The sequence below is a fragment of the Salvelinus fontinalis genome, chromosome 14, assembly GCF_029448725.1.
Source record: "Salvelinus fontinalis isolate EN_2023a chromosome 14, ASM2944872v1, whole genome shotgun sequence".
NCBI lineage: Eukaryota > Metazoa > Chordata > Actinopteri > Salmoniformes > Salmonidae > Salvelinus > Salvelinus fontinalis.
In genome coordinates this window covers 38,362,564-38,650,921 of record NC_074678.1, presented here as the reverse complement: position 1 = coordinate 38,650,921, position 288,358 = coordinate 38,362,564, and the positions used below count along the sequence as shown (strand labels likewise).

Here is a 288,358-nt window from a genome sequence, read left to right as displayed (position 1 = left end):
AATGCCTTGATGCCTGTCTGCCTGCTTTATGTAGCAAGCCACGGCCACGTGACTCTCTGTATGTAGGACCGAACCGTTTTCGTGTACCTAAAAAACTGTACACTGAGTGTACTCACCACACACACACCAAATGCTCTCTCAATCTCTCTCTCTCTTTTACTCATGTACACACACACACCTGTTGGAAACATTCAAAATGCATATTTTTCATTCGACCTGGCTGACTGCTAAAGCTATTGGGGGATGTATGGCAGTCACTGAGTCACAGTGGCATCTGTATGTCTGGAATTATGATGATGAAAGTCACTGTAGGGAAATGGAGTGGATGGATGCACCACAAGCGTCAGGAGGATAAGGATTGCAGATGTTCGGATGATTGAAACTCAACGAATATTGAATATTGCAATTATGCTTGGCTCAAGTTCATGATGTCACAGCAGTGCTGCAGATTGGGGCCAGAAAGGGTCTGTGGTTAAAAGGAAAATGAAATGTTTATCCCGTAACGTGATGATGAGGCATGAGTTTATACAAAACAGAACGAGAATGGAGACTGAAAATGATGATTACATCCATGTACAGTACCAGTGAATATGGATGAGACCATCTGACAGTAAGCATCAGAGTCATTGAGAGAGCATCTGATTTGTATGTGTGTGTGTTCATCACTGGGGATCTCTGTATGCCTGCTGCCCCTGAAGGAAAGCATAGAGGGATTATAGTCAGATCTTTATATTGACACATACAGTGCATTCGGAAAGCATTCAGACCCCTTTACTTTTTCCACACGTTGTTACTTTACAGCCTTATTCTAAAATCTACACACCATACCCCATAATTACAAAGCAAAAACAGATTTTTAGAATTTTTTGCAAATGTAATAAAATTTAAAAAACTGAAATATTACTTTTACATTAGTTGTCATGTTCGTCGTAAGGAGGAGACCAAGGCGCAGCGTGATAAGAATACATTCTTCATTAATAAATGAAGAACACTAAACAAACTAGCAAAAATAACAAAACGAATGTGAAGCTAAATTACAAGAGTGCTGACATGCAACTACACATAGACAATAACACACAAAACCTAAATGGAAAAATGGCAACCTAAATAGGATCCCCAATCAGAGACAACGATAAACAGCTGTCTCTAATTGGGAACCAATTCAGGCCACCATAGACCTACAATATGCCTAGACTAACAAACACCCCTAGACATACAAAAACCCTAGACAGGACAAACAAGCATACCCACCCTCATCACACCCTGACCTGACCAAAATAAAACAGAAAACATAGATAACTAAGGTCAGGGCGTGACATTAGTATTCAGACCCTTTACTGAGTTCTTTGTTGAAACACCTTTGGCAGTGATTACAGCCTTGAGTCTTCTTGGGTATGACGCTACAAGTTTGGCACACCTATATTTGGGGGGATTCTCCCATTCTTTTCGGCAGATCCTCTCAAACTATGTTTGATCGGGTTCAAGTCCAGGCTCTGACTGGGCCACTCAAGGACATTCAGAGACTGGTCCCGAAGCCACTCCTGAGTTGTCTTGGCTGTGTTCTTATGGTCGTTGTCCTGTTGGAAGGTGAACCATCGCCCCAGTCTGAGGTCCTGAGTGCTCTGCAGCAGGTTTTCATCAAGGATCTCTCTGTACTTTTCTCCGTGCATCTTTCCCTCGATCCTGACTAGTCTCCCAGTCCCTGCCGCTGAAAAACATCCCCACAGGATGATGCTGCCACCACAGTGCTTCACCGTAGGGATGATGCCAGATTTACTCCAGACATGACACTTGGCATCTAGTCCAAGATGGCGTAGCAGTCGGACGTGTGTTTGTCTTGTCCCGTCTTGTCCCGCGTAAATAGTCCTCGTATTTTTTGTATACATTTCGTATATATTTTAATTTCACTTTCCATCTAGGAACTGAATATACATTCCCGCAACCCGCCTCACCCAATGTGGTACGGATCTGCTATTTTTTTATACTTTAGAACCGTAACCCCAATCAGAAGCTAGCCAGATAACTAGCTACTAGCTAGTAGTCAGTTAGCCACTGCTGCGGTCTTCACCCTTAACTCGGACACCAGCCAGCTTCAGCTCGGGCCAATACCTGCCAGTCTGCAGGCGCGATATCAACCCAGAGCATATAGGACTGCTTTTTCTCTACCACATCACCGGATTCCTGACGCAAGCTCTGGACAATTACACCGGATCATCGTCGCTAGCTAGCTGCAACCAAGTGGCTACTACTGGCTAATACCTCTGTCCCGAAACAAGCACCAGTTAGCCTTGAGCTAGCCTCGAGCTAGGCCCATCTGCCGGCTAGCCGAAGAGGTCTGCCAGCGAATTATTGGGCTACAATACCTCTTTTGCCAATTGGACTGGACCCTTTATTGCCGACACGGAGCCCCGCCGATCCATCACGACTGGTCTGCCGACGTAATTGTCCGAGGTGGTTTCAACAGGCTTTTCCATTGCGACGTTTCTGAATACCCATCTGCTAATTATTAGCTGTCTTATCGGCTGCTATCTAAATAAGTATACAGGACAATTTTTTCCTTTTTTTTTCTTGGGTCACTATATCTATTTTGCCAATTGGATCGATCCCCTCTACCACACGGAACCCCACTAATCTACCGACGGAAACGAACGAGGTGACAAAAAAAACAATAAAAAAAAAAAAACAGACCTCCATCCTATGTTATCCTCTACAGAGTACCTAACCCGGATCCGGGAGCACCCCCCACCTCCCCCACACTGATTAGCATCGCTAGCATAGCGTCACAATTAAATAGTAGCATCTAAATATCATTAAATCACAAGTCCAAGACACCCAATGAAAGACACAGATCTTGTGAATAAAACCACCATTTCAGATTTTTTAAATGTTTTACAGGGAAGACAAAATATGTAAATCTATTAGCTAAACACGTTAGCAAAAGACACCATTTTCTTACTCCAACAGTTTCTTACTCCATCAGGTGCTATCACCAATTCGGCTAAACTAAGATATTGATAGCCACAAACCAACAAACAAATTCATAAGATGACAGTCTGATAACATATTTATGGTATAGCATATTTTTTTTTTTTTAAATGTGCATTTTTCAGGTATAAATCACAGTTCTACATTGCAGCTGCAATCTGATATAGTGCTGATGCAGCTAGAACAATTACAGAGACCAACGTTATATAACTAATTACTTGTCTTAAAACATTTCAGAAAAAATACACAGCGTACAGACATTGAAAGCCCAACATCTGGTGAATCCAAACAATATTTCAGATTTTTTAAATGTTTTATAGCGAAAACAAAATGTAGCGCTAAATTAGCATAACCAGGCCAGCCAGAACCAGCTGGACGCGCCCGACCAGTTCACATGCACGACAGATATATGAAATAACATCGTAAATTGGGTCTTACTATTGCTGGTCTTTCATCAGAATGTTGATCAAGGTGTCCTTAGTCCTGATGAGTCGTTCAATCCATTCACAATGGCAACTTCCCCTCTTCATTTAGCCTGGGTACTGGTCGACTGGCACGGTCCCTGTCCAAAGTTAAAAAACTCAAAGAACGGAACACGGCAAAACTCCCGAAAAAATTCTAATAATCTGATTAAACTATATTGAAAAAACATACATTACGGTGATATGGTCACATGTATCAAACAAACTTCGAGACGGAGATAGTTTTCATCCGTAACGTCAGCATAACAAAAGACAATGGCTTCTCTAAAACGCGCATCTCAGAAAACCGGAAGTTGTCGGTCACGCTAAAGAAATAGGTCTTATTTCACGTCAGTACAAGATAAACAAAAAATTTCTCCTCTGACGTCTTCCTGACACCTAGAGGAAGAAGAAGGAAGTGTGTTTCGGGTCATAGGTGGCGTGACCATATATAGGCAGAGCGTTGAAGCGAGCATACACATCTTGCAATCTTCTTCTGGCTCAGGGAAAGTGCTGTGAAATGACCTGTGTTTCACTCAGAGACAAAATTGGAACGGTTTTAGAAACCATAGCTTGTTTTCTATCCAATGGTATATGGTTATATGCATATAGTAACAGCAATAATTGAATAAGAGGCAGTTTAATCTGTAGAGGCAATTATGCTAATGCGAAACAGCACCCCCTGTATTCTCAAGAAGTTATCTTGCTACCGATAGCCAGCTACCCGGCCAGCTGTCTGGATCGCCGTGACCCCAACCAACCTCTACTCACTGGACCCTTATGATCACTCGATTAAGCATGCCTCTTCTTAATGTAAATATGCCTTGTCCATTGCTGTTCTGGTTAGTGTTTATTGGCTTATTTCACTGTAGAGCCTCTAGCCCTGCTCACTATATATCCAACCTCTCAGTTCCACCACCCACATATGCGATGACATCACCTGGTTTCAATGATGTTTCTAGAGACAATATCTCTCTCATCATCACTCATTACCTAGGTTTACCTCCACTGTATTCACATCCTACCATACCTTTGTCTGTACATTATTCCTTGAAGCTATTTTATCGCCCCCAGAAACTTCCTTTTACTCTCTGTTCTAGACGTTCTAAACGACCAATTCTCATAGCTTTTAGCCGTTCCCTTATCCTACTCCTCTTCTGTTCCTCTGGTGATGTAGAGGTGAATTCAGGCCCTGCAGTACCTAGCTCCACTCCTATTCCCCAGGCGCTCTCTTTTGATGACTTCTGTAACCGTAATAGCCTTGGTTTCATGCATGTTAACATTAGAAGCCTACTCCCTAAGTTTGTTTTGTTCACTGCTTTAGCACACTCTGCCAACCCAGATGTTTTAGCCGTGTCTGAATCCTGGCTTAGGAAGACCACCAAAAATTCTGACATTTTCATCCCTAACTACAAAATTTTCAGACAAGATAGAACGGCCAAAGGGGGCGGTGTTGCAATCTACTGCAAGGATTGCCTGCAGAGTTCTGTTTTACTATCCAGGTCTGTTCCGAAACAATTTGAACTTCTACTTTTGAAAATCCACCTCTCTAAAAACAAGTCTCTCACTGTTGCCGCCTGCTATAGACCACCCTCTGCCCCCAGCTGTGCTCTGGACACCATATGTGAACTGATTGCCCCCCATCTATCTTCAGAGCTTGTGCTGCTAGGCGACCTAAATTGGAACATGCTTAACACCCCAGCCATCCTACAATCTAAGCTTGATGCCCTCAATCTCACACAAATTATCAATGAACCTACCAGGTATCACCCCAATTCCGTAAACACGGGTACCCTCATAGACATCATCCTAACCAACTTGCCCTCCAAATACACCTCTGCTGTTTTCAACCAAGATCTCAGCGATCACTGCCTCATTGCCTGTATCCGTAATGGGTCAGCGATCAAACGACCTCCACTCATCACTGTCAAACGCTCCCTGAAACACTTCAGCGAGCAGGCCTTTCTAATCGACCTGGCCGAGGTATCCTGGAAGGATATTGATCTCATCCCGTCAGTAGAGGATGCCTGGATATTTTTTTTAAATGCCTTCCTCACCATCTTGAATAAGCATGCCCCATTCAAGAAATTTAGAACCAGGAACAGATATAGCCCTTGGTTCTCTCCTGACCTGACTGCCCTTAACCAACAGAAAAACATCCTATGGCGTTCTGCATTAGCATCGAACAGCCCCCGTGATATGCAACTTTTCAGGGAAGCTAGAAACCAGTATACACAGGCAGTTAGAAAAGCCAAGGCTAGCTTTTTCAAGCAGAAATTTGCTTCCTGCAACACAAACTCAAAAAAGTTCTGGGACACTGTAAAGTCTATGGAGAATAAGAACACCTCCACCCAGCTTCCAACTGCACTGAAGATAGGAAACACTGTCACCACCGACAAATCCACTATAATTGAGAATTTCAACAAGCATTTTTCTACGGCTGGCCATGCTTTCCACCTGGCTACCCCTACCCCGGTCAACAGCACTGGCCTCCCCTCTGCTACTCGCCCACGCCTTCCCCATTTCTCTTTCTCCCAAATACAGTCAGCTGATGTTCTGAAAGAGCTGCAAAATCTGGACCCTTACAAATCAGCCGGGCTAGATAATCTGGACCCTTTCTTTCTAAAACTATCTGCTGAAATTGTTGCCACCCCTATTACCAGCCTTTTCAACCTCTCTTTCGTGTCGTCTGAGATTCCCAAAGATTGGAAAGCAGCTGCGGTTATCCCCCTCTTCAAAGGGGGGGACACTCTTGAGCCAAACAGCTACAGACCTATATCTATCCTACCCTGCCTTTCTAAGGTCTTCGAAAGCCAAGTCAACAAACAGATTACCGACCATCTCGAATCCCACCATACCTTCTCCGCTATGCAATCTGGTTTCAGAGCTGGTCATGGATGCACCTCAGCCACGCTCAAGGTCATAAACGATATCTTAACCGCTATCGATAGGAAACAGTACTGTGTAGCCATATTCATTGACCTGGCCAAGGCTTTTGACTCTGTCAATCACCACATCCTCATCGGCAGACTCGACAGCCTTGGTTTCTCTAATGATTGCCTCGCCTGGTTCACCAACTACTTCTCTGATCGAGTTCAGTGTGTCAAATCGGAGGGTCTGTTGTCCGGACCTCTGGCAGTCTCTATGGGGGTGCCACAGGGTTCAATTCTTGGACCGACTCTCTTCTCTGTATACATCAATGATGTCGCTCTTGCTGCTGGTGAGTCTCTGATCCACCTCTACGCAGACGACACTATTCTGTATACTTCTGGCCCTTCTTTTGACACTGTGTTAACAACCCTCCAGGCGAGCTTCAATGCCATACAACTCTCCTTCCGTGGACTCCAATTGCTTTTAAATACAAGTAAAACTAAATGCATGCTCTTCAACCGATCGCTGCCTGCACCTGCCCGCCTGTCCAACATCACTACTCTGGACGGCTCTGACTTAGAATATGTGGACAACTACAAATACCTAGGTGTCTGGTTAGACTGTAAACTCTCCTTCCAGACTCACATCAAGCATCTCCAATCAAAAGTTAAATCTAGAATCGGCTTCCTATTCCGCAACAAAGCATCCTTCACTCATGCTGCCAAACATACCCTTGTAAAACTGACCATCCTACCAATCCTCGACTTCGGTGATGTCATTCGGTGGGGTCCAATGTCCAGTAGAGTCTTTAGTTGGGTTCCAGAACGAACTATTTCCCTCTTTGGTTAGCAAGCACAATAGCATTGCGGCGCTACTCTGTCTTTCTTCAAAAAATTCTTCCGTCGTATCACATCTAAAGTCCAGAATAAATTGCAATAATATAATTAAAGTATATTGAAAAAACGTACTTTAGGATGATTTTGTGACATGTATCAAATAATATCGTAGTCAGAGATCATATTCACCGTTATCGACCTTCTTCCAGAAGCCGAGACCAAATTATGCTTCGCGCCCGGAATTTGTTTTTAACTGCGCAGGTCTTACAAGAATGTGTGTTATTCAGTCCATGGACGAGATATTCGACTGCTTTCAATTCTCACTTCCGCATTACAGCCTGATGAAGGCGTGTGACGTGTTTCTACGGTCCTAAGTCTAATGACCTTTTATAGACAAGGTCTTAAAGAGACACATCGCATTTTGGAAATCTCAATTCGGCTGGGAAAATGGCTGTAAAAATATTTCTGTTCGACTTAGAGAAACAATTCAAACCTTTTTAGAAACTATAGACTGTTATCTATCCAACAGTAGTAAATATATGCATATTGTAAAATAAAAAGTTTCTTAGGAGGCCGTTTGAAAATGTGCACATATTTTCCAGTTTTTTCAATATTCAGCTTGCAGCCCAAACAGGTTTAAATGTAGTAACCAAAAAAGTGTTAATAAATCAAAATATATTTCAGATTTTAGATTCTTCAAAGTAGCCCCCTTTGCCTTGATGACAGCTTTGCACACTCTTGGCATTCTCTCAACCAGCTTCACCTGGAATGCTTTTCCAACAGTCTTGAAGGAGTTCCCATACAGCATTTTGTTCCCATACAGTATAACCCTCAATTGGGTTGAGGTCGGGTGATTGTGGAGGCCAAGTCATCTAATGCAGCGCTCCATCACTCTCCTTCTTGTTCAAATAACCCTCAAACATCCTGGAGGTGTGTTGGGTCATTGTCCTGTTAACTCTGGTTTTTCCTTTCCTGTGGCGGTCCTCATGAGAGCCAGTTTCATCATAGCACTTGATGGTTTTTGCAACTGCACCTGAAAGTTCTTGAAATTTTCCGCATTGACTGACCTTCATGTGTTAAAGTAATGATGGACTGTCATTTCTCTTCCCTTGAGCTGTTCTTGCCATAATATGGACTTGGTATTTTACCAAATAGGACTATCTTCAGTATACCACCTCTACTTTACCTTGTCACAACACAACTGATTGGATCAAACGCATTAAGAAGGAAAGAAATTCCACAAATTTACTTTTAACAAGGCTCACCTGTTCATTGAAAAAATGTCAGGTTACTACCTCATTTTTTATTTATTTCCTATTTCACCTTTATTTAACCAGGTAGGCTAGTTGAGAACAAGTTCTCATTTACAACTGCGACCTGGCCAAGGATAAAGCAAAGCAGTGTGAACAGACAACAACACAGAGTTACACATGGAGTAAACAATAAACAAGTCAATAATATGGTAATGATTCCATATGTGATTCCATATGTGATTCCATATGTGTTATTTCATTGTTTTGATGTCTTCACTATTATTATACAATGTAGAAACTAGTAAAAATAAAGAAAAGCCCTTGAATGAGTAGGTTCGTCCAAACTTCTAACTGGTACTGTTACTGAACAATTACTTATCTGATGTTACATTCCTCCTCCATTTACATGCATTCCATGCCCCGTTGAACCAAACCAGCACACTGACAACAAGACTGACTCACTCTCTGAACCAAACCAAACCAGCACACTGACAACACGACTGACTCACTCTCTGAACCAAACCAAACCAGCACACTGAAAACACGACTGACTCACTCTCTGAACCAAACCAAACCAGCACACTGACAACACGACTGACTCACTCTCTGAACCAAACCAAACCAGCACACTGACAACACGACTGACTCACTCTCTGAACCAAACCAAACCAGCACACTGACAACACGACTGACTCACTCTCTGAACCAAACCAAACCAGCACACTGACAACACGACTGACTCACTCTCTGAACCAAACCAAACCAGCACACTGACAACACGACTGACTCACTCTCTGAACCAAACCAAACCAGCACACTGACAACACGACTGACTCACTCTCTGAACCAAACCAAACCAGCACACTGACAACACGACTGACTCACTCTCTGAACCAAACCAAACCAGCACACTGACAACACGACTGACTCACTCTCTGAACCAAACCAAACCAGCACACTGACAACACGACTGACTCACTCTCTGAACCAAACCAAACCAGCACACTGACAACACGACTGACTCATTCTCTGTCATTACCTAACTGCAGTCTTTTAGAAACCAATGAACAGCTAATTGAATAGCTGTCTACAGGTTATTAGAGAGGACATTAAATGAAGCTTCTTTTAGCAGGTCATGGTACAGGGCTATATGCCTCTCAGTTGAAAGAATGGAATGTTGAGTAAATGACTATTTTCTAAATCGATTGGTTATAATGACATATTTCATACAGAACATTGACTCATGAAAAGGATATTGGACAGAATTTGAACAGGGGCCAGAGCATGGCCTGGTAATAAAAGGAGAATAACTCTTAGGACACTATAAGGTGAAATTAAGCCTTCATTATCCCTTGATAATATAATGTACTGTATGCCATTTAGCAGACACTTTTATCCAAAGCAACTTAAAGTCATGTGTGCATACATTCTTGGGGGCAATCAAAGGGTGGCCCACTGCGCCACCTCCCGGGTGGCGCAGTGGTCTAGGGCACTGCATCGCAGTGCTAGCTGCGCCACCAGAGTCTCTGGGTTCGTGCCCAGGCTGGGCTGGGTTCTCGCCCAGGCTCTGTCGCAACCGGCCGCAACCGGGAGGTCTGTGGGGCTACGCACAATTGGCATAGCTCGTCAGGGTTAAGGGGGGTTTGGCGGTAGGGATATCCTTGTCTCAGTATGTAAAATGTAATAAAATGTATGCACTCTACTGTAAGTCGCTCTGGATAAGAGCGTCTGCTAAATGACTAAAATGTAATGTAAATGTAATCAAATCCACATTCCTGGAGTTACAAGGGCCACACAACTGAACCATCCAATTGAGCTAAGGCCTAGAAGGCTATAAAGATGATTCAGAAGCAAATGTCATGCTATAAAGTGTGGCAGGGTGTTTTAACATTCTTGGCTACTGGACTTGAATGAACCAGTCAAACGCGTTCATCAAAGGGGTGCATTTGGACAGGACCAACATCCATCTATTGCTGCAGTGAGCGTGTATGTCTTTGTTTAGAGTCTCTCTCCCATTGCACTCTCTGCGCGTAGAGAGCACTTTCACTTTGGCAGTCACTTGGTGAAGGTTTCTGGACTAGAAGTTACTGAATGTAACAACCATGTCACTAACAAACACAGTCATTGGGTGGGTGTTTCTCACATTTACTTGAATGGCGTGCTGGGAAATATACAAATACGGCTTTACAACCTACAATGTTAACGCACCCCCTCCCTAAAACAAAAAAAGTGTAACAGCATCAACTCTAATAAAGTGTTAATTTAAGTTGGAATTTGCATGCAACATCCATGGTGTTGCTGTGTAGTATCCAGATGTTCTGCAATAACTGTAGCATTTTAAAAGGTCACATTGTCTTCAATCTGTCAAAGCCATACTGTGATCATAGGTACTGTTAGCTTATAATATATTTATGAACTTTGAAAGCTGGATAGATTGTTGTAAAAATGGTGTCACTCTCTCTGTCAATTATCACTATATAATGAATGCAATATGTGGACCTGAAGTGGAATACGTCATAAAGACCTGCCAAGTATTGACAAATGTCACTTAACGTACGAAGACCTGCCTCAAGCCTAATCAGTGTGTGTGTGTGTGTGTCTCTCTGTCTCTCCCTATCTCTCTCTCTCTTTCTCTCTCTCAACCACTCTCTCTCTTTCTCTCTCTCTCTCTCTCTCTCTCTCTCTCTCTCTTTTTCTCTCATCCACTCTCTCCTCCCCCTCTCTCTCTCTCTCTCTCTCTCTCGCTCACTCTTTCTTTCATCCACTCTCTCCTCCCCCCTCTCTCTCTCTTTCTCTCATCCACTCTCTCCTCCCTCTCTCTCTCTCTCTCTCTCTCTCTCTCTCTCTCTTCCACCCCTCTCTCACTCTCTCTCTCCCCCTCTCTCATCCTCTCTCTCCTCCCCCTGCTCTCTCTTCTTCCCTCTCACTCCCTAACTCTCTCTCTCCCCCTCTCTCAATCTCACCCATCTCTCTCTTCCCTCCTCACTCTCTCCTCCCCCTCTTTCTCTCTCCCACTTCTATCACCTTCTCTCTCTCCTCCCCCTCTCTCACTTTTTCCTCCGCTCTCTCTCTTTCTCTTCCCCCCTCTTTCTCTCCCTCTCTCTCTCTTCTCCCCCCTCCCTTTCTCCAGTCTGATGTCAGGGCTAGCAGCTCTGGATGCTAAGTGTTCCAGCAGACTGGGCCTCATCACCGTGTCTTACTACCTGTGGACCACCTTTGTAGCAGTGGTGGTGGGCATCATCATGGTGTCCGTCATCCACCCTGGAGGAGCGGCCCAGAAGGAGGACTCCGAGGACAGCGGCAAGGCCATCATGAGCTCTGCCGACGCCCTGCTTGACCTCATCCGGTAAGATGGCCCACCCGCTCACCACCCATACACAAACCCACCCACCCCCCCATCCACACACACACACACACCACCTACCCACCCACCCACCCACCACCCACTCACAACACAATCACCCTCCACGCACCCGCCCACTCACCACACACCCACCACCCACTCACAACACAATCACCCTCCACGCACCCGCCCACTCACCACACACCCACCACCCACTCACAACACAATCACCCTCCACGCACCCGCCCACTCACCACACACCCACCACCCACTCACAACACAATCACCCTCCACGCACCCGCCCACTCACCACACACCCACCACCCACTCACAACACAATCACCCTCCACGCACCCGCCCACTCACCACCCACCCACCACCCACTCACAACACAATCACCCTCCACGCACCCGCCCACTCACCACCCACCCACCACCCACTCACAACACAATCACCCTCCACGCACCCGCCCACTCACCACCCACCCACCACCCACTCACAACACAATCACCCTCCACGCACCCGCCCACTCACCACCCACCCACCACCCACTCACAACACAATCACCCTCCACGCACCCGCCCACTCACCACCCACACTTTAGCACTTACTCATTCACACATTTTACGTCTGTGTAGACCAATGCACTTCCTTTGGATGTTCGCCTGAAGAAAACGTGTAGAAAGTAAATAGAGTAATTTGTACTGTACTAGCGAGCAATCATGTGCGTGGCCTGAGAATTTGAAATATTTCAGCTAGTATTTTAACCCAGGTCTGCTGCTGAACATGCTCATACAGTACATGTACATAGTATCACCAGCCAACCTTATTAACACTACGGATAGAGACGATGGGCCAGGACCCCACAAGATGATGTTGATTCACTGTACTACATATTCTCACGTTCAGAACTGAACCTAGTGATTGAATCGCAGATGAGATGAATGATATATCTCAACAGCTAGGCTATCTCTGTCTGTGGAATATTAAAGACATGGCACCATATTCCCAAAATAGTGCCCTATGGGCCCTGGTCAAAAGTAGGGCACTATAAACGGAATAGGGTGCCATTTGGCAATCATTATGTCATGGTGTTAGAAAAACAGCATGCACAGCACCAAGACAATTAGTGCTACACTCCCCTATGTATTTATTTGGACAGTGAAGGTAAAACATTTAATTTGGCTCTATACTCCAGCATTTTGGATATGATGTCAAAAACATGACAAAACAGAATGTCACCTTTTATTTGAGGGTATTTTCATGCATATCTGTTTTACTGTTTAGAAATTAAAGCACTTTATGTATCTAGACCCCCAATTTGAAGGCAGTGGTGTAACGAACTTAAGTAAAAATACTTGAAAATACTACTTAAGTAGTTTTTTGGGGTATATGTACTTTACAATTTATATTTTTGACAACTTTTACAATTACTTCACTACATTCCTAAAGAAAACGATGTACTTTTTACTCCATACATTTCCCTGACACCAAAAAGTACTCGTTACATTTTGAATGCTTAGCAGGACAGGAAAGTTGTCTAATTTCCACTCTTATCAAGATAACATACCTGGTCATCCCTACTGTCTCTGATCTGGCAGACTCACTAAACACATGCTTCATTTGTAAATTATGTCTGAGTGTTGGAGTGTGCCCCTAGCTATCCGTAAATAAAAAAAACAAGAAAATGTTGCCGTCTGGTTAGCTTAATATAAGGAATTTGAAATTATTTATACTTTTACTTTTGCAATAACATTTACTTTTGATACTTAAATATATTTAAAACCAAATACTTTTAGACTTTTACTCAAGTAGGATTTTACTGAGTGACTTTCACTTTTACTTGAGTCATTTTCTATTAAAGGTATCTTTACTTTTACTCAAGTATGACAATTGGGTACTTTTTCCACCACTGTTTGAAGGTGTCAAATTCATTTATAGTGCATTACCAATAACAGAGGAAGTTAGCATTTTGGGGGGGTGGTATGATATTTATGCCTCCGTAACTTTCTCACTCAAAAAGGTAAGACGGATACGTATGAAAATACCCTCAAATAAAAGGAGACATTCTGTACTGTCGCCTCACAGTATAAAACATTTGATCTCAAATCCAAAATGCTGGAGTATTAAACATTTTAGCTTCACTGTCCAAATAAATACGTAGGGGAGTGTATATCTGAGAGACTAAGTGGCTTTTGGGGTGAACCTTGAGAGAGGAAAAAAGTAGATGACTAGCCTGATGGGTCAGGGTTACAGTACATGGTGTCAGTAGGGAGCAGCTGAGCAGCAGTTGGAGGTACACACTTAAGATAAGTGTTATATTACTTAAGTCTCTGACTCATTATATTACCACACCGCCACACAGCTCAGAAATAGAAATCGGTCTGTTTGGGTCTCCTGCGTTTATTGAGGAGTTTTAATGAGATTTGTCACATCAAATTGTATTTGTCACATGCGGCAAATACAACAGGTAGACCTTACAGTGAAATGCTTACTTACAATCCCTGAACCAAACAATGCAGTTTTAAGAAAAATAAGTGTTGAGAAAGTATTTGCTCAAATTAACTGAAGTAAAAAGTAATTAAAGAGCAACAATAAAATAACAGTAGCAAGGCTATATACAGGGGTACCGGTACAGAGTCAATGTGCGGGGACACAGGTTAGTCGAGGTAAAACAGTGTAAAAATGGGGGGTGGGGGGGTCAATGCAAAAAGCCTGGGTAGTCATTTGATTAGCTGTTCAGGAGTCTTATGGCATGGGGGTAGAAGCTGTTAAGAAGCCTCTTGGACCTAGACTTGGCGCTCCGGTAACGCTTGCCGTGCCGTAGCACAGAGAACAGTCTATGACTAGGGCCTTCCTCTGACACCGCCTGGAATAGAGGTCCTGGATGAAAGTAAGCTTGGCCCCAGTGATGTACTGGGCCGTACGCATTACCCTCTGTAGTGCCTTGCCATCGGAGGCCGAGCAGTTGTCATATCAGGCGGGGATGCAACCAGCCAGGGTGCGCTAGATGGTGCAGCTGTAGACCTTTTTGAGGATCTAAGGACCCATGTCAAATCTTTTCAATCTCCTGAGGAGGAATAGGTTTTGTCGTGCCCTCTTCACGACTGTCTTGGTGTGCTTGGACCATGATAGTTTGTTGATGATGTGGACACCAAGGTCCTTGAAGCTCTCAACCTCCTCCACTGCAGCCCCTTCAATGAGAATGGGGGCGTGCTCGGCCCTCCTTTTTCTGTAGTCCACAATCCTCTCCTTTGTCTTGATCACTTTGAGGGAGAGGTTGTTATCCTGGCACCACACTGTTAGGTCTCTGACCTTTACCCTATCGTTGTCGGTGATCAGGCCTACAATTGTTGTGTCGTCAGCAAACTTAATGATGGTGTTGGAGTGGTGCTTGGCCATGCAGTCATGGTTGAACAGGGAGTACAGGAGGGGACTGAGCACGCACCCTTGAGGGGCCCCCGCATTGATGATCAGTGTGGCAGATCTGTTGTTACCTAGTCTTACCACCTGGTGGCGGCCCGTCGTTTAATCCCAGTGTCCTTAGCTTAGTGATGCGCTTTAAAGGCACAATGGTGTTGAACGCTGAGCTGTACTAAGTGAACAGCATTCTCACGTAGGTGTTCCTTTTGTCAAGGTGGAAAAGGGCAGTGTGGAGTGCAATAGAGATTGCATCATCTGTGGATCTGTTGGGGTAGTATACAAATTGGAGTGGGTCTAGGGTTTCCGGGTTGATGGTGTTGATGTGACCCATGACCAGCCTTTCAAAGCACTTCATAGCTACAGACGTGACTGCTACGGGTCGGTAGCCATTTAGGCAGGTTACCTTGGTGTTCTTGGGCACAGGGACTATGGTGGTCTGCTTGAAACATGTTGGTATTACAGACTCGGTCAGGGAGAGGTTGAAAATGTCAGTGAAGTAATTTGCCAGTTTGTCAGCGCATGCTCAGAGTACGCGTCCTGGTAATCCGTCTGGCCCTGCGGCCTTATGAATGTTGACCGCTCTCCATCGTCAATGGAGGGCGTGATCACACAGTTGTCCGGAACAGCTGGGGCTCTCATGCATGCTTCAGTGTTGCTTGCCTCGTAGCAAGCATAGAAGTAATTTAGCTCATCTGGTAGGCGCGTTTCACTGGGCAGCTCACATCTGTGATTCCCTTTGTAGTCCACAATAGTTTGCAATCCCTGCCACATCCAACTAGCGTTTTAACCAGTGTTCTACGATTCGATCTTAGTCCTGTATTGATGCTTTGCCTGTTTGATGGTTTGTCGGAGGGCATAGCAGGATTTCTTATAACCGTCCGGGTTAGAGTCCCGCTTTTTGAAAGCCGCAGCTATACCGTTTAGCTCAGTGCAGAAGTTGCCTGTAATTCATGGCTTCTGGTTAGGGTATGTACGTATGGTCACTGTAGGGACGACGTCATCAATGCACTTATTGTTGAAGCCAGTGACTGATGTGGTGTACTCCTCAATGCAATCGGGAAGAATCCCGGAACATATTTCAGTCGGTGCTAGCAAAACAGTCCTGTAGCTTAGCATCTATGTCATCTCACCACTTCCGTATTGAGCGAGTCACTGGTACTTCCTGCTTTAGTGTTTGCTTGTAAACAGGAATCAGGAGGATAGAGTTATGGTCAGATTTGCCCATTTTTTAAAAATATTTTTATTTATTTCACCTTTATTTCACCAGGTAGGCTAGTTGAGAACAAGTTCTCATTTACAACTGCGACCTGGCCAAGATAAAGCAAAGCAGTGCGACACAAACAACAACACAGAGTTACACATGGAATAAACAAATATACAGTCAATAACACAATAGAAAAAGTCTATATACAGTGTGTGCAAATGAAGTAAGATAAGTGAGGTAAGGCAATAAATAGGCCATAGTGGCAAAATAATTACAATTTAGCAACTAAACACTGGAGTGATAGATGTGCAGAAGATGAATGTGCAAATAGAGATACTGGGGAGCAAAGGAGAAAAAAAAATGAGGTAGTTGATTGGGCTATTTACAGATGGGCTATGTACAGGTGCAGTGATCTGTCAGCTGCTCTGACAGCTGGTGCTTAAAGCTAGTGAGGGAGATATGAGCCTCCAGCTTCAGTGATTTTTGCAGTTCGTTCCAGTCAGTGGCAGCAGAGAACTGGAATGAAAGGCAGCCAAAGGAGGAATTGGCTTTGGGGGTGACCAGTGAAATATGCCTGCTGGAACGCGTGCTGCGGGTGGGTGCTGCAATGGTGACCAGTGAGCTGAGATAAGGTGGGGCTTTTTTAGCAAAGAATTATGGATGACCTGGAGCCAGTGGGTTTGGCGACGAATATGAAGCAAGGGCCAGCCAACGAGAGCATACATGTCACAGTGGTGGGTAGTATATGGGGCTTTGGTAACAAAATGGATGGCACTGTGATAGACTGCATCCAATTTGCTGAGTAGAGTGTTGGAGGCTATTTTGTAAATGATATCGCCGAAGTCAAGGATCAGTAGGATAGTCAGTTTTACAAGGGTATGTTTGGCAGCATGAGTGAAGGATGTTTTGTTACAAAATAGAAAGCTGATTCTAGATTTAATTTTGGATTGGAGATGCTTAATGTGAGTCTGGAAGGAGAGTTTACAGTCTAACCAGACACCTAGGTATTTGTAGATGTCCACATATTCTAAGTCAGAACCGTCCAGAGTAGTGATGCTGGACGGGCGGGCAGGTGCTGGTAGCAAACGGTTGAAGAGCAGGCATTTAGTTTCACTTGCATTTAAGAGCAGTTGGAGGCCACGGAAGGAGAGTTGTATGGCATTGCAGCTTGTCTGGAGGTTAGTTAACACAGTGTCCAAAGAAGGGCCAGAAGTATACAGAATGGTGTCGTCTGCGTAGAGGTGGATCAGAGAATCACCAGCAGCAAGAGCGACGTCATTGCTGTATACTGAGAAAAGAGTCAGCCCGAGAATTCAACCCTGTGGCACCCCCATAGAGACTGCCAGAGGTCCGGACAACAGGCCCTCCGATTTGACACACTGAACTCTGTCTGAGAAGTAGTTGGTGAACCAGGCGAGCCAGTGATTTGAGAAACCAAGGCTGTTGAGTCTGCCGATAAGAATGTGGTGATTGACAGAGTCGAAAGCCTTGACCAGGTCTATGAATACAGCTGCACAGTATTGTCACTTATCGATGGAGGTTATGATATCGTTTAGAACCTTGAGCGCGGCTGAGGTGCACCCATGACCAGCTCGGAAACCAGATTGCATAGGGGAGAAGGTGTAGTGGGATTTGAAATGGTCGGTGATCTGTTTGTTAACTCGGCTTTCGAAGACCTTGGAAAGGCAGGGTAGGATAGATATAGGTCTGTAGCAGTTTGTGTCTAGAGTGTCTCCGCCTTTGAAGAGGGGGATGACTGCGGCAGCTTTCCAATCATTGGGGATCTCAGACGATACGAAAGAGAGGTTGAACAGGTTAGTAATACGGGTTGCAACAATGACAGCTGATAATTTTAGAAGAGAGGGTCCAGATTGTCTAGGCCTGTTGATTTGTAGGGGTCCAGATTTTACAGCTCTTTCAGAACATCAGCTATCTGGATTTGGGTGAAGGAGATATGGGGGAGGCTTGGGCAAGTTGCTGTGAGGGGTGCAGGGCTGTTGACCAGGTGGTAAGCATGGCCAGCCGTAGAAAAATGCTTATTGAAATTCTCAATTATCGTTGATTTATCGGTGATGACAGGGTTTCCTAGCCTCAGTGCAGTGGGCAGCTGGGAGGAGGTGCTCTTATTCTCCATGGACTTTCCAGTGTACCACAACCTTTTGTGCTGCAGAATGCAAATTTCTGTTTGAAAAAGCAAGCCTTTGCTTTCCTAACTGCCTGTGTATATTGGTTCCTAACTTCCCTGAAAGTTGCATATCGCGGGGGCTTTTCGATGCTAATGCAGTATGCCACAGGATGTTTTTGTGCTGGTCAAGGGCAGTCAGGTCTGGAGTTGTCCTACATTTTTTGAATGGGGCACGCTTATTTAAGATGGTGAGGAAAGCACTTTTAAAGAATAACCAGGCATCTTCTACTGACGGAATGAGGTCAATATCCTTCCAGGATACCCGGGCCAGGTCGATTAGAAAGGCCTGCTCGCTGAAGTGTTTTAGGGAGCGTTTGACAGTGATGAGGTATGGTCGTTTGACCGAAGACCCATTAAGGACGCAAGCAATGAGGCAGTTATCGCTGAAATCCTGGTTGAAGACAGCAGAGGTGTATTTGGAGGGCAGGTTGGTTAGGATAATATCTATAAGGGTGCCTGTGTTTATGGATTTGGAGTTGTACCTGGTGGGTTCATTGATAATTTGTGTGAGATTGAGAGCATCAAGCTTAGATTGTAGGATGGCCGGGGTGTTAAGCATGTCACAGTTTAGGTCACCTAACAGCACGAGCTCTGTAGATAGATAGGGGGCAATCAATTCACATATGGTGTCCAGGGCACAGCTGGGGGCAGAAGGTGGTCAATAGCAAGCGGCAACGGTGAGAGACTTGTTTCTGGAAAGGTGGATTTTTAAAAGTAGAAGCTCAAATTGTTTGGGCACAGACCTGGATAGTAAGACAGAACTCGGCAGGCTATCTCTGCAGTAAATTGAAACTCCGCACCCTTTGGCAGTTCTATCTTGTCGGAAAATGTTATAGTTAGGGATGGATATTTCCGGGTTTTTGGTGGCCTTCCTAAGCCAGGATTCAGACACGGCTAGGAGGGCGAGGGGGAGCTTTGTGGAGGGCGAGGGAGAGCTTTGTACCCATCTCTGTGTGTGGAGTAGAGGTGGTCTAGAGGGTTTTTCCTCTGGTTGCACATGTAACATGCTGGTAGAAATGAGGTAAAACACATTTAAGTTTCCCTGCATTAAAGTCGCCGCCCACTAGGAGCACCGCCTCTTGATGAGAATTTTCTCATTTGCTTTAGTCCTCATACAGCTTGTTGAGTGTGGTCTTAGTGCCAGCATCGGTTTGTGGTGGTAAATAGACAGCTATGAAAAATATACATGAAAACTCTCTTGGTAAATAGTGTGGTCTACAGCTTATCATGGGATACTCTACCTCAGGCAAGCAAAACCTTGAGACTCCCTTAATATTAGATTTTATGCACCAGCTGTTGTTTACAAATACACACAGACCGCCACCCCTTGTCTTACCGAGGCAGCTGTTCTATCTTGCCGATGCATGGAAAACCCAGACAGCTGTATGTTATCCATGTCGTCGTTCAGCCACTACTCGGTGAAACATAAGATATTACAGTTTTTAATGTCCCGTTGGTAGGATAGTCTCATCCAGTTTATTATCCAATGATTGCACGTTGGCTAATAGGACTGATGGTAGAGGCGGATTATCCACTCGCCGTCGGATCCTTACAAGGCACCCCGACCTACATCCCCAATATCTCAGTCTCTTCGTCATGCGAATGACAGGGATTTGGGGCTTGTCCAGTGTCTGAAGTAAATCCTTCGCGTCCGACACATAAGACAGGGATGTTGTTGTCACGTTCTGACCATAGTTCTTTTGTATTTTCTTTGTTTTAGTGTGGTCAGGGCGTGAGTTGGGTGGGTTATCTATGTTTTGTGTTTCTATGTTGGGTTTGTCGTTTGGCCTGATATGGTTCTCAATCAGAGGCAGGTGTTTGTCATTGTCTCTGATTGGGAACCATATTTAGGTAGCCTGTTTTGTCTTTTTGGTTTGTGGGTGTTTGTCTTCCGTGTCAGTGTTTGTCGCCTCACGGTACTGTTTCGTTTGTTCATCGTTTATTGCTTTGTTCCAGTGTTCAGTTTTGGTTTATTAAACAACATCATGAACACTTACCACGCTGCGCTTTGGTCCGATCCTTCTACCACCCCGAACGATCTTTACAGTTGTTGACCTGCAGATGTAGGATCTTAATTTGAGCCATTTTGCTACAGTAGTAATATAATCCTGAGGTAACAGGATATGTGAATTATTATGTCGATGATACTTTCATAAGAGAAAATCACATTTCAAAGTGGAATTTATACACTTCAGAAGCCTTTTTAAACGTCAAATACACTACAAGTTTGAAATGTCCTGCACATAGCCGCCTGAAGTAGTTTGGGGGTGGGGGTGCTGTTATTTCTTTCTTCAAAGGGGGAATAGTATTTCCCTGCGCTGCAGACTGCTATATGGGTCCGCTAATACAATACTATTAAAGGCCCAGTGCACGCACACCTTTTGTGAAACTTTTTTTTTTAAATATCTCTATATATTGTAAATACATATTTATTTATTTTATTCCGATTTTTCAGGGGGTGCTGCAGCACTCTCAGCACCCCTACTTCTCATGGCTATGGTCGTGCATTGCAGCAAAGTTGTGTTGCAACAGGTGATAAAATGAAGATCCTACATCTGTAATGTTCACATATACTGTAGCGGCCACATAGTGTCCAGTACTGTCCACTTAATGTTAATCCCAACAGCTGTCTGTCCCACACTGAATAGAGCAGCTACATTACATGTCATGGTAAACATCTCTTTGAAGTATGGGAATGATTCACTTTCATAACATCTCCCTGTTAGTGGCACCTCACATTTGTCACTTTCAGAATCCTGGCGTGGAAGACGTAGGCTTTTCAAATGGACCTCCTTTAGCCCCTGTGTTTGCTATTGTTTGCCTTTGTATGTGTGCTTTATGTGAGCGCCATCATGTCTGAACATTCCATCTGACTGATTGGAAGCTGCAGAAAGAGTGTACACATTCATGTGTGTTTTAGTGTTTGAGCTGAGAGGGCTGAGAGGTCCCAGGTACACTGTCTGACTGTTTGGACAGGCAGTCACCCATACACACACACACACACACACACAGACATGCACGCACACACACACATGCACACAGACTCTCTATCTCTCTCACAAACACACACACACACACACACACACACACACACACACACACACACACACACACACACACACACACACACACACACACACACACATAGACATGCATGCACACACACAGACATGCACGCACACTCTCTATCTCTCTCTTTCTCTCACACACACACAGACATGCACGCATACTCTCTATCTCTCTCTCTCTCTTTCTCTCTCTCTCTCTCTCACACACACACACACACACACACACACACACACACACATAGACATGCATGCACACACACAGACATGCACGCACACTCTCTATCTCTCTCTTTCTCTCACACACACACAGACATGCACGCATACTCTCTATCTCTCTCTCTCTCTTTCTCTCTCTCTCTCACACACACACACACACACACACACACACACACACACACACACACACACACACACACACACGAGTGGAGCTGAAAGATACAGTATGAATCATGGACATTGTATTCACACTAAAGCAACTGGAGCCTCTGTCCCATTTTTGTGTCCTTCTGGGCTTTTGACAGGAAAATGAACAAATATTTGAATGGTATTTCATTGTGATATTTGTATTCTCTCTCTGTCTCTGTTTGTGAAGTTTCCAGAAAGTTGATCTGTTGCCCTGCTCAGTGAGAAGTTAGAATTACTTACCCAACGGGAACAGACGTCATTTCAACATCTAGTTTTAATTTACATGTGGTTGAGTTATCAACTAACGTGAATTCAACATGAAATCAACAAAAAATGTTACCATGTCATGTTAAAATACTAAATTCCCTTATGTTAATTATTTTTTGCAAATCCAATGAGTTTTAATTTTTTTCTTGAAATTACGTGGATTTAACCAGGTTTTGGCCGGTGGGTAGTTAACAGAAAGTTAAGATAGTTTGTAGGCAAGAGACTATTTTATGTCAACATAATAAAATAATGGTATGTTTTAATGATATCAGTTCGACCACTTCAACTATTTCAATGAAAACGTCATTGTTAAGACAGACACAACAACAAAAGCTGAGGAAAGCTAAATGTTCTTTACAATAATTCAAAGGGTCAACAATTTTTAACTGAACATCCTGACTTTCAATGACATAACAAAATATTATCTGAAAACTTTCTTCAGAGTTTCCTTTCACAATGCAGTACATTTTATTTTGATAGAAACATTTATATAACCACAAGGTTATACCGTAGGCTTTTTGTTCATCCAACACAACAGAGCAGGAGCTGTACAGAAGATGAAGGCCTATTGTTCCTACTCAGAAGAAACTACAGTACATGTGTTGGATGTTGACCCTTCCCCATTTGGTTTTTTAAGTAATGGCTGTGCTGTAGATAATCACAAATAAAACAGTTCCTGGAGTTCATGTAATGTAATTGTATGACAATTCTTATGGCTGTTTTTCACACAGCAAAGTCTGGCTTCTGTGAAAAGTGCATGAGGTTTTAAAGAGTCACATGTATGGACAAAATAAATCTTTACAAAAATAACTGTGCAATATCATGTAGTTTTGCGATTGACATTGAACAGATAAAACAAAATGACTTACTAGAGTTTGTTATATATTTTTATATGTATACAGTACCAGTCATAAGTTTGGACACGCCTACTCATTCGAGGGTTTTTCTTTATTTTCACTATTTTCTACATTGTAGAATAATAATGAAGACATCCAAACTGTGAAATAACACATATGGAATGATGTAGTAACCAAGAAAGTGTTAAACAAATTTAAATATATTTTATATTTGAGATTCTTCAAAGTAGCCACCCTTTGCCTTGATTACAGCTTTGCACACTCTTGGCATTCTCTCAACCAGCTTCATGAGGTAGTCACCTGGAATGCATTTCAATTAACAGGTGTGCCTTGTTAGAAGTTAATTTGTGGATTTTTCTGAGCCGACCATTTGTGTTGTGACAAGGTAGGGGTGGTATACAGAAGACAGCCCTATCTGGTAAAAGACCAAGTCCATATTATGGCAAGAACAGCTCAAATAAGCAAAGAGAAATGACAGTCCATCATTACTTTAAGACATAAAGGTCAGTCAATGCGGAAAATTTCAAGAACTTTGAACGTTTCTTCAAGTGCAGTCGCAAAAACTATCAAGCGCTATGATGAAACTGGCTCTCATGAGGACCGCCACAGGAAAGGAAGACCCAGAGTTACCTCTGCTGCAGAGGATAAGTTCATTAGAGTTACCAGCCTCAGAAATTGCAGCCCAAATAAATGCTTCACGGAGTTCAAGTAACAGACACATCTCAACATCAACTGTTCAGAGACTGTGTGAATCAGGCCTTCATGTTCGAAATGTTGCAAAGAAACCACTACTAAAGGACAACAATAATAAGAAGAGACTTGCTTGGGCCAAGAAGCACGAGCAATGGACATTAGACCGGTGGTAATCTGTCCTTTGGTCTGATGAGTCCAAATTTGAGATTTTCAGTTCCAACAGCCGTGTTTTTGTGAGACGCAGAGTAGGTGAACGGATGATCTTAGCATGTGTGGTTCCCACCGTGAAGCGTGAAGGAGGAAGTGTGATGAATTGGGGTGTGTTTTGCTGGTGACACTGTCTGTGATTTATTTCGAATTCAAGAAACACGTAACCAGCATTGCTACAACAGCATTCTGAAGTGATACGCCATCCCAGTGTGTGTATTGTTGTGAATTGTTAGATACTACTGAACTGTTGGAGCTAGGAACATACGCATTTCGCTACACCCGCAATAACGTCTTCTAAGTATGTGTATGTGACCAGTAACATTTGATTTGATTTGATTTCTCTAAATAGTAAAAAATAATAAAAATAAAGAAACCCTTGAATGAGAAGGTGTGTCCAAACTTTTGACTGGTACTGTATATTTTTGTTCTCTTTCCCTTCCAGCAACATGTTTCCAGCCAACTTAGTTCAAGCCACATTTCAACAGGTGAGCCCCTTTAAATCATACGCTTCCTGTAGGACTTCACGCTCCATGTGTTCCAGTTGGATTCAGATCTCAGTGTTTTGATTATTTGACCTCTATTGAGTTCAAGATTCTTTCTCTGTCTTCTAAATAAGGAAGTAAACCATGAATAATCTTTAATCGTCCCTGTTCTCTGCTCTACTTCATATGAACAGTACCGGACGAGAAGTGTTCCCATTATGAAAACGCCGAAGGCCACAGTGAGTCAGAGCCTATCGGAGTCCACCACACGGCGAGCACTCATATACGGTATCCAGGACGACAACGGAACAGAGCTCCAGAACTTCTCCTTGGACCTGACTCCTCCCCCAGACGTATACTTCAAAACATTACCGGGAACCAGTGACGGAATGAACGTCCTTGGAATCGTCATCTTCTCAGCCACTATGGGTAATCAACAAACACACATTATTTTACATTTAATTCATTGTTTTTCATCCATACTGGTCCGCCATGGGAATCAAACCCACAACCCTGGCATTATAAGCGCCATGCTCTACCAACTGAGCCACTCTGTCTTCATCACTATTACTTGTGACATTTCCTGAAATCTTTTGCTTACATTACGTTGTTGTTTTTGTATTTGACCAAGTTCAGATGTCAAGCAAGGCCTAAATCACTGTCAGGAGAAATTAACACTTTTCTCAGTTGATGTCTAGTGATGTGTACTATGTAAGCAGCGTCCTGTCCTGCATCACTGACATGCTGTTTATTTCGACAGGTATAATGCTGGGCAGGATGGGGCCTAACGGCAGCGCCTTGGTCAACTTCTGCCAGAGCCTGAACGAGGCTGTCCTGAAGATCGTTGCTATCGTCATCTGGTAAAGATTTGACTACACTATACAGCAACTAGGACATGTAGTTTTTCCAGACCATATGAAGTGATCCTTATCAGGAAAAACTCCAGGTCCTAACCGTAACACATAGATGTGGAGACAGCACAGACATTTCTACCTGCATTCATCACAAACAGCCCATCACCCTAGGGTTGCATCTGAAATGGCAACCTATTTCTCTACGTAGTGCGCTACTGCCAAAATGAGTGCAGTAAATATGGAATAGTGTCCACGGAATAGTGTCTAGGATCCTTGTTACAAATTCTGTATGGCTGTGTGTATGACCTCTGACCCTGCTCCTCCTTTCCTGACTAGGTACTTCCCATTCGGCATTGTGTTCCTGGTGGCCGGTAAGATCCTGGAGATGAGCGATCCGTCGGCCATGGGTAAGAAGCTGGGTTTCTACGCTGTCACGGTGGTCTTCGGTCTGATCCTCCACGGGCTCTTCATCCTCCCGGCCATGTACTTCTTCATCACCAAGAAGAGCCCCATCGTCTACATCAGGGGCATCCTGCAGGCCCTGCTCATCGCCCTGGCAACATCCTCTAGGTAAACAACAACTCTAACCCGAACATTAACACTAGCCTTGACCCTTAACCCATCATGCGCATCAGTGGAATCCTGCAAGCCCTGCATACCGCCCTGGAAACCTCATCCAGGTAAATAACAACAACAAACCTACTCTGATCCTAGACCTAACCTTAGCCCTTACCCTAACCCGTTGTCTACATCTGAGGCATCCTGCAGGCGCTTCTCATCGCCCTGGCATCATCCTCCAGGTAAGGCACATTGCTGGGGCAACAGCCTCCTCATGAACATGTAACAGATGGGCATCTATAACCTCACTCCTCAGCCTGAAATGTCTCCAGCTTTTTGGTGGTGTGACTGGCTAAGACTGTTTCAGGATGGTCATTGTGTGTGTTTGGGAGACAGAGGTCCTGGGTTCTAGTCTTGGTGTGAGTAGGAGAAAGTGGTACTGCTAAGCAACACATTGACATCAGACTCAGGGCATGTGCGGTGTAAAAAAGCCAACTTAACTAATTGCTTAATCAGTGTTATTTTGTGAGTTGAGTGGACTTCAAAAATACAAGAATTTTAGCTTAATATATGTTAGTTTGTTTACTCAACAAACTCTGCTCGAAGTGAGTTGAATTTGAAGAAGCATGACAAAAAAATGACAAATCCACGTTTGCTCAAAACCACTGAAAACCATGCCCATCATTACCATATTTCCAGGCATGCTCTATACCAGGTTGATTTTCAGAATTGTTTGTTTTAATACCTGTGTTTTCACATGTACATTGATTGGTTGATTAATCTTACGCTACACAAACATAAATAATAAGCATTTTTCTAAATGAATACAATCTGTTAGTTTTTTTTATTTTTTATCCCCTTTTCTCCCCAATTTTCGTGGTATCCAATCGCTAGTAATTACTATCTTGTCTCATCGCTACAACTCCCATACGGGCTCGGGAGAGACGAAGGTCGAAAGCCATGCGTCCTCCGAAGCACAACCCAACCAAGCCTCACTGCTTCTTTAACACAGCGCGCCTCCAACCCGGAAGCCAGCCGCACCAATGTGTCAGAGGAAACACCGTGCACCTGGCCCCCTTGGTTAGCGCGTACTGCGCCCGGCCCGCCACAGGAGTCGCTGGAGCGCGATGAGACAAGGATATCCCTACCGGCCAAACCCTCCCTAACCCGGACGACGCTAGCCCAATTGTGCGTAGCCCCACGGACCTCCCGGTCGCGGCCGGCTACGACAGAGCCTGGGCGCGAACCCAGAGACTCTGGTGGCGCAGTTAGCACTGCGATGCAGTGCCCTCGACCACTGTGCCACCCGGGAGGCCCTACAATCTGTTAGTTATTGGACTTATTGCACCCATTACTGATATGGCAGTTCCAGTTTATTTGATTTGGGTAGTCTCTATAAGTGATCTTCCCTACCCCGGCAATCATTCTCAATGCAGTTTGCGGGTGATTAAAAAGTTCAAATTGTTGGATATCCTCACTCAATAGGAATTACACATCACTTTGTGACTTGCAGGCTTGATGTGGCATGTAAACCAGGAGCTTCAGACCCCTTTGTTAGGGTGAAAGTAGGTCCTCAAAGAAAGGCCTTATTACTGTATGTCACACCCTGGCCATCGAGAGGCTTTTATTCTCTATTTTGGTTAGGCCAGGGTGTGACTAGGGTGAGCATTCTAGTTTCTTGATTTCTATGTTTTCTATTTCTTTGTGTTTGGCCGGGTGTGGTTCTCAATCAGAGGCAGCTGTCTATCGTTGTCTCTGATTGAGAACCATACAGCATTCTCTGTACTAGGGTTAAATCTGTTTAATCTTCGTTGAGAGAGACTTTTTGGGTTTTATTTGATGTTCTTGATTTAAGCTGCTGTGGTAAAACCTAAAATATTGTATTGCAATGCATTGCAAGCCCTTTTTTCCACCTGTCTTTGTGGGAAGTTGACTTTGTTTAGGGCACAGAGACTTTAGGTTCACGGTTTGATTTTGTAGTGTTTATTGTTTTGTTCGGCGTCATTTTTATAAATAAAAGGGAAATGTACGTTCACCACGCTGCACCTTGTTCCAGTTCCTTCAACAGCCGTGACACTGTATGTAATATATTGTCATAAATAGTTTTTTTAAGATAACATATTCACTTTGAGACTTACTTGGTGAAGGCTAGAGGACTGAATACAACATGTATGTTTCACTAACAAATGCAGTCATGGGTGGTAAGTAACTACAATTTACTTGAAAGGCACACTGGTAAATATGCAAAAAAAGGTAGAATAAATTCTCAATTTGGATTGGTCACTGAGTGTATAAAACATTAAGGACACCTGCTCTTTCCATGACATAGACTGACCAGGTGAAAGCTATGATCCCTTATTGATGTCACTTGTTAAATCCACTTCAATTAGTGTAGAAGGGCCTCCCGGGTGGCGCAGTGGTCTAGGGCACTGCATCGCAGTGCTAACTGCGCCACCAGAGTCTCTGGGTTCGCGCCCAGGCTCTGTCGCAGCCGGCCGCGACCGGGAGGTCCGTGGGGCGACGGACAATTGGCATAGCGTCGTCCGGGGTAGGGAGGGTTTGGCCGGTAGGGATATCCTTGTCTCATCGGGGATGTTCCAGCGACTCCTGTGGCGGGCCGGGCGCAGTGCGCGCCAGCCAAGGGGCGCCAGCCAAGGGGGCCAGGTACACGGTGTTTCCTCCGACACATTGGTGCGGCTGGCTTCCGGGTTGGAGGCGCGCTGAGGGAAAGAGGAAGTACGGCTGGTTGGGTTGTGCTTCGGAGGACGCATGGCTTTCGACCTTCGTCTCTCCCGATCCCGTACGGGAGTTGTAGCGATGAGACAAGGTAGTAATTACTAGCGATTGGATACCACGAGAATTGGGGAGAAAATGGGATAAAAAATAAAATAAATAAATAAAAAATAGTGTAGAAGAAGGGGAGGACACAGGTTCGAGAAGGATTGTTCAGCCTTGAGACATTTGAGACGTGGATTGTGTGCTATTTAGAGGGTGAATGGGCAAGATAAAAGATTTAGGTGCCTTTTTATGTTTTTATTTAACTAGGTAAGTCAGTTAAGAACAAATTCTTATTTACAATGACGGTTGGATGGGATAGAGCCTGGATTAGTGACGCCTCTTGCACTGAGATGCAGTACCTTAGATCGCTGCGCCACTCGGGAGCCCCCTTTGAACAGGGAATGGTAGTAGGTGTCAGATACACCGGTTGGTGTCGAGAACTGCAAAGCTGCTGGGTTTTTCATGCTCAACAGTTTCCAGTATGTAACATGAATGGTCCACCACCCAAAGGACATCCAACCAACTTGACAAAACTGTGGGAAGCATTGGAGTCAACACAGCATCCCTGTGGAACGCTTTCGACACCTTGTAGAGTCCATGCCCCGACTAATTGAGGCTATTCTTAGGGCAAAAGAGGGGGATGCAACTCAATATTAGGAAGGTGTTCTTAATGTTTTGTACACTCAGTGTATGTTCACTCAACCTAACATTCAACTTGAGAATGTATGTTTGTTCAGCTATATAGTCCCAAATGTTGAGTAAACTCACAATCCTATTCCAGCTGGTTGCCTTACAATTGTAAGTTGAATCACCATCTTTTTTTTCTCCCAGTGTATGCACTAGAGCTTCCTTTTATGTCACAAAAGGGGTGGGTTTCTGTAGTGTGTTTGACGTAAGAAAGGCTTAAAAACATATGTAAGAAAGGCACCAAACCGGAACAATAGTCAAGTACAGTACCCATTGCCGTGTTAACATTTCATTGGCACATAATGATAACCTAGCAACAGCCTTCAAATATGCCCTTCTTTAAAAATAAAGAGCCTGCTAATCAAAGCATGGTAAAACATGACAATGAGGTAAAAGGCCTTGGAGCATTCATGAATAGGCTAGAGGCTATAATGTGTTTAACTCCAAGGTTAAGATCCTATTCATGTAATTAATTACACACATACCACACCCACCATCCCAGATATTTCAGATGCCACACATTGTATGTTTCCAGAGTTGTGTCAGACTGGGAGGAAGGAGAGAGCAGGGAGAAGACAGGAGTGAGGAGGAGGGAGGAGGGAGGGAGGAGAGAGGAGGAAGGTGAGAGGAGGGAAGAGGGAGGTGAGAGGAGGGAGGTAAAAGGAGGGAGAAGAGGGAGGTGGGAGGGGAGACGGGGGAGGGGAGAAGGAGGTGAGAGAACGGAAGTGAGAGGGAGGGGAGAGGAGGGAGGGGAAAAGAGGGGGGTGAAAGGAGGTATTTGGTATTTTATTAGGATGAAACATGACATAATACAGAACATTAATAGACAAGAACAGCTCAAGGACATTTAAAAACAGCACACATAGCCTCCATATCAATACATACACACAAAATATCTAGGTTAAATAGGGGAGAGGCATTGTGCCGTGAGGTGTTGCTTTATCTGTTTTTGAAACCAGGTTTGCTGTTCATTCGAGCAATATGAGATGCGAGTTTCATGTAATAATGGCTCTATATAGTACTGCATGCTTTCTTGAATTTGTTCTGGACCTGGGGACTGTGAAAAGACCCCATGGTGGCATGTCTGGTATGGTAGGGGTGTGTGTCAGATCTGTGTGTAAGTTGACTAGGCAAACAATTTCAACACTTTAATGTTTATTATAAAAAGAAGTTATGCGGTCACTAAACTAGAGCCAGCAGGACTTGCTTTTTGGAGTGTGGTGTCGAAAAAGAAGAGTATCTCTTTATTAAGGATAGGTAGAAGGGGTGAGAGGTGAGTGTTGGAGGAAACGGGAGCTCTCTCTCTGTGTGTGTGTGTGTGTGTGTGTGTGTGTGTGTGTGTGTGTGTGTGTGTGTGTGTGTGTGTGTGTGAATATACTTGTGGGGACCAGAATTCCCCACAAGAATAGTAAACCAACAAACACTTGACCAATTGGGGACATTTTGTTGGTCCACACAAGGTCAAATGCTATTTCTAGGGGGATTATGGATAGTGGGTTAGTTTTTTTACCTTTATTTAACTAGGCAAGTCAGTTAAGAACAAATTCTTATTTTCAATGATGGCCTAAGAACAGTGGGTTAACTGCCTTGTTCAGGGGCAGAACAACAGATTTTTACCTTGTCAGCTCAGGGATTCAATCTTGCAACCGTTCAGTTACTAGTCCAACACTCTAACCACTAGGCAACCTGCCGAGGGTTAAGGTTAGGGTTAGGTTTAAGAAGCTTTCTGTTTATGCTGGTATCAAACCATGGGTTGCACGGGCCTATTTCAACTTTCTGCCCTGTTTCTATATATAAATACATTATTTTTAATTGAACTTCCTCCTCGTGTCGGTGGCCCCTCTGGATCTCTTAATTAGGCCCTCACTAACTCCCACCGTCAATGCTCTTTACCATTCATAACAAGTGGAGCCAAGGTCTTAAGTTTTGCTATCCAACTGGATACAGCTGCTCTTCTATGGCTTATGGTCCAGGAGGCTTTCATCTCCAGACTGGTGATGCAGAGGGAGGTTGTAGGGTGGTTTTGAAAGTGTTTTACCAGGTGTGTTTGTAATATGTTATTTTTTTCAATTGTGTAGTGGTGCTGTTTGAGGCATGTCAAGACTGTGGGACTGGTTTCTCCTATAGAAATGTTGTGGCATAATGTGCATGTTATGGCATAGACAATGTTGGTGCTCTGAATGGTCATGAGTTGTGGGACAGAACTGGAGGATTGTGCATGTAGATTTTGAATGAGTGGGAGTTGTCTATAGTACTGTTGTTCAGTAGGTAGTGTAGGAGTGGGTTTATTGGAACATTTTGCATAGACTAAGAGATCCCTTAGGTTGGGTTTTCTGCGGAATGCTGATATAGGTCTGAATTCCGGGAGTGGGGGAAATGTATATTGTGTTTGGGTGAATGGGGCTTTAAGTCTGGAATGAAGGATTCTGTTTGTCTGAGAATGTGCTGATGAGGGGTATAATCTGAGGTTCTGTATCTGTTGGAGGGATGGGAACAGAGGGTCTGGGAAAGATATGAGGGTGGAGTGCAGGGATAGGATGGGGGGATAGGGATACGGACCCAGAATCGGGAAAGGGTTAAGAATACAGTTGAAGTCAGAAGTTTACATACACCTTAGCCAAATACATTTAAACTCAGTTTTCACAATTTCTGACATTTAATCCTAGTAAAAATCCCTTAGGTCAGTGAGGATCACCACTTTATTTTAAGAATGTGAAATGACAGAATACCTTGGGTCAAAAGTTTTGGATATCCTTCCACAAGCTTCCCACAATAAATTGGGTGAATTTCGGCCCATTCCTCCTGGCAGAGCTGATGTAACTGAGTCAGGTTTGTAGGCTTCCTTGCTCGCACCCGCTTTTTCAGTTCTGCCCACAAATTTTCTACAGGATTGAAGTCAGGGCTTTGTGATGGCCTCTCCAATGCCTTAACTTTGTCCATAAGCCATTTTGCCACAAATTTGGAAGTATGCTTGTGGTCATTGTCCATTTGGAAGACCCATTTACGACCAAGCTTTAACTTCCTGACTGATGTCTTGAGATGTTGCTTCAAAATATCCACATCCTTGTCATTCCTCATGATGCCATCTATTTTGTGAAGTGCACTAGTCCCTCCTGCAGCAAAGCACCCCCACAACTTAATGCTGCCACCCCCGTGTTTCACAGTTGATGGTGTTCTTCGGCTTGCAAGCGTCCCTCTTTTTCCTCCTAACATAATGATGGTCATTATGGCCAAACAGTTCTATTTTGTTTCATCAGACCAGAGGACATTTCTCCAAAAAGTACGATCTTTGTCCCCATGTGCAGTTACAAACCATAGTCTGGCTTTATGGCGGTTTTGGAGCAGTGGCTTTGTCCTTGCTGAGCGGCCTTTCGGGTTATGTCGATATTGGACTTGTTTTATTGTGAATGTAGATACTTTTGTACCTGTTTCCTCCAGCATCTTCACAAGGTCCTTTGCTGTTGTTCTGGGATTGATTTGCACTTTTCGCACAAAAGTACGTTCATCTTTAGTAGACAGAACGCGTCTCCTTCCTGAGGAGTATGATGGCTGCGTGGTCCCATGGTGTTTATACTTGCGTACTATTGTTTTTACAAAGCAAAGCAGTGCGACAAAAACAACAACACAGAGTTGCACATGGGATTAACAAACGTAGAGTCAATAACACTATAGAAATATCTGTATACAGCGTGAGAAAATTAAGTAAGGAGGTCTACAATTTTTTTCTGAGGTTTTGGCTGATTTCTTTTGATTTCCCCATGATGTCAAGCAAAGAGGCACTGAGTTTGAAGGTAGGCCTTGAAATATACCCACAGGTACACCTCCAATTGACTCAAATTATGTCAATTAGCCTATCAGAAGCTTCTAAAGCCATGACATAATTTTGTGGAATTTTCCAAGCTGTTTAAAGGCACAGTCAACTTAGTGTATGTAAACTTCTGACCCACTGGAATTGTGATACAGTGAAATTTAGTTTAGTTTGTTAACATAAAATTTGTGGAGTGGTTGAAAAAAGAGTTTTAATTACTCCAACCTAAGTGTATGTAAACTTCCGACTTCAACTGTAGGTGTGGGCTGTTCACTAAGGTCAAGGTTAGGGTACAGGTTTAGGGAAAATAGGATTTTGAATGGGACTGAACTGTATGTCCCCAAAAGGTTGGCTGCGGAAGTGTGTGTGTGTGTGTGTGTGTGTGTGTGTGTGTGTGTGTGTGTGTGTGTGTGTGTGTGTGTGTGTGTGTGTGTGTGTGTGTGTTTAACCTTCATGTCTGTCCACTGACAGATTGAGCAGACAGACATCCAAAGAAGAAACAAACATTACATCTCAACTTGCTCTGTGCTTTGAGATTGTACATCCTAAGTTTCATAAGGGGGTTATTTTGGAGTTAATCATGAAACTTAATAGCTGCTGTAAATGCACCATCTGTTCTCCCCAAAGCAGAATAAAGGTTCATTGTAATTGTTTGCTCTTCTAAGCTCTTTTAACATAATGAAGTACACTTCTCTTTATATATTGAAATAAAAAGAACAGGTGGTGATGTCGTATGGCAATAAAATGCACAAATAACCTGTCTCATGACTTCATTTCCTGTTGACCTTTAATGTGTCATCCTCCTCCAGCTCTCCACAGCTCTGCCACACTGCCATCACCTTTAGCTCTATGATGTCCTCCTCCAGCTCTCCACAGCTCTGCCACACTGCCATCACCTTTAGCTCTATGATGTCTTCCTTTATCTCTCCACAGCTCTGCCACACTGCCATCACATTTAGCTCTATGATGTCCTCCTCCAGCTCTCTACAGCTCTGCCACACTGCCATCACCTTTAGCTCTATGATGTCCTCATCCAGTTCTCCACAGCTCTGCCACACTGCCATCACCTTTCGCTCTATGATGTCCTCCTCCAGCTCTCTACAGCTCTGCCACACTGCCATCACCTTTAGCTCTATGATGTCTTCCTTTATCTCTCCACAGCTCTGCCACACTGCCATCACCTTTAGCTCGATGATGTCCTCCTCCAGCTCTCCACAGCTCTGCCACACTGCCATCACCTTTAGCTCTATGATGTCTTCCTTTATCTCTCTACAGCTCTGCCACACTGCCATCACCTTTAGCTCTATGATGTCTTCCTTTATCTCTCTACAGCTCTGCCACACTGCCATCACCTTTAGCTCTATGATGTCTTCCTTTATCTCTCTACAGCTCTGCCACACTGCCATCACCTTTAGCTCTATGATGTCTTCCTTTATCTCTCTACAGCTCTGACACACTGCCATCACCTTTAGCTCTATGATGTCTTCCTTTATCTCTCTACAGCTCTGCCACACTGCCATCACCTTTAGCTCTATGATGTCTTCCTTTATCTCTCCACAGCTCTGCCACACTGCCATCACCTTTAGCTCTATGATGTCTTCCTTTATCTCTCTACAGCTCTGCCACACTGCCATTACCTTTAGCTCTATGATGTCTTCCTTTATCTCTCCACAGCTCTGCCACACTGCCATCACCTTTAGCTCGATGATGTCCTCCTCCAGCTCTCCACAGCTCTGCCACACTGCCATCACCTTTAGCTCTATGATGTCTTCCTTTATCTCTCTACAGCTCTGCCACACTGCCATCACCTTTAGCTCTATGATGTCTTCCTTTATCTCTCCACAGCTCTGCCACACTGCCATCACCTTTAGCTCTATGATGTCTTCCTTTATCTCTCTACAGCTCTGCCACACTGCCATTACCTTTAGCTCTATGATGTCTTCCTTTATCTCTCCACAGCACTGCCACACTACCATCACCTTTAGCTCTATGATGTCTTCCTTTATCTCTCCACAGCTCTGCCACTCTTCCATCACCTTTAGCTCTATGATGTCTTCCTTTATCTCTCTACAGCTCTGCCACACTGCCATCACCTTTAGCTCTATGATGTCCTCCTACAGCTATCCACAGCTCTGCCACACTGCCATCACCTTTAGCTCTATGATGTCTTCCTTTATCTCTCCACAGCTCTGCCACACTGCCATCACCTTTCGCTCTATGATGTCCTCCTCCAGCTCTCTACAGCTCTGCCACACTGCCATCACCTTTAGCTCTATGATGTCTTCCTTTATCTCTCTACAGCTCTGCCACACTGCCATCACCTTTAGCTCTATGATGTCTTCCTTTATCTCTCCACAGCTCTGCCACACTGCCATCACCTTTAGCTCTATGATGTCTTCCTTTATCTCTCTACAGCTCTGCCACACTGCCATTACCTTTAGCTCTATGATGTCTTCCTTTATCTCTCCACAGCACTGCCACACTACCATCACCTTTAGCTCTATGATGTCTTCCTTTATCTCTCCACAGCTCTGCCACACTGCCATCACCATTAGCTCTATGATGTCTTCCTTTATCTCTCCACAGCTCTGCCACACTGCCATCACCTTTAGCTCTATGATGTCTTCCTTTATCCCTCTACAGCTCTGCCACACTGCCATCACCTTTAGCTCTATGATGTCTTCCTTTATCTCTCTACAGCTCTGCCACACTGCCATCACCTTTAGCTCTATGATGTCTTCCTTTATCTCTCCACAGCTCTGCCACACTCCCATCACCTTTAGCTCTATGATGTCTTCCTTTATCTCTCCACAGCTCTGCCACACTGCCATCACCATTAGCTCTATGATGTCTTCCTTTATCTCTCCACAGCTCTGCCACACTGCCATCACCTTTAGCTCTATGATGTCTTCCTTTATCCCTCTACAGCTCTGCCACACTGCCATCACCTTTAGCTCTATGATGTCTTCCTTTATCTCTCCACAGCTCTGCCACTCTTCCATCACCTTTAGCTCTATGATGTCTTCTTTTATCTCTCTACAGCTCTGCCACACTGCCATCACCTTTAGCTCTATGATGTCTTCCTTTATCCCTCTACAGCTCTGCCACACTGCCATCACCTTTAGCTCTATGATGTCTTCCTTTATCTCTCCACAGCTCTGCCACTCTTCCATCACCTTTAGCTCTATGATGTCTTCCTTTATCTCTCCACAGCTCTGCCACACTCCCATCACCTTTAGCTCTATGATGGCTTCCTTTATCTCTCTACAGCTCTGACACACTGCCATCACCTTTAGCTCTATGATGTCTTCCTTTATCTCTCTACAGCTCTGCCACACTGCCATCACCTTTAGCTCTATGATGTCTTCCTTTATCTCTCTACAGCTCTGCCACACTGCCATCACCTTTAGCTCTATGATGTCTTCCTTTATCTCTCTACAGCTCTGCCACACTGGCATCACCTTTAGCTCTGTGATGTCTTCCTTTATCTCTCTACAGCTCTGCCACACTGCCATCACCTTTAGCTCTATGATGTCTTCCTTTATCTCTCTACAGCTCTGCCACACTGGCATCACCTTTAGCTCTGTGATGTCTTCCTTTGTCTCTCTACAGCTCTGCCACACTGGCATCACCTTTAGCTCTGTGATGTCTTCCTTTGTCTCTCTACAGCTCTGCCACCTTCAACTCGGTGTTGTCTTCCTCCAACTCTCCCCAGCTGTAATTTTGTCCCCCTCGGTCGCTCTATTTCTCCCCAGCTCTGCAACGCTGCCTATCACCTTCAAGTGCCTCCTGGAGAACAACCACATCGACCGACGCATTATCCGCTTTGTGCTCCCCGTGGGCGCCACCATCAACATGGACGGGACGGCGCTCTACGAGGCCGTGGCTGCCATCTTCATTGCCCAGGTCAATAACTACGAGCTGGACTTTGGACAGATCATTACCATCAGGTAACAGGGAGAAATGGACAGCTTTTATAGTATAGGCCCTCTTTTACAGAACCCTTTTAAATGAAATGATTTGAAGCGCAGTCGCTCTGTAGATCACTCTGGTTTAATATACAGTACCAGTCAAAAGTTTGGACACACCTACTCATTCATGGGTTTTTCTTTATTTTTACTATTTTCTACATTGTAGAATAAGAAACTACATCAAAACTATGAAATAACACGCCAACAGAAACAAGCATCTCTCTGGTAAGAAGAAGGGCGTATGCCTTATGATTAATGAGACGTGGCGTGATCATAACAAGATACAGGAACTCAAGTCCTTTTGTTCACCTGACTTAGAATTCCTCACAATCAAATGCCGCCCACATTATCTACCAAGAAAATTCTCTTTGATCATAATCACAAAACCCTGGATCATTGTTATTCTAACTTCTGCGACGCATATAAGGCCCTCCCCCGCCCTCCTTTCGGAAAAGCTGACCACGACTCCATTTTGTTGCTCCCAGCCTATAAACAGAAACTAAAACAGGAAGCACCCGCGCTCAGGTCTGTTCAACGCTGGTCCGACCAATCGGATTCCACGCTTTGTGCTCCCCGTGGGCGCCACCATCAACATGGACGGGACGGCGCTCTACGAGGCCGTGGCTGCCATCTTCATCCCCCAGGTCAATAACTACGAGCTGGACTTTGGACAGATCATTACCATCAGGTAACAGGGAGAAATGGACAGCTTTTATAGTATAGGCCCTCTTTTACAGAACCCTTTAAAATGAAATGATTTGAAGCGCACATCGCTCTGTAGATCACTCTGGTTTAATATACAGTACCAGTCAAAAGTTTGGACACACCTACTCATTCATGGGTTTTTCTTTATTTTTACTATTTTCTACATTGTAGAATAAGAAACTACATCAAAACTATGAAATAACACGCCAACAGAAACAAGCATCTCTCTGGTAAGAAGAAGGGTGTATGCCTTATGATTAATGAGACGTGGCGTGATCATAACAAGATACAGGAGCTCAAGTCCTTTTATTCACCTGACTTAGAATTCCTCACAATCAAATGCCGACCACATTATCTACCAAGAAAATTCTCTTTGATCATAATCACAGTCGTGTATATTCCCCCCCAAGCAGACACATCGACGGCCCTGAAAGAACTTCCTTCGACTCTTTGTAAACTGGAATCCACATATCTTGAGGCTGCATTTATTGTAGCTGGGGATTTTAACAAGGCTAATCTAAAAACAAGGCTCCCTAAATTCTATCAGCATATCGATTGCGCAACCCGGGCTGGCAAAACCCTGGATCATTGTTATTCTAACTTCTGCGACGCATATAAGGCCCTCCCCCGCCCTCCTTTCGGAAAAGCTGACCACGACTCCATTTTGTTGCTCCCAGCCTATAAACAGAAACTAAAACAGGAAGCACCCGCGCTCGGGTCTGTTCAACGCTGGTCCGACCAATCGGATTCCACGCCCCAAGATTGTTTCGATCACGTGGACTGGGATATGTTCCGCATAGGGTCGAGCAACAACATTGATGAATACGCTGATTCGGTGAGCGAGTTTATAAGCAAGTGCATCGGTGATGTACCCACAGCGTCTATTAAAACCTTCCCCAACCAGAAACGGTGGATTGATGGCAGCATTCACGCAAAACTGAAAGCTCGAACCACTGCTTTTAATCAGGGCAAGGTGACCGGAAACATGACCAAATACAAACAGTGTAGCTATTCCCTCCGCAAGGCAATCCAATAAGCTAAGCGTCAGTATAGAGACAAGGTAGAGTCGCAATTCAACGGCTCAGACACGAGAGGTATAGGGCAGGGTCTATAGTCAATCACGCACTACAAAAGAAAAACCAGCCCCATCGCGGACCCAGACAGACTAAACAACTTCTTTGCTCGCTTTGAGGACAATACAGTGCCACTGACACGGCCCGCTACCAAAACCTGCGGGCTCTCCTTCACTGCAGCCAATGTGAGTAAAGCATTTAAACGTGTTAACCCTCGCAAGTCTGCCGGCCCAGGCGGCATCCCAAGTCGCGTCCTCTTCTAACAAGGCACACCTGTTAATTGAAATGCATTCCAGGTTACTACCTCATGAAGGTGGTTGAGAGAATGCCAAGAGTGTGCAAAGCTGTCATCAAAGCAAAGGTTGGCTGCATTGAAGAATCTCAAATATAAAACATGTTTTGATTTGTTTAACACTTTTTTGGTTACTACATCATTCCATATGTGTTATTTCATAGTTTTGATGTCTTCACTATTATTCTACAATGTAGAAAATAGTGAAAATAAAGAAAAACCCTAGAATGAGTAGGTGTGTCCAAACTTTTGACTGGTACTGTATGATGCAGGTTTGAAGTAAAATGCTTCATAATTCCACTGTATTTGAACATACTGTATAAACAAGAATAGATGCATTTAATGCAGGGGTCCTCTTTCTGTTTCCAGCCCAGCAACACACAATGAAACACACAGGTGTCCCACATGGAGAGTATTTATCTGTTACGAGAAATATAAAAATGTTAGTCACTGATTCCAGTCACCATCATAAATTAACTATATTTGGGATGGGCAACTACAAGGGGCCGGAGTTGGGGTGCCGGAGTTGTGTCACAGTTTTCACCCATCCCGAGGAAACATAGCTGATTAAACTAACTGTATTCTAAACTGGCTGGAGGACTGGAGTTACCCATCCTTGCCTATAGCATACTGGGTGTCTCCTACTGGCAGGGAGGTGATGGTGATATGCTACATTGGTTTTAAAGGGTGATCATCAGCTGAGTAGAATATACTTTTAGATGTTCTGCCAGGCAACAGTTATCTAAAATGATCTGTCTCTTACAGTGGCACACGGTACACGGATGTCTAATGTATAATGGCATTAATATAAGCCACATGTTTCAAAAATGTTTTGCTCGCAACACGTTGGGGAGGGTGGGAGTTCAGGTTTTTGGTGGCTATCCCCCATCAAAGTTGCCCATCCCTGAATTAGATGAACAGATGGACTATGCATAAAGTACACTGGATGTGAAAGGGAGCATGGTAGGGGTAGAAAGAACGGGGGGACAAGGGTGAGGAACTACTGTTCCAAATACACTGAGGGCAGGGGGGGTAGAGAAAGACGGACAGAGAGAGAGAGATGGACAGAGATGGACAGAGAGAGAGCGATGGACAGAGAGAGAGAGACAGAGGTGGACAGAGAGAGAGCGATGGACAGAGAGAGAGCGATGGACAGAGAGAGAGCGATGGACAGAGAGAGAGCGATGGACAGAGAGAGAGCGAGAGAGCGAGAGCGAGAGAGAGAGAGAGAGAGAAATGGACAGAGTGATGGGCAGAGAGAAATAGAGAGAGAGAACGAGGGAGATGGACAGAGAGAGTAAAGTGCTCAGTGATGGCAGAGGAAAGCAGGATAGTGCAAAGTAATTGGGGATCAAAATAGAATGTCCCTGTGTTTTTCAGTCCGGTCTTGTTTTGGCCTTGAATCCCCTCCCTGCCATAGGGACCCCAGCTTAATGCTATTATAGTAGATGGAATTGCGTCTCTATTTTCAACAAACAACAAACAAGGCTAAAAGCATGAAGGAACTAAACTAAACTCCATCTTCCTGTCTAAAGCTACAGCACATAACATGCACAACTCACACAGACTCCATTTTCAAAGCAGGATTGTCTTGGTTGTCTTTAAGTGTGTTTCATAATATCAATGTGAATCAGAAAATAGTGCTAATCCCTTTTAAATCGTATAACTTTACTTCAACAGTACCACAGTACCAACCAGGAAAGCAGTTGATGATTTCCATTAATATTATATCACACATAAAGACAACCTGCTTTCAAAATGGAGACTGTGTGTCACGTATGTTATGTAGCTTTAGACAAGAAGATGCAGTTTAGTCCCTTCGTGCTTTTATTTCAAAGGGCTACTTTCTATGTGCTTCAAATGTAACAACGGTTCATTCAAATATTATGGTTCATGTCAGCCAATGCAAAATATAGCAACATTATGCCACATTGACAATAAGTAACAAAGTACAATATGAACTTATGGATATGGGCTCTTTTCCAATATCCAGGTGAGGATCCTGCTTAGAAGCACTGTATTGGGCATGCATTTATGGTGGTATGCTAGTATACATACAACCAGAGGGAACATAGCTAAGTGGTGTTGTTAAGTATGGAGAAACTAGTAGTGAACTCTTTATGCTACATCAGTTATTGTATAGAGTATGGTATAATGGTGTTTATCCCACCTCCCTCTGTTTTCCAGCATCACTGCCACAGCAGCTAGCATCGGTGCTGCAGGAATTCCACAGGCTGGTCTGGTCACTATGGTGATCGTGCTAACGTCTGTTGGGTTGCCAACTGATGACATCACTCTCATCATTGCAGTGGATTGGGCATTGTGAGTACCATATGGGATCCACTTCCTCTACTGTCAGGCTTATAATTGTTTTCCCATTCCATGTTATGTGACATTTTGTGTGCGTGGGATGCATCTATGATTATTTCTGAAGTGGTGTGAGAGAGAGTTTGTTTATGTAGCATTATTCAGATGCTACCTAATTATGGTCATGTGGAAACATCTGACTGACTGGCTCGATTCGGTCTTATGTAGCAAATCTTGAAATGAGCTGTGTTCGAATACCCATACTAACATACTGTATACTAAATACTTTATGAGTATATACTATATACTTTTAGTTCCTTTTAGTATACTGTAAACAAACACTATCTTTTCAGTTGAGTGTACTAGCGCTTCGCCTGTCTACCGAAAGTTGATGCTGTTGCTATGCAATTTCTTGCTAGCTTGTTAGCATAACAAATTACTAGCTAGACATCTTACGACTTCATTAACAATGTCCATTAAGAACGCACAACGAATATACCACTTAGCGAAGCTAAGAATGACGTGAATAATCAAGTCAATAAAAATTGGGTAGTTAGTTGGATAGCATATAGTTAACATACTGTAAAGTTGAATGTATTACTAGCCAACTAAGGTTAGGTAGCTTGCTAACATACCGGTGCATACAAGCAACTGCTGTAGTGATATGCTATGCGGTTCGTAAGGCTAGCGTAGCTAACAAATTGTCAGCCAACATAACTTATTTGAAACTTATTTGTATTACTTTGCTCAACATTCTCTTAACATTTGTCATAATTAATTAAAGCAATTAATATTTACTTTTTGTACTTACATTTGTTACCGATCTCATCGGACTTCAACTGCATCTTTTCTGCCATTTTCTTCCAATCTGAAAATGTTGTGAAGCCACGTTAATTTTCGGAAGAATTACATTATGGGCTCTAAAAGCACGGAAATAGTGTCCACTGCTTGTATACTTCAAATTTTGGTGAATCTAGTACAACATCCGGGAACTTTTGAAGTACTAACTATATCCATACTATGAACAATAAGCACACCACACACTCAATTTACATCACAAATATTGCGGTTAGTATGAGTATTCGAACACATCTGTGGTGTTTTTTACATTAGATAAAAGTAGAAAATCAGAGCTAGAAAATGGTATATCATACACTACAGGTGAGGAACAATGGGAAAATAATTCTGCTTTGAAAGTTGATACGCTTGTATCCCCACTTTTTGAGAAAATGGCCCTTGAATGTTTTGGTACACCTACTGGAGAGCTCTTCTTTGTCTACACTCATTCAGCATTGTGCACACCCTCTTAAGTCTTAGCCCCACCCATCTCTTTAAGGATTCACATTTGAGGCCATGTGCTAAACAGAGTGAGTTCTAAACAACCAAAGATTTCAAGACTAAAGGCTGGTTTATAATGTCTGTAGACAGTTGTCGCAGTGACATCCTAAACATTGTCAATCGACATCAAACTTGTCGTTGTCATTATGAAAAAATATAAACACAAAAACGACAGGCTGCGTCTGCAATAGCAAAATAGCATAACTCATGTATTTTAACACCAATAGACCCATCCGTGTAAACACAAATTTAGTATATGTCAGTGTAGCAAATCAGGTAACTAAAAGCAGCTTTCGATACAATGTTTTGGTTAGTTTCTATCTTGTTAGCTGGCTAGCTAATGTTACGTTAGCTGGCTAGCCAGTTCAAATAATGACCATATCATAGCTGACAACATCTTAACTTTAGCTAATTTCTATGAATTATAATAAAATCACAAGAAGATCATTATATACAAGTAAATGGCAAGCTAATTATGGAAAATAGCTTACTGTTGTGACTGTGACTAAATAATAGCAGGTCATCCTACCAGAGAATTTTAGAACTTGGACACTTTATATTCTAATTTGACTTTAGTGCAAGTCATGCTGTTCTTCACATTACCATCTCTTGTAAACAAGCATTCTATCAAATAAAATCAACGTTTATTTGTCACATGCACAGGATACAGAAGGTGTAAACTGTACAGTGAAATGGTTACTTGCATAGTGGAGTCTTTTGTTTAGACATGTAGCTAGCTAGCTAAACAATTAACCATAATCCCAACAACATAACTTTACTACCCTGCATGAATCTGAAGGCAGCTAAAGCTAACCAACTAGGTTCAATGTTCGTGAGCTAGCTAACTGTAGGCTTTAACTAGCAATGCAAATGGCTCTGAGACACGAATAATATTACTACAGTGCACAGATCATACACATAACATTAGCTAGCGAGCCAGCCTGCTAATATTAGCTAGCTAGATATAAGTAATAAAAACACCTTTCTGACAAAATTAGAAAATCTGAAAATGTAGTTAGCTAGACTCTCTTACCCATCCGTATACATGGATGAACACTTCTCCCTCTCTGTCATGGATGCCATGGTTGCCCTTAGCTTTCCTACTCTCCTTCCACCAGGAATTCCACTGATTTCAAAACTTGGTCCTCCAGAAAGTGCAGAGCATTAGCAACACTTTTGTAGTTCTTCATGATATATTTTTTTTAAACAGTGAAACTATAAATGAGTAGATGTGTTTCTTACCCCAATACATTTCATTTCTGTATCGAATTATGATACAGTTCCCATCTTTGTTTGTGAACTTCTTCATATAAACTAACACAAACACACACACACAGTCTTGTACAGCTTACCTTGTGGTTACCACAATTCAGTCCCATTCAAAATCCTATTTTCCGGTGGCGCAGTGGTCTAGGGCAATGCATCGCAGTGCTAGCTGCACCACCAGAGTCTCTGGGTTCGCGCCCAGGCTCTGTCGCAGCCGGCCGCGACTGGGAGGTCCGTGGGGCGATGCACAATTGGCCTATCATCGTCCGGGTTAGGGAGGGTTTGGCCGGTAGGGATATCCTTGTCTCATCGCGCTCCAGCGACTCCTGTGGCGGGCCTGGTGCAGTGCGCGCTAACCAAGGGGGCCAGGTGCACGGTGTTTCCTCCGACACATTGGTGCGGCTGGCTTCCGGGTTGGAGGCGTGCTGTGTTAAGAAGCAGTGCGGCTTGGTTGGGTTGTGCTTCGGAGGACGCGTGGCTTTCGACCTTCGTCTCTCCCGAGCCCGTACGGGAGTTGTAGCGATGAGACAAGATAGTAATTACTAGCGATTGGATACCACGAAAATTGGGGAGAAAAGGGGATAACATATTAAAAAATAAAATAAAATAAAAATTAAATCCTATTTTCCCTAAAACACACACATAAATTTAACCCTAAATCCCCTTTAACCCTAAACCCCCTAAACCCCCCCCCCCCCCCCCCCCCCCCCCCCCCCCCCTACCTCTTATTCTAAACCTGTCTTTCCTGTTCCTCTCCTGCTTCCAGAGACAGATTCCGGACCATGGTGAATGTTATGGGGGATGCGTTGGCCACAGGTATCATGGCCCATATCTGCAGAAAAGACTTTATCAAGGAAGGAGATGGTGTGAGTATCTGCTTGTCTTATACCCTTTTCACACTATTGTGCTGAGCCAAGCTGTACTGTGCTGAGCAGAGCCGTACTGTGCTGAACCGAGACCTACTGTGCTGAGGCTCTGATTTTTTTTTAAATCACACTGTCATGCCGAGGCGTACTGTGCTTTGGATATTTTCTTTTCCAGCATGGTTCCAGCAACAGTAGCCAGCACAGTACGGCTCGGCTTGGCTCATTAGTGTTACCTTTGCCATCATGGAACTTAGCTAGTTCCCCACAGAGTCAAACTCCTGTCATATTCAGCTTCCTCAGGAAGAGAGCTGAGGGCAAGACCCACTGAGTAACCTGGCTGCTATATCCAATTGTCCCACTCTGCTGGATGTTAATGCTATGGCTCAGAGCTCAGAGCGACATGACTGTAGTCTGTCAACAACAATAGTGTGAATATCTGACTTTAGCGCTTTATCAGGAATTTTGATTTTTTATGTAAAAAAACAGTTAATTTTTCATTTTGAATTCAGGGAGACATTTTGACAAGGACAAGGTTCTTGTTGTTTTATAGTTGAAAACCTTGCAAACGTTTTTCATCTACAAAAATAGACTGTGGTGGGCTTATCATGATGTACATTCTTTTTCAACACAAATGAATAAGCTAGAGACTCACTCACTATGTTTTGTATGAGGCATGTCTGGAAACGTTTGACTTATAATGTCTATCTATATGCCTCTACATTTTTCCCCATCTGTACCTTAATCCATCTTCCTCTCACCCTTTCCCTTTCTCCCTCTCTCGCTTTCTTTCCATTTATTTCAATCTCTCCCCATCCTACCTGTCTCTTGCTCTCTCTCTCTCTCTCCCTCTATTTCCATTGCTCCTTCTTTCTCTCCTTCTCTTTTTCCACCCCCCCCCCCCCCCCCCCTCTCTCCTAGGTACCTCTGATCTGTGAGACCAAGCCCATGATAAACATCCAGCAGCATATGAACTGTGAGAACAACAACGGTAGCTTCCAGCCACCTCCCCAGGGCTCAGGGGTCCAACCAGACGCCTTCCCCCCCGACGTGGCCCGCCTCATGCAGCTGGAGGAAGGGGTGCGGCCCCCTCCCCCTCCGGAGAGGAAAAAGCCCCCTGTGCCTCCCAGGCAGCTGAAGAAGGATAAGGATCACTGTGCCATTGACATGAATGGCCTGGAGACCAACGTATAGGTCCCAAACCTCACCTCACCACCACTCATCCCAGCAGGACTGATGTGGAAAGCTCCACAGTCCATCACCAGTCGGAGGCGCTCTTTTTCAACTGAGTCTCGTGGTTCAGTACGTCGGAATGAAAGGCCAACGCCACTGGAACTTATAGAGGTGAAGATGGATGAACAGATGAACAGAGAGAGCAATGATGGATCCCATCTTATTTTTTATTGTTATTGTTGACTGATCGAGTCACTCATTTTCATTTTCTGTTTTGTTTGTGAGAAACGTGAGATTTGTGACAAGACTTTGTCCTGTGCTTCCATGGATGGTGGATATAGGTAGGGAGCATCGGGATGGGGGAAGTACAGGCTTCTCTGAAACCTGACAGTGATGTACTGGGAAATAATAATTTTCCAGGATTCCTTCAAAGACTCCTTCTCTACAGTGGACACAACACTAGCTGGGATAACTGAAGCACCGTGACTGTGGATTTTTATTGCCAAAAGGAGGACGTTCTGTATATGCTGTTCACTTTCCAGACCACCTATACACACTGTTCACTTTCTATATCACATGTACACACTGTTCACTTTCCAGACTACCTATACAGTACACAATGTTCACTTTCCAGACCATCTGTACACACATGCCCACCTACCTGTACATCCCATAGCCGAGTAGCAGGAGATGCTCAGTCTGTGTGCACTTACTGTATGTGTGTGGGCCTGTGAACACTCTGCAAGGTGGAAGAACTTTCTCCACTCTTAGAAATGTATACATACTTGTAATACTATTTGCATTGCTTGAGGTACGTAGATATTGTCTTTGATATTTCAATTTTATAATATTTATTTCTTGATAATTTTATTGTCATCCTGAGCAACATTTCTGCTAAAGAGCGCAAATGGGCCATATGAGTAAGTTTTGTGGCTCTCGCTACTGTCACTGTCTGCAACATAAAATAAGTGAATCAGACAGCTCTCTTTGTCATGAAACCGAGCAGAAGAGAGAGGACGACAAGATGTCAGAAGTCTAATTAGCCAGCAGATCCGACCCGCTTGCTTACAGCTGCACTAGGGTCAGAGAGCATTCCTGTGTACATTGACACCGTAGAGCCGGCGCAAGATATGGCTCGGAAAACGTACCTCAATCCAGGGATGAGAAATGCTTTGTACTCGGAATTGTCCCATTATCCAAACTGTTACACCGATAAGATTGAACAACTGCTAAGTTTAGGGCCTGTGATAAGCAATCATTCATTCTTCTCAGCGTAACAGTTGGGATAATGGGACAATTCGGAGTATAATGCATTTCTCATCCCTGGATTGAGGTACGTTTTCCAAGCCATATGTCACGGCGGCTCCGAAGTGTCTTTTTTCACACAGCAATGCTGTCCAACCCTGGTGCAGCTGTAAGCAAGTGGGTCGGATCTGCTGGCTAAAGTCTAATCTGAGAGACATTGATCTTTCAAAAAACTGCCCCCTTCTTTCATTTTCTTCTTCTCTTTTATTTATTTAAATTTTTTGCCTTAACGAAGCCGGTGATGCTGAGCGGGGGAAAGAGGACTTTTCAAGGTTTAACCACCTTGCTACTGATCATGAAATACCATTGATGTTACCCTATAGATGAAGGCTTCTCAATCTTTTTGTGCACTGATAGACAAAGGTTACATTATTTTTAATGCTTTGCCCATTTAACTTTTTTTCTTTTTTGGAAGATATAACATTTAAATTACATGTGAATAGAGGTGATGCTTACACGAAACATGATTCAGTAAAAGTGGTGTAAAGTACTTAAGTAAAAATACTTAAAAGTACTACTTAAGTAGTTTTTCGGGGTATCTCTACTTTACTTTGCTATTTATATTTTGAACCACTTTTACTTCACTACATTCCTAAAGAAAATTATGTACTTACTCCATACATTTTCCCTGACACCCAAAAGTACTCATTACATTTTGAATGCATAGCAGGACAATAAAATTGTCTAATTCACACACTTTTTAAAAGAACATCCCTGGTCATCCCTACAGTCTCTTATCTGGTGGACTCACTAAACACATGCTTTGTTTGTAAATGATGTCTGATTGTTGGAGTGTGCCCATTGCTATCCGTAAATAAATAAAAAACAAGAAAATTATGCCGACTGGTTTGCTTAATTTAGGGACTTTGAAATGTTTTATACTTTTACTTTTAATACTTAAGTATATTTGATCAATTACATTTACTTTTCACTTGAGTCATTTTCTATTGATGTATTTTTACTTTTACTCAAGTATGACAATTGGGTACTTTTTCCACCACTGTGAATTAGTTGGTTGGTTGGGTTACCTGCTGTTTTGTACTAAATGGTAGTCATCATGTTCTGTGCAAAGTGGCCATCAATTACAATTATGTCAATGCTGGTCTCTTATGTCACACACAACTACAGTAGATTATCATGTGTTTCTTTCCATTATATATATTTCCTAGAACTAACTCAGCCCTTCTATAATTGGCAGTCTTGAAAAAAACAAGCGCAACATCCAGCGTTTTATTCTGCTCGGTTACAGAAACTTCGTAGAGCATCCGTTGGCCTGTCGTCACAGAGGTAGTTGTTTGGAATATAGAACTGTGGAATCATAGAAACTATGGAACTAAGAGGCTGTGACATTCTAAGTGTGTCGTGCAGCATTGGCCTCAGGATTTTGCTCTGCTCGCATGTTTCTCATCACTCTATGATTTGCACACCAATTGAGTAATTCTCCGCTGTTCACGTGTGTTGAGGGACGACGCCTTTACATTCCATCAGCCCAGTCAGTCCTGAACATACAGTATATCCACACTTCTTAGAGAGATCAATGATGGTGTAATTCAATCGAAAATTATTATGTCTCTCCAAACTGCTTTAACAAGGAAGATCAAACTGGCCCAAGTGAATGAGACAATTTTACCCACTGAGTAAAATATTGGATTTGTCTCGGGGAGCAGTAAATGTCAGGCATTTTTGGTGAAATGTATCTCCACCTCACTCACTCACAGTTGTTTATCTCTATTCTGTTTTATTACCCTGTGTTGTACTCAATGACTTTCCTGCCTCCCTACATCCCGGACTTTTCTTTTGCTCTCTTTTAGATTGAATGTATGTCACGTTCCTGACCTGTTTTCTGTTATTTTTGTATGTGTTTAGTTGGTCAGGACGTAAGTTGGGGTGGGCATTCTATGTTTTGTGTTTCTATGTTTAGGTCATTGGGAATTAGCCTTATATGGTTCTCAATCAGAGACAGGTGTTTGATGTTTCCTCTGATTGAGAACCATATAAAGGTAGGCTGTTCACACTGTTTGTTTGTGGGTGGTTGTCTTCCGTGTCTGTGTATGTTGCACCACACGGGACTGTTTCGTTGTCGTTCGTGTATGTAGTCTGTTCCTGTTCGTGAGTTCTTTGTGTATTTATGTAAGTTCCATGTTCAGGTCTGTCTACGTCGTTTTGTTATTTTGGTAATCATTTCAAGTGTTTATCATGTTTCGTCTGGATATAATAAATTCGTTATGTCAAACTATCACGCTGCGCTTTGGTCCAATCCCTACTCCTCCTCTTCTTCTGAAGAGGAGGAGGACGACCGTTACAGAACCACCCACCCAATAGGATCAAGCAGCGTGAGAGGAACCAGCAGCAGCGACCTAAAAACCAGGACTCGCGGACTTGGGAGGAAATATTGTCTGGAAAAGGACCCTGGGCTCAGACAGGAGAGAACCGCCGCTCTCGGGAGGCGATGGAGTCAGCGAAAGCCCAGGATCGGTGGTATGAGGAGGCAGCAAGGAGACGTGGCTGGAAACCCGAAAATAAACCCCAAAAATGTCTGGGGGGGCTAAAAGGGAGAGTGGCGAAGTCAGGTAGGAGACCTGCGCCTACTCCCTGTACTTACCGTGGAGAGCGAAAGTACGGGCAGACACCGTGTTACGCAGTAGAGCGCATGGTGTCTCCTGTACGTGTGCATAGCCCGGTGCGGTACATACCAGCTCCTCTATCGGCCGGGCCAGATTGAGCATTGAGCCAAGTGCCATGAAGCCGGCTCTACACATCTGGCCACCAGTGCGTCTCCTCGGGCAGGCTTACATGGCACCAGTCTTACGCATGGTGTCCCCGGTTCGCCTACATAGCCCGGTGCGGGTTATTCCACCTCCCCGCACTGGTCGGGCGACGGGGAGCATACAACCAGGTAAGGTTGGGCAGGCTCAGTGCTCAAGGGAGCCAGTACGCCTGCACGGTCTGGTATTTCCAGCGCCATCTCCCAGCCCAGTACCACCAGTGCCTACACCACGCACCAGGCTTCCAGTGCGTCTCCAGAGCCCTGTTCCTCCTCCACTCACTCTCCCTGTGGTGCGTGTCTCCAGCCCAGTGCCTCCAGTTCCGGCACCACGCATCAAGCCTCCTGTGCTTCTCCAGAGCCCTGTACGCACTGTTCCTTCTCCCCGTACTCGCCCTGATGTGCGTGCCCTCAGCCCGGTACCACCAGTGCCGGTACCACGCACCAGGCCTATTGTACGCCTTGAGAGTCCAGTGTGCCCTGTTGTTGTTCCCCGCACTAGCCTGAAGGTGCGTGTCTTTAGCCCGGTACCTCCAGTTCCGGCACCGCGCACCAGGCCTACAGTGCGTCTCAGCCGGCCAGAGTCTGCCGTCTGCCCAGCGGCGCCTGAACTGCCCGTCTGCCCAACGGCGCCTGAACTGCCCGTCTGCCCAACGGCGCCTGAACTGCCCGTCTGCCCAACGCCGTCTGAACTGTCCGTCTGCCAAGCGCCGCATGAACTGCCCGTCTGTACTGAGCCTTCAAAGCCGCCCGTCTGTACTGAGCCTGCAAAGCCGCCCGTCTGCCATGAGCCTTCAGAGCCGTCCGCCAGACAGGAGCCGATAGAGCCTTCCGCCAGACAGGAGCCGCTAGAGCCTCCCGCCAGACAGGATCAGCCAAAGCCTTCCGCCAGACAGGATCAGCCAGAGCCTTCCGCCAGACAGGATCAGCCAGAGTCTTCCGCCAGACAGGATCAGCCAGAGCCTTCCGCCAGACAGGATCAGCCAGAGCCTTCCGCCAGACAGGATCAGCCAGAGCCTTCCGCCAGACAGGATCAGCCAGAGCCTTCCGCCAGACAGGATCAGCCAGAGCCTTCCGCCAGACAGGATCAGCCAGAGCCTTTCGCCAGACAGGATCAGCCAGAGCCTTCCGCCAGACAGGATCAGCCAGAGCCGTCAGCGAGCCATTACCAGCCAGAGCAGTCATCCAGCCATGACCAGCCAGAGCAGTCATCCAGCCATGACCAGCCAGAGCCGTCATCCAGCCATGACCAGCCAGAGCCGTCATCCAGCCATGACCAGCCAGAGCCGTCATCCAGCCATGACCAGCCAGAGCCGTCATCCAGCCATGACCAGCCAGAGCCGTCATCCAGCCAGGATCCGCCAGAGCCGTCATCCAGCCAGGATCCGCCAGAGCCGTCATCCAGCCAGGATCCGCCAGAGCCGTCATCCAGCCAGGATCCGCCAGAGCCGTCATCCAGCCAGGATCCGCCAGAGCCGTCATACAGCCAGGATCCGCCAGAGCCAGCCAGCCAGGATCCGCCAGAGCCAGCCAGCCAGGATCCACCATCCAGTCCGGTGCTGCCGTCCCTCAGTCCGGAGCTGCCGTCCCTCAGTCCGGAGCTGCCGTCCCTCAGTCCAGAGCTGCCCCTTATCCCGGTGCTGCTCCTTATCCCGGTGATGCCCCTTAATTTAGGTGGGTTTATTTGGAGGGTGGTCATTGAGAGGGGGATACGGAAGCAGGGAGTGATTATGGTGGGATGGGGACCACGCCCAGAGCCTGAGCCGCCACCGTGGACAGATGCCCACCCAGACCCTCCCCTAGACTTTGGTGGTGCGTCCGGAGTTCGTACCTTGAGGGGGGGGTTCTGTCACATTCCTGACCTGTTTTCTGTTATTTTTGTATGTGTTTAGTTGGTCAGGACGTGAGTTGGGGTGGGCATTCTATGTTTTGTGTTTCTATGTTTAGGTCATTGGGAATTAGCCTTATATGGTTCTCAATCAGAGACAGTTGTTTGACGTTTCCTCTGATTGAGAACCATATAAAGGTAGGCTGTTCACACTGTTTGTTTGTGGGTGGTTGTCTTCCGTGTCTGTGTATGTTGCACCACACGGGACTGTTTCGTTGTCGTTCGTATATGTAGTCTGTTCCTGTTCGTGAGTTCTTCGTGTATTTATGTAAGTTCCATGTTCAGGTCTGTCTACGTCGTTTTGTTATTTTGGTAATCATTTCAAGTGTTTATCGTGTTTCGTCTGGATATAATAAATTTGTTATGTCGAACTATCACGCTGCGCTTTGGTCCAATCCCTACTCCTCCTCTTCTTCTGAAGAGGAGGAGGACGACCGTTACAATGTAGTAGTAGAGTTGGACAAAGGGTAAATAGCAGGAGAATAGATTTCCCTGCTGGGCAGACAGGCAGACCGGAGGCAGACCTATGTTATTTGATCTACTGTTCTGCCATATAGTGCACCACTTTTGACCAGGGTCCCATAGGATACAGTTGAAGTCGGAAGTTTACATACACTTACAGTGGGGCAAAAAAGTATTTAGTCAGCCACCAATTGTGCAAGTTCTCCCACTTAAAAAGATGAGAGAGGCCTGTAATTTTATCATAGGTACACTTCAACTATGACAGACAAAATGAGAAAAAGAAATCCAGAAAATCACATTGAAGGATTTGCAAATTATGGTGGAAAATAAGTATTTGGTCACCTACAAACAAGCAAGATTTCTGGCTCTCACAGACCTGTAACTTCTTCTTTAAGAGGCTCCTCTGTCCTCCACTCGTTACCTGTATTAATGGCACCTGTTTGAACTTGTTATCAGTATAAAAGACACCTGTCCACAACCTCAAACAGTCACACTCCAAACTCCACTATGGCCAAGACCAAAGAGCTGTCAAAGGACACCAGAAACAAAATTGTAGACCTGCACCAGGCTGGGAAGACTGAATCTGCAATAGGTAAGCAGCTTGGTTTGAAGAAATCAACTGTGGGAGCAATTATTAGGAAATGGAAGACATATAAGACCACTGATAATCTCCCTCGATCTGGGGCTCCACGCAAGATCTCAACCCGTGGGGTCAAAATGATCACAAGAACGGTGAGCAAAAATCCCAGAACCACACGGGGGGACCTAGTGAATGACCTGCAGAGAGCTGGGACCAAAGTAACAAAGCCTACCATCAGTAACACACTACGCCGCCAGGGAAATCCTGCAGTGCCAGACGTGTCCCCCTGCTTAAGCCAGTACATGTCCAGGCCCGTCTGAAGTTTGCTAGAGAGCATCTGGATGATCCAGAAGAAGATTGGGAGAATGTCATATGGTCAGATGAAACCAAAATATAACTTTTTGGTAAAAACTCAACTCGTCGTGTTTGGAGGACAAAGAATGCTGAGTTGCATCCAAAGAACACCATACCTACTGTGAAGCATGGGGGTGGAAACATCATGCATTGGGGATGTTTTTCTGCAAAGGGACCAGGACGACTGATCTGTGTAAAGGACAGAATGAATGGGGACATGTATCGTGAGATTTTGAGTGAAAACCTCCTTCCATCAGCAAGGGCATTGAAGATGAAACGTGGCTGGGTCTTTCAGCATGACAATGATCCCAAACACACCGCCCGGGCAACGAAGGAGTGGCTTCGTAAGAAGCATTTCAAGGTCCTGGAGTGGCCTAGCCAGTCTCCAGATCTCAACCCCATAGAAAATCTTTGGAGGGAGTTGAAAGTCCGTGTTGCCCAGCAACAGCCCCAAAACATCACTGCTCTAGAGGAGATCTGCATGGAGGAATGGGCCAAAATAACCAGCAACAGTGTGTGAAAACCTTGTGAAGACTTACAGAAAACGTTTGACCTCTGTCATTGCCAACAAAGGCTATATAACAAAGTATTGAGATAAACTTTTGTTATTGACCAAATACTTATTTTCCACCATAATTTGCAAATAAATTCATTAAAAATCCTACAATGTGATTTTCTGGATTTTTTTTCTTCTCATTTTGTCTGTCATAGTTGAAGTGTACCTATGATGAAAATTACAGGCCTCTCTCATCTTTTTAAGTGGGAGAACTTGCACAATTGGTGGCTGACTAAATACTTTTTTGCCCCACTGTAGGTTGGAGTCTTTAAAACTCGTTTTTCAACCACTCCACAAATTTCTTGTTAATCAAACTATAGTTTTGGCAAGTAAGTTAAGACATCTGCTTTGCATGACACAAGTAATTTTTCCAACAATTGTTTACAGACAGATTATTTAACTTATAATTCATTGTATCACAATTCCAGTGGGTCAGAAGTTTACATACACTAAGTTGACTGTGCCTTTAAATAGCTTGGAAAATTACAGAAAATCATGTCAATGATTTAGAAGCTTCTGATAGGCTAATTGACATAATTTGAGTCAATTGGAGGTGTAACTGTGGATGTATTTCAAGGCCTACCTTCAAACTCAGTGCCTCTTTGCTTGACATCATGGGAAAATCACCCAAGACCTCCACAAGTTTGGTACATCCTTGGGAGCAATTTCCAAATGCCTGAAGGTACCACGTTCAGCTGTACAAACAATAGTATGCAAGTATAAACACCATGGGACCACGCAGCCTTCACACCCTCAGGAAGGAGATGCATTCTGTCTCCTAGAGATGAAGGTACTTTGGTGCAAAAAGTGCAAATCAATCCCAGAACAACAGCAAAGGACCTTGTGAAGATGCTGGAGGAAACAGGTACGAAAGTATCTATATCCACAGTAAAACGAGTCCTATATCGACATAAGCTAAAAAGGCCGCTCAGCAAGGAAGAAGCCACTGCTCCAAAACCGCCATAAAAAAGCCAGACTACGGTTTGCAACTGCACATGGGGACAAAGATTGTACTTCTTGGAGAAACATTCTCTGGTCTGATGAAACAAAAATAGCACTGTTTGGCCATAATGACCATCATTATGTTTGAAGGAAAAAGGGGGACGCTTGCAAGCCGAAGAACACCATCCCAACCGTGAAGCACGGGGGTGGCAGCATCATGTTGTGGGGGTGCTTTGCTGCAGGAGGGACTGGTGCACTTTACAAAATAGATAGCATCATGAGGATGAAAAAATTATGTGGATATATTGAAGCAACATCTCAAGACATCAGTCAGGAAGTTAAAGCTTGGTCGCAAATGGGTCTTCCAAATGGCAAGGCAAGGTATTGGAGTGGCCATCACAAAGCCCTGACCTCAATCCTATAGAAAATTTGTGGGCAGAACTGAAAAAGAGTGTGCAAGCAAGGAGGCCTACAAACCTGACTCAGTTACACTAGCTCTGTCAGGAGGAATGGGCCAAATTTCAACCAACTTATTGTGGGAAGCTTGTGGAAGGCTACCTGAAATGTTTGACCGAAGTTAAACAATTTAAAGTCAATGCTACCAAATACTAATTGAGTGTATGTAAACGTCTGACCCACTGGGAATGTGATGAAAGAAATAAAAGCTGAAATAAATAATTCTCTCTACTATTATTCTGACATTTCACATTCTTAAAATAAAGTGGTTATCCTAACTGACCTAAGACAGGGAATTTTTAAATGTCAGGAATTGTGAAAAACTGCGTTAAAATGTATTTGGCTAAGGTGTATGTAAACTTCCGACTTCAACTGTATGTAGAGTGCCATTTTGGAAGCAGACAAAATTAATAGTTGGATTACTTGAACATGTGAAAAGTCTTGTGAAACATTGTTTGAACGTTGTTCAAAACCAAAATCTCAACATTTGTTCTGGATTGTCTCTGTTTCTATCTATATGAGGATTTAAATTTACTCAATGTTTTATTAAGTTAATATGCTGACATCTAAAAAAAAAAAATATTTATAAATAAAAATGCATTTTTTATACAGTACCAGTCAAAAGTTTGGACACATCTACTCATTCAAGGGTTTTACTTTCTTGTTACTATTTTCTACATTGTAGAATAATAGTGAAGACGTCAAAACTATGAAATAACACATATGGAATCATGTAGTAACCAAAAGTGTTAACCTGTCTAGGATCAGCGTGGCGCTAGCGGCACACCCCCCCCCCCCCCACTGAAAAACCAGTGCCGCGAAATTCAAAAAAAATATTTTTTTAAAATATTTAACTTTCACACATTAAAGTCCAATACAGCTAATGAAAGACACAGATCTTATGAATCCAGTCAACATTTCCGATTTTTAAAATGTTTTACAGGGAAGACACAATATGTAAAGATGTACATCTATTACCTAAAAACACATTAGCATATTCCACCATCTTTTATTTGTCCACCAACACCAGTAGCCATCACCAATTCGGCTAAACTAAGATATTTATAGCCCCTAACCAACAAAAAAACTCATTAGATGACAGTCTGATAACATATTTATGGTATGGGATAGGTTTTGTTAGAAAAAAGTGCATATTTCAGGTATATGGCATAGTTTACAATTGCACCCACCATCACAAATGGACTAGAATAATTACAATGAGCAACATGTTTACCTAACTACTAATCATCAAACATTTCGTAAAAATACACAGCATACACGAATCGAAAGACACAGATCCTGTGAATACAGACAATATTTCAGATTTTCTAAGTGTCTTACAGCGAAAACACAATAAATCGTTATATTAGCTTAGCACATAGCAATTAGCAGCCCAGCATTGATTCTAGCCAAAGTGAGCGATAAAAGTCAACATCGCCAAAAGATATTAATTTTTTCACTAACCTTCTCAGAATTCTTCCGATGACACTCCTGTAACATCACATTACAACATGCATATACAGTTTGATCGAAAATGTTTATATTTAGCCACCAAAATCATGGTTAGACAATGTGAAATGTAGACAAGCTGGTAAAGAAAACGTCCTTGCGCCACTTAGACAGTGATCTACTCTTATACATAAATACTCATAAACGTGACTAAAAAATATAGGGTGGACAGGGATTGATAGACAATTTAATTCTTAATACAATTGCGTTATTACATTTTTTAATTTATCCTTACTTTTCAATACAGTTTGCGCCAAGCGAAGCTACGTCAAAAAACATGGCGTCCTAAGCCACTAAAATGTTTCGACAGAAACACGATTTATCATAATAAAAATGTCCTACCTTGAGCTGTTCTTCCATCAGTATCTTGGGCAAAGGATCCTTTCTTGGGAGAAATCGTCTTTTGGTGGAAAGCTGTCCTCTTGCCATGTGGAAATGTCAACTACGTTCGGGATGAACTGAAAAGCGTGTCCAACTTTTCACATCGTTGCAAAAATAAATGTCACAAAATCGCACTAAACGGATATAAATTGCTATAAAACGCTTTAAATTAACTACTTTGTGATGTTTGTAACTCCTATAACGAGTGAAAAGATGACCGGAGAAATATAACAGGCTAAACTAATGCTTGGAACAGGAGAGGGTCGGTGTCTTCCACGCGCGTTACGCAGCAAGAAAAGACTTGCTAGCTAAAGGTTTTTTTCATTTGTAGGGCCTGTGAACGAGCAATCGAGCCCGTTGGAATCGTCATCACGTAAAGGCATCCAGGGGAAGACGTAAGAAGTGTCCGTATAGTCATAGCAACGACAGTGCCCGTTTAAATGACTTCAGAAAAGTGGCCAACGTTTCTCAAATCTGACTCCATGTCAGGGAAATTGCTGTAGAATGGGCTCTGTTCCACTTAGAGACAAAATTTCAACTCCTATAGAAACTATAGACTGTTTTCTATCCAATAATAATAATAATATGCATATTGTACGATCAAGGATTTTGTGGGAAGCCGTTTAAAAAATTAGCCACATTAGCATAAATAGTCTAAACAGCGCCCCCATCCCCAACAGGTTAAACAAATCAAAATACATTTGACATTTTACATTCTTCACAGTAGCCACCCTTTGCCTTGATGACAGCTTTGCACACTCTTGGCATTCTCTCAACCAGCTTCACCTGGAATGCTTTTCCAACAGTCTTTCCAACAGAGCACTTATTGGCTGCTTTTCCTTCACTCTGCGATCAAACTCATCCCAAACTATCTCAATTGGGTTGAGGTTGGGTGATTGTGGAGGCCAGGTCATCTGATGCAGTACTCCATCACCCTCCTTGGTCAAATAACCCTTACACTTCCTGGAGGTTTGTTTTGGGTCATTGTGCTGTTGAAAAACAAATGATAGTCTCACTAAGTGCAAACCAGATGGGATGGCTTATTGCTGCAGAATGCTGTGGTAGCCATGCTGGTTAAGTGTGCCTTGAATTTTAAATCACACACAGTGTCACCAGCAAAGCACCCCCACACCATCACACCTCCTCCTCCATGCTTCATGGTCGGAACCACACATGCGGAAATCATCTGTTCACCTACTCTGCATCTCACAAAGACACGGCGGTTGGAACCATAAATCTCAAATTTGGACTCATCAGACCAGAGGACAGATTTCCACCGGTCTAATGTCCATTGCTCGTGTTTCTTGGCCCAAGCAAGTCTGTTCTTCTTATTGGTGTCCTTTAGTAGTGGTTTCTTTGCAGCAATTCAATCATGAAGGCCTGATTCTCCTCTGAACAGTTGATGTTGAGATGTGTCTGTCACTTGAACTCTGTGAAACATTTACTTGGGCTGCAATTTCTGAGCTGGTAACTCTAATGAACGTATCCTCTGCAGCAGAGGTAATTCTGGGTCTTCCTTTCCTGTGGTGGTCCTCATGAGACCTAGTTTCATCTCAGTGCTTGATGGTTTTTGCGACTGCACTTGAAGACACTTTCAAAGTTCTTGAAATTTCCCGCATTGACTGACCTTCATGTCTTAAAGTAATAATGGATTGTCGTTTCTCTTTGTGTATTTGAGCTGTTCTTGCCATAATATGGACTTGGTATTTTACCAGATAGGGCTGTCTTCTGTATACCACCCCTACCTTGTCACAACACAACTGATTGCCTCAAACGCATTAAGAAGGAAAGAAATTCCACAAATTAACTCTTAACAAGGCACACCTGTTAATTGAAATGCATTCCAGGTGACTACCTCATGAAGCTGGCTGAGAGAATGCCAAGAGTGTTCAAAGCTGTCATCAAGGCAAAGGATGGCTTCATTGAAGAATCTCAAATATAAAATCTATTTTGATATGTTTAACACTTTTTGGATTACTACATGATTCCATATGTGTTATTTCATAGTATTTCATAGTTTTTATGTCTTCACTATTATTCTACAAATAACTATGTGTTATTTCATAGTTTTGATGTCTTCACTATTATTCTACAATTAATTATTATTCTATAAATTAAGAAAAACCCTTGAATGCGTAGGTGTGTCAAACTTTTGACTGGTACTGTACATTTCACGCTTAATATTGGGGTGTGCTCAGAAAACTGTTCATGCATGAAGTTTATTTTTATTTTCCCATCGATGTAAAGGAAAATACTTCAAATATTTAATAATTTTTCAAATAATGAATTGCTGTGTGAAATCCATACGCATAAATCCGAAGGTGGAATACATAGAAAAGCATTGGTTCATAGCAACAAGATTAATTTAATAGCATGAGTTTTTCAGAAACCATATACAAATATTTGCAATCGTTATCGTTGTAAAACAAGACTGGATTAAAGCAAGGCATTAGATTAGCAGCATGGATCAAGCTCCTGGTAGGCTGAGCGAGGGAGGAGATTGTGACACAGTCACGGAACTTCTGTGGCATATTAACGATGATATAAGAATAACAGAATGACATAAAGCCAGACTGTATTACCAGGCCATGACACACAATCACACCCAGAGCCAGTATCCACAAAGCATCTCAGAGTAGGAGTGCTGATATAGGATCAGTTTAGCCTTTTAGAACATAATGAATAAGAGCGGGGATCTGATCCAAGATCAGTACTCCTAGTCTGAGACACTTTACCGTACACATGTAGGATCTTCATTTGAGCCAGTTTGCTACAGCAGGAAAATAATCCTGCAGCAACAGGAAATGTGAATTATTATGTGGATTATAATTAATGAACATCTTTGTAGGAGTTGATAAAAAAAAATGCAATGGAAAATCAAGTCTGAAATTTCAAAGTGAGAATTACAAAGTTCAGAAACCTTTTTAAACCTCAAATACACAATTTACATTTCCTGCATTGCAGGAAAGTTCTCCTGCAACAGGGTGATCAAATTAATATCCTACATCTGTATGAATACAGGCTCAAAACTGATGACAATAACTTCAAATCTCAACATAATCTTCTTTGTATGGTGACACAGCTAGCACACAGTAAAGTTCAGAGATGGAACTCATACAGTATGATCAACATATGACAGGTCTGACTGTCTCTTTCTTTCTGGTTCCACTAAAGTGGTGGTGAGACAAGCGGTGTCCCAATTGGCACACTATTCCCTATATAGTGCACTACTTTTGACCAGAGCCCTATAGGCCCTAGTCAAATGTAGTGCACACAATAGTGAATAGGGTGCAATTTGGGATGAACAAAAATCAACCGTATCTGTCATTGCATAGACAAGCAAAGGCCAGAAAAATAATACAACAAACAAAAATACCATTTCATCTAGTATCCTGCACCAGAGATATGTGCATCTGCAATTCACCACTATATGCAATGGGACAAAATACCACGTTCCCCTTCCATTCATAGTTTAATTTACATTTTTGAATCTACTGCAAAAATAAATGTTTCTGTACGTTCAAAATAACAGGACTTTCGGATGGCATCTCAAACAACTGCACCATTTGGTTCCGATCATTCAAGCAGCTTGTGTCCATGGGCTAAACTTATTAAGCAAATCCCTCTCCCACTTCCTCTTTCTCTATCTCTTCCTCCTCCTCTTCCTCTTGTCCGAAGGGGGGTCCGGGGGAGCCAGAGGGGTCGGAGTGACTCAAGTGGCCAATGTCTAGCACCCGCAGGTTGGTCAGGTGTTTGAAGGAGCTCTCCTTCACAGAGTGGGCTGACAGACGGTTGAACCTGAGAGGGGTACAGAGCAAAGGGCTGTGGGGGTCAGGTCCCGTATTCACAAACTGTCTCATAGTAGGAGGGCATATAGGATCCGTTTTGTCTTTTTGTCTTTTTTTTCATCATTAGATCATGAATATGATTATATGGCCTGGAGGATCTGATCCTAGACTTGCATCCTTTACAACTAGCAACTAATCAAAACAAAAGGAATCAGGTGCTGAAATTCTAAATATTATGTGATGATGACTGAGCAGATGCTGGAGTTTGATGTGTAAACCAGCACAGCAAGAGCTGCTAACCGATAGGACGTTATGTTTAGAATCTGAACCAGCATATTATGATAACCAATCCGATATGGACATTGTCCATAAGGACCGGCACAACATATGGTGTAAACAAATCAGGCATTGAGATTCAATAAGTAAATCAGCACAGTATGTGGTCTTAGCCAATCAAATTGTCTGTCTGCTGTTCTGTCTATGACTCAACTGTTTACCTTCCTTTTGAAGTTCTATTGAGTTAGTAAACACCCTGATACTCCCTGTACTGCATCAAGGGGACATGACACCATGTTATCCCATTCAAGCCAATGTCTTGAGTGTCAGTGAAGTTGACCAATCTTAGTTTATAATACACTCATTATCTGTCCCAGACACTCACACCTTCTACACACACACTCACATATTTACAGTTGAAGTCAGAAGTTTACATACATCTTAGCCAAAACTGTTTACATACAGTTTTTCACAATTCCTGACATTTAATCCTAGTAAAAATTCCCTGTCTTAGGTCAGTTAGAATCACCACTAAATTTTAAGTATGTGAAATGTCAGAATAATAGTAGAGAGAAATATTTATTTCAGCTTTTATTTCTTTTATCACATTCCCAGTGGGTCAGAAGTTTACATACACTCAATTAGTATTTGGTAGCATTGATTATAATTGTTTAACTTGGGTCAAATGTTTCGGGTAGCCTTCCACAAGCTTCCCACAATAAGTTGGGTGAATTTTGTCCCATTCCTCCTGACAGAGCTAGTGTAACTGAGTCAGGTTTGTAGGCCTCCTTACTCGCACACTCTTTTTCAGTTCTGCCCACAAATTTTCTATGGGATTGAGGTCAAGGCTTTGTGATGGCCACTCCAATACCTTGACTTTGTTGTCCTTAAGCCATTTTGCCACAACTTTGGAAGTATGCTTGGGGTCATTGTCCATTTGGAAGACCCATTTGCGACCAAGCTTTAACTTCCTGACTGATGTCTTGAGATGTTGCTTCAATATATCCACATCATTTTTCCATCCTCATGATGCCATCTATTTTGTGAAGTGCACCAGTCCCTCCTGCAGCAAAGCACCCCCACAACATGATGCTGCCACCCCCGTGCTTCACGGTTGGGATGGTGTTCTTCGGCTTGCAAGCGTCCCCCTTTTTCCTCCTAACATAATGATGGTCATTATGGCCAAACAATTCTATTTTTGTTTCATCAGACCAGAGGACATTTCTCCAAAAAGTACGTTCTTTGTCCCCATGTGCAGTTGCAAACCGTAGTCTGGCTTTTTTATGGCGGTTTTGGAGCAGTGGCTTCTTCCTTGCTGAGCGGCCTTTCAGGTAATGTCGATATAGTACTTGTTTTACTGTGGATATAGATACTTTTGTACCTGTTTCCTCCAGCATCTTCACAAGGTCCTTTGCTGTTGTCCTTGGATTTGCACTTTTTGCACCAAAGTACGCTCATCTCTAAGAGACGGAACGAGTCTCCTTCCTGAGCTGTATGACGGCTGATGATGATGGTGTTTATACTTGCGTACTATTGTTTGTACAGATGAACATGGTACCTTCAGGCGTTTGGAAATTGCTCCCAAGGATACATTTTTTTGGCTAATTTCTTTTGATTTTCCCATGATGTCAAGCAAAGAGGCACTGCGTTTGAAGGTAGGCCTTGAAATACATTCACAGGTACACCTCCAATTGACTCAAATGACTGTCAATTAGTCTATCAGAAGCTTCTAAAGCTTCTAAAGCCATGACATCATTTTCTGGAATTTTCCAAGCTGTTTAAAGGCACAGTCAACTTAGTGTATGTAAGCTTCTGACCCACTGGAATTGTGATACAATGAATTATAAGTTAAATAATCTGTCTGTAAACAATTGTTGGAAAAATGACTCGTATCATGCACAAAGTAGATGTCCTAACCGACTTGCCAAAACTATAGTTTGTTAACAAGACATTTGTGGAGTGGTTGAAAAAACGAGTTTTAATGACTCCAACCTAAGTGTATGTAAACTTCCGACTTCAACTGTATATCTACGCACACATATGCATGCATAAGCTACACACACACAAACAAGCACACAAATCCCATCCCCCCTCCCCCATTGAACCCATGCAGCATTCCATCCGCTGTAAATTGGCTCAGGCCAGCAGCTCCCACAGCTGTGGAGGGATTTAGAGGAAAAACAAGCGTTTCTAACTGCTGTGATACTTCAGCAGCTGCTGAGGCTGACCCCACAGCATGAAGAGACCAACAGGATGGAGGACAGAGTGGGCTAGATGAGGTCAGGGCCTGTAAAGTCCTTGAGCTGATAAAACAGCCTAGAGCAGTCAGTCAGACTCCTGCTGAAAAAAACAACTGTCTCTAAACCAACCAGACAAACCCTCAGGCCAGCGTCCCACCAATCTTAGATGATTTACTTTCCAAACTGACCACTGGCAAAAATGTCCTGAAATGATTAGTGGTCTAAGAGGTAAAATAATATGACGGAAACTGATACTAACCTAGCTAGCTACATACACCAGTATCTATTCAGACCAGTGGTAGAAAGCAGATGAGGAGACAAGGATGTTAATGGTTTAGAGTTTTGGGACCCAACCCCGCCCACAGACAAGGAAGAAGTCAGAAGAGGACAGGAGGAAGGAAACTAAGAGAAAACTAGTTGGCAGATCTGAGCTGTTTTAGTTGGAAATCCAATAATTTCACTTGATTTAATCAATAGTAAAAGCAGCAGAGCATCCCAAACAAAGAAACAGAACTAGACACAGAGGGAGTATCCCTAAATCTTTACCACCATCAATTCTGTTCTGTTCTATCCTGCAAAAAACAGATAAACAAGAATTTACACCCAAATGAAACAGTGACTTTTGCTTGGTTATTAATGCTGAGTTTTAGAAAAGCACCTGGTTAATTTACATAATATACATTTCATACCCCATTCATTTACATAATATATTTACATAATATACATTTCATACCCCAACAAGATAATTAGAGAGTTTAGGAAAGTAGATAAATTACAAAATAGCCATCTGATGGGTACTTTACATAGTGTATATGTGTAGGAGATTTTAATGAGTGCAGTGAACACAGAGGTAAAGCAGAAGGACAACTTGTTCCGTCAGCAGCTCCCTCCTTCTCTGTGTCCGTTACATAAGTCTCCTCAGCACAGCGCAGCATAGATCAGGTCCAAACAGAAAATAACCACACGTAAGGATGATGAGGGAACTATCAACCAAATATCCATCAGAGCCCTGGGGCTGCGTCCCAAATGGCATGCTAATTCCATATATAGTACACTACATTTGAGTAGTACTTGTTTCAAAAGTAGTGCACTATATAGGGAATAGGGTGCCATTGGACGAAGCTTGGGACTCAATAGACTAGGGGCTATGTGGCTCTGTCTTACAGCTGGCATCAATCAACAGGACTTAGTCACACACTCCCAGTAGAGGATGAATGGTGATGATTTGAGCTGAGTAGAAGGCCAGAAATGTCTCATTCAGAAACAATGCTACAGAAACATATGGAACAGTGGAGTGGAAAGGAGAACACTGGGCCTCAGAGTTAATGGAAGGTGTCAGGAGTTCAATGACGGTTGAATTGTTGTTATCTAATAAACATAGTGAAGTAAGAGTGTGTGTGCGAGCGGGCGGGCGTGCGTGCGTGCGTGTGTACGTGCGTGTATATGGTGTGTATATGGTGATTTCAGAGAGTTTGATTAACACTCGCATTTGATATTGGAACTTATGAGCTGTGGGTTTGAACTGAGAAATAGGTTCAGGTGCGTGTGTGTTTCTAGTTGTGTGGGTGTGTGCGTGCATGCATTATTGTTAAGTCTCTCACCGTAGGAAGATGCCCTTGATGTTGGGGGTGCCCTCGAAGGCAGTGGCAGGGACAGTGCTGATACGATTGGACTGAAGGTACAGGTACTCCAGAGACTCAGGCAGGTCAGAGGGGACATGGGACAGCTGGTTACTGGACAGGTCCAACGTCTGGACGAACACATCAATCAAATCAATCACTTTGTATTTATTGGGCCCTTTTACACCATCAGAGTGCTAACCAACTACCAACAGGTCCAACAACTGAAGGTCAGAGCCAGCAGCCAGCTTTATCACACAGCAAACCTGTAGGTTCAGTAAACTGAGAGGAGAGAAGTGGTTGAGGGGATCAGACAGATTGTAATGGCGAGGTGTGAATTGGGGTGGGGGGCAACACACATCCTCTCTCTTCCTCTCTACCTCTCCCCTCCACCTCACACACCTCAATCATCCGGTCTCACCGTCAGAGCGCTGAGCTCCATCCAGGCTCCTTGGTAGATGGAGTTGAGTTTGAGCTGGTTGTGGTTGAGGTGGATCTCCCTGAGCTTGGACATGCCCTGCAGCGCCCCCTCTGGTATGGAGGTCAGCTGGTTGTCCTTCACCCGGAGGACCTGCAGGGAGCGGGGTAGCCCCAGGGGCAGGGAGTGGAGGGCGTTCCCTGACAGGTCCAAGGTCTCCAGCAGACGCAGCTTCCTGAAAGCTGGATAATCAACATGGTTTCATTAGAATATGTCACAATAGAGATATTTAACCACTGCGGTTAAAGTTGAAGTCGGAAGTTTACATACACTTAAGTTGGAGTCATTAAAACTTGTTTTTCAACCACTCAATACATTTCTTGTTAATAAATTATAGTTTTGGCAAGTCGGTTAGGACATCTACTTTGTGCATGACACAAGTCATTTTCCCAACAATTGTTTACAGACAAATTATTTCACTTATAATTCACTGTATCACAATTCCAGTGGGTCAGAAGCTTACATACACTAAGTTGACTGTGCCTTTAACCTTTTGACGCTAGGGGTCAGATTTGTTTCTTTTTTTTATAACGTTCCCAAGTTAAACGGACTATTTCTCAGGTCCAGATCGTAGAATATGCATATCATTTACAGATTAGGATAGAAAACACTCCAACGTTTCCAAAACTGTCAAAATATTGTCTGTGAGTATAACAAAACTTATTTTGCAGGCGAAAACCTGAGGAAATCTAACCCGGAAGCGATTTTTCTTTTTTCATCAGTGTTTCATTTCCAGTCTTTCTTCCATTTAAAGGGGTATCAACCAGATTCCTTTTCCAATGGCTTCCTCAGGCAGTGACCAGGCTTTAGACATAGTTTCAGGCTTTTATTTTGAAAAATGAGCGAGATTTTTCAGAACTAGTCAGGTGTCCTTTGATTAGTTCCTGCGCGCGAGAGGGGTAGCTCTCCATTTTCTTTCTCTCTTTTATTGAATAGGTTACGGTCCGGTTGAAATATTATCGATTATGTATGTTAAAAACAACCTGAGGATTGAATATAAAAAACATGTGACATGTTTCTACGAACATTACGGATACTTTTTGGAATTTTCGTCGAACGGAACGAGGTTGTAGTTTTCTGAACATAACGCGCAACCCAAATGACGTTTTTTTGTTATAAAAGTAATATTTATCGAACAAAAATAACATTTATTGTGTAACTGGGAGTCTCGTGAGTGCACACATCCGAAGATTATCAAAGGTAAGCCATTAATTTTATTGCTTTTCTGACTTTCGTGACCATGCTAATTTGGGGCTAGCTGTTCTAGCATTGATTGATACACTCACAAAAGCTTGGATTGCTTTCGCTGTAAAGCATATTTTCAAACTCTGACATGATAGGTGGATTAACAACAAGCTAAGCTGTGCTTTGGTATATTTCACTTGTGATTGCATGATTATAAATATTTTTAGTAATATTTTGCGCCCAGCAATTCAGCGGTTGTTTAGGAAAATGATCCCGCTAAAGGGATCCGTAGCGCAGAGAAGTTAAATAGCTTGGAAAATTCCAGAAAATTATGTCATTGTAACGGCTCACTTTCGGTGAGTGAGTTGACCAAGGCGCAGCGGGTGATGAATACATAATACTTTATTGTAAGACGAAGACAGACACGAAATACACTTGACTAAATATACAAAATAACAAAACGAACTAGACAGACCTAAACTACGAACTTACATGAAACGAAGAACACATGAACAGGAACGACCGAAAGAACGAGACGAGACAGTACCGTGTGGTGCAACAAACACAGACACAGCGACAATCACCCACAAACAAACAGTGAGAACACCCTACCTTAATATGACTCTCAATTAGAGGAAAACGCAAAACTCCTGCCTCTAATTAAGAGCCATACCAGGCAACCCAAAACCAACATAGAAACAGAAAACATAGACTGCCCACCCAAAACTCACGCCCTGACCATCACACACATACAAAACAACAGAAAACAGGTCAGGAACGTGACAGTCATGGTTTTAAAAGCTTCTGATAGGCTCATTGACATCATTTGAGTCAATTGGAGGTGTAACTGTGGATGTATTTCAAGGCCTACCTTCAAACTCTGTGCCTCTTTCCTTGACATCATGGGCAACTCGAAAGAAATCAGCCAAGACCTCAGAAAAAAAATTGTAGACCTCCACAAGTCTGGTTCATCCTTGGCAGCAATTTCCAAATGCCTGAGGTTACCACGTTCATCTGTACAAACAATAGTACGCAAGTATAAACACCATGGGACCACGCAGCCGTCATACCACTCAGGATAAAGACGCGTTCTGTCTCCTAGAGATGAACGTACTTTGGTGCGAAAAGCGCAAATCAATCCCAGAACAACAGCAAAGGACCTTGTGAAGATGCTTGTCACGCCCTGACCATAGAGAACCTTTTATTCTCTATGTTGGTTAGGTCAGGGTGTGACTAGGGTGGGTTATCTATGTTGTTTTATGTCTATGTTGGCCTGATATGGTTCCCAATCAGAGGCAGCTGTTTATCGTTGTATATTTAGGCAGCCATTTCCCCACTGTTTTTTTGTGGGATCTTGTGTTTGGAGTTAGTGCATGTTGCACCTCTTATGTTACGGTTCGTTGTTTGTTTCTCTACTTGTTTTGTAAGTTTCACGAAATAAAGAAGTGGAACTCAGAGCCCGCTGCGCCTTGGTCCGTCTCTACACACAGCCGTGACAGAAGATCCCACCACACCAGGAACAAGCAGCGTGCCCAGGAAGAGATGGCATCCTGGACTTGGGAGGAGATCGAGGAGAGAATATCCTGTAATATGGAGGAAGTCTTGGAAAGATACGAAAGCCTGCCGTGGAAACAGACGACAGGAGAAAAGGGAGGACAGCGACGACGCCGGGGTTCGCAGCCAGGTAGAAAGCCCAAAAGACAGCCCACATTTTTTGGGGGGGCACACAGGGTGGCTCCTACGACGGTCCACAGTCCGGAGCCTCCTGCGATGGTCCTCAGTCCGGAGCCTCCTACGACGGTCTACAGTCCGGAGCCTCCTGCGACGGTCCACAGTCCGGAGCCTCCTACGGCGGTCCACAGTCCGAAACCTCCTACGACGGTCCACAATCCGGTACCTCCTACGATGGTCCACAGTCCGGAACCTTCTACGACGGTCCACAGTCCGGAACCCCGTACAACAGTCCACAGGCCGGAGCCCTCCTTTGCGCCGATGCCCATTCCAGGCACGGCATCCAGTCCGGCTCCATGGCAGGAGCCTCCCTCTGCGCCGATGCCCAGTCCAGGCACGGCGTCCAGTCCTGCTCCATGGCAGGAGTCTTCCTCTGCGCCGATGCCCAGTCCAGGCATGGCGTCCAGTCCAGCTCCATGGCCGGAGCCTTCCTCTGCGCCGATGCCTGGGTCCAGGCACGGTGTCCAGTCCAGCTCCATGGCCGGAGCCTTCCTCTGCGCCGGTGCCCAGTCCAGGCACGGCGGCCAACTCAGCTCCATGGCCGGAGCCTTCTTTGGCGCCGGTGCCCAGTCCGGGTGCGGCGTTCTACCCGGCTCCATGGCCGGACCATGGCCGTCTGGGCGGGGACAAAGTCCGCACCAGAGCCGCACCGATGATGGCGGATCTGCGAGATGAGTGGGCACCTCGCCCCGCACCGAAGCCGCCACCGACGCTAGATGCCCACCCGGACCCTCCCCTATAGAGTCAGGTTTTGCGGCCGGAGTCCGCACCTTTGGGGTGGGGGGGGTACTGTCACGCCCTGACCATAGAGAGACTTTTATTCTCTATGTTGGTTAGGTCAGGGTGTGACTAGGGTGGGTTATCTAGGTTGTTTTATGTCTATGTTGGCCTGGTATGGTTCCCAATCAGAGGCAGTTGTTTATCGTTGTCTCTGATTGGGGATCATATTTAAGCAGCCATTTCCCCACTGCTTTTTTGTTGGATCTTGTGTTTGGAGTTAGTGCATGTTGCACCTCTTATGTTACGGGTTCGTTGTTTGTTTCTTTTTTTGTTTTGTAAGTTTGTAAATATGTGGAACTCAAAGCACGCTGCACCTTGGTCCGTCTCCACACACAGCCGTGACAATGCTAGGTACAAGCATTGGTACAGGTACAAAAGTATCTATATCCACAGTAAAACTAGTACTATATCGACATAACCTGAAAGGCCGCTCAGCAAAAAAGAAGACAGTGCTCCAAAACCGACATAAAAAAGCCAGACTACGGTTTGCAACTGCACATGGGGACAAAGATTGTACTTTTTGGAGAAATGTCCTCTGGTCTGATGAAACAAAAATAAAACTGTTTGGCCATAATGACCATTGTTATGTTTGGAGGAAAAAGGGGGACGCTTGCAAGCCAAAGAACACCATCCCAACCGTGAATCACGAGGGTGGCAGCATCCTGTTGTGGAGGTGCTTTGCTACAGGAGGGACTGGTGCACTTCACAAAATAGATGGCATCATGAGGATGGAAAATTATGAGGACATATTGAAGCAACATCTCAAGACATCAGCCAGGAAGTCAAAGCTTGGTCGCAAATGGGTCTTCCAAATGGACAATGACCCCAAGCATACTTCCAAAGTTGTGGCAAAATGGCTTGAGGACAACAAAGTCAAGGTATTGGAGTGGCCATCACAAAGCCCTGACCTCAATCCCATAGAAAATTTGTGGGCAGAACTGAAAAAGTGTGTGCGAGCAAGGAGGCCTATAAACCTGACTCAGTTACAACAGCTCTGTCAGGAAGAATGGGCCAAAATTCACCCAACTTATTGTGGGAAGCTTGTGGAAGGCTACCTGAAACGTTTGACCCAAGTTAAACAATTTAAAGTCAATGCCACCAAATACTAATTGAGTGTATGTAAACTTCTGACCCACTGGGAATGTGATGAAAGAAATAAAAGCTGAAATAAATATTTCTCTCTACTATTATTCTGACATTTCATATACTTAAAATAAAGTGGTGATCCTATCTGACCTAAAACAGGGCATTTTACTAGGATTAAATGTCAGGAATTGTGCAAAACTGAGTTTAAATGTATTTGGCTAAGGTATATAATATGTAAACCTCCGACTTCAACTGTTTATATCACCTGAGCTGAAATATCACTTATGGTGATGATGAAGACTTTATTTTAATCCATTTCTGTTTCATAATGCATTCCAGTATACATTCTGATATTCATGTAGACAGACATACAGAACGTGACAAACAGCACAGTCAGTCATTTCAGCAAACAGTACAGTCATTTCCGGTCACAACTTGCAGACGTGTTGCTGTGCGTTTTGTTGCCAACCTTACTTTCCTACCTGACAACTTTACGGTTTTTACTTTGTAATTACCGCTTATATTTTTTGTTTTTCCCTTACAACTTTTTTTTCATTCAACTTTTTCACTCCGGACGCTTTATCTGGACATAGTTCGTCAGCACCTTCAACAGCTGAAGCTAAGTAGTAACATTAACATTATGCCTTCTATTTGCAGTCGCTGTACTCATAATATACAGGAGAACGATCGCCTTACGGCGAGGATAGCTGTGCTGCAAGCCCAGCTTCAGATGCAATCGTTAGGCAAGGGTCATTTCAGTGTAGGAAAGGATGAAACAGTGTCTGTGCCACCAGTAAGTACAGATAGTAGTATAAATCCCCTCGCACGGTCCCCGCAGCCGGACAACTTTCTCATGGCTCCTGGGGGAAATGCTGTAGGAATGCTCAACCGGTGTCGCTCATTCAGCAGACAGAAACTTTCAACCGGCCTCCCGTTACGGGGTCTGAGATGCCGAAGCTTCACACCATTAGCTCTGACAAATTGAAAACCCTTGTCATTGGCGACTCCATTACCCGCAGTATTAGACTTAAAACGAATCATCCAGCGATCATACACTGTTTACCAGGGGGCAGGGCTACCGACGTTAAGGCTAATCTGAAGATGGTGCTGGCTAAAGCTAAAACTGTCGAGTGTAGAGAGTATAGAGATATTGTTATCCACGTTGGCACCAACGATGTTAGGATGAAACAGTCAGAGGTCACCAAGCGCAACATAGCTTCAGCGTGTAAATCAGCTAGAAAGATGTGTCGGCATCGAGTAATTGTCTCTGGCCCCCTCCCAGTTAGGGGGAGTGATGAGCTCTACAGCAGTCTCTCACAACTCAATCGCTGGTTTTTGGAATTTGTAGATAATTGGCCCTCTTTCTGGGACTCACCCACAAACAGGACCAAGCCTGGCCTGCTGAGGAGTGACGGACTCCATCCTAGCTGGAGGGGTGCTCTCATCTTATCTACCAACATAGACAGGGATCTAACTCCTCTAGCTCCAAAATGAAATAGGGTGCAGGCCAGGAAGCAGGCTGTTAGCCAGCCTGCCAGTTTAGTGGAGTCTGCCACTAGCACAGTCAGTGTAGTCAGCTCAGCTATCCCCATTGAGACTGTGTCTGTGCCTCAACCTAGGTTGGGCAAAACTAAACATGGCGGTGTTCGCCTTAGCAATCTCACTAGGATAAAGACCTCCTCCATTCCTGCCATTATTGAAAGAGATCATGATACCTCACATCTCAAAATAGGGCTACTTAATGTTAGATCCCTCACTTTAAAGGCAGTTATAGTCAATGAACTAATCACTGATCATAATCTTGATGTGATTGGCCTGACTAAAACATGGCTTTAGCCTGATGAATTTACTGTGTTAAATGAGGCCTCACCTCCTGGTTACACTAGTGACCATATCGCCCGTGCATCCGGAGGTGTTACTAACATTTATGATAGCAAATTTGAATTTACAAAAAAAATATATACGTTTTCGTCTTTTGAGCTTCTAGTCATGAAATCTATGCAGCCTACTCAATCACTTTGTATAGCTACTGCTTACAGGCCTCCTGGGCCATATACAGCGTTCCTCACTGAGTTCCCTGAATTCCTATCGGACCTTGTAGTCATAGCAGATAATATTCCAATTTTTGGTGATTTTAATATTCACATGGAAAAGTCCACAGACCCACTCCAAAAGGCATCATCGACTCAGTGGGTTTTGTCCAACATGTCTCTGGACCTACTCACTGCCACAGTCATACTCTGGACATAGTTTTGTCCCATGGAATAAATGTTGTAGATCTTAACCTGTTGAGGATGGGGGCGCTGTTGTGACTATTTATGCTAATCGTGTAATTTTTGAAACGGCTTCCCACAAAATCCTTGATCGTACAATATGCATATTATTATTATTATTGGATAGAAAACAGTCTATAGTTTCTATAGGAGTTGAAATTTTGTCTCTAAGTGGAACAGAGCCCATTCTACAGCAATTTCCCTGACATGGAGTCAGATTTCAGAAATTTTGGCCACTGTTCTGGAGTCAGTTAAAAGGGCACTGTTATTGCTATGACTATACGGACACTGCTTACGTCTTCCCCTGGATGCCTTTACGTGATGACGATTTGAATGGGGTCGATTGCGCGTTCACAGGCACTACAAATGAAAAAACCCTGAGGCTAGTCATTCTTTTGGAGCTGCGTCATGCGCCTAGAGGACACCGGCCCGCACCTGTTCCAAGCTTTAGTGGAGGGAGTAATATTACTCGGGTCATGTTTCTACTCGTTATGGGAGTTAAAAACATCATAAGGTAGTTAATTTAAAGCGTTTTATAGCAATTTATATCCGTTTAGTGCGATTTTGGGACATTTATTTCTGAAACGCTCTGAATTGCTGGGCACGCTTCCAGTTCATCCCGAACGCAGTTGGCATTTCCACATGGCAAGAAGACAGCTTTCCACCAAAAGACGATTACTCCCAAGAAAGGATCCTTTGCCCAAGATACTGATGGAAGAACAGCTCAAAGTAGGACATTTTTATTATGATAAATCGTGTTTCTGTCGAAAAATTTTAGTGGCTTAGGACGCCATGTTTTTTGACGTAGCTTCGCTTGGCGCAAACTGTATTGAAAAGTAAGGATAAATTAAAAAATGTAATTCCGCGATTGTATTAAGAATTAAATTGTCTATCAATCGCTGTCCACCCTATATTTTTTAGTCACGTTTATGAGTATTTATGTATAAGAGTAGATCACTGTCTAAGTGGCGCACGGACATTTTCTCACCAGCTTGGGTACATTTCACATTGTCTAACCATGATTTTGGTGGCTAAATATAAACATTTTCGATCAAACTCTATATGGATTGTGTAATATGATGTTACAGGAGTGTCATCTGAAGAATTCTGAGAAGGTTAGTGAAAAAATTAATATATTTTTGGCGATGTTGACGTTATCGCCCACTTTGGCTAGAATCAATGCTGGGCTGCTATGTGCTATGTGCTATGCTAATATAACGATTTATTGTGTTTTCGCTGTAAGACACTTAGAAAATCTGAAATATTGTCTGTATTCACAGGATCTGTGTCTTTCGATTAGTGTATGCTGTGTATTTTTACGAAATGTTTGATGATTAGTAAGTAGGTAAACACGTTGCTCATAGTAATTATTCTAGTCCATTTGTGACGGTGGGTGCAATTGTAACCTATGCCATCTACCTGAAATATGCACTTTTTTCTAACAAAACCTATCCCATACCATAAATATGTTATCAGACTGTCATCTGATGAGTTTTTTTCTTGGTTAGGGGCTATAAATATCTTAGTTTAGCCGAATTGGTGATAGCTACTGGTGTTGGTGGACAAATAAAAGATGGTGGATTATGCTAATGTGTTTTTAGGTAATAGATGTACATCTTTACATATTGTGTCTTCCCTGTAAAACATTTTAAAAATCGGACATGTTGGCTGGATTCACAAGATCTGTGTCTTTCATTAGCTGTATTGGACTTTAATGTGTGAAAGTTAAATATTTAAAAAAAAAAAAATTTTTGAATTTCGCGGCTCTGCCTTTTCAGTGGGGGGGGGGGGGGGGGGGAGTGCCGCTAGCGGCACTCTCATCCTAGACAGGTTAATGTTTTTCCTCATAATCCTGGACTATCGGACCACCATTTTATTACGTTTGCAATCGCAACAAATAATCTGCTCAGACCCCAACCAAGGAGCATCAAAAGTCGTGCTATAAATTCTCAGACAACACAAAGATTCCTTGATGCCCTTCCAGACTCCTTCTGCCTACCCAAGGACGTCAGAGGACAAAAATCAGTTAACCGCCTAACTGAGGAACTCAATTTAACCTTGCGCAATACCCTAGATGCAGTCGCACCCCTAAAAACTAAAAACATTTGTCATAAGAAACTAGCTCCCTGGTATACAGAAAATACCCGAGCTCTGAAGCAAGCTTCCAGAAAATTGGAACGGAAATGGCGCCACACCAAACTGGAAGTCTTCCGACTAGCTTGGAAAGACAGTACCGTGCAGTATCGAAGAGCCCTTACTGCTGCTCGATCATCCTATTTTTCCAACTTAATTGAGGAAAATAAGAACAATCCAACATTTATTTTTGATACTGTCGCAAAGCTAACTAAAAAGCAGATTTCCCCAAGTGAGGATGGCTTTCACTTCAGCAGTAATAAATTCATGAACTTCTTTGAGGAAAAGATCATGATCATTAGAAAGCAAATTACGGACTCCTCTTTAAATCTGCGTATTCCTCCAAAGCTCAGCTGTCCTGAGTCTGCACAACTCTGCCAGGACCTAGGATCAAGAGAGACACTTAAGTGTTTTAGTACTATATCTCTTGACACAATGATGAAAATAATCATGGCCTCTAAACCTTCAAGCTGCATACTGGACCCTATTCCAACTAAACTACTTAAAGAGCTGCTTCATGTGCTTGGCCCTCCTATGTTGAACATAATAAACGACTCTCTATCCACCGGATGTGTACCAAACTCACTAAAAGTGGCAGTAATAAAGCCTCTCTTGAAAAAGCGAAAACCTTGACCCAGAAAATATAAAAAACTATCGGCCTATATCGAATCTTCCATTCCTCTCAAAAAAAATTGAAAAGGCTGTTGCGCAGCAACTCTCTGCCTTCCTGAAGCCAAACAATGTATAAGAAATGCTTCAGTCTGGTTTTAGACCCCATCATAGCACTGAGACTGCACTTGTGAAGGTGGTAAATTACCTTTTAATGGCGTCAGACCGAGGCTCTGCATCTGTCCTCGTGCTACTAGACCTTAGTGCTGCCTTTGATACCATCGATCACCACATTCTTTTGGAGAGATTGGAAACCTAAATTGGTCTACATGGACAAGTTCTGGCCTGGTTTAGATCTTATCTGTCGGAAAGATATCAGTTTGTCTCTGTAAATGGTTTGTCCTCTGACAAATCAACTGTACATTTCGGTGTTCCTCAAGGTTCCGTTTTAGGACCACTATTGTTTTCACTGCTATGCGGATGACACACAGCTGTACATTTCTATGAAACATGGTGAAGCCCCAAAATTTCCCTCGCTAGAAGCCTGTGTTTCAGACATAAGGAAGTGGATGGCTGAAAACATTCTACTTTTAAACTCGGACAAAACAGAGATGCTTGTTCTAGGTCCCAAGAAACAAAGAGATCTTCTGTTGAATCTGACAATTAATCTTGATGGTTGTAAAGTCGTCTCAAATAAAACTGTGACGGACCTCGGCGTTACTCTGGACCCTGAGCTCTCTTTTGACGAACATATCAAGACTGTTTCCAGGACAGCTTTTTTCCATCTACGTAACATTGCAAAAATCAGAAACTTTCTGTCCAAAAATGATGCAGAAAAATTCATCCATGCTTTTGTTACTTCTAGGTTAGACTACTGCAATGCTCTACTTTCCGGCTACCCAGATAAAGCACTAAAAAAACTTCAGTTAGTGCTAAATACGGCTGCTAGAATCCTGACTAGAAACAAAAAAAAATATCATATTACTCCAGTGCTAGCCTCCCTACACTGGCTTCCTGTTAAGGCAAGGGCTGATTTCAAGGTTTTACTGCTAACCTACAAAGCATTACATGGGCTTGCTCCTACCTATCTTTCCGAGTTGGTCCTGCCGTACATACCTACACGTACGCTACGGTCACAAGACGCAGGCCTCCTAATTGTCCCTAGAATTTCTAAGCAAACAACTGGAGGCAGGGCTTTCTCCTATAGATCTCCATTTTTATGGAATGGTCTGCCTACCCATGTGAGAGACGCAGACTCGGTCTCAACCTTTAAGTCTTTACTGAAGACTCATCTCTTCAGTGGGTCATATGATTGAGTGTAGTCTGGCCCAGGGAAAGGCTCTGGAGCAACGAACCGCCCTTGCTGTCTCTGCCTGGCCGGTTCCCCTCTCTCCACTGGGATTCTCTGCCTCTAACCCTATTACAGGGGCTGAGTCACTGGCTTACTGGTGCTCTTTCATGCCTTCCCTAGGAGGGGTGCGTCACTTGAGTGGGTTGAGTCACTGACGTGATCTTCCTGTCTGGGTTGGCGCCCCCCCTTGGGTTGTGCCGTGGCGGAGATCTTTGTGGGCTATACTCGGCCTTGTCTCAGGATGGTAAGTTGGTGGTTGAAGATATCCCTCTAGTGGTGTGGGGGCTGTGCTTTGGCAAAGTGGGTGGGTTTATATCCTTCCTGTTTGGCCCTGTCCGGGGGTATCATCGGATGGGGCCACAGTGTCTCCTGACCCCTCCTGTCTCAGCCTCCAGTATTTATGCTGCAGTAGTTTATGTGTCGGGGGGCTAGGGTCAGTTTGTTATATCTGGAGTACTTCTGTCTTATCCGGTGTCCTGTGTGAATTTAAGTATGCTCTCTCTAATTCTCTCTTTCTCTCTCTCGGAGGACCTGAGCCCTAGGACCATGCCTCAGGACTACCTGGCATGATGACTCCTTGCTGTCCCCAGTCCACCTGGCCGTGCTGCTGCTCCAGTTTCAACTGTTCTGCCTGCGGCTATGGAACCCTGACCTGTTCACCGGACGTGCTACCTGTCCCAGACCTGCTGTTTTCAACTCTCTAGAGACCGCAGGAGCGGTAGAGATACTCTTAATGATCGGCTATGAAAAGCCAACTGACATTTACTCCTGAGGTGCTGACTTGCTGCACCCTCAACAACTACTGTGATTATTATTATTTGACCATGCTGGTCATTTATGAACATTTGAACATCTTGGCATAGTTCTGTTATAATCTCCACCCGGCACAGCCAGAAGAGGACTGGCCACCCCTCATAGCCTGGTTCCTCTCTAGGTTTCTTCCTAGGTTTTGGCCTTTCTAGGGAGTTTTTCCTAGCTACCGTGCTTCTACACCTGCATTGCTTGCTGTTTGGGGTTTTAGGCTGGGTTTCTGTACAGCACTTTGAGATACCAGCTGATGTAAGAAGGGCTATATAAATACATTTTATTTTATTTTATTTACATTGTGAAAGAGTCATCTAACATTTGACATACAGTATTCACATAAACAATTCCTGTACAGCAAATAACAAAACACAAAAAAACATTTCCATTCATATACAGTTCATTCGGAAAGTATTCAGACCCCTTGACATTTTCCACATTTTGTTACGTTACAGCCTTATTAAATAATAATTTCATCAATCTACACACAATACCCCATAATGACAGAGTAAAAACAATTTTTTAGAAATTTTAGTAAATATTACAAATAAAACACTGAAATTCTTTTTTACGTAAGTATTCAGATCCTTTGCTATGAGACTTGAAATTGAGCTCAGGTGCATCCTGTTTCCATTTATTAGTCTTGAGATGTTTCTACAACTTGATTGGAGTCCACCTGTGGTAAATTAAATTGATTGGATATGATTTGGAGAGGCACACACCTGTCTATAAAAGGGCCCACAGTTGACAGTGCAAGTCAGAGTAAAAACCAAGCCATGAGGTCGGAAAAATTGTCTGTAGAGCTCCGAGACAGGATTGTGTCAAGGCACAGATCTGGGAAGGGTACCAAAACATGTCTGCAGCACTGAAGGTTCCCAAGAACACAGTGGTCTCCATCATTCTTAAATGGAAGAAGTTTGGAACCACCAAGACTCTTCCTAGAGCTGGCCGCCCGGCCTTGGTCATCGAGGTGTCCAAGAACCCGATGTTCACTCTGACAGAGCTCCAGAGTTCCTCTGTGGAGATGGGAGAACCTTCCAGAAGGACAACCATCTCTGCAGCACTCCACCAATCATGCCTTGATGGTAGAGTGGCCAGATGGAAGCCACTCCTCAGTAAAAGGCACATGACAGCACACTTGGAGTTTGCCAAAAGGCACCCTAAAGGCCTCAGACCATGAGAAACAAGATTCTCTGGTCTGATGAAACCAAGATTGAACTCTTTGGCCTGAATGCCAAGCGTCACGTCTGGAAGAAACCTGGCAGCATGGTAGTGGCAGCATCATGCTGTGGGGATGTTTTTCAGCGGCAAGGACTGGGAGACTAGTCGGGATCGAGGGAAAGATGAACGGAGCAAAGTACAGAGAGATCCTTGATGAAAACCCATACAGAGTCCAGACTTGAACCCAATCGAACATCTTTGGAAAAACTTGAAAATAGCTGTGCAGCGACACTCCCCATCCAACTTGACAGCGCTTGAGAGGATCTGCAGAAAAGAATGGGGGAAACTCCCCGAATACAGGTGTGCCAAGCTTGTAGCGTCATACGCAAGAAGACTCGAGGCTGTAATCGCTGCCAAAGGTGCTTCAACAAAGTACTGAGTAAAGAGTGAATACTTATGTAAATGTAATACATATATTTTTTATATATATAAATGTGCAACAAAAAAAATAAAACCAGTTTTTGCTTTGTCATAATGGGGTATTGTGTGTAGATTGATGAGGGGGGAAAATGATTTAATAAATTTAAAATAATGTAACAAAATGTGGAGGGTTCTGAATACTTTCCGAATGCACTGGAGGAAACCAGACGTGGTGGTGGCAGTATCATGCTGTGGGGATGTTTTTCAGCGGCAGGGACTGGGAGACTAGTCTGGATCGAGGGAAAAATGAACGGAGCAAAGTACAGAGAGATCCTTGATGAAAACCCGCTCCAGACCTCAGACTGGGGCAAAGGTTCACCATCCAACAGGACACCGACCCTACGCACAAAGTCAAGTCAACACAGGAGTGGCTTCGGGACAAATCTCTGAATGTCCTTGAGTGGCCCTGCCAGAGCCCGGACTTGAACCCGATCAAACAACTCTGGAGAGACCTGAAAATAATCAAGAGTTCTGAATACTTTCCGAATGCACTGTATATAGGTGAAAGCCTTATGTTCCACATAGGATTAATAGGTGTACCTTCTCGGTGCAGCTTGGGGCTAATGAGGCGGTTGTAGCTGAGGTTGAGCTCAGTCAGGGTGTAAAGCATCACCAGGTCATTGCGTCCGATCTCGTTGATGCCGTTGTGAAGCAGCATAAGGGTCTTGGCTCGGCGGGGGAGACCCCTGGGGACACGCTCCAGCTGGTTGTTGTACATGTGGAGGGTGTGTAGCTTCTTCAGGCCCTGGGGAGAAGAGAAAACTATTTTTGTGAACAATTTAATGTTATTGTAAGCGCATATCATTGCACATTTCACATTTCTCCTCGATCATTTAACATATACACAAATTATGATAATCATGACACCACGACACTCTGTGGTGGTTCAACCTGACCAAACTAACCGCCAGATCAAGCTATATAGTCATCTATCATATTTTTCATGGTCCTTTGAGCTAGATACACCTGTGGCGGTGTATTTATCCACAGTATAAGATTTAACCAGTTGAATAAAAAAGACAACATTTAGATTTCCGTCTAAATAGACATACCCAAACATAATTATTTTTCATGAGATGGCCATGAACAATAAATGGTCATGTTGCATAGTTTTAGAAAGGTCTGGTACTCACCTTTCTGGTACAAATAGTTGTACTCACTTATGAAGACACAAGCTCAAATACATAGTATAAATATATATATATTTTTCTATTCAAGTATTCAGCAATGCTATAGGCCTACATGGAATGCAGCTTGGTGTATGGAGCGGGAGCGTAGCTGATTGTTGTGCAGCAGTAGGTACTCCAGGTTACGGCAGGCTATGAGGGCATCGCCAGGGATACTGCGGATGTTGTTCTTCTCTAGGTGTAGCAGTATCAGACCTCGAGGCAGACCCTGAGGAACCACACTCAGGTTGTTGTTGGACAGGTCCAGATACTCCAGCTTGGTCAACTGGCTGAGAGGGGAGAGGGTGATGTTATCTTTGATAGAGAAGAGCTTAGGTTATCACTTTATCTTTAAATGTCATCTTTCCATGAATAGACGAATCTCACTTTCTCTCTCATAATGTACCAGCTCAACCTAAGCTCTCTATCTCTCTCTCATTACATAATCATTGTCCCTCCCTGTCTCATTACATAATCATTGTCCCTCCCTGTCTCATTACATAATCATTGTCCCTCCCTGTCTCATTACAGTATCATTGTCCCTTCCTGTTTCATTACAGTATCATTGTACCTGCCTCTTTCCTTATGGTATCATGGTATTACAGTATCATTGTCCCCGACTGTTTCATTACAGTATCATTGTCCCTGCCTGTTTCATTACAGTCCCAATGTCCCTCCCTGTTTCATTACAGAATCCTTGTCCATGCCTGTTTCATTACATAATCATTGTCCCTGCCTGTTTCATTACAGTATCATTGTCCCTGCCTGTTTCATTACAGTATCATTGTCCCTGCCTGTTTCATTACAGTATGATTGTCCCTGCCTGTTTCATTACAGTATGATTGTCCCTGCCTGTTTCATTACATAATCATTGTCCCTGCCTGTTTCATTACAGTATGATTGTCCCTGCCTGTTTCATTACAGAATCATTGTCCCTGCCTGTTTCATTACAGTATCATTGTCCCTGCCTGTTTCATTACAGTATCATTGTCCCTGCCTGTTTCATTACAGTATCATTGTCCCTGCCTGTTTCATTACAGTATCATTGTCCCTGCCTGTTTCATTACATAATCATTGTCCCTGCCTGTTTCATTACAGTATCATTGTCCCTGCCTGTTTCATTACAGTATCATTGTCCCTGCCTGTTTCATTACAGTATCATTGTCCCTGCCTGTTTCATTACATAATCATTGTCCCTGCCTGTTTCATTACAGTATCATTGTCCCTGCCTGTTTCATTACAGTATCATTGTCCCTGCCTGTTTCATTACAGTATGATTTCCCCTGCCTGTTTCCTTTTGCAGTGTCATTGTCCCAGCTTTACATTGGCGTGTGTTGTAAAGTCTATGGGTCTTTGTTTTTCATCAATACCATCAGTAATAATGTAAGGTGGCCTCGGATATATTGAATCGTAGAAGAAGACTTTGCTCAGGTGGACTTAATGGCCCTCTGTTGTGTTTTTGTGTTTGTCTGTAAGTCTGAGTATCATACACAGTGACAGTAAATGGTACTACAGTACCTGAAGGTCTCGTTGTCCATGCCTTCATTGCTAAGCAGGTTGTTCTGTAGGTAGAGCTCTCTGAGCTGGGTCAGGCTGTCAAACGCCCCTGATGGGATCTTCTCCAGCATGTTGTTCTGTTATACCAAGAAGACACACAATCATCATCACTTATGATTATCACAGACACTTTGTCAATATTTTTGTTTCCTCTTCTCCTTTAATCCCCCTCCTCAATTCCCACTAACGTGGAAGGTGTGGAGAAGACGGGAGGAGAGGAAATGAGGAATCGAGGAAATTGAGAAAGAGCCTCAAATGCTTGGCTGTATGGATGTGGAGTGTGCTGTTCTGACGCATCTTTATTGTCTAAGGTCAGGTACTCTGTACCTACAGTACCTTTAGATGTAGGCGGTAGAGAGCAGAGGGCAGGTTCCTAGGGACGTAGCGGAGGAAGTTACTGGACATGATGAGAACCTCCAGGCTGTCAGAACCGTTAAACATGTTCTCTGGTAGCCCTGCATCTGTCAGTTTGTTGTTATGGAGATACACTGACCTGGGGTGGAGTTAGGACACAGGGGAGAAAGCATGATATTAGTGGTTAAATTTGTTATGCTATGAAAGAAGCAAGGTAATTAAAGACAATATAACAATATAACACCTATAGCAACATCCAATCAAATTGTACTTGGCACATGTGTCGAATACAACAGGTGTAGACCGTACAGTTAAATGCTTACTTACAAGCCCTTAACCTACAATGCAGTTTTAAGAAAAGTACCTAAAAAAATAAGAAATAAAGTAACAAATAATGAATGGGGAGCAGTAAAATAACAATAGCAAAGCTATATACAGGGGGTACCGGTACAGAGTCAATGTGCGGGGGCACCGGTTAGTCGAAGGTAATTGAGGTAATATATACATGTGGGCAGAGTTATTAAAGTGACTTATGCATAGATAACAACAGTGAGTAGCAGCAGCGTAAAAGGGGGTGGGGGACAATGCAAGTAGTCTGGGTAGCCATTTGATTAAATGTTCAGTAGTCTTATGGCTTTGGGCTAGAAGCTGTTTAGAAGCATCTTGGACCTAGACTTGGCGCTTCGGTACTGCTTGCCATGCAGTAGCAGAGAGAACAGTCTATGACTACGGTGGCTGGAGTCTTTGACAATTTTTAAGGTCTTCCTCTGACACTGTCTGGTATAGAGGTCCCGGATGGCAGGAAGCGTGGCCCCAGTGATGTACTGGGTTGTACGCACTACTCTCTGTAGTGCCTTGCGGATGGAGGCCGAGCAGTTGTCATACCAGGCAGTGATGCAACCAGTCAGGATGCTCTCGATGGTGCAGCTGTATAACCTTTTGGCATCTGAGGACCATTGCCAAATCTTTTTAGTCTCCTGAGGGGGGAATACGTTTTGTCGTGCCCTCTTCACGACTGTCTTGGTGTGCTTGGACCATGTTAGTTTGTTGGTGATGTGGACACCAAGGAACTTGAAGCTCTCAACCTGCTCCACTACAGCTCCGTCGATGAGAATGGTGGCGTGCTCGGTCCTCCTTTTCCTGTAGTCCACAATCATCTCCTTAGTCTTGATCATGTTGAGGGAGAGGTTGTTGTTCTGGCACCACACGGCCAGGTCTCTGACCTCCCTATATGCTGTCTCGTCGTTGTTGATGATCAGGCCTACCACTGTTGTGTCATCAGCAAACTTAATGATGGTGTTGGAGTCATGCCTGGCCGTGCAGTCATGAATGAACAGGGAGTACAGGAGGGGACTGAGCACGCACCCCTGAGGAGTCCCTGTGTTAAGGATCAGTGTGGCGGATGTGTTGTTACCTACCCTTACCATCTGGGGGTGGCCCATCAGGAATTCCAGGATCTAGTTGCAGAGGGAGGTGTTTAGTCCCAGGGTCCTTAGCTTAGTCATGAGCTTTGAGGGCACTATGGTGTTGAATGCTAAGCTATAGTCAATGAATAGCATTCTCACATAGGTGTTCCTTTTGTGCCATTTGTGAAAGGGCAGTGTGGAGTGCAATAGAGATTTCATCATCTGTGGATCTGTTGAGGCGGTATGCAAATTGGAGTGGGATAATGCTGTTGATGTGACCCATGACCAGCATTTCAAAGCACTTCATGGCTACAGACGTGAGTGCTACGGGTCGGTAGTCATTTAGGCAGGTTACCTTAGGGTTCTTGGGCACAGGGACTATGGTGGTCTGCTTGAAACATGTTGGTATTACAGACTCAGACAAGGAGAGGTTGAAAATGTCAGTGAATACACTTGCCAGTTGGTCAGCGCATGCTCGGAGTACACATCCTGGTAACCCGTCTGGCCCTGCGGCCTTGTGAATGTTGACCTGTTTAAAGGTCTTACTCACATCGGCTGCGGAGAGCGTGATCACACAGTCGTCCGGAACAGCTGGTGCTCTCATGCATGTTTCAGTGTTACTTGCCTCGAAGCGAGCATAGAAGTAATTTAGCTCATCTGGTAGGCTCGTGTCACTGGGCAGCTCTCGGCTGTGCTTCCCTTTGTAGTCTGTAATAGTTGAATAAGACCTTTCTACTGTGAGAATGTAATGTAATCTACTGTGAGAATGTAATCCTCCTACACAAAACCTCCCACCAACCAACCTATCCACACACACACACACACACACACACACACAGACAGACACACTCACTTACTTCAGTCCTGGCTTCTGGCCAAATGTGTACGGGTAGATCTTTGTGAGTGAATTAGCGGCAAAATCAGCACTGACCAGTGAGGGAGGCAGGTGTCTGGGTGCTGTGGTGAGCTGGGAGGGAAAACGACAGGGAGACAGAGACAGAGAGGAAGGGGGAGAGAGAGAGGTGGGGGAGAGAGAGGGGTGGGGGGGGGGGATGTTACTCTCTTCCTTTCTTTTCTACTGTTGTACTGACCACTAAAGAGCAGTATGCACTGGCAGTAAGGGTTCATTTACATTCCTTCAGAAAGTATTCACACCACTTGACTTTTTCCACATTTTGCATACCAGACAGAATTTAAAATTGATTAATTTGAGATGGTTTGTCACTGGCCTACACACAATACCCCATAATGTCAAAGTGAAATTGTGTTTTTGACATTTTTACAAATTCATTAATAATGTAAAGCTGGAAAGTATTCAACCCCTTTGTTATGGCAAGCCTAAATATGTTGAGGTTAGTGGAAGAACAGCATCTAGTAAAGATGAGGTCAAGCGTATTGCCTGCCTTGTGAGTAGGGGGGGGGGGGGGTGAGAGGGTGAGGTCAAAAGAGGAGAGGAGTGGAAAGAAGGAGGCAGAGAGGAATGAGTCAAAGGTAGACGTGGGGAGGTTAAAGTCACCCAGAACTGTGAGAGGTGAGCCGTCCTCAGGAAAGGAGGTCTCCGGTCTCCAGGTCTCCGGCAGCCTCTGGAACTGCCGATCTGCGGCCAACAAGGCAGAGTTCATCTCAGCCTATGCTTCCCTCCAGTCCCTCGACTTCTTGGCACTGACGGAAACATGGCTCACCACAGATAACACTGCTACTCCTACTGCTCTCTCTTCGTCTGCCCACGTGTTCTCGCACACCCCGAGACCTTCTGGTCAGCGGGGTGGTGGCACCGGGATCCTCATCTCTCCCAAGTGGTCATTCTCTCTTTCTCCCCTTTCCCATCTGTCTATCGCCTCCTTTGAATTCCATGCTGTCACAGTTACCAGCCCTTTCAAGCTTAACATCCTTATCATTTATCGCCCTCCAGGTCCCTCGGAGAGTTCATCAATGAGCTTGATGCCTTGATAAGCTCCTTTCCTGAGGACGGCTCACCTCTCACAGTTCTGGGTGACTTTAACCTCCCCACGTCTACCTTTGACTCATTCCTCTCTGCCTCCTTCTTTCCACTCCTCTCCTCTTTTGACCTCACCCTCTCACCTTCCCCCCCTACTCACAAGGCAGGCAATACGCTTGACCTCATCTTTACTAGATGCTGTTCTTCCACTAACCTCATTGCAACTCCCCTCCAAGTCTCCGACCACTACCTTGTATCCTTTTCCCTCTCGCTCTCATCCAACACTTCCCACACTGCCCCTACTCGGATGGTATCGCGCCGTCCCAACCTTCGCTCTCTCTCCCCCGCTACTCTCTCCTCTTCCATCATATCATCTCTTCCCTCTGCTCAAACCTTCTCCAACCTATCTCCTGATTCTGCCTCCTCAACCCTCCTCTCCTCCCTTTCTGCATCCTTTGCATCCTGACTCTCTATGTCCGCTATCCTCCAGGCCGGCTCGGTCCTCCCCTCCCGCTCCGTGGCTCGACGACTCATTGCGAGCTCACAGAACAGGGCTCCGGGCATGGAGGAAAACTCGCCTCCCTGCGGACCTGGCATCCTTTCACTCCCTCCTCTCTACATTTTCCTCTTCTGTCTCTGCTGCTAAAGCCACTTTCTACCACTCTAAATTCCAAGCATCTGCCTCTAACCCTAGGAAGCTCTTTGCCACCTTCTCCTCCCTCCTGAATCCTCCTCCCCCTCCCCCCCCCCTCCTCCCTCTCTGCAGACGACTTCGTCAACCATTTCGAAAAGAAGGTCGACGACATCCGATCCTCGTTTGCTAAGTCAAACGACACCGCTGGTTCTGCTCACACTGCCCTACCCTGTGCTCTGACCTCTTTCTCCCCTCTCTCTCCAGATGAAATCTCGCGTCTTGTGACGGCCGGCCGCCCAACAACCTGCCCGCTTGACCCTATCCCCTCCTCTCTTCTCCAGACCATTTCCGGAGACCTTCTCCCTTACCTCACCTCGCTCATCAACTCATCCTTGACCGCTGGCTACGTCCCTTCCGTCTTCAAGAGAGCGAGAGTTGCACCCCTTCTGAAAAAACCTACACTCGATCCCTCCGATGTCAACAACTACAGACCAGTATCCCTTCTTTCTTTTCTCTCCAAAACTCTTGAACGTGCCGTCCTTGGCCAGCTCTCCTGCTATCTCTCTCAGAATGACCTTCTTGATCCAAATCAGTCAGGTTTCAAGACTAGTCATTCAACTGAGACTGCTCTTCTCTGTATCACGGAGGCGCTCCGCACTGCTAAAGCTAACTCTCTCTCCTCTGCTCTCATCCTTCTAGACCTATCGGCTGCCTTCGATACTGTGAACCATCAGATCCTCCTCTCCACCCTCTCCGAGTTGGGCATCTCCGGCGCGGCCCACGCTTGGATTGCGTCCTACCTGACAGGTCGCTCCTACCAGGTGGCGTGGCGAGAATCTGTCTCCTCACCACGCGCTCTCACCACTGGTGTCCCCCAGGGCTCTGTTCTAGGCCCTCTCCTATTCTCGCTATACACCAAGTCACTTGGCTCTGTCATAACCTCACATGGTCTCTCCTATCATTGCTATGCAGACGACACACAATTAATCTTCTCCTTTCCCCCTTCTGATGACCAGGTGGCGAATCGCATCTCTGCATGTCTGGCAGACATATCAGTGTGGATGACGGATCACCACCTCAAGCTGAACCTCGGCAAGACGGAGCTGCTCTTCCTCCCGGGGAAGGACTGCCCGTTCCATGATCTCGCCATCACGGTTGACAACTCCATTGTGTCCTCCTCCCAGAGCGCTAAGAACCTTGGCGTGATCCTGGACAACACCCTGTCGTTCTCAACTAACATCAAGGCGGTGGCCCGTTCCTGTAGGTTCATGCTCTACAACATCCGCAGAGTACGACCCTGCCTCACACAGGAAGCGGCGCAGGTCCTAATCCAGGCACTTGTCATCTCCCGTCTGGATTACTGCAACTCGCTGTTGGCTGGGCTCCCTGCCTGTGCCATTAAATCCCTACAACTCATCCAGAACGCCGCAGCCCATCTGGTGTTCAACCTTCCCAAGTTCTCTCACGTCACCCCGCTCCTCCGCTCTCTACACTGGCTTCCAGTTGAAGCTCGCATCCGCTACAAGACCATGGTGCTTGCCTACGGAGCTGTGAGGGGAACGGCACCTCAGTACCTTCAGGCTCTGATCAGGCCCTACACCCAAACAAGGGCACTGCGTTCATCCACCTCTGGCCTGCTCGACTCCCTACCACTGAGGAAGTACAGTTCCCGCTCAGCCCAGTCAAAACTGTTCGCTGCTCTGGCACCCCAATGGTGGAACAAACTCCCTCACGACGCCAGGACAGCGGAGTCAATCACCACCTTCCGGAGACACCTGAAACCCCACCTCTTTAAGGAATACCTAGGATAGGATAAAGCAATCCTTCTGACCCCCCCCCCCCCCCCCCCCCCATTAAAAGATTTAGATGCACTATTGTAAAGTGGCTGTTCCACTGGATGTCATAAGGTGAATGCACCAATTTGTAAGTCGCTCTGGATAAGAGCGTCTACTAAATGACTTAAATGTTAAATGTAAATGTAAATATGTTCAGGAGTAAGAATGCACTTAACAAGTCACATAATAAGTTCCATGGACTCACTCTGTGTGCAATAACAGTGTTTAGCATGATTTTTAAATGACTACCTCATCTCTGTACACCACACATACAATTATGTGTAAGGTCCCTCAGTCGAGCATTGACTTTCAAACACAGATTCAACCACAAAGACCAGGTTTTCCAATGCACCTATTGGTAGATGGATTTTTTTTTAAAGCAAACATTGAATATCCCTTTGATCATAGTGAAGTTATTAGTTACACTTTGGATTGTGTATCAATACACCCAGTCACCACAAAGATACAGGTGTCCTTCCTAACTCAGTTGCCGGAGAGGAAAGAAAAACGTTCAGGGATTTCACCATGAAGCCAATGGTGACTTTAAAACAGTTACAGAGTTTAATGGCTGAGATAGGAGAAAATTGAGGATGGATCAACAACATTGCAATTGCTCCACAATAACAACCTAATTGACAGAGTGAAAAGAAGGAAGCCTGTACAGAATAAAAATACTCCAAAACATGCATCCTGTTTCCAACAAGGCACTAATGAAATACTGCAAAAAATGTGGTAAAGCAATTCACTTTTTGTCCTGAATACAAAGTGTTATGTATGGGGCAAATCCAATACAACAAATTACTGAGAACCACTCTCAATATTTTCAAGCATACTGGTGGCTGCATCATATTATGGGTATACTTGTAATTGCTAAGGACTGGGAAGATTTTCAGGATAAAAAAGAAACAGAACGTAGCCAAGCACAGGCAAAATTCTTGAGGAAAACCTTGTTCAGTCAGCTTTCCACAAGACACTGGGAGTTGAATTCACCTTTGAGCAGGACAATAACCCAAAACATAAGGCCAAATCTAAACTGGAGCTGCTTACCAAGACGACAGTGAATGTTCCGGAGTCGCTAAGTTACAGTTTTTACTTAAATCTACTTGAAAATCTATGGTAAGACCTGAAAATGGTTGTCTAGCAATGATCAACAACAAATTTGACAGATCTTGAAGATTTAGAAAAGAATAATGGGCAAATGTTGCACAGACTTACCCAGAAAGACTCACAGCGGTAATCGCTGTCAAAGGTGCTTCTACAAAGTATTGACTCAGGGGTGTGAATACGTATGTAAATTAGATATTTCTGTATTTCATTTTCAGTAAATTTGCAAAAATGTCCCATACGTCAACAGGAAGTTACTGCATTGTTGGCATAGAGTGCATTCAGAAAGTACTCAGATCCCTTGACTTTTTCCAAATTTTGTTTCATGAGAGCCGTATTCAAAAATGTATTAAATTACATGTTTTCCTCATCAATCTATACACAATGCACTATATTGACAAAATGAAAACAGGTTTTTAGAAATTTTTGCAATTTTGTGTTCAGACCCTTTGCTATGAGCCTCGAAATTGACCTCAGGTGCATACGGATTCCATTTATCATCCTTGAGATGTTTCTACAACTTGACTGGAGTCCAACTGTGGTAAATGCAATTGTTTGGACATGATTTGGAAAGGCACGCACGTGTCTATATAAGGTCCCACAGTTGACAGTGCATGTCAGAGTAAAAAAACAAGTAATTAGGTTGAAGGAACTGTCCGTAGAGCTCCAAGTCAGGATTGTGTTGAGGCACAGATCTGGGGAAGGGTACCAAAACATTATGCAGCATTGAAGGTCCCCAAGAACACAGTGGCCGCCGTCATTCTTAAATGGAAGAAGTTTGGAACCACCAAGACTCTTCCTAGAGCTGGCTGCCCGGCCAAACTGAGCAATACGGGGAGAAGGGCCTTGGTCAGGGAGGTGACCAAGAACCCGATGGTCACTCTGACAAAGCTCCAGTGTTCCTCTGTGGAGATGGGAGAACCTTCCAGAAAGACAACCATCTCTGCAGTACTCCACCAATCAGGCCTTTATGATAGAGTGGCCAGACAGAAACCACTCCTCAGTAAAAGGCACATGACAGCCCGCTTGGGGTTTGCAAAAGGCACCTAAAGACTCCCAGACCATGAGAAACAAGATTCTCTGGTCTGATGAAACCAAGATTGAACTCTTTGGCCTGAATGCCAAGTCTCACGTCTGGAAGAAACCTGGCAGCATGGTAGTGGCAGCATCATGCTGTGGGGATGTTTTTCAGTGGCAAGGACTGGGAGACTAGTTGGGATCGAGGGAAAGATGAACGGAGCAAAGTACAGAGAGATCCTTGATGAAAACTTAGACAGAGTCCGGACTTGAACCCAATCGAACAACTCTGGAAAGACTTGAAAATAGCTGTGCAGCGACGCTCCCCTTCCAACTTGACAGAGCTTGAATGGGGGAAACTCACCGAATACAGGTGTGCCAAGCTTGTAGCGTCATACGCAAGAAGACTCGAGGCTGTAATCGCTGCCAAAGGTGCTTCAACAAAGTACTGAGTAAAAAGTGAATACTTATGTAAATGTAATACATATATTTTTTATACACTGCTCAAAAAAATAAAGGGAACACTTAAACAACACAATGTAACTCCAAGTCAATCACACTTCTGTGAAATCAAACTGTCCACTTAGGAAGCAACACTGATTGACAATAAATTTCACATGCTGTTGTGAAAATGGAATAGACAAAAGGTGGAAATTATAGGCAATTAGCAAGACACCCCCAAAAAAGGAGTGATTCTGCAGGTGGTGACCACAGACCACTTCTCAGTTCCTATGCTTCCTGGCTGATGTTTTGGTCACTTTTGAATGCTGGCGGTGCTCTCACTCTAGTGGTAGCATGAGACGGAGTCTACAACCCACACAAGTGGCTCAGGTAGTGCAGTTCATCCAGGATGGCACATCAATGCGAGCTGTGGCAAAAAGGTTTGCTGTGTCTGTCAGCGTAGTGTCCAGAGCATGAAGGCGCTACCAGGAGACAGGTCAGTACATCAGGAGACGTGGAGGAGGCCGTAGGAGGGCAACAACCCAGCAGCAGGACCGCTACCTCCGCCTTTGTGCAAGGAGGAGCACTGCCAGAGCCCTGCAAAATGACCTCCAGCAGGCCACAAATGTGCATGTGTCAGCATATGGTCTCACAAGGGGTCTGAGGATCTCATCTCGGTACCTATTGGCAGTCAGGCTACCTCTGACGAGCACATGGAGGGCTGTGCGGCCCACACAAAGAAACTTGTGTGGGTTGTAGACTCCGTCTCATGCTACCACTAGAGTGAGAGCACCGCCAGCATTCAAAAGTGACTAAAACATCAGCCAGGAAGCATAGGAACTGAGAAGTGGTCTGTGGTCACCACCTGCAGAATCACTCCTTTTTTGGGGGTGTCTTGCTAATTGCCTATAATTTCCACCTTTTGTCTATTCCATTTGCACAACAGCATGTGAAATTTATTGTCAATCAGTGTTGCTTCCTAAGTGGACAGTTTGATTTCACAGAAGTGTGATTGACTTGGAGTTACATTGTGTTGTTTAAGTGTTCTCTTTATTTTTTTTGAGCAGTGTATATATAAATGTGCAACAAAAAAAATAAAACCTGTTTTTGCTTTGTCATAATGGGGTATTGTGTGTAGATTGATGAGGGGGGGGGAATTATTTAATAAATTTAAAATAATGTAACAAAATATGGAGGGTTCTGAATACTTTCCGAATGCACTGTATGACTATGGCAGGCCTTACTCTTCCCTCATCTAAAACAGGGTATATGCAAAACTCCTTTCAGTCACTCCTCTGAATATTATATAAAGTATTACAGACGTAGTAACAGAGAGAGTATACAGAAATAGGAGTAACTGCTACAGTAGTAGCAAGCTTAACGTTAGTGTTACATGGCTTTATATCTGCTCCCTTTTCAACATGCTTTTATGGATTAAAGTAACATGGGTTTCTTTTAGGCTTAGTGAGCACTTTAAAATCCCCCTTTCTTTCTGTTTCTCTCCCTTTCTCTATCTCTCCACCTCCCCCTCTCCCGTTCTCTCCCTACCTCGCACTTTCTCGCTCTCTCTCTCCCTCACTCTCTTTCTCCCTCACCCCTCTCTCGCACAGTCAAAAACGACTGTATGCCACAGCGACATTTTAGATCTGACCAGCTGGCATGGATACACTGGAAGTGATTACAACCATAAGCTGGCACACACTGGGTGAGAAGAGAATGGATATTGCCTGGTTGACTGTCTGCCACCTTTCCTGCTGGCAACAGCAGCACTGCTGGCAAACATACAACATCACAACATAAAATAATATATTAGACATTTCACACAGAATTATACTTTGACACACTAAGAATAGAAGATCCAGGGTGGAAGATCCAGGGTGGAAGATCCAAGTATGGAATGGAAAGGAAAATGTTAATTCTAGAACCAACAAAAGCATTTTTTTAACGGGTATTTCAGCCATTTGGTTATTTTGCGGTTTTGTTCAGAAAGCAATTACTCTTTGGAGGGAGATATTGTGTTATGGCTCTAGCCTGAGTCATTACATATTTGTATTGCTGAATTCTTGTGGATGTCGGACTCAACCTGGAGACCATCCAAGCTCACTCAGTATGCTTTGGATTGCTCAAAATACAACTTTAAAACAGTTGTTTTCTTGTTATGATTCCTATAGGAATAGAACCAAGTAGAGGTGTGAAGATGGTTTCAGAGAGCTCCATGGTGACCCTAGCAGCACTTTTAATGAGCACAGCACACTATACTGTGTGCTTCTCTCTCCTGGGAGTTCTGATTAAGTATGAATGATTACCACATGTGAAAACGGTAACACTTTAATTGGATAGTTCATCTGTAGATGCTCTAAAGACTATCTACTAATCCTAACCCTAACCCTTATCCTAATCCTAATCCTAACCCTAACCCTTATCCTAATCCTAATCATAACCCTAACCCTTATCCTAATCCTAACCCTTATCATAATCCTAACCCTAACTCTTATCCTAATCTTAACCCTAGCCATAGTCTTTACCTTTACCCTAACCCTTATTCTAAACCTAACCCTAACCATAACCTTTGCAAGCAGTTACTTATCAACAGATCATTTGTTGATAGTATGACCATCTGTAGAGCATCTACAGATGGGAAATCCGGACTATCCAAATAAAGTGTGACCGTGAAAACGAACTGAAGAATGTTTACATAGGCCCAAATGAACCAGATTCAAGTTCTGTAACAGTGAGGGAAGAATAGCGATTTGTTTTTTCTGAAGGCTCAAGGTCTGTGTTTACGACTGTGTTTATAATGACGCACCTTGTTATTGGCCAAGTACAAGTAGGTCAGCTGTTCCAGCACTGTAAACCCTTCATCTTCAAGGCCTGAAAACACGCGCACATGCACACACACACATAAACACACACACATAAACACACACACAAACTAAATGGAACATGAATATAGAATATGTTATTCAGCCTTCAACCCATGCCTAAAAGCATATACAACACAGAAGATAAAGATCGTACTGCTTTACTTAAGTGAAAAAAAGCTGGACAGCAAATAAGAGAAAATAACACACATATGTTAATCATAATTCCAGCTAAGCATATATTATAAATGGGGTGGATCTAGAAGAACTGGAGCCGTCTGTAAACCGACAGTCTGCCAGAGGCTGCAATTCCACATGGACCCAGACAGAGAAAGACAGAAAGAACAAGACAATAATAATAGACACAAACATAGTTCTCACAGTTTGTTGTCAACAAATAAAAAATGTCTGTCTGTCTGTATCTCCACTAGCTACTTTCAGATCTCCGTCCCGTGATGTCATTAATTTGTTATTTTTGTTTGATTCTTTCTCTCTTAGTCTCTGTGTCTAGTTTATCTTGCATGGTCAGACTAACGTCTGTCTGTCTCTTTCTCCCTTGGCTACTTTCAGACTAAATGAATGAATGAATGAATGAATGAATGTTTGTTTGTCTGTCTGTCTGTCTGTCTGTCTGTCTGTCTGTCTGTCTGTCTGTCTGTCTGTCTGTCTACTTTCTGTCTAGTTCTTACTTTGCTCTCTCTCTCTCTGTCTAGTTCTTACCTTGCTCTCTCTCTCTGTCTAGTTCTTACATTTCTCTCTCTCTCTCCCTAGTTCTTGCCTTGCTCTCTCTCTCTCTCCCTAGTTCTTATCTTGCTCTCTCTCTCTCTCCCTAGTTCTTACCTTGCTCTCTCAGGTTCTTACCTTGCTCTCTATTTCTGTCTCTGTCTAGTTTTTACCTTGCTCTCCATTTCTGTCTCTGTCTAGTTTTTACCTTGAGCTCTCTCTCTCTCTGTCTAGTTTTTACCTTGCTCTCTCTCTCTCTGTCTAGTTTTTACCTTGCTCTCTCTCTCTCTGTCTAGTTTTACCTTGCTCTCTATTTATTTAAAAATTATTTATTTTACCCCTTTTTCTCGCCAATATCATGGTATATAATTGATAGTTACAGTCTTGTCACATCGCTGCAACTCCCGTACGGACTTGGGAGAGACGAAGGTCGAGAGCCGTGCATCCTCCGAAACACGACCCAGCCAAGCCGCTCTGCTTATTTGACACAATGCCCACTTAACCGGGAAGCCAGCCGCACCAATGTGTCGGAGGAAACACCGTACACCTGGAGACCGTGTCAGCGTGCATGCGCACGGCCTGCCACAGTGTCTTAAACCACTGCGCCACCCGGGAGGCCCCTCTGTCTAGTTTTTACCTTGCTCTCTCTCTCCCATCTCTGTCTAGTTTTACCTTGCTCTCTCTCTCCCGGCTCTGTCTAGTTTTACCTTGCTCTCTCTCTCCCATCTCTGTCTAGTTTTACCTTGCTCTCTGTCTAGTTTTCACCTTGGTCTCTCTCTCCCATCTCTGTCTAGTTTTACCTTGCTCTCTCTCTCCCATCTCTGTCTAGTTTTACCTTGCTCTCTGTCTAGTTTTCACCTTGCTATCTCTCTCCCATCTCTGTGTCACGTTCCTGACCTTGTTTTCCTTTTGTATAGTTGTGTTTAGTGGGTCAGGACGTGAGCTGGGTGGGCAGTCTGTGTTGTTTGTTCTATGTTAAGTGTCAGGTTTAATTGACCTTGTATGGCTCTCAATCAGAGGCACGTGTTTTACGTTTTCCTCTGATTGAGAACCATACATAGGGAGGTTGTTTCACATTGTTTGTTGTGGGTGGTTGTCTTCCGTGTCTCTGTATGTTGCACCACACGGGACTGTTTCGGTTTGTTCGTTCATTTATGTAGTCTGTTCCTGTTCGTGTGTTCTTCATAGTTTGTAAGTTCTCAAGTCAGGTCTGTCTACATCGTTTATTTGTTTTGTAGTCTGTTATAGTGTTTTTGTGTTTCGTTTTACTTTAATAAATATCATTATGTCAGAAAACTATCACGCTGCGCATTGGTCCTCTGATCCTTCTCGCCTCTCCTCGTCTGAGGAGGAGGACGAAGTAGACAATCGTGACACTCTGTCTAGTTTTACCTTGCTCTCTGTCTAGTTTTACCTTGCTCTCTCTCTCCCGGCTCTGTTTAGTTTTCACCTTGCTCTCTCTCTCCCGGCTCTGTCTAGTTTTACCTTGCACTCTCTCTCCCGGCTCTGTCTAGTTTTACCTTGCACTCTCTCTCCCGGCTCTGTTTAGTTTTCACCTTGCTCTCTCTCTCCCGGCTCTGTTTAGTTTTCACCTTGCTCTCTCTCTCCCATCTCTGTCTAGTTTTACCTTGCTCTCTCTCTCCCGGCTCTGTTTAGTTTTCACCTTGCTCTCTCTCTCCCGGCTCTGTCTAGTTTTACCTTGCTCTCTTTCTCCCGGCTCTGTTTAGTTTTCACCTTGCTCTCTCTCTCCCGGCTCTGTCTAGTTTTACCTTGCTCTCTCTCTCCCGGCTCTGTTTAGTTTCACCTTGCACTCTCTCTCCCGGCTCTGTTTAGTTTTCACCTTGCTCTCTCTCTCCCGGCTCTGTCTAGTTTTACCTTGCACTCTCTCTCCCGGCTCTGTTTAGTTTTCACCTTGCTCTCTCTCTCCCGGCTCTGTTTAGTTTTCACCTTGCTCTCTCTCTCCCGGCTCTGTCTAGTTTTACCTTGCACTCTCTCTCCCGGCTCTGTTTAGTTTTCACCTTGCTCTCTCTCTCCCGGCTCTGTTTAGTTTTCACCTTGCACTCTCTCTCCCGGCTCTGTTTAGTTTTCACCTTGCATTCTCTCTCCCGGCTCTGTCTAGTTTTACCTTGCTCTCTCTCTCCCGGCTCTGTTTAGTTTTCACCTTGCTCTCTCTCTCCCGGCTCTGTTTAGTTTTCACCTTGCTCTCTCTCTCCCATCTCTGTCTAGTTTTACCTTGCTCTCTCTCTCCCGGCTCTGTTTAGTTTTCACCTTGCACTCTCTCTCCCGGCTCTGTTTAGTTTTCACCTTGCTCTCTCTCTCCCGGCTCTGTTTAGTTTTCACCTTGCACTCTCTCTCCCGGCTCTGTTTAGTTTTCACCTTGCTCTCTCTCTCCCGGCTCTGTCTAGTTTTACCTTGCACTCTCTCTCCCGGCTCTGTTTAGTTTTCACCTTGCTCTCTCTCTCCCGGCTCTGTTTAGTTTTCACCTTGCTCTCTCTCTCCCGGCTCTGTCTAGTTTTACCTTGCTCTCTCTCTCCCGGCTCTGTTTAGTTTTCACCTTGCTCTCTCTCTCCCGGCTATGTCTAGTTTTACCTTGCACTCTCTCTCCCGGCTCTGTTTAGTTTTCACCTTGCTCTCTCTCTCCCGGCTCTGTTTAGTTTTCACCTTGCAATCTCTCTCCCGGCTCTGTCTAGTTTTACCTTGCACTCTCTCTCCCGGCTCTGTTTAGTTTTCACCTTGCTCTCTCTCTCCCGGCTCTGTTTAGTTTTCACCTTGCTCTCTCTCTCCCGGCTCTGTCTAGTTTTACCTTGCTCTCTCTCTCCCGGCTCTGTTTAGTTTTCACCTTGCTCTCTCTCTCCCGGCTCTGTCTAGTTTTACCTTGCTCTCTCTCTCCCGGCTCTGTCTAGTTTTACCTTGCACTCTCTCTCCCGGCTCTGTTTAGTTTTCACCTTGCTCTCTCTCTCCCGGCTCTGTCTAGTTTTACCTTGCTCTCTCTCTCCCGGCTCTGTTTAGTTTTTACCTTGCTCTCTCTCTCCCGGCTCTGTTTAGTTTTACCTTGCATTCTCTCTCCCGGCTCTGTTTAGTTTTACCTTGCACTCTCTCTCCCGGCTCTGTCTAGTTTTACCTTGCATTCTCTCTCCCGGCTCTGTCTAGTTTTACCTTGCACTCTCTCTCCCGGCTCTGTTTAGTTTTCACCTTGCTCTCTCTCTCCCGGCTCTGTTTAGTTTTACCTTGCACTCTCTCTCCCGGCTCTGTCTAGTTTTACCTTGCATTCTCTCTCCCGGCTCTGTCTAGTTTTACCTTGCACTCTCTCTCCCGGCTCTGTTTAGTTTTCACCTTGCTCTCTCTCTCCCGGCTCTGTCTAGTTTTACCTTGCATTCTCTCTCCCGGCTCTGTCTAGTTTTACCTTGCACTCTCTCTCCCGGCTCTGTTTAGTTTTCACCTTGCTCTCTCTCTCCCGGCTCTGTCTAGTTTTACCTTGCATTCTCTCTCCCGGCTCTGTCTAGTTTTACCTTGCACTCTCTCTCCCGGCTCTGTTTAGTTTTCACCTTGCTCTCTCTCTCCCATCTCTGTCTAGTTTTACCTTGCACTCTCTCTCCCGGCTCTGTTTAGTTTTCACCTTGCTCTCTCTCTCCCGGCTCTGTTTAGTTTTCACCTTGCACTCTCTCTCCCGGCTCTGTCTAGTTTTACCTTGCACTCTCTCTCCCGGCTCTGTTTAGTTTTCACCTTGCTCTCTCTCTCCCGGCTCTGTCTAGTTTTACCTTGCACTCTCTCTCCCGGCTCTGTTTAGTTTTCACCTTGCTCTCTCTCTCCCGGCTCTGTTTAGTTTTCACCTTGCTCTCTCTCTCCCGGCTCTGTCTAGTTTTACCTTGCTCTCTCTCTCCCGGCTCTGTTTAGTTTTCACCTTGCTCTCTCTCTCCCGGCTATGTCTAGTTTTACCTTGCACTCTCTCTCCCGGCTCTGTTTAGTTTTCACCTTGCTCTCTCTCTCCCGGCTCTGTTTAGTTTTCACCTTGCACTCTCTCTCCCGGCTCTGTCTAGTTTTACCTTGCACTCTCTCTCCCGGCTCTGTTTAGTTTTCACCTTGCTCTCTCTCTCCCGGCTCTGTTTAGTTTTCACCTTGCTCTCTCTCTCCCGGCTCTGTCTAGTTTTACCTTGCTCTCTCTCTCCCGGCTCTGTTTAGTTTTCACCTTGCTCTCTCTCTCCCGGCTCTGTCTAGTTTTACCTTGCTCTCTCTCTCCCGGCTCTGTCTAGTTTTACCTTGCACTCTCTCTCCCGGCTCTGTTTAGTTTTCACCTTGCTCTCTCTCTCCCGGCTGTCTAGTTTTACCTTGCTCTCTCTCTCCCGGCTCTGTTTAGTTTTTACCTTGCTCTCTCTCTCCCGGCTCTGTTTAGTTTTACCTTGCATTCTCTCTCCCGGCTCTGTTTAGTTTTACCTTGCACTCTCTCTCCCGGCTCTGTCTAGTTTTACCTTGCATTCTCTCTCCCGGCTCTGTCTAGTTTTACCTTGCACTCTCTCTCCCGGCTCTGTTTAGTTTTCACCTTGCTCTCTCTCTCCCGGCTCTGTTTAGTTTTACCTTGCACTCTCTCTCCCGGCTCTGTCTAGTTTTACCTTGCATTCTCTCTCCCGGCTCTGTCTAGTTTTACCTTGCACTCTCTCTCCCGGCTCTGTTTAGTTTTCACCTTGCTCTCTCTCTCCCGGCTCTGTCTAGTTTTACCTTGCATTCTCTCTCCCGGCTCTGTCTAGTTTTACCTTGCACTCTCTCTCCCGGCTCTGTTTAGTTTTCACCTTGCTCTCTCTCTCCCGGCTCTGTCTAGTTTTACCTTGCATTCTCTCTCCCGGCTCTGTCTAGTTTTACCTTGCACTCTCTCTCCCGGCTCTGTTTAGTTTTCACCTTGCTCTCTCTCTCCCATCTCTGTCTAGTTTTACCTTGCACTCTCTCTCCCGGCTCTGTTTAGTTTTCACCTTGCTCTCTCTCTCCCGGCTCTGTTTAGTTTTCACCTTGCACTCTCTCTCCCGGCTCTGTCTAGTTTTACCTTGCACTCTCTCTCCCGGCTCTGTTTAGTTTTCACCTTGCTCTCTCTCTCCCGGCTCTGTTTAGTTTTCACCTTGCTCTCTCTCTCCCGGCTCTGTCTAGTTTTACCTTGCACTCTCTCTCCCGGCTCTGTTTAGTTTTCACCTTGCTCTCTCTCTCCCGGCTCTGTCTAGTTTTCCCCTTGCTCTATCTCTCCCGGCTCTGTCTAGTTTTACCTTGCTCTCTCTCTCCCGGCTCTGTCTAGTTTTACCTTGCACTCTCTCTCCCGGCTCTGTTTAGTTTTCACCTTGCTCTCTCTCTCCCGGCTCTGTCTAGTTTTACCTTGCACTCTCTCTCCCGGCTCTGTTTAGTTTTCACCTTGCTCTCTCTCTCCCGGCTCTGTCTAGTTTTACCTTGCACTCTCTCTCCCGGCTCTGTCTAGTTTTACCTTGCACTCTCTCTCCCGGCTCTGTCTAGTTTTACCTTGCACTCTCTCTCCCGGCTCTGTTTAGTTTTCACCTTGCTCTCTCTCTCCCAGCTCTGTCTAGTTTTACCTTGCACTCTCTCTCCCGGCTCTGTCTAGTTTTACCTTGCTCTCTCTCTCCCATCTCTGTCTAGTTTTACCTTGCTCTATCTCTCCCGGCTCTGTTTAGTTTTCACCTTGCTCTCTCTCTCCCGGCTCTGTCTAGTTTTACCTTGCTCTCTCTCTCCCATGTCTGTCCAGTTTTACCTTGCTCTCTCTCTCCCATCTCTGTCTAGTTTTACCTTGCTCTCTGTCTAGTTTTCACCTTGCTCTCTCTCTCCCATCTCTGTCTAGTTTTACCTTGCTCTCTCTCTCCCATCTCTGTCTAGTTTTACCTTGCTCTCTGTCTAGTTTTCACCTTGCTCTCTCTCTCCCATATCTGTCTAGTTTTACCTTGCTCTCTCTCTCCCATCTCTGTCTAGTTTTACCTTGCTCTCTGTCTAGTTTTACCTTGCTCTCTCTCTCCCGGCTCTGTCTAGTTTTTACTTTGCTCTCTCTCTCTCTCTGTCTAGTTCTTACCTTGCTCTCTCTCTCTCTGTCTAGTTCTTACCTTGCTCTCTCTCTCTCTGTCTAGTTCTTACCTTGCTCTCTCTCCCATCTCTGTCTAGTTCTTACCTTGCTCTCTCTCTCTCTCTGTCTAGTTCTTACCTTGCTCTCTCTCTCTCTCTCTGTCTAGTTCTTACCTTGCTCTCTCTCTTTCTCTCTCTCTGTCTAGTTCTTACCTTGCGTAGTCAGACGGTTGTTTTGCAGATTTAGTGTTTCCAGTTGCTGCAGACGTGCCAGGTCCTCAATAGTTAATATTTCTATCCGGTTGTTCTAAGACAAAGCGGAGGCAAAGAGGAGACACAAATATTATTTGGCAGAACAGCAATGCCTCATTCATTCATTATTGATTGACTTAGACTAATTTGACTCCCGCCCTGGAGAGCATTCACTAATGCTCTTAAAACCTTACATCAGTCCTATGAAGGAAGATCTATCAGGTTTTAGGTGTGTGTGACCCACTTGTGGTAAGATCTATCAGACATTGGGTGTGTCTGTCAATGTTCAATTCACTAGTGCTAACTGACTGATATGTGACTAATGCAGGGGTGTTAAACACATTTCGCCCGGGAGTCACAATCTTCAACAAAGTCCGGAGGGCCTCACTGAAAATGTGTTATATTTCCTTGCCATCACAATTTCCAAAAAATAGTCCTCTATCCATCGTTTTTGGATTTTTCGATGCTCCCTGACTATCTAGCTTTCATCTGGATGATTATTAATGAGCTGGACACAGTCAAGAAACTGTATGAATACAGGTCCATTATCATTTCTATACAGTTTCAATTTAGTTTTAATAATTTTAAAGTACAGTACCAGTCAAAAGTTTGGATACACCTACTCATTCAAAGGTTTTTCTTTATTTTTTTACTATTTTCTACACTGTAGAATAATGGTGAGGACATCAAACTATGAAATAACACATATGGTATCATGTAGTAACCAAAAAAGTATTCATCAAACCAAAATGTATTTTAGAAAACATTTCATGTTGCAATTAGTTTTCTTCTGTAGAAAGAAAGAAAATGTATCTACAATACATACAGTATATATACAGTATCAGTCAAAAGTTTGGACACACCTACTCAGTCAAGGGTTTTTCTTAATTCTTACTATGAAAGTAAGAATAACACATATGAAATCATGTAGTAACCAAAAAAGTGTTAAACAAATTAAAATATATTTTATGTTTGAGATTTTTCAACGTTGCCTTGATGACAGCTTTGCACACTCTTGGCATTCTCTCAACCAGCTTCATGAGGAATGCTTTTCAAACAGTCTTGATGGAGTTCCCACATATGCTGAGCACTTGTTGGCTGCTTTTCCTTCAGTCTGCTGTCCAACTCATCTCAAACCATCTCAATTGGGTTGAGGTCGGGTGATTGTGGAGGCCAGGTCATCTGATGCAGCACTCCATCACTCTCCTTCTTGGTCAAATAGCCCTTACACAGCCTGGAGGTTTGTTTTGGGTCACTGTCCTGTTGAAAAACAAATGACAGTCCCACTAAGCGCAAACCAGATGGGATAGTGTATCACTGCAGAATGCTGTGGTAGCCATGCTGATTAAGTGTGCCTTGAATTCTAAATAAATCACTGACAGTGTCACCAGCAAAGCACCCCCACATCATCACACCTCCTCCATGCTTCATGGTGGGAACCACACATGCGGAGATCATCCGTTCACCTACTCTGTGTCTTACCAAAGGACAAAAGAACAGATTTCCACCGGTCTAATATCCATTGCACTTGTTTCTTGGCCCAAGCAAGTCTCTTCTTCTTATTGGTGTCCTTTAGTAGTGGTTTATTTGCTGCAATTCGACCATGAAGGCTTGATTCCCGCAGTCTCCTCTGAACAGTTGATGTTGAGATGTGTCTGTTAGTTGAACTCTGTGAAGCATTTATTTGGGCTGCAATCTGAGGTGCAGTTAACTCTAATGAACGTATACGGTGCAGCAGATGTAACTCTGAGTCTTCCTTTCCTGTGGCGGTCATGACAGCCATTTTCATCGTAGTGCTTAATAGTTTTTGAGATCGCAATTGAAACTTTCAAAGTTCTTGACATTTTCCGGATTGACTGACCTTCGTGTTTTAAAGTAATGATGGACTGACTGTAGGTGGGTGCCGGTACAGAGTCAATGTGCAAGGGCACATGTTAGTTGAGGTAGTATGTACATGCAGGTAGAGTTAATTAAAGTGACTATCCATAGATGACAACAGAGAGTGGCAGTGTTGTGGAGAGGGGAAGGGGGGAGGGGGCAATGCAAATAGTCTGGTTGGCCATTTGACTAGATGTTCAGGAGTCTGCAATAGAGACTGCATCATCTGTGGATCTGTTGGGGTGGTATGCAAATTGGAGTGGGTCTAGGGTTTCTGGGATTATGGTGTCGATGTGAGCCAAGACCAGTCTTTCAAAGCACTTCATGGTTACAGACGTGAGTGCTACAGGTCGGTAATCATTTAGGCAGGTTACTTTAGTGTTCTTGGGTAATCTGTCTGGCCCTGCGGCCTTGTGAATGTTGACCTGTCTAAAGGTCTTACTCACATCGGCTATGGAGAGCGTGATCACACAGTCTTCCGGTACAGCTGGTGATACAGCTGGTGATCTCATGCATGTTTCAGTGTTATTTGCCTCGAAGTAAGCATAGAAGTAGTTCAGCTCATCTTTTAGGCTTGTGTCACTGGGCAGTTCTCGGCTGTGTTTCCCTTTGTAGTCTGTTACGGTTTGCAGGCCCTGCTACATCCGATGAGCCTCAGAGCCGGTGTAGTACGACTAGATCTTAGTCCTGTACATTTTTGCTTGTAAGCAGGAATCAGGAGGATGGAATTATGGTCAGATTTGCCAAATGGAGGGTGAGGGAGAGCTTTGTATGCGTCTCTGTGTGTGGAGTATAGGTGGTCCAGAGTTCTTTTCCATCTGGTAGCATATTTAAAATTTGTTAAAACTGATTTAAGTTTCCCTGCATTAAAGTCCCCCGGCTAATAGGAGCGCCGACTCTGGGTGAGCGTTTTCTTGTTTGCTTATGGCGGAATACAGCTCATTCAATGCTGTCTTAGTGCCAGCCTCTGACTGTGGTGGTATGTAAACAGCTACAAAGAATACAGATGAAAACTCTCTAGGTAGGTAGTGTGGTCAACAGCTTATCATAAGAAACTCAACCTAGCACGAGACTTCGAGACTTCCTTAGATATCGTGCACCAGCTGTTGTTTACAAAAATACATAGACCGCCGCCCCTTGTCTTACCAGAAGCTGCTGTTCTATCCTGCCGGTACATCGTATAACCAGCCAGATGTACATTGATGTTGTCGTCGTTCAGCCACGACTCCGTGAAGCATAAGATGTTACAGTTTTTAATGTCCCGTTGGTAGTTTAATCTTAACCGTAACTCGTCGATTTTATTGTCCAAAGATTGCACATTTGCTAGCAGAACTGAGGGAAGTGGGGGTTTATTTGATCGCCTTCAACTTCTCAGCAGGCAGCCCGCTCTCTGGCCTCTCTTTCTCAGCCTCCTCTTCATGCAGATCACGGAGCTCGGGGCCTGTTCCCGAGGGAGCCGTATATCCTCCGCCTTGGGCTCGTCGGAGTCGTGAAAGAAGAAAAAGGATTCTGCTAGTCCATGGTTAGTAATTGCAGTCCTGATGTCTAGAAGTTATTTTCGGTCATAAGAGACGGTATTTACAAAATGAGTAAAAAATAAGTCACAAACAACGCAGATAAACAAACAAATAACACAATCGGTTGGGGGCATGTAAAACGTCTGCTTTTTGCTCCGGCCCCATTTTAATTTACTATGGACTTGGTCTTTTACCACATAGGGGTCTCTTCTGTATACCACCTCTATCTTGTCACAACACAACTGATAGGCTCACACGCATTAAGAAGGAAAGAAATTCCACAATATAACTTTTAACAAGGCACACCTGTTAATTGAAATGCATTCCAGGTGATTACCTCATGAAGCTGGTTGAGAGATTGCCAAGAGTGTGCAAAGCTGTCATCAAGGCAAAGGGTGGCTACTTTGAAGAATCTCAAATATAAAATATATTTACACATTTTTGGTTACTAAATGATTCAATATGTGTTATTTCATAGTTTTGATGTCTTCATTATTATTCTACAATGTAGAAAATAGTAAACATAAAGAGAAATCCTGGAATGAGTAAGTGTGTCCAAACTTTTGACTGGTACTGTATGGTTCGTTTCCAAGCCCCCCCCCCCCCCCAAAAAAAAAAACCAACAACAATGTGTCCAGTTTTACTCAAACCACCCGAGCGGCGGATTGGACCCCCTCACAGACTAGATCGAGCGGGCAGGCCGTATGTTAACCCCCCCCCCCGGTCTAATGGATGTGTGATTACCCAACTGTAGGAAGAGAATGTGGATGTTGGGTGTGTATGACCCACCTGCAGCGAGAGAATGCGCGTGCTCTCAGACAGCTCACTAGGAAAGTCCATGAGGTCAACCCCAGCACAGTCCACCGCTCCCTCCTCTGTACAGCTACACTCGCCAGGACACACCACCGGCTCCACCTTCGCCACGACCGGTACCAGGAAGGTCTCTATCTCTGTCTCCTCCATGGGATCGTCCTCTTCCTCTTCCTCCTGGGGCTCCAGAGGGGCTTGGCAGTGCACCAGAGCCCAGGCCAGGAGGAACATAGTCAGGCCCTGCAACAGAGATGTCCTGGCCATGTCTGCTGGTGGTGCCTGGTCGTCTCACTTCTTCAGCTACCTGAGCTACCTGAGCTGCCCTGTACCACCGATGGTCAGATAGGTCTGGAAAACAGTTTAATAACAGTGTATTACATCAAAGCATGGCTAAAATAAGTAGATATTGTGTAATCAGTGCCCATATATAACATATCACAATTAATAAGAGGGACACATTTTTTATGTTGCCTTTATAGAGGTTTTCAACAGAAAATAAATGCTTACATTTACATTTTAGTCATTTAGCAGAAGCTTTTATCCAGAGCAACTACAGTAGTGAGTGCATACATTTTCATACTGAGCAAATAGAGCAATGGTCCTGCATAACCAAATGATATGTTGACAGGAGCTAAAACATAAAAGGATGAAGGTAGCTCATGTTGCTCACATTGTCAGAACAGCAGGGCTCCCGGGGTGGTTAGGCGAAGGAGGACACGACCTGTACTGTCTGTGACAATAAAAAAACATCTTCAATTCTAGTTCCACTGCCCCAACAACCAACCCTGGAGTGCTGAGCAGGGCTGGCCACCCCCTGACCACCTGCAAGGACTGATAGGACAACAAACCGCCTGCTTTTTTGTTGAGGATTGTTAGACATTCTGTTCCTGTTTGGCTTATTTTTAAAATCTGTTCTCTCATACCTTGTGTTGATTTTATGGTTTGACCTGCAGCACCCAGCATCCATGTTCTCTTTTATAAAAATGTCTTGTCCAATTCAGGTTGACTATTTTCCATATAGTTGAGTGAAAAATACACAAAGTCTGTTGTTGTTTATTTTACAATAAAGACATTGCGGTGCTGCTATTCTTCTCCCAGAAGGAAGAAAGTAGGCTTCCATTGAGATCAGTGCTTTGGTACAGTGTACTACAGTCAGTCAGGAAAGAGCGCTGCAGTGTAGTTAAGTTGCCTTCTCCTGTGCTGATGGACATGTTCCAAACAGGCACTCTGCTCTCCTGGCTAACCTTTAAAAACCATTCATCTAAAAGAGAGCGCATAAGACCAGTCTTTCAAATCCCGCTGAGGGACTGGAGAGACACTACTACTTCACCTCTCTCTCTCTGTGTGTGTGTGTGTGTGTGTGTGTGTGTGTGTGTGTGTGTGTGTGTGTGTGTGTGTGTGTGTGTGTGTGTGTGTGTGTGTGTGTGTGTGTGTGTGTGTGTGTGTGTGTGTGTGTGTGTGTGTGTGTGTGTGTGTGTGTGTGTGTGTGTGTGTGTGTGTGTGTGTGTGTGTGCGTGAGTGCGTGCGTGCGTGCGTGACCTGAGTATAGTGCTGTATCAGAACCAGGGGAATCACAGTGTGTCTGAACACCAGCCAAGTGTCTATGTTCACGTCAGATGAGAAAAACATGTGACCCTGAGTATAGTGCTGTATCCCCCGCACACATATGTGCACACATACCACCCACTCTGGCAATAACAAATGCACAACGCATATAGCAGGAATCCATTAAACCCCACATGCACTATGGTACTCATAAACAGACTGATCACATTCTCACACCAACCTAAATGATTAGTTCACGCGCTCAAAAACACAAGAACATTGAATCAATGACTCGAATGCTGAGAAATTAAAATCTCAGCTATATAATCTTTTTATAAGTTTTACGTGATAGTCTGTAAAAGCTCATACACATCTGGACAGCTGTGCACTTGCACAGTTTACTATTATTCGCTAAGATAATGGTTGGCACTCTGCCACTCAGTCCGTAAACAGTCCAGTCATTCACTACTATAATGCTATATGATTGGTGGCACATTATCAATTCATTCAGTCAGCCCATAATGCATTTGGAACATTAGACTCGGTCCACATGAGAACCATATAACTTGAGGCAGTTTGCTACAGCAGGAAAATCATTCTGCAGCAACAGGAAATGTGAATTATTATGTGGATTATAATTAATGGACATTTTTGTATGGGTTGATACATTTTTCATTAGGGAAAATCAAGTCTGAAATTTCAAAGTAGATATAACAAACTTCAGAAACCTTTTTAAACCTCAAATATACTATACGTTTAAAATTGCACCATTGCAGATTTCCTGCAACAGGGTGATCAAATTAAGATCTTACATCTATATACAGAGCATCTATTTAAAGCTCTGGTCCACATGTTCAAAGTGCCATGAAAGAGTGACTATGGAACTGACAATCATATTCCACCGTAGCATTATCTAACAAGAGCCTAACGTATAAAGTAACAAGGGTGCATGCATAAATACATACTCAAATACTCAAATACTACAGAAGATCTCCAGTATACATGCATTATTTACCTTCTCTGACAGAGGGAGGTTAGCAGAGACAGAGACAGAGGCAAAGCAGTCTGGTTTCCAGTCCAGCCAGAGACAGTCCCATAGCAGGATAGAGAGGAGCCACAGTAACTACACAGTCACTCCCAGGGCCGGCCCTGGTCAGTTCAGATCCAGATCCCCACCAGATGTGACAGGAGAGTGGGAGTGAGAGAGGGAAAGTTCAGAGAAAGAAGGGGAGAAGGAAAGAGAGAAGAGAGAGAGGGAAAACAGTAAGAGTGAGAGTGGGAGAGGGAGAGGAAACTGAGCTGAAGTACAGCCAAAAGCCCAGAATTCTTTGCTTTCTTTTTTTTGTCGTCTGAGACATGTTTTTACCAATCCCTATATGGTAATGAAAACATTTCATGTTGCAATTAGTTTTGTTCTGTAGAAAGAAAGAAAGAAAGAAAGAAAGAAAGAAAGTAAGAAAGAAAAAAAGAAAATGTATATACAATACATACAGTATATATGCAGTATCAGTCAAAAGTTTGGACACACCTACTCATTCAAGGGTTTTTCTTAATTCTTACTATTTTCTACATTGTAGAAGAATGAAGACATCTTCTCCTGTTTTCTCAATATATCACATCGAACAACTGCAGTGCTTGAGATTAAAGAAATAAACGCTTCACTAAAGATGAACAAAAATTGCAACCAATATGAGCCTATAAACTGATAAGTATTAGAAAACAAGTATTTATAGAGAACTCGTGTAATCCACATTTATCTTGAAAGGGCATTTCAGAAGACATTTCATATAGACAGGAAACAAGAGTCTGCCAGAAAGAGGCGACAGACAGGATATGGCCTAATAACTCACACGTTGTGTAGAAGGTTCTCTACATAGTCTATACCTCCCATTAGGCGTTATGGTGTTTGTACATCTGCTTTCGGTAAAAATGTCTTTGTATCGCAAATTATGTTAATTTTTCCATATTCCCTAAGACACTTCTCAGAGGACATTCCGCCGGAGTTATGTCACATAAATTATAGTACTAAACCTGGATCAAAAAATAAATTATAAAGTATGACACAGTGGCTTCCTTCCTAATTCCTATGGCTGTAAACTGTGAATTTAGATAGAAAGAACTAATTATCACTTTGGGGCAGTTTCCCAGACAGATATTAAGCCTAGTCCTGGTCTAAAAAAACACTTTCAATGGGGGGGGGGGGGGGGGTGTTAAAAGGGAAACTCCACTCAAAAACGATCTTTTTGCATTTTTTTTCATTAGTCCGCTGTTGATAGAGTCCCAAAATGTGTTGCATGTTAGCAGTCAAGTTTTCAAGATATTGGACATTCAAGAAGCAAAGTGTCACTGGCCACATCTTCATGATGATGTAAAATGTATCCACTTTAAAATCAAGTGAAGAGAGATTCTGACTAGACTGGCTGTGCACGTCTGCAGAGCCACATTCCCATCTGGGGCTATGAGGCCTTGATTTGGGCCTGTATGCAGGGGTGGAAGTAACAAATTACAAATAATCTTGTTACTGTAATTGAGTATCTTTTTGAGTAGCTTTTTTTTCTTTTTCAAAGTCAGTCACTTTACTTTTACTTAAGTATATTCTGAATTAAGTATTGTACTTCGGCCTCCCGGGTGGCGCAGTGGTCTAGAGCACTGTATCGCAGTGCTAGCTGCGCCACCAGAGTCTCTGGGTTCGCGCCCAGGCTCTGTCGCAGCCGGCCGCGACCGGGAAGTCCGTGGAGCAACGCACAATTGGCTTAGCCGGGCGCAGTGCGCGCTAACCAAGGGGGGCGGGTGCACGGTGTTTCCTCTGACACATTGGTGCGGCTGGCTTCCGGGTTGGAGGCCCGCTGTGTTAAGAAGCAGTGCGGCTTGGTTGGGTTGTGCTTCGACCTTTGTCGGGGGGGGGGCGCATGGCTTTCGACCTTTGTCTCTCCCGAGCCCGTACGGGAGTAGCAGCGATGAGACAAGATCGTAATTACTAGCGATTGGATACCACGAAAAAAATTGGGGAGAAAAAGGGATAAAAAAAAAATAATAATAAATTAAATTTAAAAAAAAGTATTGTACTTCACTACCTTATTAAAACCATCCGTTATAGAGTACAATTTTGTAGGCTGTACATAATAGAAGATCATGACGGCACGGAAATTTTGCAACTCTGAGCCAGAAAAAAACGCTCACCGTTGTCTAGTCAGTGACCAATTAAATCAAATTTCACGCATCACGCCAATTAAATCAAGCTGTGCACACAAATTGAACGATGATGGCTGGAAGATTTTCAAAAAGGCAAAAATAACTTAGTTTAGTACGAGACAAGTCGTGAAAGATAGGAATGTTTTTAATCAAAGCAGTATGTGTGAAAACAATGGAGATGGAGGAGACTGTTTAGTTTAAATGAGTTTCATTTATTGCACCAAAGAAAACAAGTGATTAAAACCAATACAGATAAAAACAACAACAACAACAAAACGGTGTGCAGGTGTGGTTGGAAGCCCAAGAGCTTATACGCAAACCACAACACAAAAAAGATATATACAATACATAAGTACAAAAATAAAAACGGGTAGTTAAAACAGATAAAACTATTAATTATAAATGTATAAATTAACTGATCAGTAATCACAAACATTTTAAAAAGTATTTGTTTTGTTTAAATGTGTGTGTGTAGGTGTGCATGTGAGTGTGTGAGAGTTAGGCTATATGGAGGAGATTACTGAGTAGTTTGGTTCATCAGGCTGACCCCAAGTCTTCGCTTTAAGTTATTGTGAGTATGTGAGAGTTAGGCTATATGGAGGAGATTACTGAGTAGTTTGCTTCATCAGGCTGACCCCAAGTCTTCGCTTTAAGTTATTGTGAGTATGTGAGAGTTAGGCTATATGGAGGAGATTACTGAGTAGTTTGCTTCATCAGGCTGACCCCAAGTCTTCGCTTTAAGTTATTGTGAGTATGTGAGAGTTAGGCTATATGGAGGAGATTACTGAGTAGTTTGCTTTATCAGGCTGACCCAAAGTCTTCACTTTAAGTTATTGAGGGATGATGATGTTTTAGCAATGTGAAGTTAATAATTCCTGAGTATGGTACATCAATGGTTATCGCAGTGTCTTGTGTTGTAACAATGGATTTCAGAATTAACCTGGAAGAATCCATTGAAGGGTTTAGGTAGACTTCTGGGAGGTATGAGTATTTGTAGATGAAAGTGCATAATTGGTGTACATTAGTGTTGTAAATAGACAAGATATTGAGTTTCTTAAACAAAGGTGCAGTTGGAGCCAGGTAATTAGAGGAGATGGCTAGTCTTGAACATTTTGTAACGGCAGTCTAAGTCGTCCTCCTCCTCAGACGAGGAGAGGCGAGAAGGATCTGAGGACCAATGTGCAGCGTGGTAATTTTCCATGATTTAATTAACACAAAACAAGACACTATACAAAATGACAAAACAAACTAACCGTCACAGTCCTAGCTGGTGCAGACAAAACACAAAGACAGGAAACAACCACCCACAATCCCCAACACAAAACAAGCCACCTATATATGATTCTCAATCAGGGACAACGATTGACAGCTGTCTCTGATTGAGAACCATATTAGGCTGAACACAGAAACAGACGAACTAGACACACAACATAGAATTCCCACACAGCTCACATCCTGACCAACAATAAACAAGCAAAACACAAAGGAACTCTGGTCAGGACGTTACACATTTACTTTGTATGATGAGTAATTTGTGTAGGTAGGAGGCATATGTACTGGCCCAGACAATATTACATTAAATGAGATACGGGTAAATTAAGCTATTATTGTCATGCCCTGGCCTTAGTTATCTTTGTTTTCTTTATTAGTTTAGTTAGGTCAGGGTGTGACATGGGGGATGTAGGTGTTTTTGTCATGTCTAGGGGTTTTGTATGTTTATGGGGTTTTGTCTAGTCTAGGTGTTTGTATGTCTATGGCTGCCTAGATTGGTTCTCAATTAGAGGCAGCTGTTTATCATTGTCTCTGATTGGGAACCATATTTAGGCAGCCATATTCATTGGGTATGTCGTGGGTGATTGTCTATGTCATTACGTAAGTTGCCTGTGTGCACTTGTCGTAGTATAGCGTCACGGTTGTTTTGTAAGTCTGTTTAAGTATTCTTCGTTACGTTATAATAAATAGAAGAATGTATTTATATCACGCTGTGCCTTGGTCCTCCTCTCTTCAAAGTTACGACGATCGTGACAATTATATAGAGTTTGGAAGCAAGCCTGATGAGCCAAACCACTAATATGTCTGATGATAGCAACAGATTTCATCACTTTGTTGCAGACAAATAAAAGATGATCTTTCCAGGATAACTTTAAATCAATTAAAACTCAGAGGAAGTGGATGTGACTTGTTCCATTTCATTCCCACCAAATGAGATTCTGACTCTTTTTTACAATGTTTATTTTTCTTACTAATGAATACAATACATTTAGATTGTTTAACATAAGAAGATAAAACATTTATCTGGAACCATTCAGACAATTTGGCCATGCCTGAGTTGGCTTCACTAATTTGTTCATAAAAATGATTGTGTGATAAAATCAAATTGGTGTCGTCAGCAAAGAGAAATGTGAAGTACATTAGAAGACACAGCAGCAAGGTCATTGATATAGATTGGGAATAACAAAGGTCCAATTATCGAACCCTGTGGCACGCCACAGGATATCTTGGCTCTGGTAGACGCACAGCTGGTTGCATAAACAAATTGTCCTTTAACCAATTATATGAATATTCATGAAAACCGTAATAATGCAATTTAGAAAGTAATATTTCATGATCAACAGTGTCAAAGGCTTTCTATAAATTTAAAAACCTGCAAAGAGCGTATTCATTGTTGTTAAGGACTGTAAAGATTTGATCCACAAGTTGCAAAAGAGCCATATCTGTGGAGTAGTTTTTACAAAAAACATATTTGTGCTCATATAGAACACAGTGTTGATTTAAATGTTTAAACATACTATTATAAACCATTTTTCTAGGATTGTTGAAAAACATGGTAGTACAGATATTGGGCGATAATTTGTAAAAGATCTTGGATCACCGGATTTATAGAGGGGGATAACTTTGGCAATTTTAAAATCCTTAGGAACAGTACCAGTTTGCTGTGACCAGTTCTCTTTCAAGCACAGTAGAGGCGACGTAATGCAAACTTTGCTTACCCACGATGGTGAAGATGGCAGCCTACAATAACTCTGCCTCAAACTTGAGAAAACATTGTAGAGGTAAAATAACTAGCTAGCTATGAATGACGAAAACTGTGTTTCATGGATGGCTTTGGCAGCTGGCTATCTAATAGTCTAACTTATGTAAGTTAGCGTTAGCCTAGTTGTCAAGAATACTAAAGTTAGCAAGCTATCCTTGCAGCCAGATGCGCAACTTTGGTTTTAGAAGTGGGGGGGACATAATAGTTTTTTTATCCAGTCGGATAAACACTCGAAACAGCCTACCCGACCGCTCAGAGGTGTCCGTGTGGCCCTAAAGCAGACCGTTGCCTCGTTTTGTAACACATTACAATTACAACACTAGGGGGGTGCAATTTCATAATGTGGGGGGACATGTCTCCCCCGTCCCCAGTGAAAGTTGCGCCCCTGCTTGCAGCTAAGTTAGCTGGCTAGCTACATGGCTAACCAACACTTGATGATGATAGCCATTATGGCTAGCACTTCAATGTCCCTATGTGTGGCACCCATGGCTATCCAACTCAATGGATTCTCCATTCACTGAGCAGACAGGACATTGGATTCAGGGAAATTGAAAGGGGGAGGGGTTGCCTCTTCCTCAACAGCACATGGTGTGCTGACACTGGCGCAGTGGAAGTTTCGACCCATTGTTCACCCATCTTGGAATACTTGATAGTCAAATGCAGACCCTTCTATCTCCCGAGAGTTTTCATCTTTTATCGTGACTGCTGTATATATTCCACCTCAGGACAATAAAAACAACAAGCTGGCACTTAACAAACTCTACCAGGCTATAAACAAGCAGCAAACCGTGCACCCGGGGGCTGCTTTGCCAGTGATTTCAATTCTGCGTAATTAAGACACATATTGCCCAACTTCAATCAACACTTCTCCTTCGCCACCAGGGGCAATAAAGTCCTAGACCACTGTTACTCTACCCACAAGCAAGCATACAAGGCCCTCCCTCGTCCCCCCCTTCGGGCAAATCAGATCATGACTCTAAATCAAATCAAATCAAATCAAATTTTATTTGTCACATACACATGGTTAGCAGATGTTAATGCGAGTGTAGCGAAATGCTTGTGCTTCTAGTTCCGACAATGCAGTAATAACCAACAAGTAATCTAACCTAACAATTCCACAACTACTACCTTATACACACAAGTGTAAAGGGATAAAGAATATGTACATAAAGATATATGAATGAGTGATGGTACAGAACGGCATAGGCAAGATGCAGTAGATGGTATAGTGTACAGTCTATACATATGAGATGAGTAATGTAGGGTATGTAAACATAAAGTGGCATAGTTTAAAGTGGCTAGTGATACATGTATTACATAAAGATGGCAAGATGCAGTGGATGATATACAGTACAGTATATACATATACATATGAGATGAGTCACGTAGGGTATGTAAACATTATATTAAGTGGCATTGTTTAAAGTGGCTAGTGATACATTTTTACATAATTTCCATCAATTCCCATTATTAAAGTGGCTGGAGTTGAGTCAGTATGTTGGCAGCGGCAAGGAAATGTTAGTGGTGGCTGTTTAACAGTCTGATGGCCTTGAGATAGAAGCTGTTTTTCAGTCTCTCGGTCCCTGCTTTGATGCACCTGTACTGACCTCGCCTTCTGGATGATAGCGGGGTGAACAGGCAGTGGCTCGGGGGGTTGTTGTCCTTGAGGATCTTTATGGCCTTCCTGTGACATCGGGTGGTGTAGGTGTCCTGGAGGGCAGGTAGTTTGCCCCCGGTGATGCGTTGTGCAGACCTCACTACCCTCTGGAGAGCCTTACGGTTGTGGGCGGAGCAGTTGCCGTACCAGGCGGTGATACAGCCCGACAGGATGCCCTCGATTGTGCATCTGTAGAAGTTTGTGAGTGCTTTTGGTGAAAAGCCGAATTTCTTCAGCCTCCTGAGGTTGAAGAGGCGCTGCTGCGCCTTCTTCACAACGCTGTCTGTGTGGGTGGACCAATTCAGTTTGTCCGTGATGTGTACACCGAGGAACTTAAAACTTTCCACCTTCTCCACTACTGCCACGTCGATGTGGATATGGGGGTGCTCCCTCTGCTGTTTCCTGAAGTCCACAATCATCTCCTTTGTTTTGTTGACGTTGAGTGTGAGGTTATTTTCCTGACACCACACTCCGAGGGCCCTCACCTCCTCCCTGTAGGCCGTCTCGTCATTGTTGGTAATCAAGCCTACCACTGTAGTGTCGTCCGCAAACTTGATGATTGAGTTGGAGGCGTGCATGGCCACGCACTCGTGGGTGAACAGGGAGTACAGGAGAGAGCTCAGAACGCACCCTTGTGGGGCCCCAGTGTTGAGGATCAGCGGGGTGGAGATGTTGTTACCTACCCTCACCACCTGGAGGCGGCCCGTCAGGAAGTCCAGGACCCAGTTGCACAGGGCGGGGTCGAGACCCAGGGTCTCGAGCTTGATGACGAGTTTGGAGGGTACTATAGTGTTAAATGCTGAGCTGTAGTCGATGAACAGCATTTTTATTTTATTTTTTATTTCACCTTTATTTAACCAGGTAGGCAAATTGAGAACACGTTCTCATTTACAATTGCGACCTGGCCAAGATAAAGCAAAGCAGTTCGACACATACAACAACACATAGTTACACATGGAGTAAAACAAACATACAGTCAATAATACAGTGAAAAATAAGTCTATATACAATATGAGCAAGTGAGGTGAGATAAGGGAGGTGAAGGCAAACAAAATATATATATAAATAAATAAAAATATAAAAAGGCCATGGTGGCGAAGTAAATACAATATAGCAAGTAAAAAAACACTGGAATGGTTGGTTTGCAGTGGAATAAGGTGCAAAGTAGAGATAGAAATAACGGGGGTGCAACGGAGCAAAATAAATAAATACAGTAGGTAAAGAGGTAGTTGTTTGGGCTAAATTATAGATGGGCTATGTACAGGTGCAGTAATCTATGAGCTGCTCTGACAGCTGGTGCTTAAAGCTAGTGAGGGGGATAAGTGTTTCCAGTTTCAGAGATTTTTGTAGTTCGTTCCAGTCATTGGCAGCAGAGAACTGGAAGGAGAGGCGGCCAAAGGAAGAATTGGTTTTGGGGGTGACCAGAGAGATATACCTGCTGGAGCGCGTGCTACGGGTGGGCGTTGCTATGGTGACCAGCGAGCTGAGATAAGGGGGGACTTTACCTAGCAGGGTCTTGTAGATGACCTGGAGCCAGTGGGTTTGGCGACGAGTGTGAAGCGAGGGCCAGCCAACGAGAGCGTACAGGTCGCAGTGGTGGGTAGTATATGGGGCTTTGGTGACAAAACGGATGGCACTGTGATAGACTGCATCCAATTTATTGAGTAGGGTTTTGGAGGCTATTTTGTAAATGACATCACCGAAGTCGAGGATTGGTAGGATGGTCAGTTTTACAAGGGTATGTTTGGCAGCATGAGTGAAGGATGCTTTGTTGCGGAATAGGAAGCCGATTCTAGATTTAACTTTGGATTGGAGATCCTTGATGTGAGTCTGGAAGGAGAGTTTACAGTCTAACCAGACACATAGGTATTCCTCTTGTCCAGATGGGTTAGGGCAGTGTGCAGTGTGGTTGCGATTGCGTCGTCTGTGGACCTATTGGGTCGGTAAGCAAATTGGAGTGGGTCTAGGGTGTCAGATAGGGTGGAGGTGATATGGTCCTTGACTTGTCTCTCAAAGCACTTCATGATGACGGAAGTGAGTGCTACGGGGCGGTAGTCGTTTCGCTCAGTTACCTTAGCTTTCTTGGGAACAGGAACAATGGTGGCCCTCTTGAAGCATGTGGGAACAGCAGACTGGGATAAGGATTGATTGAATATGTCTACAAACACACCAGCCAGCTGGTCTGCGCATGCTCTGAGGACGCGGCTGGGAATGCCGTCTGGGCCTGCAGCCTTGCGAGGGTTAACACGTTTAAATGTTTTACTCACCTCGGCTGCAGTGAAGGAGAGCCCGCAGGTTTTGGTAGCGGGCCGTGTCAGTGGCACTGTATTGTCCTCAAAGCGAGCAAAAAAGTTATTTAGTCTGTCTGGGAGCAAGACATCCTGGTCCGCGACGGGGCTGGTTTTCTTTTTGTAATCCGTGATTGACTGTAGACCCTGCCACATACCTCTTGTGTCTGAGCTGTTGAATTGCGACTCTACTTTGTCTCTCTACTCGGACTTAGCTTGTTTGATTGCCTTGCGGAGGGATTAGCTTCACTGTTTGTATTCGGTCATGTTTCCGGTCACCTTGCCCTGGTTAAAAGCAGTGGTTCGCGCTTTCAGTTTCAGCGAATGCTGCCATCAATCCACGGTTTCTGGTTTGGGAATGTTTTAATCGTTGCTATGGGTACGACATCGTCAATGCACTTTCTAATGAACTCGCTCACCGAATCAGCATATTCGTCAATGTTGTTGTTGGACGCAATGCGGAACATATCCCAATCCACGTGATCGAAGCAGTCTTGAAGCGTGGAATCAGATTGGTCGGACCAGCGTTGAACAGACCTGAGCGTGGGAGCTTGCTGTTTTAGTTTCTGTTTGTAGGCTGAAAGCAACAAAATGGAGTCGTGGTCAGCTTTTCCGAAAGGAGGGCGGGGGAGGGCCTTATATGCGTCGCGGAAGTTAGTATAACAATGATCCAAGGTTTCACCAGCCCTGGTAGCACAATCGATATGCTGATTGAATTAAGGGAGTTTTGTTTTCAGATTAGCCTTGTTAAAAACTTTTGTCAATAGGGGGGGGCGCTGTTTTCACTTTGTAAAAAATCGTTCCCAAATTAAACTGCCTCGTACTCAATTCTTGCTCGTACAATATGCATATTATTATTACTATTGGATAGAAAACACTCTCTAGTTTCTAAAACCGTTTGAATTATATCTGTGAGTAAATTTGCATTTGCATTTGCATTTGCATTCGCTCTGCAGGTAGTATAACTTTTCATTTCATTTTCATTACATTTCATTACATTTCATTATAGTACAACGGTTTAATTCGTCTAACCTTAGCAATTTCTTCTTAGCTAGCTACTTAGCCGTCTGTGTATAAAAGATAATTGCGTAATTATCGTATTCCGTCGTCTATCGTAGTCCACACTGCTATCTGCCCAGCAGCTAGCAAACGTCCACCGTCTACCGAATAGTAGTATAAACTTTTCATTACATTTCATTATAGTACAACGGTCTGATTTTCATTTTCACTACAGTACAACGGTTTGATTTGTTTGATCTTAGCTAGCTACATAGCCGTCTTTGCATCAAACATAATTGTGTAGTTATTGAGGTTCGCCAGCCAGCTATTTTCGCCCTAACGTAACGCAACGTAGCCAACACTGCTAGCTAGCCAGCTTGCCACCGAATAGCAGCATTGTAGAAACGAGTGCATTACAACGGAACGACTTGATCAGTGTAGTGTTGGCTGACTACACAGTTGTCTTTGCTATCTTTGATTTGTATTTGTTCGATCTTAGCTAGCTACTTAGCTGGCTCCATAGCCGTCTTTGTATCGGTGATAATTGTGTAGTTATCAAGGTTCGCTGAGGTTCGCTAGCCAGGTATTCTCGCCCTAACGTAACGTAACGTAACGTAGTCAACCCTGCTAGCTAGCCAGCTAGCCACCGATTAGCAGCACTGTAGAAACGATTACATTACAACGGAACGACTTGACTTGTGTAGTGTTAGCTAGCTACATAGTTTTCTTTGCTATCTTTTTATCTAAGATAATTGTGTAGCTTTGAGTAATTATCGGTTACCTAGCCAGCTATTTTTCGCCTGCCGCGCTGCCGTCCTCCTACCTAGCCAACACTGCTAGCTAGCCAACTTCTACCGAATAGCAGCACTGTAGAAACTTACATTACAACGGGACGACTTGATTAGCGTAGTGTTAGCTAGTTGTCTTTGCTGTCCTTGTATCCATGATAATTGTGTAGTTTAGAGAAATTTAGTGAAATTGTCGAGGTTACCTAGCCAGCTTCACTTTCAACAACGTAGCCACTGCTAGCCAGGCTACTTCACCAGCCAGCAGTACTATATCATTTTAGTCAATAAGATCTTGTATTTTATTTTTATTTTTTTGCAACGTAAGCTTAACTTTCTGAACATTCGAGACGTGTAGCCCACTTGTCATTCTAATCTCCATTGCATTAGCGTAGCCTCTTCTGTAGCCTGTCAACCATGTGTCTGTCTATCCCTGTTCTCTCCTCTCTGCACAGACCATACAAACGCTTCACACCGCGTGGCCGCGCCCACCCTAACCTGGTGGTCCCAGCCCGCACGACCCACGTGGAGTTCCAGGTCTCCGGTAGCCTCTGGAACTGCCGATCTGCGGCCAACAAGGCAGAGCTCATCTCAGCCTATGCGTCCCTCCAGTCCCTCGACTTCCTGGCACTGACGGAAACATGGCTCACCACAGATAACACTGCTACTCCTACTGCTCTCTCTTCGTCGGCCCACGTGTTCTCGCACACCCCGAGACCTTCTGGTCAGCGGGGTGGTGGCACCGGGATCCTCATCTCTCCCAAGTGGTCATTCTCTCTTTCTCCCCTTACCCATCTGTCTATCGCCTCCTTTGAATTCAATGCTGTCACAGTTACCAGCCCTTTCAAGCTTAACATCCTTATCATTTATCGCCCTCCAGGTTCCCTTGGAGAGTTCATCAATGAGCTTGATGCCTTGATAAGCTCCTTTCCTGAGGACGGCTCACCTCTCACAGTTCTGGGTGACTTTAACCTCCCCATGTCTACCTTTGACTCATTCCTCTCTGCCTCCTTCTTTCCACTCCTCTCCTCTTTTGACCTCACCCTCTCACCTTCCCCCCCTACTCACAAGGCAGGCAATACGCTTGACCTCATCTTTACTAGATGCTGTTCTTCCACTAACCTCATTGCAACTCCCCTCCAAGTCTCCGACCACTACCTTGTATCCTTTTCCCTCTCGCTCTCATCCAACACTTCCCACACTGCCCCTACTCGGATGGTATCGCGCCGTCCCAACCTCCGCTCTCTCTCCCCCGCTACTCTCTCCTCTTCCATCCTATCATCTCTTCCCTCTGCCCAAACCTTCTCCAACCTATCTCCTGATTCTGCCTCCTCAACCCTCCTCTCCTCCCTTTCGGCATCCTTTGACTCTCTATGTCCCCTATCCTCCAGGCCGGCTCGGTCCTCCCCTCCCGCTCCGTGGCTCGACGACTCATTGCGAGCTCACAGAACAGGGCTCCGGGCAGCCGAGCGGAAATGGAGGAAAACTCGCCTCCCTGCGGACCTGGCATCCTTTCACTCCCTCCTCTCTACATTTTCCTCTTCTGTCTCTGCTGCTAAAGCCACTTTCTACCACTCTAAATTTCAAGCATCTGCCTCTAACCCTAGGAAGCTCTTTGCCACCTTCTCCTCCCTCCTGAATCCTCCTCCCCCTCCCCCCCCCTCCTCCCTCTCTGCAGACGACTTCGTCAACCATTTTGAAAAGAAGGTCGACGACATCCGATCCTCGTTTGCTAAGTCAAACGACACCGCTGGTTCTGCTCACACTGCCCAACCCTGTGCTTTGACCTCTTTCTCCCCTCTCTCTCCAGATGAAATCTCGCGTCTTGTGACGGCCGGCCGCCCAACAACCTGCCCGCTTGACCCTATCCCCTCCTCTCTTCTCCAGACCATTTCCGGAGACCTTCTACCTTACCTCACCTCGCTCATCAACTCATCCTTGACCGCTGGCTACGTCCCTTCCGTCTTCAAGAGAGCGAGAGTTGCACCCCTTCTGAAAAAACCTACACTCGATCCCTCCGATGTCAACAACTACAGACCAGTATCCCTTCTTTCTTTTCTCTCCAAAACTCTTGAACGTGCCGTCCTTGGCCAGCTCTGATTTTGGGCGCTGTCTCGCTATAGCGTAAGCTGTATGTCGTACTAAAGTTATTTTTTTTAAATCTAACACAGCGGTTGCATTAAGAACTAGTGTATCTTTCATTTGCTGTCCAACATGTATTTTTTAGTAAAGTTTATGATTAGTTATTTGATTAGATTAGGTGCCTCTCCAAGATTTCTCCGGACAATTTTTTTGCATTTTGACTACGTATTCACATGGTAAAACCACGATTTGTGCCGCTAAATATGCACATTTTCGAACAAACCATATATGTATTGTGTAATATGATGTTATAGGACTGTCATCTGATGAAGATTGTGAAGGTTAGTGAATAAATTTATATATTTTGCTGGTTTTTTCGCTATCGCTACCGTTGCGTTGAATGAATGCTGTTGTGTGGTTGGCTATTGTAGTAAGCTAATATAATGCTATATTGTGTTTTCGCTGTAAAACACTTAAAAAATCTGAAATATTGGCTGGATTCACAAGATGTTTGTCTTTTATTTGCTGTACACCATGTATTTTTCATAAATGTTTTATGATGAGTATTTAGGTATTTCACGTTGGTCTCTGTAGTTATTCTAGCTGCTTTGGTGAGATTTGTGATGGTGGCTGCAATGTAAAACTATGATTTATACCTGAAATATGCACATTTTTCGAACAAAACATATGCTATACAATAAATCTGTTATAAGACTGTCATCTGATGAAGTTGTTTCTTGGTTAGTGACTATTTATATCTTTATTTGGTCAAATTTGTGATAGCTACCTATGCGGTAAAAAAATGGTGAAAATATGCGGTTGAGTCTTTTGCTATCGTGGTTAGCTAATAGAAATACATAGTGTTTTCGCAGTAAAACATTTTAAAAATCGGAAATGATGGCTGGATTCACAAGATGTGTATCTTTCATCTGGTGTCTTGGACTTGTGATTTCATGATATTTAGATGCTAGTATTTACTTGTGGCGCTATGCTAGGCTATGCTATTCAGCTTTTTCACTGATGAGGGTGCTCCCAGATCCGGGATGGTGACTCGTGAGAAGTTAAAATCCCCAGCTACGATGAATGCAGCCTCAGGGTGTGTGGTTTCCAGTTTACAAAGAGTCAGATAAAGTTCGTTCAGGGCCATCGATGTGTCTGCTTGGGGGGGGGATATATACGGCTGTGATTATAATCGAAGAGAATTCCCTTGGTAGATAATGCGGTCGACATTTGATTGTGAGGAATTCTAAATCTGGTGAACAGAATGACTTGAGTTCCTGTATGTTGTTATGATCACACCACGTCTCGTTGATCATAAGGCATACACCCCCGCCCCTCTTCTTACCAGAAAGATGTTTGTTTCTGTCGGCGTGATGCGTGAAGAAACCAGCTGGCTGCACCGACTCCGTTAGCGTCTCTCCAGTGAGCCATGTTTCTGTGAAGCAGAGAATGTTACAATCCCTGATGTCTCTCTGGAATGTTACCCGTGCTCGGATTTCATCAACCTTATTGTCAAGATACTGGACATTGCCGAGTAGTATGCTAGGGAGTGGAGCGCGATGTGCCTGTCTCCGAAGCCTGACCAGGAGACCGCCTCGTTTGCCCCTTTTTCGGCATCGTTGTTTAGGGTCACCGGCTGGGATCAGATCCATTGTATTGGGTGGAAGGCAAAACACCAGATCCGCTTCGGGAGAGTCATATTCCTGGTTGTAACGATGGTGAGTTGACGTTGCTCTTATATTCAGTAGTTCCTCCCGACTGTATGTAATGAAATCTAAGATTACCTGGGGTACCAATGTAAGGAATAACACATAAAACAACAAAATACTGCATAGTTTCCTAGGAACGCGAAGCGAGGCGGCCATCTCGGTCGGCGCCGGCATGTGTCTATACTCCTGCTTCCTGTTTACAAGTAGAAGCTCAAACAGTGATGCGCTCCATTGAGAAATGGTCCTCCGTTTTGGAGGCTATGCTACAAGACTGCTTTGCTGATTCTCTCCGAGGCCAAAGTAAGGTATACATTTTATTGTGTATTTTACCCCCTTTTTTGATCTTGTCTCAACCCTGAAACTCCCCAAAGGGCTCGGGAGGTGATGGTCGAGTCATGCGTCCTCAAAAACATGACCCGCAAAACCGCACTTCTTAACCTACTAGCGCTAGGGGTCAGAATTGTTTTCATCTTAAAATAACGTTCCCAAGGTAAACGGATGGCCCAGATCGTAGAATATGCATATCATTTACAGATTAGGAAAGAAAACACTCCAAAGTTTCCAAACTGTCAAAATAAATCACTAAAGACTTAAAATGGTCCAAACACATGCAAAGAGTCGTGACGAAGGCATGACAGCGACCTCTTCCCCCTCAGGAGGTTGAAAAGATTTGGCATGGCCCTCAAATCCTCAAAAACTTCTACAGCTGTACCATTGACAGCATCTTGACTGGCTGCATCACTGCTTGGTATGGCAACTGCACCACCCCGATGGCATGGAGCTACAGAGGGTGGTGCGGACAGCCCAGTACATCACTGGAGCTGAGCTCCCTGCCATCCAGAACCTCTACAGTGCATTTGGAAAGTATTCAGACCACTTCCCTTTTCCACATTTTGTTACATTACAGCCTTGTTCTACATTTTTCCCCCCTCATCAATCTACACACAATATCCCAAAATGGGATATTTACATAAGTATTCAGACCCTTTGCTATGAGACTTGAAATTGAGCTCAGGTGCATCCTGTTTCCATTAATCATTGGGAGTCCCATAGGGCGACGCGCAATTGGCCCACATCGTCTCCGGGGTAGGCTGTCATTGTAAATAAGAATTTGTTCTTAACTGACTAGTCTAGTTAAATAAATGTTACATTTTTAAAAAATAATTGGGAAAGGCACACAATGAGAACTTGTTCTCAACTAGCCTACCTGGTTAAATAAAGGTGAAATATAAAATAAAACACACCTGTCTATACAGTGCACTCAGAAAGTATTCCAACTGGTGCGAAGGTTCACCTTCTAACAGAACAACGACCTTAAGCATACAGTCAAGACAACGCAGGAGTGGCTTCGTGATAAGTTTCTGAATGTCCTTGAGTAGCCCAGCCAGAGCCAGGACTTGAACCCGATTGAACATCTCTGGAGACCTGAAAATAGCTGTGCAGCAACGCTTCCCATCCACCCTGACAGAGCTTGAGAGGATATCCAGAGAAGAATTGGAGGGTTATACAATTGCACAAATTTCTAAAAGCCTGTTTTTGATTTGTCATTATGGGGTATTGTGTGTAGATTGATGCGGATAAAATCTATTTAATCAATTTTAGAATAAAGCTGTAAAGTAACCAAATGTGGAAACAGTCAAGGGGTCTGAATACTTTCAGAATGCATTGTATATCAAGCGGTGTGAAAGGAAGACCCAGACAATTGTTAAAGACTCCAGCCACCCAAGCCATAGGCTGTTCTCTCTGCTTCCGCACAGAAAGCAGTACCGGAGCATCAAGTCTGACACCAACAGGTTCCTGAACAGCTTCTATACCGAAGCCATAAGACTGCTAAATAGCTTTCAAAATGGCTACACAGACTATCTGCATTGACCCTTCTATTTTATATTTGCAGTATCTCTATGCACACTCACTCTATGCACATTCTACACCCTCACTCACACTCCAACACAAACACACATTTCATTTGCTCACACACACACACACACAAGCAACTCTGTTTATCATATATCTTGATGCCTAGTCATCTTACTCTATACATATCTAACCCTACCACTCCAGTATCCCTACACATTGTAAAGATGGTACTGGAACTGACCCTGCCCCCCCCCCCCTCCCCATATAGCTCACTTAATTTGTGTTCTTCTTTTTTCTATTTCTTGTGTGTTTTGTTGTACTTGACTTTTTAATTACATTTTTTTATAGTACTACTGCATTGTTGGGAAAGAGTAAGCAAAAAGGCATTTCACTTTTTTAGTGCACGTGACAATAGAAACTTGAAACTTGTTGGACTGCTTTTCACTGCAAAGCAAGCCAGGGTAAACTCGATTCACTTTGAAAATCAGCGCCTGCTGAAACTGAACAGCAAGTTCTGAGAAGTGAAGGAGTTTGAACAGAACTCCTTTGTTTTTGCTCAAGAAACACTACATAACCTAATGTACTCTGTACATGTTTATCAATCTAATGAATCATCTATAGCCCTTTTTCTATTTTAGGTGGGTTTGCACATTCATTTTGTGTTTCCATGATGTTCACAGTACTTCTACTTGAGTCGGATAGTACAGTTTCCACCCCTGCCCATATGTATGAAGAGCCTCAGAGCGTTGATACACGATCATTTTCACCTTTCATAATGAATAATAATATATGCACAGGGGGATCTGATCCTAGATCTGCACTTCAACTCTGAGACGTTTCTTGAACACGGGCCCTGTTCTCAGATCAGAAAAGACAACACGCAGCAGAACATCTCTCTTAACTTTCTATGACTAACCATCCTCTTATCACAATTCTGCTCTTTGGTTTTCTCAAGGTCATATCGTGTGTTCACTAGTATTCATAATAGGAATAGTAACCATTTCTGAGTGCTTGAGGAGACTAAAACTTATGCATGTGTTATTGTGTTGAGTTATTAGTGTGACTGAGGGAGTCCATATACCATGTTAGAGAGATTATATGAGATACAGTGATAGCGAGGGGATTGGTACTACTGAGGCATCTCGAGATAGACAATAATGAATGAGGACACAGGGAAATAACATTGCTTCACCGTATAATAACACCTGGTCTGTTTCACACTTACCACATCAACTTTAATATCACATCTTTAATGGAGTGCTTACTTGCGAAGCACTCAGTCAGACAGAATGTGGGGGGGAAACTTTGTGAACTTCATAACTTATAATCAATTGCTTGCAAATCCTTCTTTCCTGGAAGGTCCTCAGTGAAATTGGATCCAGTCTTAAAAATGGCTTTTTAACCAAAACATCTCAAGATTGGCTGTCGCGCCTCGTTCACACCCACACTGAAGCTGAACGGGGAGAGGCTCCAAGTTCCACCGCCTGTGTGTGTGTGTCTGTGTGAAGACGATTTTCAGCTGCGCTGCTGTACTTCCCATCTTATTCCTCCATGTTAAACCAATCTCCCATACAGCTCCCAGCACAGATAGGATACAAGTACCAGCCTATTTAAAAGTACCAACCTATTAAACTGTTTGGCAGGGAGAAACCTACATTGGCAATGGTAGTGAATGACATAATCTGGCAGGGTAAATGAGAGGGCTGGCCAATGCATAGAAAGATTGACATCATAAAGACAAAGGCATTTTTATAAAGTTACAGGCAAAATATGATCATATTCTGTGTGTTGTTTATGCACCTTCAATATGAGTGGTGCAGCGGTCTAAGGCACTGCATCTCAGTGCTAGAGGCGTCACTAGAGACCCTGGTTCGATTCCAGGCTGTATCACAACCGGCCGTGATTGGGAGTCTCATAGGGCGGCGAACAATTGGCCCAGCGTCATCAGGGTTTGGCCGGGGTAGGCCGTCATTGTAAATAATATTTTTTTCTTAACTGGCTTGCCCAGTTAAATAAAGGTTACATTTAAATACAAATAATAATATTAAGATGATAATTAGGGGCAATCTGATAACCCCCTACAACAAATCTTCAAGAAGGCAATTTGGCTCAAAAATGTACCATCCATCTTTATGTTAAAAGGCGATTTCTCCTTTTTACATTCTACAAGCATATGTAACCTTTATTTAACTAGGCAAGTCAGTTAAAAACAAATTCTTATTTACAATGACGGCCTACACCAAATAGACATAGCTAGCCTCTTTATTAATTGGTACAATGTTACAGGGAGAATTTACAATAAAAAAACACTTGAAAAGTATAGTATGTGATTCAAGAGTGAACAAAGAGGTTGGAGTTTCAATTTGGAGCACAAAAAGGACAGTTCATTCCTGTAAAAAGACTAACATTTCACTCTTTCAAAGTCTCTCTATTCAAGACCACTGAATAGGCAAACTAGATGACTGAGATAAATTACACCCATGCTTATTAAAACACGTTTTATACATCTATTAAATCAACATAATATATGCACAATATCCTTTCAAATCTCATGGATATGGAACACAACATAGAATGGGACTAGTGGTCACGACTACCATAAATCTGAATAATAACCTTATACCACATACTGTAATTGCTATAGAGGTCAAACTATATACTTAACATTTCCTAATATTCACCTGTCCACACAGATTTAGCAAATTTACATAACATTTAGATTTTGGTGTGGGCATGAGTACAATTTCTGTAATAACTACATTATTTAAACAGTAAACAATATTAAAGTAGCATTGTTTATGCAAATATGATAATAGAAATGTTTGAGTACTTAAAAGGTGACATTTTAAATATTTAATTGTTGTCCAACACCACTTCACAACTTCTCTAAAATGAAAGAGCAAAGTAAGCTGTTTTTCATTTCATATTTTCCTAATCACTCAAACAAAATATCAAAAACAGGTGGGTTATAGTTAACCCTGAAAAATGAATGTTACAAAACATTTTACACACTCCCTGCCTAGAAAAACAGCACTCTTCAGGGAGCGGTCAAAATGTACACAATTGTTACTGTACCTAAAGGGTCATACTTAATCAATTTCACTCAGGGGGAGGGTTTAGTATTATTATTATTTTAGTCCAGGGCAGGGTCTTATAATCTGTAACTGATTGTCATATTGCTCAGAATTGTCATATTGCTGAGAATTAGTTGCTTATTATAGTATCTCGATGTGTGCCCCTCATCCCCGATTCTCTGCTGGGTGAGCAATATCAAGTGTGCCTAGTGTGGTCTCAATCAAATGATCCATAGCCTATACTACAGGCAATAGGCTATATGAAGAGCATGCTGGGAGAAGTAAATGGCAAAGTTATATTCCTAAGAAAATGTTCTTCCTTCCCAAATCTTTTGTGCTGCTGGGATGGTGTATATAAAACTAGGCTACACCCTGGCCTGCCCTGCTCTTGCTGATGTAAACCTTTTTGTGCTGCCTAACCAATGACTGTGCTGTGTACGGTGGCACTTCAGGAGGTGAGTCAAAGGCTTCTTCAAACAATACAAAAAATATTTGTCAAAAGAATGAAATATCTGTGAGCGCGGACTAGGCCTACTGATGTCCTGTCCAGTTTGAGAGGGACAGCGTGAAAATGGGAAGGAGGACAGGAGGTAAGCTTGGTACAGCTATAATTGATTTTAATAAACAATATGTTTCGTTGCCCATAATGAAGCTACTTATCAGAGTTATTGACCTCACAATAAGCCACATTCTAGTCATTTACATAACTGACATTACTATGAAGCGACAACTGCAGAGATGGACAGTGTATGTGTCAACAGTCAACACAAATGTATTTTGTAACAACAATATCATGGAATAAAATACATTTGAAAATTATAGTTTCCCAAATTCAAAAAAGTTACAAGTGTATGTAGACCTACCTGATGATATGCGGCTGCTGTGTTAAACAACAAATGGCTTTTTCTCAAATTCAATGATGATCAGATGCTTCAGTTGTAACTGGTTCTGTTGGGCTACATTTTTACAGTTGATAGACAACTTCAGCACTGTTCCAAACTTTGACTATCCTCTTTTTTAACAATAACCTGTGAAAAATCTAAACGTCTCCGGTGTTGCTCTGTTGCGGTATTAAAAAAGATTCTGTTGTCTACAGTCATGTGAAATTATGTAGAATTGCATGAAATGCATTCAGAAAATGCTAGTTTTTCACAGACCGTAAATAAGATGATAGATTCATGCACTGCTTTTATTAAAATTGATATTTTTTCAACCCTACCCTCGCAGCAGTCTGCGAATCCACAACTTTCTGGCTACTTTGCCATGTAATGCTTACAAAATGAAGAACAGTTTCTAAAATTGCATATCTAAGGCTCTGGTCTGTCTTAAGAGTGAGGGTAAACATTAGGCATGTTCTCCACTCTCTACTTTATGTTACAATTATTATTTTGGGTATAGGGGAGGGTCACGGTTTGTTTCAAGCGTTCATGGAGGGTAGGGTAAAAATATATTTCTCTGAAGCGAGGTCCGATTTTCTTCAGCTATTCCTCATTATAAATAATGTCGTCCCTTAAAAGGCAGAATACTTTACAAAACATGAACCATTTGACAGTCCTAAAAGCAGTCATTTATTTGGTATCTATACTAAGTGAGTTTTGCAACCCTTTAGTCCAACTAAAGAGAGCTGGACCCAGAAGAGACCGGTGAGAGAAAATCAGGCCAGAGCCAGGTCAGTTCTGCAGTACGTAGTGGAATATGGGTAAGAGCTCGTTAACAGATTTTTTTTGTAATCACACTCTCGCACTCTCTCTCTTATGCTCTGTTACTCACATTTTCAACAGAAAAACTAAATTATGGCAGTGTATAGAACCAGGAACCAGGTCAATGGGGTTTGTTAGAGAGAGCAGAACACTCAGAACAGGAGGGCAGGATGACCCCAATGAACAAGAACTGCCTGCCTCCTGGCTAGGTGACATCAGAGGAAATTAAAGGAAACTGAACAAATGGTGTGAAAGCTCCTTCATACAATGCCTTTGTAAATTTTTGAGTTTCAACTCTGACTGGCACAGGAGTCTATCTAGAAAACAAACTCTCAATAACCGGTGTTAGGCAGAAAGTAGACAAATACTTTTTAAAATTCCAATAGACATGGAATCTAGCTGATTTTCAGTGTTCCTGTACAACAAATATCTACAAACGTTTTGACATGGAGTCTGGCATGACAAACTTCCAGCCTGCACATCCTGAGACCAACTTCTGTCTACTTCCTGCCAACACATCACCGCTGTTCACACAATAAACCCGAGAGGTCGCCTTTTAGGAAAAATTCCCCCAAAACCACATTCTTAAATTTACAGTGTTACATAACACTAATATTTGAAAATAATATTTCTGTGAACAAATGTTATCTTCTTATGGCTGCAAGCCCGAAGCCGGGCACAATATGACAACACCCACTTCAAGTGCAGGGCGCGAAATTCAAAATATATTTTTTAGAAATATTTAACTTTCACACATTAACAAGTCCAATACAGCATTTGAAAGATAAACATCTTGTGAATCCAGCCAACATGTCCGATTTTTTAAATGTTTTACAGCGAAAACACCACGTATATTTATGTTAGCTCACCACCAAATACAAATAAGGATAGACATTTTTCACAGCACAGGTAGAATGCACAAAGCCAACCTAACTAACCAAGAACCAACCAAACTAACCAAGAAACAACTTCATCAGATGACAGTCTTATAACATGTTATTCAATAAATCTATGTTTTGTTCGAAAAATGTGCATATTTGAGCTATAAATCAGTTTTACATTGCAGCTACCATCACAGCTATCGTCAGAAATGGCACCGAAGCAGCCAGAGTAATTACAGACACCAACGTCAAATACCTAAATACTCATCATAAAACATTTCTGAAAAATACATGGTGTACAGGATATGAAAGACAGGCATCTTGTGATTCCAGCCAATATTTCCGATTTCTTAAGTGTTTTACAGCGAAAACACAATATAGCATTATATTAGCTTACCACAATAGCCAGAAACAAGCCATTCCCCAGCAGTAAAAGTTAGCGATCGTAACAAACCAGCAAAAGATATATCATTTTTGACTAACCTTCCTATAACATCAGGTTATACATACACTTATGTTTTGTTCAAAAATGTGCATATTTAGAGCTGAAATCAGTGGTTATACATTGTGCTAACGTAGCATCTTTTTCCCACAACGTCCGGATATTTTTCTGGCACTCACATATTCTGACCAAATAACTATTCATAAAAATAACTAAAAAATACATGTTGTATAGGAAATGATAGATACACTAGTTCTTAATGCAATCGCCGTGTTAGAATTCTAAAAATAACTTCATTACGATATGCAGTTTACGTTATGGCGAGAGCGTGCCCAAAACCTGGCCGCAACCTACTAGTACATGTTCGACAGATATATGAAATAACATCATAAAATGGGTCCTACTTTTGATGATCTTTCATCAGAATGTTGTACAAGGGATCCTTTGTCGGGAACAATCGTTGTTTGGATTTAGAATGTCCTCTTCTCCAGTCAATTAGCACGGAAAGCTAGCAAAGTGGCGCTAAGCTCTCCTTCCTGAACAAAGGCACACAACGCAACACGCCTAACGTCCCGAATAAATTTCAATAATCTAATAAAACTATATTGAAAAAACATACTTTACGATGATATTGTCACATGTATCAAATAAAATCAAAGCCGGAGATATTAGTCGTCCATAACGACAGCTTATCAGAAGGCAAATCCAGGTCCCTTCACGCGCTCTCCAGAAAACAGGAAACTGGTGACACGTCATGCCGAGAGCTATTATTCGACCCCAGATCAAGTTACACACTCCATTTCTTCTCTCACTGCTTGTCGACATCTAGTGGAAGACGTATGAAGTGCATGTATTCTAATAAATATCAAGGACCTTTATAGGCAGGGCCTAGAACAGAGCATCGATTTCAGATTTTCCACTTCCTGTCAGGAAGTTTGCTGCAAAATGAGTTCTGTTTTACTCACAGATATAATTCAAACGGTTTTAGAAAAAATAGAGTGTTTTCTACCCAATAGTAATAATAATATGCATATTGTACGAGCAAGAATTGAGTACGAGGCCGTTTGAAATGGGCACCTTTTATCCGGCTACTCAATACTGCCAATGCAGCCCAAACAGGTTATAATAAGGTTGGTAGCAACATGTGAAAATTGTTGTGGAAATCAGTTGCAGCTCAAGTCGACCACAAATCCACAATGCAATACTCTCTCTATGGGCTGGCTGGTTGGCTGGCTCACTAGCTAGGTAGCTAACTAGCAAACAAGGCTACACACAATAATACCAAAGTCAATATCAGCATGTGAACTAGTTAGCTGTCAAATCGCCAATCCCACCATTTCCAATCTGCAGATCGATGTTCCTCACAGAGTGGAGACTGACATTCGCAACACCACCACGCAAGGCACCATGGACTGAAGAGGCAGACAAATAGGAATACGTTAGACCCTCTGTTAAATCACAAATTTCTCGAGGTAGGAATATCGCAAAAATATGATCAATGGCTCTCATTTGAGAGAAGACAACCTCCCGCGTTATGACATCAGCCAGTATTTAAATCTGACATGTATGATAAATGTTTTGGCGATCTAAAAGGCGTATCCCTATTAACTTCCAGTGTAGTGAGAGTGGCTTTATCTTAATGCTACGTCATGCCAGACAAATTTCTCCTGCTTCAACGGCATGAAAACATGAAAGGACCCAGGGAATTGATAGAACATTGCTCAGAGATGCACAAAAATAACATAATTCAAAAATTGGTGAATCTTTAGTTTAAGACATCTGATCAATGTTTCCCCTTCCTTAACCTCTACCGCGTGCATCCCCAACAACCGGATATCCCAGTTTTCAGGGGAAATGTAAAGAGCCTATGGATGTTTTGGACATTAACAAGGCGACACTCCATCTTAACTCCTCCTCCACATTTACTGGATTGGTTGAACAGTGTGGAAGAGGACCTCCCCCGACAGTTATTTTTCTTCTCGTCAAGACCAGTATGTAGGGGATCTAGTTTCAGGCGTTTCTTTGACTCCTGCTACGTTAGGTTACCCCTTCCTCAACATAAATCTACCATGACCATGGAACCATAAAAGACAAAGACTCTGCCTCCCTCGGCCCCTAGAAAACGGGGTCAGCAGTAGTCCAAAAAAATTGTCTCCGGACTATGTATGGCCCCAGTTGGTTGGAATTATGCAACTTTATAATCAGTAGCTCCCTCTATCCATCTATCCCCCTCCAACCCTTCATGCCTATCTAGGAGTAAACCAATTCTAAAGAGGGAGAATCAAACTTATTTCAGTGTTTATTAGTAAGAGAGTTTATTTAGTAGAAATCACTTTAGCATCATCAGTGGGTGAGATGGTCAAAGTCACAACAACATGGCTGAAAGTAACACAGTAACAGAGTACGGAAATGTATGCACTCACTACTGTAAGTCGCTCTGGATAAGAGTGTCTGCTAAATGACTAAAATGTAAATGTAACATTCAGTGGTCCATCCTGTCCTGTTTTAGATATTATGAAGCTGATATTATGAGACAGTATCAATGTTTTTACACTTGTTCATGACACCAGGGAATATTCCACACCTGAGAGGCACTTCACTGTTTTATCCATTCATCTCTCATAAAGGCTGAATAGGGAGAAATTACTGTGTAGCACAGCTCTGAGACCATACAAGACATGATTCATCCTGTCCCAATTGTCAAGAGCAATTGTATTTCCATTACCATTTCACACATGAAACTTAAGAGGAAAAAGGTCAGAAATCGCCAGATGAGGGGCATGATTCAATTAATGACATCATACAAACAGATATTCTGTGAGTCCTAATAAATCAGTCTGAATAAATATAAAATTACACAGTTGGAGAGAGAGTAGACTACACCCCTACGGTATATCTCTATTCTAATGTGTTCTGGTCCTTAATATATTAGAAAAAGACAGAGGGGGTCAGAGAAAGAGAGGTAGATGTTGAAAACAGTATTTCTCTCCATCCATCATTCCATCTCTACTCCCATCGTTTCTTCCTACAGTGCGTGCCCCCCTCCCTCCTCACACTACTAGTTGGATGGGGGTGGCTGCTGTTGAGCTACAGAAAATGTAGAAGTTACCCTTAGTGCAGGTCTTGGACCAGGTTTGTTGTTGTAACCCCTAGTGGTTAAGGTTAGGATTGTGATATGAAGCACTGATCCTAGACCAGCGCTAGGGCGGTAACCTCTGCCTCACCCCAGGTTCTACCTCACAGCTTGGCTTTGCCTGGCTGCAGCTGCAGACTCTGGAGCTTCATGGCCATTCCCATGTTCCCTGTGATCTTCAGCTTGCCCTGGAAGAACGCCTGAGGATCAGAAGAGAGAGTCAGTCATTAGAACCAGAACAGAGAGAGAGGGATAAACTTGTCCTGACAGTAAATCTCTAAGACAAAAATAATGGTGTTCCAAAAAAGGTCCAGTTGTCAGGACCACAAATACAAATTCCATTTAGACACCGTTGCCCTCGAGCAGATAAAAAACTATACAGTGCATTCAGAAAGTATTCAGACCCCTTAACTTTTTCACATTTTGTAACGTTACATCCTTATTCTAAAAACAGATGAAATAGTTTTTTCCCCCTCATCAATACACACACAATACTCATAATGACAAAAAAAAAACAGGTTGAGACATTTGTGCAAATGTATAAAAAAAACTGAAATATGACATTTACATAAGGATTCAGACCCTTTATTCAGTCATTTGTTGAAGCACCAGTATGATGGCGATTGCATCGTCTGTGGACCTGTTGGGGCGGTATGCAAACTGAAGTGGGTCTAGGGTGGTGGGTAAGGTCGGGGTGATATGATCCTTGAGGAGTCTCTCAAAGCACTTCATGATGACAGAAGTGAGTGCTACGGGGCGGTAGTCATTTAGTTCAGTTATCTTTGCCTTCTTGGGTACAGGAACAATGGTAGCCATCTTGAAGCATTGGGGACTACAGACTGGGATAGGGAGCGATTGAATATGTGCGTAAACACACCAGTCAGCTGGTCTGCGCATACTCTTAGGACACGGCTAGGGATGCTGTCTGAGCCAGCAGCCTTGCGTGGGTTAGCGCGTTTAAATGTCTTACGTCGGCCACGGAGAAGGAGAGGTGTTGTTAGTTGTCCTTGTTAGCGGACTGCGACGGTGGCACTGTATTATCCTCAATGCGGGCAAAGAAGGTGTTTAGTTTGTCTGGAAGCGTCGGTGACCGTGACATGGCTGGTTATCTTTTTGTAGTCTGTGATTTCCTGTAGACCCTGACAAATGTATCAGAAATACAGCACATACATTGTTAATGTTGCAAATGACAATTGCAGCTGGAAACGGCTGATTTTTAATGGAATATTTACATAGGCGTACAGAGGCCCATTATTAGGAACCATCACTCCTGTGTTCCAATGGCATGTTGTGTTAGCTAATCCAAGTTTATAATTTTAAAAGGCTAATTGATCATTAGAAAACCCTTTTGCAATTATGTTAGCACAGCTGAAAACTGTTGTTCTGATTTAAGAAGCAATAAAACTGTCCTTCTTTAGAGTAGTTGAGCATCTGGAGCATCAGCATTTGTGGGTTCGTTTACAGGCTCAAAATGGCCAGAAACAAAGGACTTGCTTCTGAAACTCATCAGTCTATTCTTGTTCTGAGAAACTGAAGATCTCGTACAACGCTGTGTACTACTCCCTTCACAGAACAGCGCAAACTGGTTCTAACCAGAATAGAAACAGGAGTGGGAGGACCCGGTGCTCAACTAGTCTAAAGAAGGGCAGTTTTATTGCTTCTTTAAATCAGAACTACAGTTTTCAGCTATGTCGGCCTTCCGCATCAGCCCATGTCGGCCTTCCGCATCGGCCCATGTCGGCCTTCCGCATCGGCCCATGTCGGCCTTCCACACCTGCCCATGTCGGCCTTCCGCATCTGCGGTGGAAGGTGACTGAGCTACAGCGGTGTTTGTCAGATCATGAGACATCCTGAAAATCGGTCTTCTCACAGAAATGTCTGTAGAGTCCGAACGGTTTGGCTTACAAACTAATATGAACACAATGGAAAGTTGACTCTCACAAGTGTCACGGGACTCGTCTGATGGTAACCCATACAAATTCATGGAAATACGGAGGTAGTTTTGTGGCAACAAAAATATGCGGTTAAATGTGTCCAAAAAAAACACATATTTCCTGAGCTTTCTTAAATCTCCTACATATAGGACAGACACTTCAAAAGATTAGTGACCTCCCGGGTGGCGCAGTGGTCTAGGGCACTGCAACGCAGTGCTAGCTGCGCCATCAGAGTCTCTGAGTTTGCGCCCAGGCTCTGTCACAGCCGGCCGCAACCGGGAGGTCCGTGGGGCGACGCACAATTGGCATAGCGTCGTCCGGGTTAGGGAGGGTTTGGCCGGTAGGGATATCCTTGTCTCAGTATGTAAAATGTGATAAAATGTATGCACTCTACTGTAAGTCGCTCTGGATAAGAGCGTCTGCTAAATGACTAAAATGTAATGTAATGTAATGTAAATGTAATGATTTCTTTTAATACTGTCTTTTTTTGCCATTTATGAATGTGGTATTCAATGCATTTCTATGGGAACTTAAATACTTTAAAAAAAAATATATATATATATATATATATATATATATTATTTTTTTTAAGTATTTTTAAGTATTTTTAAGTATTTAATATATATACAGTACCAGTATATATACAGTACCAGTCAAAATTTTAGACACACTTACTCATTCAAGGGTTTTTCTTTATTTTTACTATTTTCTACATTGTAGAATAATAGTGAGGACATAACTATCTAATAACATATATGTAATCATGTAGTAACCAAAAAAAGAGTTAAACAAATCAAAATATATTTTATATTTGAGATTCTTCAAAGTAGCCAACCTTTGCCTTGATAACAGCTTTGCATTCTCTCAACCAGCTTCATGAGGTAGTCACCTGGAATGCTTATCCAACGGTCTTGAAGGACTACCCACATATGTTGAGCACTTGTTGGCTGCTTTTCCTTCACTCTGCGGTCCAACTCATCCCAAACCATCTCAATTGGGTTGAGGTCGGGTGATTGTGGAGGCCAGGTCATCTGATGCAGCACCATCACCCTCCTTCTTGGTCAAATAGCCCTTACACAGGCTGGAGGTGTGTTTTGGGTCATTGTCCTGCTGAAAAACAAATGATAGTCCCACTAAGCGCAAACCAGATGGGGTGGCGTATCGCTGCAGAATGCTGTGGTAGGCATGCTGATTAAGTGTGCCTTGAATTCTAAATAAATCACAGTGTTACCAGCAAAGCGCCCCACATCATCACACTTCCTCCTCCTCCATGCTTCACGGTGGGAACCACACATACGGAGATCATCCGTTCACCTACTCTGCGTCTCACAAAGACACAGCGGTTGGAACTAAAAATTTCAAATTTGGACTCATCAGACCAAAAGGACAGATTTTCATCGGTCTAATGTCCATTGCTCGTGTTTCTTGGCCCAAGCCAATCTCTTCTTCTTATTGGTGTCCTTTAATAGTGGTTTCTTTGCAGCAATTCGACCATGAAGGCCTGATTCACGCAGTCTCTGTAAAGTTGATGTTGAGACATGTCTGTTATTTGAACTCTGTGAAGCATTTATTTGGGCTGAATTCTAGGGTAAAGTTAACTATAATGAACAATTCCTCTGCAGCAGAGGTAACTCTGAGTCTTCCATTCCTGTGGCGGTCCTCATGAGAGCCAGTTTCATCATAGCGCTTGATGGTTTTTGCGACTGCACTTGGAGAAACTTTCAAAGTTATTGAAATGTTCCAGATTGACTGACCTTCATGTCTTAAAGTAATGAGGGACTGTTGTTTCTCTTTGCTTATTTGAGCTGTTCTTGCCATAATATGGACTTGGTCTATTACGAAATAGGCCTATCTTCTGTATACAACCTCTACCTTGTCACAACACAACTGACTGGCTTAAACACATTAAGAAGGAAAGAGATTCCAGAAAATTTACTTTTAACAAAGCACACCTGTTAATTGAAATGCATTCCAGGTGACTACCTCATGAAGCTGGTTGAGAGAATGCCAAGCGAGTGCAATGCTGTCGCCAAGGCAAAAAGTGGCTATATTGAAGAATCTCAATTATATAATATATTTTGGTTTGTTTAACACTTTTGGTTACTACAAGATTCCTATTGCATTATTTCATAGTTTTATGTCTTCACTATTATTCTACAATGTAGAAAATAGTCAAAAATAAAGAAAAACTCTGGAATGAGTAGGTGTGTCCAAATGTTTGACTGGTACTGTATATGTTATACCTAAAGGGGTTCTAATATTCTAAATCAACTAGCTAAATGATCCAGGGTATGAACATTAAAAACAATTCCATATGTTAGCTTAGTAGCACTCCCCCAACGACTTACACAGAAAAAATATGTATACAGTTGAAGTCGGAAGTTTACATACACCTTAGCCAAATACATTTAAACTCAGTTTTTCACAATTCCTGACATTTAATCCTAGTAAAAATTCCGTCTTAGGTCAGTTAGAATCACCACAAAATTTTAAGTATGTGAAATGTCAGAATAATAGTAGAGAGAATTATTTCAGCTTTTATTTCTTTCATCACATCCTCAGTGGGTCCGAAGTTTAAATACACTCAATTAGTATTTGGTGGCATTGACTTTAAATTGTTTAACTTGAGTCAAACATTTCAGGTAGCCTTCCACAAGCTTCCCACAATAAGTTGGGTGAAATTTGGCCCATTCCTCCTGACAGAGCTGGTGTAACTGAGTCAGGTTTGTAGGCCTCCTTGCTCGCACACGCTTTTTCAGTTCTGCCCACACATTTTCTATGTGTTTGAGATCAGGGCTTTGTGATGGCCACTCTAATACCTTGACTTTGCAAGTTTGATTGGGGTCATTGTCCATTTGGAAGACCCATTTGCGACCAAGCTTTAACTTCCTGACTGATGTCTTTAGATGTTGCTTCAATATATCCACAAAATTTTCCATCCTCATGATGCCATCTATTTTGTGAAGTGCACCAGTCCCTCCTGCAGCAAAGCACCCAAACAACATGATGCTGCCACCCCCATGCTTCACGGTTGGGATGGTGTTCTTCAGCTTGCAAGCCTCCCCCTTTTCCTCCTAACATAATGACGGTAATTATGGCCAAACAGTTCTATTTTTGTTTCATCAAACCAGAGGACATCTCAAAAAACTACGATCTTTGTCTCCTGTGCAGTTGCAAACCGCAGTCTGGCTTTTTTATGGCGTTTTGGAGCAGTAGCTTCTTCCTTGCTGAGCGGCCTTTCAGGTTATGTCGATATAGGACTCGTTTTACTGTGGATATAGATACCTTTGTACCTGTTTCCTCCAGCATCTTCACAAGGTCCTTTGCTGTTGTTCTGGGATTTATTTGCACTTTCCGCACCAAAGTACCTTCATCTCTAGACAGAACACGTCTCTTTCCTGAGCGGTATGACGGCTACAAGGTCCCATGTTTATACTTGCGTACTATTGTTTGTACAGATGAACGTGGTACCTTCAGGTGTTTGGAAATTGCTCCCAAGGATGAACCAGACTTGTGGAGGTCTACAATTCTTTTTCTGAGGTCTTTGCTGATTTCTTTTGATTTTCCCATGATGTCAAGCAAAGAGGCACTGAGTTTGAAGGTAGGCCTTGAAATACATCTACAGGTACACCTCCAATTGACTCAAATGATGTCAATTAGCCTTTCAGAAGCTTCTAAAGCCATGACATCATCTTCTGGAATTTTCCAAGCTGTTTAAAGACACAGTCAATTTAGTGTTTGTAAACTTCTGACACAGTGAGTTAAGTGAAATAATCTGTCTGTAAACAATTGTTGGAAACATTGCTTGTGTAATGCACAAAGTAGTTGTCCTAACCGACTTGACAAAACTATAGTTTGTTAACAAGAAATGTGTGGAGTGGTTGAAAAACAAGTTTTAATGACTCCAACCTAAGTGTATGTAAACTTCCGACTTCAAATGTATCTTGCACACACAATTAATCTCTCCAAACTATTCTTTGTCAAAGTGCAGCCCCTCCATTTTGTGGAAAGTAAATCCCCCTGCAGTCAACAAAGCAGGGAAATATTATTCTTGAGCTGGTTGGAAAACAACACGAATGGAAATGATTCCTGACCTGCTCTTCACTCCAGTAGTGTGTGCTCCAGCCTGGTTTAAATAGTTAAAGTGGAGAGATTAATGTCAGAGTGGAAAGTGGGACAGCAGGAGGAGGAGCAGGAAGAGGAGGCTCTGCAGACCAGAGGGGCTTAAAGGAGGGCTGGGGACTGACTGTGTTATGTGTGGCAGGCAGCAATGGCACAGAGACTCTGTCCCCTGCATTCCACTTGTAGGATGGAAATCATGACTGAGTCTTTAAATTTGTACGAAAAGAAACTAAAGCGAATACAGAACTCAACGGACACATAATAACAGAAGCCTTGGAGGTGTCCTTAGTTCCAAAGACACCTATCCTCTGTTATAAAAGAGGCTTTGTATAAACCGAGCGTAGAAGAAGAAGAAATAGACTCATGGTCAAAACAACCTTCTGGAAAAGAATAATAGAGAATAGTACTTCTAGTTATAAGGTCAACAAGTATGACATCATTGTACAATGAAAGTCACTATGAACTACTATACAGCGCAAGGCAACACAAAATAAGAGCTGAGTTTGAATACTACAACATGGTAAAAGAAATTCCACTCAATAACACATACCTACACGCCGAGCAAATTAAAAGTAAAATAACACGGACATTAACCAGACGTTGACCGCAGCCTTACTCATATTGAACCCATTATTTTTTATTACAGAACATGTCCCAATTACAGAAACAATAAGGGTAATAGGCTCTTTTAAGTTGAGCACTTGTCAGGAGGCTAATGCTCTGTCTGTTCCTCTGGGAAGCCAGTAGAACAGAGGGTGTTCTTTTGTGTCTTCGTATGCAGATGACTCAACACTATTCATGTCAGCTACTACAGCGAGTGAAATTACTGCAACACTTAAAGAGTTGCAGTTAGTTTCCGAGTGGACTGCAAGGAATAAGTTAGTCCTAAATATTTCTAAAACTAAAAGCATTGAATTTGGGACAAAACATTCACTAAACCATAAACCTCAACTAAATCTTCTAATAAATAATGTGGAAATTGAGCAAGTTGAGATGACTAAACAGCTTGGAGTAACCCTGGATTGTAAACGGTCATGGTCAAAACATATTGATTTAACAGTAGCTAAGATGTGGAGAAGTTTCTCCATAATAAAGCGAGGGTCTGCCTTCTTAACAACACTATCAACAAGGCAGGTCCTACAGGCCCTAGTTTTGTTGCACCTGGACTACTGTTCAGTCATGTGGTCAGGTGCCACAAAAAGGGACTTAGGAAAATTGCAATTGGCTCAAAACATGGCAGCGTGGCTGGCCCTTGGATGTACACAGAGAGCTAATATTAATAATATGCATGTCAATCTCTCCTGGCTGAAAGTGGAGGAGATTGACTTCATCCCTGCTTCTATTTATGAGAAGTATTGACATGTTGAATGTACCGAGCTGTCTGTTTGAACTACTGGCACACAGCTCGGACACCCATGCATACCCCACAAGACATGCCACAAGAGGTCTCTTCACAGTCCCCAAGTCCAGAACAGACTATGGGAGGCACACAGTACCACATAGAGCCATGACTACATGGAACTCTATTCCACATCAAGTAATCGATGCAATCAGTAAAATTAGATTTTTTAAAAACAGATAAAAAATACACCTTATGGAACAGCGGGGACTGTGAAGCAACACAAACATAGGCACAGGCATATACAGACATATGCACGATAACATACGCACACGTACACATGGATTTTGTACTGTAGATATGTGGTGGTGGTGGAGTAGGGGCCTGAGGGCACACAGGGTGTTGTGAAATCTGTGAATGTAATGATTTAAAAATTGTATAAACTGCCTTAGATTTGGCTGGACCCCAGGAAGAGTAGCTGCTGCCTTGGCAGGAACTAATGGGGATCCATAATAAACCCCAGGAAGAGTAGCTGCTGCCTTGGCAGGAACTAATGGGGATCCATAATAAACCCCAGGAAGAGTAGCTGCTGCCTTGGCAGGAACTAATGGGGATCCATAATAAACCCCAGGAAGAGTAGCTGCTGCCTTGGCAGGAACTAATGGGGATCCACAATAAACCCCAGGAAGAGTAGCTGCTAACTTGGCAGGAACTAATGGGGATCCATAATAAATACAAATAACTTTGCGTTTCCCCCCAGGTCCCTTTAATGGACGGAAAAACAGGTGTGCATGGGGCCAAGGAAGAAGGAAGTCACTTCTAAAGGAGCCATGAAGACTTAACCTGTTCCCAGATCTGTTTGTGCTGTCCGGGCAAGTCCTATATATGGTGGTTGTCAAGACAAAAAGCACAAGCAGGTCTGGGACCAGGATAATAAAGATCTGCTGGGCCCCATAGCAAGAGTCTAGACTGTGTCGATGAAGTCAGTCAATCAGTGAATCTTGTTACCTAGCATTCCTTATTTCACAATTAACCATTGACTGACCTATAGTGGACTCCGAGTACAGGAGAGAGAAAAAGCAACATTTCAGCACAATCATCCTAAATTGTCATAAGAAATGACATGGTGTTTTTAGTCTAACAGTAGCCTAACATTATCTATGCTATTATATTCGGTTTGCTGTGTAGAATACTAATAAATCATTAAGTGATCTTATGAGACACCACACCATTCTGAGAAGTGGCAGAGCGTCCCTCTGCTGCTCACCGGCAGCACTGCACCCTTGATTATAATGGTTGAATGACTTCGGGAGTTTCACATTACCACAGCTCTACAAACTAAATGGTGCATTCAGTTGACAACCAATTTTGTTTTTTTTACAGCATCGCAGCAGAGCAAAAGTTTCGGGGCTGACCCAAAAGCCCCAAAAGTCAGGTCCTGGTGATGTCCATGTGCAAGCTTATAACCATGAGACTGACTGAAATACAGAGTATTAACTCCCTCAAATCAAGGCCAATACTTACTGTCTGTGGGTTCATTTTCCCCGTCATCAAGGCCAGCAGGTCTGCATCTGACATGGAAATGGTGCAGTCTGCTTTCCTTGCTAGAAAGGGGTCGAAGGAGAGGAAGGGTAGATGAAGGAAGAGAGAATTACAGCAAGAGAGAGAAAAAAATACTTGTTTGTTGATCATAAAATACTGTAAATTGAAAACCACAAATCATGATACAGCCTGTGAAAATACAACTAGATATTTTTCCCTCCACACGTTTCTTTGTGAATTCAGCTAATTTACATTCTCACTCTCAATGTGGACCAAACCGCTAATTCTGACCTGTCGTTGTGGACACAGCCCTTGCTGTTCTTACCTGTGTCATTGTGAACGCAACCCTTGCCATTCTTCACGTCCACTATCCAGGTCGCTTCCTGACCATCCGGACCATCCTTCACCTTAAAGGAAAACACCCCTCCAATCTTCTTCACAAATGACTCCCCATCCTACAGAGAAATACAAGGTAGTACAAGGTAGTCATAACAATTAGGATAATAAGTACTGTGTTCATCAATAACAAAAGCTGTTTATATCGTCATGTCTAAAGACGAAGGACACAAAATATTTTTCTTATTCACCTAAACAAAACATTTCACATCCAGTTAAACAATCTTTTTTATCCATGTGCCTTAAAAAATCAATAAAATAACAAAGCATTCACTGAAACCACAGACATGCTACTCTTACATTAATGATCAATTAGGCTATTGGACAACTCTTTTCTGAACATGTCTAACAAGGAATTGTTTTTTTTTGTTTTTTTCCTGTAATATTGTATTATTCTGTGGATAATCAGATACATAGAAGTGGAATAACATAATACCAAAACAGAGAGAGATCCTAATGGGAACCAGAGAGCACTGCTGCCAGACATACTTACACAAGGATGGAAAATCTAAAAGTAAGACAACAGAGGAAAACCTCCTTGAGTGGAGATGATGTCACACATCCAGAGTCAAAAGAGTTGCAGACTAGTTTAGTTACATTGAATTCTGTCTATATACAGTACCAGACAAAAGTTGACACACCTACTCACTCATTCAAGGGTTTTTCTTTATTTTTTACTATTTTCTACATTGTATAATAATAGTAAAGACATCAAAACTATGAAATAACACATGGAATCATGTAGTAACCAAAAAAGTGTTAAACAAATCTAAATATATTTGATATTCTTCAAAGTAGCCACCATTTCCTTGATGACAGCTTTGCACACTCTCGGCATTCTCTCAACCAGCTTCATGAGGTAGTCACCTGGAATGCATTTCAATTAACAAGTGTGCCTTGTTAGAAGTTATTTTGTGGAATTTCTTTCCTTCTTAATGCGTTTGAGCCAATCAGTTGTGTTGTGACAAGGTAGGGGTGGTACACAGAAGATAGCCCTATTTGGTAATAGACCAAGTCCATATTATAGCAAGAAAGGCTCAAATAAGCAAACAAAAACAACAGCCCATCATTACTTTAAGACATGAAGGTCAGTCAATCTGGAAAATTTCAAGAACTTTAAAAGTTTCTTCAAGTGCATTTGCAAAAACCAGCAAGCACTATGATGAAACTGGCTCTCATGAGGACCGCCATAGGAAAGGAAGACCCAGAGTTACCTCTGCTGCAGAGGGATTGTTCATTAGAGTTACCAGCCTCAGAAATTGCAAGCCAAATAAATGCTTCAGAGTTCAATTAACAGACACATCTCAACATCAACTGTTCAGAGGAGACAGCTTGAATCAGGTCTTCACGGTTGAATTGCTGCAAAGAACCACTGTTAAAGGACACCAATAAGAAGAAGAGACTGGCTTGGGCCAAGAAACACGAGCAATTGACATTAGACCGGTGAAAATCAGTCCTTTGGTCTGATGAGTCGAAATGTGAGATTTTTGGATCCAACACCCGTGTCTTTGTGAGACGCAGAGTAGGTGAACAGATGATCTCCGCATGTATGGTTCCCACCGCGAAGCATGAAGGAGGAGGTGTGATGGTGCTGGTGACACTGTCAGTGATTTATTTAGAATTCAAGGCAATCTTAATCAGCATGGCTTCCACAGCATTCTGTAGTGATACGCCATCCCATCTGGTTTGCGCTTAGCGGGACACTCATTTGTTTTTCAACAGAACAATGACCCGAAACACACCTCCAGGCTGTGTAAGGGCTATTTGATCAAGAAGGAGGGTGATGGAGTGCTGCATCAGATGACCTGGCCTCCACAATCACCTGACCTCAACCCAATTGAGATGGTTTGAGATGAGTTGGACCGCAGAGTGAAGGAAAAGCAGCCAACAAGTGCTCAGCATATGTGGGAACTCCTTCAAGACTGTTGGAAAATCATTCCAGATGACTACCTCATGAAGCTGGTTGAGAGAATGCAAAGCCGTTATCAAGGCAAAGGGGTGGCTACTTTGAAGAATCTCAAATATAAAATATATTTGGATTTGTTTAACACTTTTTTGGTTACTACATGATTCCATGTGTATAAGTAGGTGTGTTCAAACCTTTGACTGGTACTCTATGTATAATAGACATCTAGTCGTGTATTTTGGACCTAACAGACAGCTGTTCACTGCTGGCTAGGCTGAGTTAAGGCGAGAGAGAGAAGAGAAAAAGAGAAAAGTGAAAGAATGACAGAGGGAGAGAGAGTTCTGTCATCATCCAGCTTGTGATGTTTATAGTAGTGAGGTCAGAAGCAGAGCAGCTGCAAATGAACACACAACTTTAGAGTGCAGAACCATTTATCTGATTGATTCAAACAGCATAACAACTTATATCATGAGCTAGGTTTCTATCCAATTGGTGACAGATTGAGAGTATTCTAAAATCCGCAAAAAAAACAATGTGCATTTTCCCACCAGAGATTTGTTTCCATCAAATGTACTTGTTGCAGATGAGACTGTGCTTGATGTAGTGCACATAAAAATAACTTTTGTGAGTAAATTCCCATGTACCGATTAAAAAAATACTAGTTAAATGGGTTTCCATCACATTTTCAACTCTATGTTGCGTTTTATAGCAAGTGTGCCCACTCCGGTATTGGCACTCTGCGTTCTTGCCAAGAGCGCTGTTGGCTAGAGCGCAAGTATAACATCCATGATGAGATTATTATGGACAAAAGAGCAATATTATTTTGTCATATGGCAGCCAAGCATCGAAGATCATGTCACCAGAATAAGACCCTCGATATTTATTGGAAAGGAGCATCAAGCTCATCGCCTTGCACTTTCACCAACCTGTGAAGTTCATCGTAATTTATTTCATATGTAGCCTAATAAACTGCATGCTTTCCCGATGATTGGTAGTGGGAAGACCACATAACATGTCATCACGTGACTCCAAGTTTACTTCGGTAGGGTTTTTATATGAATATTTGCGCATAAAAGCATTTATCGCATAATTAATTTCACCGACACAAAAATATCCCACCTTGTCTAGCGTATTTTGTTTTGTCAACATCAGGCCTGTCATTACATTTTTTTATCCGACATGGATGGGAACCTGGTTATTGTATGACAAGGGAAAACGCCTGTTTCCGGGAATGGATCCAAGTGTGCTACAGTCAAAGTCGAAAGAGTCTATAGGAACAGAAATTGTTTATCTTCTTCATGTAGAATCAATAGGTCGTTTTCAATGTAACGTCACAATAAGGTGTAGCGTGTTCGATGTGCTTGCTTGGGAGCAAAGAGACCCACAGCTCTGCTTAAACCATTGACAACTGAGTGCCGTTTTCAAGGGTCTTAAATAAATGTTAACCATTTGGTTGTAATATCATCACCTCTTAAAGAGCATGGCCAGGCCTACACATTTCTGATTATTCTATGCAAATCAATGGCACACATTTAGATCATCAGTTATACAGCAAGTAACTGCATGCCTTTCATGATCAGATATGTGAGGGTAGCCTCCTGATATCTCTCAATATTGCCCACCATTATTTGTATATATATATATATATATATTTATTTTTTTACTTTATTTAAATATTGAGTCACCATTGAGACCAGGGTCTCTTTCTGCTGCAATCTGGTAAATTGTGTCACCATAATCAAGAACTGGCAGGAATGCTGGCTGCACAATCTGCTTCCTGCTATTTAGGGAGTCAAGATCCATTTCTAAAAATAAAAAAAAGCCCCCTTTAAATCTTATCTTGTTAACTAGCTCATCCATATGTTTTTAAACATTATCTTTGTCAATCCAAATGCCCAGATATTGGTAGGTGGGAACCTGATCAATGGGAGAACCATCCAATGAACAAATATGAAGTCCATCTGAAACAATTAGCGATAGAAAATAAAAGTGAACTACACCTGACAACTATGAGTGGTTTAGGTTAATTTCTCATCTTTTGTGGGCTCTGCCTGTCTAACAGCAGAAGGGCGCATTTGCCGTGGTACTGTTAGCTGATAATGTTTTCCTTTGCAATCTTCCATAATCTCTGATGAAGCAAGCTAAATGATGTTTGCTTAACTAGCTACATGTCAAACAGATAGGTACCTTCACATATCTGAAATGACATGATTATTGATGTTCACTGAAGATGAAAAGCATGTATATTGAACAAAAACATAAAAGCAACATCCAACAATTTCAAAATTTTACTAAGTTACGGTTCATAGAAGGAATTCATTCAATTTAAATAAATTAATTTGGCCCTAATCTTTGGATTTCACATGACTGGGATGGGGCGCAGCCATGGGTGGGCCTGGGAGAGCATAGGCCAACCAACTTGGGACCAGGTCCACTCAATGGGGAGCCAGGCCCAGCCAATCAGAATTATATATTTATTTATTTATTTTTTACAGACAGAAATACTCCTCAGCACTGCTCCTTCTCAGACGATCCCACAGATGAAAAAGACGGATGTGGAGGTCCTGGGCTAGAGTGGTTACACGTGGTCTGCGGTTGTGAGGCCGGTTGGATGTACTGCCAAATTCTCAAAAATGACTTGAAAATGACATGTAGCTGGGGGTCTACTTGCCCCCCAGCAACCAAATCAAACGTATTGTGATGTTTTATTGAAAACCACCTAAAAAATGAACCCTCATTCTATGGCTGTACTGTGGGGGAAATGGTCAGATGTCACAATATGCACATTTTCTGTGAAAAGGATCAAAAAAGAGGTCAAAGCATTTTGATGTGAAAACAGGATGTGGGTTTGTAGTGTAAACTGCAATACATGACACCGGAAACAGATAACACACAGTAATGAATGCAGATACCTCCTCCAGCTTCTTGTTGATCTCCTGGAAGACTGCATGGGCCTTGAACCCCTCCAGGCTGCGCTCTGCATTGGTGTTAACTGACTGGATCCTCTGAGAGCTGAGAGACACACATAGAGAAATCACACACAATTGACAGCATAACAGGAGGCATGCCATACATAGCCTGTGAGGCACAACTATAACAAAACAATTAGGATTATTCAGCAGGAGAAAAGAGAAATAGCATGATAGTCTTAAACACGACGTTAGGCAACAGACTAATAGGATGGGGGTAGATTACACAGGCTTACTAAGAGTCCTCATAAGGCTCTTGCTTCAGTCACATGATGGTGTTGTCTTTCAACTAGTCTAATTATCAGTGAGCGCAGTTCAAATGCAGAGAGCAGAAAACATTTGATGTAAATTGTAGAAAAGGGTTGGCTCTAATTTGATTACATAATTAGACTTATCTGAAGCTTTAGACATCTAAATGCAATTTGATGAACGTAAAGCCAGTGCGTTAAAATGAATAACCTGCAAACAAATGGATGAATTAAGATGTATTGTATTCTTATTGAATCCATGTCAGGTTGGCAAGAATATTTATCTCGGGTGGTGTCATTTTTCGGTAAGTATTGCACAAGTCAGGTGTTAGCTGCTAACAGTTATGTCATTGTTTTGAATAAGCTAGCTATCAAGCTACCTTTACACCCTTGCATTTCACAAGGGTGACCCGACCCAGATGGATAATTCGAGGTAACGAGTGCCAATTAAAGGGCTGTGATAATTTTACTAACCCCAAGTATCTCACCTTACAACCTGCGATTCGCGCATTTTGTTTTGTGAAACAACCATTTTTCAGAGGCCGACACAGCTGGTGTGCAACTATGCGTGCTGTTGTGAACATAGAGATAGATAGAGGACTCATTTTTGTATCTGTGACATTATAGCGTCTGTGAAATCATTGCCTCATTGGCGCTGGCAATCTCCATTTTAAAGTAGTACATTTTCTTCTTCACGATTAGCTGATCCCTCCTGTGACCCGGTTGGACATGACCCCACCAAGAGGGGTCAGCCAATGAAGTTGGAAGTCTCACAGTCTCAATGGCCCTGCCCGTGCTAAAACGCCTTTTGGCCACTAGAGGCCTCTAACATTCTCTATGGTTGTGAAACCACTTTATAGCTAGCTACCCGAAATTCCTTCTTTATGCTACTCCGTAAAACCCTACATGACGATAGAAGAGAGGGTGATGGTTTGATCTTTAGTGCAGCACTCTACAGTTCCTTGGAGGCAAAGATTTTTTATCCACAATTTCAAAAGTTGGGCTATTCAAATCACACATGTTCAATATTATTCTGGCGTAAACCCCGAATTTAACCAATGATAAGCCTTGCTATGTTTAAGATATATGCATTATTTATTTCACTGTTGTGATGTGTCTGAAGAACGAATGTATATTGTATCTGAATGTGTGCTTATTACAAAAGGCACCGATTTTATTTTATTTAACCTTTATTTAATCGAGTCACATTGAGATTAAAACTCTATTTCACAAGAGAGCCCTGTACACATTACCAAAAAAAAAGAATATTAAAACAACATACACATGTGTATAAAACAATAATTCAGCACAATAAACAAAAATAAACATTCAATAAAAGCAATCACATTCAACTACATAGAGGTCCTCAAACAATCATTTTAACTGCCTGAGTGGCACCAGCACATCTAACTGCAGTGAACTCTTGCAGATTGTTCCACAAATTAGGGTAAAAAAACAAAATGCAGATTTTCCAAAATCTCTAGTGTTATCCATTCCTGTGAACGGGTTTTGTAACTTATGATTCTTATCTTAATTAATGATGTTACTTATAGAGGGAATTTCTGTAAGATTGCTTTGTAAATAAATAAGAGAGAATGCAGCTCTCTTCTTACAGACAGTGAGGTCCATCCCACATTTTTATACAGACTGCTATGATGAGTCATAAAATTGTCCCCTGTGATAAAACGTATTGCTGGATGGTAGACTGCATTCAAGGGTTTTAAAGCGGAGGTTGCCGCATGCATGTAAACAATATCATCAAAATCCAATACAGGGAGAAGTTTGTAGCCGGGCAGGGGAAAAAGCGATCGGAGCATCGGGGTTAGTCGCATTAGAAGGGGTGGGAGGTTAGGAAATGTTGGAAGGGCAATGAAGCATGGTTGAATCTAATAGGAATCCTATGGGAATAAACTAAAGAACCCTATATAGTTCTGCAGAGCACCTTTTTTCTAAGAGTGTTGGGATCGAGAGGCTATGTGAGAGGACGTGGGGGCGGGGGGTGTTAGCAAATGACACTGCTGTTTATGCACAGGCCAGGCCGGGTCAACCCGTTTGCAATCTGCAGAATGGAGGCAAACATAACAGCAGAAAATCGCATCAGTCTAATGGGGGCTATGAACAGTCACACTCTTAGGGCAGGGAGCTAGGTTGAGCGATGGATCCAAGGAGGGGAAATTGATGGATGCTGTGGCTGCTGCTGGTGGCAGGTGGGGGAGGATTTAAGGCAGAGCGTCAAACTCAAGTTGGCTTGATTACTCTCTCGCCCAACAGAAATGATAGGCTAACAGTTTTCCAAGCCGAGGTAAGCCAGACAATGTTTTGCTACTGCCGACTGCTGCGAGTGACAGTCTGTTGTTTTAGATAGGGGGAGCACAGCATTGAGCGAACGCTTGCCGTGGCCAGACCAAACCATTCACTGATCAAGCATATGCTGCCCTCTGCTGGTATAGTACTAAAACTGAACGTTGTCTCTTTTCGTTCCAGAAAATAGTAACAAAAAACATTTGTTTGAACCCTTTCTATTTGTCACATTGTGGTCAGGCAGAGATCTACAATACCCCCTGAATTTTAAAAAGAAAAACATATTATTATGAGTAAAACATCACCTTGGGTAGCAAACATGTACACTATTTATCATTATGTTGTGTGTGAGATTAATCATGTATACGAAACTTACTTTGTCAAAGTACAGTAAATGTAAACAGAGGTCTGCAGTGCGCCATAGGAAACAAACTGGGTAGTGGGTAATGTTCCCCCGCTGACGTACCACAAGGTGTCAATATCCTGTAAAACACTTCCTCCTTCCGCTGTTACAAATTCTTGTCAATGTATTTCTGTCTGTCTCTATTGTCATCCTATTAGGCAGTAAGACTGGAAGCTTTAGAAGAAAGACGTATCTACTGGGCAGTCGGGAGAGCTAACTAACTCATTCATTGATTGAATACGCTTGTAATCAAGGAAATTCTATAGCACTTAGCTGATAAAAATTCCAATTTAATTGCCATACACAGCTAAGCAAGTAGCTCGGTCACTGCAAGTTTTCCCTATCCGAGCCTTCCCTTTCTGTGAGAATAGGAAAAAAGATTACTAGTAGACATGGCGAATTTGCTCACCATGCAGTTTTGTGCCACACTCAGAAAACCTGTGAATCTGAATCCTCTGAGAAGCACTTCTACAGCACTGACAAACAAACGAAGCTACAGCAGCGAAGATGGAGAGTACCTGCATAAAAGCATCGTGCCTACAATGCACTACCAGAAGAGTTTACCCAGGTATGTAAAGAAATGTGAATTTCATTTATAGCATGTTTTGGTTATTTAGTTACTTCTTACCTCCTCCTAATGCATTGTCCATCGTTGTTAGTATCATGCCTTAGACAGTATATTTTCTCTGAAATATACCAAGTGTGCTAAAATCAGTTCTAATTCTGTAAGAAGGTGACTGTTCATGGCACGAAAGGGAATGTAGGTGAAAGTGCACATGGATCTGAATGAGATACAGGATAGCCACTGGAGGGAGCTGTTTGTAAATATATACCATGCACTGCCGTAGTTAGCATTTATTTCAGATACAATAACAATCCAAAATTCTACAGGCTACCAGTTCCAAAACTGGAGGATACAATCAAAAGGTATCTGGCTGCTCAGCGGCCTCTTCTAGATGACGACCAGTTCAGGTAAGCACCAGTCACCTTCCAGTTACTCACACTTAACACTTGAGGTGGTGCCTTGTAAATTATTTGTCACACACACATTCAATACGTTTTCAGTACCACAGAGAAACTGTCCCGTGACTTTGAGAATGGAGTGGGGAAACAAATGCATGAGGAGCTGGTAGCGCAAGACAAGCAGAACAAGCACACCAGCTACATATCGGGTATGATTTTCCCATTTTAACAGAAACCTCACAATATTAACCTATGTAACTTTGAAATAACCATTGTTCGGACATAGAACCCTGTATTTTCTAATCAAATTGTATTTGTCACATGCACCAAATACCAGTTGTGTAAACTACTTAAGTAAAAAATACTTTTAAGGACTACTTAAGTCGTTTTTTGGGGGTATCTGCTATTTATATTTTTGATAACTTTTACTTCACACCATTCCTAAAGAAAATAATGTACTTTTTACTCCATACATTTTCCCCGACACCCTAAAGTACTCGACAGGAAAATTGTCAAATTCACGCCCTTATCAAGAGAACATCCCTGGTCTACCCTACTGCCTCTGATCTGGAAGACTCACTAAACATAAATGCTTTGTTTGTAAATTGTGTGTTTGTGTGCCCCTGGATATCCATAAAAAATATATATTAAACTGTGCTGTCTGGTTTGCTTAATATAAGCAATTTGAAATTATTTATACTTTTACTTTGATACATAAGTATATTTTTGCAATTACATTTACATTTGAGATTTAAGTATATTTAGACTTACTCAAGTAGTATTTTACTAGGTGACTTTCACTTTATTTGAGTAATTTTCTATTAAGATATCTTTACTTTGACTCAAGTATGACAATTGGGTACTTTTTTTCACCACTGCCGAACACAACAGGTGAATTGCTTACTTACAAGCCCTTAACCAACAATGCAGTTAAGAAAAATATTTACTAAATAAAGTTGGGGGGAAAATTACGCTAAATAATAACAAGGCTATATAAACAGAGGTTACCGGTACCGAGTCAATGTGCGGGGGTACAGGTTAATCGAGGTAATATGAGCATATAGGTAGGGGTAAAGTGACTTGTGGCTTGGGGGTAGATGCTGTTAAGGAGCCTTTTGGACCTAGACTTGGCGCTCCAGTACCACTTGCCGTATAGTATGACTAGGGTGGCTGGAGTCTTTGGCAATTTTTAGGGCCTTCCTATTTTAACTAGTCATCGCATCATCCTCCTAGCCCCATGGTTCGACATGTACCTGTCAGCGCGAGACTCCGTAGTGCTGAACTTCAACCCCTTCATGTCCTTCAACCCGGACCCCAAGAGGGAGTACAACAACCAGCTAGTGCGAGCAACCAACATGGTGGCTTCCGCTGTGCGCTTCATGAAGACTCTGCGCGCTGGACTCCTGGAACCCGAGGTGTTCCACTTGAACCCAGCTAAGAGCGACACGGACAGCTTCAAGAAACTCATCAGCTGGGTCCCCTCCTCCCTGTCCTGGTAATGAAATGTACAGATAAAATTAAAACATTGTTCACATTGAATCATCAACAGCAAGATGCACCATCATGCTTTAGCTTGCACTAATATACAGCATCAGTTCCTAGATGGGCTTTACAATAAGTGAAAAAGGAGACCAAGAAAATAAAGTACATAAATAATCCAAACAAACATTACGAAATGGTTCACAAATGGTTACATGCTTGATGTTATTTGATTTACAGGTATGGAGCCTTCATGGTGAACGCCTACCCTCTGGACATGTCTCAGTACTTCCGCCTCTTCAATGCGACACGCATCCCCAAGCAAGGGAAAGACGAGCTCTTCACCGACCCAAAAGGACGCCACCTACTAGTTATGAGGGGAGGCAACATGTACGTGTTTGATGTGATGGACCGCGATGGGAACCTGGTTAAGCCAGCGGAGATCCAGGCCCACCTGAAGCACATCCTGTCGGACCCGACCCCCGCCGCGGCCCACCCCCTGGGGCTGCTGACCAGCGAGAACAGGAACACATGGGCCCGGCTGAGGGAGAAACTCCTGACCACTGGGAACGGAGAGGTGAATATTTTGATATCCTTCAAACATTTGTCTTTTACCATTAAGGACCACTTTGGAAATATATATTTTTTAAATGATGTCTTCTGGGATCTAATGCTTGTTGTTAATGTAATATATTTTTTAAATATATTCAATTCAGGTGCTAGGTCTGGTGGACAGTGCCCTCTTCTGTCTGTGTCTGGACGACGAGAGCATGAACGACCACATCCACATCTCCCACAACATGCTGCACGGGGACGGCACCAACCGCTGGTATGACAAGTCCTTCAGCATCATCATGGCCAAATGCGGAAACGCCGCCATCAACTTCGAGCACTCGTGGGGCGACGGCGTGGCTGTTCTCCGCTTCCAGAATGAGGTGTTCAAGGACTCTACGGAGAAACCACTGGTGAACCCTGGCTCTCAGCCTGCAGCCGTGGACTCAGCCTCAGCTGTGAGGAGACTCCAGTTCAACCTAGACGCAGAGCTGGAGAATGGGGTCATCAAGGCCAAAGAGAACTTCCACGCAGCCGTATCCAAGCTCACCATAGACGCCATGCAGTTCATGAAGGTGAATGGATCGATTGCACTGAACCTGACCATTGTTGCAACCATTTTGCACTGATATTTATTGTTGCTGTCACCCCCTATCCTTTTGTATGTTTTGGATATATTGCTGCTGCTGACAAATACATTTTCCCTTGGATAAAAAATTATCATCCATCTATCTAAGGGCGGGAAGGAGCAGTTGAAGAAGAAGAAGCTGAGTCCGGATGCCATTGCTCAGCTAGCGTTCCAGATGGGATTCCTGAGGCAGTATGGGCAGACGGTGGCCACATACGAGTCCTGCAGCACCGCAGCATTCAGACATGGTCGTACAGAAACCATCCGGCCTGCTACAATACACACACAGCGCTGTGCTCAGGCCTTCGTGCAACAGCCAGGAAAACACAGCGTTGAGCAACTGATAGGCATGCTCAGCGAATGCTCCAAATATCACGGGCAGCTCACCAAAGAGGCAGCTATGGGTCAGTCCACTTTATTTCTAGATTATACGATATTTGATCATTGAGTTGAATAGAATGTACTTGAGTGAAATGTTTTTGTTATGGTCTCAAATTTGATCAGTCATTTCAGATATTACATTCTTGTGTTTTTCTGAATGTTTCCCCCACAAGCCCAAGGCTTTGACCGGCATCTGTTTGCCATGAAGTACTTGGCCAACTCAAAGGGCCAAGCCCTACACAGCCTGTACCAGGACCCAGCCTACGCCGCCATCAACCACAACATCCTCTCCACCAGCACCCTCACCAGCCCTGCCGTTAACCTGGGAGGCTTTGCCCCTGTGGTGCCCAATGGATTCGGGGTGGGCTACGGTGTCCATGATGAGTGGATCGGCTGCAATGTGTCTAGTTACCCAGAGCGTAATGTTCATGAGTTCCTGCAGTGTGTTCATAAGTCTCTGGAGGACATTTTCTCTGTTCTGGAAGGAAAGCCTCTCAGCTAAAGAAAAGTTTTACCGCAAATCCTAACTTCCACTTCAGTTGAATTTTCACCGTCAGGCATTGACATGAAGTGAAAATTCTAAATTTGTTGTAGTTCGGATGATTTCGACTGCAGTTGTATAGTACAGTGAGATGAATGTCGGATTTAAAAGGCACATTTCCTGAGGCGTAGTGTGGGTTGGAAGTACTGGTATAGGTTAATAAAGAGGGAATATCAAAAAAGCTCTGCATGTTTCAGTAGAGGTCATATTCCTATACTGTCAAGTAGCTGACTACACAGATTCATAATACCCAAGGAAATACCAAATACACTAGTGTAATGAAGGCAAAAACAATGAAAGCTTCAGGTGTTTGTTTGATCCAATGTTGATTCCTTTTCTAACTAGCATCGCAATCTATCGAGAGCCTAGTAAATTAAGCCTCACATTTTATAGTACTAACCTTTACTAATAAAGGCCAGTGCTTTTGAATGAATGTCCTCATGTAAAGGGCAGTTTGATAGGGAAATTAAATCTAGTAATATTGATATTCAGAGTAGCACTTCATTTTTCGTTGCTGTAGCAAGCCTTGTCAAAGGATTGTATTACAATTTACAGATATCCGTGATGTAAAATGTTTTAAAGCAATACCTAGGACCTTTAATAGCAAAGATCTAACGCAGCTGTTATTTCAATATCAAATCCTTTCTAGGTAACAAGTACCTGTGATCGTTTTAATAAACAAATGGTCAAAAAGAACAGCTTAAGCAAAAATTTTACTAGGACTGTTTTTGCGGGGTGGGGAAAATGGAAAATTTGCGATCTATTAATCAAATTACCGCATTGGGGATGTCACCATGGAAGGTCAAAACTCCATCCCACCAACAGGCTGAAATCCAGTCTTTTCAAACAGCGCTTACACTAAAAGGGCATTATCATTTTCACAGTATTATTCCAACTTTGATGTGGAAATATAAGGTGCAGATGGTTTGCCTTATGGAATGTTCACTGGATGTTTCTCACACAGCTTTACTGAAGTAGTGTAAACAACTCAAACTAAATGTGACCTGGAATGACGAATTAATATATTTTGCTCGATTGTAATTAACAACTTTCTGTTGATCTGTGTACGGAGTTGGGTGCTGGAATAAAAAAGGCTGACCTCTACGGAGAGACTCCTATTTCTTTGTCTCAAAACCGACATGACTGAGCAGCAGGTAGTGTAGTGTGCATTTCTCCAACCTTTTTTTAATTCTATCAAAATGGACTAAACCACAGCTATGGCTTCCAGTAAGTAACACTTAAATGTATAGAAAAGCAAGGCTATTACAACATTTGGAATTTTTCCAATGATTTATTTAAAATAAAAAAGACTGATCGATCAAAAGCAAATGTACAAATGTAATCATACATGAATCAAAAAATGAAATTAAAACATTTCTCAACAGAAAAACAACCTCCACTCTTAGATGGGCTTGATCTTGAAGTGTAGTCCAATGAGACTGAAGACGAGACATTTCAAATCCTGAACCAGGTAGTAGAACACGCGGAGACCTTCTGGGTCCCTGGAAAACACAATGGCATTTACTTTAGAAGCTGGCACCTAATTCCACATCAACCCCACTATGCACTTGTGGAGATCTGAGTTCCATTGGGATCTTTGAAGGATATATAATTTGAGTATTATTGTACTTACTTTGACTGGTTGACATCAATCAAGGAACCGATCTTGGAAGTTGTGAAGGAAATGTGCTCGTCGCCAATGACGATCTCCAGCTCCTAAAAGAGTTAAGAAGTTAAGACACTCAGATACTATTAGTAATTCAAGCCATAAAAATAAACATTGTTTACTAAATCATCGTAACTTTATGGGGTTGTGCCCGGAGTCCCATCTTGTGCTGAAAGGGTCAGACTTGAACACTGGTTCAAAGTCTTTCATTGGACAGATGTCTGTGGTGGAGAGCAGAGGTCACAACCCCTAGAAGACTACCATCACTAAGTAAACAATGACAGACTTGACTTTCATGGCTAGCCCTTCCCAAGAGCACAATAAGTAAGAGACTCGTTGCCTCAGTCAACCTCCATGCTTTGTAAGTTTCCGTATTTAGAAGTGGTGGGCACCAATATAGATAATTGGATAGGATATCATTTGATATCGATATGAGCAAGACATATCTTGATATCAGTTTATTTTTTCTGTTAACCTTAGTCCTGGCAATTAACTGAATTGATTTATTTTCATTTTTTAAATAACTAATTGACCGACGTCAGTTCAATCATTAGAATTCCACTTTGTTCAGTTTTTTTTTTCTGTCGCTCAACACAGAAGCTCTTTAGAGAGATCTCTCTCCGGGACATGTTGTCCAACTCATCATAGAAAAAGTGCAAAAACATAATTAACTACAATGAACAGAATCCATTGCCCCTACAGCTGCCTGTTCTCATTGGTTCCTTCCATCAGACAAACACGTAGGAAGAGCAGTTGCTACGGTCTCTACAACTAATTGATTGCTAGTTAATATTTAGCAATGTTAAAAGTATGCCTTATCTACTTTGAAGAACTACTGAAATAGTGATTGTCAGGCAGCTAGATTGACTCTTTGGGGAGAACAGAGATAGACAGCTGGCTGCTAATGCCTGAGTAAAGATGAGATGACTTGGAATGAAATAAGTAACACACTATAGAAATATTTTATTAAAGTAAAGTGAATAAAGGATGGCTTATTAATAAGTGATACGCAGTTATAGGCAGTCACCAGTGTTGTCACAAAGAAAAAGGCATATTATCCGGCCACAGAATGGCACTTGATCCTGACAGAAACTCAGCTACTGCTCTGTTCAATCGTTGGGCATCTTTTGAGTCCAAATCATTACATTTGATACAGTCATGTATGCATTAATTAATTAAACAACCAATTTGACTTTGTTTTTACCAATCTAAGTACAAAACATTATGGTAATAATTTATTTGCATGATAAATCTACTGAAACTGGGTAAATCAAGATGTAGCCTAGGTCTATTCACAATACAAGTGAATGCATATTATTCAATAAGAGTGTGTGCATGTTATTGAACTTGTTTTAGCTGATTTCATGGGGCTACAGATGACAAACAATCCCTTCCATTCAATAATAATTTTTATTGGCAACTGCTAGGAGAACATTTTATATTAATGGATCAACATTTGCATAGAAGCAATCTCTTTTATAAAAGTGTGTACTGCCTCTAAGAAACTAATGACATTCTCAAAGCAGATCGTAGCTGTGGAATCTGACTGTGGCTATGCAATCTAGAAGGTGAATGCACCAATTTGTAAGTCGCTCTGGATAAGAGCGTCTGCTAAATGACTTAAATGTAAATGTAAATGTAAACCAGACAGGAGGCAAGGGAGACGAAGAACTGAATACATTTTTGGTGGCGAGGGAGACAGTTAATTAATAATGTTGTTGGTCACAAACAGTTTTGAAATCAGCATTTTTGAGTTACGGTTTTCTTATTATCACACAATGTACTAAGGTAGTGAATTATGCTGTAAGCTAGCTGGAAAGTTAGCCTACAATTAAAGCTGGAAACTTCTGTGCAGCATGAGTGGGTAGCTAACAATGAACCCCAAACAGCTCTAGCAATGAATGAGTATGTGACACTTTGCTGTTCGTGCTATCAAGGGGCTACGCTGATACAGACTTGATCCTCTCATTCACGTGACACACATTTGACAGAAGTACCTAACATAACACAAAATTGTAGTAACAAAGTTTTTTTTAATCATCAAACAAGTACACAAGTTTCAGTAATCAGTATACCGTGCAGCACTAGCAGTCACCACCATCATTGTGGTTTAATTAAATAATAAAGTCATCATCATACTAAAAACAAATATGTAAGAAACAAAATATTGTCTTTATGTGATGTGAATAAATGGTTAAAGCCTAATAAGTGATAGTAGTGGACTGTCCCACCATCTGTTTTATTATGTGTTGTTACCGTATTGAACACAAAGCATTTATTGTTAAAATACATTCAAACTTAAATTGAAAACAGCAAATAGTATTTATTTTTTTATGAACCAGACCTCAAAAAGTAATAATCGCTCAGCACTAGTTAACCTACAATATTCCGGAGGAGAAAAAAAAAGCATACATGGCTGTTCCTGCATGCACAAAACTTGAGTTAGCCTATTTAAATGCCTCCTGATGGACCATCAACTGGATGGGCTTCCCATTGTATTCGACCTGGTTAGGTAGCTTTATGCTACAAGAACATTCACACCTTGCCAAATGTGCAATCTCCAAGCAGTTGTCTAGACTTCACAGAAAAGTGAACATTCACACAGTTGCAACTCATACACAGGTAGTAGTAAAACTAACAGACCATCAGGCTGCTCAATAGGCACCACTAGTCAGCTACCTGAAATCAAATCCAATGTATTTTCTACAAACCAATATGATATCAAATAGATTTTCCATATCGGTGTCAATCACTAGTATTTAGGTAGGTGTGAGTGGGTGAACCGACCTGTCTGCCCACTCTGTCTGGGGGTGGCCACAATGCATCATCTTCCTTGGTGATCTCACTGTCATCTATGATCCTCTTCAGTTCCTCCATCACACTCTTGTGTACATAGGCCTGTATTGGAGAACAATCACAATAAGGTTTCTATGGCATATTAAATTGCTGCTACAGCAGCATCTCACACAGAAATTCGATTGATGGGCAGTACACAGTTTAATTTAACTAAGTAGTCCTTTCTAAATTTGATAAGTTACCTCTTTTCTGATCATGACGTCATTCTTGTAGTTGCTGTTGTTCGCGTACCTCAGTTTACCTGAAAATACAATCAATACATTCGTGTTATCTTCACGTTCGTTATGAATGTTGTTACATTATTGACACACTGCACTGTTACACAGTAGTCTTTTCTTGTAGCTAGTTCACATTTAACTATTTTTAAACCTGCTGTAAAACCTTCTAGGCTATTTGTCAAAATCTGTTGGCTAACTAGAAATAGCTCCATAGCCAAGTTAGCTAACGTTAGTTGTATAGCTATCTAGCGCCTAACTAAGTTGGTACTGTAATTAGCTAACGTTAAGTTAGTTAGCTGGCCAGAATAGATGAATGAGGTTATGGTACAGAAATAAGCACTGACTAAGACGTAACGACGCAATTACAGTATTTCTGAAGCCATGATTTTAGAACAGAAAACAATACTAGCTATAAATGCTAATTCCGCTAAAAGCAATGAGGAAATGCTGCTAGCAAGCCGTCGTTTGCGTACTTTGCTAGCTAGCTAATGCTAATTGACAGGCTAAAATTGCTGCATAACTTACCGTCCGGTCTAAACTCAAATTCCAAGAACTCGTGTCCAAACTTGCCCTTGTGCCCGACATAATATCTCAAATAAAAGTCAGTTGTTGACATTATAAACCGCAAATGCAGTGTTTACAGAGTCTGTGAGAATCGGAATCAACGAAAGCACACCTCCAACTAAATGGTCTTTCGCAGAACGGCGCTTTTTTTGTTATAGCATATGAATGGTCGCATTGCAATGATGTCAGAACAAACCGGCTGTGCTTTAGCGTGTATTTTAACCAGTAGATGTCAATAAAACACCATATTATTTAATGATTGGGTCCCAAAGAATGTGCCTCACTGATCTGTTCATATTACTGGCAATCCATTTATATGGTTTTCTCCATCTGTGAATCTTGTAAAGGAAACATTCACACAGCATACATAATACAAAAACTTTATTTCCTTGTTTGATTGCAGATTGTTTGCATTATATTTACATTATAATACAATTATGAAGGCTCTTGTAGTCATATCCTGGTGTGTGTCAACCAGAAAATGAATCCCTACATGAAAGAATAATATTACTATTTCATATACAACTTTGAGGCAAAGCAGTTCGGTCATGGTTATCACAATTTGATGGGTAACTTGGCTTTCTGTTTTACTTATGGTCTGGTAACAGTTTTGGATAATCATACTATTTCTTTCTCTCGTATCACAGGTCTCTTGTGTGCTAAGGTCATGCACAACAATGCCTGAGCTGTGTCAAAGGACTCATTCTTCACACATACTGTACAGAACATTACTACTTTCAAAGTTAGTGTTCACACTGAGACCGTTGACATTACTTACTCATGGGTCCACTGTTACACCCTGATCATGGAACAAATGTAGTTCAGTAGCTAGCTAGCTCTTGCAAGTAAGTAACTCATATCAGGTCATTGAGTTGAATTGCCAGACAAAATGTGTTTTATGTACAGCGAGATTTCATCACGAACATTGAAGCTACATTCATACAACTATACACAAAGCAACATTTTAATTATTGAAATAAATACAGATAATTCACATCAACAGCCTTTGGACCATTAAACATTTTTTTGCAAAGGAATGCATTTGTTACTGAATGTTTGCAAGATGGCTGCCTAGGATAGACCTTTTGAAGGCCTTTGAAATGAAAGGTCATGTACATTGAATTCAAGTTAGGGCATTTCCTCTACATTTTAGACAGACATGGTATTGCTAGTGTTCATGGTTATATTCATATTCAAAATCTCTCAAGTTCCTGAGCTGACATTTTAATGATCAATTAACTTTCTATAGTTCTACATCTCACTAAGTAGATAGCCTAACATTCATGCCTTTATGTACGGCAATTGCAGAAGTCCGATTGTATGCTCATACAGTACTTTAGAAACCATTTCTCATTTCAATAATCGATCAATCCGAAGCCAATAAACAAAGGGTCTGATGATGCACGGATGGACTGCGGACGACACTCATGTGGCTGGCTGTCTCAACATTGTGACATGCCCATCATTGGCCCTCGAAATGTAAACAAAACGACAGTATAGACTTTGCATACAGGTACCATAAAGAGGTAGGAAACATAGCACAGCAGTCAGGAGTTTTTTAGTACCTATATATTTCTGAAAGCAAAACAATCTATTGTGATTTTAGGCTACCCTATGCAATGCAGTACAACCTTGAATATAACACTAATAGCATGTCATTCAGTGAGTGTTAATAAGACCCTAATCTCACCATTCTAATCAGTCTGGAAATATTGCAGTATGTTTATTCACATAAATAAAAAATAAGCACATGATGGAGCAATTGAATGAGAATAAAACTATATTAATGACCGGAGAGCTTAATACCAAAGGAAAATGTTCTGGGTACATGTTCAATTCATGCAAAATTGTAGAAAATAAGAATAGGGAAAAAAATAACAGGAGTTTTACATTGATGAACTACACTGTTTAATAGCAGCAGTAAAGAGCAATGAAAGATACTAATGCTTGAAGGGTGAATTGTTACTAACATAGAAAATAAGATGGAGATCATGTCCTATTTAAGTGAAAATGTCCTATTTAAGTGAAAATGTATCTCAAATTAACCTGCAATTCAGAACAACCTACAGTATATATAGCCTTGGCCTAAACATTGCTATCAAATGTTAGCTGTTCAAAAAGAGGCAGTTGCAGTGATCTCATCCTTCAAGAGCATTAGCTTTTATTAATTAAAAAAAGTTGAGTTGGAACCACAAAGAAAGAAATCAATAGACATGGGGGCTTTACAAACTCCCCTGTCTAGGGCTTTAAAAGAGGTGCCATGGGCACAAGTACAGAACACTTGATTTTTTTGGTGGGGTTGTCAGTCCCCATACACAAAACTGGCCGAGGTAAAGATTGATTGACGAAAAAGACAGTCTCAGTTTTGATGTTCTCAAATTCAGGTTGTTTGTTCAAGATGAATGGTAACAAGCAAATACTGTGAAACTCAAATGACTGAAAAAGAGCAACATCAATAGAGTAAATAATACTAAATACATTATGTACAAACTCTAAGAACACCATTTTGATTTGTAAAGTCAAGCAGTTCAGTATTCTTTTTAGATTGAGACAACGAAGTTGCATTGACCCACTGGATTGGTCAGCAAAGGCAGATAATCTGTGTAGGGCCTGAGAAAATGTTCCCTTTCACTAACTCAATAAGAACATGCTTGTAGTAAATAGCAGTTACTAACACTTCACCTCATACGGAGTCTCTCTATGGTGCGTCAGAATGTGTATTGAGGGACTACAGTACCTTGACAAGTGATAAGATCTCTATCTATACATAGAGCAGGCTCAGTACTAGGTATGGCAGGCACCTGTCCTGTATTTAGTTTTGCATCTTGGTTCTTGGATAGTTTCCAAAATAATGGTGTGTGTGTGTGTGAGAGATAGTTCCCTCTGTAACATATAAAATCTGTCACGCGTCCTCCCTTCCATTCCAATACAACAACAGTAAAGACAGACATGACCAATCAAAAATCCACTGACCACTGAACGCACACCAACGGCTCAAGCTCAACCCAGATGAACCATCTTCCTCCTTATTTATTCACATCTGTAAACTCAAATTTAATCCAGAAGATAAAATAAAAATAGATAAATAAAATAACTGCTGCACCTTTGACCTGAAACAGTTCCAAAACAAACAGCTAATCCTCTTCCTCCCTTTTCAAAAATGTCATCCTCCAGTACGAAAAAAACAATATCAAATGAAGGCCTTGCAGCTTCTTGCTAGAGAAATAAATCATTCTGGTTTTTAAATACAGTGTTGCGGACAGGCAGTAGGTAGGTATGTACAGGTGAGCCCTCTCCTCTACCATCAATCCCTCGCTCCCTAGCGCTGAGAGAGGGACGGTGCGGTCAGTGGGGCCGACTGCTGGATTCAGACACCTGCCTTTTACGGGGAGTACCGTAACCATTAAGGCTGCTGTTCAGGCGTTTGGTCAGACCACCGTTCAGAATGTCCTGGATGTGCTGAACTATAAGGTTTATGGCAACTGTAAGGAGAGGGAAGAAAGCATTCAGAGGGCATTGAAAGATAATCTCACAAGGTTTTTCCTTCCTCTCTTATCCAGATAAAATGAAAGCAAAACAAGTTCCAGAATTTAAAAGCATCACAATTTCACTAATAAGAACTGCAAATTAGTGAGAAATCTACAATTGACCTTGCCATTCCAAAACAGAGACAGTCAAACATTCCCAGGACAAAACGGTTAATCTAGTCTGATTTCCATAGCATGTCACACCATCTATCTCAGAACAGAAGAACCATCCCTTACAGTCACATCAGCCTTAAGTAATTGTACTATCGCAGGGTAAGAGACTGCACTGATTACCAATGTAAATGACGGACTATGGGGAGCCGTGTTCCAATAATGAGTCAGTAGTGTTTGTCACATACCAGCATACTTGCTTGCTTACATAAGGCAGCCATCTTGAAAAACAAAGTAAAAAACTCACCAAGATTATCTGCTCCTCTGGGAATGATCACGTCAGCGCACTTCTTGGTCTACAGATGGTGAAGAAATAAATATGATTAGCAATACGATCTGAACCAGGGCCAGGGAGTTCAATACCTTTCAAGAGGAGGTCCATCCGTGCAACAACTAACAATGACACAAATAGATTGATCCAAGGTTGTTAAAATATTTGTTGTGGCAGTATCATAGCTAGGTACTCACTGGCAGACAGAACTCCTCAAAGGCAGGCTTAACAAAGGTGATGTATTGCGTTAGCACCTGCTCCAGATCCCTACCTCGCTCGCCGATGTCTCTGAGCACTGAGGAGGGAACACAGAACAGGAGTGGAGCTGTCAGTGTGATTTTTCCGTGATTCTTACGAAGCTAGTACGCGTCTACATTTTTTGTCTGTAATGTCTTTTCAATATATGTCGGACCCCAGTAAGACTAGCTGTCGCCATTGACGTCAGCTAATGGAGATTGTAAGAAATTCAAATCATTCATGTCCTCCAGGCCCCATATTGGAAGCCCACTGCTGTCTTTTTACAATTCACAAGTGTCATGTTTGATGCATTTCACCCAATGAAATGGGAAATATATATGTCTATCGTTTCACCTCTGCGTGAAAGCCGTGTGTCTGCGTCTGTGTCCACAAACAGCTTCATCTGGAACAGGTCCCTGATCTCCTGAGAGTAGAACATCAAGATGCCCTCGAACAGCACCACGTCTGCTGGGTACACCATCACCACCTCCTCCTTCCTGATACACACACACACCGGGTAGAGGGCAATGTGTATGAGGTATGTGTGTGTGGTGTGTGTGTCCGGACCACTAACCTGGAATGGGTGACAAAGTCATACACTGGGATTTGCACTGTTTTGCCCTCCAAGATGTCCCACAACGTTTTCACGATGAGCTCGTTGTCAAATGCATCTGAGAAGAGGAAGAGAGGACAAAGGAACTCAGAACCATGGTGTGTCTGTGTCTCCATGTCTGCTGGTGCCACCGTGCCAGACCATAGGATCTAGATCTAATCCCCACAAAGAGATGACATGTGGGATAGAATATATGCTGATATGGCTGGCAGATGCATGCTGGCCAGCCAACCCTTACAATATATGCCAGAATCAGAGCTAGCCAGCCAGCCCAGACTGGCTAAGATATATCACACAGTCAGTCAGTCAGTCAGTCCAGACTGACTAAGATATCACAGCCAGCCAAACACAAAGCCAGACTGAAATGACTAAGACATAGGTTGTGTCCGAAATAGCAAACTATTCCCCATTTAGTGCACTACTTCTGATCAGGGCCAGGGCCCATACAGTATCTACTAGCGGTCGACCGATTAATTGGAACGGCCGATTAATTAGGGCCGATTTCAAGTTTTCATAACAATCGGAAATCGGTATTTTTGGACGCTGATTTTTCCGATATTTTTTTAATTCCTCTATTTAACTAGGCAAGTCAGTTAATAACACATTCTTATTTTCAATGACGGCCTAGGAACGGTGGGTTAACTGCCTTGTTCAGGGGCAGAACGACAGATATTTACCTTGTCAGCTCAGGGATTCAATCTTGCAACCTTACAGTTAACTAGTCCAACGCTCTAACCACCTGCCTCACGAGGAGCCTGCCTGTTACGCGAATGCAGTAAGAAGCCAAGGTAAGGTGCTAGCTAGCATTAAACTTATCTTATAAAAAACAATCAATCAATCATAATCACTAGTTATAACTACACATGGTTGATGATATTACTAGTTTATCTAGCGTGTCCTGCGTTGCATATAATCGATGCAGTGCGCATTTGCGAAAAAGGACTGTCGTTGCTCCAACGTGTACCTAACCATAAACATCAATGCCTTTCTTAAAATCAATACACAGAAGTATATATTTTTAAACCTGCATATTTAGCTAAAAGAAATCTAGGTTATCAGGCAATATTAACCAGGTGAAATTGTGTCACTTCTCTTGCGTTCATTGCACAGAGTCAGGGTATATGCAACAGTTTGGGCCGCCTGGCTCAATGCGAACTAATTTGCCAGAATTTTACGTAATTATGACATAACATTGAAGGTTGTGCAATGTAACAGGAATATTTAGACTTATGGATGGTTCCGTATTTCACTGAAAGAATAAACGTTTTGTTTGAGATGATAGTTTCCAGATTCGACCATATTAATGACCTAAGGCTCGTATTTCTGTGTGTTATTATGTTATAATTAAGTCTATGATTTGATAGAGCAGTCTGACTGAGCGATGATAAGCACCAGCAGGCTCGTAAGCATTCATTCAAACAGCACTTTCCTGCGTTTTGCCAGCAGCTCTTCGCTGTGCTTCAAGCATTGCGCTGTTTATGACTTCAAGCCTATCAACTCCCCGAGATTAGGCTGGTGTAACCGATGTGAAATGGCAAGATAGTTAGCGGGGTGCGCGCTAATAGCGTTTCAAACGTCACTCGCTCTGAGACTTGGAGTAGTTGTTCCCCTTGCTCTGCATGGGTAACGCTGCTTCGAGGGTGGCTGTTGTTGATGTGTTCCTGATTCGAACCCAGGTAGCGCCGAGGAGAAGGATGGAAGCTATACTGTTACACTGGCAATACTAAAGTGCCTATAAGAAGATCCAATAGTCAAAGGTATATGAAATACAAATCGTATAGAGAGAAATAGTCCTGTAATAACTACAACCTAAAACTTCTTACCTGGGAATATTGAAGACTCATGTTAAAAGGAACCACCAGCTTTCATATGTTCTCATGTTCTGAGCAAGGAACTTAAACATTAGCTTTCTTACATGGCACATATTGCACTTTTACTTTCTTCTCCAACACTTAGTTTCGGTATTATTTAAACCAAATTGAACATGTTTCATTATTTATTTGAGGCTAAATTGATTTTATTGATATATTATATTAAGTTAAAATAAGTGTTCATTCAGTATTGTTGTAATTGTCATTATTACAAATACATTTTAAAAATAATCGGCATCGACTTTTTTTAGTCCTCCAATAATCGGTATCGGCGTTGAAAAATCATAATCGGTCGACCTCTAGTATCTACCACACTGTCTGAGACAGACTGCTGAGTATCTACTCTGAGAGACTTTCAACACAGCACACAGCAGTCTATCACTGGCCATCAGGCCATTCTGATCATTCTACTTCTAAGAACTGGAGGGGAAAGCCAAACAGAAGTTTTCCACATTATGAAACTCCATTTGAGTAGAAACAAAATCATGCAACCATTTGTTTTCAGTGAGAGAAGAGCAAGAGGAAGTGAGAGTGGAGTCATCTTTTACACTGGAAACCAAGAGATACAGTCCCAGTCAAAAGTTTGGACACACCTACTTATTCAAGGGTTTTGCGCTTAGCTGTCATCAAGGTAAAGGGTGGCTACTTTGAAGAATCTAAATATTAAATATATTTAGATTTGTTTAACACTTTTTTGGTTACTACATGATTCCATATGTGTTATTTCATAGTTTTGATGTCTTCACTATTATTCTACAACGTAGAAAATAGTAAAAATAAAGAAAAACCCTGGAATGAGCAGGTGTGTCTAAACTTTTGACTGATGCTGTAGCTACATTTGATAGTTGGTAAAATATTCCATACATAAAAAATAAAAAAAGAGTAACTATTTAGCAACTGACACAATGTAATGTATCCAGATGTATAGATAAATAAATAGATGAGCTAAATACCTGGGTGGTCGAAGTTGAACTGTCCCTTCAGTGCCTTGGCCTTCTGGTCCGGAGTAAGGACCCTGTAGAAGCTGTCTTGGCTGAGAATGGCCACCTGGCGCTGGTGATGGTCAATCTTGTTCTGGCCAAGCAGCTCCATGATCTTACCGCAGACAGAACTCTGGCCGGGGAGGAGGAAGATGAGGGGGAGGAGAAGAAACAGAGAGGATATCAAGTTATTAACAGTCTTTCTGGTTGTGATCTGAAGTAAGTTGTGGTGTGGTTTTGATGTGTTCATTGAGATTTGCAGATAAAAGCATGTCAAAAATATGAATGGGTCATAAAACATACAGTGATATACCAGATTATGACAGAGATGGATGCAGTATATTAGAAGACACATTTGCAGCTATGCACAATAGCTCAACATGTGGTCACCTTGCCTGGTTTACAGCTGACTACAATATGCACGGTTAAGACCGTAACTTAAATTTTAACACATGAAGTCCAAACCAGACATTAACATGTGTTTGCTTTGTAGTAGTTTCTTGTAGATAAATGTAGAAAATTTGTGCAGATAAGAAATGATTTAACCCTTTCACATGTAGAGCCTCTAGCCCTGCTCAATATGCCTTAACCAACCATGTAGTTTCACATCCCACATATGCGGTGACATCACCTGGTTTAAACATCTCTAGAGACAATCTCTCTCTCATCATTACTCAATGCCTAGGTTTACCTCCAATGTACTCACATCCTACCATACCTTTGTCTGTACATTATGCCTTGAACCTATTCTATCGCGCCCAGAAACCTTCTCCTTTTACTCTCTGTTCCGAACGTACTAGACGACCAGTTCTGCTAGCCTTTAGCCGTACCCTTATCCTACTCCTCCTCTGTTCCTCTGTTGATGTAGAGGTTAATCCAGGACCTGCAGTGCCTAGCTCCACTCCTACTCACCAGGTGCTCTCATTTGCTGACTTCAGTAACTGTAAAAGCCTTGGTTTCATGCATGTTAAAATTAGAAGCCTCCTCTCAAAGTGTGTTTTATTCACTGCTTTAGCACACTCTGCCAACCTGGATGTCCTAGCCGTGTCTGAATCCTGGCTTAGGAAGACCACCAAAAACCCTGACATTTCCAACCCTAACTACAACATCTTCCGACAAGATAGAAATGCAAAAGGGGGCGGTGTTGAAATCTACTGCAGAGATAGCCTGCAGAGTTCAGTCTTACTATCCAGGTCTGTACCCAAACAATTTGAGCTTCTACTTTTAAAAATGCACCATTCCAGAAACAAGTCTCTCACCGTTACCGCTTGCTATAGACCACCCTCTGCCCCCAGGTGTGCCCTGGACACCATATGTGAATTGATTGCCCCCCATCTATCTTCAGAGCTCGTGCTGCTAGGTGACCTAAACTGGGACATGCTTAACACCCCGGCCATCCTACAATCTAAGCTTGATGCCCTCAATCTCACACAAACTATCAATGAACCCACCTGGTACAATCCCAAATCTGTAAACACAGGCACCATCATAGATATCATCCTAACCAACTTGCCCTCCAAATACACCTCTGCTGTCTTCAACCAGGATCTCAGAGATCACCGCCTCATTGCCTGCATTTGTAATTGATCTGTGATCAAACGACCACACCCTCATCGCTGTCAAACGCTCCCTAAAACACTTCAGCGAGCAGGCCTTTCTAATCAACCTGGCCTGGGTATCCTAGAAGGATATTGACCTCATCCCGTCAGTAGAGGATGCCTGATTATTCTTTAAAAGTGCCTTCCTCACCATCTTAAATAAGCATGCCCCATTCAATTTGTTTAACCAGAAACAGATATTGCCCTTGGTTCTCTCCAGATCTGACTGCCCTTGACCAAAAACATCCTGTGGCGTTCTGCATTAGCATCGAATAGCCAACGCGATATGCAACTTTTCAGGGATGTTTGGAACCAATATACACAGGCAGTTAGGAAAGCTAAGGCTAGCTTTTTCAAACAGAAATGTTCATCCTGTAGCACAAACTCAAAAAAGTTCTGGGACGCTGTAAAGTCCATGGAGAATAAGAGCACCTCCTCCCAGCTGCCTACTGCACTGAGGCTAGGAAACACTGTCACAACCGATAAATCCACTATAATTGACAATTTAAATAAGCATTTTCCTACGGCTGGCCACGCTTTCCACTTGGCAACCCCTACCCCGATCAATAGCCCTGTACCCCCCACAGCAACTTGCCCAAGCCTCCCCCATTTCTCCTTTACCCAAAACCAGATAGCTGATGTTCTGAAAGAGCTGCAAAATCTGGACCCCTACAAATCAGCCGGGCTAGACAATCTGGACCCCCTCTTTCTAAAATTATCTAACGAAATTGGTGCAACCTCTATTACTAGCCTGTTCAACCTCTCTTTCGTATCGTCTGAGATTCCCAAAGATTGGAAAGCTGCCGCAGTCATCCCCCTCTTCGAAGGGGGAGACACTAGACCCAAACGGCTACAGACCTATATCTATTCTACCCTGCCTTTCTAAGGTCTTAGAAAGCCAAGTTAACAAAACAGATTACCGACCATTTCGAATCCCACCGTACCTTCTCCGCTCTGCAATCTGGTTTCAGAGCTGGTCATGGGGGCACCTGAGCCACGCTCGAGGTCCTAACGATTATCATAACCGCCATGGATAAGAGACATTACTATGCAGCAGTATTCATCAACCTGGCCAAGGCTTTCGACTCTGCCAATCACCACATTCTTATCGGCAGACTCAACAGCCTTGGTTTCTCAAATGATTGCCTCGCCTGGTTCACCAAATACTTCTCTGACAGAGTTCAGTGTGTCAAATCGGAGGGCCTGTTGTCCGGACCTCTGGCAGTCTCTGGGGGTGCCACAGGGTTCAATTCTCGGGCCGACTCTCTTCTCTGGATACATCAATGATGTCGCTCTTGCTGCGGGTGACTCTCTGATCCACCTCTATGCAGACGACACCATTCTGTATACCTCTGGCCCTTCTTTAGACACTGTGTTAACTAACCTCCTGACGAGCTTCAATGCCATACAACTCTCCTTCCTTGGCCTCCAACTGTTCTTAAATGCAAGTAAAACTAAATGCATGCTATTCAACCGAACGGTGCCCGCACCTGCCCGCCCGTCCAGCTTCACTACTCTGGATGGTTCTAACTTAGAATATGTGGACAACTACAAATACCTAGGTGTCTGGTTAGACTGTAAACTCTCCTTCCAGACTCACACTAAGCATCTCCAATCCAAAGTTAAATCTAGAATCGGCTTCCTATTTCACAACAAAGCATCCTTCCCTCATGCTGCCAAACATACCCTCGTAAAACTGACCATCCTACCAATCCTCGACATTGGCGATGTCATTCACAAAATAGCCTCCAACACTCTACTCAACAAACTGGATGCAGTCTATCACAGTGCCATCCGTTTTGTCACCAAAGCCCCATATACCACCCATCACTGCGACCTGTACGCTCTCGTTGGCTGGCCCTCCCTTCATACTCACCGCCAAACCCACTGGCTCCAGGTCATCTACAAGTCTCTGCTAGGTAAAGCCCCGCCTTATCTCAGCTCACTGGTCACCATAGCAGCACCCACTCGTAGCACGCTCTCCAGCAGGTATATCTCACTGGTCACCCCCAAAGCCAATTCTTCCTTTAACCACCTTTCCTTCCAGTTCTCTGCTGCCACTGACTGGAACGAACTGCAAAAAAAAAAAAAAAAATCGCTGAAGCTGGAGACATCTCCCTCACTAGCTTTAAACACCAGCTGTCACAGCAGCTCACAGACCACTGCACATAGCCCATCTGTAAATAGCCCATCCAACTACCTCATCCCCATACTGTATTTATTTATCTTGCTCCTTTGCACCCCAGTATCTCTACTTGCACATTCATCTTCTGCACATCTATCACTCCGGTGTTTAATTGCTATATTGTATTATTTATTGCCTTACCTCCCTTATCCTACCTCATTTACACACACTGTATAGACTTTTTATACTGTATTATAGACTGTGTTTGTTTATTCCATGTGTAACTCTGTGTTGTGGTATGTGTCGAACTGCTTTGCTTTATCTTGGCCAGGTCGCAGTTGTAAATGAGAACTTGTTCTCAACTAGCCTACCTGGTTAAATAAAGGTTAAATAAAATAAAATAAACATCCTCTATGAAATACTGTTCTGGAACATGAATTGTGGTCCACCTGACATTCCTTTGCATGTAATATTTCTTGGTATTGTACCCCACAACAAACGGAAGAGACTAAACTAACAGTAGGGCCACCTGTTCATCAGACAGTGTTTTTTCTTATTCTGACAAACATTACAGTTGCAGTTTAGGAATTGTGTATATGTGTATGGCTGTGTGCGTGCCAGCGTGCGTGTGTGTGTGTGTCCATGAAGTCTGTAGGGCCCAGGCTGTGGATTATTAGTTAAATGGATGAGAGTGTGACCAGGACTGGTGACAAGCATTTCAGCTGGCAGCCAGGGAGTAAAGCTCAGAGATGAGAGGAATGCTCAGTGTGGATTAAACATACAAAGAAGGCCAAGTTCAGTCCCATCAAAGAAGGTATTGTTGCACGGCCATCTTGTGATACCCCTTCTTCTTTGACATCCTTGAACTATTCCCTCTGAATGTATAATCATTTATAAACTTGTATTGACTCTACAGACACATTTATTCTGCTTTATCTTCTTGAAAATATCTTTGCCCTGTCAGAGCTCTTTCCAAGGCGACACTTTTATATTCTTCACTGATGGCTAGCATGCATTTTCCCCTTTTCTGCAATACATGCATTTTCCCTTATGCAGGTTCACCTAGGCCTATTGTCTGTTGCCAGTTATCTCTGTTTTTCTGATCTCTGGTAGGCCTGAAGTAAGCAGTTAGATTATCATAGCAGTTGCCTAGTGGCACGTGTAGGTTCAGTGGTCTACGAATAGTGCCTTGCTATTGACTGACTGCCATCCTGTTGTCTTCTCTAGTGTGTCTCAGGGCCGCCTTAAAGGGACATTACAAAAATGTTCTACTTCATATTAATCATCTCCAGCACCACCCCAACATCAACATATGTGAAAATGGCACATTTCTGTTTTGTAGTAAAAATATGGAGGAAGATAAGTGTTTCCAAAGACATCAACCAATTAGTGGGCAATTAGTAGTCAATCTTCATAATTGGTTAAAATCACATGACGCACACTGATGATGTCATTGGAAATGCTTATCTTCCGCTTTTTTTCTCTCTAAAAATGGGGCAATGTTTGCATGACCTCATTTTAAACACATTCTTGCCTGATATGCCTTTTATACCTCCCGTGGACATGCCAGCATGCTGGTGACGAGTGGTAGTAGTGGTGTGCAGATGTGGTTGGGCATTTATTTGAATAAATCCATTGAATATACACCATCAAAATTAATCCATTATTAATTTGTTTAAGCAGGTCCTAAGAAACATTACAAGACTAATAAAATATTTTCAAAAGAATAGAAAAGTATATTTTGAGTATAATTAGGCATTACAGGTCTGTGCAGCCATGGCTGCACCATCCAAATAAAAATCATTAGTTTGTTATTTTTTTTCATTAAAACAGACAAGAAACACCTATTCAAATACAGTCAACACACATTTTATATTAAGAATATTATGGAATATTATGGAATATATTTTCCTGACACAACTTGTGTCACGTGAACATGTGGAACCGCTGTCATATAAAAAAAGTGATCTTTTGAAACAGTGCCCAAGTCCATGCTTTTTTAATCCACGTTTCATCGCCTTCCTACCCCCACTCCACTTTGTTCGGGAGCAGGCATAGGGTTTTATCTTCTCTCGGGGAGACAGTGGAAAAACAAAACAGAACACGAGACGTAACAGTAACTTCCTTCAGAGGGGCCGGAGGGTTAACAACATTTCTGAACACCTGCCAAATGCCACCTGTCAAATGACTATGTTGTTTCAGTCAAATTAAGGTTACCTAAAAAAATATGTACTAAAAATTAGTTAATGTAAACAAGCCTCGATGCATCTGAAAGGTCATAACAGTTTACCTAACCAGACAGACAGTTGTGAATATTTTCTAGACTAAGACAAAACACAGTGGGCTAGATAATACAGACATCACTTTATAATTCATAGTATGACTTTGGCATGGTTGAATTCAGCCTACTGTGTCTTGGAAAAAAATTACATTTATTTATTGTACCATGACTAACAGTAGCCTACATTGGGAAAAAAGCAGCTGGCTGATGTAGGCCAAGCCTTTATTATATATAGAATATACTAGATGACTGACAGGGGGCGCTGTTTTGAAGTCTGCACTGCATCCCCATTTTACTATTCCCCCACCATTGTAAAAAAAGATTTTGAAAGCTATAAAATGCATTTATTAATGTCTACATTAGTTTTGCCACATTTATTCAATTGCAGTCACCTTAATGTATATACTTTAAATTATGTCAGCTAAACATAGGAAAAAAAATAAGAATATAGAAAATATATTATATATATATATATATATATATATATATATATATATATATATATATATTATATTATATATTATAATATATATATATTTTTAGAGAGAGTAGGCCTGCTAATGTAACTGTCCCCACTATAACAAAACCATTTCCCTTTTTCACCTTTAGGTTTTATGGGCATTATGACACCTCCACTGTATTTCAATTAGAGGTCAAACAGGGAAATTGTTCTAATCGTTTTTCCACCGTTCATTTTCCCCATAGGGGATTTTAGAAACACTTAACATAAGGGATGTGTTCTTTGTAGGCTTACCCTGGAGTGACATTTTGATAACCATGTAAATCTCTCTCGGACAAGGTGACTTATCAATATATTCAGCTCTATTTACTCTGATTCGAAAATGATAAATAGCATTAAAGTAGACAGTATGCAAGACTACAAATCCCTGCAAGCTCCTGCACCTCATCTCTAGCAGACACCTTTGCTAACAAGTAGTGTCAATTTAAAACTTTCACAAGACAGTTCACAGAATTTTCAATTTAAATGTAGCCAATTTATTCATTAGTACATTTAGCTAACATTAGATAGTTAATCCAGAGATTCTTACCTTTGCCTCGATTCGGCACGCTCGTTCAGATCATCATGACATTTGTAGTTCTTTATGATAGCCACATTAGCAGGTAATTAGCATTTAATTTGTTGGGGATTATTATTTATTTACCCCGGACGACGCCGGGCCAATTGTGCTCCGCCCTATGGGTCTCCCAATCACAGCCGGTTGTAATACAGCTTGGATTCGAACCAGGGTGTCTGTAGTGACACATCTAGCACTGAGATGCAGTGCATTAGACTGCTGCGCCACTCGGGAGCCCATTGATAATATATTGATAAAATTCACCTTGTCTGTAAGAGATTTACATGTTTATCAAAATGTCACGCCAGGGTAAGTCTACATGAAACATAGCCCTTATTTTAAGTGTTTCTAAAATCCCCTAAAAGAAAAATGAATGGTGGAAAAACAATTGGAACCATTTCCCTGTTTGACCGCTATGTTATGGTTATTATGACTACTGTGGTAATCTATGGAGGACTAAGTCTTCTGAGGAATACCAATATGGCAGACCGGAGGCTTCAAAAACTCTCATTGGCCAATACATAGCAACTGCAATCTAGTGTTCATATACATTATTGGCTGTTACACATTACTGTGCCACTGACCCCATTCTAGTGTATTATGGCGTATATGCAGTGTTTTCACTGATCGACAGGCACAATCAGTTGGTCTTGTTGACGCAGTCAATAAACAATAACAATTGGTTGGATAACTGTATGGCTCTTATGAATAACAAACAATTAGTTCGGAACGGATTGTATGTGAATGTCACCGCCAAGATATTTGTCGGGAGAAGACACCGGCTTTGTCCTTCGATCGCTCACATAAACTGTTAAGATTTCCGTTAGAGTTCCCCACCCCCACGATGGTCACTGTCTCCGAGCGAGCGAAGAGTTCTTAGAAACATTGCAGATAAATTGTTGGTACTTGGATTTATTTCTTGCTACATTATAGAGCGAGAATGACAGCCATTCAAGATTCCATCGGATGGAATGACCAGCAGCATTAGCCAGACAGGTGTGAAATGCCTCCGAACAAAAGGTGTTGTAAGGCTGGGCTATATTTTAGATAGGCCGATTAGTTATAGAATATTGAACAGCCTACATTGAGATAATATGTAAAGAGAAAATATCCGAAAAGACAGGATAAAAGGGGCCATCTTTGTTTAGCAAAGTATTGATTTTCTGTCTGGGTTATCATAAATACCCTTTCTGAATTTAAATATTACTAGTCAGAATAGATTAATCGTGAAATCCATGTTTCAAGCAGGTTTGTGGAAATGTTGAATTACTTATAGCCCTATCAAATAGTGTACTAGGACAGTTTTCTACAGTCACATAAGTGGGCTAAATTCTTGCCAAACAGTGGCCTATAGCTATCATCTTAAACAATTAATGTTTTTCCTGAAATTATTAAAGAACAAACTAGCTTTGATGGAACAAATGTGACATTCATTCATTGGTCTATCATGAACCACGCGGTCAGTGCGTTCTCATATTTCAACCACGTTGACAATTCCATGTCACTATTTACAGGCTAGAAAAACAGCACATTTCTAATTCATAGAAAATCTTAATGCCAACCTTGCCGCTGGCAGTCCCTCCGGCTACCCCGATGAGGAAAGGTTGCCGTGTAACATTCTCGTTTTCGACTTGACTGTCCAGTCTTGTCTCGCTGTCGCCTGCCATGCTTGCTATAAACTCATACTGACGCACGGAGGTGGTTTTGCTCCGACTGCGCTCCTCCCTTTTTTCAGTTGTGCATTTGCTTTGATGCTCTGAGTGTGCGTGGATATCAAGCCAGCTTTTTGTAGCCTGCTTGAAATGCAGAGCGTTTACATAAGGTTTTACATGTTTTTGAAATTATCAGAACTCTATGTATCAGATAGGCCTATCGCTACATTTGATTGTCAGCTCAGACAAATTTACAATAGTTGTTGTGTGTGTGTGTGTGTGTGTGTGTGTGTGTGTGTGTGTGTGTGTGTGTGAGAGAGAGGGAGATTCCCTCCCACATATGCCCCCCTAGACACAACTGCGACAACTCCTGCAGCTCTCTCACGCTGGGTATGTACATAGTCAATCATAGGCTTCGAGGGGACTCCTACCATAGGTACACCTATAGGTCATCCCTTGGCATTAGTACTATATCATCACTGACCTCAACCCAGAGTCTCTATGAGCATTCAGTTAGTCCACTGACACCCCCATCAGATCACAGCAAAATCACAGTCTACTTGAACAAAGCAATACTCATCCAAAAGGCATCAAAGCCAAAGGAACTGAATAATATTTAGAAATACTATAGTTGGAAGGAAAGTAGTGTGGAAACCTACAAAAACAAACAATTGGGCAACAACAAATTCAATCCTTTTTAGACAACTTCCTGGACAAAACATTTTGCTGTAACAGTGAAGGTGTAAACTTGGCAGTTGAAAACCTAAACAGTATATTTGACCTCTCAGCTTCTCTATCGAATCTAAACAATTCAAGCAGACAACCTAAGAAAATTAACAACAATGACAAATGCTTTGATGAAGAATTCAAAAACCTAAGAAAGAAATTGAGAAACGTATCCAACCAAAAACATAGAGCCCAGAAAACCAGGGCCTACGCCTTCACTATGGTGAATCATTAAAACAATACAGAAATACACTACGGAAATCAGCTCAATGTAATTGAAGAATCCATAGAATCTAACCACTTCTGGGGAAATTAAACAAACAACAACAGGAAGTGTTATCTCTCCAAAACAGAGATGTATGGATAATTATTTTATTTAACTAGGCAAGTCAGTTAAGAACAAATTCTTATTTACAATGACGGCCTACCGGGTTAACTGACTTGTTCAGAACAAAACATTTTTGCTTTGTCAGCTTGGGGATTCAATCCAAAAACCTTTCGGTTACTGGACCAATGCTCTAACCACTAGGCTACCTGCTGCCCTAAAGCACTTCTCCAATATTTTGGTCTCTATAACAAAGAACAAACAGCAAAAACATATACATGATCAAATACAAATCTTCAAATCAACTTTTAAAGATGACCAGAACCCACTGGATTCTCCAATTACATTGAATGAACTACAGGACAAAATAAAAACTCTCCAACCTGAAAAGGCCTGTGGTGTTGATGGTATCCTAAATGAAATTATAAAATATACAGACTACAAATTCCAATTGTCTATACTTAAACTCTTTAACATCATCCTCAGCTTTGGTGTTTTCCCCAATATTTGGAACCAAGGACTGATCACCCCAATCCACAAAAGTGTAGACAAATTTGACCCCAATAACTACCATGGGATATGCATCAACAGCAACCTTGGGGAAATCCTCTGCATTATCATTAACAGCAGACTTGTACATTTCCTGAGTGAAAACAATGTACTGAGCAAATGTCAAATTGGCTTTTTACCAAATTAACGTACAACAGACCACATATTCACCCTGCATTTCCTAACTGACAAACAAACAAACCAAATCAAAGGCAATGTCTTCTCATGCTTTGTTGATTTCAAAAAAGCTTTTCATTCAATTTGTCATGAGGGTCAGCCATACAAATTGATGGAAAGCGGTGTTGGGGGAAAAACATTTACCATTATAAAATCCATGTACACAAACAAGTGTGCTGTTAAAATTGGTAAAAAACACACATTTATTTCCACAGGGCCGTGGGGTGAGAGACGGATGCAGTTTGAGCCCTACCCTCTTCTTCAAGGTGTCCAAGCTTGTAGCATCATACCCAAGAAGACTCAAGGCTGTAATCACTGCCAAAGGTGCTTCAAAAAAGTACTGAGTAAAGGGTCTGAATACTTATGTAAATATGATATTTCAGTTTGAAAATTTTTATACATTTGCAAACATTTCTAAAACCTGTTTTTGCTTTGTCATTATGGGGTATTGTGTGTAGATTGATGATGATAAAAAATATAAGTATATATTTCAGAATAAGGCTGTAACCTACCAAAATTTGGAAAAAGTCAAGGGGTATGAATACTTTCCGAATGCACTGTATATCAAATAATTGGCGAGGGCACTAGAACAGTCTGCAGCCTCCCCTAATAGAAGTCTAAAGTCAAATGTCTGCTGTTTGCTGATGATATGGTGCTTCTGTCCCCAACCAAGGAGGGCCTACAGCAGCACCTAGATCTTCTGCACAAATTCTGTCAGACCTGGGAGAAACTGTCCCTGACAGTAAATCTCAGTAAGACAAAAATAATGGTGCTCCAAAAAAGGTCCAGTTGCTAGGACTGCAAATACAAATTCCATCTAGACACCATTGCCCTAAAGCACACAAAAAAACAATACATACCTCAGCGCCACAGGTAACTTACACAAAGCTGTGAACGATCTGAGAGACATTATTTACATTTTTTGACCTCTTTTTCTCCCCAATTTCATGATATCCCATTGGTAGTTACAGTCTTGTCCCTTCACTGCAACTCCTGTACAGACTTGGGAGAGGTGAAGTTCAAGAGCCATGCATTTTCCGAAACACAACCCTGCCACAGGAATCAATAGAATGTGACGGGACATCCCGGCCGGCCAAGCCCTCCCCTAACCTGGATGACACTGGGCCAATTGTGCATCGCCTCATGGTCTCCTGGTCACGACCGGCTGTAACACAGCCCAGGATTGAACCCAGGCCTGTAGTGACGCCTAAAGCACTCTGATGTAGTGCCTTAGACCGCTGCACCACTCGGCAGGCCCAAGAGGGCCTTCTACGCCAACAAAAGGAACATAAAATTCAACATACCAATTTGGATCTGGCTAAAAATACTTGAATCAGTTGTAGAACCCATTGCCCTTTATGGTTGTGAGGTCTGGGGTTCGTTCACCAACCAAGAATTCACAAAATGGGACAAATACCAAATTGAGACTGCATGCAGAACTCTGCAAAAATATCCTCTGTGTACGACATAAAACACCAAATAATGATTGCAGAACTGAATTAGGCCGATAACCACTAATTATCAAAATCCAGAAAAGAGCAATTACAGTTGAAGTCGGAAGTTTACATACACCTCAGCCAAATACATTTAAACTCTGTTTTTCACAATTCCTGACATTTAATCCTAGTAAAAATTCCCTGTCTTAGGTAAATTAGGATCACCACTTTATTTTAAGAATGTGAAATGTCAGAATAATAGTAGAGAGAATGATTTATTTCAGCTTTTATTTCTTTCATCACATTCCCAGTGGGTCAGAAGTTTACATACACTCAATTAGTATTTGGTAGCATTGCCTTTAAATTGCTTAACTTGGGTCAAACGTTTCAGGTAGCCTTCCACAAGCTTCGTACAATAAGTTAGGTGAATTTTGGCCCATTCCTCCTGACAGAGCTGTTGTAACTGAGTTAGGTTTGTAGGCCTCCTTGCTCGCACACGCTTTTTCAGTTCTGCCCACAAATGTTCTATAGGGTTGAGGTCGGGGCTTTGTGATGGCCACTCCAATACCTTGACTTTGTTGTCCTTAAGCCATTTTGCCACAACTTTGGAAGTATGCTTGGGGTCATTGTCCATTTGGAAGGTCCATTTGCGGTGAAGCTTTAACTTCCTGACTGATGTCTTGAGATGTTGCTTCAATATATCCACATAATTTTCCACCCTCATGATATCATCTATTTTGTGAAGTGCACCAGTCCCTCCTGCAGCAAAGCACCCACACAATATGATGCTGCCAGCCCCGTGCTTCACGGTTGGGATGGTGTTCTTCGGCTTGCAAGCTTCCCCCTTTTTCCTCCAAACATAACGATGGTCATTATGGCCAAAAAGTTATTTTGTTTCATCAGACCAGAGGACATTTCTCCAAAAAGTCCAATAATTGTCCCCATGTGCAGTTGCAAACCATAGTCAGGCTTTTTTATGGCGGTTTGGAGCAGTGGCTTCTTCCTTTCAGGTTGTGTCGATATAGGACTCGTTTTATTGTGGATATAGATACTTTTGTACCTGTTTCCTCCAGCATCTTCACATGGTCCTTTGCTGTTGTTTTGGGATTGATTTGCACATTTCGCACCAAAGTACATTCATCTCTAGGAGACAGAACACGTCTCCTTCCTGAGCGGTATGATGGCTGCGTCGTCCCATGGTGTTTATACTTGCGTACTATTGTTTGTACAGATGAACGTGGTACCTTCAGGCGTTTGGAAATTGCTCCCAAGGATGAACCAGACTTGTGGAGGTCCACCATTTTTTTTTGAGGTCTTGGCTGATTTCTTTAGATTTTCCCATGATGTCAAGCAAAGAGGCACTGAGTTTGAAGGGAGGCCTTGAAATACATCCACAGGTACACCTCCTATTGACTCAAATTATGTCAATTAGCCTATCAGAAGCGTCTAAAGCCATGACATCATTTTCTGGAATTTTCCAAGCTGTTTAAAGGCAAAGTCAACTTATATGTATGTAAACTTGTATGTAAACTTCTGCCCCACTGGAATTGTGATACAGTAAATCATAAGTGAAATAATCTGTCTGTAAACAATTGTTGGACAAATTACTTGTGTCATGCACAAAGTAGATGGCCTAACCGACTTGCCAAAACTATAGTTTGTTAACAAGAAATTTGTGTAGTGGTTGAAAAACAAGTTTTAATGACTCCAACCTAAGTGTATGTAAACTTCTGACTTCAACTGTACATTGTACAACCACCTAAAAGGAAGTGATTCCCAAACCTTCCATAACAAAGGCATCACCTACAGAGAGATGAACCTGGAGAAGAGTCCACTAAGCAAGCCGGTCCTGGGGCTCTGTTCACAAACACAAAAATACTCCACAGAGCTCCAGGACAGCAACACAATTAGACCCAACCAAATCATGAGAAAAAAAGAAAAAGTATAATTACTTGACACATTCGAAAGAATGAACAAAAACACTGAGCAAACAAGAATGCTATTTGGTCCTAAACAGAGTACACAGTGGCAGATTACCTGAACACTGTGACTGACCAAAAATTAAGGAAAGGCCGCCGTAGGCAGACCTAGCTCTCAAGAGAAGACAGGCTACTGCCCACAAAATGAGATGGAAACTGAGCTGCACTTCCTAACCTCCTGCCAAATGTATGGACATATTAGAGACACATATTTCCCTCAGATTTATTTATTTTCCCTTTTGTTCTTGAACTATTTGCCTATCGTTACAACACTGTATATAGCAATAATATGACATTTGAAATGTCTCTATTCTTTTGGAATTTTTGTCAATCAATCAAATGTATTTCATAAAGCCCTTTTTACATCAGCCGATGTCACAAAGTGCTATACAGAAACCCAGCCTAAAACTCCAAACAACAAGCAATGCAGGTGTAGAAGCACGGTGAATAGGAAAAACTCCCTGGAAAGGCAGGAACCTAAGAAGAAACCTAGAGAGGAACCAGGCTCTGAGGGGTGGCCAGTCCTCTTCTGGCTGTGCCGGGTGGAGATTATAACAGTACATGGCCAAGATGTTCAAACGTTCATAGATGACCAGCAGGGTCAAATAATAATAATCACAGTGGTTGTAGAGGGTATAACAGATCAGCACCTCAGGAGTAAATGTCAGTTGGCTTTTCATAGCCGATCATTCAGAGTTAGAGACAGCAGGTGCGGTAGAGAGCGAGAGAGTCAAAAACAGCAGGTCCGGTACAAGATAGCACGTCCGGTGAACAGGTCAGGGTTCCATAGCCGCAGGCACAACAGTTGAAACTGAGGCAGCAGCACGACCAGGTGGACTGGGGACAACAAGGATTCATCAGGCCAGGTAGTCCTGACGCATGGTCCTCGGGCTCAGGTCCACCGAGAGAAAGAAAAAGAGAATGAAAGAGAGAAAGAGAGAAAGCGAGAAAGAAAGAGAGACAGAAATAGAGAGAGCATACTTAAATTCACAAGACACAGGATAAGACAGGAGAAATACTCCAGATATAACAGACTGACACTAGCCCCCCGACACATAAACTATTGCAGCATAATTACTGGAGGCTGAGAAATGAAGGGTCGGGAGACACTGTTGCCCCGTCTGACTATACCCTCGGACACGACCAACCAGGCAGGATATAACCCCACCCACTTTGCCAAGGCACAGCCCCCACACCACTAGATGGATATCTTCAACCACCAACTTACTACCCTGAGACAAGGCAGAGTATAGCCCACAAAGATTTCCCCCACGGCACGAACCCGATGGGGGCACCAACCCGAACAGGAAGATCACTCCAAAGACTCAACCCACTCAAGTGACGCACCCCTCCTAGAGATGGCATGGAAGAGCACCAGTGACTCAGCCCCCATAATAGGGTTAGAGGCAGAGAATCCCAGTGGAGAGAGAGGAACTGGCCATGCAGAGACAGCAAGGATGGTTCGTCGCTCCAGTGCCTTTCCGTTCACCTTCACACCCCTGGGTCAGACTACACTCAATTATAGGACCTACTGAAGAGATGAGTCTTCAATAAAGACTTAAAGGTTGAGACTGAGTCTGCGACTCTGACATGAGTAGGCAGACCATTCCATAAAAATGGAGCTCTATAGGAGAAAGACCTGCCTCCAGCTGTTTGCTTAGAAATTCTAGGGACAGTAAGGAGGCCTGCGTCTTGTGACCGTAGTGTATGTCTAGGTATGTACAGCAGGACCAAATTGGAAAGATAGATAGGAGCAAGCCCATGTAATGCTTTGTAGGTTAGCAGTAAAACCTTGAAATCAGCCCTAGCCTTAACAGGAAGCCAGTGTAGAGGCTAGCACTGGAGTAATATGATGAAATTTTGGGGTTCTAGTCAAGATTCTAGCAGCCGTGTTTAGCACGAACTGAAGTTTATTTAATACATTTTTCTGCATCATTTTTTGACAGAAAGTTTCAGATTTTTGCAATGTTACGTAGATGGAAAAAAGCTGTCCTTGAAACAGTCTTGATATGTTCATCAAAAGAGAGATCAGGGTCCAGAGTAACGCCGAGGTCCTTTACAGTTTTATTTGAGACGACTGTACAACCATCAAGATAAATTGTCAGATCCAACAGAAGATCTCTTTGTATCTTGGGACCTAGAACAAGTATCTCTGTTTTGTCCGAGTTTAAACGTTTTTTTTTTATAAGGGTAAGGTGACTAGGCATCAGGATATATGATAAACAGAGTAGCAGCAGGGTATATGATGAGTGTACAGTATGTGAGTGGGTGTGTGTAGTGTCAATATATATGTATGTTTATCAGAATATGTGTCTGAGCAAATGATGGAGTGAGTGTTTGTATGTGTGTGTGTTGGAGTATTAGTGTGCATAGTGTGTAGGACCCTGTGCGTGTGCATAGAGACAGTGCTAAAATAAGAATAAAAACAAAGATCAACTCAGATAGTCTGTGTAGGCATTTTATGTATTTAGTTAGCTATTTAGCAGTCTTATAGCATGGAGATAGAAGGTGTTCAGGAGCTTGTTGGTGTCAGACTTAAGGCACCGGTACCGCTTTCCCTTGCGGAGGCAGAGAGAACAGTCTATGGCTTGAGTGGTTGGAGTCTAACGATTTTCCAGGCCTTCCTTTCACACCGCATGACATAGAGTTCCAGGATGGCAGGGAGCTCGGCCCCAGTGATGTACTGAGCTGTCAACACCACCCTCTGTAGCGCCGTGCAGTCGATGGCAGTGCTACTTGGGTGAACAGGGAGTACAGGAGGGGACTTAGCACACACGCCTGTGGGGCACCCATGTTGAGGGTCAGCGGGGTGGAGGTGATGTTGCCTACCCTCAACACCTGGGGCCCATCAGGAAGTCCAAGATCCAGTTGCAGAGGGAGGTGTTCAGTCCCAGGGTCGTAAGCTTGGTGATGAGCTTGGAGGGGCCAATGGTGTCGAGTACTGGCTGTTGTCAATGAACAGCATTCTCACATAGGTATTCCTCTTATCTAGATGAGTGAGGGTAGTGTCGAGTGCAATTGAGATTGCGCCGTCTATGGATCTGTTGGGGCGGTATGCAAATTGGAGTGGGTCTAGGGTTTCTGGGATGATGGAGTTGATGTGTGCCATAACCAGCCTCTCAATGCACTTCATGATTACAGATGTGAGCGCTACAAGGCGGTAGTCATTGTGGCATGAAGCCTTATAGTTCTTGGGAACAAGAATTATGGTGGTCATCTTAAAACATGTGGGGATTACAGACTGGGAGAAGGGGAGGTTGACAATTACAGTGAATATACCTGCCACCTGTTCTGCGCATGCTCTGAGAAAGCACCCTTGAATACCATAAGGACCCGTGATCTGATTTGATGAATGGCGGACGAGAGTAGGCAGTTTACAACGGTAGCCAGCTTGCCATACACTGGTCCGGTAGACAGTGTCCTACGCCCCACCTGGCGGGCACTGTTTTCCCGCAGTTCTGTTAACGATGGCAGGTGTTCGGCAGGCGGGAGAAAGGGACACTGTGTGCTAGCTTAGCAAGCTAGTCCTAACACGATGTACTAACTAGCTAGATAGCTCGCTAGTTAGCGACACCATGTGCTAGTTAGCTTGCACACTGTGTCGTCCCGCCTTCTGTGTACCGGTGTGTGAACGCTGCGTGTAACACATCCGGTGTCAGGATAAATAAAAGGCAAGGTCTGCTAACTTTCTTTAATTATGTTTCATTACCGCAAACAATGAATGGCAAATGCAATTTTCGTATATATGGTTTCGCTGTATCACCGCGCAGGGTAAAAAGGGAACTGGCAGGAAGTACGTAAACAGCTGTTCTTATACCGTGATGACGTAGTTCCAACGCGTCTGTTGGCCTATCACAGTAGAGGCTGGGCGCGGTTTAGACTTTGCCCCGCCTTTGCTGGCCCTCGGACTTGTCCAAGCCCCTTGGCGCTGTCCTTTGTCCACATCTGGTTGCTGGGTAGATTAGCTCCATCTTGTGTCTCCCCTTGATTCTTCACTCACACAATTCCTAATATGGTACTGAACAGTCTCCCAACCACCCTCGTTGGCCTAGAGTGATGCACCCCTCCCCTCTCCAGACTGACCACAGCTTTTATGGCCTGTGTTGGTCAGTCCTTACACACCTACCCATCTGTATTGTTTGTGTGTGTGTGTAACAAAACAATATTAATCTTCAAACAATATGCTAACAGGCTATAGTGCATAAACATAAATCCTAACAGGTGTCATCCTTAGGACTACACGGCTAAACTGCAGTGCTAGCTAGCGGGAGGCAGGGATGACAGGTAGGTGGGTGAAAAAACTCAGATAATACTTTTTATTTCCCTTTTGACCCACATTCCAAAGTGTAACACAAGCGGGAAGGGGGGGGGGGGGGTGATTCATGCAGGAACCAATGGGGTGCTCTTGGGGGGGGGGGGGGGGGGGGGGGATTCAGGTACGCCACGAATTGTGGGCTGCAGTTGCACACTACTGCCTCGCTTCGCCTCTTCTCTGCGTTGATGTATGTTGATTTACCAACCGGAAGCGCTAGCCGGAAGTTGCTCCCGTATTCGTGACGTGTTCTTGTAACTACTATTTGCAGTTGCTGCTGACATCAAATTCCATACTCAAATGCGGCGAGAGTTTGCTGATAAATTATAGCCACATTCAGTACCATAGGAAAGGGATCGTGATACGACCTACAAAAATGACAACCATGTTCGCAGACACTATTCTTATTGTTTTCATCTCTGTTTGCACAGCTCTGTTAGCTGAGGGTAAGTAACTACAGTAGCTAGCTAACGTTAATTTTAGCTAAGCTATCTGGCTGACTTTAGCTAGCTACCTGATACTGACTTTCTAATTTTGGCTAGCAACCTTCAAACATATTGGTGATGTATTTTATTTGGTAAACGCTGAGTGCGGTAGATGTTTTGTCATTTGGAAACCTGTTTAATCCGGGGCATGAGTAGCACGACGCCTCTTAGCTTTGGGACACAACATTGGGAGTCTGTCTTCGAGGCTACAGCGATCAGATCCAAGCATTGCGAGCTCTCGGCCAGGTCACTGGGTATCTGTAAACGACTTTGTGACAACGCCTGATGTTAAAAGGACTTTATGAAATATATGTGATTGATTGATGGTCACCATTGGTGTACTAATGATAATAACCGCATACTTGTTATTTGTAGTTAATGACAGTAGCTAATGTTTCATCAGGAGATGATTGGGGCATCATCTAATACACATGCATGATTTTCTATGCACATTCATTGATATGTTGATGTATTGATTGCTCTAAATGTAGTATTTGCCTAATCTTTATAAACATCTCCATCCTAAGGAATTACATGGGTGTTGGTGTATCGTACTGCAAAGTACAAGAGTCTGAAGGCAGAGGTGGAAAAGCAAAGCAAGAAATGTGAGTGTCTTTAAATATATTTTCATTGCTTTTCACAATTTACACTCAGACGACATTGTTCAGTTCTTGGATCAAATTTTATTTGTCACATGCGCCGAATACAACAGGTGTAGTAGAACTTACAACAGTTGTAGACCTTCAACACCATAGTACCCTCAAAGCTCACCACTAAGCTAGTGTAACGGATGTGAAATGGCTAGCTAGTTAGCGGGTGCGCGCTAGTAGCATTTCAATCAGTTACGTCACTTGCTCTGAGACTTAAGTAGTGTTGCCCCTTGCTTTGCAAGGGCCGTGGCCTTTGTGGAGCGATGGGTAACGATGCTTCGTGGGCGACCGTCGTTGATGTGTGCAGATGGTCCCTGGTTCGCGCCCGTGTCGGGGCGAGGGGACGGTTTAAAGTTATACTGTTACACTAAGGATCCTGGGACTAAACACCTCCCTCTGCAACTGGATCCTGGACTTCCTGGCGGGCTGCCCCCAGGTGGTGAGGGTAGGTAACAATACATCTGCCATGCTGATCCTCAACACTGGAGCTCCCCAGGGGTGCGTGCCCATGACTGCATGGCGACTCCAACGCCATCATTAAGTTTGCAGACGACACAACAGTGGTAGGCCTGATCACCGACAACGACGAGACAGCCTATAGGGAGGAGGTCAGAGACCTGGCCGGGTGGTGCGAGAGTAACAACCTATCCCTCAACGTAACCAAGACTAAGGAGATGATTGTGGACTACAGGAAAAAGAGGACCGAGCACGCCCCCATTCTCATCGACGGGGCTATAGTGGAGATTGTTGGGAGCTTCAAGTTCCTTGGTGTCCACATCAACAACAAACTAGAATGGTCCAAACACACCAAGACAGTCGTGAAGAGGGCACAACAAAGCCTATTCCCCCTGAGGAAACGAAAAAGATTTGGCATGGGTCCTGAGATCCTCAAGGTTCTACAGCTGCAACATCGAGAGCATCCTGACTGGTTGCAGCACTGTCTGGTACGCCAATTGCTAGGCCTCTGACCGCGAGGCACTACAGAACTGCCAAAGGGGGAGGAGTTGCAATCTACTGCAGAGAGAGCCTGCAAAGTTCTCTCATACTTTCCAGGTCTTTGCCCAAACAGTTCGAACTTCTAATTTTAAAAATTAATCTCTCCAGAAATAAGTCTCTCACTGTTGCCGCCTGCTACCGACCCCCCTCAGCTCCCAGCTGTGCCCTGGACACCATCTGTGAATTGATCGCTCCCCATCTAGCTTCAGAGTTTGCTCTGTTAGGTGACCTAAACTGGGATATGCTTAACACCCCGGCAGTCCTACAATCTAAGCTTGATGCCCTCAATCTCACACAAATCATCAAGGAACCCACCAGGTACAACCCTAAATCCGTAAACATGGGCACCCTAATAGACATTATCCTGACCAACTTGCCCTCCAAATACACCTCTGCTGTCTTCAATCAATATCTCAGCGATCACTGCCTCATTGCCTGTATCCGCCACGGGTCCGCGGTCAAACGACCACCCCTCATCACTGTCAAACGCTCCCTAAAACACTTCTGCGAGCAGGCCTTTCTAATCGACCTGGCCCGGGTACCCTGGAAGGATATTGACCTCATCCCGTCAGTTGAGGATGCCTGGTCATTCTTTAAAAGTTACTTCCTCACCATATTAGACAAGCATGCTCCGTTCAAAAAATGCAGAACCAAGAACAGATATAGCCCTTGGTTCACTCCAGACCTGACTGCCCTCGACCAGCACAAAAACATCCTGTGGCGAACTGCAATAGCATCGAAGAGCCCCCGCGATATGCAACTGTTCAGGGAAGTCAGGAACCAATACACGCAGTCAGTCAGGAAAGCAAAGGCCAGCTTTTTCAAGCAGAAATTTGCATCCTGTAGCTCTAACTCCAAAAAGTTCTGGGATACTGTAAAGTCCATGGAAAACAAGAGCACCTCCTCCCAGCTGCCCACTTCACTGAGGCTAGGTAACACGGTCACCACTGATAAGTCCGTGATAATCGAAAACTTCAACAAACATTTCTCAATGGCTGGCCATGCCTTCCTCCTGGCGACTCCAACCTTGGCCAACAGCCCCCCCCCCCCCCCCCCCGCTGCTACTCGCCCAAGCCTCCCCAGCTTCTCCTTTACCCATATCCAGATAGCAGATGTTCTGGAAAACCTGGACCCATACAAATCAGCTGGGCTTGACAATCTGGACCCCCTATTTCTGAAACTGTCCGCCGCCATTGTCGCACCCCCTATTACCAGCCTGTTCAACCTCTCCTTCGTATCATCTGAGATCCCCAAGGATTGGAAAGCTGCCGCGGTCATCCCCCTCTTCAAAGGGGGAGACACCCTGGACCCAAACTGTTACAGACCTATATCCATCCTGCCCTGCCTATCTAAGGTCTTCGAAAGCCAAGTCAACAAACAGATCACTGACCATCTCGAATCCCACCGTACCTTCTCCGCTGTGCAATCCGGTTTCCGAGCCGGTCACGGGTGCACCTCAGCCACGCTCAAGGTACTAAACGATGTCATAACCGCCATCGATAAAAGACATAACTGTGCAGCCGTCTTCATCGACCTGGCCAAGGCTTTCGACTCTGTCAATCACCATATTCTTATCGGCAGACTCAGTAGCCTCGGTTTTTCTAATGACTGCCTTGCCTGGTTCACCAACTACTTTGCAGACAGAGTTCAGTGTGTCAAATCGGAGGGCATGTTGTCCGGTCCTCTGGCAGTCTCTATGGGGGTACCACAGGGTTCAATTCTCGGGCCGACTCTTTTCTCTGTATACATCAATGATGTTGCTCTTGCTGCGGGCGATTCCCTGATCCACCTCTACGCAGACGACACCATTCTGTATACTTCCGGCCCTTCCTTGGACACTGTGCTATCTAACCTCCAAACGAGCTTCAATGCCATACAACACTCCTTCCGTGGCCTCCAACTGCTCTTAAACGCTAGTAAAACCAAATGCATGCTTTTCAACCGTTCGCTGCCTGCACCCGCACGCCCGACTAGCATCACCACCCTGGACGGTTCCGACCTAGAATATGTGGACATCTATAAGTACCTAGGTGTCTGGCTAGACTGCAAACTCTCCTTCCAGACTCATATCAAACATCTCCAATCCAAAATCAAATCTAGAGTCGGCTTTCTATTCCGCAACAAAGCCTCCTTCACTCACGCCGCCAAACTTACCCTAGTAAAACTGACTATCCTACCGATCCTCGACTTCGGCGATGTCATCTACAAAATAGCTTCCAATACTCTACTCAGCAAACTGGATGCAGTTTATCACAGTGCCATCCGTTTTGTTACTAAAGCACCTTATACGACCCACCACTGCGACCTGTATGCCCTAGTCGGCTGGCCCTCGCTACATGTCCGTCGTCAGACCCACTGGCTCCAGGTCATCTACAAGGCTATGCTAGGTAAAGTGCCGCCTTATCTCAGTTCACTGGTCACGATGGCTACACCCACCCGTAGCACGCGCTCCAGCAGGTGTATCTCACTGATCATCCCTAAAGCCAAAACCTCATTTGGACGCCTTTCCTTCCAGTTCTCTGCTGCCTGCGACTGGAACGAATTGCAAAAATCTCTGAAGTTGGAGACTTTTATCTCCCTCAACAACTTTAAAAATCTGCTATCCGATCGTTGCAGTTGTACATAGTCCATCTGTAAACTACCCACCCAATTTACCTACCTCACCCCCCATACTGCTTTTATTTATTTACTTTTCTGCTCTTTTGCACACCAGTATCTCTTCTTGCACATGATCATCTGATGATTTATCACTCCAGTGTTAATCTGCTAAATTGTAATTATTCGATTTATTGCCTACCTCATGCCTTTTGCACACATTGTATATAGATTCTCTCTTTTTTCTACCATGTTATTGACTTGTTTATTGTTTACTCCATGTGTAACTCTGTGTTGTTGTCTGTTCACACTGCTATGCTTTATCTTGGCCAGGTCGCAGTTGCAAATGAGAACTTGTTCTGAACTAGCCTACCTGGTTAAATAAAGGTGAAATAAATAAAATAAAAAATAAACAGAGGGTAGTGCGTACGGCCCAGTACATCACTGGGGCTAAGCTGCCTGCCATCCAGGACCTCTACACCAGGTGGTGTCAGAGGAAGGCCCTAAAAATTGTCAAAGACCCCAGCCACCCCAGTCATTGACTGTTCTCTCTACTACCGCATGGCAAGCACTACCGGAGTGCCACATCTAGGACAAAAGGGCTTCTCTCTTTTTACTGTTTTATTTCTTTATCTACCTATTGTTCATCTAATACCTTTTTTGCACACTTGGTTAGAGCCTGAAAGGAAGCATTTCACTGTAAGGTCTACACCTGTTGTATTTGGCGCACGTGACAAATACACTTTGATTTGATACAGTGAAATGCTTACTTACAAGCCCTTAACCGGGGGCGGGGGGGATAGTTTGGGTAGCCATTCGATTAGCTGTTCAGGAGTCTTATGGCAACCCGTCAGGATGCTCTCGATGGTGCAGCTGTAAAACCTTTTGAGGATCTCAGGACCCATGCCAAATATTTTCAGTCTCCTGAGGGGGGAATAGGTTTTGTCATGCCCTCTAAACGACTGTCTTAGTGTGCTTGGGCCATGTTCGTTTGTTGGTGATGTGGACGCCAAGGAACTTGATTCTTTCAACCTGCTCCACTACAGCCCTGCCGATGAGAATGGGGGTGTGCTCGGTCCTCCTTTTCCTGTAGTCCACAATCATCTCCTTAGTCTTGATCACGTTGAGGGAGAGTTTGTTGTCCTTGCACCACACGGTCAGGTCTCTGACCTCCCTATAGGCTGTCCCTATCGTTGTCGGTGATCAGGCCTACCACTGTTGTCATCAGTAAACTTAATGATGGTGTTGGAGTTGTGCCTGGCTGTGCAGTCATGAGTGAACAGGGAGTACAGGAGGGGACTGAGCACGCACCTCTGAGGGGCCCCCGTGTTGAGGATTAGCATGGCGGATGTGTTGTTACCTACCCTTACCGTTGTTGTTTTCAAGGGTGACAGCTCTGTAGTGAAAACAGTTTTGTAATAAATATTTGAATATTTCAGTGGAGAAGAAGAAGGAAACCATTACAGAATCTGCAGGACGTCAACAGAAGAAAAAGATTGGTAAGAAAGAAGAGTCATATGTTTATACAGTATGTATTTGGACGAAAGCTTTCCTGGACCATAGCTATCGTCTCATCATAAATTTGACAAGACTATTATGATAATAGATATGGCGGTTGGTGTATATAAAAGAACATTTGGTCCCCATACACAATGTTTTAATTTTAACTTCACAGAGAGACAAGAGGAGAAACTGAAGAACAACAACAGAGATCTATCCATGGTGAGAGAAATGTATTTTGTCATACAAATTAAGCAAGCCAACGCCCTGTGTATTCCTTCCTCATTTCCTATCTAGCTTCAGTGATGAAGGGGTGACCACATTTCATCTGACTGTCCTCCCGTCTTGTGTTACAGGTACGAATGAAGTCCATGTTCGCCATTGGCTTCTGTTTCACAGCATTGATGGGAATGTTCAACTCCATGTGAGTGTACAGACAATGGCAAATGTTATCTGTTAGATCTAGTGGCACGGGTGGATACTCTGTTATGATGAGTTTTTTTGTTAAGCAATCGCTCTCAGCTCAAAGTTAGTCATTCAATGCACCTCCTTACCCACTGTGTGCTAATATCATTGACTTGTTTTAGCTTTGATGGAAGGGTGGTGGCCAAACTGCCATTCGTCCCACTGTCCTACATTCAGGGCCTTTCCCATCGCAACCTTTTGGGCGAGGACTTCACTGACTGCTCCTTCATCTTCCTGTACATTCTCTGCACCATGTCCATCAGACAGGTAACTCAACTGACACTATCTTACCACCTGTCATGGGTTGCAATATATTGACAAGAGTAGCAAATACTGGGCTAACAAAAAGATTAAGGACATACATTTATGGATTTGAAGTTGAAGGTTTCCACAGACCCAATCTCTTAAAATATGATTCCACATTCAACAGCTTACGGTTCATAACTTTTCAGAACTGGGACTTCTCATACATATTCTTGGTTTCTGTCTACTTGCTATGTAAATATTGTTTCTATCCATCCACAGAACATCCAGAAGATGCTGGGTCTGGCCCCCTCCAGAGCTGCCACCAAGCAGGCTGGAGGTTTCTTGGGACCCCCTCCCCAGGCAGCTAAGTTCTCCTAAGAACCAAGCACATGGGTGGCGTTCCAGGCTGAATACATTACATTACAGTCCAATGGTTGTGTACCATGTCATCGAGTGTGCAGCCGAGCATCAGATCCTATATCATGTGATGTGATTTTTGCAATGTAGTCTGCTTAGAACGCGTCTTCAGTCCTATTTCTACACTGTGACTGTCTTGCCACAGAGAGAAGGGAGAGGACAGCCCCCTCATCTGTACAGAGAATGACATTGCTGTCACAAAGATGGATGGGACGACTCTTTGTATACATTGAATACCATCAGCAGCTACTGTATCATTCATTACCTGTACCCATTATTTAATTGAAGTTTGTAGTGTACCTGGTTTGACCCATTTTCCTTATTTTGATGCTTTAAGTTTTAGTTTGATTAGTTTGACATAAAAGTAGCTATGATTGTGAGTGCTAATGATTTACAAAATTTTACAAAAGTGTGAGATATATTCTGTTTATATTCAGATAAACATTGTGATAAGATGCTAAACAAAAATCGTATGAGATTGGAATAAATTAAGCAGAACTGGGAGTGGATTGGCTGTTTGGTTCATCAGTACATTATGTGATTGCCTGGCTCTGTAGTATTTCATTTCTTACTTATTGAATAAATGTTTTATCACATTTTAGCCTGTTTGATGCTGTTTTCTTTTCTTTCTTTGCAATTGTGTATGATCTATGGCTGCTACCACAGAATATCATAAGTAAAACAAGTATTCATGACTTTGGTGGTTCCTATCTTAGAAAGCCATAAGTGGGTTAATGAGTCGGCAGAAAATTGTTACTCGAAAGTCTACACTATTGGAGCTGGGCTGGGACCAACAACACACAGATAGAGAGGACTGCTAAATTAATTGGCAGGGTCATTCCTAAGATACAGTGCCTTTTTTGTCTCCAGGAATGATCCGTTCTTATTTAGTGTAAAATGTAGATTCCAAAACGCTTTAAATTTAAGGTCAGGTGTCTACTTTAACACAAAAATATGGATCCTGAAAGGGAATTGTATTCATGTTATTACACTTTTTTTGTCAGTGGATATCGGTGTTTTTGCCATGTCCCTAGGTGATATTTATCAACTTCTACAAGAAATATAAGCCGTATAATAATAAAATACTGTATACCAAAGCTTTAACTATTTTATAGTCCTAGTTAAAGTATTTTTCATCAATGTTTTTTTTCATGATTATTTTATTTTATTTAAAATATTCTGTGTGTCTCTGATATCACTTTCCAGTCTGTTAGTTTGTTGTAATTCTCCATTTAAGAAAACAACACCTTCCTATAATGACCCCACATTCAGGAAGTGTGGAAAAACTGGTGAAAAGCTACATAAATATAAACACTCAGTTATATCTATGTGTCCATGTTTCAGGTTGTTAGTCTGTATGTCCTACTCATCAATGTCCACCCTGTTAGGCTAAATTATAGAGAACATTTAAAATGTTAAAATATGTTTGATAGAGCAGTTAAATTCCTGTTCAAGTGTTCACCATTATGCTAGCTCAATCTTGCTCACTCACAGAGCTATCGCTAATTTAGGCTCAACATGTCCACCCAGTTAGGATTATGCACCCAAACCGTTTTTAAGTGCTTGAGCTTGACCAATAAGTTTTACTGAAAGTCAAACATGTCCCTTTTCTGATATACAGTACCAGTCAAAAGTTTGGCAACACATTCAAGGGTATTTCTTTATTTTTACTATTTTCAACATTTTCCACCCTTTGCCTTGATGAAAGCTTTGCACATTCTTGGCATTCTCTCAACCAGCTTCACCTGGAATGCTTTTCCAACAGTCTTGAAGGAGTTCCCACATATGCTGAGCACTTGTTGGTTGCTTTTCCTTCACTCTGCAGTCCAACTCATCCCAAACCATCTCGATTGGTTTGAGATCAGGTGATTGTGGAGGGCAGGTCATCTGATGCAGCACTCCATCACTCCCCTTCTTGGTCAAATAGCCCTTACATAGCCTGAAGGTGTGTTGGGTCATTGCTCTGTTGAAAAACAAATGATAGTCCCACTAAGCGCTGTTGGGTTCGGGGTGAAACTTTGAACATTGCTATACTAGAGACATTGTTATTCCCAGAAGCATAGCATATAAAGGTGTGAAAGAGACTGGTTTTTACATCACAAGTTAATGGTTATCTGTAGGAGACAGATGGCTGTGGAATGAGGGGAGACAGGTGGAGATCTTTGGATTAGGCCTCAATGGAGTTGAGGTCAGATCAGTTTCCCTTAAGGGAAAAACAATGGTTTTATTATCCTATCACTTCGTCTTCCTGTCAGACCATAAAAGATGTGAGGATTGGAGAGAAGGAGGAGTGTCTAAATTGGAGTATATATACTTGTGGTGGTGGAAACGTGATGTCTGAATGCAGCTGTATCAACCCTTTGGGAAGAATTACACTTGGTTAAGCTTCTCTAGTGTCCGTGAGTTATTTACTCTGAAAATTAGAACCTAACAGCGAAAACCAGATGGGATGGCGTATCGCTGCAGAATGCTGTGGTAGCCATCCTGGTTAGGTGTGCCTTGAATTCTAAATAAATCACTGACCAAGTCACCAGCAAAGCACCCCCACACCATCACATCTCCTCCTCCATGCTTCTCGGTGGGAACCACACATGCAAAGATCATCCGTTCACCTACACTGCGTCTCACAAAGACACGGTGGCTGGACCAAAAATCGCACATTTGGACTCATCAGACCAAAGGACAGATTTCCACCGGTCTAATGTCCATTACTCGTGTTTCTTGGCCCAAGCAAGTCTCTTCTTCTTATTGGTGTCCTTTAGTAGTGCTTTTTTCCCCCCAGCAATTCGACAATGAAGGCCTAATTCACCCAGTCTCCTCTGAACAGTTGATGTTGATGTGTCTGTTACTTGCAATTTCTGAGGCTGGTAACTAATGAACTTATCCTCTGTAGCAGAGGTAACTCTGGGTCTTCCTTTCCTGTGGTGGTCCTCATGAGACACAGTTTCATCATAGCGCTTGATGGTTTTCAAATCAAATCAAATGTATTTATATAGCCCTTCTTACATCAGCTGATATATCAAAGTGCTGTACAGAAACCCAGCCTAAAACCCCAAACAGCAACAAATGCAGGTGTAGAAGCACAGTGGCTAGGAAAAACTACCTAGAAAGGCCAAAACCTAGGAAGAAACCTAGAGAGGAACCAGGCTATGAGGGGTGGCCAGTCCTCTTCTGGCTGTGCCGGGTGGAGATTATAACAGAACATGGCCAAGATGTTCAAATGTTCATAAATGACCCGCGTGGTCAAATAATAATAATCACAGTAGTTGTCGAGGGTGCAACAAGTCAGCACCTCAGGAGTAAATGTCAGTTGGCTTTTCTTAGCCGATCATTGAGAGTATCTCTACCGCACCTGCTGTCTCTAGAGAGTTGAAAACAGCAGGTCTGGGACAGGTAGCACGTCCGGTGAACAGGTCAGGGTTCCATAGCCGCAGGCAGAACAGTTGAAACTGGAGCAGCAGCACGGCCAGGTGGACTGGGGACAGCAAGGAGTCATCAGGCCAGGTAGTCCTGAGGCATGGTCCTAGGGCTCAGGTCCTCCGAGAGAGAGAAAGAAAGAAAGAGAGAAAGAAAGAAAGAGAGAAAGAGAGAATTAGAGAGAGCATACTTAAATTCACACAGGACACCGGATAAGACAGGAGAAATACTCCAGATATAACAGACTAACCCTAGCCCCCCGACACATAAACTACTGCAGCATAAATACTGGAGGCTGAGACAGGAGGGGTCAGGAGACACTGTGGCCCCATCCGATGATACCCCTGGACACAGCCAAAAAGTTGGATATAACCCCACCCACTTTGCCAAAGCACAGCCCCCACACCACTAGAGGGATATCTTCAACCACCAACTTACCATCCTGAGACAAGGCCGAGTATAGCCACAAAGATCTCCGCCACGGCACAACCCAAGGGGGGGCGCCAACCCAGACAGGAGGAACATGTCAGTGACTCAACCCACTCAAGTGACGCACCCCTCCTAGGGACGGCATGGAAGAGCACCAGTAGGCCAGTGACTCAGCCCCTGTAATAGGGTTAGATGCAGAGAATCCCAGTGGAGAAAGGGGAACAAGGGGAACCAGCGAGGCGGAGACAGCAAGGGTGGTTCGTTGCTCCAGTGCCTTTCCGTTCACCTTCATACTCTTGGGCCAGACGACACTCAATCATAGGACCTACTGAAGAGATGAGTCTTCAATAAAGACTTAAAGGTTGAGACCGAGTCTGCGACTCTGACATGGGTAGGCAGACCATTCCATAAAAATGGAGCTCTATAGGAGAAAGAGCTGCCTCCAGCTGTTTGCTTAGAAATTCTACGGACAGTTAAGAGGCCTGCGTCTTGTGACCGCAGCGTACGTGTAGGTATGTACGGCGGGAACAAATCGGAAAGATAAGTAGGAGCAAGCCCATGTAATGCTCTGTAGGTTAGCAGTAAAACCTTGAAACCAGAACTTGCCTTAACAGGAAGCCAGTGTAGAAAGGCTAGCACTGGAGTAATATGATCAAATTTTTTGGTTCTAGTCAAGATTCTAGCAGCCGTGTTTACCACTAACTGAAGTTTATTTAGTGCTTTATCTGGGTAGCCGGAAAGTAGAGCATTGCAGTAGTCTAACCTAGAAGTGACAAAAGCATGGCAAAATTTTTCAGCATCATTTTTGGACAGAAAATGTCTGATTTTTGCAATGTTACGTAGATGGAAAAAAGCTGTCCTTGAAACAGTCTTGATATGTTCGTCAAAAGAGAGATCAGGGTCCAGAGTAACGCAGAGGTCCTTCACAGTTTTATTTGAGACGACTGTACAACCATCAAGATTAATTGTCAGATTCAACAGAAGACCTCTTTGTTTCTTGGGACCTAGAACAAGCCTCTCTGTTTTGTCCGAGTTTAAAAGTAGAATGTTTGCAGCCATCCACTTCCTTACGTCTGAAACACAGGCTTCCAGTGAGGGCAATTTTGGGGCTTCACCATGTTTCATCGAAATGTACAGCTGTGTGTCATCCGCATAGCAGTGAAAGTTAACATTATGTTTTTCCGAATGACATCCCCAAGAGGTAAAATATATAGTGAAAACAATAGTGGTCCTAAAACGGAACCTTGAGGAACACAGACATTTACAGTTGATTTGTCAGAGGACAAACCATTCACAGAGACAAACTTATATCTTTCCGACAGATAAGATCTAAACCAGGCCAGAACTTGTCCGTGTAGACCAATTTGGGTTTCCAATCTCTCCAAAAGAATGTGGTGATCGATGGTATCAAAAGCAGCGCTAAGGTCTAAGAGCACGAGGACAGATGCAGAGCCTCGGTCTTACGCCATTAAAAGGTAATTTACCACCTTCCCAAGTACAGTTTCAGTTCTATGATGGGGTCTAAAACCAGACTGAAGCATTTTGTATACATTATTTGTCTTCAGGAAGGCAGTGAGTTGCTGTGCAACAGCCTTTTCAAAATCTTTTGAGAGGAATGGGAGATTCGATATAGGTCGGTAGTTTTTTATATTTTCTGGGTCAAGGTTTGGCTTTTTCAAGAGAGAATTTACTGTCACTTTTAGTGAGTTTGGTACACATCCGGTGGATAGAGAGCCATTTATTATGTTCAACATAGGAGGGCCAAGCACAGGAAGCAGCTCTTTCAGTAGTTTAGTTGGAATAGGGTCCAGTATGCAGCTTGAAGGTTTAGAGGCCATGATTATTTTCATCATTGTGTCAAGAGATATAGTACTGAAACACTTGAGTGTCTCCCTTGATCCTAGGTCCTGGCAGAGTTGTGCAGACTCAGGACAACTGAGCTTTGGAGGAATACTCAGATTTAAAGAGACGTCCGTCATTTGCTTTCTAATGATCATGATCTTTTCCTCAAAGAAGTTCATGAATTTATTACTCCTGAAGTGAAAGCCATCCTCTCTTGGGGAATGCTGCTTTTTAGCTAGCTTTGTGACAGTATCAAAAATAAATTTTGGATTGTTCTCAGTTTCCTCAATTAAGTTGGAAAAATAAGATATCGAGCAGCAGTGAGGGCTCTTCGATACTGCACGGTACTGTCTTTCCAAGCTAGTCGGAAGACTTCCAGTTTGGTGTGGCGCCATTTCAGTTCCAATTTTCTGGAAGCTTGCTTCAGAGCTCGGGTATTTTCTGTACACCAGGGAGCTAGTTTCTTATGACAAATGTTTTTAGTTTTTAGGGGTGCGACTGCATCAAGGGTATTGTGCAAGGTTAAATTGAGTTCCTCAGTTAGGTGGTTAACTGATTTTTGTCCTCTGACGTCCTTGGGTAGGCAGAGGGAGTCTGGAAGGGCATCAAGGAATCTTTGGGTTGTCTGAGAATTTATAGCACGACTTTTGATGATCCTTGGTTGGGGTCTGAGCAGATTATTTGTTGCGATTGCAAACGTAATAAAATGGTAGTCCGATAGTCCAGGATTATGAGGAAAAACATTAAGATCCACAACATTTATTCCATGGGACAAAACTATGTCCAGAGTATGACTGTGGCAGTGAGTAGGTCCAGAGACATGTTGGACAAAACCAACTGAGTCGATGATGGCTCCGAAAGCCGTTTGGAGTGGGTCTGTGGACTTTTCCATGTGAATATTAAAGTCACCAAAAATGTGAATATTATCTGCTATGACTACAAGGTCCGATAGGAATTCAGGAAACTCAGTGAGGAACGCTGTATATGGCCCAGGAGGTCTGTAAACAGTAGCTATAAAAAGCGATTGAGTAGGCTGCATAGATTTCATGACTAGAAGCTCAAAAGACAAAAACAACAACAACATTTTTTGTAAATTGAAATTTGCTATCGTAAATGTTAGCAACACCTCCGCCTTTGCGAGATGCACGGGGGATATGGTCACTAGTGTAACCAGGAGGTGAGGCCTCATTTAACACAGTAAATTCATCAGGCTAAAGCCATGTTTTAGTCAGGCCAATCACATCAAGATTATGATCAGTGATTAGTTCATTGAGTATTTTGAGATGTGAGGTATCACAATCTCTTTCAATAATGGCAAGAATGGAGGAGGTCTTTATTCCAGTGAGATTGCTAAGGCGAACACCGCCATGTTTAGTTTTGCCCAACCTAGGTCGAGGCACAGACACGGTCTCAATGGGGATAGCTGTGCTGACTACACTGACCTATTTAATTGTGGATCTAGGGGAGTTAGAGCCCTGTCTATGTTCGTAGATAAGATGAGAGCACCCCTCCAGCTAGGATGGAGTCCGTCACTCAACAGGCCAGGCTTGGTCCTGTTTGTGGGTGAGTCCCAGAAAGAGGGCCAATTATCTACAAATTCTATCTTTTGGGATGGGCAGAAAACAGTTTTCAACCAGCGATTCAGTTGTGAAACTCTGCTGTGGAGCTCATCACTCCCCTTAACTGGGAGGGGGCCAGAGACAATTACTCGATGCGACACATCTTTCTAGCTGGTTTACACGCTGAAGCTATGTTGCGCTTGGTGACCTCTGACTGTTTCATCCTAACATCGTTGGTGCCGACGTGGATAACAATATCCCTATACACTCTACAATCACCAGTTTTAGCTTTAGCCAGCACCATCTTCAGATTAGCCTTAACGTCGGTAGCCCCCTGGTAAACAGTGTATGATCGCTGGATGATTCATTTTAAGTCTAATACTGTGGGTAATGGAGTCGCCACTGACTAGAGTTTTCAATTTGTCAGAGCTAATGGTGGGAGGCTTCGGCATCTCAGACCCCGTAACGGGAGGAGTAGAGACCAGAGAAGGCTCGGCCTCTGTCTCCGACTCGCTGCTTAATGGGGAGAACCGGTTGAAAGTTTCTGTCGGCTGAATGAGCGACACCGGTTGAGCATTCCTACAGCATTTTCCTACAGCATTTCTCCAGAAGCCATGAGAAAGTTGTCCGGCTGCGGGGACCGTGCGAGGGGATTTATACTACTATCTGTACTTACTGGTGGCACAGACACTGTTTCATCCTTTCCTACACTGAAATTACCCTTGCCTAACGATTGCGTCTGAAGCTGGGCTTGCAGCACAGCTATCCTCTCCGTAAGGCGATTGTTCTCCTGTATATTATGAATACAGTGACTGCAATAAGAAGGCATCATGTAAATGTTATTACTTAGCTTCGGCTGGTGGAGGTCCTGACAAACCACATCCAGATAAAGTGTCCGGAGCGAAAAAGTTGAATGAAAAAAATAATAATAATTGAGTGAGGGAAAAACAAAAAATATAAAGGGTAATTAAAAAGTAAAAAACGTTACGTCGTCTGGTAGCACTTGAAGAAACGTTCAAAGTTCTTGAAATGTCCCGGATTGACTGACCTTCACGTCTTAAAGTAATGATGGACTGTTGTTTCTCTTTGCTTATTTGAACTGTTCTTGCCATAATATGGACTTGGTCTTTTACCAAATAGGGCTATCTTCTGTATACCACCCCTACCTTGTCACAACACAACTGACTGGCTTAAACTTATTAAGAAGGAAAGAAGTTCCACAAATACATTTTTAACAAGGCACACTTGTTAATTTAAATGCATTCCAGGTGACTACTTGTTTGAGAGAATGCCGAGAGTGTGCAAAGCTGTCATCAAGGCAAAGGGGGGCTACTTTGAAGAATCTCAAATAGAAAATGTTTTGATTTTTTTAGCACTTTTTTGGTTACTACATGATTCCATGTGTTATTTCATAGTTTTGATGTCTTCACTATTATTCTACAATGTAGAAAATAGTGAAAAATAAAGAAAAACCCTTGAATGAGTAGGTGTGTCCAAACCTTTGACTGGTACTGTATATATATTTTTTTTTTCAAAAATGTTGAGATCCAAATGGCACCCCATTGTAGGAATGACCCGGTTATTGACACTTGCGTCCTCATGACCTAAACTGTAATGTAAGGGTCCAACTCAATTGCCCATGTTTTAGAATAAACGTCGAAATACTTATTTCAAATGCTCAAGGATTCGGATGATAAAGACCATGTATATGTGAAAGGCAAGCTATCAGACACCCTGAAACTAATTCCGCCCATATCGTGTAATTGCTGAAGATTTGAACTGCGGTCATATTCATACAGTATTTCCACACTGGTTGGGTAGTGGCTACTATTTTACACATTCCCTGTTTACGAGGGGCGAAGTGCGTCTGTCTGTATGATACGACATCTGCTGACTTGCATCAATAAAACATCAAATCCAAAGCAGGGCGAACGCTTAGATTTACGGAACAGAAGACGGTAGGAACAGTCAAATTATTAAATAAGTGTGATTTTGAGTAAATATGCAGAATGATTTGGTTTAGCTCGCTTCCATGCTAGACCTGAAGCCTGCGTTTTTGCTGCGTTGTGAAAGGGGTCTATAATGTTGCTGGCTGTCTGGAGGACATTTTGTTCTGCAAATGCGCACGCATGCATGCTAACTAAATTAGTAAAAGTCTACATGCATGTAAATACATATTTAGCTAGTTAAATATTTTGCCCATGCGCTATTGTTTGCCTGAAACTGCCGAAACGCTTACATTTTAATATTGTTGCAGTCTGATCACTCCTATTTTATTTGTCCTACAGGTGATTCACACACAGTCGAACATGGCCCAGCTTCTAGAGTCTATGCCCAGTGCCTCCACTGGACAGGTCGTGGTGACAGACCACTTAAATTTCTGGGGTGGGTGCAGAGTTAAGCCCAAGGATGGAATTAACGCGGAGCCCGTCCACGAACCTGCAACTGGTTTGTAGCATACTACATACCCTATACCGTTTACTAAATCAAATGTTATTCGTCACATGCTTCGTAAACAACCGGCGTGGACTAACAGTGAAATGCTTTTACGTAGGCTTTCTGATTTAATAGAGCTGTAGGCCTGTATCTCCGATGCATTTAATATTTTTAGATCCATTATTGTGTTAATGTTGTAGTAAAAAGGTATCTCAGTGCACAGTTGACCAGACATAGATCTCCTCGTTATCCAGTATCTGGAATGTAAGTGTCAAGGTTCACTGACCTTTTTTATGTTGGTAAGTTTCCATTAGAGTATTATTACCTCACTATTTGGGGTCAGCAAGAGTTCACTAACCAATTTACAATATCCCCCCCAAGAATCCCATGGATTCTGTTTGCCAGTTAGATGTTTGTGAAGTGTTTATTTGTCTTTTTCATCTGGTGTCTGCAGGGCGTAAGCTGTGTGACATGTTTCCATGTGGGAAAGAGGAGGTGGACCAGGCCATCCAAAGTGCACATGCTGCCTACCTAAAGTGGAGCAAGATGGCAGGCATGGAGAGGGCCCGAGTTATGCTGGAGGCTGCTCGCATCATCAGGGTGAGACATGTCATGTGAGCAGAATGCTGCATAATGCTTGCATAACATTGCTGTTATATTCTAATTCTAAGCTCCTGAACAGAGAAATTATATTTCTTTTTAAATAATTTCAGACTTTTCATGAGTGCATTGCAGTCCATACATCTTTACAGTGTACAGCAGGGGTGTGGAGTTACATTTAATTAATCTGAGGCTTTTTTTGTCGAGTTAACTCTGTACCAAGGAGTCTTTGTAAGTGATTGCCGCTCCAATATTTCTATATTTCTTAGTTCTATTATTTTACTTTTAGATTAGTGTGTTTTTGTGAACTGTTAGATACTACTGCGCTGTTGAACATAGGAACACAAGCATTTCGCGACACCCGTAATAACATCTGCTAAATATGTGTGTGACCAATGACATTTTTGTTTGATTTGAGGACATAAATTGCTGGTTGGAACATTCTTGCTGTTACGCATCATCCCAAGTATTAGTGGTGAACTGAAGTTGCTTTAAAGGTTTCTGGGAACAGTGCCAGGAAAGTTTTGAAAATGTTACACAACATAATTGAACTTGTGGTTGAAAATGTGCAATCCTAGTTATTTATTAATTGCACAGGCATAGTACGCTGTAAACTCCAATGTGCCGTCTACTCAAAACCTTTGAGGAAACCTGTTGCACTTAATGAGTACAGTTACTTAAAGTTATTTTGTGGTCATTACTCAAACAGTTTTGAGTTGTATCAGCTTGAAACATTTTTGTAATACCCTTACTAAGCCACGCCTTCAATATATTTTCCAAAGCGCTCTTTGCCTTTTTGAGGAATTGTTGAGTTACCATCCATGACTGTATTTTATTGTAACAGAGACATAGTTGTTGAATTCGTTCATATTCAGTCCTGTGGGCTTCACCATGTGAATTCCTAGGTGAATATTATCGTTACCTGCCGCCCCCGTGGTTAGAGCGTTGGGCCAGTAACCAAAAGGTTGCTGGATCAAATCCTCGAGCTGACAGGGTAAAAATCCTGTCGTTCTGTCCCTGAACAAGACAGTTAACCCACTGTTCACCGGTAGGCCGTCATTGTAAATAGGAATTTGTTCTTAACTTCTCTGGGATATGTGGGACGCTAACGTCCCACTTGGCCAAAAGCCAGTAAAAATGCAGAGCGCCAAATTCAAATAAATTACTATAAAAATCAAACTTTCATGAAATCACACATGAAAGACACCAAATTTAAAGCTACACTTGTTGTGAATCCAGCCAACATGTCGGATTTCAAAAAGGATTTATGGCGAAAGCACACCTTGCGATTTAAGTTAGTTCAGTACATAGCCACAGAAAAACACAGCCATTTTTCCAGCCAAAGAGAGGAGTAACAAAAAGCAGAAATAGAGATAAAATGAATCACTAACCTTTGATCTTCATCAGATGACACTCATAGGACTTCATGTTACACAATACATGTATGTTTTGTTCGGTAAAGTTCATATTTATATCCAAAAATCTGAGTCTGTGGGACGCTACTGTCTCACTTGGCCAAAAGCCAGAGAAATTTGCAGAGCGCCAAATTAAAATAAATTACTATAAAAATCAAACTTTCATTAAATCACACATGAAAGATACCAAATTAAAGCTACACTGGTTGTGAATCCAGCCAACATGTCAGAATTCAAATAGACATTTCGGTGTAAGCAAACGATGCTATTATCTGAGTTAGCACCATAGTAAACAAAGAGAGAGAAGCATATTTCAACCCTGCAGGCGCGACACAAAACGCAGAAATAAAAATATAATTAATGCTTTACCTTTGACGAGCTTCTGTTGTTGGCGCTCCAATATGTCCCATAAACATCACAAATTGTCCTTTTGTTCGATGAATTCTGTCTATATATATCCAAAATGTCCATTTATTTGGCGCGTTTGATCCAGAAAAACACTGGTTCCAACTTGTGAAACGTGACTACAAAATATCTCAAAAGTTACCTTAAACTTTGCCAAAACATTTCAAACTACTTTTGTAATACAACTTTAGGTATTTTTTTACGTAAATAATCGATAAAATTGAAGACGGGATGATCTGTGTTCAATACAGGATTAAAACAAACTGTAACTAGCCTTCTGGTCATGTGCCTCTAACAAACAGGACACTTCGAGTGACCCTGGTTCAAGATGGCCGTACTTCTTCATTACACAAATGAAAAACCCTCAACCAATTTCTAAAGACTGTTGACATCCAGTGGAAGTGGTAGGAACTGCAAGAAGGTCAATTAGAAATCTGTATTCCCAATGAAAATCCATTGAAAAGAGTGACCTCAAAAAAAAACAATCTGAATGGTTTGTCCTCTGGGTTTCGCCTGCTAAATAAGTTCTGTTATACTCACAGACATGATTCAAACAGTTTTAGAAACGTCAGAGTGTTTTCTATCCAAATCTACTAATAATATGCATATCTTATCTTCTGGGGATGAGTAGCTGGCAGTTGAATTTGGGTATGCTTTTCATCCAAACGTGAAAATGCTGCCCTCTATCCTAGAGAAGTTTTAACCTGTCTAGGATCAGCGTGGCGCTAGCGGCACCCCCCCCCCCCCCCCCCCCCCACTGAAAAACCAGTGCCGCGAAATTCAAAAAAAATATATTTTTAAAATATTTAACTTTCACACATTAAAGTCCAATACAGCTAATGAAAGACACAGATCTTGTGAATCCAGTCAACATTTCCGATTTTTAAAATGTTTTACAGGGAAGACACAATATGTAAAGATGTACATCTATTACCTAAAAACACATTAGCATATTCCACCATCTTTTATTTGTCCACCAACACCAGTAGCCATCACCAATTCGGCTAAACTAAGATATTTATAGCCCCTAACCAACAAAAAAACTCATTAGATGACAGTCTGATAACATATTTATGGTATGGGATAGGTTTTGTTAGAAAAAAGTGCATATTTCAGGTAGATGGCATAGTTTACAATTGCACCCACCATCACAAATGGACTAGAATAATTACAATGAGCAACGTGTTTACCTAACTACTAATCATCAAACATTTCGTAAAAATACACAGCATACACGAATCGAAAGACACAGATCCTGTGAATACAGACAATATTTCAGATTTTCTAAGTGTCTTACAGCGAAAACACAATAAATCGTTATATTAGCTTAGCACATAGCAATTAGCAGCCCAGCATTGATTCTAGCCAAAGTGAGCGATAAAAGTCAACATCGCCAAAAGATATTAATTTTTTCACTAACCTTCTCAGAATTCTTCCGATGACACTCCTGTAACATCATATTACACATTCCATATAGAGTTTGATCGCAAATGTTTATATTTAGCCACCAAAATCATGGTTAGACAATGTGAAATGTAGACAAGCTGGTAAAGAAAATGTCCTTGCGCCACTTAGACAGTGATCTACTCTTATACATAAATACTCATAAACGTGACTAAAAAATATAGGGTGGACAGGGATTGATAGACAATTTAATTCTTAATACAATTGCGTTATTACATTTTTTAATTTATCCTTACTTTTCAATACAGTTTGCGCCTAGCGAAGCTACGTCATAAAACATGGCGTTCTAAGCCACTAAAATGTTTCGACAGAAACACGATTTATCATAATAAAAATGTCCTACCTTGAGCTGTTCTTCCATCAGTATCTTGGGCAAAGGATCCTTTCTTGGGAGAAATCGTCTTTTGGTGGAAAGCTGTCCTCTTGCCATGTGGAAATGTCAACTGCGTTCGGGATGAACTGAAAAGCGTGCCCAACTTTTCACATCGTTGCAAAAATAAATGTCCCAAAATCGCACTAAACAGATATAAATTGCTATAAAACGCTTTAAATTAACTACCTTATGATGTTTTTAACTCCTATAACGAGTGAAAAGATGACCGGAGAAATATAACAGGCTAAACTAACGCTTGGAACAGGTGCGCGCCGGGGTCCTCTAGGCTCATGACGCAGCTCCCAAAGAATGACTAGCTTCAGGTTTTTTTGATTTGTAGGGCCTGTGAACGCGCAATCGACACCGTTGGAATCGTCATCACGTAAAGGCATCCAGGGGAAGACGTAAGAAGTGTCCGTATAGTCATAGCAACGACAGTGCCCTTTTAAATGACTTCAGAAGAGTGGCCAACATTTCTCAAATCTGACTCCATGTCAGGGAAATTGCTGTAGAATGGGCTCTGTTCCACTTAGAGACAAAATTTCAACTCCTATAGAAACTATAGACTGTTTTCTATCCAATAATAATAATAATATGCATATTGTACGATCAAGGATTTTGTGGGAAGCCGTTTAAAAAATTAGCCACATTAGCATAAATAGTCTAAACAGCGCCCCCATCCCCAACAGGTTAACTGACTTGCCTAGCTTTACAGTTTAGAGGCCACATCACACCTGCAAGTGGCACAATTCCACGTGCAGATTTATAAAAATAAAATGAAAAATGCTGGGAGGAGGATTTCCAGGAATCTTCTAATCGGGATTTCTGGGAAATTTGCCAGAATTTTGCAAATCACATTATGCTGGCTTGCAAAGTAATATGTAATTCCTATTGAAATCCAGCTAGAGTTAGGATATCCAACAGTTAGACTTTTTATTCAATTGCAACCTGCATTCATAATGACTGCCAGGGTTAGGAACTGTGTGAGGAGACTACCTAAACCATTTCACCTTGGATAACCATTTCAGTAATGGGTGCAAACATTCTAACTAAATCATTCAATTAGTTTAGAAAAAATTGTTATAGATCTTTGTGTAGCTTGACTCCTGTGGCGGACTGCACTAGCATAGCATCGCGATATGCGACTTTTAACCTGTCTAGGATGAGGGTGCCGCTAGCGGCACTCCCCCCCCACCCCCACTGAAAAGGCAGAGCCGCGAAATTCAAAAAAAATTTTTTTTTTTAAATATTTAACTTTCACACATTAAAGTCCAATACAGCTAATGAAAGACACAGATCTTGTGAATCCAGCCAACATGTCCGATTTTTAAAATGTTTTACAGGGAAGACACAATATGTAAAGATGTAAACCTATTACCTAAAAACACATTAGCATAATCCACCATCTTTTATTTGTCCACCAACACCAGTAGCTATCACCAATTCGGCTAAACTAAGATATTTATAGCCCTTAACCAAGAAAAAAACTCATCAGATGACAGTCTGATAACATATTTATGGTATGGGATAGGTTTTGTTAGAAAAATGTGCATATTTCAGGTAGATGGCATAGGTTACAATTGCACCCACCGTCACAAATGGACTAGAATAACTACATAGAGCAACGTGTTTACCTACTTACTAATCATCAAACATTTCGTAAAAATACACAGCATACACTAATCGAAAGACACAGATCCTGTGAATACAGACAATATTTCAGATTTTCTAAGTGTCTTACAGCGAAAACACAATAAATCGTTATATTAGCATAGCACATAGCCGCCCAGCATTGATTCTAGCCAAAGTGAGCGATAACGTCAACATCGCCAAAAGATATTAATTTTTTCACTAACCTTCTCAGAATTCTTCCGATGACACTCCTGTAACATCATATTACACAATCCATATAGAGTTTGATCGAAAATGTGCATATTTAGCCACCAAAATCATGGTTAGACAATGTGAAATGTAGCCCAGCTGGTGAGAAAATATCCGTGCGCCATATTAGACAGTGATCTACTCTTATACATAAATACTCATAAACGTGACTAAAAAATATAGGGTGGACAGGGATTGATAGACAATTTAATTCTTAATACAATCGCGGAATTACATTTTTTAAATTATCCTTACTTTTCAATACAGTTTGCGCCAAGCGAAGCTACGTCAAAAAACATGGCGTCCTAAGCCACTAACATTTTTCGACAGAAACACGATTTATCATAATAAAAATGTCCTACTTTGAGCTGTTCTTCCATCAGTATCTTGGGCAAAGGATCCTTTCTTGGGTCTAATCGTCTTTTGGTGGAAAGCTGTCCTCTTGCCATGTGGAAATGCCAACTGCGTTCGGGATGAACTGGAAGCGTGCCCAGCAATTCACAGCGTTTCAGAAATAAATGTCCCAAAATCGCACTAAACGGATATAAATTGCTATAAAACGCTTTAAATTAACCTGTTGAGGATGGGGGCGCTGTTGAGACTATTTATGCTAATTGGGTAATTTTTGAAACGGCTTCCCACAAAATCCTTGATCGTACAATATGCATATTATTATTATTATTGGATAGAAAACAGTCTATAGTTTCTATAGGAGTTGAAATTTTGTCTCTAAGTGGAACAGAGCCCATTCTACAGCAATTTCCCTGACATGGAGTCAGATTTCAGAAATGTTGGCCACTGTTCTGAAGTCAGTTAAAAGGGCACTGTTATTGCTATGACTATACGGACACTTCTTACGTCTTCCCCTGGATGCCTTTACGTGATGACGATTCCAATGGGGTCGATTGCGCGTTCACAGGCCCTATAAATTAAAAAACCCTGTAGCTAGCAAGTCTTTTCTTGGTGCGTAACGCGCGTGGAGGACACCGAGCCGCCCCTGTTCCAAGCGTTAGTTTAGCCTGTTATATTTCTCCGGTCATCTTTTCACTCGTTATAGGAGTTAAAAACATCATAAGGTAGTTAATTTAAAGCGTTTTATAGCAATTTATATCCGTTTAGTGCGATTTTGGGACATTTATTTCTGAAACGATGTGAATAGCTGGGCACGCTTTTCAGTTCATCCCGAACGCAGTTGGCATTTCCACATGGCAAGAGGACAGCTTTCCACCAAAAGACGATTACTCCCAAGAAAGGATCCTTTGCCCAAGATACTGATGGAAGAACAGCTCAAAGTAGGACATTTTTATTATGATAAATCGTGTTTCTGTCGAAACATTTTAGTGGCTTAGGACGCCATGTTTTTTGACGTAGCTTCGCTTGGCGCAAACTGTATTGAAAAGTAAGGATAAATTAAAAAATGTAATTCCGCAATTGTATTAAGAATTAAATTGTCTATCAATCCCTGTCCACCCTATATTTTTTAGTCACGTTTATGAGTATTTATGTATAAGAGTAGATCACTGTCTAAGTGGCGCAAGGACATTTTCTGACCAGCTGAGCTAATTTTCACATTGTCTAACCATGATTTTGGTGGCTAAATATAAACGTTTTCGATCAAACTCTATATGTATTGTGTAATATGATGTTACAGGAGTGTCATCTGAAGAATTCTGAGAAGGTTAGTGAAAAAATCTATATATTTTTGGCGATGTTGACGTTATCGCTCACTTTGGCTAGAATCAATGCTGGGCTGCTATGTGCTATGTGCTATGCTAATATAACGATTTATTGTGTTTTCGCTGTAAGACACTTAGAAAATCTGAAATATTGTCTGTATTCACAGGATCTGTGTCTTTCGATTCGTGTATGCTGTGTATTTTTACGAAATGTTTGATGATTAGTAAGTAGGTAAACACGTTGCTCTAAGTAGTTTTTCTATTCCATTTGTGACGGTGGGTGCAATTGTAACCTATGCCATCTACCTGAAATATGCACTTTTTTCTAACAAAACCTATCCCATACCATAAATATGTTATCAGACTGTCATCTGATGAGTTTTTTTCTTGGTTAGGGGCTATAAATATCTTAGTTTAGCCGAATTGGTGATGGCTACTGGTGTTGGTGGACAAATAAAAGATGGTGGATTATGCTAATGTGTTTTTAGGTAATAGATGTACACCTTTACATATTGTGTCTTCCCTGTAAAACATTTTAAAAATCGGACATGTTGACTGGATTCACAAGATCTGTGTCTTTCATTAGCTGTATTGGACTTTAATGTGTGAAAGTTAAATATTTTAAAAAAATATTTTTTTTGAATTTCGCGGCACTGGTTTTTCAGTGGGGGGGGGGGGGTGGTGTGCCGCTAGCGGCACGCTGATCCTAGACAGGTTAACTACCTTATGATGTTTTTAACTCCTATAACGAGTAGAAACATGACCAGAGTAATATTACTCCCTCCACTAATGCTTGGAACAAGTGCGGGTCGATGTCCTCCAGGCGCATAACGCAGCAAGAAAAGAGTTCCTAGCTACAGGGTTTTTTAATTTGTAGTGCCTGTGAACGCGCAATCGACCCCATTCAAATCGTCATCACGTAAAGGCATCCAGGGGAAGACGTAAGCAGTGTCCGTATACTCATAGCAATAACTGTGGCCTTTTAACTGACTCCAAATCAGGGGCCAACATTTCTGAAATCTGACTCCATGTCAGGGAAATTGCTGTAGAATGGGTTCTGTTCCACTTAGAGACAAAATTTCAACTCCTATAGAAACTATAGACTGTTTTCTATCCAATACTAATAATAATATGCATATTGTACGATCAAGAATTTTGTGGGAAGCCGTTTCAAAAATTACACGATTAGCATAAATAGTGACAACAGCGCCCCCAGCCTCAACAGGTTAAGGGAAGTCAGGAACCAGTCAGGAAAGCAAAGGCTAGCTTTTTCAAACAGAAATTTGCATCCTGTAGCTCTAACTTCAAAAGTTTTTGGGACACTGTAAAGTCCATGGAGAATAAGAGCACCTCCTCCCAGGTGCCCATTGCACTGAGGCTAGGTAACACAGTCACCACTGATAAATCCACGATAATCGAAAATTTCAATAAGCATTTCTCTACGGCTGGCCATGCTTTCCTCCTGGCTACCCCAACCCCGGCCAACAGCTCCGCACCCCCCGCAGCTACTTAACCAAGCCTCCCCAGCTTCTCCTTCACACAAATCCAGATAGCAGGTGTTCTGAAAGAGCTGCAAAACCTGGACCCCGTACAAATCAGCAGGGTTCGACAATCTGGACCCCCTCTTTCTAAAATTATACGCCGCCATTGTTGCAACACCTATTACCAGTCTGTTCAACCTCTTTCGTATCGTCCGGATCGTCCGATCCCTAAAGATTTGAAACCTGCCGCGGTCATCCCCCTCTTCAAAGGTGGTGACACTAATCCCAAACTGTTATAGACCTATATCCATCCTGCCCTGCCCTTCTCAGATCACTGACCATTTCGAATCCCACCGTACCTTCTACGCTGTGCAACCCGGTTTCCGAGCTGGTCACGGGTGCACCTCAGCCACGCTCAAGGTACTAAACGATATCATAACCGCCATCGATAAAAGACAGTACTGTGCAGCTGTCTTAACTTCTTGCAACTAAAGGGGGTGCTGTTTCAAATTAGCATAATTGTCTCTACAGATTAAACTGCCTAGTACTCAATTCTTGCTCGTACAATATGCATATTATTGTTATTATTGGATAGAAAACACTCTCTAGTTTCTATAGCCGTTTGAATTATGTCTCTGAGTGAAACAGAACTCATTCTACAGCACTTTTCCTCCCAGTGTGTGAGATTTAGACATCTTGGCCTCTGGTTCCAGATCAGTTTTAAAAGTCTCTGTTAATCCTATGAGATACAAACACTGCCCACGCCTTCCTCTAGATGTCAGTAAGTGGTGACAATTTGAATGGAGTCGATTGCGCAATCATTGGCTCTATAAATCACCAAATACCGGAACTAGCGTTCCTTTGGACACTGCGCTCAACGCAAGAAGGATATCTGACTGGCCTTTTTCCAAGCCTTGGTTTAGCCAGTAATATAGCGTCGGTCATCATTTTACTCGTTATAGGTGTTAGAAACATCATAAGGTAGTTAATTTAAACCGTTTTATAGCAATTTATATCCGTTTAGTGCGATTTTGAGGCATTGCTTTGTAATAGACTTTGAAGCTCCGGGCACGTTTCGGGGTCCCGGTCGTACGTTAGTGGGCATTTCGACGGACAAGTGGACATCTTTCGACCAAAAGAAGATTAGACCCAAGAAAGGATTCATTGTACAAGATTCTGATGGGAGAACAGCTCATAGTAAGAACAATTTATGATGATAAATCGTGTTTCTGTCGATAAATGTTAAACGCTTATGTCGCCATTTTGTTTGCTATAGCTTCGCTTGGCGCAACCTGTATTGAAAAGTAAGGATAATTTAAAAAATGTAATTCCGCGATTGTATTAAGAATTAAATTGTCTATCAATCGCTGTCCACCCTGTATTTTTTTGTCAAGTTTATGAGTATTTATGTATAAGACTAGATCACTGTCTAATATGGTGCAGGACATTTTCTGACCAGCTGAGCTACTTTTGTCATTGTCTAACCATGATTTTGGTGGCTAAATATGCACATTTTCGAACAAACTCTATATGTATGTTGTAATATGATGTTACAGGAGTGTCATCTGAAGAATTCTGAGAAGGTTAGTGAAAAAATTTATATATTTTGGCGACGATTACGTTATCGATCTCTGGCTAGAATCAATGCTCTGGTAACGTTTGCATATGTGGTATGCTAATATAGCGATTTATTGTGTTCGCCGTAAAACACTTAGAAAATCTGAAATGTTGTCTGAATTCACAAGATCTGTGTCTTTCCATTGCTATGTGCTGTGTATTTTTAAGAAATGTTTTATGATGAGTAAATTGGTAATACACGTTGCTCTGTGTAGTAATTCTAGGAGCTTTGGTGAGATTTGTGATGCTGGCTGCAATGGCAAACTATGATTTATACCTGAAATATGCAAATTTTTCTAACAAAACCTATCCTATACCATAAATATGTTATCAGACTGTCATCTGATGAGGTTTTTTCTTGGTTAGTGGCTATCAATATCTTAGTTTAGCCAAATTGGTGATAGCTACTGGTGTTGAGAGAAAATGGTGGACAAAGAAAAATTGTGATTTTTGCTAACGTGTTTAGCTAATAGATTTACATATTGTGTCTTCCCTGTAAAACATTTTAAAAAATCTGAAATGGTGGCTTTATTCACAGGATCTGTATCTTTCATTAGGTGTCTTGGACTTGTGATTTAATGATATTTAGATGCTACTATTTAATTGTGACGCTATGCTAGCGATGCTAATCAGTGTGGGGGGGGGGGTGCTCCCGGACCCGGTGTAGAGGCTCCTGAAAGGTTAATCAACCTGGCCACGGCTTTCGACTCTGTCAATCACCACATTCTTATCGGCAGACTAAACAGCCTTGGTTTCTCAAATGACTGCGTCGCCTGGTTCACCAACTACTTCTCAGATAGAGTTCAGTATGTCAAATCGGAGGGCCTGTTGTCCGGACCTCTGGCAGTCTATGGGGGTACCACAGGGTTAAATTCTCGGGCCGACTCTTTTTTTCTGTATATATCAATGATGTCGCTCTTGCGGCGGGTGATTCTCTGATCCACCTCTATGCAGACGACACCATTCTGTATACTTCTGTCCCTTCTTTGGACACTGTGTTAACTAACCTCCAAACGAGCTTCAATGCCATACAACACTCCTTCCGTGGCCTCCAACTGCTCTGAAACACTAGTAAAACTAAATGCATGCTTTTCAACTTTTCGCTGCCAGCACCCTGCCCTCCCGACAAGCATCACTACTCTGGATGGTTCTGACTTAGAATATGTGGACAACTACAAATACCTAGGTGTCTGGTTAGATTGTAAACTCTCCTTCCAGACTCATATTAAACATCTCCAATCCAAAATGAAATCTAGAATCGGCTTCGTATTTCGCAACAAAGCCTCCTTCACTCACGCCGCCAAACATGCCCTCGTAAAACTGACTATCCTACTGACCCTTGACTTCGGCGATGTCATTTACAAAATAGCCTCTAAATAACACTCTACTCAACAAATTGGATGCAGTCTATCACAGTGCCATCCGTTTTGTCACCAAAGCCCCTTATACCACCCACCACTGCGACCTGTATGCTCTAGTCAGCTGGCCCTCGCTACATATTCGTCGCCAGACCCACTGGCTCCAGGTCATCTACAAGTCTACCTCAGCTCACTGGTCACACGCGCTCCAGCAGGTATATCTCACTGGTCATCCCCAAAGCCAACACCTCCTTTGGCCACCTTTCCTTCCAGTTCTCTGCTGCCAATGACTGGAACGAATTGCAAAAATTGCTGAAGCTGGAGACTTTTATATTTCCCTCACTAACTTTAAACATCAGCTATTGTTATGAGAATTTCATTATCAATGTTCATAAACTTCAATTAATCTACTCTGTCTGCAACCCAGGGTTTGTAAGATTCTGGTTGAATGAAACAGACAAGAGTCCCAGCTTACAATAGTCAAAATGTTTATTCACGAGAGCACTCTGAAGTCCATTATACAAAGACATCCATTTTATACCTTGCTCCTTACTTACGCACATACTTTCACACAAACAGTAGATATCCTACTCACATACATACACACAAACAGTAGGTGAGTTATATACTTCTCCAGAGTTCTCACCCCTGTGTATCACTACCCAGCCGACAGTTCCATTCCCCCGAGATTAGTGAGACCTTGAGAAGTACTCCCTGTCCTATCATACGTTTCTCAGAGTTCTAGCCAGGTCGAGTCAAACACAGTTTAATTGTTCTCTGTATTTTCTTAAGCACACACATACAAGTTCAAATCTTAAGCTACGCCTTGCTCAGACAGTCGGTGGTTTTCCATTACACAGATACATTGTTTAATCTGCAACATGTTTCATCATTTTCTGCAAGCCTAACAGTTTCTCCCCTCCACGGGTGGAGACAGAATGTGCTGTAAGGAACACACTATTACAACTTGTCTGTCGATAGCTCCTCTTATCATTTGTTTCCCACTTGCACCCTGCTTACATACTAAAAAGGAACAAAAGGTCCTTGTTCTAATTCTGACTAAAACTACACACATCATCAAATTATAGTTTTATGATTCTAATAAATTTCATACAATTATATGGTTTCAGGGTGGAATATTTTTTGTCATTATCTTACCATTACCTTAAATGTATAAATCATATGAATTTCTATCATATCAGCTATCTGAGCAGCTAACCGATCGCTGCAGCTGTACAAAGGCCATCTGTAAATAGCCCACCCAATCTACCTACCTCATCCCCATATTGTTTTTATTTACTTTTCTGCTCTTTTGCACACCAGTATTTCTACTTGCACATCACCATCTGCTATTTATCACTCCAGTGTTAATTTGCTAAACTGTAATTACTTCGCTACTATGGCCTATTTATTGCCTTACTTCCTCACGCCATTTGCACACACTGTATATAGACAATTTTTTTCTATTGTGTTATTGACTGTACGCTTGTTTATTCCATATCTAACTCTGTGTTGTTGTCACACTGCTTTGCTTTATCTTGGCCAGGTTGCAGTTGTAAGTGAGAACTTGTTCTCAACTAGCTTACCTGGTTAAATAAAGGTGAAATAAAAAAAACATACAAAAACACAGATATTAAAAACTATTCCAAAAAGTCGACCTGCAGTAGAGCATGCTGGGTAAAAGTTAATTTCTTTTAAAAATGTAGTTGAGAATTCTCATTTAGTTTTGAGTCAGTACCACATAAACATTTGAGGTAATAATGATTTTTCATTGACTCAGTTTAACTTACTAGAAGTATTTGAGTGTAAAATGCCTCGGGGTTTACAGTGTGCTGTACCTCACAGTGATCATGTTTTAGAAAAAAATGGGTGATCTCGGTAATCAAACCCACTACCCTGACGTTACAAGCGCAATGCTCTACCAACTAAGCTACAAAGGACCACTATTCCCAATGCTGTTAACAGGAGAGAAGAGACAACATTGCCAAGTTGGAGGTGATCAACAATGGGAAGTCTATCACAGAGGCCCGGGTGGACATTGATGTTTCCTGGCAGACCTTAGAGTACTACGCTGGCATTGCTGGCACACTGGCAGGTGGGAACACACTCTGTGGAAGACATGTATAAACAAAAGGATTTTGACCAATTACCATCTTATGCTATTGTGGGTCTCAAACACATATACATTGTATTGTTATAGGCCTGACTATTTTCTTCTCTTTAAATGATGTATGCTTCATTTTTCTTTTGTCTTTTATGCTTATGGGCATAGTGACAGGTTTTTAGCTTTTACTGAATGATGCATAACACACAGACAAATTTGTTGCACCCTAATAATGAATCACACAACTACAATATATCTGCAATAGCATTCATAGCAATGTTACAGTTGACCTTTCGTTCACCTCAGGCCAGCACATCCAACTGCCCGGAGGATCCTTTGCTTACACCAGACGGGAGGCCCTGGGGGTATGTGTGGGCATCGGGGCCTGGAACTACCCCTTCCAGATCGCCTGTTGGAAGTCTGCTCCTGCCCTGGCCTGTGGTACGTTTGCCATGACCTCCAGTGTTCATTCATTACCATCACGCTGTGGAATGTTTTTTTGCTTCACATTTCAGTTATGATTAGATGACTTAAAACTAATCAATACATATTTCATTATTTTGTATAATGAACGTATCCGTTCTTTTTCATGGAATTTTAAATTAACTATGCATACAAAGAGGAATAGTAGGTTTTGGACCGTTGTCTCTGAATGTCTTTTAGAGACAGATTGTACTGTTGAGTGAAACTAAGTATTTATTTATTTACTGCTGTGCCTCTTTATCCCCAGGTAATGCCATGGTGTTCAAGCCTTCTCCTTTCACTGCTGTGACCGCCGTGATTCTGGCTGAGATCTACAAAGAGGCTGGGGTACCTGATGGGCTCTTCAACGTGGTGCAGGGTGGGGCGGAGACCGGCACCCTGCTCTGTAATCACCCCGGCGTGGCTAAGGTGTCCTTCACTGGCCGTGTCCCGACTGGGAAGAAGGTACACACTGAAACAAAATACTTTATTGGGTGTTTACCAAGGTCATAATCATTAGGCACCAAACATAAGAAAACGGACTGAAACAGGGAGGGACTACCTGAACTAGTCCAATAAGTAATGCTCGTTTTAGTTTGCAGTTGCAAAAGATTTTGCCACTGTGTCCTCGTGAGTACAATCCTAAATTCTTGTCATGGCAAGTCTTCAGTCACCTCTGTTCATAATCTCAGTCTCACTGAAACTCATATCCAGAAAATTGACATCTCTGGATCTATTGATAACGAGAGTAACTTGAGAAACCTGAATTGCTTCTCTGCTCATCAATGATAAGACCGCTGAATAAGAGTTTGTACTGTTAGGTGACCTAAACTGGGATATGCTTAACACCCCAACCGTCCTACAATCTAAGAAAGATGCCCTCAATCTCACACAAATTATCATGGAACCTACCACGTACAACCCTAAATCCGTAAACACGGGCACCCTCATAGATAACATCCTGACCAACCTGCCCTCTAAATACACCTCTGCTGTTTTCAACCAGGATCTCAGCGATCACTACCTCATTGCCTGCGTCCGTAATGGGTCCGCGGTCAAACGACCACCCCCTCATCGCTGTCAAACGCTCCCTAAAACACTTCATCAAGCAGGCCTTTCTAATCGACCTGGCCCGGGTATCCTGGAAGGATATTGACTTCATTCTGTCAGTAGAGGATGCAAGGTTATTTTTCAAAGTGCTTTCCTCACCATCTTAATGCCCCATTCAATGCCCCATTCAAAAAATGTAGAACTAAGAACAGATATAGCCCTTGGTTCACTTCAAACTTGACTGCCCTTGATGAGAACAAAAACATCTTGTGGCGTACTGCATTAGCATCGAATAGCCTCTGCGATAGGCAACTTTTCAGGGAAGTTAGGAACCAATATACACAGGCAGTTAGGAAAGCAAAGGCTAGCTTTTTCAAACACAAACTCACAAAAAATTCTGGAACACTGTAAAGTCCATGGAGAATAGGAGCACCTCCTCCCACCTGCCCACTGCACTGAGGCTAGGAAACACTGTCACCACCGATAAACCCACGATAATTGAGAATTTCAATAAGCATTTTTCTACGGCTGGCCATGCTTTCCACCTGGCTACCCCTACCCCGGTCAACAGCTCTTCACCCCTCACAGCAACTTGTACAAGCCTCTCCCACTTCTCCTTCACCCAAATCCAGATAGCTGCAGAATCTGGACCCCTACAAATCAGCTGGGCTAGACAATCTCTTTCTAAAATTATCTGCTGAAATTGTTGCAACCCCTATTACTAGCCTGTTCAACCTCTCTTTCGTATCGTCTGAGATCCCTAAAGATTGGAAAGCTGCCGCGGTCATCCCCTCTTCAAAGGGGAGACACTCTAGACCCAAACTGCTACAGACCTGTATCTATCCTACCCTGCCTTTTCTAAAGTCTTAGAAAGCCAAGTTAACAAACAGATCACTGACCATTTCGAATCCCACCGCACCTTTTCCGCTATGCAATCTGTTTTCCGAGCTGGTCATGGGTGTACCTCAGCCACGCTCAAGGTCCTAAACCATATCATAACCGTCATCGATAAAAGACAATACTGTGCAGCCGTCTTCATCGACCTGGCAAAGGCTTTTGACTCTTGTCAATCACCATATTCTTATCGGCAGACTCAACAGCTTTGGTTTCTCAAATAACTGCCTCGCCTGGTTCACCAACTACTTCTCAGATAGAGTTCAGTGTTTCAAATCGGAGGGCTTGTTGTCCGGACCTCTGGCAGTTTCTGGGGGTGCCACAGGGTTCAATTCTCGGGGCCGACTCTTTTCACTGTATACATGATGTTTCTCTTGATGCTAGTGATTATCTGATCCACATTTACGCAGATGACACCATTCTGTATACATCTGGCCCTTCTTTGGACACTGTGTTAACTAACCTCCAGACGAGCTTCAATGCCATACAACACTCCTTCCGTGGCCTCCAACTGCTCTTAAATGCAAGTAAAACTAAATGCATGCTCTTCAAAAGATCGTGCCAGCACCCTGCCCGCCCGTCTAGCATCACTACTCTGGATGGTTCTGACTTAGAATATGTGGACATCTACAAATACCTAGGTGTCTAGTTAGACCAAACTCTCCTTCCAGGCTCCCATTTAAGCATCTCCAATCCAAAATTAAATCTAGAATCGGCTTCCTATTGCGCGACAAAGTACTCATGCTGCCAAACATACCCTTGTAAAACTGACTATCCTACCGATCCTTGACTTCGGCGATGTCATTTACAAAATAGCCTCTAAATAACACTCTACTCAGCAAACTGGATGCAGTCTTTCAGTGCCATCCGTTTTGTCACCAAAGCCCCATATACTACCCACCACTGCGACCTGTATGCTCTCGTTGGCTGGCCCTCGCTCCAGGTCATCGATAAGTCTTTGCTAGGTAAAGCCCCGCCTTATCTCAGCTCACTGGTCACCATAGCAGCACCCACCCGTAGCGTGCTCTCCAGCACCCACCCGTAGCGTGCTCTCCAAACTTACAGTTTTCTGCTGCCTATGACTAGAACAAATTGCAATAATCACTGAAGCTGGAGTCTTATATCGCCCTCACTAACTTTAAGCATCAGCTGTCAGAGCAGCTTACCAATCATTGAACCTGTACACAGCCCATCTGTAAATAGCCCACCCAACTACCTCATCCCCATATTGTTATTTATTTTTTTCCTCCTATGCAACCCAGTATCTCTACTTGCACATCATCGTCTGCACATCTATCACTCCAGTGTTCATGCTAAATTGTAATTATTTTGCCACTATGGCCTATTTGATGCCTAACCTCCCTAATCTTACTACATTTGCACACACTGTATATAGATTTTCGTGTTATCGACTATATGTTTGTTTATGTGTAACTGTGTTTTTGTTGCACTGCTATGCTTAATCTTGGCCAGGTTGCAGTTGTAAATGAGAACTTGTTCTCAACAGGCCTACCTGGTTAAATAAAGGTGACATTAATAAATTGGCTTCCCAGACTATTTGCTTTGGGTTTTGTTTTCACTGCTGCTACTTACTGTTTATTATCTATGCATAGTCACTTTAGCCCTACCTACATGTACATATACCCCCTGTATATAGCCTCTTTTTTTCCCTTTTAATTTTACCCCCTTTTTCGTGGTATCCAATTGTTAGTAATTACTATCTTGTCTCATCGCTACAACTCCCGTACGGGCTCGGGAAAGACGAAGGTCGAAAGCCATGCGTCCTCCGAAACACAACCCAACCAAGCCGCACTGCTTCTTAACACAGCTACGCATCCAGACTATCCTACCGGAAGCCAGCCGCACCAATGTGTCGGAGGAAACACTGTGCACCTGGCGACCTTGGTTAGCGCACACTGCGCCCGGCCCGCCACAGGAGTCGCTGGTGCGCGATGGGACAAGGATATCCCTACCGGCCAAACCCTCCCTAACCCGGACGAAGCTAGGCCAATTGTGCGTCGCCCCACGGACCTCCCAGTCGCGGCCGGCTGCAACAGAGCCTGGGCGCGAACCCAGAATCTCTGGTGGCACAGCTAGCGCTGCGATGCAGTGCCCTAGACCACTGCACCACCCGGGAGGCCCCATATAGCCTGTTATTTAATTGTGTTTCTTTAACTGTTAGATTATTTAATAAATATTTTCTTTCTGCATTTTTGGTTAAGTGCTTGTAAGTAAGCAATTCGCGTTGAGGTTTTATTGTACCTGTTGTATTCGGTGCATGTGACAAATAACATTTGATTTTGATTTATGACCCATATTCTTTGTCACCATCACCACGATCAATGTTAGGGACAACACTGCCATCTAGAGGTAGTTATTTATCATATTATATATAATATAATGGTCAGTAGGAGGCAGTGTAGTCCTGCAATTGTCTAAAACATCTGTCAGACAAGACTTGTTAATTAAACATTCATTTGGGAAGTACTATTCCCATGTCCATACCTTTTTTTAACACTATTGATATGATTCTTGATCAGTATTCATTTATCTCAGTTCTCATTGGCTAATTGGACCTTTCCTACAATCATGTTCTCTCTTCCTTTCAGATCATGGAGATGTCTGCGAAGACTGTAAAGCAGGTGACTCTGGAGCTGGGAGGGAAATCACCCCTCATCATCTTTAAGGACTGTGAGCTGGAGAACGCAGTGAGGGGGGCGCTCATGGCTAACTTCCTGACTCAGGGAGAGGTGAGCTATCGATGTTAACCGACTTCTTACTTTACTTTCAGTGCTGACGGACTTCTTACTTAATGTCCCAATACCGTTGTCTGAATTGATGTACAGTGTTTTCTACTAGCGCCGGCTAGCGTCGTCTAAACAGCCAATTAGACTACTTTCAGCCGGCTTCTTTTTCCACTTAAATTAACTAGGCTGCTTTTCAATTCGCTAGTCCAAAAAAAAAAAAGTCAGCCAAGCTGTCTCCCTCCCGCTAGAATGAACGATGTGCATCTTCTAGCAATCTATTGATAGTTTAGGCGCCTGTCAGTAACAAAGCGAGCAATGACAGGGAAACACTACTAGTTTGACAGTCTGCTGTCTGTCCCGCCTCCTGTGGGTAGTGTGATTTGTGTGTGCTGTGGTTGATTGTGTAAAGAAATTCTGCAGAGGTGGAGAGGATGCTGCTTTATTGTCTCTGAGTGAATTTCAGGGCTCTGGAGTGTGACCATTTTACTTTCCTATGCGGCTAAAAATAGATGTGCGAATTGAAAACTGATTTACAGCAACAAAAAAATCCTGCTTTTTTTTTTCAGTCTTTCTGCCATTTTGTTTAATAGCTGGTAGCTAATTACACAAGGAACCATAGAAATAAGAATGATTTCTTATGTCTATGCAAATAACTACTTTGCAACAGTGCATGGGGTGCTGTGCACATTGAGTGAAGTGCTGAAAGATACCTTTGTAGAAGTGCACAGGCATAGACGTTGGTCGAATTTACCCAAAAGTCTACTAAAGTGACTTTATCCTCGTGTTTCTTGGATATATACATTGTTTTGTTCACACACTAGGTTGTTGTTCAATGTTAGTTTGAGTTTTCTTAACTGCTACTAGCAATGTGATGTCAGAGAATCTCACCCAAATTAGCCAAATATTTGAGAGTACATGGAAATAGTTTATTCATGAACTTTTAGGCATTTATCATAAAAACACTCATTCTCAAATACTTTCCTTGTGCTCCTAAATTTCTTTGTGTGGACCTAAATGTGTTCCTTGTCATAAAAAAAACACACAAAAAAAAAAAAAAATCAGCGCAGAGCCCTGAATTTGCACATCCATGTAATGTAGCCTAAGTGGTAACGATGAGTCAAACTCTACTTGGCTTTATTATTGTTTTCCGGCACATTCTTTTATATGAATCCACGTGTTTCATATAGCAGCCGCCTTTCATACATTTTTAAGATAACATGGTTTATTTAAAATCCATAATTTGAAGAACAAGCATTATGGCTATTCATATCTTGCAGTAAAACTGTAAGACTTTAATCTCAAGAAGTCAGGTTCAATGTTTAAAAAAAGTTGAATGTTCTTTTACTTAGAAAATAGTATATGCCTAGCCCTAAACGATATTCAAAACAACGAACAATACACTGAATTCATACATTTTCAGTAATTTACCACACATTTTTCCAATCTGGAAGGTACATTTGATCAAGTATTCAATCATTTTCCTGTGTATTTCGGCTGGAATAGAGGCATTAGAATGTACCAGAGGCAACCAAAATATAGGTTGTTCTGTGAAATATTTTGGGGGCTTGTGGAAAACACTGAATGTAGCACAGGGATAAGCAACTTTAATGGGTGCGGGTGCCATTTAAAAAATCTGAATTCATCTTGAGGGGCCCAGTGGCTCGCGCGTCTGCTAGCCCTCATCCATACCCACATATGCAGTGGAGAGACATTTTAAGTTTCATAATTATTTCTTGCAATTCTATACATTTTGCTATGGGGCTGAGAGAATAATTTGCAGTTTTACAGCTAATTTCCTGAAATTCTACACATTTTGTCAAAGGGTGGATAGAAATGTTTGCAGTTTTCTAATATGATATTTGAGTGAGAGTGACTAACAAAATCAATGGGAGCCACCCGGTCGGGAATTCGACACGACAAGTTTAGATTGGTAAATTAGCTAATTTACCATCTTTCCATAATTTAAGCTGATATGGGCTAATTGACTGTCAGTAGTTAGGTTTCCATCCAATTGGTGAATCTTTATGCAGATTTTTTAATATTTGCATGAAGAAAATATGCACATTTTCCCACCAGTGGTGTGTTTCCACCAAATGGACTTGTTGCGGATTAAAGTCAGTGGGTGATGACGTAGTGCACACAACTTAAGCAACAAAAGTACAATTTTTCATGAACCAGATGAAGTTCAATGTGTTTCAATTGCATTTTCAACTCTACAGATTTAGTTTTGTCAAACTGTTGCGTTAAATAGCAAATATGCCTACTCTGGTCTTGGCACATGAGCTCTAGCCAACCGCTTGCAGTTACAGTGCGGGTAGACTGCAGGTAGGGTGGTCTACATGATGAGATTATTATGGGTGAGAGCGAGAGTATTTGTCAAACCGCAGTCATGCATCAATCATCATGTCCCCAGAATAATACCCTCAAGATTTATTGGAAAGGACCAAGGTCACCGTGCATCTTCACAACCCTGTGAAGTTCATAACTGGGATCTCCCGAGTGGCACAGCGGTCTAAGGCACTGCATCTAAGATCGGGGCCCTGGGTCTGAACCCCGCTCTGTGCAACTGGGTTCTGGAATTCCTGACAGGCTGTCCCCAGGTTGTGAAGGTAGGAAACAACACCTCCACTTCGTTGATCCTCAACACTGGTGCCCCACAAGGATGCGTGCTCAGCCCCCTCCTGTACTTCCTGTTCACCCATGACTGCGTGGCCAACGCCTCCAACTCAATCATCAAGTTTGCAGACAACACAACAGTATTGTCTGATTACCAACAATGACGAGACAGCCTACAGGGAGGAGGTGAGGGCCCTGGGAGTGTGGTGCCAGGAAAATAACTCGCTCAATGTTAACAAAACAAAGGAGCTGATCATGGACTTCAGGAAACAGCAGAGGGAGCACGCCCCTATCCACATCAACGGGACCGCGGTGGAGCAGGTAGAAAGCTTCAAGTTCCTCGGCGTACACATCACTGACGATCTGAAATGGTCCACCTACACAGACAGTGTGGTGAAGAAGGCAAACAGCACCTCTTCAACCTCAGGAGGCTGAAGAAATTTGGCTTGGCACCTAAAACCTTCACACACTTTTACAGATGCACAATTGAGAGCATCCTGTCGGGCTGTATCATCGCCTGGTACAGCAACTGTACCGCCTGCAACTGCAGGACTCTCCAGAGGTTGGTGCGGTCTGCCCAACGCATCACTGGGGGCAAACTACCTGCCCTCCAGGACACCCACAGCACCCAATGTCACAGGAAGGCCAAAAAGATCATCAAGAACAACAACCACCCGAGCCACTGCCTGTTCACCCCGCTGCCATCCAGAAGGTAAGGTCAGTACAGTTGCATCAAAGCTGGGACCGAGAGACTGAAAAACAGCTTCTATCTCAAGGCCATCAGGCTGTTAAATATCCATCACTAGGTGTCTTCCACCTAGTTACGTAACCCTGCACCTTAGAGGCTGCTGCCCTATATACATAGACTTGAAATCACTGGCCACTTTAATAATGGAACACTAGTCACTTTAATAATGTTTACATAATTTTTGCTTTACTCCTCTCATATGTATATTCTGTGATCTATTCTACTGTATTTTAGTCTATGCCATTTCGACATTGCTCATCCTAATATTTATATATTCCTTAATTCCATCTCTAACTTTTAGGTTTGTGTGTGTTGTGAATTGATAGATATTACTGGAAACAAGCATTTCGCTACACCTGCAATACACATGTTTAGCTGATGGTATGTGATCAATAAAATTTGATTTGATATTTTTTCTGGCCTTGATTTAAGCATATGTGATACATGTATCTTCTTCCACTCTTGGTTTCTATTGAGTTGAACTCTATTGACTTACTATCATGTTGACATGCAACTTTCTTAACCAACTAGCTACCTATGGTCTCCCCTGTTTAGGTGTGCTGTAATGGGACGCGGGTGTACGTGCAGAGAGAGATCATGCCTGTGTTCCTGGAGGAAGTGGTTAAGAGGACCAAGGCCATCTCAGTAGGGGACCCTCTCCTGGAGAACACCCGCATGGGAGCCCTGATCACTAGGCAACACCTGGACAAGGTGCTGGGCTTTGTCAGCCAGGCCAAGACAGAGGTAAAGAGGTATCAGTAAATTAATGTGCAACCTGGGTCGTGTTCAATAGGGTACTGTGGCAGACCAGGGGATTTGGTCATGACGTTTACCCAGATCAGACACGGACAGAGAAGGATTAGCTCAGTTTCAAGGGTGTTTATTTAAATAATAGATCAAAAAGAAAAGGATAGGTCTCCCCCATGAAACCCTCTCCAGGATACCGTCTTCGGGGTTCCGGGTCTGGCTATATCCTGTCTGGCACAAAACTGAACTCCCTCTTGTTACCTCTGCAACCGTCCACAATAACACAGGAGTCCTTTCTTCCCCCCACCCCCTGTGTGCTGCCCTTCTGGCCCCACCCCCTGTGTGCTGCCCTTCTGGCCCCACCCCCTGTGTGCTGCCCTTCTTCCCCCCCACCCCCTGTGTGCTGCCCTTCTTCCCCCCCGCCCCCTGTGTGCTGCCCTTCTTCCCCCCCGCCCCCTGTGTGCTGCCCTTCTTCCCCCCCGCCCCCTGTGTGCTGCCCTTCTTCCCCCCCGCCCCCTGTGTGCTGCCCTTCTTCCCCCCCGCCCCCTGTGTGCTGCCCTTCTGGCCCCGCCCCCTGTGTGCTGCCCTTCTGGCCCCGCCCCCTGTGTGCTGCCCTTCTGGCCCCACCCCCTGTGTGCTGCCCTTCTGGTGCTGCCCTTCTGGCCCCGCACCCTGTGTGCTGCCCTTCTGGCCCCGCACCCTGTGTGCTGCCCTTCTGGCCCCGCACCCTGTGTGCTGCCCTTCTGGCAGCTTTATGGGCCTTGCACAGCTGGTGAGCAATCCGCCCTTGATTACTCACCAGCTCACAATCAGCCCCAATTAGTACTGGCTAGAGAGCCCGTCGAGACCTGGCACGTCCAGCAGATGGAGCCATCGCCTCGTGATGTATACTCCATCTGTTACCAGGCCTCGACTAGTCTCCCCCTGGTGGCTGACCTGCTGTACGCCACAGTACACTAACTAAATGCAGTGCAATGTCCAGTTTAGACAGCTTAGACAACGTAGAGAAGTTCTGGTAGTCCCTCGCTGTTTCACAATGTTTTCTTCTTACTGAACACAGCCCTGATGTTTGAACATCTGCCTCATTCAGGACAGTGGGTACCTTAGACTAATGTCTACCCCAGCCTTCAGTCTACTGTTTGTCTGATTTTTGTACCTAACACAAATCATCATGTTGTGATCTGCAATGTATTTTTTTTTGTCAGCCTTTGTCTAATACAAATCTCTGTGTGTGTTCTTTTAGGGAGCAAAGGTACTCTGTGGAGGGGAAGCCTTTATCCCGATTGATCCCAAACTGAAGGGAGGTTACTACATGTCTCCCTGTGTCCTGGGTGAGTCTTGTTTAATCATAATTACACCAATTGTCATGCTCCATAACACTGTTGCATGGTGTACCGGTACTGTAGTAATGTCATGATGCCAACATTTTAGAATACTGTAGTACTGTTTCATATGATATTACCGACTTTCAGCCCTACTGATCTAAAGAAACTGCTGGCTCCCTTACAAAAAAGTTTGCCGTTCTAAAAGTGCAGTAACTGCAGTCGACTGTGGTATTTTGGATGCACCGATTGCAGAATAACGGCAGTGTACTGCAGAATAACTGCAGTTATACTGCACAATTACTTCAGCAGTTTCTTTTGGGGGGGGGGGGGGGGGTGCAGTATTTTCAGCATACTGTAGTAATACTGCAGTCTTTTTTTTGTAAGGGTGCCTATTATAAAATGTTTATAAAGTCAGTTTTGTTTAAAAATTCAGTTGAATTTAAGCAACAGCCATTAGTCTTTTGTATGCGCAGGTCCAATAATATCTAGCTGTAATCAGCCAGCCGACTCATTACCAGCCCTCACTCATCTGCTTTTCTCCGTACGCTCTTCACGCTTGTCCATTGCTGTCCTTTTAAAAGGATATATAATTTAACTGTGATGGCGAGCAGGGATCCAGACCCAGACCCTGATGAGTCTTCTGCTGTTAGATTTGTACATTTGTTACATTGGAGCACTGTGCAAAGCAGCAGTGTTGATGCATTGTATAATTTCCTCACCAGTTATAACGGAGAGCACAGACCAGTCTGAGTAGACTTTGCAAGTTCCCTGTCATGCAGCCACTGATTGTCCGAGAGGGAAATTGAGCACCGCTTCATGACAGGCATGCTTGCAACTTTCGTCTCCAGTCTAAACTGTTAAAGAATATGACCCCTATTGCCGGAGATGCCTTTTCTTTCTATCCGGATTCGTGCCCATTTTTCTATAATTTCACAAACCATGTAGCGAGCCATTTTAAACTAATCCTGGGTCTCTAATTTATTGGTTTGATAACTAACAACGTTCAGTCAGCTAACAACCTAGTAACTTGACAGTAGGTCTAGGAAAATTTGATTGGCACAGGAAGAAAGGAAAAGGGTCTGCTGCTCATGAGATGTGCTTCAGAGGTAGGATTCATATAGGCATAATGTAAGCCTAAAATATATCAAACATCTATTTATTTCTGGTGCTCCTTAAATTCTGTTTGGTGCCTAACGTTTTAAAAGTTGGGAGTAGTGTGTATTTGTGGGAGAGCGAGAGCTGTGTGTGTTTACTGAATAGTAAAGAAGGTTTCATGCAGTGTTTTCCCCATACTGACACAATGAGATGCAGATCATTATGCAGTGTTTTCCCCTGACTGACACAATGACATGCAGATCATTATGCAGTGTTACCCCCTGACTGACACAATGACATGCAGATCATTATGTAGTGTTTCCCCTGACTGACACAATGACATGCAGATCATTATGCAGTGTTTCCCCCTGACTGACACAATGACATGCAGATCATTATGCAGTGTTTCCCCCTGACTGACACAATGACATGCAGATCATTATGCAGTGTTTCCCCCTGACTGACACAATGACATGCAGATCATTATGCAGTGTTACCCCCTGACTGACACAATGACATGCAGATCATTATGTAGTGTTTCCCCCTGACTGACACAATGACATGCAGATCATTATGCAGTGTTTCCCCTGACTGACACAATGACATGCAGATCATTATGCAGTGTTTCCCCCTGACTGACACAATGACATGCAGATCATTATGCAGTGTTTCCCCCTGACTGACACAATGACATGCAGATCATTATGCAGTGTTTCCCCCTGACTGACACAATGACATGCAGATCATTATGCAGTGTTTCCCCCTGACTGACACAATGACATGCAGATCATTATGTAGTGTTTCCCCTGACTGACACAATGACATGCAGATCATTATGCAGTGTTTCCCCTGACTGACACAATGACATGCAGATCATTATGCAGTGTTTCCCCCTGACTGACACAATGACATGCAGATCATTATGCAGTGTTTCCCCCTGACTGACACAATGACATGCAGATCATTATGCAGTGTTTCCCCCTGACTGACACAATGACATGCAGATCATTATGCAGTGTTTCCCCCTGACTGACACAATGACATGCAGATCATTATGCAGTGTTTCCCCCTGACTGACACAATGACATGCAGATCATTATGCAGTGTTTCCCCCTGACTGACACAATGACATGCAGATCATTATGCAGTGTTTCCCCCTGACTGACACAATGACATGCAGATCATTATGCAGTGTTTCCCCCTGACTGACACAATGACATGCAGATCATTATGCAGTGTTTCCCCCTGACTGACACAATGACATGCAGATCATTATGCAGTGTTTCCCCCTGACTGACACAATGACATGCAGATCATTATGCAGTGTTTCCCCCTGACTGACACAATGACATGCAGATCATTATGCAGTGTTTCCCCCTGACTGACACAATGACATGCAGATCATTATGCAGTGTTTCCCCCTGACTGACACAATGACATGCAGATCATTATGCAGTGTTACCCCCTGACTGACACAATGACATGCAGATCATTATGTAGTGTTTCCCCCTGACTGACACAATGACATGCAGATCATTATGCAGTGTTTCCCCTGACTGACACAATGACATGCAGATCATTATGCAGTGTTTCCCCCTGACTGACACAATGACATGCAGATCATTATGCAGTGTTTCCCCCTGACTGACACAATGACATGCAGATCATTATGCAGTGTTTCCCCCTGACTGACACAATGACATGCAGATCATTATGCAGTGTTTCCCCCTGACTGACACAATGACATGCAGATCATTATGTAGTGTTTCCCCTGACTGACACAATGACATGCAGATCATTATGCAGTGTTTCCCCTGACTGACACAATGACATGCAGATCATTATGCAGTGTTTCCCCCTGACTGACACAATGACATGCAGATCATTATGCAGTGTTTCCCCCTGACTGACACAATGACATGCAGATCATTATGCAGTGTTTCCCCCTGACTGACACAATGACATGCAGATCATTATGCAGTGTTTCCCCCTGACTGACACAATGACATGCAGATCATTATGCAGTGTTTCCCCCTGACTGACACAATGACATGCAGATCATTATGCAGTGTTTCCCCCTGACTGACACAATGACATGCAGATCATTATGCAGTGTTTCCCCCTGACTGACACAATGACATGCAGATCATTATGCAGTGTTTCCCCCTGACTGACACAATGACATGCAGATCATTATGCAGTGTTTCCCCCTGACTGACACAATGACATGCAGATCATTATGCAGTGTTTCCCCCTGACTGACACAATGACATGCAGATCATTATGCAGTGTTTCCCCCTGACTGACACAATGACATGCAGATCATTATGCAGTGTTTCCCCCTGACTGACACAATGACATGCAGATCATTATGCAGTGTTTCCCCCTGACTGACACAATGACATGCAGATCATTATGTAGTGTTTCCCCCTGACTGACACAATGACATGCAGATCATTATGCAGTGTTTCCCCCTGACTGACACAATGACATGCAGATCATTATGCAGTGTTTCCCCTGACTGACACAATGACATGCAGATCATTATGCAGTGTTTCCCCCTGACTGACACAATGACATGCAGATCATTATGCAGTGTTTCCCCCTGACTGACACAATGACATGCAGATCATTATGCAGTGTTTCCCCCTGACTGACACAATGACATGCAGATCATTATGCAGTGTTTCCCCCTGACTGACACAATGACATGCAGATCATTATGCAGTGTTTCCCCCTGACTGACACAATGACATGCAGATCATTATGCAGTGTTTTCCCCTGACTGACACAATGACATGCAGATCATTATGCATGCAACCGCAGGAGATTGGTGGCACCTTAATTGGAGAGGATGGGCTCGTGGTAATGGCTGGAGTGGAATGATGTGTTTGACGCCATTCCATTTGCGCCGTTAGACATTATGAGCTGTCCTCCCTTCAGCAGCCTCCACTGATGTATATTCCTTCCTCCCATTCCTCCAGCCAAATCACAGGGAGGCCTTTGCAAATATTAGCAAAGCAGCAATTCTATGCTGTCTTTATTTATTTATTTTTATTTTACCGTTATTTTACCAGGTAAGTTGACTGAGAACACGTTCTCATTTGCAGCAACGACCTGGGGAATAGTTACAGGGGAGAGGAGGGGGATGAATTAGCCAATTGTAAACTGGGGATTATTAGGTGACCATGATGGTTTGAGGGCCAGATTGGGAATTTAGCCAGGACACCGGGGTTAACACCCCTACTCTTACGATAAGTGCCATGGGATTTTTAATGACCTCAGAGAGTCAGGACACCCGTTTAACGTCCCATCCGAAAGACAGCACCCTACACAGGTCTACTTAGAAGTGTGAATTTCAGTGACACGTTTTTGGAGAACGTTTAGAAAACGTGAACAAGCGTCCGGGCGAACAGGATGCATCGCTCCAGTCCAATTGGGCGCACTCTGCACCCCTGTGCTCACATACAATTTGAAATGATGAGCACTTATTTTAGATTTTTTATGTGCTTTTTCTCCCCAATTTTGTGACATCCAATTGGTAGTTAGTCTTGTCCCATCGCTGCAACTCCCCTACAGACTCAGGAGAGGTGAAGGTCGAGAGCCATGCGTCCTCCGAAACACGAACCTGCCAAGCGGCACGGCTTCTTGACACACTTCTCGCTTATCCCGGAGGCAAGCCGCACCAATATGTTGGAGGAAACACCATACAACTGTTGCCCGAAGTTGGCGTCCATGCGCACGTCCCGCCACAAGGAGTCGCTCGAGCGTGAAGAGATAAGAACATCCCGGCCAGCCAAACCCTCCCATAACCCGGACAACGCTGGGCCAATTGTGCGCCGCCTCATGAGCAAACCCGGGTCTGTAGTGATGCCTATAGCACTGTGATGCAGTGCCTTAGACCGCTACGCCATTCGGGAGGCCATGAGCGCTTCTTAAAGTCATGTTTATTCAAATCATTTTCATTCAAATCATATGGTTTGGTTTCAAAACCAAAAGTTAGGTCCAGGCAGTCACAAAAATAGATGAGTGTTGGTTAAATTGTGATTTTTTTATTTTATTTTTATGTATGGAGCGAATTTGGAGCGGAGCGGTTGGAAAGGACGTGGAGAGCAATGAGCGGGATTTCCGACCGCTCAACTCTGCTCACATACTCTGGTAGTGACTGTCCAGTCTATATTTGGAGCTATGACTGTAACTCCATATCTAACTTTATATGTAACTCCACATTTTGACTGTAACTCCACATCCATGTATTCCAACACAGACAACTGCACAGACGACATGACGTGTGTGAAGGAGGAGATCTTTGGGCCTGTAATGTCAGTGATGCCCTTTGACACAGAAGAGGAAGTGCTGAAGAGGGCCAACAACACTACATTCGGCCTGGCCTCTGGAGTCTTTACCAGGTACATTACCAGATCCATACACATTTAACCTTCTACAATAATCTTTCCTCGACTCCTTGCATCCTCTCTCCTTGGCTCCTCAAAATGCATTGGATAAGGTCTGATGGGAGAGGCATTGGACTTTTTCTTACAATTAAGTTGAGGTGGCGAGGAAATAAGATGCAAGGAATAGCGGAAATTGAGATGGAGACCTAGAATCACTAACTAGTCTAGTGCACTAAGTCTCTCTTCCTGTTCTTGTCTCCCTGTAGGGATATATCCCGGGCCCACCGGGTGGCTGAGAACCTGCAGGCTGGAACCTGCTTCATCAACAACTACAACATCAGCCCTGTGGAGGTGCCCTTCGGAGGATACAAGCAGTCTGGTATGATGATGATGATAATCCATTAAATGTCATTAATGTTTGTCAGGACCCTACTTAGGAACCCATAGGAAAAGAGATGGCTGAAATGGACAAACAGTATTGTCACATATTATCGGTTCAAATATGTCAGCAGATCTGATGTTGTAACAATGTCATAACGGTAATATGAAATTTAAGGAATAATAATCAGATTTTGTTGTAACAGCGCAGTAATGGTAATACAACAAAAATAGAAAGCAAGAGGGCGGATAGGGATAACAAGACATTACATATTCCTCATTAGATGGATGTGTTCTATGTGGTGCTCATTGATCTCTTCTCTTTCTCCGCAGGTTTTGGCAGGGAGAACGGCCAGGTGACCATCGAGTACTACTCCCAGCTGAAGACTGTGGTTGTGGAGATGGGAGACGTGGACGATTACTTTAGTTGTTAAATTACCAATTAAGTGCCAAGGAAAACCAAGACCTATACGCTACTGTCCTTAAGATGTTTGGTGTATTTGTGCATCTGAGGAAAGTATCATTGTTATTGGTAGTTTATAACAGGAAGTAACTAACATGGCTGGTTTGTCAGTAGAATGTGCAAGTATGAAGATGTCACCAAGTGCTAAAAAGCCTAGTCTTCACCCACTTGATCAATACATTTTATACTTTCCATTTCAGCTGTGATCCTAGCCAAAAAGTCAATATGAAGAAGCGTTCAAACGTTTCCCATGGTCTGTCACTTTCTAGCACATGTATCTCACATTTTGAATAAACTTTTGTAATACTCACAGTATTCTTATTCTCCAAAAAATTGTATTCCATTTCATATGTTTGATACTTAAGGATAATATAAAATGTATTTAAAAAAACTCACAATTGATTATAATTCACATATAAGCGATGGTACTTAACTGGCCTGAGTGGGACCAATTTTAAATCCACTACCCCATTCAGAAGTGTAGCACATGGGGATGTGTACAACCTCACCACAGATTCTAAGATGTGTAATGTGAGTGAAGTTGAAAGCTGGATGGAATAATGATTACCATGCTCGTACACTTCTGAGGTAAACGGGTAGGTTGTGACCTTTACAGATAAGACGAGACCTACTGACACCAACCCAATAAAATAGACTCCATAGATATTAGCCAGACAAACATTTCATTAAATATAATTTATTATACACAAGATTCACTGTACATAGCCTGGTTTCAGATGTTATATGTATGTTTTGTTTGGCAAGAGCTCAACAGGATCTGGCTGAAACAGACCAATCATCTACCAGTAGGCTGAGCACGGGGTATAAACAAAAATGAAAACCGAGTAAAGAAGAGCCTTTCACATTTTCTTTTCAGTGCAGGTCATTGGAATTCCCATATGCTGGGGCCAGGTCATGATGAACATCCCAAACCCAGGGTCTCACAGAGCTGGAGAGAGGTGCTGGTTGGGTTTCTCTTACAGGAGGGGATAACGTATCCTCTTCTGAAAACAGATGTAGAACAAAATGAATGCCAAATTGAAGAGTCAAAAATCCTAGAATTGTGCAATGCTGGCATGCTGACCATTTACTTACCTGAAGTGTAACATCTCAAATAATGGCTACAGCATCCTCGCACCCGGTTCAAGACTGCTGACACTGAGGTGAGAACAAGCTGTATAGTAGATGGACTAGGATGCATTCCTGTAAATAGATCGGGAGTCAGTGGGTTTTATTTGCGAACAATTAGTCCTGACTAGACCTAAACATGTATGGAAAGTTGACACTTGTTCGAATAGGGACCGCAGGTAGCCTAGTGGTTATAGCGTTGGGCCAGTAGCCGAAATGTTGGTTGATCGAATACCCGAGCTACCAAGGTCAAAATCTGTCGTTCTGCCCCTGAGCAAGCCAGTTAACCCACTGTTCCTAGGCTGTCAATGTAAATGAGCATTTGTTCTTAACTGACTTGCCTAGTTAAATAAAAATAGTAAGTTACTGCAAGCCAGCATCGATATCCGGGATGATCTAAACTTTATTCCAATGGGGAAATCGTATTGCTGTCAGCAGGTAAACCTATACAATATACACTGCTCAAAAAAATAAAGGGAACACTTAAACAACACAATGTAACTCCAAGTCAATCACACTTCTGTGAAATCAAACTGTCCACGTAGGAAGCAACACTGATTGACAATAAATTTCACATGCTGTTGTGCAAATGGAATAGACAAAAGGTGGAAATTATAGGCATTCAGCAAGACACCCCCAAAAAAGGAGTGATTCTGCAGGTGGTGACCACAGACCACTTCTCAGTTCCTATGCTTCCTGGCTGATGTTTTGGTCACTTTTGAATGCTGGTGGTGCTCTCACTCTAGTGGTAGCATGAGACGGAGTCTACAACCCACACAAGTGGCTCAGGTAGTGCAGTTCATCCAGGATGGCACATCAATGCGAGCTGTGGCAAAAAGGTTTGCTGTGTCTGTCAGCGTAGTGTCCAGAGCATGGAAGCGCTACCAGGAGACAGGCCAGTACATCAGGAGACGTGGAGGAGGCCGTAGGAGGGCAACAACCCAGCAGCAGGACCGCTACCTCCGCCTTTGTGCAAGGAGGTGCACTGCCAGCGCCCTGCAAAATGACCTCCAGCAGGCCACAATTTCCACCTTTTGTCTATTCCATTTGCACAACAGCATGTGAAATTTATTGTCAATCAGTGTTGCTTCCTAAGTGGACAGTTTGATTTCACAGAAGTGTGGTTGACTTGGAGTTACATTGTGTTGTATAAGTGTTCCCTTTATTTTTTTGAGCAGTGTAATAGCCAATATTTGATCCGATAATGTTATGAAGAGACCAACATCTGGCAAAGTGTATATCTCGCCTCCCTCTGAAAAGGAAATTTCGTTCCCACTAGGCAACAGCCCAATGAACCACCTGGGTGTGTATGGAGGATCAATGTGTATAGGCTCCATCGGGTAACTCAGCGGCGTGTGTGTAGGCTGTGCCTTCTAGAAATTGTACAGGAGAGGCTTTACAGGCTGAACTTGCGACTGGATCCATTGGGCAAAGCTGTTGATATGTGGGCCATTTGTACGTAACAAATAAATAATAGGTCTACATTATCATCACTACAGGCCTATCTATTTCTGCGTGAACAAAACAGTCTATGAATGGAACGTTTGATCAATGGTATAAGGCACTCATTGAGCGCATGCGTTTGACCATTTTACAACAGAACGGGGGTCAATTTGATTATCCCCCTTCAAGGGAAGTCTGCTTTTTATCACCGTACACTTAGGGAAAAGTGCAAAAGCGCGCTGCTCCGTAACCTCATCTGCTGCGGCGAAACGCGGCCATCTGTCATTATTCCTACACTTTTTGGTGTTTTAATTTACGTCTCTTTCCATCAGTATGGCGGGTGCACAGTGCACTGTTTACGATGCTGGAATTATTTGAAAGTGGATGAATGCACACGTAGCCTACTTTTTGAAGTGATTTGTTTGACAGTCAGATGAAAACATCGTGCCTGCTTGTGTACATTCCACAGTCAAATGACATAGGTGACGAAATTACATCTTTTTTCACCTCTGTTAATGGCCGAAATCAAATGGCATTGACTAGTTTGGTTGCGATATCGGCGAATATCTTTTCACGATACTCTACATCCCAAATAGTAAGTAGGATATAGCCTAGAAACTCTAACAGATTAAGAGAATGCTGAGAATGACAGCTTACCTTAGCAGTAGTGACAGTGTTTTCCCTGAAGTGCAAATAGCCAATCTGATTCCCGGAACAGGAGTGGTGTTTAACAACTAATTATGGATGTGTGGATCTCAAACGATCAAGTGCGAAAAACTTGTTCGCTTGATTGTCGCTGCTCAGGTCGTGTCTACTCTTGAAACGTATGCGATTTCTGCCATCAGAATACGAATATTGCATTGAAAACACGGGTGTAGACGCATAAAAGTCGCATTGTGTTCTGATTGTGTTCAAATCTGGTTGACCACCTCAGCAATGTATGCAGATTTCTACTGTCTGGACCGTTCATTATAGGCCTACCGCTGACTTCAACTGAAAGCGCATACAGTGGGCGACGTCATCGAACACCGCCCACAATCAGTAAAAAATTAGTTTTGGGACTTGAGAGTAGTGAATATAGAGAAGTTTCTTTCTTTTGAGTCAGTAATGAGTCACAAGAAAGCTAGCAAGAAAAGCTAAAGGGATTGCAAAAGGTTTACTATAACCAGGGTTGGTAAACTGTAATTCATTGCATTACCAGCAAAAATATTGTAATCAGATTACAGATACTTTTGAAAAAACTAGGTGATTACTTCGAGGATTACTTTTAAATTCAGAAAGGAGGTTTGTAAAACATATTTGACACTTTGTTTTCTCAATGACATTCAAACCAACATTGAAAAAAGGCGCAAATTTAAATTTGTTCCACTTGAGCGAGTCTGACTACAAGTCAGTGAACACTATGATGAAGGTTGACAGCAGTGGTATAGTCTTCGGCGATACGGATATCACGTATTGATATCTACATAGCGCATTTAGCGCTGCTCTCTCATTTAGCTATTTGCGCCTTACGGATTGTGGATGGCTGTTCACACATCTAAATGTGCATTTGAACCCAATAATGTTTGAATTCAAGCAGTTTAAGCTACCTATCAATCATTGTTTTTGAAATCAGTGGACAGCCAGAGAAAAAATGCTCTCTTGCAACAGCTACCCAGTGCGGATCCCAGCCTATGGAATAAAAGCGGGGGTTTTATTGCTCAATCTAATTCATGCTGATCATTTTTTTAAATCAATAGACCTAATGGACACATGTTCAAACTCGCACACATTTAAATACTTAAACAGGCAATTTGTAGTTTCTACATCCATTTTTGTACTTATAAATGATATATACACTACTGGTCAAACATTTTAGAACACCTACTCATTCAAGGTGTTTTCTTTATTTTTTACTATTTTCTACATTGTAGAATAATAGTGAAGACATCAAAACTATGAAATAACACAAAAAAGTGTTAAACAAATTGAAATATATTTTATATTTGACATTCTATATTTGACAGCCTTGATGACTGCTTTACACGCTCTTGGCACTTGAAGAAACGTTCAAAGTTCTTGAAATTTTCCGTATTGACTGACCTTCATATCTTAAAGAAATTATGGACTGTTGTTTCTCTTTGAGCTATTCTTGCCATAATATGGACTTGGTCTTTTAACAAATAGGGCTATCTTCTGTATACCCCCCTACCTTGTCACAACACAACTGATTGGCTCAAACGCATTAAGAAGGAAATAAATTCCACAAATTAACTTTTAAATAGGCACACCTGTTAATTGAAATGTATTCCAGGTGACTACATATTAGCCAACGTACAATCATTCGCTAACAAAATAGATGAGCTACGATCATGAATATCCTACCAACGGGACATTGAAAACTGTAATATCTTATGTTTCAGCGAGTCATGGCTGAACGAAGACATAGATAACATACAGCTGCCGGGGTTTATGCTGCATGGGCACGATAGAACAGCTGCCTCCGGTAAGACGAGGGTGGCAGTCTGTGTATATTTGTAAACAACAGCTGGTGCACAAAATCTAATATTAAGGAAGTCTTGAGGTTTTGCTCGCCTGAGGTAGAGTATCTCATGATAAGCTGTAGACCACACTATTTAACAAGAGAGTTTTCGTCTATACTTTTCATAACTGTCTATTTACCACCACAAACCGATGCTGGCACTAAGACCGCACTCAATGAGCTGTATAAGGCCATAAGCAAACAGGAAAACACTCAAACAGAGCCGGCGCTCCTAGTGGCCGGGGAATTTAATGCAGGGGAACTTAAATCCATTTTACCTCATTTCTACCAGCAGGTTAAATATGCAACCAGAGGAAAAAACTCTAGACTACATTTACTCCACACACAGATGTGTACAAAGCTCTCCCTCACCCTCCATTTGGCAAATCTGACCATAATTCTATCCTCCTGATTCCTGCATACAAGCAAAAACTAAAGCAGGAAGCACCGGTGACTCTGTCAATAAAGAAGTGGTCAGATGACGCGGATGCTACACTATAGGACTGTTTTGCTAGCGCAGACTGGAATATGTTCCAGGACTTATCCAATGGCATTGAGGAATACATCACATCAGTCATTGGCTTCATCAATAAGTGCATCGATGACGTCGTCCCCACAGTGACCGTACGTACATACCCCAACCAGAAGCCATGGATTACAGACATCATCCACACCGAGCTAAAGGGTAGAGCTGCCACTTTCAAGGAAACGGGACACTAACCCGGACGCTCATAAGAAATCCCGCTATGCCCTTCGACGAACCATCAACCAGGCAAAGTGTCAATACAGGACTAAGATTGAATCGTACTACAGCGGCTCCGACGCTCGTCGGATGTGGCAGGGCTTCCAAACTATGCACAGCCGCGAGCTGCCCAGTGACACGAGCCTACCAGATGAGCTAAATCACTTCTATGATCACTTCGAGGCAAGCAACATTGAAGAATGCAAGAGAGCATCAGCTGTTCCGGATGACTGTGTGATCACGCTCTCCGTAGCCAATGTGTGTAAGACCTTTAAACAGGTCAACATTCACAAGGCCACAGGGCCAGATGGATAACCAGGACGTGTACTCCGAGCATGCGCTGACCAACTGGTCGATGTGGCCATCTTCACCAACTGGCCGTCTTCACTGACATGTTCAACCTGTCTCTGGCCGAGTCTGTAATACTAACATGTTTCTGTCACGGATCCCCTTGGTACTGCTGCTCATTCTGTGCACCAGTTCCGGAGGTCTACGTCACCTAAGCGTCACTGAACTGTCTCATTACGCACACCTGGTTCCCATTCCCCCTGATTAGTAACTGTATATGTGTGCTCTCTGTTCATCATTGTCTTTGTCAGTTATTGTTCCCATGTCCGTTGGTCTTGTAAACACCTGTGCTTTGTTGTTTCGGCTTTCGTGCTGTGTGTATTGTGTACTCGTTATTACGGGGCTCATCCTGTGTACTGTTGTGCACTTGTTATTACGGGTCTCGTCCCCTGTATTGTTATTACGTGTCACGTCCCATGTATTTATTAGAGGTTTAACCTCGCTCTTTTGTTTGGGTTACATCCCTGTGTTTTGTATACGTGTTTGTTTTGGGCTTCATCCCTGTGCCTTTTCATGGCATGTTGTATTTTTGGGTGGAGTATTAAAACCCCCTATTACGTATTCCTGCGCATGACTCCAATCATGTATACAATGTGACAGTTTCAAGCAGACCACCATAGTCCCTGTGCCCAAGAATACTAAGGTAACCTGCCTAAATAACTACTGACCCGTAGCACTCACGTCTGTAGCCATGAAGTGCTTTGAAAGGCTGTTTATGGCACACATCAACACCATTATCCAAGAAACCCTAGACCTTCTCCAATTTGCACACTGCCCCAACAGATCCACATATGATGCAATCTCTATTACACTCCACACTGCCCTTTCCCAAATGGACAAAAGGAACACCTACTTGAGAATGCTATTCATCGACTACTGCTCAGCGTTCAACACCATAGTGCCCTCAAAGCTCATCACTAAGCTAAGGACCCTGAGAATAAACACCTCCCTCTGCAACTGGATCCTGGACTTCCTGACGTGCCGCCCCCAGGTGGTAAGGGTACGTAACAACACATCTGCCACGCTGATCTTCAACACGGGGGCCCCTCATGGGTGCGTGCTCAGTCCCGTCCTGAACTCCCTGTTCACCCATGACTGCATGGCCAGGCACGACTCCAACACCATCATTAATTTTGCGACACAATAGTGGTAGGCCTGATCACCGACAACAATGAGACAGCCTATAGGGAAGAGGTTAGCCTATAATGCACTGATTTGACACACGCACACACACACATTTACTCTAATTTGTGTTTCATCTAACCTCATGACCAAAAACACACTTTGCTCTAATTGACCAAAAACACACTGCTATAAATGTCGTAACCCTCTGAAGTCTTCAGTGGTGTTATGTGGACTGTGTCAACGTGCATTCTATAGGAAGTGCACCTCTATTGATAAAACTAACACAAATGCATGGTTGTATTGGGCATGGGAGGCATGCATTTCTGTTTCCGTTACACTCTCTGATTACTGTAATGTTAATCAATTTAACAACCTGTATAGAAGTTGATCTAATTCCAAGACAAGCTTATTTTCTACCTTTCATTTGAACGTTCGCAGTCTTCCTTAAAATCATGACCACCTCGTTCATTATCTGTATTCTTTCAGTCTTGAATACATGGTTGACTGAAGAGGCAACCATGCTTTATTATAATTCTGTTTACCACTTTTGAACATCATTATTGTTCATGAACCCTTTCAATTCTTTGTAAGAGAGGACCTGCACTTACATCTGATAACATTGATGTTGAATCTCTTTTCATAGAAATTCTATCCTGTTAATTATTTTGGTGGTAAAAAAGTGGTAATGGATGCATCTATTACCACTTACCACCATCTATTACCTATTACCACCAACAAAAAGTTGTATAAAAAGTTTTACACAAATCCCTCTCCCCTGAATTCTGCAAATTACAATAAGTATAAGAACAAATTTACTCACTTATTTCAATATCCCCCCAAAAATATTTTACAAATAAATTCAAGAATCCTTAAATAATATAAAGTCAACTTGGAAAGTCATCAATCAACTGTTAAATAAGAAAAAGGTATCTACAACTATTCAATCTCAATGTATTGTTGGAATTAAGACCCATAGTGATCTTGATCTTATTTCATGTGAATTTAATAACTTTTTTGTGAATGTGGGTTCCTCTGTCAAAGAAAATAGAGCAAACTGATGGAAATCCCTTGGATTACATTAAGGGACATTTCCCTTCTCTGCTTAAGTTTGATCCTCCTTATGTAATGGGGGTAATGGAGGTAATTGGTCATTTAAAGATATCAGCAGCAGGTCATGATGAGATTGGTGCCTCTTTGGGGAAATCAGTGTCTTCCTTGATTACTGTGCCTCTTATGTATATCTTTACCAAATTTATGCAAACTGGTATTGTTCCTAAAGATAAGAAAATTGCCAAAGTTATCCCCATCTATAAATCTGGGGATCCAAGATATTTTACAAATTATTGCCCAATATCTGTGCTACCATGTTTTTCAAAAATCCTAGAAAAATTGGTGTATAAGAGAATGTTGAAACATTTCAATGAACACTGTGTTCTATATGAGCACCAATATGGTTTTTGTAAAAACTACTCCACATATATGGTTCTTTTGCAACTTGTGGATCAAATCTTTACAGCCCTTAACATCAATGAATATGCTTTTTGCAGCTTTTTAGATTAATTAAAAGCGTTTGACACAGTTGATCATTAATTCCTACTTTCTAAATTAACTGTACGGTTTTCATGATTATACATATAATTGGTTATATAGTTATGTTAATGATTCAGAACAATTTGTTTATGCACACGGCTGTGCGTCTACCAGGGCCAAGATATCCTGTGGTGTGCCACAGAGTTCGATAATTAAACCTTTGTTATTCCTAATCTAAATCAATAACCTTGATGTGTCTTCTACCATACTTCCCATTCTCTTTGCTGATGATTCCAATTTGATTTTTATCACACACTAATTAATGAAGCCAACTCAGGTATGGCCAAATTTTCTGAATGGTTCCAGATAAACAAATTATCTTTAAATGTAAAAAAAAAATCACATTTTATTGTATTCGCTAGCAAAGTTCCTTCCAAAGTGCGCGGGTGTGCTCAGTGAGTGCCGCGCAGGAATATCAACCCACAGAGAAAAGCACGAGATTGAAATTCACTCTACTTTCTAGAGCAGTGGCCACCAAACGGCCGATCGACTAGTCGATCTCCAAGGCATTCCTAGTCAATCGCCAAACATTTCTGTAATAAACTCAATGATAAAGCCTTGTGTTGCTATTTTTATATTTGTCTAGGGCTGTTGGCTATATGTGCACCCGATTCAACTGTTGCCATTTTGAACCACTTCATGTGTCTGAAGGCAAAACTCTGCCTTCCCGGTGGGTCCGAGAGCAAATCAAGTGCACTATACTCTAGGTCTACCGCTGGCCAATTGTTGGCTTAGATGACCGTGTCTGCAGTAACGTAGCAGGCATAAATTAAAGCTACAGCAATGTTGACTGAGGTAAAAACAGTTTTAAGTTGGATATTAGACGGATATTCACGCTTTCAAACCTCAATAGCTTTCAAACCACTTTAGCCACAGACTACAAATAAGTGTCATGATGTTGGAAAAATTGCGCACAACATTGCACAGGTCTTATTGGACATTAATTCACTTTCCAAAGCTAATACACCCTCTCCCCCAGTAGGTCACATGACCAAGGAGCTATTGAAATGTGAAAGTTTGTCAAATATATGTAAAAACGTGTGAGATGATGAAAATGGACAAACTAAAGGGTGTGCAATATAGAAGGGTAGTCAGTGGACATTCTGAACCTTGTTTGAGTCCAATAGGTCACATGACCAAGGAGCTATTGAAATTAGAAAGTTTAAAAAAATAATGTAAAAACATGTGAGTTGAAAATTGACAACTAAAGGGTGTGCAATGTGTAGGCCTGCTGTGTGTACATTCTGAATCTTACGTCAGTCGGTCACATGACCAATGAGCTATTGAAATTCAAACATTTAAATAAATTATTTTAAATAGTGCGAGATGTAAATCGACAAAAATAAAGTGTGTGCAATGTGTGTCTATGCCATCGAGTTAGCAAGAACCCGTTTTGAAAGTTTTAGGAGTAATGGTTAAAGAGCTATTGAAATTAGAAAAATTTGATTTGTCACTGCTGTTGGTTGACGTAAGAAAAACTACAGGCGAATATCCGTCGAATATCCAATCTGAATCTGTCTTTACCTTGGTGCAAAGTTGACACTGTGAAATTTTAAAACGTTTAAAACCATGACTAGAGAGAGACTGTCAACGAATACAGCAGAGATGCTGTTTCTATAAGTGAGTTCATGTTTACGTTCTTACTCTGCACTGTCAACACTTTGTGTTCAACACTTTTATAAGCCATAAAATGCGCATTCTTCCTATATCCACCCAGCCTACAACAAGCACTGAAGTAGTAATGAATGAGTAGGAAAGTGTATATATAGGCTTGTGTTGTTATTATTATTGGCTTGGATCTTAGGAGAAACAACATGTAAATGAGGCAGAAATAATGCGGTACGACTGGAGTTTCGCCATTAGCTGGAAGGCGGTGTCCCTTTTTGGTCAGTGTCAGCGGAGGAAAGGGAGAGCAGAGGGATGTTGACAGGCGGACTCAGTCTGCTGCTCTCTCCCTCCGCTGTGACTGACCATCAGATGCAGGCACCATCTATCTACCCAGTAAAATAAAAAGCAGATTATTTAAGTGTATGCTCACTGAGAAAAAATGGATCTATTACCGATGTGATCATATAGCCTACCTCAAATTTTGAAATATAAATAGAAAAAATGGCCTGAACAACAATGGCAGGGCAATTCAAGCAAAGCCAATATGAGCTGGTAATGTATTGGGCTTATTGCTTACTGCACAAACCTCATTGCTACAGTGATGTTTTTAATCGGTTAATGTTGTATAGGCTTACGTTTATTAAGTCATGTGTCACGGATCCCTCTGGAACTTTCATTGCGCACACCTGGCCCCTATTCCCACTGATTGTATTTGTATATATGTGCCCTTTGTTCACCATGGTGGGGTCCATTATTGTTATAATGTCCTTTGGGCCGTGTGAGTACCTGTGCTGTGTGTTTTGGGCTTTCGTGGCCTTGTGGATTGCGCAGATGATTACGGGTTTCGTCCCGTGTGATAATCATTGTGCGCTTGTGTATTTATTCGAGGTACTCCTCGCTCTTTTGTTTGGGTTTCAACCCTGTGTTTTGTGTACGTGTTTGTTTGGTCTTCGTCCCTGTGCCCTTACACGTCACGCCATAATTTGTGTGAAATAAAAACTCATGTTACGCATTCCTGCACCTGTCTCCCGATCCCTTCATGCTGACCTAACAGAATAATCGACCATTGAGGGACACAGCGGAAAACAAATCTGAGCAGTAGATCTCTGCTTGCATTTTTTACTCAAAGTGATCTTGACTCAGAGAAGGTTGGTGACCACTGTTCTAGAGTTTTCCCTGTTAACACTATCAACTTTCCCTTTACTGTGGCATTGTGACAAGCAATATTAACCACTTTCAATGCAACATACCGAAACAAAACCATCTATGCAAATGTTGTTGTAGGCAGAACTCATCGGAGTAGAATTCTATTGCATTGACATGCACTACCCAGCCCGTACTCTACACAGACTGGTGTGGCATAAAAAGTCAGAGCTGCAGTAGGCCTATATGCAAATAGACTATTGCCATATGTGGATCTGTGCCATTTACTTTGAACTGGACTGTGTTTACAGCATTAGCGGTTGTGAGTAGATGCAATTGTTTTGAGATCAAAGTGAGAGCTACATGTAGCCACGTGTGCACATTTTGTTCATATCTTTTGGTAGTTAGTGAGTTATTAGCCTAGTTATAGATAATTTGTAGTCAGCAATAGGAGAGTGATTTCTTCCTCCAAGAGCGCAAAACGTACACATTTCTAGAAATGTTTTTGTCTTAAAGGGGCATTGTTGTGTTTTGAGACAGGCTTTAATAAGCTAAGTAGCCAATAGGCATATGGTAGCATAATTCACCTGATTCTCTGTAGTAATGCTTTGGGAATAATAATGCATTTCATTTTGAAAAGTGGTTTCTTGCATCAAACAACACAACAACCTTTTCAGTCACCTCCTTGTCTGAAGGACAAGTGGATAAGCAGGTTAATGTCAAGCCCTGCATGTTTTTTTGTTTTTTTAAATCTCATGGAATGTAGGCCACCACACATTGGATGCTACTGTAAGCTGAATGATAGAACATCTATTTCCATTTTAAAATGTCACAAGTCACATCCACTAGATTCCTCTGAGTTCTCAATTGATGAAAAGTTATCCTGGAAAGATCATATACAATTTGTCTGTAGCAAAGTGATTAAATCTGTTTATCAGAAAGATTAGTGATTTCGTTTTATAGCTTAATTTACCCATATCTAATTTACTGTATTATTGTCTGGGCCAGTACATATGCCTCCTACCTACACAAATTACGCATCATACAAAATACATTTGCAAGACTAGCCACCATCTCTAATTACCTGGCTCAATCTGCACCTTTGTTTAAGAAACACAATAGCTTGTCTATTTAGGACATTAATGTACACCACTTATGCACTTTCATCTACAAATACTCATACCTCACAGAAGTTTACCTAAACCCTTCAATGGATTCTTCCAAGTTAATTCTGAAATCCATCTATACAACACAAGACACTGCAATAACTTGCACCCTCCCCACTGCCGCACCTCACATAGTAAATTCTCTATACTCTGCAATTCTTATCTTTACTTTGCCAAAACCTCATCATCCCTAAACTTCAAGCGAAGACTGGGGGTTAGCCTGATGAACCAAACTACCCAATAATCCTCTCCATGTAGCCTAACTCTCTCTCTCACACACACACACACACACACACTTTTTCTTGTATACTGAGTATATCATGTACAATTAATATGCTTTGTTTAAAAATAATATTTCACCTTTATTTAACCAGGTAGGCAAGTTGAGAACAAGTTCTCATTTACAATTGCTGTCACGGCTGTCGTCGGAAGGAAGAGACCAAGGCGCAGCGTTATTTGAGTTCCACATACTTTAATAACGAAGTAAAACTTTGACAGTACAAAACAACAACGAATACAACGACTGAACAGCTTCGATGTGCAAACTACCTGCACACAAACAAAGAACAAGATCCCACACCGAAGGAGGGAAAGGGCTGCCTAAGTATGATCCCGAATCAGAGACAACGATAGACAGCTGCCTCTGATTGGGAACCACACCCGGCCAGAAACAAAAAAATACAAAACCTAGAAATAAAGAACATAGAATGCCCACCCAAATCACACCCTGACCAAATCAAAATAGAGACATAAAAAGGCTCTCTAAGGTCAGGGAATGACAATTGCGACCTGGCCAAGATAAAGCAAAGCAGTTCGACACATACAACAACACAGAGTTACACATGGAGTAAAACATACATACAGTCAATAATACAGTAGAAAAATAAGTCTATATACAATGTGAGCAAATGAGGTGAGATAAGGGAGGTAAAGGCAAAAAAAGGCCATGGTGGCGAGGTAAATACAATATAGCAAGTAAAACACTGGAATGGTAGATTTGCAGTGGAAGAATGTGCAAAGTAGAAATAGAAATAATGGGGTGCAAAGGAGCAAAATAAATAAATGCAGTAGGGGAAGAGGTAGTTGTTTGGGCTAAATTATAGATGGGCTATGTACAGGTGCAGTAATCTGTGAGCTGCTCTGACAGCTGGTGCTTAAAGCTAGTGAGGGAGATAAGTGTTTCCAGTTTCAGAGATTTTTGTAGTTCGTTCCAGTCATTGGCAGCAGAGAACTGGAAGGAGAGGTGGCCAAAGGAGGAATTGGCTTTGGGTGTGACCAGAGAGATATACCTGCTGGAGCGCGTGCTACAGGTGGGTGCTGCTATGGTGACCAGCGAGCTGTGATAAGGGGGGACTTTACCTAACAGGGTCTTGTAGATGACCTGAAGCCAGTGGGTTTGGCGACGAGTATGAAGCGAGGGCCAGCCAACGAGAGCGTACAGGTCGCAGTGGTGGGTAGTATATGGGGCTTTGGTGACAAAACGGATGGCACTGTGATAGACTGCATCCAATTTATTGAGTAGGGTATTGGAGGCTATTTTGTAAATGACATCGCCGAAGTCGAGGATCGGTAGGATGGTCAGTTTTACGAGGGTATGTTTGGCAGCATGAGTGAAAGATGCTTTTTTGCGAAATAGGAAGCCAATTCCAGATTTAACTTTGGAGATGTTTGATGTGAGTCTGGAAGGAGAGTTTACAGTCTAACCAGACACCTAGGTATTTGTAGTTGTCCACATATTCTAAGTCAGAACCGTCCAGAGTAGTGATGCTGGACAGTCGGGCAGGTGCAGGCAGCGATCGGTTGAAGAGCATGCATTTAGTTTTACTTGTATTTAAGAGCAGTTGGAGGCCACGGAAGGATAGTTGTATGGCATTGAAGCTCGTCTGGAGGATTGTTAACACAGTGTCCAAAGAAGGGCCAGAAGTATACAGAATGGTGTCATCTGCGTAGAGGTGGATCAGAGACTCACCAGCAGCAAGAGCGACATCATTGATGTATACAGAGAAGAGAGTCGGCCCAAGAATTGAACCCTGTGGCACACCCATAGAGACTGCCAGAGGCCCGGACAACAGGCCCTACGATTTGACACACTGAACTCTATCAGAGAAGTATTTGGTGAACCAGGCGAGGCAATCATTTGAGAAACCAAGGCTATTGAGTCTGCTGATGAGGATGTGGTGATTGACAGAGTCGAAAGCCTTGGCCAGGTCAATGAATACGGCTGCACAGTATTGTTTCTTATCGATGGCGGTTAAGATATCGTTTAGGACCTTGAGCGTGGCTGAGGTGCACCCATGACCTGCTCTGAAACCAGATTGCATAGCGGAGAAGGTGCGTTGGGATTCGAAATTCTGTTTGTTGACTTGGCTTTAGAAGACCTTAGAAAGGCAGGGTAGGATAGATAGAGGTCTGTAGCAGTTTGAGTCAAGAGTGTGGGGGATGACCGCAGCTGCTTTCTAATCTTTGGGAATCTCAGACGACACGAAAGAGAGGTTGAACAGGCTAGAAATAGGGGTTGCAACAATTTCGGCAGATCATTTTGGAAAGAAAGGGTCCGGATTGTCTAGCCCGGCTGATTTGAAGGTGTCCAGATTTTGCAGCTTTTTCAGAACATCAGCTGACTGGATTTGGGAGAAGGAGAAATGGGGAAGGCTTGGGCGAGTTGCTGTGGGGGGGTGCAGTGCTGTTGACCGGGGTAGGGATTAGCCAGGTGGAAAGAATGGCCAGCCGTAGAAAAATGCTTATTGAAATTCTCAATTATAGAAATTTACAATTATAGTTTAACTGTTGAACAAACTTTTTTGTACTTACACTACTGTTCAAAAGTTTGGGGACACTTGGAAGTGTCCTTGTTTTTGAAAGAAAAGCTATTTTTTTGTCCATTAAAATAACATCAAAGTGATCAGAAATACAGGGTAGACATTAGAGTGTCTAGTTTGAGAAACATATGCCTAACACGTCCTCAACTGGCAGCTTCATTAAATAGTACCCGTAAAACACCAGTCTGTACGTCAACAGTGAAGAGGCGACTCTGGGATGCTGGCCTTCTAGGCAGAGTTCCTCTGTCCAGTATCTGTGTTCTTTTTATTGGCCATTCTGAGATATGGCTTTTTCTTTGCAACTCTGCCTAGAAGGCCAACATCCTGGAGTCGCCTCTTCACTGTTGACGTTGAAACTGGTGTTTTGCGGGTACTATTTAATGAAGCAGCTAGTTGATGACTTATGAGGCATATGTTTCTCAAACTAGACACTCTATTGTGATTGTCCTCATGCTCAGTTGTGCACCGGGGCCTCCCACTCCTCGTTCTATTCAGGTTAGAGCCAGTTTGCTCTGTTCTATGACGGGAGTAGTACACGGCGTTGTATGAGATCTTCAGTTTCTTGGAAATTTCTCGCATGGAATAGCCTTCATTTCTCAGAACAAGAATAGACTGACAAGTTTCAGAAGAAAGGTCTTTGTTTCTGGCCTTTTTGAGCCTGTAATCGAACCCACAAAAGCTGACGCTCCAGATACACAACTAGTCTAAAGAAGGCCAGTTTTATTGCTTCTTTAATCAGCACAACAGTTTTCAGCTGTGCTAACATAATTGCAAAATGGTTTTCTAATGATCAATTAGCCTTTTAAAATGATAAACTTGGATTAGCTAACACAACTTGCCATTGGAACACAGGAGTGATGGTTGCTGATAATGGGCCTATGTACGCCTATGTGGATATTCCATTAGAAATCAGTCGTTTCCAGGTACAGTCATTTACAACATTAACCATGTCTACACTAGAGGTCGACCGATAATGATTTTTCTAAGCTGATACCGATTATTGGAGGACCAAAAAAAGCCGATACCGATTAATCGGCCGGTTTAACAAATTTTTATAATTATTTAATTGTAATAATGACAATTACAACAATACTGAAGGAACACTTTTATTTAACTTAATATAATACATCAATAAAATCAATTTAGCCTCAAATAAATAATGAAACATGTTCAATTTGGTTTAAATAATGCAAAAACAAAGTGTTGGAGAAGAAAGTAAAAGTGCAGTATGTGCCATGTAAAAAAAGCTAACGTTTAAGTTCCTTGCTCAGAACATGACATTTAAGAAAGACATTGATGTTTATGGTTAGGTACATTTGTGCAACGATTGTGCTTTTTTCACAAATGCGCTTTTGTTAAATCATCCCCCGTTTGGCAAAGTTGGCTGTCTATGTTAGGAAGAAATAGTCTTCACATAGTTCGCAACGAGCCAGGTGGCCCAAACTGCTGCATATACCCTGACTCTGTTGCACAGAACGCAAGAGAAGTGACACAATTTCCCTAGTTAAAAGAAATTCATGTTAGCAGGCACAATTAACTAAATATGCAGGTTAAAAAATATATTATTGTGTATTGATTTTAAGAAAGGCGTTGATGTTTATGGTTAGGTACACATTAGTGCAACGACAGGGCTTTTTTCGTGAATGCGCTCGTTAAATCACCCGTTTGGCGAAGTAGGCTATGATTCAATGATAAATGAACAGGCACCGCATCGATTATATGAAAAGCAAGACAAGCTAGATAAACTAGTAATATCATCAACCATGTGTAGTTAACTAGTGATTATGTTAAGATTTATTGTTTTTTATAAGATACGTTTAATGCTAGCTAGCACCTTACTTTGGCTCCTTGCTGCACTCGCATAACAGGTATTCAGCCTGTCACGCAGTCTCCTCGTGGAATGCAATGTAATCGGCCATGATCGGTGTCCAAAAATGCCGATTACCGATTGTTATGAAAACTTGAAATCGGCCCTAATTAATCGGCCATTTCGAATAATCGGTCGACCTCTAGTCTACACTGTATTTTCTGATACATTTGATGTTATTTTAATGGACAATTTATTTATTTTTCTTTGAAAAACAAGGACATTTCTAAGTGACCCCAAACTTTTGAATGGTAGTGTATATTTGTGGTGTGGTGTTTATATCAGCCCCTTTGTGCTTCCAACCTTACCTGCACACCGTTTTTACCAGTTATTTATCTGTACTGTTTTGTCTTTCACTTATTTTCTTTGGAGTGAATAAATAAAACCAAAAACCTATATTCTATTTAGTGCTGCGGACTAGTGGTGCGCGGGTCAGCAGTTTGTTCACCCGCCCCTGTCCACAATTGCTAATAACGCATCCGCAACTGTGCCCGAACATAGGCTATGTGATAAAGTGAAACTCTGAGGGCCGCACCCGACCCTAACCCGCTAATATAGAAACTGGGGGCTACAGTTTAGGCTACAGTCAGAGACAACATGATTCTTTTTTGACAGGAGGTGCAGGATTTTTTTTGCCTGTCTCATAATAACGTTGCATTACAGGGAGTAGGCTACTGAGACAGAGAGTGGTGATCAGTGAGCGCCAGTGATGTGGCGCTCAGTGGTGAGCAAGCACAGAGAGAGAGAGCCAGAGAGAGGAAGCAGGCAGAGAGACAGAGAGAGAGGTTAGAGAGGAAGCAGGCAGAGTGACAGAGAGAGGTTAGAGAGAGGAAGCATGCAGAGTGACAGAGAGAGAGCCAGAGAGAGGAAGCAGGCAGGGAGACAGAGAGAGAGGTTAGAGAGGAAGCAGGCAGAGTGACAGAGAGAGGTTAGAGAGGAAGCATGCAGAGTGACAGAGAGAACAAACAAAAAATGACTCTTTGTGAATTTTGCACAACTGGTAATCTCTTATAGATATACTGTATCAGTCAGTTAGGTGGGTAGTTGCTCAAATGTTGCTGTAGAAGGCCAACATGTTTCTCCTTTGGATGGTGTTTTGTTGCAGGTTTTTTGGTTATTTGTTGTCAAGCTTTAAAAACCGAAGCCAGACTGCAACATTTTATTAGCCTAGCTAGGACTGTGTGCAGCGAACCAAAATACTCCACTCTTGGGATTGTGCAGCATGTCAACAACCATTTTAACAGTAACTGTAACAGTATCTGTTACCCCCAATATCTCTTTTGTCGTCTCCACAATAACCTTCAACCTGGCATTTCTGCTTTCTACAACCCGAGTCGTATTGATAACCTCACCAATAAAAGCTATGAAGTCAACTTTATTAATGATCAACGTGTCCTTTGACACTGCACAATCATGAGTGCAAGATTTCTGAACAGGCCTTGAAACCAATCCAATCATTTGGCATTTAAAACACTGCAGTGCATATGGAACAAATTCTCTGACATTGAAACTAGGAATGCTATCTGTACTTTTCCCAGCAAAACTTTCTCAAACCTCTGCATCACTGATAAGCTTTCACTTCTTTGACCCTCTTTCCTACTGATCAACCTTTCGGACTCAATCACTCTGCCTCCCTTCACATTTTCTTTAATATCATCTGTGGACATAGATATTGGGACCCCAGTGATGACTTCCCTCAACCTAGCATAAGCATCCGGTACATGGCTTTTAATGTTCTTTCCAATATGCTTTTCCATTTGCAGAATATTCTCTTGCTGAGCCTGGCTACCACAAAATATTAGTAATATACAGGGCCATTTCCAATTAGCCATGCTAGTTTAACTTCACCTATCTCTTTTTCTACGGCATTAGATAGTTGGGTAGCGTGTAAATGAGGCCCTGTGGTCTCATCAAACACCATCACCACTTTCCACTCTACCACATTATTACTCTTGCTTCCTACATTGACACTTTTTGCTTTCTTCACTAGACGCTCCACTGCTTTCAGTATCAGGATCTTTCTTCCTCCTGTCTTTCCTCTACAGACCAGTCAGATCCTTGACCCTCCTCCTCCCGCTCCATAGCATCAGAACGGTCACCCATATTGAATGCACTCCAGCACAACTGTTGCTTCTCCAACCTTTTCTAGATACAAAAACGAAAGTTATGCTGGTGATGGACTGCGTCTCTCTCTCTCTCCCTCTCTTCCCACTTTCAGTCTGTACAGTTGCATTGTGTCCTGTTACCATGTCCCCCAAGGCAAGAGGTTGATAGTGTTGGATTCGACATTTTGAACATTGAGATATTAAATAAATTATAGGAAAGAAGCGTAGAAACAAAGGAGAAAGAGACTGGGCCTCTGTAGAAAGACAGATAGCTGTGGAATGTGTTGGAATGTGTTGGGGGACGGGAGAAGAGCACCGTGTTGATACAGGGGAGACAGATGGAAATTTGTGGATTAGATGAAGGAGGGGTTGAGGTCAGGAGGTGAGGACAGATTCCCTTAAGGGAGTAATAAAGGTTTGGTATCCTGTTACCCTCTTTCTGTTGAACAATAAGATGTAAGGATTGGAGAGAAGGCGTGTCTTAAGTAGGATGTATATAACTGTGATAGAGAGAAATGTTTTGCTGTCTGATTACAGCTGTACAGAACCTTTGGGAAGAATAAACTTGGTTAAAGCTTCTCTAGTGTCCGTGAGTTATTTACTCTGAAAAATAAGAACCTAACAATAGCAATGATGTACTTATGTTTAATGAAGCTGAATTGTTGATTGATATCAGTTGATATGACTTTGTTGTCTCTTATTACTAATATTCCTGGCATGGGTTGTGAATATATGATTCATGAAATATATGTCAATCAGCTTACCCCTGTGTTTTCCCCTTACAGCTTGCACCATCGTGCGCAAATTGATTTTGTCCCTCCTCACCAACTGCGACCACAACATACAAGTTGAAATATCAAAACAAACTATGAACCAATAATGTGAATTCGGGGACAGGTCGAAAAGCATTAAACATTTATGGCAATTTAGCTATCTAGCTTGTTGTTGCTAGCTAATTTGTCCTGGGATATAAACATTGAGTTGTTATTTTACCTGAAATGCACAAGGTCCTCTACTCCGACAATTAATCCACACATAAAACGGTGAACCAAATCGTTTCTAGTCATCTCTCCTCCTTCCAGGCTGTTTCTTCTTTGGACTTTATATGGCGATTAGCAACTAACTTTCATAATAAGGTGTATTACCGACCTCAGTTCCTCTTTCAATCACCCACGTGGGTATAACCAATGAGGAAATGGCACGGGGGTATATGCTTCTAAAAGCCAATGAGATGGGAGAGGCAGGACTTGCATCGCTTTCTTCGTCACAAATAGAAGCAACTTCTATTTTAGCGCCTGGCAACGCAGACGCTTGTTGGCGAGCGCGAGCAGTGTGGGCGCAATGATTGAATAACATGTATGTGTAAATGTATTTTGCAACACTCGCGCACGTGACGCGAGCGGTGTGGTCAGCATGTTAGAGAGTGCACTTGTTGTCAGACTTGTGTTAGAAGAAACTTATTGGAGCGAGAGGTAGGTGAAGACTGATGAAAATAGTTTCACTAGTTGATTGTATGATTGTCTAGGATTTATGGCCCGTCATGACAATGGACTTGTATATAATGTAAATAAGATATTTATTAATTATTATACATTTTCAAAAATGTCTAAAAACCTGTTTTTGCTTTGTCGTTATGGGGCATTGTGTGTAGATTACTGAGGATTTTTTATTTATTTAATCCATTTTAGAATAAGGCTGTAACATAACAAAATGTGGAAAAAGTCAAGTGGTCTGAATACTTTCCAAAAGCACTGTACTCCTTACAGCTGTTTGTCCTCGTGTCCTGTGGCTGCCCGGTCGACTTTCCTCGTGCTTTGTGTTGTTCACAGTAAAAATTAAAGGGTTGTGTAATCTGACTTTTGCAGACATATGACCCATCATTGTCACTGATGGAGCTTTTGATGAACTCCACCTCAGCCTCAACCACCTTCACCTCCACCTTCACCTCCACCTCAGCCTCAGCCTCAGCCTCAGCCTCAACCACTTTCACCTCCACCTCCACCTCAGCCTCAACCACCTCCACCTTCACCTCCACCTCAGCCTCAGCCTCAACCACCTCCACCTCCACCTCAGCCTCTGCTCCATGACTCCTTTTGATAGCGTTCTCTTAATCCATAAAAAATATATATTTGTCAAGAAATCCATTCTAAAACAAAAGAACAAATACAGCATATAATTTCACTCCTCTACCTTTACCTCCCCCATGTCCTTTATAAACCGCCTCGACCTTTACCTCCCCCATGTCCTTTATAAACGGACTCTACCTTTACCTCCCCCATGTCCTTTATAAACGGACTCTACCTTTACCTCCCCCATGTCCTTTATAAACCGCCTCTACCTCCCCCACAATCATATTTTTCTTCAATGTCCAATTTGGGGTTAGTTGGACCCTTGCCTCAACATAATTTTTTTAACGGGCCCCCAAGCACCCTCAGACTTGTCTATCAACCAAAGTTATTGAAATGTTTTACAAAACTATTCTGCCCCTTTGCTATGAGACTCGAAATTGAGCTCAGGTGCATCCTGTTTCCATTGATCATCCTTGAAATGTTTTTATAACTTGATTGGAATCCACCTGTGGTAAATTCAATTGATTGGATATGATTTGAAAAAGACACACACATAAGGTCCCACAGTTGACAGTGCATGTCAGAGAAAAAACCAAGTCATGAGGTCGAAGGAATTGTCTGTAGAGCTCCGAGACAGGATTGTGTCGAGGCACAGATCTGGGGAAGGGTACAAAATAATGTCTGTAGCATTGAAGGTCCCCAAGAACAAAGTGACCTCCATCATTCATAAATGGAAGAAGTTTGGAACCACCAAGACTTTTCCTAGAGCTGGCATCCCGGCCACACTAAGCAATTGGGGGAGAAGGGCATTGGTCAGGGAGGTGATCAAGAACCCGATGGTCACACTGACAGAGCTCTAGAGTTCCTCTGTGGAGATGGGAGAACCTTCCAGAAGGACAACCATCTCTGCAGCACCTGACAGAGCTTGAGATGATCTGCAGAGAAGAATGGGAGAAATTCCCCAAATACAGGTGTGCATGTAGCGTCATACCGAAGGATAATCAATGTTGTAATCTCTGCCAAAGGTGCTTCAACAAAGTACTGAGTAAAGAGTCTGAAAACTTATGTAAATGTGATATTTCAGTTTTTTATTTTTAAAACATTTGCTAACATTTCTAAAAAACTGTTTTTGCTTTGTCGTTATGGGGTATTGTGTGTAGACGAGGGAAAAAATAATTTAATACATTTTAGAATAAGGCTGTAACGTTACAAAATGTGTAAAAAGTCAAGGGGTCTGAATACTTTCCGTAGACACTGTATGCGTCCTAAACATGAACGATGGGACCACCTCAAAAGTGTGTATCATCAGAAAGATGCTGGAGCACAAGGGCCATGAGAATTCACACTCAGGGAATGTGACAAACCGCATCCACCCAGACCTGTTTGCATATTTTGAGATCTTGGCTCTTCAAGGCAAGGCATGAAATTGCTAACAGTATGAATAGGGCGAAGAGCAGTGGGTGGTGGACAGGTGATTCATCCCATCTCTCAGGGACATCCTGTATCTAAAGAATCGAATGAAGACCCTGGACAGGCATCATGAAAACTAATTGAGTGTTGACTCGTTTCTGAAAACAAACCTTAAGAGTGAGATATTGTACTATCAGCCTCTCTGCAGAGCAACAGGTCAACCACTGATACTCATATTTCAAAATGCAGAGCAGAGGCAGAAAATGTTGCAGTGTGGGAAGAGTCTACTTTCCATGGACGCTTCATATTCTGGTTAGCATGGGAATAACTTGAGACCTACATTTTATAATAAATAACAATTTACATTATACAATAAATATACATCAATAATATTACAATTATATATTTCAGGCCTCACAGCTTATGGTTATGCAGTCTAGGCACTAGTTGGCAGGAATGAAAGTGGGCATGGCTTCCCGGTGGCAACATTCATCATCATTGAAGAGATCCAGAAAAAACGTTGCCTTCTGCCTGAGAAAGATCTGGACAGCTGCTCACGACTAAGACAAGGTATTTGTACTACTTCTCATTGACAACTGTGTTTCAAGTTGTTTTCTATAGTTTCCATGACTCTAAATGTAACATGTTATACCTATTCTGTCTTATTGTTCCATTTAGGGCCTTTATGATTGACAAGGTTATGAAGGAAGTGGTCTTCTGTGCTGTTACCATGTCCTGCAGGTAAAATAAGATTATGAATAAATGTGTTTGACCAAATGAATGTGTATTGCATTTGTAACCGATGTGAAATGGCTCGCTAGTTAGCGGTGGTGCGCGCTAATAGCATTTCAATCGGTGACGTCACTCGCTTTGAGACTTTGAAGTAGTAGTTCCCCTTGCTTTGCAAGGGCCGCGGCCTTTGTGGAGCGATGGGTAACGATACTTCGTGGGTGACTGTTGTTGATGTGTGCAGAGGGTCCCTGGTTCGTGCCCGGGGCGAGGGAACGGACTAAAGTTCAACTTTTACATTGGTGCCGTGTCCCGGATCACTGGTTGCTGCGGAAAAGGAAGAGATCGAAAGGGGGGTGTGTGTAACCGATGTGAAATGGCTCGCTAGTTAGCGGTGGTGCGCGCTAATAGCATTTCAATCGGTGACGTCACTCGCTTTGAGACCTTGAAGTAGTAGTTCCCCTTGCTCTGCAAGGGCCGCGGCCTTTGTGGAGCGATGGGTAACGATACTTCGTGGGTGACTGTTGTTGATGTGTGCATAGGGTCCCTGGTTCGTGCCCGGGGCGAGGGAACGGACTAAAGTTCAACTGTTACATTGGTGCCGTGTCCCGGATCACTGGTTGCTGCGGAAAAGGAAGAGATCGAAAGGGGGGTGAGTGTAACCGATGTGAAATGGCTCGCTAGTTAGCGGTGGTGCGCGCTAATAGCATTTCAATCGGTGACGTCACTCGCTTTGAGACCTTGAAGTAGTAGTTCCCCTTGCTCTGCAAGGGCCGCGGCCTTTGTGGAGCGATGGGTAACGATACTTTATGGGTGACTGTTGTTGATGTGTGCAAAAGGTCCCTGGTTCGCGCCCGGGTCGGGGCGAGGGGACGGACTAAAGTTCAACTGTTACACATTAATGAAGTTTAGGGTAATAAGTTAGACATTTCTTCCGAGGGTTATACACTGCTCAAAAAAATAAATAGGGATTAGGGTAGGGTAGGGATTTCCTTGTCTCATCGCGCTCCAGCGACTCCTGTGGCGGGCTGGGCGCAGTGCGCGCTAACCAAGGGGGCCAGGTGCACGGTGTTTCCTCCGACACATTGGTGCGGCTGGCTTCCGGGTTGGAGGCGCGCTGTGTTAAAGAAGCAGTGCGGCTTGGTTGGGTTGTGCCTCGGAGGACGCATGGCTTTCGACCTTCGTCTCTCCCGAGCCCGTACGGGAGTTGTAGCGATGAGACAAGATAGTAATTACTAGCGATTGGATACCACAAAAATTGGGGAGAAAAGGGGGTAAAAAATAAAAATAAATAAATAAATAAAGGGAACACTAAAATAACACATCCTAGATCTGAATTAATGAAATATTCTTATTAAATACTTTTTTCTTTACATAGTTGAATGTGCTGACAACAAAATCACACAAAAATGATCAATGGAAATCAAGTTTATCAACCCATGGAGGTCTGGATTTGGAGTCACACTCAAAATTAAAGTGGAAAACCTCACTACAGGCTGATCCAACTTTGATGTAATGTCCTTAAAACAAGTCAAAATGAGGCTCAGTAGTGTGTGTGGCCTCCACGTGCCTGTATGACCTCCCTACAACGCTTGGGCATGCTCCTGATGAGGTGGCGGATGGTCTCCTGAGGGATCTCCTCCCAGACCTGGACTAAAGCATCCGCCAACTTCTGGACAGTCTGTGGTGCAACGTGGTGTTGGTGGATGGAGCGAGACATGATGTCCCAGATGTGCTCAATTGGATTCAGGTCTGGGGAACGGGCGGGCCCGTCCATAGCATCAATGCCTTCCTCTTGCAGGAACTGCTGACACACTCCAGCCACATGAGAATCTGGACTTCCGGGTTGGAGCGAGTAGTCGCATTTCGCTTCGCTCCACAGGTAGTATTACATTTCATTTCATTTCATTTCATTACAGTACAACGGTTTGATTTGTTTGATCTTAGCACTTTTTTTCTTAGCTAGCTACATAGCCGTCTTTGTATCTAAGATAATTGTGTAGTTTAGATTATTATCGAATTATCGAATCTTCTAACGTTGTCAACACTGCTAGCTAGCCAGCTAGCCAACTTCTACCGAAACAGTACAACGGAACGATTTGATTAGTGTAGTGTTAGCTAGCTACATAGTTGTCTTTGCTCTCTTTGTATCTAAGATAATTGTGTAGTTTAGAGAAATTATCTAGCCAGTTATCGAGGTTACCTAGCCAGTTATCGAGGCTACCTAGCCAGCAACACTTTCAAACAAAGTCAACAACGCAGCCACTGCTAGCTAGCCTTCTTCACCAGCCTGCAGTACTGTATCATTTTAATCATTTTAGTCAATTAGATTTTTGCAACGTAAGCTTAACTTTCTGAACATTCGAGACGTGTAGTCCACTTGTCATTCCAATCTCCTTTGCATTAGCGTAGCCTCTTCTGTAGCCTGTCAACTATGTGTCTGTCTATCCCTGTTCTCTCCTCTCTGCACAGACCATACAAACGCTTCACACCGCGTGGCCGCTGCCACCCTAACTTGGTGGTCCCAGCGCGCACGACCCACGTGGAGTTCCAGGTCTCCGGCAGCCTCTGGAACTGCCGATCTGCGGCCAACAAGGCAGAGTTCATCCCAGCCTATGCTTCCCTCCAGTCCCTCGACTTCTTGGCACTGACGGAAACATGGATTACCACAGATAACACTGCTACTCCTACTGCTCTCTCCTCGTCTGCCCACGTGTTCTCGCAAACCCCGAGAGCTTCTGGTCAGCGGGGTGGTGGCACTGGGATCCTCATCTCTCCCAAGTGGACATTCTCTCTTTCTCCCCTGACCCATCTGTCTATCGCCTCCTTTGAATTCCATGCTGTCACAGTTACCAGCCCTTTCAAGCTTAACATCCTTATCATTTATCGCCCTCCAGGTTCCCTTGGAGAGTTCATCAATGAGCTTGACGCCTTGATAAGTTCCTTTCCTGAGGATGGCTCACCTCTCACAGTTCTGGGTGACTTTAACCTCCCCACGTCTATATTTGACTCATTCCTCTCTGCCTCCTTCTTTCCACTCCTCTCCTCTTTTGACCTCACCCTCTCACCTTCCCCCCCTACTCACAAGGCAGGCAATACGCTTGACCTCATCTTTACTAGATGCTGTTCTTCCACTAATCTCATTGCAACTCCCCTCCAAGTCTCCGACCACTACCTTGTATCCTTTTCCCTCTCGCTCTCATCCAACACTTCCCACTCTGCCCCTACTCGGATGGTACCGCGCCGTCCCAACCTTCGCTCTCTCTCCCCCGCTACTCTCTCCTCTTCCATCCTATCATCTCTTCCCCCTACTCAAACCTTCTCCAACCTATCTCCTGATTCTGCCTCCTCAACCCTCCTCTCCTCCCTTTCTGCATCCTTTGACTCTCTATGTCCCCTATCCTCCAGGCCGGCTCGGTCCTCCCCTCCTGCTCCGTGGCTCGACGACTCATTGCGAGCTCACAGAACAGGGCTCCGGGCAGCCGAGCGGAAATGGAGGAAAACTCGCCTCCCTGCGGACCTGGCATCCTTTCACTCCCTCCTCTCTACATTTTCCTCTTCTGTCTCTGCTGCTAAAGCCACTTTCTACCACTCTAAATTCCAAGCATCTGCCTCTAACCCTAGGAAGCTCTTTGCCACCTTCTCCTCCCTCCTGAATCCTCCTCCCCCTCCCCCCCCCCCCTCCTCCCTCTCTGCAGACGACTTCGTCAACCATTTCGAAAAGAAGGTCGACGACATCCGATCCTCGTTTGCTAAGTCAAACGACACCGCTGGTTCTGCTCACACTGCCCTACCCTGTGCTTTGACCTCTTTCTCGCCTCTCTCTCCAGATGAAATCTCGCGTCTTGTGACGGCCGGCCGCCCAACAACCTGCCCGCTTGACCCTATCCCCTCCTCTCTTCTCCAGACCATTTCCGGAGACCTTCTCCCTTACCTCACCTCGCTCATCAACTCATCCTTGACCGCTGGCTACGTCCCTTCCGTCTTCAAGAGAGCGAGAGTTGCACCCCTTCTGAAAAAACCTACACTCGATCCCTCCGATGTCAACAACTACAGACCAGTATCCCTTCTTTCTTTTCTCTCCAAAACTCTTGAACGTGCCGTCCTTGGCCAGCTCTCCTGCTATCTCTCTCAGAATGACCTTCTTGATCCAAATCAGTCAGGTTTCAAGACTAGTCATTCAACTGAGACTGCTCTTCTCTGTGTCACGGAGGCGCTCCGCACTGCTAAAGCTAACTCTCTCTCCTCTGCTCTCATCCTTCTAGACCTATCGGCTGCCTTTGATACTGTGAACCATCAGATCCTCCTCTCCACCCTCTCCGAGCTGGGCATCTCCGGCGCGGCCCACGCTTGGATTGCGTCCTACCTGACAGTTCGCTCCTACCAGGTGGCGTGGCGAGAATCTGTCTCCGCACCACGTGCTCTCACCACTGGTGTCCCCCAGGGCTCTGTTCTAGGCCCTCTCCTATTCTCGCTATACACCAAGTCACTTGGCTCTGTCATATCCTCACATGGTCTCTCCTATCATTGCTATGCAGACGACACACAATTAATCTTCTCCTTTCCCCCCTCTGATAACCAGGTGGTGAATCGCATCTCTGCATGTCTGGCAGACATATCAGTGTGGATGACGGATCACCACCTCAAGCTGAACCTCGGCAAGACGGAGCTGCTCTTCCTCCCGGGGAAGGACTGCCCGTTCCATGATCTCGCCATCACGGTTGACAACTCCATTGTGTCCTCCTCCCAGAGCGCTAAGAACCTTGGCGTGATCCTGGACAACACCCTGTCGTTCTCAACTAACATCAAGGCGGTGGTCCGTTCCTGTAGGTTCATGCTCTACAACATTCGCAGAGTACGACCCTGTCTCACACAGGAAGTGGCGCAGGTCCTAATCCAGGTACTTGTCATCTCCCGTCTGGATTACTGCAACTCGCTGTTGGCTGGGCTCCCTGCCTGTGCCATTAAACCCCTACAACTCATCCAGAACGCCGCAGCCCGTCTGGTGTTCAACCTTCCCAAGTTCTCTCACGTCACCCCGCTCCTCCGCTCTCTCCACTGGTTTCCAGTTGAAGCTCGCATCCGCTACAAGACCATGGTGCTTGCCTACGGAGCTGTGAGGGGAACGGCACCTCCGTACCTTCAGGCCCTGATCAGGCCCTACACCCAAACAAGGGCACTGCGTTCATCCACCTCTGGCCTGCTCGCCTCCCTACCTCTGAGGAAGTACAGTTCCCGCTCAGCCCAGTCAAAACTGTTCGCTGCTCTGGCACCCCAATGGTGGAACAAACTCCCTCACGACGCCAGGTCAGCGGAGTCAATCACCACCTTCCGGAGACACCTGAAACCCCACCTCTTTAAGGAATACCTAGGATAGGATAAAGTAATCCTTCTAACCCCCCCCCCCTTAAAAGATTTAGATGCACTATTGTAAAGTGGTTGTGCCACTGGATATCATAAGGTGAATGCACCAATTTGTAAGTCGCTCTGGATAAGAGCGTCTGCTAAATTACTTAAATGTAAATGTAAACATGAGGTCTAGCATTGTCTTGCATTAGGAGGAACCCAGGGCCAACCGCAGCAGCATATGGTCTCACAAGGGGTCTGAGGATCTCATCTCGGTACCTAATGGCAGTCAGGCTACCTCTGGCGAGCACATGGAGGGCTGTGCGGCCCCCCAAAGAAATGCCAACCTACACCATGACTGACCCACCGCCAAACCGGTCATGCTGGAGGATGTTGCAGGCAGCAGAACATTCTCCACGGCGTCTCCAGACTCTGTCACGTCTGTCACGTGCTCAGTGTGAACCTGCTTTCATCTGTGAAGAGCACAGGGCGCCAGTGGCGAATTTGCCAATCTTGTTGTTCTCTGGCAAATGCCAAACGTCCTGCACGGTGTTGGGATGCAAGCACAACCCCCACCTGTGGACGTCGGGCCCTCATACCACCCTCATGGAGTCTGTTTCTGACCGTTTGAGCAGACACATGCACATTTGTGGCCTGCTGGAGGTCATTTTGCAGGGCTCTGGCAGTGCTCCTCCTGCTACTCCTTGCACAAAGGCGGAGGTAGCGGTCCTGCTGCTGGGTTGTTGCCCTCTTACGGCCTCCTCCACGTCTCCTGATGTACTGGCCTGTCTCCTGGTAGCGCCTCCATGCTCTGGACACTACGCTGACAGACACAGCAAACCTTCTTGCCACAGCTCACATTGATGTGCCATCCTGGATGAGCTGCACTACCTGAGCCACTTGTGTGGGTTGTAGACTCCGTCTCATGCTACCACTAGAGTGAAAGCACCGCCAGCATTCAAAAGTGACCAAAACATCAGCCAGGAAGCATAGGAACTGAGAAGTGGTCTGTGATCACCACCTGCAGAACCACTCCTTTATTGGGGGTGTCTTGCTAATTGCCTATAATTTCCACCTGTTGTCTATTCCATTTGCACAACAGCATGTGAAATTTATTGTCAATCAGTGTTGCTTCCTAAGTGGACAGTTTGATTTCACAGAAGTGTGATTGACTTGGAGTTACATTGTGTTGTTTAAGTGTTCCCTTTATTTTTTTGAGCAGTGTATATTTTGCAGCCTGTAATGCATTGGATTACCACCTAGGACTCAGGAATAACAGGACAGGATCACATTCATGATCATCAGTGAATAGATGAGTCTTTATTAAAAAAAACACATGAAGGGATTGTGGCTTAATTTATTCAGATAAGCCAATTTGATCAAACATTATTTTGCCTTTAATTTAATTGATCATTTACACAGGAAATGATTACCTCATAGAAGTAGACTTGTACAGCAACGACAGTACATACTACATACAACCTTCAAGGGGTAAAGCTCTCTCCTGAAAAGGACTAAGTGATGCTTTTATACCTTTCAAGGGTGCTTTCCCTGTCACAGTTACATGTCAATGCCTTTCCTGTCTTTTGATTGGTTTTTACATTCCTTGAAATGGATCCCATTATTTTCTGACATTGTCCTAATTTTGTGAGTACACAAAGATAGGTGCCTTTTTATGTTTTCTGTTAAAACTGTATTTTCACAGGAGAAAGATTAATGAAGATGCTTCAGGATCATTGGAGGAACCACTTCCCTATCCCTTTGGCTTACCTAAAAATAACTGGTTCCCTTGTTCTCCTATGTGGGCTGACCACTGGAGGAAGTTCTTCCACGAGAACAGCAACACCAACAATCTCACCGAGAGGAATTTAATTATCTTAAAATGTTACATAACATTAACAATGCCAATTATTAAATTCAAGAGGGTCAGAATTTGATCTATGGAGTATAGCTTTGTGCACACCATCACAGTCTTGGGATTTTATATTTTAGCACAGATTTTTCCTGCACTTGAAATATCAGTTTCTGAAGGGTACTGCCAATCGGAGACTAGATGATTTTCTGAAACTCCTTGCAAGTCAGGTGAATGGATATTTCAGGTATTTAGATGTTTCCCCCCCAACTAACACACCACTGTAACAACATTGCAATATATTTTCCTGTACAGGCACATGGCACATTGAACATGTTTAATTTAGGAAACAAATAACACCTGCCTATTTCTCGTCGCTTGCCTCTATGGCCTCTATTACACATATTTTTTATAGTTTATGCTGTTACATCTAACCTCGTGGAGTAAAAAGTGTGATCAGCTGTCTTCTTTATAACCTTGTCAGTCACGTTTCTTCGATTCTGCCTGGTCACGCCATACCTTTTATTGCCTTTAAATTACTTTAAATGGCTTACCCCAACATTCATATATGGAAAAAAGAAAATGCCAAACTACATTTTCAAGTTTCAAGTTTTAATGTCACATGCACAAGTACAGCTAAATGCCCTTCTTGCAAACTCAAAACCCAACAATCCAATAATCAATAACAATGTATCAAAACCCCCCCAAAAAACATGAGAAAAAAGAATAAGACATATGTGACTGACCAGCTCAAATCGGTCTTATGTAGCAAAATTTGAATTTTATTTTATTTTTTACATTGGATAAAAGCAGAGACTCAGAGCTACAAAATGGTATATCAAACACTGCATTTGAGGAACAATGGGAAAGTAATTCTGCTTTGAAAGTTGATTAACTTGTAAACTCATTTTTGAGACAAGGGCCTTTGAATATTTGGTACCTGCTGGAGAGCTCTCCTTTGTCTACACCCATTCAGCATTGTTCACACCCTCTTAAGCCATCCCCACCCATCTCTTTAATGATTCACATGTGAGGTCATGTTGTAAAGCATCTGTGTGTAGCTGGTGAGATGAGTCAGGTGCAGGACAGCAGATATGAGTAATGAAAGCAAATTTTACTCAAATATATCACAATACACGTCATATAAATACAAGCCACAAATGCGGACAGCAATACAATAAACAATTACTCACAAACAAACATGGGGGAACAGAGGGTTAAATAATGAACAAGTCCTTGGGGGATTGAAACCAGGTGTGTAAGACAAAGACAAGACAAATGGAAAATTAAAAGTGGATCGGCGATGGCTAGAAGGCCGGTGACGTCAACCGCCGAACGCCGCCCGAACAAGGAGAGGGACCGACTTCAGTGGAAGTCGTGACAGTACCCCCCCTGGAGCTGCGCGCCGACACCAACCTCGGGGACGACCCGGGGGACGAGGTGCAGGGCAATCCAGATGGAGACGGTGGAACTCCCGCAGCAACGAAGGGTCCAAGACGTCCTCCACCGGCACCCAGCATCTCTCCTCCGGACCGTACCCCTCCCACTCCACGAGGTACTGAAGGCCCCTCGCCCGACGCCTTGAGTCCAGGATGGCTCGAACAGCATACGCCGGGGCCCCCTCGATGTCCAGAGGGGTCAGAGGAACCTCCCACACCTCAGACTCCTGTAGTGGACCAGCCACCACCAGCCTGAGGAGGGACGCATGGAACGAGGGATTAATACGGTAATCTGGGGGAAGCTGTAACCTGTAGCATACCTCTTTCAGTCTCCACAGGACTTTGAATGGTCACACAAACCGCGGACCCAGCTTCCGGCAGGGCAGACGAAGGGGCAAGTTTCGGGTCGAGAGCCAGACCCGGTGTCCCGGTGCGAACACAGGGGCCTCACTGCGGTGGCGGTCAGCGCTCGCCTTCTGCCGCACCGTTGCAGGTGCACATGGGCGGCGTCCCAGGTCTCCTCCGAGCGCTTAAACAATTTGTGCACCTCAGGAGCTTCGATCTGGCTCTGATGCCAAGGTGCCGGAACCGGCTGATACCCCAATACGCACTGGAAGGGAGAGAGGTTAGTGGAGGAGTGGCGGAGTGAGTTTTGGGCCATCTCTGCCCAGGGGATGAACGCCGCCCACTCCCCCAGCCGGTCCTGGCAATATGACCGCAGAAACCTACCCACATCATGGTTTACTCTCTCCACCTGCCCGTTACTCTCGGGGTGAAAACCTGAGGTGAGGCTGACCGAGACCCCAGACGTTCCATGAACGCTCTCCAGACCCTGGATGGGAACTGGGGACCCCGATCAGAGACTATGTCCTCAGGCACCCCGTAGTGCCGGAAGACATGAGTGAACAGGGCCTCCACAGTCTGTAGGGCCGTAGGGAGACCGGGCAAAGGGAGGAGACGGCAGGACTTAGAAAACCGATCCACAACGACCAGGATCGTGGTGTTGCCCTGTGAGGAAGGAAGATCCGTCAAGAAGTCCACCGACAGGTGTGACCACAGCCATTGTGGAACGTGTAGGGATTGTAACTTCCCTCTGGGCAGGTGCCTGGGAGCCTTGCACTGGGCGCACACAGCAGGAGGAAACATAAACCCTCACGTTCTTGGCCAAGGTGGACCACCAGTACTTTGCACTAAGGCAACGCACCGTCCGACCGATGCCAGGATGACCAGAGGAGGGTGACGTGTGGGCCCAATAGATCAAACGGTCGCGGACAGCAGACAGAACGTACAGGCACCCAGCTGGACACTGGGGGGGAGTGGGCTCTGTGAGTAACGCTCGCTTCCAGCTCCCACACCACCGGTGCCACCAGGCAAGAGGCCGGAAGTATGGGAGTGTGATCCATGGACCGCTCCTCTGTGTCATACATCCGGGACAGTGCATTTGCCTTAGCGTTCTGGGAACCTGGTCTGTAGGACAGAGTGAAAACGGGTAAAGAACATGGCCCACCTTGTCTGGCGAGGGTTCAGTCTCCTCGCCGCCTGGATGTACTCCAGATTGCGGTGGTTAGTCCAGATGAGGAAAGGGTGTTTAGCCCCCTCAAGCCAATGTCTCTACTCCTTCAGAGCCTTGACAACAACCAACAGCTCCCGGTCCCCCACATCATAGTTTCGCTCCGCCGGGCTGAGCTTCTGCGAAAAGAAAGCACAGGGGCGAAGCTTTGGTGGCGTGCCCAAGCGCTGAGAGAGCACGGCTCCAATCCCAGCCTCGGACGCATCTACCTCCACTATGAACGCCAAAGAGGGATCCGGATGAGCCAGCACGGGAGCCGAGGTAAACAGAGCCTTCAGGTGACCAAAGGCCCTGTCCGCCTCAGCCGACCACTGCAGTCGCACCGGTCCCCCCTTCAGCAGTGAGGTAATGGGAGCCACTACCTGACCAAAACCCCGGATAAACCTCCGGTAGTAGTTGGCAAACCCTAGAAACCGCTGCACCTCCTTTGCCGTGGTGCGCAGCACCTCCCAGCTCCATGGGCGTCGGAGCGGAGGTGCTGGGGGATGGAACTGAGAGGCCCCGATCCGGACGTCCGCGGGCAGCCAGTAGGTTGTCCAGCCGGATGGACAGATCCACCAGCTGGTCCAACGTGAGGTTGGTGTCTCGGCAAGCCAACTCCCAATGAACGTCCTCGCGCAGACTGCACCGGTAGTGATCGATCAGGGCCCTGTTGTTCCATCCCGCGCTGGCGACCAGAGTCAGAAAGTCCAAAGCGAAATCCTGCGCGCTCGTCCCCTGCCTCAGGTGGAACAGACGTTCACTCTGCGTAATGGTCCATCTCCTTCACTCCATACGGCGTTAGCCCACTCCAGGGCTTTGCCTGAGAGGCAGGAGACGAGGGCGGACACGCTCTTACGTTCCGAAGGAGCCGGGTGGACGGTCGGCAGGTAGAGCTCCAGCTGGAGTAGGAACCCCTGGCATCCGGCAGCCGTCCCATCATACTCCCTCGGGAGCGCGAGCCGAATCCCGCTGGGACCGGGTGAAGGAGGGGTGGACAGTGGGGCCTGCTGTAGTGGGGCTGGTGAAGGCGCTGGATGACCTCCTCTCTCCCAACGATCCATCGTCTGCAGCACGCGATCCATGGCGGTGCCCAAACGTTGCAACATGGTCGTGTGCTGCTGGACACGCTCCTCTACCGCCACAATGAGGGCGTCTGCTCCTGCTGACTCCAGTCGATGGTGAGTAATTCTGTAAAGCGTCTGTGTGTAGCTGGTGAGATGAGTCAGGCGCAGGACAGCAGATATGAGTAAAGAAAGCAAATTTTACTCAAATATATCACAATACACGTCGTATAAATACAAGGCCACAAATACGTTCCGCAATACAATAAACAATTACTCACAAACAAATATGTGGAACAGAGGGTTAAATAATGAACAAGTAATTGGGGGATTGAAACCAGGTGTGTAAGACAAAGACAAAACAAATGGAAAATGAAGAGTGGATCGGCGATGGCTAGAAGGCCGGTGACGTCAACCGCAGAACGCCGCCCGAACAAGGAGAGGGATCGACTTCGGCGGAAGTCGTGACACATGTACTAAACAGTGAGTAGTGTAGTAAAGATTAAGGTTAAAAGTGGTAGTAGCCTACATTAAGGAACAATTCCAGTTAAACAGAAAGAGCCCAGATAAAAAATATGTTATAAATATTAGATGACACTTACCCAGACACACTTGTCTAAATTGATGGGTAATGTGAAATAAATGCTATAACCCCCAGCCACACCCAGTGGTGGAAAAAGTACTAAATTGTCATACTTGAGTAAAAGTATAAATCATTTCAAATGCCTTATATTAAACCAGATGGCACAAATCTAATTTTTATTTGATTGTTTTTATTGACGGATAGCGAGGGGCACAATGTAGTTAAGTATCCAAATTAAAAGTAAAAGTATAAATCATTTCAAATGCCTTATATTAAACCAGACGGCACAATTGTATTTTATTTTTTTTGTATCCCATACATAAGTTAAGGCCATGCAACCTGAGTTGAAACCTGCGTGAGGTGAACATGTACAGTACATAAACAGATGCATGCGCCATATATGTATGTGGTGGACACTTGATACGGTCACATGATATTGTTGTGGTATGTCACAAAATCATGTTATGACCACACATCAATATTCATTTTATATAGCAATATTTTGCTAAGTCTTGCTAAGTGGATGGTGTCTACAGAAAGTGTAAACGGTACAGCCAAATGGTTACTTGCATAGTACATATTACATATGTTATGATTATGCTTTGAGCTTTGTCAATTTGCATAGTAATAATAGTAATAATCATTATCTTTATTTCTTGGCACCTTTAATATAAAGGTCCCAAATGTGCTATTCTAATTAGCATTTAAAAACAAAACAATGCAGAGATTATGACAAAACAGAAGAAATATTATGATTACAATTTAAGCAACATTTATTTGAAAAATGTCAAACAGAAATACCATGCAAATTTTAGAAAAAGGTGAGTTAGAATTCGCCTACAAATCTGGATTTAATGTTTGTGTCTTATGTATGTTGACTGGGTTGCATTTGTAGTCTACTGCATTCAACCCAACCCCTCTGAATCAGAGGATATGGTAACTGTACCCTGAATGTCAGGTGCTTTCCATGGGGTGGAGGATTTTGTCATGTTTTGATTTAATTAATTGCTCAATCTCCTGGAAAGCACCTGGCTCCATACTCTGGACATTCCCCTAGCTGTGTCTGTCTCTTCCAGAGAGTAAAACAATTTGACAATTGATATAGTAGGCTTACGCTATTGTAGGTGTAAACCTGAATGTCAGGAGCTTTCCTTGGGGTGGGAGATTTTAGTTTCGATAAATTGCTCAATCTCCTGGAAATTAGCAAATTTACTTCATCCTCTAGACCCCTCAAATTATAATGTGGAGTTCGAAGCCAGTTCCACTGCTTTAATTTTTTTTATTCCCGCTGTTCAGAGACTGATATAGACCCGGGACCCCAGGTGCGTTTATTCACGTAAAAAAAACAGCAGTAGATACCTCGTAGGATAATAATTAAATACCCATGCTCTTAACATTCGCCTGCGTGCCTCTTCAAAATGTATTTTTTTGAACTTGACAATTAATATTAACAGCAACCACATGAAGGCAACGGTGACATGAGATTTCTGTCAACTAAATGTAGCCTATTTCGACATAGGAAGAATATTAGTGAGACTAATTTAGACATTAGCGCAGTCAAGACTCAGAGCACACTCAAAAACTATCGGACTATGCATTATTTTAGGAGGAAAATGTAGGGTATCCTTGAAGAAAAATAGGTGATAATTAAAGATTTCTATGCCTAAACATGACTTTAAAATACATGAATTGATAAGTAATTGGGGTCCGTGGGCAAACAAAGGGCTGGGAATAGCCATGTCTTATAATAATAATAATAGGCTTGTCTACGTTTCCACAATCATAATAAGATGTTATTTGTTATAACTAGCCTTGTAGTTCCAATATTAGATCTCACAATCATAATAAGATGTTATTTGTTATAACTAGCCTTGTAGTTCCAATATTAGATCTCACAATCATAATAAGATGTTATTTGTTATAACTAGCCTTGTAGTTCCAATATTAGATCTCACAATCATAATAAGATGTCATTTGTTATAACTAGCCTTGTAGTTCCAATATTAGATCTCACAATCATAATAAGATGTTATTTGTTATAACTAGCCTTGTAGTTCCAATATTAGATCTCACAATTATAAGAAGATGTTATTTGTTGTTCTTAGCCTAGTAGGTCTTATATTAGGTCTAATAGCTATATCTATTGACTAAAATAAAATACGTTTTACAACCAGAATGACTCTTTGTATTACAATGGTCGTCTCTTTCAGTCAATAAATACTGACGTTGTGAAACGTCATCTCTTTTAGTCAATAGATATGGCTAGTCTAATGTAGTCTATCGCACATTCAGTACAGTACAAAATTAATTGTTACAAATTATCTCTATCCATGAATGGCCTACACAAACGCAACCTACCACGAACAACCTCCAAAAGCCTAGGCCCTATATTAAATTATGTTCCAAAATATGTGTAGCCATTGAATACCAAGTCTAGCATTCAAATCAATCTCCACTGGAATCCCCAAAAAAGCCAGGTCCTTTGTCGAAGAGCAAACCAACGAACATATATATCCTGTCGTCTGTGAGTTCTGTAGCTTTTATAGAAATGGTATACCCACCCACACATAGCGGAATGAGGGCTTGCGCTAGTCTTAGTCACAGAAACACAATCCTTATCCTTTCTTCAATCATTGCGCGGCCGGTCTGGACTTTCCAAGCAGGATAAACTAGTTCCGCGGATATTTTGGGGACTTTCCAGTTGCAGGCTGGAACTGGAAAGTCCCCGGTAAACAGCACCGTTAAACGTTTCCTGGATGTTGTCACCTTAACAGTAAATCAGTGACAAGTCTCAGCCACTTACAACTTCCCACCGTTCTGAGATGCGACACGCCACCAATCATAGCACCAACGCAGCAGCCACTGTGCTCAGAAAATAAATGTTGCATAAACCCTATTTGCACAGGATTTGTTTTACTTGGGAGATAGTTATGTAATTATGTGCATGATAAAAAAAAAATTATCACCATATCCGTAATTTAAATCCCGTCCAAATCTGCCATGTCGGTCATTTTTACATGGAGTCTACAATTTTTCGACTAAATCCAAGGTCCTTTGATAATAGCCTACTAGTGCGAATCGACAGGCCTGTGTTTTGAGAGAGATGTCTGTGCTCGCTGTTTGAGCAAGAAAACCATCTGATTCCAAAAAATGTATGGTTAAAACGAAGTGCTGCTCATAGCCTACATATGAAGGGACTACATGTAGCCTATCATTTCACAGTGAATGCTTTTGTTTATACATTTTGTGCCAATTCATTGAACATTGCAAAATGTGTCAGTAAAAAATATTGCGCCTATTTAATGCAACACTTGCGCTTAATATATTGCAAAGTAGCATTAAAACGGAGGTAAACTTTTGTAAATGACAAGTTCTCTTTCTCATCCATAGCCGAAATACTGATATCAAGTGCCAGCGTGCTTTTGTGTTGTTTAGTTCCAAGTCTGCAGGATAATGCCCGAGAAGCCACCGTTTGGAGGATATATTGTTGGTGTATTGGTGTTGTTTCCTCTCGGGCCGCCAAACATGCCAATATATCCTCCAAACACCGGCTTCGAGGGCATCATCATTTTTATACAACTAGTTATCAACATATTCAAATATTGATAGACATATTTTCATTAAAAACGTTATTTTGATGTATTTAATCATACTATTTCATCCTTCCACAAGACACATTCTCGACACAAAAAGGATTTCAAATCAAATTTTATTTGTCACATACACATGGTTAGCAGATGTTAATGCGAGTATTGCGAAATGCTTGTTGTTCTTTCTATCGGTTTGGTCGCCAGAGACGCTACCCAGTCGTTAAGTCTTTTGTTCTGTATCTACGGATGCGACCCAGTCATTCTTTCTAAAAGTTATTTTGCCATACTGGCTGGCAACGTTCTTATCCCTTGCTAGCTAACGTAAACTCACCCCATTCCGTACAAATGTGCGTAACCGCGGCATTCAAACGAGGCTACAAAGAAAACTAATGGGACTGTAGCGACTGTGTTGACTTCAAAATCGGGGGTGTGAACTAGGTTTCTATTCAAGCGTTGGTCGACATGGTAATGGCTCTATAGTATTGAAGAAAAGTTGAAAAAACTGACCCTTCGTTACATCTTGACGTGTCATGTCGTAACGTACAGCACGCATAAAGCAACTCTTTCTGTCTTACAATCTCTCTCCACCAGGTGTAGCACTTCTCTCATCATTTAAAAACAAGAAATAGACAGTGACGGGGGTAAGGGGGGGATACCTAGTAATTTTTTCGTCATCATTGCATGCGATCATCATTCTCAAAGCCGCTGTTAACTTCTAATATCACTTTAGCACCGCCCTAAAAACCCGATTCAAATTCGACACAAACCTTCAAATAGGTATGCAATGACACATTATATAAACTCTTTATAGTGTCTTATTTACATTTTTAGAGGCGATAAGGTGATAAGTTGGACAGATCAAGTGAAAAAAGCAATTTTCCCACACGTCCTTCTCACTATAACGCACTAGTTTCACTTCCCCACCCGTCATTTTTAAAAATCCCCGAAGGAGCTCATTGTCTTCTTGAATTATGCAGAAACGGGAAGGTCTCGGCATGAATTCTGTTGGAAAGGGGAGAAATTGTGCTTTACAATGGTATTGATATTACAGTTGATCTGGAAGTATTACGTTTTTGGGGCGCTAAAATAAGGTCAATTGTACGGACCAAGGCCATGTACGATTTTACGTTAGTCATCTACGGCTAACTTACGGTCACATCAAACAGTGCAACCAGAATAACAAAAAGTAGCTGCATTTGCATTTGTGAAGCTGTTTTCTAGTGATTTATTTGGATACATCCATAACATAACAATTACCTAATGATGCACAATTTCACCTGGCATAGAAAATGTGCTCTCTCGTCAGGACACTGTTGTTCAGTGGAGCTAGCCAACAACACAGCTAACACAATTAATTCAAACTGAAGCTGGAAAGACGGCAAACTAGCTGCACTTCCTTTCATTTTACCTGTTTTCTATTGACACTTCTTTGTATATATTCATAAAAATTATGCTGATTCATGATTTCGACTGGCTGAGAAAAAGCTGCCTGCCTGCCTGTCTCATCCCGACTCCCGACCCCAACATGTTCTGTCACGACTTCTGCCGAAGTCGGGTTCTCTTCTTGTTCGTGCGGTGCTCGGCGTCGCCGGTCTTCTAGCCATCATCGAGCCACTTTTCATTTTCCATGTGTTTTGTCTTGTTTTTCCTCACACCTGGTTTCAATTCCCTCAATCATTTGTTGTGTATTTAACCCTCTGTTCCCCCCCATGTCTTTGTGTGGGACTGTTTATTGTAAGTGCTTGTGCACGTGTTGTTTGGTGCGCGAAACAGGTTTTTGTACCCAATCATTCTTGTTATTTTTATGCCATGGGTTTTGCTATTAAACTGCTCTGGCTATTACCAAATTCTGCTCTCCTGCGTCTGACTTCCCTGCCACAGATTACGCACCCCTTACACGTTCATTACTATGAGACAGCTGAGATCAAATTTCAATACTGAAACAATGTCGCAAATGTCAGATAGACAGTCAGCAAGGTTTATACAAATCTCGCTATTGAAAACCAATTGCTAGTCTCAAAGAAATGGGAGATAATGTCTAGATGCTTTTTACAGTGGAGATCAAGTTGCTGTTGAGTGGAGCAAACTACCATAGCAACTCAAAGCCATACTAACCATAAGCACTTTTGAAAATCATCTCAAAAGCTGGCTAATGTGTGAACAGTAGAATGTTTTGTTGTTTGTATCTCTGTAATCTATGTAATTGTATATGCATTTATGTAAATAATAGGGACCCTAATGGAAACTAGTCCTGAATTTATTGTGCAATCACAGACACATTTTAAAAACTTTGTACTGTGTGTTTGAATTTTTTGAACTGACAAATAAAATCAATCAATCCAAACTGTGCATCGGCCATTTCATGAATGTAAAGAGATATCTCTTACAAAACACCAAAAAGTTTAATGACATTCTGAGATTGCCAAGCCAAGCCTTCGATCCTGGGTAGGCCTACTACAGTGCCTTCAGAAAATATTCATACCCCCTTTTTTTCTCGCACATCTACACACAATACCCCACAATGACAAAGTGAAAACACGTTTTTAGAAATTTTTGCTAATTTATTGAAAATTAAATACAGGAATATAAAATGTACATAAGTATTCACACCCCTCAGTCAATACTTTGTAGATGCAGCTTCGGCAGTGATTACAGCTGTGAGTCTTTCTGGGTAAGTCTCTAGAGCTTTGCACACCTGGATTTTACAATATTTCACATGATTCTTTTTGACATTCTTCAAGCTCTGTCAAGTTGGTTGTTGATCATTGCTAGACAGCCATTTTCAAGTCTTGCCATAGATTTTCAAGCCAGTTTATGTCAAAACTGTAACAAAGCCACTCAGGAACATTCAATGTCGTCTTAGTAAGCAAATCCAGTGTATATTCGTCCTTATGTTTTAGGTTATTGAATTTATCTCCCAGTGCCTGAAGACTGAACCAGGTTGTCCTCTAGGATTTTGCCTGTGCTTAGCTCTATTCTGTTTTTTTTTATCAACAAAAAAAACTCCCTAGTCCTTGCCGATGACAAGCATACAGTACCAATAACATGATGCAGCCACCGCCATAATTGAAAATATGAAGAGTGGTACTCAGTGTTTGGGTTTTCCCCAAACATAACGCTTTGTATTCAGGACATTAAGTAAATTTCTTTGCCACATTTTCTGCAGAAAACGCAAACCATGATATTGAAATGCCCGAAGTCCGTATGCTTTGTTTATTGTTTGTGTACAGAAAACTGTTGGCACAAAAACCTGTTGGTGGAAAATCTGTTGCACATATTTTATATAATTAGAAATATTGTCTATAGCCGGCTTGGATCGTAGTGTGGGTTAATGAAACAGGCAGGAACCCTCAACCATCTAGCCCTTTGTCACGATTGTCAAAGGGACTGAGAGAGGACCAAGGCGCAGCGCGTGGAAAGTACATCTTCTTTTTTTTTTTTTTTAAAGAAGGAACAAACACTATACAAACTACAAAAACAACAAAACAGACGACCGTGAAGCTATACAAACAGAAGTGCTGACACTAAACACTCTGACATAGACAATTCCCCACAAACAGCTAAAGCCTATGGTTGCCTTAAATATGGCTCCCAATCAGAGACAACAATAACCAGCTGTCTCTAATTGAGACCCAATTCAGGCAACCATAGACTTTCCTAGAACCTCCACTCAACCATAGACACAGCTAGACACATTCACTCAACACAAACCCATACACTACACCCAACACCCCCTTTTCCATATAACCACCCAAAACCGACAAAACACAAACATTCCCCATGTCACACCCTGACCTAACTAAAATAATAAAGAAAACAAAGAATAGTAAGGCCAGGGCGTGACACCCTTAGCTCTGCATGGCATCGGCTGTGCCACAAAAGCATGCTGAAGTGGCAAAGTCGATATCCACATTTATAAACACTGGGTCGCTACAGTTATTGTTATTTGTGGTTGTAAACATTATTTAGAGTTGAATCTATGACGGGGGAGGGGGGGTGCCATTTAAGGTAATATATGTTTACAGTACACTGGATGGGTCACGTGAAAACATTTTTTATGTTTTTTCTTTTCTGACACCTTGAGTTGGAACATTTACATGGATTCTCCATTTTCTTACTATAAAATGTAAATAACATTTTATTTGTCACATACACGTGTTTAGCAGATGTTATTGCATGTGTAGCGAAATGCTTGTGTTTCTAGCTCTAACAGTGCAGTAATATCTAACAAGTAATATCTAACAATTTCAAAACAATACACACTAATCTAAATTAAAGGAATTAAGTAAATACTTGGGCGAGCAATGTCAGAGCGGCATAGACTAGGATACAGTAGAATAGGATAGAATACAGTATATGCATATGAGATGAGTAATGCAAAATATGTAAACATTATAATGATCTGACCCTTTTTTTAAATTTCCACCTAAAATTATATTCCCAAATCTAACTACATGTAGCTCAGGACCTGATGCAAGGATATGCATATTCTTGATACCATTTGAAAGGAAACACTTGAAGTTTGTGGAAGAAACTAGCTCCCTGGTGTACAGAAAATACCCGAGCTCTAAAGCAAGCTTCCAGAAAATTGGAACGGAAATGGTGCCACACCAAACTGGAAGTCGTCCGACTAGCTTGGAAAGACAGTACCGTGCAGTATTGAAGAGCCCTTACTGCTGCTCGATCATCCTATTTTTCCAACTTAATTGAGGAAAATAAGAACAATCCTAAATTTCTTTTTGATACTGTCGCAAAGCTAATTAAAAAGCAGCATTCCTGTCACGTTCCTGACCTGTTTTCTGTTGTTTTGTATGTGTTTAGTTGGTCAGGACGTGAGCTGGGTGGGAATTCTATGTTGTGTGTCTAGTCTGTCTGTTTCTATGTCAGCCTAGTGTGGGTTCTCAATCAGAGACAGATGGTAGTCGTTGTCTCTGATTGAGACTCATATATAGGAGGCTTGTTTTGTGTTGGGATTTTGTGGGTGTTTGTTTCCTGTCTCTGTGTTTGTTCTGCACCAGATAGGACTGTCTCGGTTTTCACGGTTTGTTATTTTGTTTGTTGTTTGTAGTGTTAACTTGTTATTATATTAAACATGTTGAGCACTGGCTACGCTGCATTTTGGTCCTCTCTATCACCCCATGAAGAAAGCCGTTACAGAAACACCCACCAAACCCGGACCAAGCAGCATGGCAACGGGCAGCAGCAACAGCAGCAGCGGTGCCAGGAGGAATGGTCATGGGAGGAAATCATAAACGGAAAAGGACCCTGGGCAAAGGTGGGAGAGAATCGCCACTCTTGGGAGGAGAAGGAGGCAGCCACAGCCCAGGAGCGCTGGATTGAGGAGGCAGCACGTAAGAGAGGCTGGAAGCCCGAGAGGCTCACCCAAAAATTTCTTGGGGGGGGGGGGGGGGGCTAAAGGGGCGTTTGGCGAAGCCGGGTTGGATACCTGAGCCAACTCCCTGTGCTTACCGTGGAGTGAGAGGGCGTCGTACTGGTCAGACACCGTGTTATGCGGTAAAGCGCACAGTGTCCCCAGTACGCGTGCTTAGCCCAGTGCGGGCTATTCCACCTTGCCGCACTGGGAGGGCTAGGTTGGGCATCGAGCTGGATGTCATGAAGCCGGCCCAACGTATCTGGCCTCCAGTACGTCTCCTCGGGCCGGCGTACATGGCACCAGCCTTACAGGTGGTGTCCCCGGTTCGCCTGCAAAGCCCAGTGCGGGTTGTTCCACCTCGCCGCACTGGCAGGGCTACGGGGACCATTCAACCTGGTAAGGTTGGAGAGGCTCGGTGCTCAAGACCGCGTGTCGTCCTTCACGGTCCGGTATATCCGGCGCCACCTTCCCGCCCCAGCCCAGTACCACCAGTGCCTACACCACGCACCAGGCTTCCAGTGCATCTCCAGAGCCCTGTTCCTCCTCCCCGCACTCGCCCTGAGGTGCGTGCCCTCAGCCCGGTACCTCCAGTTCCGGCACCACGCATCAGGCCTATAGTGCGTCTCAGCCGGCCAGAGTCTGCCGTCTGCCCAGCGGTGCTTGAACTGTCCGTCTGCCCAGCGCCGTCTGAGCCGTCCGTCTGCCCAGCGCCGCCTGAGCCGTCCGTCTGCCCAGCGCCGCCTGAGCCGTCCGTCTGCCCAGCGCCGCCTGAGCCGTCCGTCTGCCCAGCGCCGCCTGAGCCGTCCGTCTGCCCAGCGCCGCCTGAGCCGTCCGTCTGCCCAGCGCCGCCTGAGCCGTCCGTCTGCCCAGCGCCGCCTGAGCCGTCCGTCTGCCACGAGCCATTAGAGCCGCCCGTCTGTCCCGAGCCATTAGAGCCGTCCGTCAGTCAGGAGCCGCTAGAGCCGTCCGTCAGTCAGGAGCCGCCAGCCAGTCAGGAGCTGCCAGAGCCGCCAGCCAGTCAGGAGCCGCCAGAGACGCCAGCCAGTCAGGAGCCGCCAGAGACGCCAGCCAGTCAGGAGCCGCCAGCCAGTCAGGAGCCGCCAGAGACGCCAGCCAGTCAGGAGCCGCCAGAGACGCCAGCCAGTCAGGAGCCGCCAGAGACGCCAGCCAGTCAGGAGCCGCCAGAGACGCCAGCCAGTCAGGAGCCGCCAGAGACGCCAGCCAGTCAGGAGCCGCCAGAGACGCCAGCCAGTCAGGAGCCGCCTGAGCCGTCCGTCTGCCCAGCGCCGCCTGAGCCGTCCGTCTGCCCAGCGCAGCCTGAGCCGTCCGTCTGCCCAGCGCCGCCTGAGCCGTCCGTCTGCCCAGCGCCGCCTGAGCCGTCCGTCTGCCCAGCGCCGCCTGAGCCGTCCGTCTGCCCAGCGCCGTCTGAGCCGTCCGTCTGCCCAGCGCCGTCTGAGCCTTCCGTCTGCCACGAGCCATTAGAGCCGCCCGTCTGTCCCGAGCCATTAGAGCCGTCCGTCAGTCAGGAGCCGCTAGAGCCGTCCGTCAGTCAGGAGCCGCCAGAGACGCCAGCCAGTCAGGAGACGCCAGAGACGCCAGCCAGTCAGGAGCCGCCAGAGACGCCAGCCAGTCAGGAGCCGCCAGAGACGCCAGCCAGTCAGGAGCCGCCAGCCAGTCAGGAGCCGCCAGAGACGCCAGCCAGTCAGGAGCCGCCAGAGACGCCAGCCAGTCAGGAGCCGCCAGAGACGCCAGCCAGTCAGGAGCCGCCAGAGACGCCAGCCAGTCAGGAGCCGCCAGAGACGCCAGCCAGTCAGGAGCCGCCAGAGACGCCAGCCAGTCAGGAGCCGCCAGAGACGCCAGCCAGTCAGGAGCTGCCAGAGCTGCCCTCCAGTCATGAGCTGCCCTCCAGTCATGAGCTGCCCTCCAGTCATGAGCTACCCTCCAGTCATGAGCTGCCCTCCAGTCATGAGCTGCCCTCCAGTCATGAGCTGCCCTCCAGTCCGGAGCTGCCACTCAGTCCGGAGCTGCCACTCAGTCCGGAGCTGCCACTCAGTCCGGACCTGCCACTCAGTCCGGAGCTGCCACTCAGTCCGGAGTTGTCCCTCTGTCCGGAGTTGTCCCTCTGTCCGAGGTTGTCCCTCTGTCCGGAGTTGTCCCTCTGTCCGGAGTTGTCCCTCTGTCCTGAGCTACCTCTCTGTCCTCTCCGGTACTGCTTGCCGTGTGGTAGCAGAGAAAAGCGGTAGCGGAGCGCCAAGTCTAGGACCAAAAGGCTCCTTAACAACTTCTACCCCCAAGCCATAAGACTGCTGAACAATTATATCGACTTTAGTACATGCTGTCAAAAGGCTGCATTCTGCAACAGATGTATGGACGGGAGTAACAGCAACCTAATTTTATTGACATTTTACATAATTCAGGTGTTCCAAGCTTTTATTGTCAAACCCAAGAAGACAAGATGCTGTAATCGCTGCCAAAGGTGCTTCAACAAAGTACTGAGTAAAGGGTCTGAATACTTATATTAGTGTTATAGTTAAGTTATTTTTTTAATAAAGTAGTTAAAAATTCTAAAAACCTGTTTTTGCTTGGTCATTATGGGGTATTGTGTGTAGATTGATGAGGGGGAAAAAAACAATTTAAGCAATTTTAGAAAAAGGCTGTAATGTAACAAAATGTGGAAAAAGTCAAGGGGTCTGAATACTTTCCGAAGGCTCTGTAGGTACCATGACTTTAATGGGAATTGTGTCAAAAATGCTAAAACATTGCCAGGGAAACTAAACCAAAGCATGGCTTGCTGTCATAGCTTGTCCTTGTCCATAGACTGTGTACAGGGTAAGGAAATCAATGTTATTTTGTAATTTAGGTGAACAATCCCTTTAAGCAAGCTAACTCAAAGCTAGCTTTAAAATCTAATTGGTTTTGGGGCCTCCCGAGTGGCGCAGTGGTCTACGGCACTGCATTGCAGTGCTTGAGGTGCCACTACAGACCTGGGTTCGATCCCAGGCTATGTCACAACCGGCTGTGACCGGGAGTCCCATAGGTCAGCGCACAATTGTCCCAGAGTCGTATGGGTAGGGGAGGGTTTGGCCGGCGGGGCTTTACTTGGCTCATCGCGCTCTAGCGACTCCTTGAGGCGGGCCGGGAGCCTGCAGGCTGACAACAGTCATCAGTTGAATAGTGTTTCCTCCGACATTGGTGCAGCTGGCTTCTGGGTTAAGAAGCGTGTTTTGGCGGGTCATGTTTCGGATGACTCAACCTTCGCCTCTCCCGAGCCCATTGTAGCGATGACACAAGATTGTAATCATAAAAAGGGGGTAAAATATTGCTATTATAAACTGGTTACCAATGTAATTAGAACAGTAAAAACAAATGTTTTGTCATACCAATTAGTTTAAAACCAAGCAGTGGTTGGAGCAGTCCTCCATATGAATGAATGGAATTCTACAGTATTTCAATTAAATGTTACAAGGGAAAAAATGACATATATTTAAGTATTATACTAAAGGAAACGTTTTTTTGTTTGTTTAGCTCACATAATATAATTTTTAATTATGCATTAAGATGTATGTAATAGAACAAAGGTGGCAAACACGAATGTAGACATTAATAAATAAATTTCTATAGCTTCCACAAAATGTTTTTCTACAGTGAGGGAGTGCCAAGATGGAGGCGCGTTGGCTTCAACACAGCGCACCCAAAAAATATTCTAGTGTATATATAAATAATTTGTTAAATCTAGATGGTTTCTTGCACAGAAAAATGAAGCCCTTTGGACGAACTGTGATAGCCATAGAGATATATAGAGGACTCATCTTTATATCTGTGATCGCACGGGCAGTGCCATTGAGGCTACAACCCATAGGAATCCCCACCAATAAATGCCTCCATCTTGGCACTCCCTCACCTTTGTAAAAAACATTTTGGAAGCTATAGAAAATGCATTTATTAATGTCTACATTTGTTTTTACCACATTTATTATATTACAGATACATTAATTCATACTTTTAAATTATATTATGTGAGCTAAACATACAAATAAAATAATGATGTTTTTAATATATATATATATTTTAACAAATTTGTTTAGAGATTACTATTGGTACTGTCCCTCATTCATATGGTGGACTGCTCCTACTTGGGAGTGCCAATATGGCCGCCCAGTGGCATCAAAGCCTTTTAATGGCCAATGCATAGCATCAGAAATCTGGAGTTTATATACATAAGTGATCACCACCCAGTTGACTACTTTTACTACTTTAAAATGGCAGAAGTATGGTGGAAGCCCTCAATGTCCATGTTAAAATGGGCTTTATAAACTGGTTGGTTCGAGCCCTGAATGCTGATTGGCTGAAAGCCATGGTATATCAGACTGCATACCACTGGTATGACAAAACCTTTGTTTTACTGTTCTAATTACATTGGTAACCAATTTATAATAGCAATAAGGCACCTCGGAGGTTTGTGGTATATGGCTAATATACCACAGCTAATGGCTGTATCCAGGCACACCATGTTGCGTGCATAAGAACAGCCCTTAGCAGTGGTATACTGGCCATATATCACACCCCTCTGGCGTTATTGCTTAAATATCCATTATAAGTAGTCTATATATCTCTATGGTGACAGCCCTCTTGAATCAAACCCTGGAAACGGAAATATCAGCAAAATGAAGTCGGATTTTGTTGAACAGCTACAATTGGACTATTTGTGGCCAGGGCTTTGAAGAGTGTTATTTAATATTTTGAAGATTGATACCAGTAAGTGGGATGTTTATGAATACAGCTACTAGACGTTTATTTCGACAGTGAGTGTATTTTGTTGGTTTCATTTAAATTAGGGTGCACTGACTGGGCGAATATGCAGCACATAACATCTGCTTGGATCAGATTCTAAATCGTATATGTTGCATAAGGCAGGTGAATTGACTATCAAAAAATGAAAGCATAACGTTAAATCGAGAATAATAATGTAGAGGAAATGATACGTAAGTGACACCGAGATCATCATAGCACTGAATTACATTTGTATCGCTTGCTTCTTTAAGCAGGCATGAAAGATTATTTATCGATGAAATGTCAATTTGTTGGAATATTGCCTTTGTGCATTATCTATCTGATATCTGGCATTGCACCTCTGACTGACAGACAGGAACATTTCTATCTTCGTCCACCCTACCTCGTTTATTACCAATAGATTGCAGACATACTTTGGTCTGACCGCAGCCGGTTTCTGCTCCAGATTGCGCATCGTGATTATTGATCAGATTCGATATTTCTACTGGCCATGGCAATAAAGCTATTGTTATTGTATGACATTTCACAATGACAGTTTGATTTAGCTGAAAATGGTATCAATACTATTAGCTGAGAAAGAGTACAGTAGAAGGGTCCAGGTGTGGTCAGGTCTCGTGCAGCTGTTGACACAGAGGCGCGACTTTCCACGCATGCTATGGTCAGGAAGGAAGTCATGTGATAGTCAGCAGCAGTTCATATGAGCCATGGACAGGAGGCTTAGTGGAGTGTGCTAGTAGGCAGGAGGCCCCAAAAGCTGAAAGTTTCAACATCTTTCTCGCCTGTTAGGCCCATAGACTTACAGGCAATACAAACCAGTGATCTGAAGGACACAAGAAGAGTAAGCCACTTCACAATGTTGAGATGCACAATGTGAACATCACAAAGGCTTTACCTGACTGACATCTTTATTCTGCTTTGTCTTCAGGTACACATGGCAGTGGCAGGTAAAAATGACTTTGCCGTTCTCAACACCGGGCGGAAGATGCCTCTCCTTGGGCTGGGAACATGGAAGAGTGAACCAGGCAAGGTAGGTGTTAATCTTTTTGATCAAATATTTATCCTAACTCATCTGCAGTGTAGTATTAATATTAGCTTGCTGTTTGGGTTTTTGTAAGCAGTGGTTGTCTTGTTGGGTTGGCTGTATTCCAGGTTAAACAGGCAGTAATCTGGGCCTTGCAGGCTGGCTACCGTCACTTCGACTGTGCTGCCATCTATGGCAACGAGTTGGAGATCGGAGAAGCTCTGCAGGAGACACTTGGCCCTGACAAAGTAAGTCAACACCAAGGTTGCGTCCCAGATTGCACCCTAGTCCCTAATTTAGTGTGCTACTTTCGACCAGAGCCCTAGAAACATGGTATCTAAGGCTGTAACGGCTGTCCTCCTCTTCTTCATCCGAAGAGGAGCAGGGATTGAACCAAGGCGCAGTGGAGTTTGAATACATAATGAATTTAATGACAAGACGGAAAAAACACGAACTTGACTATACACTAACAAAACAAATAAACGGTGTAGAACAGATCTGAACGACGGACTCACATAACACACGAGAACGCACGAACAGGGAAAAAGCCTACACATAAATGACACTTAACAAACAAACCGAAACCAGTCCCGTGTGGCGCAACGACATACACAAACACAGGAGACAATCACCCACAACGAACACTGTGACAACGCCTACCTAAATATGACTCTTAATTAGAGGAACGCCAAACACCTGCCTCTAATTAAGAGCCATACCAGGCAACCCAAAACCAACACAGAAACAGAAAACATAGAATGCCCACCCAACCTCACGTCCTGACCAACTAACACACATAACAACTAACATAAATAGGTCAGGAACGTGACATTACCCCCCCCACAAGGTGCGAACTCCGGACGCACCAGCACAAAGTCTAGGGGAGGGTCTGGGTGGGCATCTAACCACGGTGGTGGCTCAGGCTCCGGGCGAGGTTCCCACCCCACCATAATCCATCCTAGCTTCCTCCCTCTAAGAATGTCCACCCTCTTTTTACCCCCACAAAATCCTCTTAATAACATCACTAATAAGGACAGCACCGGGACAGAGAGATAAATCAAGACAGAGGGATAGATAAGAATATAGAGGTAGATCAAGATAGAGAGGGAGATCAGGATAGAGGGGCAACTCCGGACTGAAAGGCAGCTCCGGACAGAGAGACAGCTCTGGACTGATGGGCAGTTCTGGGTATCTAGCCGTTTCAGGCTGAAGGGCAGCTCATGGCTGACTGACGAATCTCGACGCTCATGGCTGGCTGACGGCTCTCGACGCTCATGTCTGGCTGACGGCTCTCGACGCTCATGGCTGGCTGACGGCTCTCGACGCTCATGGCAGGCTGACGGCTCTCGACGCTCATGGCAGGCTGACGGCTCTCGACGCTCATGGCAGGCTGACGGCTCTCGACGCTCATGGCAGGCTGACGGCTCTCGACGCTCATGGCAGGCTGACGGCTCTCGACGCTCATGGCGCTCTGACGGCTCTGGCTGCTCATGGCGCTCTGACGGCTCTGGCTGCTCATGGCGCTCTGACGGCTCTGGCTGCTCATGGCTCTCTGACGGCTCTGGCTGCTCATGGCTCTCTGACGGCTCTGGCAGATCCTGTCTGGTTGGCGGCTCTGGCAGATCCTGTCTGGTTGGCGGCTCTGGCAGATCCTGTCTGGTTGGCGGCTCTGGCAGATCCTGTCTGGTTGGCGGCTCTGGCAGATCCTGTCTGGTTGGCGGCTCTGGCAGATCCTGTCTGGCTGACGGCTCTAGCGGCTCCTGTCTGGCTGACGGCTCTAGCGGCTCCTGTCTGGCGGATGGCTCTGTAGGCTCATGGCAGACGGGCGGCTTTGCAGGCTCATGGCAGACGGGCGGCTTTGCAGGCTCCTGGCAGACGGATGGCTCAGACGGCGCTGTGAAGACGGATGGCTCAGATGGCGCTGGGGAGACGGATGGCTCAGATGGCGCTGGGGAGACGGATGGCTCAGATGGCGCTGGGGAGACGGATGGCTCAGATGGCGCTGGTGAGACGGATGGCTCTGGCCGGATACGGCGCACTGTAGACCTGGTGCGTGGTGCCGGAACTGGAGGCACCGTGCTAAGGATAAGCACCTTCCTACTAGTGCGGGGAGCAGGGACAGGGCACACTGTACTCTCAAAGCCTACTCTATCCCTGATGCGAGGTACCGGCACTGGTGACACCGGGCTGAGGACAAGCACATCAGGATTAGTAGGGGGAGAAGATACAGTTTGTACAGGGCTCTGGAGACGCACTGGTAGCTTAGTGCGTGGGGCCGGAACTGGAGGCACCGGGCTAGATACACGCACTACAGGGAGAGTGCGTGGAGGAGGAACAGGGCTCAGGATACGCACTGGTAGCCTAGTGCGTAGTGTAGACACTGTAGGTACTAGGCTGGGGCGGGGAGGTGGCGCCGGAAGTACCGGACCGTGGAGGCGTACTGGCACTCTTGAGCATTGAGCCTGCCCAACCTTACCTGGTTGAATACTCCCGGTTGCCCGACCAGTGCGGGGAGGTGGAATAACCCGCACCGGGCTATGTAGGCGAACCGGAGAAACCATGCGTAAGGCAGGTGCCATGTATGCCGGCCCGAGGAGACGCACTGGAGACCAGACGCGTTGAGCCGGCCTCATGACACCTGGCTCAATACCCAATCTAGCCCTCCCAGTGCGGGGAGGTGGAATAACCCGCACTGGGCTATGCACTCGTACAGGAGACACCGTGCGCTCTACTGCGTAACACGGCGCCTGCCCGTACTCCCGCTCTCCACGGTAAGCCTGGGAAGTGGGCGCAGGTCTCCTACCTGCCCTTGGCCCACTACCTCCTAGCCCCCCCCCAAGAAATTTTTGGGAATTACTTACGGGCTTTTTTGGCTTCCGTGCCAGACGCGTTCCCTCATAGCTCCGGTTCCTCTCTCCGGTAGCCTCTGCTCTCCTCAGTGCCTCCAGCTGTTCCCATGGGAGGCGATCCCTACCAGCCAGGATCTCCTCCCAAGTGTAGCAACCCTTTCCGTCCAATACATCGTCCCATGTCCATTGCTCCTTCTTCTCCTGTCCCTTTCTCCGTTGACTCCGCTGCTTGGCTCTGGTATGGTGGGTGATTCTGTAACGGCTGTCCTCCTCTTCTTCATCCGAAGAGGAGCAGGGATTGAACCAAGGCGCAGTGGAGTTTGAATACATAATGAATTTAATGACAAGACGGAAAAAACACGAACTTGACTATACACTAACAAAACAAATAAACGGTGTAGAACAGATCTGAACGACGGACTCACATAACACACGAGAACGCACGAACAGGGAAAAAGCCTACACATAAATGACACTTAACAAACAAACCGAAACCAGTCCCGTGTGGCGCAACGACATACA

General features: G+C 43.3%; 9 protein-coding genes and 1 long non-coding RNA gene across 14 annotated transcripts in view; 5 read left to right on the top strand and 5 right to left on the bottom strand.

The window, feature by feature from the left end:
• slc1a7b (solute carrier family 1 member 7b) overlaps positions 1–47,328 on the top strand; it is a 104,833-nt gene extending 57,505 nt beyond the window's left edge. Inside the window, exons 3-12 of one of the 2 annotated variants that reach the window (XM_055861684.1) lie at positions 11,537–11,752; positions 24,504–24,546; positions 24,738–24,972; positions 25,304–25,403; positions 25,734–25,967; positions 36,984–37,178; positions 41,457–41,591; positions 44,947–45,044; positions 45,353–45,360; positions 45,965–47,328. In XM_055861684.1, coding sequence (XP_055717659.1) covers positions 11,537–11,752; positions 24,504–24,546; positions 24,738–24,972; positions 25,304–25,403; positions 25,734–25,967; positions 36,984–37,178; positions 41,457–41,591; positions 44,947–45,044; positions 45,353–45,360; positions 45,965–46,237 — 1,537 coding nt within the window. In that variant the 3' untranslated portion in view covers positions 46,238–47,328. Of the gene's footprint in view, positions 1–11,536; positions 11,753–24,503; positions 24,547–24,737; positions 24,973–25,303; positions 25,404–25,733; positions 25,968–36,983; positions 37,179–41,456; positions 41,592–44,946; positions 45,047–45,352; positions 45,361–45,964 lie in introns of both variants that reach the window. The other variant, XM_055861683.1, reaches the window with a different exon arrangement.
• Positions 47,329–59,758: 12,430 nt separating this feature from the next.
• Positions 59,759–107,762, bottom strand: podn (podocan). 2 transcript variants are annotated; one of them, XM_055861681.1, is made up of 14 exons: positions 107,504–107,762; positions 105,614–105,673; positions 104,923–105,291; positions 100,700–100,793; positions 93,667–93,731; positions 85,407–85,487; positions 84,748–84,857; positions 82,467–82,623; positions 82,092–82,207; positions 80,650–80,863; positions 79,948–80,152; positions 65,758–65,996; positions 65,319–65,467; positions 59,759–61,211 (listed from the first exon to the last, which is right to left on the bottom strand). In XM_055861681.1, the coding sequence occupies exons 3-14, from the start codon at positions 105,205–105,207 to the stop codon at positions 61,025–61,027; spliced, it is 1,902 nt and encodes a 633-aa protein (XP_055717656.1). In that variant the 5' UTR covers positions 105,208–105,291; positions 105,614–105,673; positions 107,504–107,762; the 3' UTR covers positions 59,759–61,024. The 2 variants fall into 2 exon arrangements, with proteins under 2 accessions (XP_055717656.1, XP_055717657.1); XM_055861682.1 differs by lacking the exon at positions 85,407–85,487.
• Positions 107,763–132,469: 24,707 nt separating this feature from the next.
• LOC129810792 (sterol carrier protein 2-like) lies at positions 132,470–148,432 on the bottom strand. The gene is made up of 5 exons (XM_055861680.1): positions 148,266–148,432; positions 147,473–147,572; positions 142,584–142,713; positions 142,241–142,320; positions 132,470–133,521 (listed from the first exon to the last, which is right to left on the bottom strand). Exons 1-5 carry the CDS (start codon positions 148,307–148,309, stop codon positions 133,426–133,428), a joined length of 450 nt encoding a protein of 149 aa, XP_055717655.1. The 5' UTR covers positions 148,310–148,432; the 3' UTR covers positions 132,470–133,425.
• Positions 148,433–150,561: 2,129 nt separating this feature from the next.
• cpt2 (carnitine palmitoyltransferase 2) lies at positions 150,562–156,129 on the top strand. The gene is made up of 8 exons (XM_055861678.1): positions 150,562–151,049; positions 151,373–151,453; positions 151,547–151,653; positions 152,678–152,939; positions 153,164–153,500; positions 153,640–154,050; positions 154,213–154,507; positions 154,658–156,129. Exons 1-8 carry the CDS (start codon positions 150,874–150,876, stop codon positions 154,984–154,986), a joined length of 1,998 nt encoding a protein of 665 aa, XP_055717653.1. The 5' UTR covers positions 150,562–150,873; the 3' UTR covers positions 154,987–156,129.
• A 167-nt stretch (positions 156,130–156,296) lies between these two features.
• Positions 156,297–160,488, bottom strand: LOC129810791 (protein mago nashi homolog). The gene is made up of 5 exons (XM_055861679.1): positions 160,291–160,488; positions 159,730–159,788; positions 159,479–159,589; positions 156,659–156,741; positions 156,297–156,527 (listed from the first exon to the last, which is right to left on the bottom strand). Exons 1-5 carry the CDS (start codon positions 160,379–160,381, stop codon positions 156,428–156,430), a joined length of 444 nt encoding a protein of 147 aa, XP_055717654.1. The 5' UTR covers positions 160,382–160,488; the 3' UTR covers positions 156,297–156,427.
• Positions 160,489–160,695: 207 nt separating this feature from the next.
• Positions 160,696–176,816, bottom strand: LOC129810789 (uridine-cytidine kinase 2-A-like). 2 transcript variants are annotated; one of them, XM_055861676.1, is made up of 8 exons: positions 176,642–176,728; positions 171,474–171,671; positions 167,973–168,132; positions 165,110–165,206; positions 164,890–165,032; positions 164,496–164,593; positions 164,275–164,323; positions 160,696–163,811 (listed from the first exon to the last, which is right to left on the bottom strand). In XM_055861676.1, the coding sequence occupies exons 3-8, from the start codon at positions 168,109–168,111 to the stop codon at positions 163,675–163,677; spliced, it is 663 nt and encodes a 220-aa protein (XP_055717651.1). In that variant the 5' UTR covers positions 168,112–168,132; positions 171,474–171,671; positions 176,642–176,728; the 3' UTR covers positions 160,696–163,674. The 2 variants fall into 2 exon arrangements, with proteins under 2 accessions (XP_055717651.1, XP_055717650.1); XM_055861675.1 differs by lacking the exon at positions 171,474–171,671 and having other exon boundaries at positions 176,642–176,816.
• Positions 176,817–186,437: 9,621 nt separating this feature from the next.
• Positions 186,438–194,190, top strand: tmco1 (transmembrane and coiled-coil domains 1). Its single transcript, XM_055861674.1, has 7 exons — positions 186,438–186,681; positions 187,248–187,325; positions 192,401–192,460; positions 192,637–192,683; positions 192,818–192,885; positions 193,049–193,193; positions 193,452–194,190. Exons 1-7 carry the CDS (start codon positions 186,612–186,614, stop codon positions 193,548–193,550), a joined length of 567 nt encoding a protein of 188 aa, XP_055717649.1. The 5' UTR covers positions 186,438–186,611; the 3' UTR covers positions 193,551–194,190.
• Positions 194,191–202,477: 8,287 nt separating this feature from the next.
• On the top strand, positions 202,478–234,880 carry aldh9a1a.1 (aldehyde dehydrogenase 9 family, member A1a, tandem duplicate 1). The gene is made up of 12 exons (XM_055861673.1): positions 202,478–202,794; positions 203,125–203,284; positions 203,727–203,872; positions 217,508–217,637; positions 217,953–218,087; positions 218,377–218,573; positions 222,662–222,802; positions 226,719–226,907; positions 228,154–228,241; positions 233,598–233,739; positions 233,991–234,103; positions 234,436–234,880. Exons 2-12 carry the CDS (start codon positions 203,146–203,148, stop codon positions 234,534–234,536), a joined length of 1,521 nt encoding a protein of 506 aa, XP_055717648.1. The 5' UTR covers positions 202,478–202,794; positions 203,125–203,145; the 3' UTR covers positions 234,537–234,880.
• Positions 234,881–235,252: 372 nt separating this feature from the next.
• Positions 235,253–238,124, bottom strand: LOC129810788 (uncharacterized). The gene is made up of 3 exons (XR_008752783.1): positions 237,794–238,124; positions 235,661–235,768; positions 235,253–235,569 (listed from the first exon to the last, which is right to left on the bottom strand). It is a non-coding gene; the product is annotated as an uncharacterized LOC129810788 (long non-coding RNA).
• A 45,650-nt stretch (positions 238,125–283,774) lies between these two features.
• The window catches only part of LOC129810785 (aldo-keto reductase family 1 member A1-B-like), a 10,050-nt gene continuing 5,466 nt past the window's right edge, over positions 283,775–288,358 (top strand). Inside the window, exons 1-3 of one of the 2 annotated variants that reach the window (XM_055861671.1) lie at positions 283,775–283,930; positions 284,892–284,993; positions 285,116–285,235. In XM_055861671.1, the coding sequence (XP_055717646.1) occupies positions 284,898–284,993; positions 285,116–285,235 (216 nt within the window). In that variant the 5' untranslated portion in view covers positions 283,775–283,930; positions 284,892–284,897. Of the gene's footprint in view, positions 283,931–284,707; positions 284,805–284,891; positions 284,994–285,115; positions 285,236–288,358 lie in introns of those variants that run through there. The other variant, XM_055861672.1, reaches the window with a different exon arrangement.

What these genes read in the sequence shown, in the direction of transcription:
- podn (XM_055861681.1), bottom strand. Translation starts at nt 105,207, where the DNA reads ATGGCCAGGACATCTCTGTTGCAGGGCCTGACTATGTTCCTCCTGGCC. An exon ending in TGTACTTGGCCAATAACAAG is followed by an intron (nt 85,488 to 93,666) that starts GTGCGTCATTAT and finishes TGTTGGCCGCAG; the next exon opens with ATCGGCAGTTCCAGAGGCTG. An exon ending in TACACCAAGCTGCATTCCAT is followed by an intron (nt 80,153 to 80,649) that starts GTAGGCCTATAG and finishes TCTTCTCCCCAG; the next exon opens with GGCCTGAAGAAGCTACACAC.
- LOC129810792 (XM_055861680.1), bottom strand. Translation starts at nt 148,309, where the DNA reads ATGGTTGTTTCACAAAACAAAATGCGCGAATCGCAGGTTGTAAG. An exon ending in TCAACAAGAAGCTGGAGGAG is followed by an intron (nt 142,714 to 147,472) that starts GTATCTGCATTC and finishes ATTTCTCTGTAG; the next exon opens with GATGGGGAGTCATTTGTGAA. An exon ending in GGAAAATGAACCCACAGACA is followed by an intron (nt 133,522 to 142,240) that starts GTAAGTATTGGC and finishes TCTGATCCTCAG; the next exon opens with GCGTTCTTCCAGGGCAAGCT.
- cpt2 (XM_055861678.1), top strand. Translation starts at nt 150,874, where the DNA reads ATGGCGAATTTGCTCACCATGCAGTTTTGTGCCACACTCAGAAAACCT. An exon ending in GCACACCAGCTACATATCGG is followed by an intron (nt 151,654 to 152,677) that starts GTATGATTTTCC and finishes TCATCCTCCTAG; the next exon opens with CCCCATGGTTCGACATGTAC. An exon ending in CACCAAAGAGGCAGCTATGG is followed by an intron (nt 154,508 to 154,657) that starts GTCAGTCCACTT and finishes TTCCCCCACAAG; the next exon opens with CCCAAGGCTTTGACCGGCAT.
- LOC129810791 (XM_055861679.1), bottom strand. Translation starts at nt 160,381, where the DNA reads ATGTCAACAACTGACTTTTATTTGAGATATTATGTCGGGCACAAGGGC. An exon ending in ACGTCATGATCAGAAAAGAG is followed by an intron (nt 159,590 to 159,729) that starts GTAACTTATCAA and finishes TCTCCAATACAG; the next exon opens with GCCTATGTACACAAGAGTGT. An exon ending in CAGACAGAGTGGGCAGACAG is followed by an intron (nt 156,742 to 159,478) that starts GTCGGTTCACCC and finishes TAACTCTTTTAG; the next exon opens with GAGCTGGAGATCGTCATTGG.
- LOC129810789 (XM_055861675.1), bottom strand. Translation starts at nt 176,746, where the DNA reads ATGGCAGGCGACAGCGAGACAAGACTGGACAGTCAAGTCGAAAACGAG. An exon ending in GTTCAACTTCGACCACCCAG is followed by an intron (nt 165,207 to 167,972) that starts GTATTTAGCTCA and finishes TCCTCTTCTCAG; the next exon opens with ATGCATTTGACAACGAGCTC. An exon ending in CACACGGCTTTCACGCAGAG is followed by an intron (nt 164,594 to 164,889) that starts GTGAAACGATAG and finishes TTCCCTCCTCAG; the next exon opens with TGCTCAGAGACATCGGCGAG.
- tmco1 (XM_055861674.1), top strand. Translation starts at nt 186,612, where the DNA reads ATGACAACCATGTTCGCAGACACTATTCTTATTGTTTTCATCTCTGTT. An exon ending in CACAGCTCTGTTAGCTGAGG is followed by an intron (nt 186,682 to 187,247) that starts GTAAGTAACTAC and finishes CTCCATCCTAAG; the next exon opens with GAATTACATGGGTGTTGGTG. An exon ending in GGAAAAGCAAAGCAAGAAAT is followed by an intron (nt 187,326 to 192,400) that starts GTGAGTGTCTTT and finishes TGAATATTTCAG; the next exon opens with TGGAGAAGAAGAAGGAAACC.
- aldh9a1a.1 (XM_055861673.1), top strand. Translation starts at nt 203,146, where the DNA reads ATGGCCCAGCTTCTAGAGTCTATGCCCAGTGCCTCCACTGGACAGGTC. An exon ending in CATTGCTGGCACACTGGCAG is followed by an intron (nt 217,638 to 217,952) that starts GTGGGAACACAC and finishes CGTTCACCTCAG; the next exon opens with GCCAGCACATCCAACTGCCC. An exon ending in TCAGCCAGGCCAAGACAGAG is followed by an intron (nt 226,908 to 228,153) that starts GTAAAGAGGTAT and finishes GTGTTCTTTTAG; the next exon opens with GGAGCAAAGGTACTCTGTGG.